The sequence below is a fragment of the Ursus americanus genome, chromosome 2, assembly GCF_024610735.1.
Source record: "Ursus americanus isolate L20-20 chromosome 2, mUrsAme1.1.p, whole genome shotgun sequence".
NCBI lineage: Eukaryota > Metazoa > Chordata > Mammalia > Carnivora > Ursidae > Ursus > Ursus americanus.
In genome coordinates this window covers 42,102,515-42,371,570 of record NC_142128.1, presented here as the reverse complement: position 1 = coordinate 42,371,570, position 269,056 = coordinate 42,102,515, and the positions used below count along the sequence as shown (strand labels likewise).

The window sequence follows — 269,056 nt, the reverse complement described above, 5'->3', positions numbered from 1 at the left end:
CTCATAGCGGAGGAGCCTAATGTGGGGCTCGATCCCACAACGCCGGGATCACGCCCTGAGCCAAAGGCAGACGCTTAACCGCTGTGCCACCCAGGCGCCCCTGTGCTTGATTATTTTTTAACATACATGATGGTCACTTAGGGATTGGTGTGAAGTATTGAATTCAAACATTTGAGCTCATGCCACAGAGTCCACTTGGGAACCTTGACGTGTGTGTCCGTTTTAAAAATCAGTGTTAGTGGACAGGTAGTACAAGCAGTTTGTGCAAGAGGCTTTTTTTTTTCTTTTAACCAAAAGCATGTTTCTGTCTTAAAACTTTTTTTTTTTAAGAAAGCAAGCTTGTGTGTATATGTGCATCTATGTATGTCTTAATTTGTGGGTGTGTATTAGAAGGTAAAGACAAATTTTTTAGTAAAGGGACGTCTCATAAATAATCTCTCTCAATCAGAGGGTAAATTTTGTAAATTTTTGTGGGTATGCTTCTAGGTACAAGGTTTTATGGTGTTTTTGTTTTTAGTACGAGCAGTTTCACTACATCCTAGGTGTTGAGATGATCAAGTCTGTTTTCCTTCATGCGCGTTTCCTCTTAGAGTCTTCGAAAAATAAAACTGTCTCCTTTTGTTTCAAAAACTGGTGACAAATACTGATCTTGAAAGATCAAGAGACTAAAACTGTATTTTGAATCTTTGATCATTTAAGATATGTCTGGTAAGGGTATTTTCTTCATGAATTGCCTTGTAAAAGTGTCAATTCGGATTACAGAAAGTTGTATTAACAGACAATTGGCATAGCTTTTGGGACAATCTATTGTAGGAAAAAAGATAAGGTATTTTTAGAAGCTTAATGATGCTGCCTTGAAGTCCCGGTACTCTTTAAAAACATGCTGGCGTTTGTACGTTTTTCCAGCGGGGGAGCTGCTGTCTGTGGCCGAGCACTTCCTGGAGCAGCAGGTGCACCCGACAGTGGTGATCAGCGCCTACCGCAGGGCGCTGGACGACATGATCAGCACCCTTCAGAAGATCAGGTACTGAGGAGGTCAGGCACACCGTCAGCTGTGGGGGGCCTGGAAGACAGGCCGCCCTGAGGTGGTGAAGGCAGGACGGGTATCACCACGGGTTTATGCTCTGATGTCCCGTATGTGTGGAGAGAGACGAGGGAGCAGAAGGAACAGGGTCATGACACAGGACACAAAGCAGATAAAAGGCGTGGGTTCGGTTCTTCACAGTATCTTTTGGTTACATGCTATTTGCTTATTTCCCTGTTAGGTGCTGCCATGGAAAACGTGTAGCAAAATAGACCTGCCTTCTCAAAGTTTAGATGCCAGTGGGCAAATTAGTTGAAGAGTTAGATGACTAGTTATTCAGGCCTTAATACTAAAGTGTCCTGTCATCATGTAGGATTGTGACTGATGCAGTCAGTTCTCTAATAAAATGCTGCGGAGGGTGGTAGCCGGCAGTTTTCCATTAAAGTCAGAAGGAGTGGGACTGAAAATGCTGTTTGAATCCCATCTGGGAATCAAAGAACTTGCTGTTAGTCCGCCGAGTACTAACAGGGTAAGGATAGCAGTGTGGAAAGGCAGGACTTCTCTAACGTCAGAGGGTGTTAGGTCATGAGATAGTGCAGAATACAAAATGTCTTTGATTTTAAAATTTTGTTTAAAAAGTAAAACCTATAATGTTCTACTCTGATGTGGTTGGGTCTTTGGGTATGTAAGTCTCAGGTAACTTGGTGAGCTCTGTGTTGTAATGCCGGTTAAGAAACAGAGCGTGTGATAAAGTCTGTCTAGCACTCTTAGGGAATGTGGTAGTTGCCTGAAATTATTTTCATGAAACAAGCTGTGTTGGAATGTAGAGATGACCAAAGGATTTAGTAAGTTTGTGGAGCTGAATTAATAGAAAGTTTTTCTTATCAAACACTAATTGTCTAAATATCTCAGATGATATCGTGGAGCTGTTGCTTCTTTCACATCCGTAATTCAGCAACTATGTAATGATAGCATATTATGTGTCTTACACTGTTCCATGAAAATGTGGAGAAGATGGCGTCCAAGGTCTAGTACAGTTTCTTTTCTATGGCTGTAAATAGTCTTATCCCATACAAATGTGTGCTGTTGCCGGGAAAGACTGACACACAAACACAGCACCGTGTGGTACCCCATGGAATAAGGTGCTGGATGGAATAGGACCAGGTGTTCAAGGGTAGTACAGACTGGGGGTGATTATCAGGATGAACTCTCAGAATTTGCTGGCTGTGGGATAAGGTGTCAAAGGCAAAATGTGTTTTGACTCAAGTTGTAAGGAACCAAGTTACTTGGTTGAAGCGGAAGGTAAAGAACAAATTATTTTTCTGTCAACTCTTAAGTCTGGAGGGTTGTCAGGCATGAGAACAGACTACTCAGGGATTTGAGACACCTTCCAGGGATGGGTTAGTTGTAATCTTGTTGAAAGGCAGAGGGATGGGCAGTTCTGCCTGTTGGCCCCCTGTGGTCTCTGCTGAGCACGGCCCCCGTCCCCTTCCTGCAGTGCCCCTGTTGACACCAATAACCGAGATGCGATGCTGAAGATCATCAGCAGCGCTGTCGCCACCAAAGCCATCAGTCGGTGGTCCTCGCTGGCTTGCAGTATCGCCCTGGACGCCGTCAGGACTGTGCAGTTTGAGGAGAACGGTCGCAAGGAGATTGACATCAAGAAGTACGCGAGGGTGGAAAAGGTGAGCTCTTTCAGTGTGTGTGGAGACGGATCATTTCCCACTATGAATCAGCTCACTTGTGGAGGACACAGGTTTATGTCGTTTCTACCTAGAAAACAAAAAGTTTTTTCTTTTTTAAGATTTTATTATTTGAGAGAGAGAGAGAGTGAGCAGGGGGAGGGGCAGAGGGAGAAGCAGACTCCCCCCTGAGCAGGGATCCCGATGCTCGATCCCACCTGCGATCATGACCCGAGCTGAAGGCAGACGCTCAACTGGCTGAGCCACTCAGGTGCTCCAAGAAAACAAAAACTTGAAAAAGAGGGTACCAAGGGGGTATTCCTGAAATAGTTGTTACTTTCACTGCTGTTCCTACACAAGGTTTACAGGAGCTAGAGAAAGACTTGCTGGTGTCTCCATGTTTGTGCGTTTGCATACCCATTCTCTGCTTGGTGAGAATATGAACAGGAGTGCCACGCTGTCTCACTAATAGGCCCCAGAAAGCCCTCTCCATCTCTACTCATTTAAGGTCGAAAAGTAGCATCAATAGCTTTTGGCCTGTAGGTGGAGCCCCAAGCCTAAAAATTCTGTGGGAATCTCCTTCAAGAAGTAGGAGAGAATCTTTGTCAATCACTGAATTTCTTAGTCTCCTCCAACCTTCAGATTGGGGTCCTGGTCCATGATTGGTGTGCCTCCTAGAAGGAAAAAATGTGATTGCAACCATGTTTGTTTTTGACGTTCAAGAAAGCAAGCTATGTTAGAAACCTGAAATATGCTCATTTGGGAAAGCTGAGTGTCTAGGAAGGGAGTTGAGAAACTGTCTCCTCTTGGTTGTGGATGAAAGTCGGTCTTTTGCTTAGATACCTGGGGGCATCATCGAAGACTCGTGTGTCCTACGGGGAGTCATGATTAACAAAGATGTGACCCATCCACGAATGCGGCGTTACATCAAGAACCCTCGCATTGTGCTGCTGGATTCCTCTCTGGAATACAAGAAAGGAGAAAGCCAGGTAAGGTTCCTGGCGCTCTTCCTTGAAGTTGGTGTGAGAATCTGACTGCTAATAGGGACAAGGGAAAGAGAAGGTATGTTTATTACGTCGTCTACTTTTGTGTCAGCGAACTTCGTATGTAGTCTCTGCTTAAAGGAGCCCTTTAACGTTTCTGATATTGACTTCAGTTTACAGGTGAGGGATCTAAAGCTCAGAAAAGTTAGGTTAATTGAGGAGCACAACCATATTGACCAAATCAGGATTTAAACCCAGCTCTGTTGGCTTCAGTTCCACACTACCATGCCACCTCTCCTAACGCATGAGTAGAACATAGAGTAGGAGGTAATTCAGCTGGGAAACGCCAAAGAATTTCCAGAGGGAGGAGCGTCACTAGGCTCTGTTAACTGTGGATAGAATAAAGGAATTGAAGCTTATTAACAGAGGGATTGGGAACAAGAGGTAGTTTATTGGTGGGAAGAATTAAGACCCAGAATTACTATGCACACTGACAGGCTGGAGGTAACGTTGCACTGAGGGTCAAGGACCTTAGCCACAGTCTCCACTGATTGCCTTTGAATTCCATTTAAGGCGTTAAGCTGGAGCGCTGGAGCTAAACTACCATACAGAGAGGTGGGTTCCTGGCTTTAGCAGGCCTCTAACGACACTTTCTGGGGTGCATGAGAGGACTGGGTAGACAGAGGAGCCTGGTACTCGGGATGACCCTAAAGAGCTTCACTTGTCCAGGATTTTTAAGTCCGTGACTTTCTTCACCACACAGACTGACATTGAGATCACAAGAGAGGAAGACTTCACGCGAATCCTCCAGATGGAAGAAGAGTACATCCAGCAGCTCTGCGAGGACATTATCCATCTGAAGCCCGATGTGGTCATCACAGAAAAGGGCATCTCAGGTAAGACTCCATTCACTTTCCATCCTCCTGTTGAGTAGAAGAGGGTGGGCTGACCCCCCTCCCCCGTTGGCATGGACAGCATAGTAAATATGTGATGGTTTAGGGTTAGCATTGAGGATGAAACCGGTTCAGAACCCAGGAGTTCTGGCTTCCAGTTTGACACCTGCTCTTGGGTTTACAGATTTAGCTCAGCACTACCTCATGCGGGCCAACATCACAGCAATCCGCAGAGTCCGGAAGACAGACAATAATCGCATTGCGAGGTGAGTAGGCCACGTGAAAATAAGCTTCTTCCTTCCCGTGTGTTTCCCTTTTGGAGCTCTGTCATTCAGTTACCATTACCTGAAGAGGTTTAACCTAGGACACAGCCAAATCCGGTACAGGTGGGAATAACCTGGGTTTAGCTGTGTGCCCTCTTCAGAATTCTCCAGTCCAGCAGTCACCTGCTGCAGGAGTCGTTTTATACTGCTGCAGACCAGTAGCGATCAGCTTATGCTCAGACATCTCTGGTCCCTGCCTCAGGGTCAGTTACAGTGTGTCTCAGCTAGCTGAGAATAGAGCACAGCCATCAGTTGCTCTCATTGGATCTTCGGCTGCTGTTGGTGCAACATAAGTTTGCACTCGCTGTTTCTATAGTTCACATACCATTCATTTTTAATACTAATTTTTATTTTAAAGGGTAAGTCTACCCCAGTATCACATAACAGATCCACTCGAGTTTTGTACTTCTGCCAGCTCTGAGAGGGCTCTGAGCGTACGTGGGTACAGATGGTTGACTGTGTGCCCACGAGTGGGGAAGAAGTGACAGGTTAGTTTTGTGTTCAGTGACATTGAGTCAGACATACACTAATGTCTTTACTTCCCTTCTTGCTTGACGTTTGCATTGTCTTTAGTACGGTTGTTACTGGCCTTGGGCTCGAATTGGGCAGCACAGGACAATTCCACCTACAAAGGACCATTATGTGGTACGCGTTACAGATGCCTGAGAACGCATCTGTCCAGCGTTTGGTATCCACAAAATACACGTGACTAAAACCGCACTTGGCTGGAGTGGTTGCTGTAGGTGCACACACTTGCACTTGTAACGCCTCGTTATTCTAAGGAAACTTCACCTATACGTGTTGAGAGTCTGTGTGGCCAGGCAGCCAAGACCCCCCGAGTAAAGTAACAGTGTTTCCAGCAATCCACTTTTGGCCTTACTCTCAGCCACAGACCCTAGGGACTAGGAAGATGAGTAAAAGTACCCAAAATCACCTGCCCCCCAATCTAATCAATAGAGCCTGTGGGGCCCGGATAGTCAGCCGGCCGGAAGAGCTGAGAGAAGAAGATGTTGGGACGGGAGCAGGCGTGTTGGAAATTAAGAAAATTGGAGATGAGTACTTTACATTCATCACTGACTGCAAAGACCCCAAGGCCTGTACCATTCTTCTCCGCGGGGCCAGCAAAGAGGTTCTCTCGGTGAGTCTGCATGAACTAGGTGGTTCCCTTTCTTGAGAGAGTCCCAGAAGACCTAAAATCCTCCTACTGCCCATTCGTAGCTGTTTAATTTTTGATATGTGGCCACAAATATCTTTCCTTTTTTCTTAAGTGAAAAACAATTTTTTAGGGGCACCTGGTTGGGTCAGGCGGTAAAGCATGCAACTCTTGCTCTTGAGGTCATGAGGTCAAGCCCCACCTTGGATGTAGGGATTACTTACGTATATACATCCATAATTTAAAAAATGTTTTTCTTAATTGTTAAAAGAAAAACAAAATTTACCATCTTAACCATTTTTAAGTGTACAGTTCAGTACGCATTCACAGTTCTCGGGCAGTAGATCTTCAGAACCTTGTCATCTTGCAGAACAGACATTATATCCATTGAACAGTGACTCACCATTTCCCCGGCAACCACTGCTTCCTTATTTTTTAAGTTGACGTTACAAATAGCACTTTTTTTCTCAGGTTGAGTAACTTTCTCAAAGGTACACAGCTAGTAGCTACGCCCCGCGGCCTCCGAAGCACCGCCGTTGGGGTGGGGCCGAAGGGGGTCCTGCTCTGCGTAGCCTGACTTCACACCCCCTGGCCTTCTCGGGCACCTGTTGTTGCCTGTGTTTCTCCAAAGTACAGGGCGTCTGCTCTGCCCCGCCCCGCCCCGCAGGGGTTCCAAGGACCTTTCTGAGTTGCCCTCCTTAATGGTTTACCAAACTGGGCAGTTGGAAAGCCCCTGAATGTCTCTGATGTGTTCCTGAGTCACCAGGCTTTGGCTTCATATCGTCTGTCTGCTTTCCCAAGGAAGTGGAACGCAACCTCCAGGATGCCATGCAAGTCTGCCGCAACGTCCTGCTGGACCCCCAGCTGGTCCCAGGGGGTGGGGCCTCTGAGATGGCTGTGGCCCACGCCTTGACAGAAAAGTCCAAGGCCATGACGGGTGTGGAACAGTGGCCGTACAGGGCTGTTGCCCAGGCCTTAGAGGTCATTCCTCGTACCCTTATCCAGAACTGTGGGGCCAGCACCATTCGTCTGCTTACCTCCCTTCGGGTGAGTTCTTCCCAAGCTTTGCTCCTGAAGGGGTGGGGAGAGCTGCTTGGCCTAGGAGGATGGTTCACATCTGTGCCTCCGGCTCTCCTGACAGCTTGTGCCTTCAAGTGTCTGCTCTCCTTCCTCTCTCTCTGAACACTCGACCTGTTTGCTGTTGTCATCGCCTTTTCGCCCTTCACTTTTCTTGGTTTATTACCTAATGTTCCCGCCCGCTTCCTTGTTCCTGGTGTTTTTCCCTTGAACTGTTGACGCTTCTTCCGCCTGCAGGCCAAGCACACCCAGGAGAACTGTGAGACGTGGGGTGTTAACGGCGAGACCGGTACCTTGGTGGACATGAAAGAACTGGGCATTTGGGAGCCGCTGGCCGTAAAGCTGCAGACATACAAGACGGCGGTGGAGGTGAGGCGCCTGGGACCTGCCTAGGCTGCGCTGTGGTTTTGCACATAACCAGAAACCAGCATGTTGGGCTCAATCTTGAAGGGAGGGCATACAAGGCAGAGTGTTCTCGGAAGATCTCCCAAGGAATGCATCCCCCTGCTTGCCTTTAGCTCATACAAAAGCAAGGTGACCATGCAAGATACATGCCTTGCTGAGGGAGAGCAGCGTTTTCCAGGCCGGGCTCTGAAAGGGCAGATCTCAGATAAAATGCTAATTATGTAGGAGGAGCTAGGTGTTCCGTTTTAAAGAAAACAAGTGTCCTTCCGTTCTCTGCTGACCTCTTTGGGGCTGTGGTTTTTCCCTAGACGGCAGTTCTCCTGCTGCGGATTGATGACATCGTCTCAGGCCACAAAAAGAAGGGTGATGACCAGAACCGGCAAGGCGGGGCTCCCGATGCCGGCCAGGAGTGAGTGGTGGGCAACGCGACCTCAGCGCACAGAGCCGGCAGAGGCTCCCTCATCCCTGAGCCAGACTGCCAGGGACACTGCGGATGTCTTTGTTTGGAAGGGATCAGGTTGAGGGGCGGCCCCAGCCCCTTTCTGTCCCAGCTCAGTTTGCGAAAGGCGCTGACATGTAATTCTTCTCTATTGTAAGCTTTCCATTTGATTTAGTTTGCTTCCGATGATTAAATCTAAGTCATTTGAGACGGTGGTTATGTGTTTTTCAACCTTGGGTCATATCTCCGCCTCCTGGCAAAGAGGGAGGAGGCAGAAGACCTTGCTGGGGAGGAAGGGAGATGGGAATGAGGTAAGCATCTGCCTCCCTGAAGGTATTTTTCAGACTTCCCAGTAGATACTGGTTGGAAAGACTCTTGGAATTCAAAGGGTCATACTTTAAAGCTCGTAGAAGCACCGCTTTGTATTCACGACCCAGGGAACAGGAGGAACCTGTCCAGACCATGGGTGTTCCCCATCGGCGGTTGTGTAGAGAGCAACACCCAGTACGTGCTGGGACTCTGGCATGTGTCCTAAAGAACATGAACATGGTTTTTTTCTGTTGTATGCTAGAACTTCCAGAATCCCTCCTATCTTACTGGAATGCTCTTCTTCCTGACTGCAGTCTGTCCTCTGGCCTGCTGGCTTGTCAGTGGTGTGCTTGTGTCAGGAGGGCCTCTGCCTCCCCTGCTGGCAGCCATGGAAGGTTTCATCACATTTCACACTGTTCTTATCAAGGGAGGAAAATAATGGCTGTGGGATGCTGGAGACCAGGTGGGGCTAGCCTGTGATTTTTCAGTGTCCTTCCTCTTGGCTCCTGGGCCCTCCACATCGCCTTTGTCCTTATGATTCATGCAGTTAGCCTTTGTCTCCTCCCGACCTCAGGCCTTAGTCACGCTGGGTCGAATACTAGGTGGAATAAAAGCACACAGTGCCTCCTGCGTAATAAACACATTCTAGTCGGCGGACACATTAACTCGTCGCCACGAGGGTTCTAAGATCAGTAACAGCCCCCGTTTTACGTCGGGGCATCTGTCTGGCACAGAGAAGTCCTGTCAAGGGCCACAAAGCTGGTGAGTGGCAGATGGGCTTCCTGTGGGCGGTCTGGCTCTCAGCAGGCCGCGCCCACTGCAGGAGGCGCAAGGGGGCTCTGGAGGCCTCTGGTGTGTTCGCACGTGGGGTCCAGTGTCGGCTCAGCCCCCTCGGAGGTCCTTGCTCTTTCTCTGGTCCATGGGGCTCCGGCGTAAGCCTGACAGTCCTGTGCTGAGATCCCTGCCTCTAATCAATCACTCCTTCAGAGCTCTAGGACCTTAGAGTAGAGGTAAGTGACTAGATCTTGAAGCAAGTGCTCAGGAAGACCCCAGGGGTCTTTGCTCCCGTTTGTGATTTCCCCCAACGTCCACTCTGGCTGCAGCTGTCCTTGTCAGGCACGAGGCTGAATGCTGGGGGAGCGTGTGGCGGCCTACCTGCTGTCGTCGAAGACTCGTCCCTGGGAGCACCTCTGTGTGAGTCCTGGCAAGCTCCGTCGGTCTGTACCCCCCCCCCCCACCTTCCAAGCCCCTCCCTGCTGCCTCCAGGCTGCCTCGGTCACTGCAGTCGGTGGGCACGTGGACACAACTTTGCCACCTCCTTGACTGCGCATGGTCCTCCCTGCTGTCGGACCCCTAGATCTGCCAGGGCCCATTTCCTTCCTGTAAAGCAGCATTTTGGTGGGTGGTGGGGAGGCTTGAATTCCTGACTGCTCAGGCGAGACTCTTGTTTCTACTTTGCCCTGTCAGGTCCCAGAGTTGATGCCTCAAACAATACAAGTACTTGTCTCAAAAATGAGTGTTTTGAGGGGCGCCTGGGTGGCGCAGTCGTTAAGCGTCCCAGAAGAAAACAAAAACATGACGTTTTAGAATATATCAGAGTGGGAGAAATTGTATACATAAAAAATTGGTATTGTAATAAACAGTAGGGGGTTTGGGGGATATGGTCATAGTTCCCATACAAAAAACTTTATTTTTCAAAAGTTAATTTTTTTTGAAAGATTTTATTTATTTGACAGCAAGAGGACAAGAGACAAGCAGGGGGAGCGGGAGAGGGAGAGGCAGGCTCCCCGCTGAGCAGGGAACCTGATGCAGGCAGGGCTCGATCCCAGGACCCCGAGATTGTGACTCGAGCCGAAGGCAGCTGCTTCACCGACTGAGCCGCCCAGGCGCCCCCAAAGTTAATTTCTTCAAAGAAGTTCTAGGACTTGGCCTCCAGAAAAACAGGCCATGGGGGTAAATAGCTGCAGAGGAGTCAGACTGAATGACAAACACAGAGCTGGCTGGCCTTATTCTCAGGGACAGGCAAGTGAGCGGGGTCGAGGCCTAGCGAGGGTATAGGCCGTCTGGCACAGGGTATGTCTGTCCACAGACCTCACACACAGGTCAGTTTGATCTGGCTGTTTATCTTCTATATTTGGCTTCAAATGTGTGTGAAATGCTGTACATACAGGGATGTTCATACCAACGTCCGCCATAGTGAATTGTTGGTTCCGGTTACGTGTATCCAAGGGGTATCCCCCTTCAGCGAAATACTTCGGCAGAGAATGAGCCCCGGGTGCGAGGACAGTCCGCAGCACACACGTGTAGAAGCCAACTGCAGACCGGGGTTTGGACGCCGTTGCACGGTACTACGTGTGTGTGTGTGCCGCGTGCATGTGTGTGCAGTAGGCACAGAAGAACTTTGGTTTTGTTTTACTTTGTTGAGTAAGCTCTACGCCTCACGTGGGGCTCGAACTCAAAACCCTGGGACTAAGAGTCGCGCGCTCGCGGCAGTCGGCTGGGCGCCCCTGCCTAGAACATCTTTGGAAGGACGAACTATTACCAACACGGTAGTGCTGGTCTCGTGAAGGACCCGGTTGCTGGGGAATAAAGGTGATACCCTTCCGTACCTTATGAAGTTTGTGTCATGCGCATTTATTATTGGGCAAAATAATTTTAACCGAAAACAACAAAAAGGGGATTTGTTTGGCCAGACGTGAACTCCTTTTGACAAATATGCTGTTTCCATCTCTTATTTACTGAAGTATCTTTCTCCACAATGAAACTGAGCTCTTCTAGGATGGGAACCTGCACACAGGGGGCTCAGTCACAGTGGACAAGACCATCTGGGGTAGGCTGTCTCACACTCGCAATTCCTCCGATTCCTCTCTGCCCGCCCTACAACACAGTCAGCATAGTGGGATCCATTGGGATCTTGGATCCCGACACTGTGGCCCCTCACAGGTAGCCAGCGCGGCCCGTCGGGTGGGGAGGTCGGGGCTGTCTTGCTTGGAAGACACCCCCGCCGGCGAGGACGCGACCCTAACCTCGGCTGTCTGCTCTCTCAAGCCTGAGTCCCGGCGAAGTGAGGTGGTCTCTTTAAGGACCGGCCTGTTGGCCCCGCCCTGCGCGGAGATCAGCTGAGGGTGCGAGTCACATGACTCGGGTGTCTCTTCCGCCCTCTCAGGTTGGGCCCCATGTGCGGCAGTGAGGGGCCCCGCTGGGGCTGGGGGCACCGTGCCCCCGGCCCCACGCTCCTGCTGAGTGTGCTCGTGTCCGCAGCCCCGCTCGGCCTGCAGGGGGAGGAGACCCGCCAGGTGAGGGGCGGACCGGTAGCTGCCTCAGGAAACGCTGCCCTGGGCGGCACCGAGCGGCAGGGGGGCGGGGGGCTACCAGGCCCACGGGACAGGATTGTGGAGGAGGGCGGGGGCTCCCCGTCTTCGGAGGACCCCTGCCGGCCCGGCGTGACCCAGGCGGGGCTTTTTCTTACCCCCCGGCCCTGCGCCCTCATCTGCCCGCCAGGGTCAGTGCGCTTGTGGCTCTGCCCACCTCCGCGCCTTCCAGATTCCCGAGTTCCCACCGAGGCTCTTGCCTTTCCCCGTCCTTCCCCAGCTGCTTCGCCCTGGGTCTCTTTCCCGACCCCATGCCCTTGACCCTCCACGATCCCGTGTTCCAGGTGTCTCTGGAGGTCATCCCTAACCGGCTGGGCCCCCCCCAGAACCTGCTTCACATCCGGGCAGTGGGCACCAGCTCCACCCTGCACTACGTGTGGGGCAGCACGGGGCCTCCGGCAGCGCTGCTCGTGGCCACCAGCACCCCCCACAGCACCCTGGCTGTGAACTGGAGCCTCCTGCTCTCCCCGGAGCCCGACGGGGGCCTCACCGTGCTCCCCACGGACAGCGTCCGGTTCTCTTCTGCCCTCGTCTTTACCAGGGTGAGGAGACGGGGGAGGAGCAGAGGGTTCCGGATCCAAGGGAGGGACTGAAGACTGTCAAGAGTGGGAGCCTAGGGGTGGGGGGGCCGCAAGTGGGTGGGGGTGGCTCCGGGGACAGCTGGACTCAGCCAGCCCCGTCCCACCTCACCCCACCCGCCAGCTGTTTGAATTTGACAGCACCAACACATCCGAGGTGTCAGCCAAGCCCCCAGGAAAACCGTATGCCCCGTACTCCCTGGCCGAGTTCTCCTGGAACAACATCTCAGACTCTTTGGATCCCGCCACCCTGAGCGCCACGTTTCGAGGCCACCCCATTCACGACCCCACCGGGGCTTTTGCCAACGGCAGCCTGGCCTTCAGGGTAAGGTCTGGGGAACCAGAGGAACTCAGAAGGCTGGTTTATGCGGGTGGGGGTGGCCTTCGAACACGGACAGGCCCCGCCTCCCATGCCTCCCCCGCCTCCCCCACTCCAGGTGCAGGCCTTCCCCAGCTCCGGCCGACCGGCCCAAGCCCCGCGCCTCCTGCATTCAGCAGACACCTGCCAGCTAGAGGTGGCCCTGCTTGGGGCCCGTCCCCGGGGAAACCGCTCCGTGTTTGGGCTGGAGGTAGTCACCTTGGGCCAAGGCCCCGACTGCCCCTCCGTGCAGGAGCAGCGCTCCATCGATGATGAGTACGCACCTGCTGTCTTCCAGGTCAGGCTTCCAGGCCGAGAGGCCGGCGGCGGGGGGGGGGGGGGGGGGGCTGGCAGGGGCACGCAGAAGGAGTCCTGTGTGACCTCAGAGACTCGGGTAACCATTTACCAGCTAGCAACGGAGTCCAGCTCCTTTAAGTGCTGGTCAGTGTGCTGATGAGTGTGGCCGGGCCTCTGCCTGCAACGGGGAAGACGGAAGGAAGGCAGGCCTGGGGGCCTGGGGGAGGGAACTGAGTGCAGGCTTGCATAGGGGCAGGGCTGGGTGAGGACCCAGTGCTCCGATCCACCTCCCCCTTCTACAGAGGATGGACCGAGGCTGTGTGCAAGCGGCCTTTGGTCCTGGAGGCAGGCCCAGGCCCCAGGACAGCTAGTGACAGCCGGAGGCCAGGAAGGGTGAGGAACAGAAGGGTCGGCACAGTTTGGTTCTCTTCATCCTCTTGTTTGTCTTTCTCCCCAGTTGGACCAGCTGCTGTGGGGCTCCCTCCCATCGGGCTTCGTGCAGTGGCGGCCGGTGGCTTTCTCCCAGAGGCAGAGGGGCCGGGACTCAGCCCTGCCCTGCCACGCTTCCACTCTTCACCCCACCCTGGAGTACCCTCTCCCCCAGTCCCCCATTGTCCGAGCCTTCTTTGGGTCCCAGACCAATTTCTGTGCCCTCAATCTGACGTTTGGGGCTTCCACGGGCCCTGGCTACTGGGACGAACACTACCTCAGCTGGTGAGGGCCAGGGCGGGGCCGGGGCTCTGGGAGTGGGCGTGGGGGGAGCCTGGCCTCCCAGTCTTCCTGCCTAACCTGCTTCCCTGTCTTTCTCACTCTGCTTGCCCTAGGTCGATGCTCTTGGGTGTGGGCACCCCTCCAGTGGACAGCTTATCCCCGCTCATCCTGGGCATCATGGCGGTGGCCCTGGGTGCCCCAGGGCTCATGCTCCTGGCAGGAGGTGTATTTCTGCTGCTGGGCCAGAAGCAGTGCTCGGAATACCAGCCTATAAACTGAGGCCCGTTTGCTGGAGGGCCGGACATGAATTTCCGGGCCTGCCTTGTTGGTCTGCCGGATGAAGGGTCAGCTGTTCCCTTCCCCCATCTGGCCTCCCTGCAGAACCCCGGTGACCACCCTCAGCTTCCTGGAGGCCCCCCAGGTGGGGCTTCCTGCATACTCTGGGGAGGGACCATTGCTAGAGGTGTGGGGATCCCTTGGTGATGCCTCCCTGCCCTTCCAGCCCCCATTTCCCCAGAATGGGACTCACAGGCCTAAATGAGAGGCCTTCTGACTGGTTGGCTGCCCTGGAAGGCACGAAATAGACTCATTTTCTGCCCAGAGCTCGTCTCAGTGTGCAGGTGTCGTGGGTGGGTGTGGGGCTGGCTCCAGGAACAGGCTGAGATGGCGTGGGAGGCACGTCTCCACATGCGGCGCCCCCCTTCTCTCCCGCCCCCCTCTCTCTGCCCTGTGGGGCAGGGGGTTCTGGAGCAGTCTGGGTCACACAGGGAGGGGACGCCTGAGAGTGGGGGTCAGACATGAAGGAAGAGCCGAGTGACACCGTGGTAGTCATTTATTCTCATACACACGTTCACACGGGGTTCACATTGGCCACCGTGCCCTGCAGCCACCCCCAGCCACCACACGTGTGGGCGCGAGCATGCACACACCCCTGCCCCTCTCCAGAGTCGGGCTTCCCCTCCCCTCTGCACCTCTTCCCCCAGGAGAGGCGTGTTCTGAGCAGTGTGGAGGTGGTGGGTTACGGGGGCCTAACTGGGTTGGGAGGGAGGAGGCAGCAGCTCTGGGCTGGGGCAGCTTTAATCGTCTTGACTGAAGCTCAGGGTCCTGAGAGGGCCCGCGGTGGAGGGTCCTGAACCCAGGGCCCCAGGACCGTTTCCACCAAACGTGCAAGTCCTGTGTGATCAGATGCCCAGCCTTTATCTTCAGCACGGGCAATATTTCCAGGCTCCCTGCGGCTGTCTGCCCAGACTGCGGCACAGAAATGGTCAGTCTGGCTGTGCTCTGCCCGCGCAGCCTCGCAGGAGGCTGGAGGCTGGGGCAGAGGCCAGCCGCAGTGGGTCCCGGGGTGGGGGGGGGAGGCTGCCCAGGAAGGAACCACACCCCTGCTCCCTGTGCTGTCCCCCCACCCCCTGCCCTCAGCGTGCATAAGGGACAAGGCCTTCCACCTCATTCCCTCCAAGAAACCAGTCGAAGTCCCTCCCTCCTGACGGCCCCAGGCTCCTGAGATGAAAGGCCCACACGGACTGGGGGGAGAGCCTGGGACAGTCGGCAGGACGGCTCATCCCCTGAGGGTGGGGGACTCAGCCCCAGGGCCGAGGCCTGTGGTCCAAGGCGGAGCGGGCGTGGTCGGGGTAGTCCAGGCGGCTCTCCGAGGCCGTGAGCATGCGCTCGGGCTCCACCACGAACATATAATAGAGGTTCCATACCAGCATGGACAGCAGCGGCAGGAACGTGAGGCCGTAGCCAAAGCCTCGGAAGGAGCGGCCCACGGCGAAGGTCAGCCAGTATATCAGCCTGGGGGGCAGGAAGAGGGAACCACGTGAGCCAGCTGGCATACAGGCTGATGGGGGGCAGCGGGGACCCGTGCCCATGCACGTACTGGGCTGGGCACGGCACTGCTTCAGGGCCACTAATGGAGACATCCCCGCACCTCCATGAGGCGAATACATTATCCCCCCCTCCCCCCGGCTGACTTGCCAAATGTAAGTTTAAATGTTTGCAGAGGCAACATATGTTCGTGTGGTTCAGCATGCAGAGGCACCTGAGAGTATAGTAAAATGTCTCCCCGTCCCAATCCTCGCCCCTCAGCCCCCTCACCTCCCCGCCACCCCCGCCTCGGATGTCCAGTTTCACGGCAGCTTGCGCACCAAGCACTTTGTGTATAGATGAGTGAGCAAAAGACGGCTGTGCTCCTTTGCCCATATCGAAGGTTGGTAGCGCACCGTACAGACCGTCCTGCACACTGTTTCTCCGCATTAACTGTATCTTGGAGATCAGCGTGCCGGCCACACAGAACCAGCTGCCTCATCTTTCCCAGCCGCATGACATCCCACTGTATTGGGTTCTCCTCTTGCGGATGAAGAAACTAAGACTCCAAAAAGGTTAAGTAAAACACGTCCAAGGTCGCACATCAGGGAACTAGTAAAACCGTCATTTGAACCCAAGCCTGGTTGCTGCCCTCTCTCCTGCCATTTTAGAGGGGCAGAGGGACACACTCCACAGATGAAGCCGGGCAGGAGTGCTTGAGCACCTTGCCTACGGTACGGAAGGAAGGGCCCTGGGGCGCACACGGAGGGGCTGCATTCTAGGTCCCACTGCTCGCTGCTGGCGGACCTCGGCAGCTCCTCCCCCCTGGTCTGTTGGGCTTTCCTTGCTGTGACCTGGGGGAGAAGGGCCAGACAAGTGCTGGGTCTGCTTAAGCCAACTCCCATGTCCGGGACAGTGAGTTACACAAGCAGGAACGCATTCATCCAGGGGAACATCTGGAGAAAACAGACTGCAGCACGGCCAGAAGGCTGGTGGGACAGCCAGCCACGGGCCTAGTTAGAAGTGACAGCATACAGATCCTAGCTCAAGAGCAAGAACGTTCTAGCAGTTAAAGGACCTGGAATCCTATATCGAAAGTAACAAAAGGAAATAGGTAGGGAAAAAATGGAAAGATCTGCATGCACCTTCAGAAATTCAAAAGTGCTTTCTGGGTTAACAGCAGTTCATGTGGAAATGCCCCTAAGGGTTTCAAGTGACTTCCAAATGAAAGCAGAGGAACGAGCCGATGTGGCTCCATTTGAATGAGGAGGCCAATGCCAGTGACCACCAACAAGCAGGAGGCTCCCCTGCCCGGGGGGAAGGTCACAGGACACTGAGGAACTAGGACCACCGTATGGCAAAGTAAACTGTGGGGGAGCAGGGCGCTGGAGTGGGGACATCAAGGGCTGTTGTCAAGTATCTGAATTGTCCTGGGCAATTCCAGAGTCAAAGTCAGGGTAGCAGTTTGCAGCACAAAGAGAAACTCTCTAGTAATTGGTACCTTTGAAAAAGGACACACACTGTCTTACACAGAACTGAGCATTGGTCACTGGGGGTGTCCCACTAGAGGCCAATGGCCACCTGACCAGAGCCTCCCAGCGGACTGGCAACAATGGTGGGAAGTTGATCTAGGTGACCCCTGGCAGCCCTTCCAGTTTTGGGTTGGTCTAGGACTCTCTGAAATCAACTTCCTTTGGGAAGACATAACGCTGATCACAGGCTACCAGGTGAGGTAAGGTGCAAAGGAGAACGTGGACTCACCGATTCAGGGTGCACATCCGGGCTACTGCAGAATCCAGCTCCCTGGCCCTGTCTCCCCAGACAAGACACTGGGGTCCCTCCAGCACCATCCCCTCCCCCAAGCCCCACCCCCAGCCAACTCACCGGGAGACAGCAAAGAGACCAGTGAGCAGAGGCAGCAGTTTGAGGGTCTCTTGGGGCAGGTAGGTGGAGAGCACGGCCAGGTTGAAGAAGTACAGGATGAAGAGCTGGACCGACTGGGCCACATAGCGCCGGTGGATCTCCACCTCCCGCCGTGGCTCCCCAAAGGGCCGCAGGGCCGAGAAGCACAACAGGCTCAGCCCGTACACCAGCAGCCCTGGCGGGGTTGGAGAGCAGGGTCAGCACCGCAGCTGCAGGCGGGAAGCTGGGGAGGGTCCCGGTGGGGGTCCCACCCCGGCATGGGCCGGGCGCCTAGGGCCCAGGGAAGGGGAACTCCCGCCCCCGGCCCCGCTGCCTCGTCCCGGCCGGGCTCACCCAGCACGATGGGGAAGGTGGCGAAGACCCCGCAGCGCAGCGTGTAGATGAGGCGAGAGCTCATGGTAGGCAGCCGCGGGGCGTCGAAGGGCAGGAAGGCGTAGGCCCCGTACAGCAGGCAGGGGAAGAGAACAAGGGCGGCTCCCACCGAGGCCACGGCCCTCAGGCCCTCACGGCCTCCGCAGCTCCCACAGCCCCCACAGGAGTGGCCAGGCGGCCTCACCATGGCCTCAGCCCACTTGCGCTCACAGGGCTCAGGCTGGGTGGCACGGGCCGGCAGGCAGGCCCGGTGGCGCTCGCCCTCGCCTGCCTCGCAGCGCACAGCTGGGTCCTCCTGGGGCCGCCGCTCTATGCACTGGAGGTCGATGGGCACAAAGGCCCGGGCCGCCTTCTCGGGCACCAGGCTGGCATCATCTTCGGACAACTCCTCTAGCTTGGTGGGTGGCTCTGACTGGAGGGGCTCGGGCTCAATGTCCCGCCACCCGGGGGGGTCTGGGAACGGGGCACTGGGCTGGGGGCCACTGCCCCAGGGCAAGGTGGCAGCCTCGCTCACTGTGCTGTCGAGACCATCCTCAGCCCCCTCTCCGGCTGCGGTAGACCCAGCTGAAGACCCCACCTTGGAGGAGGAAGTTCCATGGCTCTCGGCCCCACCTTCCTCTTCTGGCTGCTGGCCATTGGGGACCAAGGCCTGGCGCGGGCTCTTCTCCAGGGCCTCAGACCCCTTCACTTCCAGCAGGGCCAGGGTCTCGGGTTCTGTCATCCTGGGGCCTCAGTTCTGGGGTCTACCATGAGGTCCTATCACCCTGGAGGGAGCAGAAGAAAGCCGTCAGAGGTTCCTGGCTTATAGCCCTCAGGACAGCTTGATAGAACTAGAACTGTCTGGGGCAGCTGGTCTCATGGGCTTTAGTCCCTTCTGGGACCTTAGGGAGAACATGGTACCCAGGAAGGTGTTGAAACAGAAGGAGGTGGGAGGGAAGTAAGCAGCTGAAATGGAGACACCCTTTCGACGTCAAATGCCAACCAGCAGGAGAGGGTGAGTCAGGGGGCACAGGCGTGGGCAGCTGTAGCCTCGGACAGCTCCCACCCACACCTCCTACCCCCTCCACGAAAACCCCTGGGGTCATAGCCACCCTAATGCAGAAACAGGAGGAAGAGAAGGTGTCTAGGGCTTTGCCAGGAACTCCCTTCCCACCAGAGGCCCCCTTGAGGGCAGAGAAGCTGCCCCTTCATCTTCAAACCTCCCCTTCTCCTTGTAGATCCCCGCTTGGAACTCTCCTGGTAACTGATACCAGTGATCCGCCAACAAATCTGTTCCAAGGGTCTGGCAGCGGCAGTGCACCCTGCTCTTTCATCTCCAAAGTGGGCACCTGGGCATTCTCCACACTCGTCACCAGGCCCTGTCCTCCATCCTCCGTTTCCAGAGGGCCTGGGGCTGTCCCTTCTGACTTCTAGGTCTAATCATGGCTGTTCCCCATGCCTCCTCTCCTGTCTTTCTCCCCTCCCTGGTTCCTCCATCTCGCTGCTGCTGAATGGGGCTGAGTCCCTTCTCTCCACCTCCTCAAGGGCCTTCTGCCCCTTGCCGTGTGGACCCATGACACCCTCTTACTTTCCATCGGGAGAGGCGGAGGGTCCCCAACGTCTGGGAAGGAGCTGCCCGGCTCCCTGCTGGCTCTGGAGGTATTCCTCTCAGTCTCTCTCCCTTTACCTGTGTCTCCAAACCTGTCTGACCAGAGCAGGTGGGGCCCAGATTAAAGGGGCAGGCCCCGCCCTGCTGAATCTGCCGACAGAAAAAGCACTGGCGGAGGACGTCATCATCCTTCCTGAAAGGGGGGGGAGCAGCTGGGCATAAAGGTAGGTGTGTGGTCCAGGGACATGGGATGTGTAGGAGCTTGAAGCTCGGGAAAGCAGAGGGTAAAGAGTGGGTCTGTACATTGAAGGGTGCTTGGAGTAGGTTGGGTTACCCAGAAAAGAGGTGGAGTTTCTACATTTATTCATGCAGTATTGCACGTTGAGCACGTGTTCTAGCCAGGCACTATTCTAGGCACACACAGACCCCGGAGACGACACGACAGGCAAGGTCTCTGCTCCAGGAGCTCGTTCTATGGGGTAACAGACAAGAGCGAGCCTGATCAGTAAGACAATGGGAAGAGAGAAAAACCTCTTTGCCAAGATGACATGTGAGCTGTGACCTGACGGAATACCGAGTATCCCAGGGTGGGGATAGCAGGAGAAAGACCAGCTTCAGTGGTTTCAGGAACAGAAGAAAAGTTGGTGGCTGGAACCAGGAGATGGAGGTGAAAGGGAGTTTCTGTTCCTATTACAACTTACAAAGACCCCAAAACACCTTGCTTTTTAGCCTAGGTTTAAGGTTAAGAAAGCAATCAGAATCCAAGGTGACCTTTCCAAGATGAGAGAGTGGCTGCTCGTTCCTGTGGGACCTTCTGCCAGAAGCCATCTGAGCTTCGTGAGGGCGGGTCAGTGCCTGGGTTGCTCACCCCTGCATCTCCAGAGCCCAGACTTGGGGCTGGAAGACAGCAGGTGTTCGGTGAATGTTTGCGGGGCTGCTCAGAGACATGCAAGTGTTAGTCTGTGTGATAGGGAGCTGAGGGCCAATGCGCCCGGTCAAGGCTCACGTCTCGGAGGGCCTTACTCTTACGTTCCATCTTTTCGAATGAAAGTTTTTTTTTTTTTTTTTTTAAGATTTGATTTATTTATTTGACAGAGAGAGAGAGACAGCCATCGAGAGGGGGAACACAGGCAGGGGGAGAGGGAGAGGAAGAAGCAGGTTCCCAGCACGGAGCCCAATTCGGTGCTCGATCCCAGGACTCTGGGATCACGCCCTGAGCGGAAGGCAGGTGCTTAAGGACTGAGCCAGGTGCCCCTTGAATGAAACTTTCACATACACTTTTGTTTGTTCAAGTGACGGGGGAAAAAGAAGAGGAATCGGCAGTAATCTGAAAGAGACGCGGCTCAAATGGGGGGGCGAGGTGAAGGGTCAAAAGGATAGACCAATTGGCCACCGCAGGACAAAGCAAAGCCTCGCCCCTAGCTGTGGACCCATCTGCCGCGACCCAGTCCAGCTTCAGCCCCTCACCGGGTCCACTGTCCGTTCTCCGGCAGCTTTGCCAATAAAGTTTTTCGCAAGGACTTGGAGAAGCCGGAAGGAGGCCGAGCTGCCCAGAGTTAGTTCTGGCAACTTCCCGGGAGAAAAAATGAGCTTCGCGAGATTTGGTAGCATTCAGGCCACCGGCCCGCAGCTGGGCAGCTACTATCGCGAGACTTGACGGGCGGAGGAGGAGCTGTCGCGGGCAGCCGCCTCACAGCGATGGCGGCCGAGCAGGGCCGGCGGCGGCGGCGGCTGCGGCTCCGGCCGGACACGGCAGTGGTGGCGGTAGCGGCGGGCGGCGGGGGCCTGTGACCGGGAGCCGCCCCGGACCCGGGCACCATGAGCCAAGGCACCCCCGCAGGGGAGAGCAGCGAGCCCGAGGCGAAGGTCCTCCACACCAAGCGGCTTTACCGGTGAGAGGCCGGGGTGTGCGTGCGGCCGCCGGGGGAAGTGGGCGCCGCGGGGGCGGGGCCGCGGCGGGCGGGGCCGGGGTGCGGGCCGGGGTGCTGGGGGAGCGGGAGGGCGCGGCCGGGCGGCGAGCGCGGTGGGCGCGGGGCCCGGCCGGGGCGGAGGGCCGGGGGCGGGGGGCGGCCGGGCGGCCGAGGGGCGCACGTGGAGGAGGCCCCTGGCCGGGAGCCTGGGGCGGGCCCCGAGCTCTGCGGGCCGCGGAGGTGAGGGTGGGATCGCAGGCGGGGAGAACCCGGAAGGGAGCGGCGCTCCGAACCCCGCAGGACGCGGACGGGAGCGCCCGGGACTGCAGTCCGGAGAGCCGGGCGCTCCCTGTGACCTTGGGCCTCGCTGTCCGCATCCTGGGGAGGACAGGTTTGGGTTGGATATGCTCAGAAGTCCCTCTGCCTCCAATTTTGCGGAGTTTGAATGAAAAGGGAGAGGCTGAAGACGAGTTGTGTTGGCCTGGAAGGGCCACGAAGGGCTGTGAGTTAGGAGTGTTCCTAGGTCATGGGAGCCCGTTTCAGGGCACCTGGGCACTCCTGATCCCGAGCGCCGCTTTCTCCAGCCTCATGACTACAGTCCCTTGCCAGGCAGTTTCCCTTCTTGGTTTCTGGTTCCCGCAGCGCCACTCGCCCTTCGCAGGTCCTGTCTTCAGACCCCAGCCCTCTGTTGAGGCCGCTGTGCGCATTTCCCACACAGGGTCGAGGATTTTTTTTTATGGGGAGCAGCTGGAACGTGGTTTCTAGAACTGGATCAGAATGGGCTGAAGCGTGAGACCAAGTTGAGGTTGCTACTTTATAGTAAGGGTTGGGGTTTGGGTTTTTCTTTTAGCTCAGGCTCTGTAGAACAGGGCCCTCGGGTCGGTGGGCCTCATCTTGGCAGTGAAAGAGTCAAGAGCATGTTGTTGTCTTTTCCTCCCTCCAGTCTGCATCCTGCCCTTTCGACCTTTGTAAGTCAGAGGCAGAGGGGAGTATAGGCTGCTCCAAAAATAGAAAAGTGATCCAATCCAGCAGCCCCTGGGCGCCCACTGTGGGCTGCCCCCCAGTCGTCTGGGGCGGGTGAGGAGTCGGCTGCCGGTGGCACGTGTGTTGCATCACGCTGCAAATGTCAGTGCTGCCTGTCAGAGCGTGGGCCCTGCCTGAAAGATTCCATACTTGTCTCCAGCTTTTGGTAATGGCCCTGGTCATCCTTCTGATTGTTCTCAGGCCTAGTTCTTCCTCAGCCCACTATCCTCACGGGACTGACTGACTTAAGGTGATGTGTGTGCACGTGTGGCTTATGTGTGTGCACATGGGTACCCCCGCCTGTGACTGTGTGTTCTTGGCTTTGAGCAGGGTGGAGGTGTGAGGCAGCAGGTCTCTGTTTTCATTCTTCATTAGCGCAGTGGTGACTGTTGGAAGGAGCTGGGGAAGGAAGGTCTGATTTCTCTGCCCAACATAAATGTGGTGTTAGACTGAGAAACTGTCACTCTGAGGTTCAGTAAATTTGGGAAATTTCCATAGTCTGTTTATAGAAATGGGATTCTGAAATGTTTTAACCCCCTCAGAAGAAAAGGCAGCAGTAGAAGGGATGCTGGAAGGGCAACAAACACCAATTAATTAATTTGGTCGATTAACTATTTTTTCAATTATTTTATTTATGGGGGCGCCTGGGTGGCTCAGTCGTTAAGCATCTGCCTTCGGCTCAGGGTGTGATCCTGGCGCTCTGGGATCGAGCCCCACATCGGGCTCCTCCGCTGGAAGCCTGCTTCTTCCTCTCCCACTCCCCCTGCTTGTATTCCCTCTCTCGCTGGCTGTCTCTCTGTGTCAAATAAATAAAAATCTTAAAGAAATTATTTTATTTTATTTTTGTAAAGATTTTATTTATTTGACAGTGAGAGAGGGAACACAAGCAGGGGGAGTGGGAGAGGGAGAAGCAGGATTTCTGCCGAGCAGGCAGCCCAATGCGGGGCTTAATCCCAGGACCCTGGGATCACGACCCGAGCCAAAGGCAGACATTTAACAACTGAACCACCCAGGCTCCCCTAACTATTTTTAAAAAACATTTTTTGGGGCGCCTGGCTGGCTCAGTCAGGGGAGCGTGCAGCTCTTGATCTCAGGGTTATGCGTTCTAGCCCCACGTTGGGTACAGAAATTACTTTAAAAAAAAAAAATTGCAATTAGAACTTTCTAGAGTAACAGTTATTAAGCTTTCTTGGATTGAGAACTAAGGAGAGCTGTGGAGCCGGTCCATAAAGACATGTGCACACGCTCCTGAGATCAGTCCATGGCTCGGAAGTTAAAAAGCCTTGCCCTAGGGAACTAAGAGGGCCTAGAGCAAAGTCACTGAAGGCTCTCTGATGGCCCTGGCATTCAGGGCCAGGCTGGCTAAAAGGGCTTGGCTCCCATCTCTAGGTAGCCCAGAAGGCATTTGGAGAAATGCTGAGCTCTCACGATTGCCTATGAGAAGGCCTGGATTACCCTCCCACTGGCTCATCTGGGTGCTGGCGGTCACTCTGCCCGGGGCAGGGCAGCTTTTGCTGGCATCCCACGTGAGTGACCACAGGGAGCTAGCCTGCCGGGGCCCACTTTCCCTGGCCCAGGAGCCCATGTCTCAGTATTCTGAAACAATCTTGAATTGTTGTGGGAATCACCAATCCCCCCCTTTCTTGGTTGCTTTTGTGCCTGGAGCTGTGTCTGAGTTTACCTGTTTTCACAGGAGCTATCTGTCTTCCTCTGGGTTTTCCCTTCTAGAGATGACACGTACCTCTGACACTTCTTAGCCATCCATTGTGGAGTTTCCTTGGTCTTTTCTCATGGTATCCGGAGTCTCCTTCTTGGCCTTCCAATAAGAAAGATGGAGGCTAATGCTTATTGAATGCTCCGCATGTACGAGACACCATTAAGAGTGCTTTGTGTATTAGCTAATTTAATCCTCACAAAGTAGGTGATAATAGTACTCCCATTTTATATATGGGAGAACTGGGATACAAGGAAGTTAGGTATTTTGCCCAGGACCCAGAGCCTCTAATATCAAACAAAGAATCCAGGAGACCTTTCGACTACACAGTATGAAGCTCAGCCCCCCCCCCCCCATTTTTCCATACCCTGCTAATTCAGAAATGGAATTTTGTGCTAGGAATGCTTTTCCTTTATGTCAGAGACAGTAAGCCCTTGCTTATTGTAATTAATTCTTGTCACTGTTATTTGGTGAATGGCTGCTCTATGCCAAGGTAAGTTCTTTCAGTTCACCTTCACAGTCCTCTGAGGCAGCTGCCGTTACTGTCCCCATTTTTATGGATAGGACAACTGAGGCTTGGAGAGCTTAGATAATCTGCCCCAAATTACAGACTTAGACACAACTAGGGGTCAAAGCCTGGATCTTCTGCTGGCATCACAGTGCAAGCTCTGTCTGTTAAGAGACTCTAGCTTCCCATATCACGGGGTTTCTCTACCTTGACACCTTGGACATTTGGGGCAGGATAGTTATTGTGGTGGACTGTCCTGTGTATTGTGGGGTGTCTGGCAGCACCCACTAAATGCCAGTAGCCACTCCCCTCGCCCCCTTGAACCCCGGCCACAAGTAGTGACAGTCAGAAATGTCCCCCGGGGTAGGGGCTGTTCTTTCAGGAGGGAGACTGTTCATCTTGTTTTGTGCAGCTCAGCCTGCAGCCTTCCCGCTTCCCTGCCCCTAATTCTGTAGCTTCTCCTCGAGGATCAGTGCCCCCCCCCCGCCCCCCCCCCCCCCCGCCTGCCTGGACATATGCGTGGCTCAGGGGCTGTTTGCCTGTGTTTCCCTCCAGGGCTGTGGTGGAGGCTGTGCATCGACTTGACCTCATCCTTTGCAACAAAACTGCATATCAAGAAGTGTTCAAACCAGAGAACATTAGCCTGAGGAACAAGTAAGCTGGAGACCCTAAACCATAGATCCTTACGGTTTCACTACCCTTCTCCCCCTGGAACCCTGTCGCATATGGACACATACAGTGTCTGTATGGTACAATAATGGGCTGTGAACTCTGGCCTTCCTAAGAGAGGAAATGGGGACCTCTCACTCTCTCTGCAGCTTCTGCATCTGACAGACTGGGGCCGTGTGGATGCCACTGGAGTTGGGGGGGGGCTGGCCATGCTGCAAAATGACAGGAAAGAAAGATGGGGTTAAAAGGCAGGAAAAAAGGAAAGAAGTGTGCAGGGGAGAAAGAAGATTATTAACATTCTTACTACTCCTCCCTGTATCCTTCAGGGCTCGCACTGCTTTCCAGGACTACTGTTTGTCCCAGGTCATGCAGACCGACCTTGGATGTCCCTTGGGAGGCACAGAGATTTGTCGGCTGGGGTATTGGCAAATGCCTCCTTGCCCCAAGGATGGTCAGTCTCTTCTCCTCTGTACCCTCAGGCTGCGCGAGCTCTGCGTCAAGCTTATGTTCCTGCACCCAGTAGACTATGGGAGGAAGGCTGAGGAGCTGCTATGGAGAAAGGTATACTACGAAGTTATTCAGCTTATCAAGACTAACAAAAAGGTAAGGGGAGGTCCTAGATTTTGAGAAGAAATGTGTCTAAAGAGGGAAGTTAAGAAAGGAAGAGACAGGTAGAGAGGTGGGCCAGGATATGGTTGGAGGTGGAGGAGCCAAGGAAAAGATGGCAGAAGGGAGGGAGGGGGTCAGATGTAATTAGGATTGGGGGAGGGGGGAGCCTCATCCCACATGGGAAGACCAGAGAAGTGGATCTAAGGGTGTGGGGATAACTCATGAGTGAAAGGAGATGTGGATGAAGTTCCAGAGCTGAGAATCTAAGTTCGTTTCCTTGGGAGAGGAACAGGGTTAGGGAGGGGGAACGGTGCTCTGAGCTTACTGCTTAGCAGCCCCCTTGCTTTCCCACGTCCAGCACATCCACAGCCGGAGCACCTTGGAGTGCGCCTACAGGACACACCTGGTCGCGGGGATTGGCTTCTACCAGCATCTGCTTCTCTACATTCAGTCCCACTACCAGCTGGAACTTCAGTGCTGCATCGACTGGACCCACGTCACCGACCCCCTCATAGGTCAGTGAAATCTGAAAGGTGGGCTTGAGGAGCAAGTGTATATGCCTCCACGTCTGGCCTTCTTCTGGGTTCTGTAGCTTGTGACCTAGCCAGGCAGAGAGGATTCTAGGAAGAGCTACAGATGGTCCATGGACTTCGGGTTTATCCAAACAAGCACATGAGGTAGGGTGAAGACCTGAAGGAAAGAGAGGTTTCTGTTGGTTGGGACTGTGACTGAGGAGGAGTTGGAAGGAGGAATGGAATGATCTAGAGCAAGTCTGGCACTGGAGGATGGTATTAATAGCATTTGTTTTCTTCTTGCAGTTGAATTTGGTTGGCACTGTTTGTTTTTTCCTAAGTTTTTATTTATTTATTTACGTAATCTCTCTGCCCAATGTGGGGCTTGAACTCATGACCCTGAGATCAGGAGCCGCCCACTCCCCCAACTAAGCCGGCCGGGCGCCTCCAGCACTGTTTCTTTTAACTTCAGAGATTGTTTCCCAGTTTTTTTTGCAAGTATTGAAAGTTTTAGAAATGTTTGGGGTTTATAGACTTTACAGATATTCCTTCACGATGGCGCCCATCTCCATGTGGCCGCCTGAGGTGCCAGTGGCTGTGGTTGACTTCCTTCCCTCCTTGTCTGAGCCTCCGGCCCCTCACGCTCCTTCCGTCCCCCTGCCTGTGCCCCCGCCCTTGCCAGACACTGGGGGCCTGAGCGTGTGTCTGTGCCACCACAGGGCATTCTCCAGTCCGAAGCACAGCACTGCGTTTGGTGCATTTACAGAACATGATTTAAAAACAACGGCATAGGGGCGCCTGGGTGGCACAGCGGTTAAGCGTCTGCCTTCGGCTCAGGGCGTGATCCCGGCGTTATGGGATCGAGCCCCACATCGGGCTCCTCTGCTATGAGCCTGCTTCTTCCTCTCCCACTCCCCCTGCTTGTGTTCCCTCTCTTGCTGGCTGTCTCTATCTCTGTCAAATAAATAAATAAAATCTTTAAAAACAAACAAACAAAAAAAACAACGGCATAACCTAAGACCGCCCTCATAGATTTTATACCGGGTAGCCGGAGAGGTCCATAGCCCCAAACAAGTGAAGAACCCTCACTTCAGAGACTCAGTTCCCCAAACTCAGTTTTTCTCCTTGTTGACGTTTTCGCGTTCAGCCAACTAAGAGATGCCTGTTGAAAACACTAGGAACGGCTTTTCAGGTTGGGAGTCCCGCAGCCAGCAGCGTGGCTGTACGGTGGTGTCGACAAAGCGGATGGGCTCTGGAGCCAGTCTGCCTTTCAAGTCCTGGCTCTGCCACTCACCCGCTGTGTGACGCTCTTCTTAAGTGTCAGGGGAGAGGGACCCCTTGTGAGGTTGCTGTGAGGGTCCGTTAACACCGAACAACACTTAGACCAGTACCTGGCACGTGGGAAAGCTGCCTCCCAAACTCTGAACTGAGGTTCCAGAGCTGCTTGGGTGAAGGGAGAGCTGAGAGCGTAGCATGTCAGGTCCTCAGGCATGGCAAGCTCATCTGTGTCCTTCATGGGCAGACTCCCCAGCAGGCGGCCATCTCTGTAGGCCTCCCTCAGGCGGAAGCCTGGGGCACCTGCCTTGGCCTCATGCACATTTCCTTCTTCCTGGCAGGTTTCCCATCTCTACCTAAATCTTTCCACCATATGTGGGGAGCTTCTGCCCAAGGCATCTAAGACTGTCCTGACACTTGAGCTTCACCTCTTCTTCCTTTCTAGAAGCCTTTCTATGATGAGCTTTCATGTCGCCTTCCCCCAGGGAACAGTCCTGGCTCGAGGACCCTCACCCATCCTCCCCAGTTCCTTCTGTCCTGTGAATGACCCCTCCCTGCGACCCTCTGCCTGGGTCCTGGATGCATGGCTTCTCCGCCCCCAACACAGTGTTTCAGGAGGAGCCGTGGATGCTTAATCTCCTTTCTCCACCTAGGAAAGGTGTTTCCCCATTAGGGAGGGGGCGGGGAATGGGCTTCTGAGTGTCTCTGTCTGTCTTCTCAGGATGCAAGAAGCCGGTGTCCGCGTCAGGGAAGGAGATGGACTGGGCGCAGATGGCGTGCCACCGATGTCTCATGTACCTGGGGGATTTGTGTAAGAATCTGAACCTTTCGTTTTTGCTTTGGGCTCCAGGACAGGTGGAAAGCTGCTTCCGTTGTTGGTACCACCTTGTATGTGATGGGAGAGCAGGAGTAGTTTTGGCCTGTGTAACCCCTCACCCCACCCGCCCCGTCAAACAATGTGTTGTTCTCACTGCTCCTCCATGAGCCAGAAAGGACCAGTGACTATGGAAGAAGGAAAATGAACTTTGAGAAAGTCTGGGTGATCACTCAATTTCAGTAGCAGGTTAGGAAGATTTTAATTCAACATTTTTCTCCTTTGGGTTTTGCTTTGGTTTCATGGACTCCTAGAGGAATTGAAGTTGGGCCTCATGGAGGACTTTCCTGCCCGACAAATGTTTGTCACAATGAAGGAGTACTCTCTTGTCTGCTGGCCTCTGGGCCTGTAGTCCTGGTAGCTAAAGGTTCCTCATTAGGCTGTTGGATGCATTACCTTTTGTCACCTGAGGGTCTTTCCCTCCCTGCCCCACCCACTCCTGGTCCCCTCATGGGCCCTGTGCACAGAGAGCGCCAACCGCTTCACATTAGACTGACCAGGTGTCCTCAGTAATGTCCTCACTCCAGAATCAAGCAGCTGTATTCTAGAACCAATACCAGAGGTCTTCCCAAGCAGTTACATGTGCTGCAGGTCCCCTTCATTGGGAGGAGATAAGCAAGAGCCTGTTTACAAACACTAAGTATTCTCTACATTTTGAAGCTACCAGCAAGGAAAAGAGAGTTGAACAATTTGCCCACAGTCATGCAGAGTTAAGATTGTGCCAGAGGCCCAAGCAGCCTGCCTCCTAGCTAAGGTATCTTCCTCCCAGGCTCGTACTGCAGCTCCACAGAGCGGACTCCAGGCGAGGGGAGGTTTTTGTGAAACACGGCCTCATCACGTTTCCTTCCTTCTGTCTCCTGCAGCGCGGTATCAGAATGAATTAGCTGGTGTAGACACTGAGCTGCTCGCTGAGAGATTTTACTACCAAGCCTTGTCAGTAGCTCCGCAGATTGGTAAGTGGCATCCCGACTCGGGCCTCCCTACCCAGCAGTTTTCCAACAAGAAGACAACGTTGAGATGGCAGGCAGGCCGCGCTGGCTTCCCTCGGTCCTCCCCATGCTCGGTCCCGTCACACTTCACCTTGGTTGTGCATTCTCCCCCTCGGAACACATGCTCAAGAGAAATGCGGGGTCCTGATCCAAGAAGGAGGGAGGCAGAGGGGACAGAAGGGAAGAAGGCTCCCCTTGTCCCTGAAGTCTCTGTAGAAAGAGGAACTTATACTTCAGCTGTCTGCGTGGCAGGCATAGTGGGAGAAGGGATGAGGCTCCATTACAGGGAGAGGTTGGGAGAGCTCAGGGGTGGGATAGAGGAGAGGGCTTCACAGCATTCTGTCAGCCTTCGAAGAGCCACAGCTGCTGCTGACGAAATGGCGCCCGTTGGTGCTGAACCCCCTGGCAGGCCAGGCCGGAAGTGAGTCGGTCCCCTGGGGAAGTAGGATTGGCTGCTCCTCCCTGGAGGCACCGGTGTCTGCTGCAAACCCAGTCCTCCTCCCCACGAGCTCCCCGGTGCTCAGCAGTGCTGGGTCGTGGTTGCCGCGGTGAGTAGCGTGCCCTCGGACTGTGTGACTTCTGTCTCCCCGCAGGAATGCCCTTCAACCAGCTGGGCACGCTCGCGGGCGGCAAGTACTACAACGTGGAGGCCATGTACTGCTACCTGCGCTGGTGAGTGTCTGCTGCTGTCCCCCGGCTGGCTCGTGTTGGGCCACTGCGGCTCCAGCACCCGCCTTCCTAGCTCTGGGCTGAGAGCGCCGCTTGTCACAGATCCACCGGGATTTGTAGGCTCTCGGGCAGCCAAGATAGCTGCCCACCGTCTCCTATAAAGCACAGGATCGCTGTCTTGAAGGAGGAAGTAAACGTAATGTGGTGGATAAAGTGTTATCAAGGTAGCGGCTGATGAGAACTGCAGCACTGTCGAGCTTCGGTGTCGAGGTGACCGTGGCGACACTGTGGGAGGACCAGCTGAGTAGCAGGGTGGCCCACTGCTTCCCCGGTGCTGACACTCCCTCAGAATAAGAAACCTCGGTTGCAGGACAGCTGAGGCTGAGTGGGCTTGGTCACTGAGTTGGCGGAGCCAAGTGCACGTGTGCCTGAGAGGTCGGCCAGGGGCTCTTGAGTAGGTTGTAGTTGGAAATAAACTGCCTGGACCCCTGCGGCAGCCGCCTCCTCGGGGCCGACGCCTCCCTGAGAAGCCAGACGTTTGCAGAAGACGCTGCTGTGAGCTGGGCTTCAAAGCAAAGGGAGTAAAGTAAGCTGGTCTTTGTAACTGTACTGGCCACGTGCTGAAGTGTAAAGTAAGATTCCCTGTGCCGTGAGCCTTGGTTCACCTGGTCAAGGAAACCTTTTCCCTTGAATCAGCACAGTATCTGCTCTTGGGGTGCCCATCTCCTTCCCTGGATTGATACAGACTGGCCCCCAAGGCCACTGTTTTCATTCTTAAATACAGTTACCAGGTTTGTAGGCTTCCGTTGCCTCTTCCACCATCCTCTCGTGCCTTCCTGGGATTGCCCCCCTTACTGGTCCTCGGTCCCTCATCACACTCATGACCATGATTTAGGGTGAGTCACTCCCAAAGAGAGCCCAGCACATCCAGGGTTGGGAGGCGCCTGCTGAGGTCCTGCCCTGCTGTATTAAAGCATTCACATCTCATGTTTGTGGGTTAGGCATTTGGGTGGGGCTCAGGTAGGCAGTTCTCCCCCCCACCCCGTGGCCTTGTCTAGGATCAGCCGCTGGTATTCGGCGGCCTGCAGGGCTGATCTATCTGGAGCAAGGCTCATCTGGACCCCTTCCCACTCCATGTGGTCTCTCTTCCTTGGGAGAGGTGGATTTCTTACATGGTGGCTCAAGGCTCCAGACAGTGGATAATGACCCGAGAGATTTGGAAATAGAATCTGCCAGTGTCTTACGGCCTGGGCCTGGAGACTGGCCGAGTCACCTCCGCGGTGTTCTGTGGGTCAGAGCAGCTGTACTGCACAGTCCCCTCCCCCCACCCCTGATTTAAGGGGGAAGACACAGAACCCTCTTCTAAACCAAAGGTGTGTCAAGGAATTGGTGGCTACCTTTTATTCACCGGTAACATATATTTTTTCTTTTCTGTCCCTTGCTTCTTATCACGAAAGGTGGTTTCTCCCAGAAAAGACATTAAAAGCGGTCCAGCGCTCTGGGGGTGTCCTAGATGCTGCAGCGAGGCAGGCTGGGCTGGGGGACACGGCTCCAGCGGGTGTAGCCGTGGGCCTGCGCACTATTCCTGCTCTTCCAGGCTCTACCTCGTGCGTACGTGTGGACAGTGTCAGGGTGCAGGGCCTGGCACGTGGCGGCTTCTCCGCGCACACTCGCATCTGAACCAGTGTCGTGAGGATTAGAGTTGTGTGTACACACACCCTTGTATGCGGTCGGCTTCTTAGATGCTACCTGTTGTTCCGTGCTCTGTGCTTCACCGTCGACGAAGGCTGGTGTATTTTAGGGACGGTAACTCACTTAAGTTTATAACAGAGTAGAAGCAGTTATTCCACTGACAGGAAGCAAAGGCTTTAGGTTAACTGTGTGTCTTTAGAAGTTGTGTCTATGTATTTTATCTGGAAAAATGGCCTTCACCCTGAGTCTGTACATGGAAGGTGAGGCCGGGGGAGGCATGCATTTGCTAGAAGCATTGTTCCCTAAAGCGCCAGCAGAGCGCCCTCCCCTGCCGAGATCCATGGCTTACCTCTGTCTCCTTCAGCATCCAGTCGGAGGTGTCCTTTGAGGGGGCCTATGGGAATCTCAAGCGGCTGTATGACAAGGCAGCCAAAATGTACCACCAGCTGAAGAAGTGTGAGACTCGGAAACTCTCTCCCAGCAAGAAGCGGTGAGTAGGGCCTGTGTAGTGGGACCATAGGGGCTCTGGAGCCATTTGCCATTTACCATGGGCCCCCCTTCTTCCAGATGTAAAGACATCAAGAGGTTGCTGGTGAACTTCATGTACCTGCAGAGCCTCCTGCAGCCCAGGAGCAGGTGAGGGCGAGAGGGCAGGCCCTTGACCTGCGTCCCGGGAGCCCCACCGCGGCGGCTCTCCCTGTGGTCTCCCCCGCACCCCCGGCTCCTCGGGCCTGCCGCAGACCGCATCACCGACCTCCCTGTCACTCCTGCCCTCCTGCAGCCCGGTGGACTCAGAGCTGACGCCGCTCTGCCAGTCGGTCCTGGAGGACTTCAACCTCTGCCTCTTCTACCTGCCCTCATCCCCCAGCCTCAGCCTGGCCAGCGAGGGCGAGCAGGACTACGAGGGCGGCTACGCTTTCCTCCCGGACCTCCTCATCTTTCAGATGGTCATCATTTGTCTCATGGGTGTGCACAGCTTGAAGAGAGCGGGTAAGTCCCTGTGCACCGCCTTCTGCCCGGGCTGCTGGGCCCTCACTGCTCAGCTTCCTCCCGCGAGCAGTGCCTGCACTGCCTGCCTCACCGCGTGTGGTGGGAGCGTGAGGGCCGGCGAGCCCTACCCTGAAGGAGCTGCGGGTGAAGGAACAAAGGCAACGGCCTGTCTCCATCCCTGGTGCCCCTCCCACCGGGGCAGACGGGAGGGGCAGGATACGTAGCTGGCGACCCAGACAGAACTCAGACTTTGCTGTTGGGGGCAGTCGGGCAGTTGTGCAGACCTTTCTGGCAGCAGTGGGCGTGGAGCGAAGTCGGGAAGGAGGGGGGAGTTAGGGCTGGGTGTGCCGCTGCTTGGGCTGTGAGGAGGAGCCCGCGTGAAGGCATCAGAGCCAGGGAGGACAGCGTAGGACAAGAGGGTATGATCCCCTGGGGACGCACAAAGTGAGCTGGCATATTCTAGACGACAGGATAATCACGCAGAGACCTGAGAAATCTTTCCTCCTGAGAAGAAGCTTTGAGAAGTAGTTGGATTCTCGGAAGGGTGGAGAACAGGTGAGATGGGGCTGGAGCTAATGGTGCCTGCTCTTCCTCAGAGCCCTGGGCCCCTAATGCCCGGCTTTCCTGGCTCTAGGGTCCAAGCAGTACAGTGCAGCCATTGCCTTCACCCTGGCCCTCTTCTCCCACCTCGTCAACCACGTCAACATACGGCTGCAGGCTGAGCTGGAGGAGGGCGAGAACCCCGTGCCGGCGTTCCAGAGCGATGGCACAGGTGCGGGCATGGGGTGCGACTGCGTGGGGGGGGTGCGACTGCGGGCACGTCAGCCTGGGGCGCGGGGATGGAGGAAGGGGAGCACGGGGGTGACTGGGGAGGTGGCCTTGAAGAGCACCTTCCAGCTTCTGGGCTCCAGTTGTCCCTAGTTTCCACCTGACTGTCCTTTTGCATAGATGAGCCCTTGGAGAAGGAGGAAGCCCCAGGCCCTGAGCCCCCTCCCGCAGCACCTCCAGCGGGTGAGGTCAGAAAGAGTCGAAAGTTCTCCCGCCTCTCCTGCCTCCGCCGCCGCCGCCACCCACCCACAGGTGGAGATGACAGTGACCTGAGTGAAGGCTTTGACTCGGACTCTAGCCACGACTCGGCCAGGGCCAGCGAGGGCTCGGACAGTGGCTCTGACAAGAGTCTTGAAGGTGGGGGAACGGCCTTTGATGCTGAGACAGACTCAGAAATGAACAGCCAAGAGTCCCGGTCAGACCTGGAAGACATGGAGGATGAGGAGGGGACACGGTCCCCGGCCCTGGAGCCGACTCGGCCCAGGTCAGAGGCTCCCGAGTCTCTCAATGGCCCCCTGGGCCCCAGTGAGGCCAGCATTGCCAGCAAGCTGCAAGCCATGTCCACTCAGATGTTCCAGACCAAGCGCTGCTTCCGGCTGGCCCCCACCTTCAGCAACCTGCTCCTGCAGCCCCCCAGTGAGCCCCAGACCATGGCCAGCCGCGGGCCCTGTGTCAACGGAGATGCGGACAAGCCCTCGGAGCCAGGTATCCGGGCCCCTGTTCATCCTGGTCTGTCCCGTATTTCCCCTCCACCACCTGAGAGGCGGCTTGCCTGTCTCTTCAGGTCCCGTCCCATCCACCCTTACGGCCTTCTCTCTGCTCCTCTGGTCTGGTCCAGGAGTGTCGTCCTGAGAGTCCCCACTGCTGCCCGCGGTCTGCCTCTTCTCCCACATGACTGCTGCCACTGGCCCTCGTCCCACCAGGGACCTCTCTCCTGAGGGTCTTCCCTGCACAGGGGATGCCCAGTGCCTACTCTCTGCCAGGTGCTGGGCTGGACTGTTTTCGGGTATAGTCTGGTTGAACTTTCACAGCAGTCTTGTGGGGGAAGAGTTCTCATTCCTCTTCTAAATGCTGCCCCTTGCCCCTTGCCCCTAGCCTGTCGCTTGGCTAATTCTTACTTGCCCTTTGGTTTTCCCATAGAAATCACTGGGTCTGGGAATCTTCCAAGGCTAGGCGAGAGTTCCTCCCTGTGGGCGCCTGTAGCCTCTGCCCCGCCACAGCTTCCTGGCCTTTCCCACTCAGGTGTACTTGTCTTTTGGCTCGTCTGTGTCCCCAAGGAGACCGTGAGCCTCTTAGGGGCAGGACAGTGTGTGTTTGGTCTGTCCTTGGATCCTTAGTTCTTAACACCCTGCCAGTACATGTGGGAGCAGGAGGAAGCTAGGGAGCCAGCACGCAGAGGTGAGGCGGCCTGCTCCGTGCTCTGACCTGCCAGGTTCAAGACCTAGGAGTTGGGGTCGTCCTTTTCTTCTTTTCTTTTCTTTTCTTTTCTTTTCTTTTCTTTTCTTTAATTTGTTTTTTTTAGCTTGTTTAATTTGTTTTTTAGCTTGTGCCTGCATGAGGGGGGAGGAGCAGAGAGGAAGGAGCGGGGAGAGAATCCCAAGCTGACCCCGTGCTGAGCGCGGAGCCCGATACAGGGCTCAATCTCACGACCCTGAGATCTTGACCTGAGCTGAAATCAGGAGTCAGACACTTAACCGAGTGAGCCACCCGCCGCCTCAGGGGTGTTTCTTTTAATTCTGTATGCCTTTTCTCCCTCCCCAACCGCTCCCTTCTGATTGTCTGCCCTGCTTTCTAGCAGAGGGTAGGCCTTTTATAAGCATCGCTCGAGGGAATACCTGTGTAGACCATCCTCACAAGTGAGCTGGAGCCAGAAAGAGCCATAGTTTGTCCTATTTATTTTTATCTGGTAGGCTCTGTTCCCAGTGTGGGGCCCAGGATAGGGCTTGAACTCATGGCCCTGAGATCAAGACCCGAGCTGAGGGGTGCCTGGGTGGCACAGTCGTTAAGCCTCTGCCTTCGGCTCAGGGCGTGATCCCGGCGCTCTGGGATTGAGCCCCACGTCAGTCTCCTCCGCTGGGAGCCTGCTTCTTTCTCTCCCACTCCCCCTGCTTGTGTTCCCTCTCTCGCTGGCTGTCTCTCTCTGTCAAATAAATAAATAAAGTATTAAAAAAAAAAAAAAGACCCGAGCTGAGATCAAGAGTTGGACACTCAACCAACCGACTGAGCCACCCAGGCGCCCCAGAAAAAAACACTTTTTGTTTTTAAGATTTTGTCAGAGAGCACAAGCAGGGGGCGCAGCAGGCAGAGGGAGAAGCAGGCTCCCTGATGAGCAGGGAGCCGGATGTGGGATTCGATCCCAGGGATCATGACCTGAGCCGAAGGCAGACGCTTAACCAACTGAGCCACCCAGGCGTCTCAAGAAAGGTGGAGGCTGCAGTCTCTTGGCTTAAAAGCGTCTGGTTAGTAGACGTAGAAAGATTAGGCAGGGGTGCGTAGTAAGCTCCCCATCTTTCACGTCAGAGCTCTGCTCCCGAGGGCAGGCAGGGCGAGCGTGCCCCCCGTCTGGAGCTGCAGCCCAGTGCCACGTGCCTGCCGCTTATCGCGGCTCCCTGTCCCCAACCCCCAGCCTCTGAGGAGGGCTCCGAGTCGGAGGGCAGTGAGTCCAGCGGGCACTCCTGTCGGAATGAGCGCAGCGTCCAGGAGAAGCTGCAAGTCCTGGCGGCCGAAGGCCTGCTTCCCGCCGTGAAGGTCTTCCTGGACTGGCTGCGGGCCAACCCTGACCTCATCGTCGTATGTGCGCAGGTGCGGCTCCTCGCGGCGTCGGGAGCAAAGCCGAGGGGGGCGCGGGGAGGCCCCTCGGGTTCCAACACCACAGAAGTTACGGCAGGCACCTGCTTTGGGTGGGCTCTTACACTTTTTACCCGGAAAGGATTAGACAGGACCTCTGGCCTCCAGGAGCCTGTGGCCTGGGCCGGGACACACACTCTGTGGATGGGAAGGCAGGAGCTGCTTATCCCACTCTGTGCCCCTCACGCCGGGTGTAACAGCTGTCATCAGGAAGGGGGGTCGATGAAGGCGTGTGTGTGTGTGTGTGTGTGTGTGTGTGTGTGTGTTTTTGAGGGCCGGCCTCGAGCCTGGTCCCGGAGGAAGGAGGGAGGAGGGGGCGGGGCGTCTTCTCCTCAGGTTCAGTCTGTCTTGAGCCTTGAGGGCCCCGCAGGTTTTGTCCGGTGTCGCTTTATCCCAGGAGCACAGCTGCCGTGCGGTGGAAGGCCCTCCCCCTCCGGTCGCCCTCGTCCCCAGACGAGAGTTGGGGTTAGGGCCAGGCACGCCCTTGGGTGTGTGCCTATGTGTGCCGGCGGCGAGTTGCTCACCACCCTTAGTCATCAGGGGAGGTGCGCTGAAAATGGGGACGTGGGCTCACATTCCCACACAGCTGTCCCAGGATGGGCACACGGAGGGCTGCGCCACGGGGAGAAGCTGCCTCCAGCGCTCTAGCTTTTCCCGCTCCCATAACCTAGTGTCCTTCCTGTGGCCTTGCACCTTCTCCCCGTGATCTTGCCGCTGGTGATGAAGCTCAGCCAGGCTTGTGGGCCCCCTGCATTCCTCATGGGGTTGGCTCCCTGTGTTCCCGGTCTCCCAGGAGTCCCCTCCCTTGGCCTCTTTGGTTAGTTTTCCTATCAGATTGCTCTAGGCCTGTGGCCATAGGCCCCAGACCCCCCAGGGGTCCTGCTTTCCTTGCCCGCCCCGCCGCCCCGCTGAAGGCCTCCCCTCTCTGCAGAGCTCTCAGAGTCTGTGGAATCGCCTGTCTGTGTTGCTGAACCTGTTGCCAGCTGCTGGCGAGCTCCAGGAGTCTGGTGAGTGAGTCCCTAGCACTGTCTCCCCTTTCCCTCTCCCTCGGTGGCCCCACGAAGCCCATCCCCCTCTCTGGTAACCCAGCCTGGGGAGAAGGAGGTTAATGGGACTCAGTGCCCAGCCACCCTGACACACAGCAGCTATTGTGGTCTCTGCATCTCCGGTTTCCCCCAACACTGCCCCACTGTGGGCAGGTGGCCTGGTTGGCCAGGGAGTATGCTCCCCGGGGAGGGCAGTGGGGCGGGCAGGAGTGGAGAGATGGGAGCCCAGGAGCCAGCGCCACTCGCTGAAAGTCCTCCTGGGCCTCCAGAGCTCATCCTCTCCTGCCACCTTGTAGCTGCACGTGCCCAGCGGTTCCCACCTCTGGCCTCACTTGAGCGGTGTGCACGTTGTCCTCCAGAGCCCTCGTCAGGTTCACCCTGGTGTCGGGGAGCTTTCCTCATCAGAGCCCTTGCTCCCTGTGCCTACCCTGCTCTTCCAGCCAGACCAGCTCCGGTCTCCCTGAGCCGTGCGACATGGCCCTCTCTGTCCCTCTCTGTTCTCCAAGGAGAAGGGCTGAGTCCCCTAGGGCAGGTGGTCTCACATGTCTTCTCCCCAGGCCTGGCCCTGTGTCCCGAGGTCCAGGACGTTCTCGAAGGTTGTGAACTGACTGACCTGCCCTCCAGCCTGCTGCTCCCAGAGGACACGGCCCTTCGTAACCTGCCTCCCCTCCGGGCTGCCCACCGACGCTTCAACTTCGACACGGATCGGCCCCTGCTTAGCGCCTTAGAGGAGGTGAGCATGGCACTTCTGATTCCACAAGCTCTGGTGTGAGTCCAGCCCCACAGTGAAGCAGGTGGCCTCCCGTCCAGACAGGCAGAGCGTCCTTGGGGCTGGGCTGGGTGTGCTTCCTTCCGTGAGCCACCAAGCTGGCTCTCCTTCCCACAGGATGCTCAGCTGTGGGTGTCTTGTCGTGGCCTCCCTCCACCATGTCCATCTTTTGCAGAGGGTGGGGCGGGGGGCCATTAGGGCTTAGGACCCGTTCTCTCACTCGTTTCCACTCTGGGCCCAGCATCCTGTGAGCTGGGCGGGAGGCCGTCAGGGAGAGAGCTGGAAGAGAAAGTGCTGCCCAGCCAGGCCGGACCCCCTTGCGCCTGTATCACCGCACGGGCCATCTGGGGACGGCCAGGGAAGCCAAGTAGACACTCTCCCAGCGCCCTTGCCGGCACATGCACGGGCCTCTTGGTTGCTCCTGTCCAGCCAGAGGACCTTGGCTCTAGTCTGTATCAAGTGTTAGCATTCTAGAGAAGATTTTTGTTTGCTGGGGAAGAACTGTTTTGCCAACCAAGAAAATAGGTTGGAAATGTCGGCATAGCTCAGTCCCCTCGTTTTTCCATGCGAGACCCTGAGGAGAGAGGTGGCCTGAGCGCCCAGGTCGTCCCGCGCTCCGCCCAGTGCGCTGCCTTTTGTTTCCGCCTGCGTCCCGGTTCGCCAGTCCTGCCTGGAGTCTCCTTTCCTGGCAACCCAAGGCCCTGGGTCTTGGGGCTCCCCTCTCCCACCGCACAGACCCAGGCCTCTCCAGGGAGCCCCTGCTGCTGCTGCGGCCGGGCAGCTGGGCCGGGGGGACCCGGAGAGCCCTGCCCACTGACCGGCTCCCGCGTCCCCTCGCAGTCGGTCGTGCGCACCTGCTGCATCCGCAGCTTTGGCCACTTCGTCGCCCGCCTGCAGGGCAGCATCCTGCAGTTCAGCGCGGAGGCCGGCATCTTCGTGAGCATCGCCCGGTCGGAGCAGGAGGGCGTGCTGCAGCAGGCGCAGGCGCAGTTCCGCATGGTGAGTCATCCCCCCCCCCCCCCCCCGCTCGTGGCTCCCGCCAGGCGCAGTGAGCACCCCGGCCGGAGGGCCCTTGACGGAGGAGGGGGGGGAGCGGGGGGAGCAGGGGTGCGGCGCGGGGACTGAGGAACGGGCCAGTGGGCAGGGCGGGAGCGGTGCGCTGAGCAGAGGCAGCTGGTCCAGGCCTGTGTCCAGACTGCCTGGGCTCGAGGGCCGTCTCTGTCCCCTCCTAGTCTGAGCTCAGCAAGTTCATTGACCTTGCTAAGCTCGTTTCCCTGCAAGTTACACGGCACTCGTGGCGCCGGCTTCATGGGTTGGTGGTGACGCTAGAGCGAGCGTGCATCTCGGGTACCGCGTGTGCTCAGCCGGTGCCCCTGACCCTTCCTCTCGAGGGGATGAAGACTGGGGGCGGGGAGAGTGGCAGGCTCTGGGTATCAGACGCCACAAAGGATTCTTTCCTCCTCCAGGATCCCCAGAAAGTAGCAGGTGGCCGGGGTTACCTCTTCTCCATTCCGAATCTGGTCCCTAGACACTGAGTGCTCTGTGCCAGGCCTGTCCGTACTGTAGGCACTGGGGTCACAGCAGCGAACAAGATTGTCCTTTCTCTTGTGAGGCTGATGCTTGGGGAGCACAATCCCGGTTCTGCGCTGGGGCCTGCATAGCTCTGAGCGTGCTGTCCTCCCCGGGCTGGACGGCAATACCTTGGCGGGGGGGTGTCTGGCGCTGAACCATGGCCCACGTGTCTCTGCAAACCTCGAGGGTTTTTCTTCGTCCCAGGCCATCCCCTTCCCCACAAGCTGCAGGCCTCCCCGCCTCTCTGAGCACCCCTTCCTGCGGACGTGGCACGTGACAGGCTCACAGCAACTCCCTTCTTTGCGGTCTTAAAAGCAGGCGTGTTCTATTAAAAAACAAACCTTTTGTGTTAAGGCTTCTGTTGCTGTTCTATAGAGGAAAAGACATAATACAAAGATAATCATGGGGAAATGACACAGCTTTAAAACATGCTAGTTTTTGCAGGCATTTCCTTTAGGTTAAAGCTCCAAGACTCTTCCTCAGGGGCAGGGAGCACCTGAGAGCCCCATGCGGGTGGTGCTGGCCCCCAAAGTCACGCTGCCTGCTGGGGCTGCCCCCTGCGCTGCTAAGTGGCACATGTCCACCCTGGGGGCTCATCTCTTAGCAGCAGCGTGGCCGTCCCCATATTGACATCTGCCATCACCTATCGAAAGCTTTCTGTGTGCCAAGCCAAGTTGGCCCGGGATAGCTTATTCGGCCCTGGGTGCAGCCCTGTGAGGGGCCCTTACCCTCTCCTGCGCTGGGTGTTGGAGTGCAGAACCACAGAAGAGGGCTCGTCCCTGGAATTGGGCAGACCGGCTCTTCCTTCTCAGCTGCTGTGGGGTGCGGCGTCTCTGCAGGCCTGCTGGGTCCAGTGGCCGCTGCTCCTACTCGGGGATGCCGGCATGTGCCTGGGTTAGGGACCCATCTTTCCTGGGGTTCCTCAGATTCTCCCTGCGGACGGCAGAGGCCCACATCTCTGAGCCGCTGGCCCGGCTGTGCCAGAGCCTGAGGGTGGTACAGCTCTCCTCTTCCTGGGTCCAGATGGGTGCCCATCGCCCACCCCCAGCAGAGGGGGCATCGCAGTTCCAATTCCAGCCTGAAAGGCTGTTCCCTAGGCTTGGTTCCTATAGTGACAGTGCTCCCTGTCCTCGCCAGTCTGCCGGCGGGCCTGTGAGAAAGTGGCCTTGGGTTCTGCCCGTGTGCCTCCCTCTCTCCTTCCTGCACCTGGGTTTCTCCAAGGGGATGTTCTAGGCGTTTTGGACAGGGCTGTTCTGTGCAGGACTCTGCAGGGCCGTAGGTACATCTTGCACAACCGTAGTGTAATTATCACAACTAAGATGCAGCAGTACCGTGAACCATAGATTTTATTAAGATTTTACTAAATTTTCCACTGACATGTTTTCTTTTTTGTTTGTTTTAAAGATTTTATTTATTTGAGGGGCGCCTGGGTGGCACAGCAGTTAGGTGTCTGCCTTCGGCTCAGGGCGTGATCCCGGCGTTGTGGGATCGAGCCCCATGTCAGGCTCCTCCACTATGAGCCTGCTTCTTCCTCTCCCACTCCCCCTTGCTTGTGTTCCCTCTCTCGCTGGCTGTCTCTATCTCCGTCAAATAAATGAATACAATCTTAAAAAAAAAAAAAAAGATTTTATTTATTTGAGAGAGAGAGTGGGCAGGAGAGAGAGTGAGAGCACGAGCAGGAGGAGGGGCAGAAAGGGAGAGGCAGTCTCCCCGTTGAGCAGGGAGCCTGACTGGGGCTCAATCCGAGGCCCTGGGACCACGACCTGAGCCGAAGGCAGACACTCAACCGACTGAGCCACCCAGGCGCCCCTAATGTCTGTTTTCTTTCCCAAGCACATTGCGTTGGGCTGTGTGTGTCTGTGGTCTGCTCCAGGCTGTGACGGTTCCTCAGTCTTTCCTTTCGTGACCTTGACACTTGTGAGGAGTATCGGTCAGTTACTTTGTAGCGCGTCCTCAGCCTGGCTTTGTCCAGACATGTCTCGGCCGTGTGTTCTCGTGGTTGGAATGCGATTATACACCCGAGGTTAATGTTGGAAAGCACCACTCCGAGGATGTCACTTTGCCCGTTAAAGAGCCTTTGGTCTGCGGCCCCCCCCAGATCTTTAAGGATAAGTCTCCATCCTTAATCTCATCTCTAGACCACCTTAGGGAATGTGGGCTTCATCCAGAAGACAAGGGAACCGGCAGAGGACTTTTAGTCAGGGCCACAGCGCACACCAGGCAGCATGTGGCTGCCGGCAGGGAAGGTGGCCGGGGGTAGAGACGGGCCGGGGAGGAGGGGGTGGGGGGACCCAGCTTAGACCGGGGTCGCGCAGTGGAGGTGAAGGGGAGGGGCAGTTGGCAGGACTGGGAACCGAGAGAGGTACAGTCACAGCTCAGCCTCTGCCTTGCGCACACGGTGGCTGCTTTCCCAGGTGGGGGGCCGCCGGAAAGGGAGCAGCAGCTTTGGAGGAGCGGAGCGGGCTGGCTGGGCTGGCGCTGTAGATGGGGAAGAAGTCGGCAAGCGGATGGTGTGGGAGGTGGGGTGTGCGGGGTGGCAGCCCCCCGAGGCGCGGAGCGGAGGGCAGGGCCAGAAGCCTGACGGTGACTGTGCGCAGCTGGCTGCCCGTCTCCGGGCCGCCTGGGCCGGCGAGAGCTTCGGCACGGGTCCCAGAAGTCCTTCTCCACCAGAGCAGTGGTTTTTCTCCCGAGCCTCCCGCTCCCTCACTTAGCGGGAGCAAGAAAGCTGACTTCACATGAGGGGTTCCTGTTTCAGACCCTGGGAATTGCTCTTGGGTAGTCTCGTGGTCTCTGGGGAAATGGCTGTGGCCCCAGCTCTTGGTCCCAAGCGTAGCACGTGTTTTGCCTCGTAGGCACAGGAGGAGGCCCGTCGGAACAGGCTGATGAGAGACATGGCCCAGCTGCGGCTTCAGGTAGGCAGTCGGGACCCAGCTGCCCTGCTCCTGATCTGCTCGTGGGCCAGACCCCACCGGCAGACCCTCCGCTCCAGCCACTGCCCCTGCTCTGTTCCACAGCCCCGTTCTCTTCTTCCAGGGGCCCCCCACTCTGTTCCCCTGCCTCCCCTACCCCGTTCTACTGTGCCCCGCCCCAGCTCTGTTCCGTCTCCCCCCTTCCACGGCGGCCTTCACTTTAACCGGATCACCTCCCAGACTGCCTTCTCTTGGTCATTCCCTCACTGAGCCTCGATGCCCCCTTTCTGCCTTCCCTGTTGTCTTTTCCTTCTTTTTCTCTTTACCTTTCCTTCTTCCTGCCTCCCTTTCCTCCAAGGCCCTTGGTACAAGGAGCCCCCTGTCCCCCTTGGCAGCAGGAGACACCCGAGAGCCCTCTTGGGTTCCAACCTTCCTGCCCAGGCTGTAGGGCCCACGCAGCCCCATCCACTCTGCTCTCTCTCCCCAGCTCGAGGTCTCTCAGCTGGAAGGGAGCCTGCAGCAGCCCAAGGCCCAGTCGGCAATGTCTCCTTACCTCGTCCCTGACACACAAGCCCTCTGCCACCACCTCCCGGTCATCCGCCAGCTGGCCACCAGTGGCCGCTTCATTGTCATCATCCCAAGGACAGGTAGGCATACTGGGGAGGTAGAGGGGACAGGGCGTGGCTAAGAGAGACTTGGGGCTTGTGATTGAGAAGTGCTCCCGGGGGCCCAGTTTCCACACCGTGGCCTCGGTCAAGTCCTGCCCTCTTCCTAAAGCTCAGTCACTTCATCTGTGGAATGCGTGTGACAATCTGTTAAACTCTTGACTCAACAATTAAGGAGAAACGAGAGAAAAATGTAAGCAAACGCACTTGGTAAATTGCCAGCTCTGTTGCTCACAGAAGGTCATACTTTGGAAGAGCTCTGGGAGACATATAGGAGCCCGGGTCCCTGCTTCTCCTGCAGCGGGTCCTGGGGGATTCCTGCGAGCTCAGACGCTCCCTGCGGAGCCGCGGGCCACAGCAGTGCCAGGGAGCCCCGGGCCACAGCAGTGCGAGCTCACCTGTTCCGTCTTTCCCCACCCCACCATGTCCACCAGTGATCGATGGCCTGGACTTGCTGAAGAAGGAACACCCAGGGGCCCGGGATGGGATCCGATACCTGGAGGCAGAGTTTAAGAAAGGGAACAGGTGAGTGTGGGCCTAGGCCTCTCCCAAGCCCCGTGTCAGGCTCCCAGACAACAGTATCTGTTCCTGGCTTCCCGCGGGTAAGACACACGCTTGCAGCCCCTGCGCGCTGCCGGGGTTGGGGGCAGGGAACAGAGATGTAATTACAAGTCAGGGTCTCAGGTGTGGATGGAGGGTGGTCAAGGGGGGGACTGACCTGCTGTCTCTTTGCCAATGGGACAGGCACGAGATCAGCATCAGCAGGGAGGTGGGGGCAGAGTCCCCAGCTCCAGGCTTGGGCTCCTTTGCAGGAGTTCCTGCTGTTTTGGGGTTGGGCCCATGATCAAGGGTACCGGGGTGGGAGTCGTTCACCGCTGCAGCCAGCCAGGCCTGGCAGGTGGTGGCATGCTGGTGCTCGGGCCGCGCTGGCCCTCCCTTCTGGGCTTTGGGGCTGGCAGGGCAGCAGTAGATGGGGAGCTGGCTTTGCTCCCCACCCCCCGCCCCTGCATCTGCCTGGCCAGGAAGCCTCACAAAGCCTGCTTGTTCGGCCCTTGTCTCCAGAAGCCCTCACTTGAAAAGCATCTGCCGCTCCTCCCTTCTCAGCTCCTCCCCCGGGAGGAACCAAAGGATTGATGTTATCAGGGGGGAAAGTGAGCTGGGCTCAGTAGCCAGGAAGCTCCTTTGAAATGGCTCCGAACAGAGCTGTGGTGGGAGAGGTGCCCCCTGCCCCCCGGGCCACAGCGAGGTGCTTTGTGGGAGGCGCCCCGCTGCCTCTGATCCCCACTTTCCCTCTGCCCCTGCCTCCGCAGGTATATTCGCTGCCAGAAAGAGGTGGGAAAGAGCTTTGAGCGGCATAAGCTGAAGAGGCAGGATGCAGACGCCTGGTAAACTGCCAGCCCCACGCTCCTGGAACCTCGCTCCTCTCCACGCGCTCCCCGGGCCAGCCGGTCCTGCAGCAAATAGCAGGACCAGCCTGGGGCCACCCTCAGCCCGCCAGGGCCTCCTGCGCATGTCCCCTTGGAGGGAGTGAGAAGTGGCTCCAGCCCCAAAGCCCCTATGACCCTGAGATGCCGGGGCTTGGTGTTCTCGCTCAGTGTCCCTTTGCCCACTCCCCGCAGGACACTCTCCAGTACTGGCTTCCAGAACTGCTGCCCCTGGCTGCCTGGTTTCTCTAGCTCTCTCTCCCGCTGCCCTCCCTGTCCCCAGCTTCCCCTGTGCCCTGGGGGTCCTGGCGTCCAGGCTGCGCTCATGCTGGGGCTTGGCCCACATCCTCTTCCTCCATACCAGGACGCTCTATAAGATCCTGGACAGCTGCAAGCAGTTGACTCTGGCCCAGGGGGCAGGTGAGGAGGACCCGAGCGGCATGGTGACCATCGTCACAGGCCTTTCCCTGGACAACCCCAGTGCACTCTCAGGCCCTATGCAGGTAGGTCCGTGAGGTGGGGCAACAGGTGAACGGGCAAGAGGTGCCAAAGCGGACTCCCTTCTCAGACCACACCATATGCTTCCACCACCCCTTCCCCAGCCCTGCAGCGGGTCTCATCGTTCAGGAGGTCAGGCCCTCCCCCATCAGTCGCCCTCCCCATTCCACAGGCAGCCCTGCAGGCCGCTGCACACGCTAGTGTGGACATCAAGAATGTTCTGGACTTCTACAAGCAGTGGAAGGAGATTGGTTGAGATGGACCCCCAAGCCCTGCAGTGGGGCTGCATCCAGATCTCTCCTGCCCTCCCTGGCAGCCAGGACCAGCACCTGTAGTCACCCCACCACACGCAGACTCACGCACGCACGCAGGAAGGAAGCCCAGCTGCACACAGGCCGCAGGGAGGGCCCGGGAGCCACAGGGAGGGCCCAGAGCCGGCTGGGAGGGCGGGTCCCCCTGTCGCCAAGACATGTCAGGAAAGCGAGGGAAGTGCTTGGAGCAGGAGAGGCCTGTGGGCCCCCAGCCAGCCCTTCTGCCTCAGCCCCCCATGGTCCCCAGGGGCAGGTGGCAGGCATGGGCGTCTGCGTTCCATTGGAGTGGTTTGTGGACCTCTGAGGGGAAGGGACAGCGGAAGGGCCCCTCTTCCTCACTCAAGACGCAGGGTGGTTGGTGCCAGGAGTCTGGAGCCTCCGGCGCCGGGGGAAGAATTGGGTAACACCAGGCGTGTGGGCGGTTCTCTGCAGACCCTTCCCCTCCTGGAGAACCACCCATCCCCCTCTCCCTTGGCGCAGGCGGGCGCAGCTCTGGAGCCTTGGGGACTCTTCCAGAAGAGGGGCCTGGAGCTGCCAGCACCAGGAGCAGGGCCAGGGCTCACCCCCGCCTGCTGCTGCGGGCGCCGCGCACCCAGCCGCCCCCCTTTGCTTTTGCTCTGCGTCTGCCCGGCTTCCAGGGCACAGAGCAGGCCCCTCTGTCTGTCGGCAGTCTGGCCCGCGGGCCAGGGAGGGTCCCCGGCCCACCAGCCCCACAGTCGGGGCGCCTGTGTGGGGGCAGAGCTCGATGCTAGGAAGAGGAGGGGGAGCGGTGTGAGGCCACCAGCCCCCTGACAGTCTGGGAGAGGCCTGCGTGGAGGTGGGCAGCAGAAAGGAGAGGCTCTTAGAGCTGCCCGGTCAGGGGCCTGCTGTCCTGGGGGTGTTGAGCACGGGGCTCGCTTGCGGGTGGTGCGTGGCGAGGTGAACGTGGGAGCCAAGATCATGAATCGTTCAGGGCAGGGGGCGGAGCAGCAGGCGTGGGCTGTGGGGGAGGCTCTGGCCAGGAACGCCTTGGCCCCTTGCCCTGGGGCTGGCCAGGAGCTCGCTGGGGGTCTCGGCTCTGCTGCCCCCCACCCCAGCGCTAGCCTAACTTCCCAGGCTGTTCTCAGAGGAAAGCAGACTTCTTGCCTCCTTCCTCTAAGCGAGTCTGGGACGGCCTGGGGGGGAGTGGGGTCACCCCCACCCCAGTCGCTGGCAGAGACGGAGACTAAAGCATCACTTAATAAAGAGCCCTCGAAGCCTGCCCCTGCCTCCTGGTACCGTTCTGTCCGGGTGTGTTGGGATGGTGGCGCCTTCTTGCCGAAGGGGCGTCTCGGAAAGCTTGCGTTGAGGCGAACCCCTTGACGTGGGAAGCAGGCAGCTCGGGCGAAAGCTCCGGGCAAGGTTTTGTGGAAGACACGGTCGAGTGCAGAGGCCCTGTGAGCAGCTGGTGCCTTTGCGGGGGTGCTGGGTGGGGGCGCTGGTGACGCACTGCCTCCCGCTGCGTCCTCTTGGTGGGGCTGAAGCTCTTCTTCCAGGGGCCACGGGTGGGAGCATGGAGACCAGCCCCTGGGGCCTCAGCCCCTGTCCCCCGCAAGGACTGGCACGTCAGTGTCGGGATGAACAGGCATGGCGGTTCCCTTGTTCGGCCAGCATTTCCTACAGACCTTCGCTCTGGACTGTGCCCAGCACCTGGCGCTAAGAGGCACCGAAGTGCAGTGACGAGTGCTTGCTTTTTTTCTTTCCTTCTTTTGCCTCAAGTGACATTTATGACAAGATGTCCATCCCTTGGCTCCCTTCCTTCCCCCCTCCTATCCTCTTCAGGCCCCTGGACTGAACCCTGGGGAGGCCTAGGTAGCAGGACAGCCCCTCAGATGAGGTCAGCAACATCGAGGGGCATCTCAGTGGAGGTGCTGTAGGTCTCAGGGCGTCCTCTTGTCTGTCACCCTGTTAATAGCCACACCCTTACGGCCAGGTCGCCCGCCATGACCAATTCTGTGGATAAGTTTCCCCGTTGGTGGGAAGGTCCTGGTTGACTATAGAAACCGGCCGCACGTCAGGGCCCCTGGCCTGGTCGGGAGGGCACGTCGGCATGAGGGTGCTTTCTGAGATCACAGGTCAAGGGTTTTGATTCCCGTGCCTGGCCCAACAGAGGCTGTGCTCCCGGCAGAACCCAGACCCCTCGCGCAGCCCGCTCTGAGGAGGGCTCCGCATCACCCTGGCCGAGGCCGGGCTGGGGCTCCAGGCTGTTGTGGCCGGTCTGATGCCCGTGGGCTTGGGTCAAGCTGGAGGGGCTGGCTGTGTGCAGGAGGCCGAGTGAGCTGCCTGCTAATGGGGCTGGGCCACCCCACGCTGCTCCCTGGGGGCTGGACAAGGCTGGGATTGTTCCCGGCTCCCCTTTGTCTCACTCCCCGCCCAGGCCTGGCCTGCCTGCCCACCACTCTCTCCCTCCCGTCGGCCTGGAGGGCAGGAGCCTGGGACTCTGCCCGAGGAGCCCTGGGCCTGCTGACCCACCGCTTAGGAGCACCCGCCAAGCTCTGGGTAAGGAGCTCACATGACACCTGCTCTGGGGGACCAGAGGTAAAGCACCTGCTCCAGCCCCTTCCTGTTTCCATGGCTACGGCACACAGTCCTCGGGAGACCCTAAACCCTACCGCTAAGGGAAGGGACCCTGAAGGGACCTAGGCTCCGGCATCGTCTCTCCCTCCCGTCCCCCAGGGAGGTGGGCAGCACGCAGGGTGGGTCAGACCACCCCCATCCCACTCCTCGGAGGGGCGGGGTACCCGGGAGGCCTCATCTAAAAGCTCAGGCCGAGCACAGGGACTAGAGACCCGGCCTGCCTCCGCCCAGCAGGGTCCCCAGCACCCAGCTCAGAGGCGGAGGGCCTGGCCGGAGCAGCGGCTGGGGGTACCCGCCAGCGGCGTGAGGTCCAGAGTGCCCGGCACACACCCCGCCACCGCTGGAGGCAGGAAGAGGGGTGGGGCGGGCTTGTATTGTTGCCGGGATGTTTTGGCCGGGGAGGGGGAGAGTCTTATTCTCCCTCCCCCGGGCGGCTCCACCCGCCCGGCTGGCCCGGCCCCTCCAGCGGTGCCAAGGAATGTGCCTAGGAGAGGCGCGGGGGGGGGGGGGCGCAGCGGAGCCGCGGCCACCGGGAGGCAGCGCACAGGTCTGGAGCTGAGGGGTACGGGGCTCAGGAGGGTCGGGGACCCCCGGGGCACAAGTATAGCTCTTTGAGAAGAGCCAGACACCCCCCTAACTCGTTGCCCCTACCGCGGCCGTCTGGCCCCTCCAGGAATTCCCGGCGAGCGCCATCAGTCCTCCGTGCTCAGCCCCGGCTCCGTGGGCCAAGGGGCGCTCCGGTGGGGGGCGGGGAGGTGCGTGGGCGCGCTCTGCACTGACCTCCCTGACTCAGGCTTCTCCGGAGACAGAAATCGGGGCCTGGGGACCCGGATCCAGAGGCTGGGGCTGCTAACCCAGGCCTCCCTCGGGCTGGGGAGCACCGTGCACTCAGGCGGTCCCGTGCTGAAGCTGAGCAGCCCCTCTGGGGCGGGGGCGGGGGCGGGGAACGGAAAACTCCGGGTGGGACGGGGGTCACGTGGTATGAGGACGGGCAAGCAGCTCCCACCCACGCGCGCACGTGCGCGCACAGCCCATCCTGGGTCCCACTGACCAGGCCCGCCCTGGACGGGGGTGAGAAGGAGCCTGTGGATGGGGCCAGACACCCGATGCCCTCACCCCGCACTTTGTCTCTAGGTCACGGCGTGGAGGTGCCGGGCCACCATGCTCAGTCTCAAGCTGCCCCAACTCCTTCGAGTCCACCAGGTCCCCAGGGTGAGGGGCCTGACCCACCAACTCCCACTCCCCAGGCTACCGACTGACTGGGGCAGAGTCCTCCCTTTGAGCAACTGGGCGTGGGTGTGGGGGCTCCTTCTTATCCTTGCCATCTTATCCCTGCCATCCCTCTGTTCTCTAAGGAACGTGCTAGCGACCCCCCCCCCAACCCAGAGTCCCCTTCTTCCCCGGAGCCCCACCCCGCCCCTCCGCTCTGGTCCCCTTCCCGCTGCCTCCTCGCTTTCTCCCCTGCTCTTCGGGTGTTCGGGGCCCGCGGTAAGAGGGGGGTCGGATTTGGTTTGGCTTTGGGGCCCATTCTCTTCCACGCCGCTTGCAGAGACCTCTCACGGAGGGAAAGGGGAGGGCCCAGTGACGCCCCTCCTGTGTCCCACCTGCCCAGGTGTTCTGGGAAGACGGCATCATGTCTGGCTACCGCCGCCCCACCAGCTCGGCCCGGGACTGTGTCCTCAGCTCCTTCCAGATGACCAACGAGACGGTCAACATCTGGACTCACTTCCTGCCCACCTGGTGAGCGGCGCCCGGAGGGGCTCCTCGGGGGCAGGGGCTGTCCGGCCCGCGGGGGCGCGGCGAGTGGGCGGCGGGCCTGAGCACCTGCCCTCCGCAGGTACTTCGTGTGGCGCCTGCTGGCGCTGGCGGGGGGCCCGGGCTTCCGGGCGGAGCCGTACCACCGGCCGCTACTCGTCTTCCTGCTGCCCGCCTGCCTCTACCCCTTCGCGTCGTGCTGCGCGCACACCTTCAGCTCCATGTCGCCCCGCGCGCGCCACATCTGTTACTTCCTGGACTACGGCGCGCTCAGCCTCTACAGCCTGGGTGAGCCCTGCGGGGCCGGGGCGGGGCGGGAGCGCCCCGGGGGCGTGGTCGGAGCTCTCCGGGGGCGGGGCCAGGGGATGAAGGGGGCGCTCCGCGCGGAGGTGGCGCGGCCGGGGTGCTGGAGGCGGGGCCGGGCGCGGGCACTCCGAGGGGGCGGGGGCGCGGCCTTGGGGCCTCAGCTCCAGCCCCGCCCCCTTTCTCCCCAGGCTGTGCCTTCCCTTATGCCGCCTACTCCATGCCGGCCTCCTGGCTGCACACCCGCCTGCACCAACTCTTTGTGCCTGCCGCCGCACTCAATTCCTTCCTGTGCACCGGCCTCTCCTGCTACTCCCGGTGGGTTCTCCGCTAGTGCAGCAGGGGAAGGCGGGCGGACAGGGCACCCCCAGACACACTAGAGGCCAGCAATGGCGTACCTGCGCCTCAGACTGTTGACCAACGTTAGTAACAATGGCCCCGGCTTATGGAGGCCTCATGGGGTGTGGCTCCGGTGCGCCAGCACCGTACCCGCACTGTCTCCTTGAATTCTCACAGCCACCCTCCAGGAGACCGGTGTATACGCCCTCTTCACAGATGCGTCGTTTTCAGAGGGCTCGAGTGCCCTGAGTCCTTGTACAGCCACTAAGCTACCGTGACATTCCATCTTGGCCAAGGACCCCTGTCCTTCGCTGAGCACCCCCGGAGAAAGGGCGGTAACCAGCCTTTCCCTCCCGCCTCCCAGGTTCCCCGAGATAGAGAGCCCTGGGCTCAGTAAGGTCCTGCGCACGGCTGCCTTCGCCTATCCCTTCCTGTTCGACAACCTCCCTCTCTTCTACCGGGTAAGGGAGCCTGGCGCTCCTGCCCTCCCTGCTCCCCAGGCCCTCGCTCCCCAGGGCCCTCCCCACCAGCTCTGCTTGTCCTCTGCCAGCTGGGACTGTGCTGGGACAGGGGCCCCGCCTGTGGGCTGGAGGCACTGAGCGCCAGCCACCGCTACCACCTCGTCTGCGCGCTGCTCACGGGCTTCCTCTTCGCCTCCCGCCTGCCTGAGCGGCTGGCCCCAGGACGCTTCGACTACATTGGTGAGAGCTCGAGAGTCCCGTCCAGGGAGGGGTGAGGGGAGACAGCGTCCAGGGCGCAGGTGAACAGAGTAATGGGGTATCACAGCCAGGGAGCGTGCCCCGGGGCCAGGTCGCCCCCTCCTCAGGTAACGAACCAGTAGCACCTGGACCGGGGCCTATGCGCATCGGCCGTCACGCTCCTCGGGGCAGGTCTTAGTCCCAGTTTAGGGGAGCAGCCCTGGGAACGGGGTACCTGCCCTGAGCCGCCCGCCTCCCCACAGGCCATAGCCACCAGCTGTTCCACGTCTGTGCCGTGCTGGGCACCCACTTCCAGCTGGAGGCGGTGCTGGCTGACATGGGATCTCGCCGCGCCTGGCTGGCCGCGCAGGAGCCCCCCTTAGGCCTGGCGGGCACGGTGGCCACGCTGGGCCTGGCGGTGGCCGGGAACCTGCTCATCATTGCCGCCTTCACGGCCTCCCTGTGTCGGGCCCCCCGCACCTGCCCCCTGCTGCAGGGTGGCCCCTGGAGGGGGTGTGAAGGCGGGAAGGCAGTGAGGGCCCATCTCTAAGCCTGCCCTGGGGGAAGGCAGAGGCCAGGCCCTGGAGCTGGGGAGGAGCCCGGCAGGGGCCTGACGAGCGAGCAGGCGCATCGGAGCCTGGAGCCAGAGGGGCTGCGGAGAGGGCAGAGGAGAGGAGGGGCGGGGAGATGCTAGCGGCAAGGGGGAGGGTCGCGAGGGGGCGCTCGGTGAGGCTGGGGCAAGTGCTGAAGGTCCGAGAGGGGCAGTGCGTGTGTCCAGGCTGGAGCTGGCCCCCCGGCTGGAGGCTGGGGACGGGGAGGTGCCGGGGCCCTGACACCTGGTTCCGTTCCTGCCTGCGAGTCTCTGCCGAGCCCAAGGAAGCACTAACACGACTAACGCAGGCCCACCCCGCGTGCTCGTGCGTCCGGCCGGAGACCCGCGGCTGCCCTCGCCCCCCGACCCGGGCGGCCCCGTCTACGGGCAGCGCTCCGCCCACGGGGAAGAGCCCGTCTGTCCTGGCCACAGCCGTGTGCTCTATGTCCAGGCCTCTGGGTCTACGTGGGTGTCCTGGATGGTGCCGTGGGCTGGGTGGGGGGACAGGTGCTGGGCTAGAGGGGGAACCCTCATAATTAGACTTTTAGGACGCTCCCTTTGATGCTTCCAGACGAAGCGGGTATAAATAAATCAGTCAACAGATTTGGGGAAGGACTTTCTCCACTCCCATCCACACCGCCCCCGCACCTCCACAGATGGACACAGACTCGCAGCCCCACCAATTCCTCTGCCGGACTTTATTCTGGACCAGCTGGGGTGATGGGGACCCCACACTTGCAGGGCGGGGGGGGCAAGGGGAGGGGAGGAGAGCCGGCGGGGGGGCGCTGCCAGCAGGGCCAGAGGGACTGCCCGCTCTAGACGGGGCCATAGAAGCGCTGGTAGGCGTCCTGGAAGCCGATGTGGTCCGCCAGCTCGTCGCAGTTGGGGTTGAGCTCACATACTTCCCTCTTGGGCTCCAGGGGATCCGGGTAGGGGGCTGGGGCCCTGACACGCCAAGAGAGCCGCATCAGCCTCCACGAAAAATGCCTGCCCCCTCCTCACACGGCCCTGGGGGGGGACTGCGGAGCCCTGGGCAGGGGGCTGCCCTCTCCCCGCCCGTCCCCCACGTTGGGTCTGGAGCCGCAGGGCCCTGGACGGTACTCACCCCAGCCCGGAGTCCAAGTAGCGCCGGAGCCTCCTCACCACCTCGCTGCCTTCCCGCTTGGATACGAAGGCTGTGGAGCAGAAAGGCAGGGATGGGGGGGCTCAGGGTCTGGGGGCATGGCGGCAGCCCCGCTGGGTGATGCGCACACGGCCCCCCACCAGGCCCTGCACCCACCTGCACCTCTGCGGGACTCCGCACCGCTGGGCTTCGCACCTGCAAAGGAGAGGGCCTGGTTCATCCCGCTTGTCCCTGGGCCCCCTCCTCTCCCCCCCTCCACCAGGACAGAGCCTGCAGGAGGGTGGCAGGACTGGAAGGGGGAGGGGAGGCCGAGCCAAGGTGGGCACTCACCTGCCAGGCCAGCCAGGCAGAGCGCGGCCAGGGCCAGCAGGGCGAGAACCGTCGCGGGTCTCATGGCGGGTCTGTCCTGTCTGTGGCTTTCGGTGCGCAGCTGCTGGGGCTGCTGCTGGACCTCAGCTGGTCGGTCTGCCTCTCACGGCCGCCAGCGCGGTTTATATCCGGGTTGTGCTGCGGGGGAAGGGGGGGCCCACCGTGTCGTGGGCGGGACACGGGGGATCTGCCAGGACTGTTTGGGAGTTGTCCACCCCCGCTCTGAGGGCCAAACCCCAAAGGATGTTGTGGTTGGAACCGGAGCTGCCTGGGCAGGCTCGGTGTCCCTGCAGGGTGCACCCCAAGCCCCCAGCTCCAGCCCAGTGTGGGGCAGGCCAGGAGGGGCGGGAGGGGAGCCTGCGGAGAAAGGGGGGCTCCAGGTCTAAAATAGAGTCCGGCAGAGCTGGGCTGCCTCTGGAAGGCTGTGATTTGCACTGTCGGCCCCAAGGGCAGGAGCCAAACCCCAGGGAGGGAGGGGTCCGAGGCAGCGAGGCCCTCTACACCCTCGATGCCCTCGACGCCCTCGTTCACCCAGAGGCGCTCCGCCCCTGCGGGACCTCGGTGGCAGGCCCAGTGCAGGGGCAGCTCGGCCTCTGCGTCAGGACAGGAAACCCCAAACCAGCAGAGGTGGGCCATCAGATGAAGACAGCTCTTCTGTCTGGGGCGGTGGGGAGCCTCTCCCCGGTGCCCCCGCAGGGGGAGAGGCAGGGCCCATGGGAAGCAGGGAGAGGAGCGTGCCTCTGCTCCTGACCCTCTGACCCTCCTGCGCCGGGGCCGTCCTCAGGGTGAACAGCTGCAGGGACCCGTCTTCCAGGACATGGACGTCCAGCCCGAAACCACCCCGGTGCACCCGAGGGCCGCGTCCGCCTCAGCTCAGCCCGGAGAGGAGGCAGTGCCCTCACGCACGGCCTTGTCGCCCAGGGTGAAGGCCGCAGCCCTACTGGGCTCAGGCCAGGGCAGGAGGGGCCCAGCAAGGGCCCCCCTGATATCTGCCCGAGTGTCCCCAGGGCTCCCAGACAGACCCCACCAAGCCTCCCCGGGGCGAGGCTCTGTCCAGGGAAAACAGTTTTGCGCCCACTCGTACCGATCCGCGCACTGAGGTCAGAGAAAGCGCCCATGTGTGTGCGTGCGCTCACCGGCTGCCAGCCCCGAGGGAGGCCGCCCGGGGCCGTTCTCACAATGAACCCGAGCAGCAGAGAGAAAGGGGGCAACCCAGGGGTCCCGGTCTCTGTGATGAGGGGTGTCGCTGCCCCCCTGCACGTGACAGTGAGGCGAGGCCCCGCCGGCCCACCCCAGCCTGGAGGCTCTTGGCGCCGCGCTGGGCCTCACGGGGCCTTGGCCCGGGAGAGGCTGGGAGAGGCCCAGCGGAGGAAGCTCCCTCACAGATTACAGTGGAGGAAGCGGAGGAAGTTTATTTACGGATGTGGGGAGAACATGGCAAGGGCCCTCGGGCTGGCCGGCAAGGGGGCAATCAGGGCAGACCAAACAGACTCCCCGAGCCAGGTCCGGGGGCGCTCAGGCACAGGCGGGGCGGGCAGCTGGCCCTGACCCGGAGGACAGAGAGCCTGGAGCCTGATTCCCAACATGGGAGCTGGCCAACAGTCCTCAAGTTAGAAGAAAACGGAGGGGTCTGAAGGGGGTGGGTGGGTGGGTGTGTGACCCCAAGGGAGCCCCCAAAACAGGAGGGACAGTCAGGCCTCATCCTCCAGCTAACTCCATCCCTGCTCAGGGACTGGGCACCATTTCAGTGGTTCTCAGAGGCAGCTCGCCGGGCCCTCGACCTCGGCTGCCCTCTGCTCCTGGTCCGGTGGACTTCTCACTCGGGCTCCCCCAGCACACCCACCAGCTCCCTCTGTTCTCTGCGCAGGGCCTGGCAACAGTAGGAGGGGAAAAACAGGACATGAGAAAACCCAAACCTTTCCCTTCACTCGGCTTGCCTCCAGCCTCCAGGCCTCTGCCCCCCGGACAACATGGACCGGGTCTGGGCTTGGGCCACGGGCCCGGCAGGGCAGTCGCAGGCAAAGGCCTCTTTGGAAGATTCCCCCTACTCAGCAGGTGTTTGTGGCAGGCTGGGGGCCATGGCCACTGAGGCCGGGCCTCCCCAGAGCAGTGCCCGTCGTGAATAAGGTCCCCCAAAGTATCCCCTGATCGTTTGAGCCCCCCCAGCGATTTCCAGCCGGCTCGCAGCTGGGCTCGGAGGCAGACAGAGCCCCGCAGATGCCGCACGGGGCCTGGCACCGAGCTCACCAGTGGACCCGCTTCATACGCAGGGTCTGTGGCTGCACTGGGTGAGCTGTGGGTCCGAGCAGAGTCTTTGCACCCCCTCTGAACACCGAGGCTCCGAATGTCAGGGCTGGCCAATTTGGAAGTCAGGGCCCAGACAGAAGAGTGACTCATGGCCTCAGCGAGATGGAGTGGCAACAGCGGGTCGCATCTCACCTGACGAATCAGCAGGGCGCCCCCAAGAGGCCCAGGAGGCAGCGGCAGGCTGAGAGCCTGGGTCAGGACCCCGTGGGTGCCCGGTGCCCCAGAGCCAGGGACAGGGTGAGGACAAGAGGGAAGAGAGCAAGCCACTGGCCCTGCTCCTGCTGCCGTCTCTCCAAGGCTCAGGGACCCGGGAGCCAGAGATTTGGGGGCCCCCTGCCATGAGGACTGGAACAGGAAGACCGGCCGCAGGAAGGGAACCACCAAGGGCTTATAAGTGAACACAAGCTGGACATCTGGATGACGGAGGGAGCCCAAGAGCAGTACAGCCACTCGAGCCTGCCTGCAACCCTGGATCGGAGCCACTTTTTGAGAGAGCGGGAGGGAGACAGGGCATGAGGGCAGAAAGGGAGAGAGGGAATCTCAAGCAGACTCCCCACTGAGGACAGAGCCAACGTGGGGCTTGATCTCACGACCCGGAGATCACGACCTGAACCAAAACTGAGTCGGAAGCTCAGCCGACTGTGCCCCCCGGGCACCCCCTAATGTACGCGTTTTAGAGCTAGTGGGGAGTGGTGGGTGGAGAACCCCACGGCTAACAGGAGGAGCCGGTCCCTCGGGCGGGAGGGACACTCACCTGCCAGGCCTGCTGCCGGGCCTGGCCTTGCTGCCGCAGCTCCTCCACTTGCCCGCGGCCAGCCAGCACCGCCTCGGCCAGCTGCCGGTTCTCGGCCTCCTGCCTGTGCACACGGCGCCGCAGGGCGTCCCGCTGCTGCCGCAAGTAGGGCGCCAGAGCGCTGCGCACGTCTTCTGCCGGGATCCCACTGGGGCGCCTGTGTGACCACGGGGGTGAGCGGCCGGGATGGGGGGACGTGTGTGGGCGAGGCTGTGCCGGCTTCCCAGCTGCGGTCTCAGGCGGGACGGGCTTCCACGGCCCCTCCCGAGAGCCGGCTGCGCGCCCCCGCTCTCCCGGTGCACTCAGCAGCCGGCCCTCGACTCAGGTGCCCGGGGACCCCTCTCCCCATTCTCACTGCCCACGCCTGAGGCGTCCCACCACATGCACCCCCATGTCTACCGCTCCAGGGCAGCCTCTGTCCGTGGGACCCTGTGCACCCGCTCCTCAGACAGTGAGTGCGGGAGTGGGGGACCCGGAGAGGCCCAGCCAGTGCTGGCGGACGGGGGAAGATAAGGCAGGCAGGACTGGAGGCAAGAGTACGGGGTCCTGATGCCTGAGGCAGGGGTGCGTCGGCTCCGATGGGCAGTGGGATGGAAGCTGCCAGAGCTTGTTTAAAATTCGTTTTCAGTTCTCAAACTCAATTCTACATGTTAATGTCACAAAGCATAAGAAAATTGGAAAGGACGAGAAAGGTGCTTCCTGACTCTGGCCTAAGACACAGTTCAGACGGGGAGAGTGGGGGGAGGCAGGAGCGCAGGGTCCCCCCCATTCTTCGTGGGACGCCTCAGGGGGAGTCAGTCCCAAGGGAGCAGGTCTCGGATTCACTGCTGAATCCCGGGCACGTAAAACCCTTCGGGGCCTACAGTGGGTGTCCCCTAAATGTTGTTAGATGGGCAAGTGAATAAAAACCAGACCCCCCGGGGCGGCCTGACAGAGACTGCAAATCCGCCCTTCCGCCTCCTGCCGTGGGCTCTGGGGCTCCCCTTCCCTGGAGGAGATCCCGGGCTTGCTGCCTAGGGTTGCTGCACCCGGAGTCCCACACGTGTGAGGTCCTTCTCACCAGGCCGGCTCCGTGCGGTCTTTGCCCTCTTCCACGATCTTGTCCAAGGCGTTCAAAACCGCTTCCAGGTTCCCCTCTGCTTTGATCTCAGAGATTTCCTCCTGCAGAGCAAGCAGGGAAGAGCTCTAATGACAGCAGACAAGCCCGCAGTGAAAATACACTGAACTACCGGCAGGACTCAGCAAGATTTTGGCTCATTTCTGTGTCTTTGTACCAACATTCCAACTTCTCTCCATGTGACTTTAATAATTAAGAACAGGAAGTAGCAAATGGAAACCATCTGAGGAGAACCTGCCCAGCAGGCCCAGCTGCTGGGGCCACAGCCTTGCCTGGTGCTTCCTGCCCTCCCCCACCCCCCAGCAGGAGGGCACAGGAACGGAACCCTCTGGACGGATCACCGTTACTTAAAGACAGAGTTCTGTCCTTTTTGTACTCCCTGTAGCATGCAGTTCCATGGGATTCCACGGCTAAGTGTCCCCTCTGTGCCAGGCCCCGCACCAGGTGCTGGGGACGCGGGGAGGACAGGAGTGGGGGGGTGCGGACAGTGGGCACAGCACTGGACCACGAGAGCAGGGGGACGGCCTGCGGCCACAGAGGGCAGCTCCGAGCACTGAGGACCCAGAGGGCCCCAGCCAGCGCCCCCTGCTGCGCCCCTTGCCACTCACCCGGACAGACGTCTGCAGCTGGGTGACAAACTTGTCATAGATCCGCTGCGTCATCTCGGGCTGCAGCTGGTGCAGGCGCTTGTAACAGTCCGTGAATCTCTGGAAGCTGGCGGGAAGCACAGACAGCAAGATGGACGGTCAAGCGCACAGCCAGCCCACAGCCCCGGCCTGGCCACCCCTGCCTTCCCCTGTGGGGCTCGGGGCCTGGTCAACTCCACAGCCCTGGGTAAAGGCTGTGGGTGCAAGACATCTCACCTGCAGCTCTGCTCAGCCCCCCCGTCCCCAGGGTCCTCACTACCTCTCAGCAGAGCCCAGCTGAGCTCAGGGGTGTCCCCTTACGGGTGGGTCACACCTGTCCAGCCATGTGCATCGAACAACTGGGAGGGCTCGCTAAGACTCGGCTGCCCCCACCATGTCCAACCGGCTCCCGGGGAACGCTGCTGCCGGTGTGGGCCCCGGTCCTTGAGAAACTCCCTTCGTTCCAGCCCCCTTGCTGGGCTGGACTAGGAAAGGACATGTGGCCTCCGGGAGAGCTTTCCTTCCTCCTCAAAGGAGCCGCACGGGAAGGAACGGATACCCTTTCTGTAGGGTGTGACTACACCTGCCGGAGGTGATGTCTCCAGCTCCTGGCCACCGTGGGTGGGGGCCCTTGCCTGAGGCCCTAAGGAGGCCAAACAGAAGAGAAGAACTGGGGTGTCTGAGGACATCATCAAGCTGCTGAAAACACCGAACTAGAGCCAACCCACCTTGGGGCTGCTAGTTAGTGGGGTAATGGATTCCTCTTATCGTCACGCCATTAAAAAAAAAATTTTTTTTAAGATTTATTTATTCATTTGACAGAGAGCACAGGGGGAGCAGCAGAGGGAGAGGAAGAAGCAGGCTCCCTGCTGAGCAGGGAGCCCTACATGGGGCTCGATCCCAGGACCCCAGGATCATGACCTGAGCCGAAGGCAGCCACTTCACCGACCGAGCCCCCCAGGTGCCCCTATTCCTGCCATCTAAAATCAGGTCTCTGTCACTGGCAGCTGAGAGCTGGGCTCCTGACCCACCCTCATGGCTGGAAAGATCAGAGGACACCCAGGATGCTCCCCATGGCTTGCTCTCTTAGACAAAGAAAGTCAAATAAGGTAACGAGTTTCTTGCCTTTCCTCTCCCCAGTCCCTGCTTTCTCGTCTCTACCTTCTCCCTCGGGCCCTTCACCTTCTGCCAGGGTTCGGCGCTGCCTGCCATGCTGGCCGCCAACCAGGTACTGGGTGTTCTGTGGGGGGGGGGGGGGGAGAGGCTGCATGGCCCACCCTGAGCTTCCGGCAGAGAGATGCCAGCAGACACAGAAACACACGTGAACGTGGGGACAGCCACTTGCGGAGGGCGCTGGGAAGGAAATGGGTCTCGGGGATCGTCTTTAAGCTGGGGTGGGGGTGTTCAGTGAAAGCCTCTCTGACGAAGCAACGTCCGATGACCTGCAGGAGTGTGTGAGCCAGGGAGTCCCCGAGCACACAGCAGCCCACATCTGCGCTCGCCTGTGGGTCTGGACACTCCTCAGCTGTGCAGCCAGGTTTCGGGGCCACGGGACACAGGGGTTTGGGTCCCTGGAAGCCCATGCCTAGCCCCCACCCCGCTCGGAGAATCACGGCTCAGGGCTCTCAGCCTCCCCGCCAGGATCCTGCCCTACACCGTGTCTGTCAACCTGAGCACGCACGGGGGCTTGCAAGGGACACCTGCTGCGTTTTCAGGAAATCGTGAGCCCGCTGCTCGACCGGCCGCACTGAACACTAGGTTATACAGTCTGGTAGCACATGATACTAAAAGCAATGGTACCAACTACTCAGAACACAGGACTTCCTCATCCAGCACCTTCTCCGTGCTCTGGGGGCGGCTGACAGCCTGTCTGGAAACACTGTAAGGTGCGCTGCGGCCCTCTTTCCGCAACTCCGGATTGAGCGTTTACCTTGGAGACTGGCAAACGCAGGAAGCCAGGGCTTTATTTTTGGAGGGCCGGCTGCCAGTCTCTGCCAGCGGCTCCGCGGGAGGGGACAGTCTCTCCCTGTTGTGACGGTCCACGATAGACACTGGCAGCCGTGACCAGGGCAAGGGACGGATGGCGGGCACCCTTCAGCCTCAGCAGGGCCCCGGGTGTCTCATGTGCTACCAGCCACACTCGCCACGCAGTCCGTGGCTACATGCGGAATGTGGAGAAGCAGGACGCCCAGCCAAGCGGGGCTGGAACTGAAACCCGGTAATTGTGGCTGGAGACGGGCTTGGCCTGGACACCGGAGATCCTGTTCCTCCTCCCAGCCTGCTCGCCGGCAGAGGGTCTGAGTGGGGCCCTCTCCAGTGCCCAGGCAGCCGGCAGCGGTGGCGAGGGCCAGGGGTCGGGGGCAGGCTGTCTGCCCACCTGTGCCGCTGCGGAGGTCTTCCTGCGGACCCGCCGCGCTCCGAGGACTCCGCAAAAGCAGAGCCCGTCCCCGTAGATCCCCGAACAGCGAATGCCTGCCTCACGGGCACGGAGGGAAGGCAGGCGGACTGGACGCCGGTGTCAGCGAGACAGGAGGACAGGGATCCTCGCTTTGTTTTGTTTGTTTCGTTTTACTGCGACGTAATGGCCACGCCTCCCCGTATAAGGCACACGGCACGATGCTGTGACCCACACATACGGTGAAATAAAGACCACAGGACGAGTAGTCAACACCCGTCACCAGCTCATAGATACACAAAACAGAGAAGAAAAGTTCTTCCTCGTGATGGGAACTCTTACAATGACGCTCCTCACAGAGCGGCGTGAGCTGCGGTTATCACGGCGTACACCGCGCCTGGGCTTCCTCATTCTGCAGCTGACACGCGTGTGCCTTGCCCACCTTCCTCCAACCCCCTCTCCCCACCACCAGAAATTCCTTTCCTGAGAGCCGGGGCAGGCTTGGGAATGGTTTAAATGCCCCTGTGAATCTCCTAAAATAGATACTCTCAGGAAAAAGCAGGAAAAGTGATGCATTTTAGAAAACATTCTGGGCCATCCCGCCCCCTGCAATGTCACTGGGATCTCCAGGGTGCCCAGAATTGTGTTCGATGCGGCTGCAGACCAGCCCCACCCCAGCCACCTCCCCACCCTGGACCCCAGGCCAGCGGGTGTGTGCTGCTCGGGCGGAGTCCTCCTCCCTCACGAGCAGCCCCGATGGCCTCTCTCCAAGTCCCCCTTTGCCCTCTGTTGGAACGGTGCCCTGGCCTTGGCCTTCCAAGGGTACGCAAGGGGCCACCCAGCTGCGTGCTAGCTACGTGCACTGGTTCTGCGGACGCACAGCCTGTCCTGTCTGGGTTCAAATCCTCCTGCCACCGCTCACGAGTGACCTGGGACAACTTCCTTACCTTTCTAAGCCTCGGGTCCTGCCTCTGTCAAGTGGGGATAGTAACTATCCGCGCTCACAGAAAGGCTCTGAGGTCACACATGGAAGGTACTTGGCACAGTGCCCGGCCCATCAACAAGCAGCATGTCAGCCACAATCAGGATCACCAATTTCCGAAGAGCAGTCCTCACCGCCCCCTCCGCTGTGAGAACAGCAAGCGGGCTTCCCACAGTCGAGAAGTCTCCCCTGCAGGAGGCAAGTGCTTCCGAAAAGCGTCCTGGTGGCAGATGCCCGCAAAGAAGCCAGCCCAGCAGCAGAAGAACCCACTGGCCCCAAGACACAGAAAAGGCTAAGTTGTGGCCCCCGCGAAAGGGGGTTACATTTATCACCAAAGTCACTGTTTGAAATGTATTTACTGAATTTCAAAACACAAACGACTATAACAACTGATTTTAATCTAGTTTTTCTCTTACACTCTTTTTTTAAAAGTATTTTTTAAATAACCTCTACGCCCCATGTGCGGCCTGAAGTCGCCGCCCCGAGATCTGGAGTGGCCTGCCCTTCAAGCCTTCCTGCACAGTATCTGAAACCCTGCACGGTTGGGACTCGCCGGAGAAATACTTCATTAACTGCACTAAGAACTCACTACAAACACAGTTATCACACAAGTTTATTTTTTTATTTCTTGAAAGATTTTATTTATTTATTTATTTGAGAGAGGGAGAGAGAGAGCACAAGCAGGAGGAGGGATAGAAGGAGAGGGAGAAGCAGACTCCCCGCTGAGCAGGGAGCCCTACACGGGGCTCCATCCCAGGACCCCAGGATCATGACCTGAGCTGAAGGCAGTCGCTTCACCAACTGAGCCACCCAGGCGCCCATATCAGTTTAACTTAAAAAAAAATTAACTTCAGAGTACTGAAGCCCAGAATCAAGCCCTCGTGGTCTGTCCCTGTGTCAAGGTCCGCCCGCACACCCCGGCTCGGGCTCGGTGGGCTGCAGCGCTAGGGGAGCCCAGCCCTGTGGTTCCACTGGGCGTCCCTTCACGGACTGCCTACCAGAGGGCGCTGCGGTCCCAGCCCAGGGATGGGCCACACCGAGACGGGGACAGAGGCTGGAGGGCTGGACACACCGCCGCCCACCACCTGGACGGCTGCCCCGCTGCGCTCGTAGGTGCTTAGCGGTCAGCTCCCTCCTGCTGCCCCTTCTCAGTCCTGGGTGTGCTGGGCAGCCGCAGGCCTGAGAAAGCGTAGGGAAGCCCAAACGAGAAATGCTCCTTGATGACAGCACAAGTCTGCGATTTATGATGACAACTGTTGACAAAAGGTTACCTTCTAAAAATTAACCTTCATTAGGGGCTCCTGGGTGGCCTAGTTGGTTAGGTGTCTGCCTTCACCTTGGGTCATGACCTCCGGTCCCCCTGCTCAGTGGGGAGTCTGCTTCTCCCTTTCCCTCGGCTCCTCTCCCTGCTCACCTCTTGCTCTCGCTCTCGCATGAATACAAAGGCCCCTTGCGCTAATCTAACCTTTTAATGCTTGGATTCTTTGGAAACTACTAGAAACTTAATAGTGAGAATATGAAACTGGGGTACTTTTTCCGAAAAAGACTTCTGATTTGATAAATATTAACACAAAAATTAAAAACTCCAACAAGATAATTGTACAGTAGTCCCCTTATCCACAGGGGGTACCTGCCAACACCCCTACAGATTCCTGAAACTGTGGATAGAACCAAACTCGATATATACTATGTTTTTTCCTATACATACATACCTACGATAAAATTTATAAACTAGGTACCGTAAGAGACGAACAACACTATAAAAATAATTGTTCTATAAAATATACTTGTAACTGCATACTGCAATAAAAGTTATGTGAATGTGGTCTCTCTCTCAATATTTTTTTTTTTGGGGGCGGAGAGGGATTTACTGGGGTCTCTTGAGGGGAGCTGGGATTGCTGGGCTCTGCAATCACTCATCAGAGGCCATCCAATGAGTGGCAGCGTGTTCCCAGGCGACGGGGGCCGGACGGGTCATGCTAAAGATAGCGGCAGCATCTGGGGACGGGGGAGGGCGCTCCAGTCGGCACGGGGACCTGAGCAGTAAGGTCTGGGTGGAGGAAGAAACACCTACTCCTCGTGGCCGGGCCTCTGGTCACCACATGGAGGTGGGGAGCTTCCCGTGACGCACAGGACTCACGTATCACTTGTCAAGGACCTCAGCCGCCCGGAGCCGCAGGCAGCAGATGTACGCCCCTGCGGAGATGGGCGGCCGCCGGTGGCAGTGTCTGGGTCACTGGGAGGTCTGTCTCTCGATACACTACTGGACGGTATTCACCCTTCTTCTTCTTGTGATGCTGCCCGACGACGAGACGCCCACATGGCGGGAGGAAGGCAGGGAATGCCGTCAGCGTGTGACAGACTGTCCGGCTACTCTTGACCGTCAGGCCGGACGTCAGACGGGGGGTCATCTGCTTCCAGACTGCAGCTGCGAGTCCTGACCCCGTGGACGGCCACTCTGGGGACATGGGCGACTACTGTACTCGTGGACCCACCTGACAGACACCGAGCACCGACGGCGCGCCGGCCTCGCTCCGCGGTACAAACCCACAGATGCCCTCGAGGGGATACCGTGACCAAGGAAAGACAGATCAGTCCCAGGAAACCGAGGACAGGAAGCAGAGAGGACCTCGCAGGAGCTCAGGGAAGACGCCCCGGAGGAAGCAACGCCTGAGGCCTAAGCGGGAAGCACGGGCAGGCCGGAGGACGGAAGGCCCGGCCACCCTGCCGAGCACGCTCCGTGCTCCACCTCCGCCACCTCCATTCCTCTGACGAGGGAGCGGAGGCAAGGAGACAGAGGCTTCCCCGAGGTGGCGTGGCTGGGACCCGAGGGGGCCCCCTGGCTCGGGCTCAGGTGCCCCCGGCCCACAGGCTGCCAGGGCGGCAGGGCTGGGCGCACCACGAAGGGGTGAAGCACGGCCAGGCCGGGATCAGCCCTGTGCTTCAGGAGGCCTCAGGCTGCTGTGTGGGGTGGACTCGGGGGGAGGCAGGCGGGGGGACACAGGCACGGGGAGGGGACACAGAGGGCGGCGGGTGGTCTGGAGGTGCCAACAAGCCACAGTCAGAGCCCCGCTGCGCTGCAGACACGTCACCGTGCAGCATGGTCTCCAGCACATGCAACCAGGGTGAGATATCGGGGGGCCCGCATCTCGTGGCCGCACTCTCCGGTACCACGGTACCACGCTTACCCGGGAGCAGCTGTCTCCTCTGAAGGCCGCGGGCAGCCGGCCGGCACACCAAGCGCTCTGCACTCCCCCGCGGCCGCACGGAGGCTGAAGTTTGGTCTCACAGACCCTACTTGGCCACCACAGCTGCACCGGTGGACACTTTGGACCCCCTCCTCCCTTGGGCCTGGACAGACACCCCCCAGGGCACAGCCAGGGTGGCGTGGCGCCTGTGGCAGATCCCGCTTGCCACCAAAAAGGATGACCTGGTCTTCGCCAGGGCCCACTGCCGCCTCCAGCCAGCTGCCTCTCTTGGTGGCCCTGATTTGTGACAAAGCCCTGAAGGGGGACAGCTTGTCTGCTTGCTTTAGCTAAACAGGATGGCGGTCGTTCAGAAGGTCCAGGAGGCTGTGAGGACAGAACAGAACCCTTCCTTTTCAGACAACAAGGCACAAGTCACGATGGTAAGCCCCAACCGAGCCTGCTTCTATGTTCTGACCCCCAAGAGAGGACAGGTGGGGGTCTTTGCCTTAGTCGACCCTAGGAAAGGAAGACACCCCACCTGGAGACAGTGGCGGGGCGGGGGTCCGTCTGCTCTGATGGCCCAGCGAGGCCGACTACCTGCCAGTCATTCTGGGGTGCGTCGTACGATTTGCCTCCTCATCAAGCGAACAGGTGCACGAGCAGTAGGCTGAGTCGCAGAGAAAATCAGTGCGGGGTGTGCGACAGCCCGCTGGCACGTGAACAAACTAGCCTGTACTACGTGGAGACCGCTGTCCCCGTATAGGGACTTGGTCTTGGAGACTAAGGACTTTTAACTTGATGACTCGGGAGAGGTTCAAGTACTTGCATACATCTTCAAAGCGGGTGTTTTCATACCCGACATCTGTTGAGCCCTTTCCGTGTGAAACAAGCCGCAAGGTCCTGCTAAAGCCCGCAGAGGGAAGGAGGTCCTGGCAGGGAGAGGCGGCCAACGGAAAGAGCGGGTCGCTGCAGGGGAGCTCACGGCACGTGTGTGTGTGTCCGCGTGCATGTGCGCATGCGTATCTTCCACACCCATGGCCCTGACCATGGCTAGAGAAATAGCGAGGGGCCAAGGAGTGAATGGCCTCATGAGCTGAGCTAATTCTGGAAGCAACCCTGAGACAATTAACCTTTTTAAGCAGGAGAAGGACATGCTTCAATATGAGCGGTAAGGGAAGGGGCAGGACTGAGGCTGGAGGGCAACCTGGAGGCGGCGGCAGCCACCTAATGAGATGGCAGGTCTGACCTTGAGCACTGGCACACGGGCGGGAGGGAGCAGGCTGAGAGCAAACTGCTTCAGCGGGGCCGGCAGCTGACTGGAGCAAGGGACTGGGGAGCATTCCCAAACCTCTGGCCTAGAGAATGGGCACACGGTGGTATCTTCCACCAAGTCAGAGCCCACAGAGGAAGCAGCCGTCCTGTCTCCACCATGCATGCTCGGTGGTTCTGTGGGACACGAAGAGGACAGTCCAGAAGTAGACTGCTGGATCCTGAAGGCTGGCAGAGAGATGCAGCCTGGGAACCCTCAAAGACCCCGCAACAGTCTACTGGGCATCTCCAGGCACCGTGATAAGCAATGAGTGCAGAGCGGTGAATGAGACAGACCCGATCTTGTCCTCTGGACCTTAGGTTTAACGTGGGGGACACGGACAAGGGAACAGTGCACGGTCAGGGTGCTACGGGGGAATAAACAGAAGTGTCGTGATAAAGAGTAACTAGGGAAGAGGCGCCTGGGTGGCTCAGGAAGTTAGGCTCTGCCTTCAGCTCACGTCATGATCCCGGGGTCCTGGGATCAAGCCCCGGGTCAGGCTCCCTGGTCAGCAGGGGAGTCTGCTTCTCCCTCTCCCTCTGCCTCTGCCCCTCCTCGTGTGCTCTTGCGCACTCACTCTAATAAATAAAATCTTTAAAAAGAAGAGTAAGCAGGGGAGGAAGGCAGCTTTAAAGACGGTTTGCAAGAGATGGCAGAGAACCATCCCTGGCGGAGCAGACATCAGCTGCAAATGCCCCGAGGCAGGAAAGCTCTGGACCTTCCAGGAGAGGAGGAGGACTCCCTGAGATGACAAGGCGTCGAAGGCGGCCAGAGTGCATGGAGCCTTGGAGGCCAGGGCAAGGAGCCGTGCACAGACCCTCAAGGGCTGTTAGAAGCAACAAGACATCAAAAGGGACATGATCGTTCACGTGTGGAGGGATGTGAGGAAGGGCCGGCGCTCACACATTCCAGGACAAGGAGAGGAAGAGGAGCCCAAGAAGGAAGAGGGGCAGAGACTGGTGTGGGAGGCCGAGGGACAGCGTCAAGGACAAAGGAGTGGCTAGCAGCGTCAAATGCGACAAGGAGAGCAAGTAGGGCAAAGACGAAAAAATATCCACGGTATTTGACAACAAAGAGTTATTAATGACCTTGAAAGGAAACATTTCAAGGGAATGGCGGCAAAATGCTTTCAGCTGAGACCTAAATGGGAGATGGGGAAGCGGGGAGAAACCTGCAGCCACAGCCTCGGATGTAAGGGGAGCGACACCGAGGCGGTAAGCGGGACTGGGTGACTCTCAGCCAGATCCACAGATGCAGGAACTCCTCCTGGTGACCTCAGTTTTCTCTACAGACCAGGTGTGGGGGGGTCATTCTCCCTGCCAGGGCACCAGGGCGGGGTGCGGGGGAAAGGCCCGAGGGGCGTGATGGGCATTTCCAGTAGTTGCTGTGGAGAAGGGGAGAGGACTGACGGGGGCAGAAGGGGCCGGGCTCACGGTAGAGGCACGATGTCCCATGGGGGAGAGGCTCCACTACATGGCTCCTCGGGCTGGGGAAGGGGCAGAGGGGTGCAGGCAGAATACTGACTTGTGCTTGGCCAGGCGCTGGGAGGAGGGAGCAAAGATGCAGAGAAGCCTGAACCTATCCAAACAGCTTTCTAACCCCAGACCTGTTTCTCTCCCCAGCTCCTGATGGATGGCACCACCCTCCACCCAACCGCCACAAGATGGGAGTCCTGGAGTCCCCGTCCCTCCTCTCCCCTGCATCCTACCCCCAGTTGCCTCCATCTGCACCACCTCAGGCTGCTGTGGCCCCTACCAGGCAGCTAGGCATGGGACTCTGGGCTGACAAGCTTTCCAAGGTCAGACAGAATGCTTCAGACTTTTAAAAAATAATAATTGTCATTTTTAAATGACTAAAAAATGTAACATGTCAACTAATCAACTGCGATTTTATTTTTTTAAGATTTTATTTTTTTAAGGACTGTCTATACCCAATAGACAGGCTTGAACCTACAACCCCGAGACCAAGAGTTGCATGCTCCACCCACTGGGCAGCTAGGAGCCCCTGTCAACTGCAATTTTAATACAGTTAGAGAAAAATCATATTCATGTAGGATCTGCATGCTTCTCTCCATAACCTGATTTTAAAATTTACCATTATAATGTGATCATTTTCCCATGATTAGACATTATTCAAAATGGAATTTTATTTTTTAAAAAAGATTTTATTTACGGGCGCCTGGGTGGCTCAGTTGGTTAAGTGTCTGCCTTCAGCTCTGGTCACAGTCCCAGGGTCCTGGGATCAAGCCCCTTGTCCGGCTCCCTGCTCAGCGGGGAGCCTGCTTCTGAACCCTCTCCTCCCGGCTTCTGCTCTCTCTGGCTCTCTCTCTCTCAAATAAATAAAATATTAAAATAATAAATAAAAGATTTTTAAAAAGATTTTATTTATTTGAGAGACAGAGAGAAGGCACAAGGGGGGAGGGGCAGAGGGAGAAGCAGACTCCCCGCTGAGCAGGGAGACCAACATGGGGCTTGATCCCAGGACCCCGGGATCATGACCTGAGCCAAAGGCAGATGCTCAGCCGACTGAGCTACCCGGGTGCCCACCAGATGGAATTTTAAAAACCAGCAGAGTACTTTATTAGTCCGAGTTATTATACTTGTGTAACTACCATTCTTCAAATGTTGGACATTTTAGGTGATTCTCAATTATTTCCCACTGAACATTGTGCTATGATAAATATCTTTTGTAGATTAACCTTTTTGAACTCTTTATTTTGAAATAATTATAGATTTGCAGGAAGTTGCAAAGTCAAGTACCCTCCACAATGTTAACATCTTGCACAACTGTAGTCCGACATCAAAACCTGAAAGTCAACACCGTACACAGCTCGTTCAGATTTCACCAGCGATCACATATACCCCAGTTTGTGTGGCCGTCATGTGTGTAACCCTGCGTGACTACTACCTCAGTCAAGGCAAGGCACATTTTTTTCCTTTTTTTAAAGACTGTTTCATTCATTTGAGAGAGAAAGAAACTAGGGGGAGGGGTAGAGGGAGAAGGAGAAGCAGACTCCCCGCTGAGCATTATACATTCAGAGCGTTACAAATAAATAAATAAACATTTTCAAACCAGTGGAGAGACGTCTCCCAAACATGAAAAAAAAAAAAAAAAAAGGATCAGTCATGACTTAAAGAAACATCAAGGGCACTTGGCTGGCTCAGCTAGGAGAGCGTGTGACTCTTGACCTCAGGGTCGTGAGTTCCAGCCCCATGTTGAGAGCAGAGATTACTAAAAATAAATAAACAAACTTAAAACAGAAATTGTGACTGGAGATTTTAAAAATAAATGGATGGCTCAAGTCACCAGGAGGATTTTTTAAATAAGCATATAAAAGACTTTAATAACATTGAAAAGTTGAAACTAAGTATAGAATTTTATACCCAGGAATCAGATACTGCACATTCTTTTCAAGCACACATGGAACATTCACAAAAACTGCCCACATACTTGGCCACATGGGGTCAAAGTGTCAAAAGTTCCCCCCAAAATTGGTGTCCTACAGACCATGTTACCTAATCGTAATACGATAAAATTAGAAATCACAACAAAAGGTTAACTTTAAAAAAAATTACATGTCTGGAAACCAAAAAACATACTACTAAATAATCATTGGGTTAAAGATGAAATCATAAGGAAAATTACATAAAATAAAATACATAAAATTAAATGACTATGTCCGCGTGTGAAAGAATGGAGCTGGACCCCTGTCTCGTATCACACACAGAAACTAACTCAAAATGGATCAAACAAAAGAGCAAAAACCAGACAACTCATTAGAAGAAAACACAGCTGTAAGTCTGTGGCCTTGAATCAGACAGTAGTTTCTCACATGACACTAAAACCACCTGCAACCAAAAAAAAAATTCTCTGCAACTTTCTATCTAAATAAATACATATTAATAAATAAATAATCTAAATTTGACTTCTCAAAAGTAGAGCTTTTACAAGTTAACGGTACAAAGACTGCCCACTTAAAGAATGGGCAAAAACGGGGCGCCTGGCTCACTTGGTGGAGCATGCGACTTGATCTCAGGGTTATGGGTTCAAGCCCCAAGTTGGGTGTAGAGATTATTTAAAACTAAAAAATAAGGGGCACCTGGGTGGCTCAACTGGCTAAGCATCTGCCTTCGGCTCAGATCATGATCCCAGGGTCCTGGGACTGAGCCCCCTACATTGGGCTCTTTGCTCAGCGGGCAGTCTGCTTCTCCGTCTCCCTCTGCCCCACATTCGTGCTTGCTCTCTCTCTAGTGCTCTCTCTCTTTCTCTCTCAAAAAAATATTTAAATCTTAAAAAAAGACAAAAATAAAACGAAAAAAAAAACTGTATATAAATAAGTAATGGGCAAAATATTTGAATCAACATTTCTCCAAAGAAGATACAAAAATGGTCAATAAGCACCTGAAATGTGCTCAGCCTCGGTAGTCCTTTGGAAAATCCAAGGCCCTGTGAGATACCACTGTACGCTGGGCTACGGGCTGCCATCAGAAAGACAGACAGTAAGGAATGCTGGTGAGGATGTGGAGAAATCCCAACCCTCGCCACGCCTCAAGCTGGCGGACACGTAAAATAGCACAGCTGCTTTGGGAAACAGTGGCAGTTCCCCCAAAAGCGAGACCTGGAGTTACTCTACGAGCCAGCAACTCCACTCGTAGGTGTATCCCCGGGAGAGCCGCACACTGGTTCAGTGAAGCCCTTCACAGCATTCCTCCTAACAGACCGTAAGGCGAAAACAGCCCCACCCGGGCGGCAGTCGATGCAGGATACACCCAATGTGGTCGGGAGAGCCACACCACAGAATACGATTCAGTCATAAAAAGGACAGAAGTACAGACATGGGGACACGGAGGAACCCTGCAATCATGCCTTATGCGAAGTGCGAGCAGCCGGACACGTCAGGCCAGGCCAGGCGAGGTATGCCCAGTGCAGAGGAAATGTCCAAAACAGGCAGCTGCACACAGACAGAAGGTAGACTGGTGACTGCTGGGAGCTGGGGGTGAGGAACGGGGTGGGGGGGAGTGACTGCTAACAAACACGAGGCTTCTTTCTGGGGCGATGAGGGTGCTCTGGAACTAGACAGTGGCGGCGGGTGCACGACTCTGTGAAGGTACTAACTGTGCACTGTGAGGGTAAAGTTCACGGTGTAAGAATTAGATCTCAATTAAAAACTTCAACAACTATGAAAATATGAGATACTGAAATTTGTAGAAACTGGCAAAAGTAGTCCTATGAAAATTTATAGTTTTTTAAAAAAGATTTTATTTATTTATTTGACAGAGAGATAGAGCCAGAGAGCGCAAGTTTGGGGTGGGGGGGATGGCCGATGGAGCGGGAGAAGCAGGCTCCCCACTGCGCAGGGAGCCCAAAGTGGGGCTTGATCCCAGGACCCTTAACTGAAGGCACACGCTTAACTGAATAAACCACCCAGGTGTCCCTGAAAATTTATAGTTTTAAGCACATTTTTTAAAAAACCAAAAAACGCTGAAAAAGAAAAGAGCTAAATATTCAACTCAAGAACTTGGGAAGAGAGTAATAAAACAAATCAAAAGAAATAAAAAATAAAGATAGGTTTCAAAGATACAGAGGCTCATAATAACCTCAAAAGTTTTTTTAAAAGCCAATTTTGTAAAAAGATTAGTAAGATAGAACTCTGCCTACATAAAGTCCAAAAAAAGAGAAACAGCATGTAATGGAAATAGGAGAAGTAATAAAAATTAAAGTAAAAATTTAAAACATTTTGAAAAGTTAGACTGTAACAGACAAAGGAGACAGATTTGGGGTGGGGGAGCGCCTGTAAAACAGCAATCCTACCACAAGAAGAAATCAAATCCGAGTCGACTTGTGGCCATGACAAGAACGGCTCCATACCAGACGCGGGCAGCGACCTCAGTGAGGACACATCCAGCGCCACGGCTCGACGCCCGCTGTGCTCAGCAAAGCAAGAAATTCTTGGCCTAAGTGAGCTCTCCCAAACTTTTAAGAAATAGATAATCCCAATCTTACAAAAATCGTTTCAGAAGAGGGAGTACTGTCTACGTCCTCATACACAGCTAATATGTCCTTGATTCCATAAACAAATAAGGACAGTAAAGGAAATAAAGATGCATTCAACTTATTAGCATATAAACACAGATCTAACTAAATCTAAGTGGTTTTTTTTAAGGTTTTATTTTTAAGCATTCTCCACTCAACCTGAAGCCCAAACCCACAACCCCCAAATCAAGAGTCACACGCTCCCCCCACTGAGCCAGCCAGTGTATTTTAAAAATGCGCCATAATCAAGTACATTCATTCCCAGAAGGCAAAGATGGTTTAACTTCCATAATATCTGCCAACAGAGATCACCAATATTAATGAACTAACGAAAAATTACAAGATCATCTTAGTAGAGGAAGAAAACATTTGATAAAGTTCAACATCTAATTATGATGCTTCAGGGGTGCCTGGCAGGCTCAGTCAGAGAAGAGCGTGACTCTTGATCTCTGGGTCATGAGTTCGAGCCCCACGCTGGATGTAGAGATTACTTACATAAACAAACTAACTTAAAAAAATTATGACTTTTTAAAAACCTCTCTGAAAACTAGAAACACACAGGGACTTTCATAATTTTCCAAAAATATGTGCCCAAAACTTAAACACTGTGGAGAACTTTAGGAAGAAGGCAAAGACAATTACAACAGTGTTTACTACTGCAAGTCCTTGATGACAATCTGGGTGAATCTCACAAAGGCAATGCCGAGGAAAAGAAGTCAGACATAATAAAAGATTACAAACTACAGGATTGCATTTAATAAAGTGTGGGGGGAATCCAGGGAAAATTAATGTCTGGTTAACACTCGTCAGGAAAGAGGTTACCCTTTCAGCTGAAGGTAAAGCTGGGAAGGGGGCACATGAGCACTTCCTGGGGTTGTTTCTTGATCTGGGTGCTGGTTACAAGGGTGTGCTCATTCGTGAAAATGGTTATCGAGATGAACATTTATGATCTGTGCACTCTGAGGGAGGTTATACTTTCCTAAGAGTGGAGCAAGATTGCTAGATACAACTATCTTACAAAAAGCAATAGTTTCTCTAAGTCATCAGTAACGAATTTTAAAAGAAAATAGAAAATAAGAAAATATTCACAATAGTAACAGAAACTACTAAGTACTAGGTAGTGACCTAGTAAAGAATGCACGAGTTCTTTAAAGAACTTTAAAACTCTATAGAGGGCGTGCCTGGGTGGCTCAGTCAGTTAAGCGTCTGCCTTCGGCTCGGGTCACGGTCCCAGGGTCCTGGGATCGAGCCCCACGTCCACATCCAGCTCTCTGCTCAGCGGGGAGCCTGCTTCTCCCTCTGCCTGCAGTTCTCCCTACTTGTGAGCTCTCTCTCTCTCTCTCTCTGACAAATAAATAAAATCTTAAGAAAATGAGTCTGGGAAAAAAAAAGCTGGAGGAAACAAGTAGGCAGCTGGCAGAAAAGGAAGCCACATGACTGACAAGTGTAATGAGGACATGTCCAAAGCTGTGAGGCAGTAGGGGTGTGCGAATTACAACAACCGTGGGACAGCCCTCTCCACAACTTCAGAGCTGCAGGGGTTAGAATGGTGGACACTCGGTGCTGGTGAGGATGGAGGAGACAGGAACAGCCTTCCTGGAAAGCAATCTGACAAGGCACAGGAGGTGTAAGCCCCAGAATCCAGCAGCCCCTCTCCGATATTTACGTCCAGAAATGCCAGCACTCCTGTAAGAACACGGACAAGGACGGTCACCCGGCATAACCTGTGGAGGAGGGGCCTGGAGGGAACCAGGGGGTCTGTGACAGGGGACAGGTAAGCGCTGATGCATATCTTGGTAAGAAAAACTGCCCGAGAAGCCCTGAACCACATGCACTTACAGTACATGGTTTGATCTTAAGGGAAAAAAATGGTGTTGAGTGAAAAAAGTTGTATGCAGCTCAATTATCATTCATATAATCTTAAAACAAGCATAGACAAAACAAGGTATTTTACAAAGAAGCAAACATACTCCAATGTCACTTCCTTGCACTCCTGCTAACCCAGACGCCCCCACCCCACTGCTCTATTCCTTTACCCTGATTTATTTTTCTTTACCGCTGCTTGATCACTGGTCTATCTCCAGCTCCTACAACAGAGCCTTGGACATTGTAGTAGGTCAATAGATATTGGCACATAAATAAACGGAGGACATAGAGCTAATAGAAAGTGGGGCCTATGGAGAGGGGCGAGGAATACAAGAATGAGTGGGGGGGGTCTAAAATAAAAAAGCAAAAGAGGGGCCTCTCCTGGACAGATCTTGGTGGTGTCTTATGACGGGTCCATAAAAATAATTACAAATTATTTTATCAAATCCATTGCTCCGGAAACTAGGTCCTGCACGAAAAGGCCGCCACCGCCGCCCCCCCCCCAGCAGGCCTGACTACCTCAGGGCCTTCGCACAAGCTGTGTCCTCCGTCTGCAGCCTTTTTCCCTATCCCTCGTTCCTCCACGTTCCGCTCAGGGTCCAGTCCCCAGCTGGCGCCCTCCCCGAGCTGCCCTCCGTCCCATCGCCTGCCCACTATCTCAGCAAACCCTGTGCTTACTCTGTGCCCAGCACGTGTCCGCCCACGGACTGCGCACCAGGCGGGCGCAGGGTCCGCCGCAGGTCTGCGCGGGGCTAAGGGGTGGGCCGCGCGGGGAGCACCGCCACAGCACCGCCCGCGGGGGACACCACCCGCACGCGCCCCACACTTCCGCATCAGTCGACGCCCCTCCGGCCGCCCCCCGGCCGCCCCCCGGCCGCCCTCCGGCGCACAGGGGCCCGGGCGCGGGGTGAATGAGCGCCAAGCTCCCTGCTCCGCCCCCATGCGCGCGCGAGAAAGAGACCACGTGACTGCCGGAAGGGGACGCCGGCCAGTCACAGCCCAGGAACGAGGCCACGTGATCAGGCCGCTGCCGCCGGCCCCCTCCCCCGGGCCTCTCGCGCGCCTGTAGCCTACTCCTCCCCCTTACCTTCCGGCGGCGACCAGCTTCTGGAGGAAAGTATCCACCAGAGTGTCGAGGAGCTTCACCCTCGGAATGGTGGCACCGGGGGGCACAGATTCCGGACACGACCCCTCAGGCCCCTTTTCCTCACAAGCGCTCTCTGCGTTGACGCTGCGCGCTGCAGCCATATTGAAGCCGGACCGCCAAATCTAACGGGCTCGGACGCCCCGCCCACCGAGGCCCCCGATTGGCCGGCCCCGGCACTGGGCGCCTCCGGTTGGAGGCGGCGGGTGTCGATTACCGAACGTCGCTGGCAGCGGCGCGCTCCGCACCGACGTCCTCTCAGGGCAGGCGGGCCGACTACACGGAAGCTAGTGCTCAGGGGCTCAATAAAAACGTTTAATTACACGTCAGAGACTTCGTACAGTGCAACAGTGAATGTCCGCCGCTGATGTTCACAGGAGTCCAGTCTATCAATGCCAGCTGCACCTGCGTGCCCGCCCGCCCAGTGTCCCACGTTCCTTCCAGCTCGGGCCACGGACCAGCTCACCCCCAAGTCCAGCTGACGCGGCCTTCGGTCCGCTGCCCACCCGGGCGCTCCGTAACCCAAGCCGCCCCGGGCCCCTGACGTGCTGGATGGGAGAGCAGGGGCAGGGCTCCCCGTCCGGAGACGCATGGCGACCTTTCGGACTGCGAGCCAGTGCGAGAGCGATAGAGGGACAGATTTGGGGGGGGGGGCGGGGCGCGAGGGTGGCCCGTCCGGCACGGAGCGCGGGGAAAGCGGTCTGAGCGCACGAACCCCCACCTCCCCGAGAGCGGCGGGGCACCACACGGCCCGCGTGGCCAGACCGCAGCCGGGCCCCCGGGGAAGAGGTGTAGGGCTGAGGCGCCGAGAGAGCGGGAGACAGGGGCCCTGGCCTCTATCCTGTTGGTGGCTCTTGGGGCGGGAGGTTCAGAGTCACCTGTGCACGGGGGAGACCATTAGTGGACAGACACTGGGGGACCCCTGACAAAGGAGGAGAGGGGACACAAAACCGAAAGTAGGTGAAGGAGGATAATCCAAGAAGATTAGAGACCGCGACGGGCGGCGGCGAAGGTGGAGAAGCGGGGTTTGGCTCAGATCTGGCCAGGGTGACAGAAGAGGGGCAGCCGTAGGAAGTGTCAAGGCCTCGGGTAGCTAGCACCTTTCAAGTTGGCACCGCGGCCTTTCCCAGGGGGGCCGATTAGAGGCGGGAAGGCTCATCCAGCCACACCTGTGCAGTGCAGGGTCTGACACCTTCTGTCGTTAGGGGCGCCGCACCACGCACCGGGCAGGCTTGGTGGCAGCGGGGCGGGGGAAGGAGGAGTGCTGGGTGGGGGCCAGATCGGCTGGGCAGTGTCGGGCTGGTAAGTGCAGCGGTCCTGGTGCGGGTGACCTCTTGACGCGCTCCTTACTCTCTCCCAAGCATCCCTCGGGAGGCCCGTGACTGGGATGAGAAGAGAAACACCAGTGGTTCCACGACTTGGGAGATTCCCGCTGTGAGACGTGTGACTCCGTGAGTCCCGGTGACTGGGGTGTAGACGCGGGCAGCCCCACCGCGCAGGGCCCAGAGCTTGCCTGGGCTGCTCTGGACCGGCTGTCCTCTCCACCTGGTGGGGCAGCGTGCCCAGGTGGCCTCATCTCCTCAGAACTGGGCCTGCCCCTCTAGTCACCTGGGCCCCGGGGAGCCAGCGGCCTGCATGTCCGGGGCCTGCTGGCTCCAAAGGAACGTGGACGGGACAAGTAACTGGGATTGAGGGAAAAGCCACATGTTCCACCTGTCTGAGGAAGGGGTGGGCTCTGACTGCAGGATTGGCGCTTCAGCAGGACTGACAGTACCTAGTTCACAGATGTTAAAAAAAATACACACACAAAGTATCAACATTTGTCCCCGACCTAATAACTCTCCAAAGAGAGGACAGGTGCTCTGGAGAACCAGAGGTTTTGCTGCTCCTACTCCCTGTGCAGAAGTACCTGGCACCGTGCTCCCCGCCCCCAGCAGCAGGGAAAAGCAGAGCAGTCTGGTGGGCAGCTCAGTCCCAAAGTAAAAACAAGCAAGCCTACGAGATGAAGCAGGAAAGGGCTGACGGCAGCTGGTGGAACCCGGGCTAAAAGCCCAGGAGGAAGACCAGTGATCGTAAGCAAGCTCTATGTACAGCTCTCATCAGGGTCTCAGGGACACAGATGGCAGGGGAAGCCAGAAGAAGGGTTCGCAAGGGATGGGTGGGGTGGGATTGGTGGGGACGGCGGGTTTCCTTAGGACAGGACTGAGGACCGGGACCGAGCGAGGGAGCCCAGTTTGACAAGAAAATAAAAAATAATGGGAGCAGGGGGTCCAGGTGTGGAGCCTCTTCAGCAAGAGCAGTTCAGTCTCTGCCCTGTCCCAGACAGGCCACCCTGTCCCAGGGCAGGGCTGCGAATGTGGTGGGGGCATGTGTGGGGGGGGTGCTGCCCTCCCCACGCTGCCCCCGCCTCAGAGTAGTGTGGCAAACAGCGGGCTTCACTCCCCGCCACGGGTTACCAGTGTCTTGAGTCCACCAGCTCAGGTCGGAGGCTGAGTTTCTTGAGGCTCTCGTAGCCCACCACGATGACAATGGTGGAGGGCGTGGCTGAGATGATTCTGGCTGAGAGGCCCTTCATGAGGCCCCAAGGCCCCTCTTCTGTCATCAGTTGTCTGAAGGTCAGGATGATGGAGCTCTTGCCTTCAACCTGGAAAAGCAACACAGCGGAGAGCCACGGTCTGCAGTCGAAGCCGCTCAGCGCTGGCTCCCTCTGCCTTGGGGTCCAGGGCCTGGATTGTGCTTGAGGGACAGTGTGGCACAGGGGTTTATGTCGGTTCTGGTGCCAGCCTGCTTGGGTTGAATTCTGCTCCCCAGCTTGCTAACAGCACAACCTCAAGGAATGTATTCACCTCTTTGCGCCTCAGTCCCCTCAAATGTAAAACGGTGCTGGAGCATACCCGCCCCTGGGGGTTCTGAGCGGTCAACACTGGCAGGCGCATGTGTTCCATAACTGCGAGCTGTTATTACCATCCTTACATAAGCCACTCAGCTGGAGTCCTTGTCCTGGGTGCATCTCTCTGGCCTCAGGGAGACCGGGTACTCGCGGCCCTGCCGCTCTGTCATTTCCATTTGGACCATCTCAGTCCCTCAGTCCCCATGGCTGGAGTCCTCCCCTCACTCCGTCACCCCCCCACACCCTGGGACCCACGTTCCCTGCTACATTGGAAGTTTGGCTAAGGCAGGAATCTTCTCTGTTCCTTCTCAACAGTCCTGCCCCTTTCCCGTGACCCCCCCCTCCGGCCCCCAGCCCCTGCCACCAAAACACACTTCGCCCCACTTAGACCCTCAGCCAGTGCGGGACACCTGCTCTCCTTGCCATGCCTCCCCGGACTGGATGATGTTCACAAGGTGATCTCTGGCTCAGAGCATTGCCCCCCCACCAATTCCGTAGTAGCCTCCTCCACACTCTACTCTTCCTCTCCAGTACTCTCCTCTGCCTGTCTCTGCCCCCCCCCCCGCCCTCCCACGTATCCACAGCGGTGTCAGGGCCACTCCACCTAGGCCTCCAGTTGTCACATGCAATTTGTCTCCCCCCACCAAGGAGTGCCTCGGAAGCAGACCCCTGTCCTTTCCCTTGGATCTCCTCACGGAACACTCAAAACAAGCCTCAGAAGAGAATGAGGAGGGAACCTGTGCACTTTATTATCTGCAAACCAATCAGATGCCAATTTATTCATTCAAAAGTGTGTGGGCATTCTTTCCTAGGGACAAATATACCTAGGGACAAATATACCTAGATTTCCCAGCCACATCCATCCCAGCATCCTGGTATCAGGGAAGCTGACTTCACCCCCAAACTGTTGAGTTTCTTTTCCTCCCCTCCTGCCCTCACCAGTGACCTCACTTCTCCTGGACAGCTGTCCTCCTACCCTACCCACCTCAGACATCAGAATCCCCCATTCTCTGCACCTAAAGCTTTAGACAGCAGAGCCTGCCATTTGTATGTTACACACCACTATTCAGATTCTATCTTCTTGGACTAGGGAACTATCTTTGAGCTGAGTGAAGACAGGGACGGTAATCTCTGGACAGCACCACCAAGGGCTCTGTCAGCGTCTCTGCTGAGTCCACAAGGCACAGTCTGTGTGGCCTACTCAAGAATAGTCTGTAGAGAACTCAGCCCAGCAGAGAAACCAGACTTAGGGAATTCACTGAAATGGATGTATTTCTTTTTTTTTTTTTTAAAGATTTTATTTATTTATTTGACAGAGAGAGACAGCCAGCGAGAAAGGGAACACAAGCAGGGGGAGTGGGAGAGGAAGAAGCAGGCTCCCAGCAGAGGAGCCTGATGTGGGGCTCGATTCCAGAACGCCGGGATCACGCCCTGAGCCGAAGGCAGACGCTTAACGACTGCGCCGCCCAGGCGCCCCATGAAATGGATGTATTTCTAAAGACCACAAACCTGCCAAGTAAGGGAAAGGTGTCTGATTGGCTATGCTGACAGGCGGCAAGGCAGGGAGGAGCCAGGGGGGCACGGCAAGGACAGGACAGGTCACGTAAGGACAGGGGCAGGGTGTGCAAGGACGGGCAGGGTGTGCAAGGCAGCAGACACCACAAGGAAAATACTAGGTGCTTCGATGTGCTCAGCTGGTTTCTGCAGATGCTAACTGACACAGGAAGGGGCCTGCCTGACCAGGACAAGGCCAGCTGGACTAGAAGGCCATAACACAGAGAGGTCAGGGGGCCGCCAGGGAGCCCGCAGGTCACCCTCCTTACCGGGATAGAAGCTGGTCTTACCTGCACTCGGGTGCGGATGACGTCCATGGGATTGGTGAGGATGGAAGCGGTGGCCGCAGCCAGGGGCCCCGAGACGGCTTGAAAGACAATGTGTGGGCACTCCTTAGGACAGAGGTATGAGAGCTGTTCTGGAATCGAGGGAAAGACAATGCCTCAAGACATAAGGCGCCAGGCAGTCTGCCCTCATGCTGCTTCTATGCCCAACAAGGATGAACCCTCTCCATTCTCAGCCTCCTTAGACCCCAGAACTCCCATCTTCTCTCCTTTGCTTTCATCGGAACCAACAAAACTGATGAATCTCAGGGCCCTTCTGGAAGCCATCCTGGGTAATCGCCCACTTTGAACAGAAGATGCCTCTGGAGAAGGGGTTTCAGAACCCTCTGCTTGTCAATTCCTTTCATCTGATGGACAGAAATCCTCTCTGGTGTAAAAACCTTATGCCTGTGCTCTACTCTCAACTCACAGCCAGGAACGCACGCAGGGCCCGTTTTCTCCCGCGCACTGAATGGCGGCAGTGCTGGCTCTCTGAGGAAGGAGCAGGTGACCACAGAGGGCGCAGAGCCTCTTCACTGCATCCCCTTCCTTACCTTGTGAATTGTGAGCCATGTGAATCTTTTTATTATATTTTTTAAATTCCAGTTTGTTAACTTACAGTCTTATATTAGTTTCTGGTGTACAATATAATGATTCAATAATTCTATACACTACTCAGTGCTCATCACGGTAAGAGCACCTTCATCCCCTCCACCTGTTTCCCAGCCCCCACCCACCTCCCCTGTGGTGACCAGCAGACCAGCAGTGTGTTCTCCAGAGTGAAGAGTCTGTTTTTCGGTTTGTCTCTTTTTGTCTTTGTCTTGTTTCTTAAATTCCACATTTGTGTGAGATCCTATGGCATTCGTCTTTCTCTGACTGGCTTATTTCACTTAGCATTATACCACCTACCTCCATCCATGTCGTGGCAAATGGTAAGATTTCATTTTTTTTTTATGGCTAATATTCCATTATGTATATACCCATGTGAATTTTTTTAAAGATTTTTAATTTATTCATTAGAGGGAGCGAGAGAGCAAGCACAAGCAGGAAGAGGGGCAGAGGGAGAGGGAGAAGTAGGCTCCCCAGTGTGGGGTTCAATCCCAGGACCCTGAGATCATGACCTGAGCTGAAGGCGGATGCCTAACCGACTGAGTGGCCCAGGCGCCCCCCCCCCCATGTGAATGTGTTTTAAAATAAAAACAATGACACAAGAGAAAGTCATATCCAACAGTGAGATGTTTTCTCCAGGCTACATCAAGAAAGAAAAACTCATTTTTCAAAATGCTGATGGAGACGATGGCAGAGGACCCAGACTCACCCATTCCCTGGTCACTGGGAAGCTCCCTGCAGCCGAACCGTTAGCTTTACCCTCTCTAGCGGTGAAAGACAAGAGCTTGTGTGTTCAGCAAAGGCTCACTGAGCAGCTCCCCTGCGCCAGCCACCCCAGGCCCCGAGGACGAATAAACAAGCTCAAATCCCCCTCTTGGAAAGTTTTCCATTCTACTGGGGGAACACAGACAATCCAATGAAAAGCAAAAGATAGGGGCGCCTGGGTGGCACAGCGGTTAAGCGTCTGCCTTCAGCTCAGGGCGTGATCCCAGTGTCACGGGATCAAGCCCCACATCAGGCTCCTCCGCTATGAGCCTGTTTCTTCCTCTCCCACTCCCCCTGCCTGTGTTCCCTCTCTCGCTGGCTGTCTCTATCTCTGTCGAATAAATAAATAAAATCTTTAAAAAAAAAAGAAAAGCAAAAGATATAGCGATATCAGAAGATGACGTGTGCCTCCTGTAGAGATAGATAAAGCAGGGAAGGGAGATAGGGAATGCCGAGCGTTGGGAATGCACGGGTTGCCGTCTTAAACACGGTGGTCATGGAAGTGCTCTCCAAGAAGGCGGAAGTTTGAGCAAAGACCTGAAGGAGAGTGCAAGCCCTACGGATCTGTGGAAATAACTTTCCAAGCAGACGTAATATCCTATGCAAAGGCCCTGAGGCAAGAGTGTGCCTTAAATCTTCGAGGGCAGCAAGGCCCATGTACCTGGAGCACAATGAGCAAGGGAAACAAGAGTAGAGGAGGTCCGAGAGGTAAGTCATTAGGGCCTTGAAGCCACTGCAACAGCTTTGGCTTTGGCTCTGAATGAGGTTGGATGTAAAAGAGATTCATCATCTCAAAGACTTTCTCAGTCTTCTCTCTACAGTTCAGTAGCCATAGAACCTTTAAGAATTTTTTTTCTCATGCCCCTAGTTTTGGTAATTTGTGGCCACTGAAAGATGAGAAGACAGAAGGAAGGTGGGGGTTGGCGAGGCAGATGTGAGGGCCTCTAAATCCAGCAGCACGGCAGGACTCCTTGACGCCGGCCAGAACCACCGCTGCCCTGGTTGCCAGTCAGCCCCCTCCCTCCCCAGGATCAGCACAAACCGAGACAAAGTGACCTGCTGGCGCCGCCTCACCCGTGTCCTGTTTCTCCTAAGAAGGAAGCGTCTTGCAGCCACTGGGAGGTGGCATCCGGCCTGGCACTGCCAGCCTCCATGGGCCTGTCTGCACTGTGGCCCCCAGGCCTGCAAGCCACAGCAGGATCCAGGTTCCAACTGTAGTCGTACACACATGCCATTCTCCTGGGACTTCGGGAGAGGATGAGAAAACAAAGCAAGAGAGTGGGGGAAAGAGCTCCACGTCTTTGCTCTCCATTATTCATTCAACAAGCATTTACTGGGCACCTATTATCTGCAAAGCAGAAGATAAACCCAGGCTGACTTGGTTTAAGTCCCTCCCCTCCTGGCTACATGATTTTGGACAGTAATATAAACGTGTATTTATTTAATAATACTGGATGCTAGGCACTGTGGTGAGCACAGGACATACAACAGAGAAATGAACAGGGAAGGGCCTTCATGGGACTCAAAATCTAATTAGGGAGCCGTGAATCAAAGATAAAATGATCGCAAATTATGACAAGTGCTATGAAGGAAACAAGCTGCAAAAGAAAAGAGAAAGAGCCCTTTTTCCAACTGGGTGAAGTAGTCTTCTGTGCAAAGGTGGCATGTAGGCCTTGGTCTGGAGCACGAGAAGGACCCGGCCACCCAGACAACAGGAAACAGGGCACCCCAGGCCAGGGGAGAATGTTACCTGCAAAGGTGGAGAGGTGAGAACACAGCGTGGTGTATTTCAGGAACAGACGACAGGGAGGATAGAGCACAGCAAGGGGAGAGAGGCCCACGACGGGGCTGCCGCAGCAGACGGGCCAGATCACGGACACCTGCGCTGACCACGGGCGCATTCGATTTTATTCTAAATGCCCAGAAGGCATCATTGGTAGATTTTAAGCAAGAGGGAATGACAAGAACCCATCTACTCATTCAACAAATATTTACGAAGCACACGTGTCACAGAGCCTATCCGGCAGGTAACACATATTTAATAAATGTTAGTTTCCTCCCCCTTCCAAGAAACTTCCCAATCAACCGTATCTCAATAAAGCTGGAAAAAATGCACTAAAAAAAAAAAGGAACCTTTCCACACAGTAGAAGAGATAAGGCACATACAAGTAACATCAAGGCAAGCGATACAGCCGCCTGAAGAAAGCTTCAAGCAGGGGCGCCTGGGTGGCTCAGCCGTTGAGCGTCTGCCTTCGGCTCAGGGCGTGATCCCGGCGTTAAATGGGATCGAGCCCCACATCAGGCTCTTCTGCTGGGAGCCTGCTTCTTCCTCTCCCACTCCCCCAGCTTGTCTCTCTCTCACTGGCTGTCTCTCTCACTGGCTGTCTCTGTGTCAAATAAATAAATAAAATCTTTAAAAAAAAAAAAAAAGAAAGCTTCAAGCAATGTCACGGGGGCTCAAAGGACGAAAGGTCACATCTGGGTTAAGGACTATGTGGAGAGCTGCGAGGGGGCAGTAAGCAGCACTCAGCTATGTCGCGGCTTCACAGGGCAGGTGCGCCTGGAGGGCCGAGAGGAACAAAGAGGGGTGAGAGACACGACGCACAGTGGAGGGCCCCGTGCGTGACCTGGCCTGGCTGGAGCCCTTTACAGGGAGGTGGAAGCCAGGCTGAAGAGATGGGGTCACTGAGCCATGATTTCCAGGGAGGGCAGGAGGAAGGGACAGAGTAGGGAAAGACATTCTGGGGTCACCAGGACCAGACGTGGGGACGAGGAAGAGGGACTGACAGTCTCAGTGACGTGGAGAATAACGTGGCCGTGGAGAGAAGGAAGTGAGTCAACTAGCTCGGGATGAAAAACAGTTCACCGAGTAACGTTTCAGATGTAAACGCACGCATCCAAGTTGAGAGGCCCGACAGTCAGAGTGTCTGTCCAGAGCCCCGGAGAGTTAGTCTGGGGATGGACACAGATTTTCTGACATGGCAGAAAGAGACAAGTCAATTGTAAATGAAATCACATGAGGAGAGAAGGGCAAAGACAGACGCCAGAGAAAATGCTCACATTTCCTCGAGTTTTTCTTAACATTAAGATCACCAGGATCCATTTCCAAAGGATCTGATGCAAAGGGTCAAGGGTGGAGTCCGGGTATGAGAATTTTACCAAATATTCTAGAAGAAACACGGCGTTAAATAGGAGAGAGACACAGAGCAAGCAATAAAGAGGAAGGTACGGTCAGGAAACTAGAAGAATCACAAATGTGGAGTGCTGAAGGGACAGAATGATTACAGGTTAGGAAGTCACTATGAAATTTGATTAGAAAGGTCCCAGATGGATTGGACAGAACGCCCACTGCCAAGGCTCGGGGCCCGCAGCAGGGATCGGGGAGGCTTCCAGCAGAGGCCGTCCTCACAGGAGTCTGCCGGTTGCCCAAAGCTGTGGATGCCGAGGGTCACAGGCACACTCAGGCCCTGCTCTTAGCAATGCGCTTTGCCCTTCCAGAAGGAAATCTGGCAACATGTTTACTGAGGCCCTTAAAAATGTTACTTTTGGACCCAGTAGCCCATTTCTGGGAGATACTTCAAAAGAAGTAAAATGTCTGATGAACAAAAATACATTCTAGGAGTGGAGGGGATCAAGGCTCTACGACACCTTGAATTTAACAACACTGAGGAAAGGCATCCAACTCAAACGTTCATCTGAAATTTGAAATTTCATCTTCAAATCCCAAATATCCCATGAATTTTTTCCTTCTTCACCTTCCAATTCTCTACCAAAATTCCACTAACCCTCGTTGATTGTAAGGCAGCCAGAACACACTTGATGTTCTAGAGTCGTCTACTTTACTCGTCTGAGTCCCCCCACGATAAATACGCTCCCTGAAGGCAAGAACCCGTGTCTCATTCATGCGCGAACCCTCTCGGGGTCAAGCGTTTGCTGGATGAACTGCCCACTGTCCCATGAAATCTTCCACTCCAGCGCGTACACAGCCACAGCATCTCAGCCACGGGCGCAGGCCCGCCCTCTACCCCCCTCTCCCGGCCCCCTCTTACCTGCATAGAAGTGATAGAAGGGCCACCAGACAGCACTATTTGGGATGTAGGTGAGCAGGGAAGCCACGTAGCCTCGGTAGAAGCCTCGGAGCCCATCAGCCCGCAGGATCTGCCTGATGATGTCCTTCGTTTGGCCAAAGGCGACGACCCCTCGTCCCTCGGGGCTCCCGCGCACTTGGAAGCGGCCCATCCTCTCACCCTTGCGCTGCATCATCAGGTGCTGGGACACCACGTCAATGGGCACGGTGATGCTCTGGGCCACAAGGGAGGCCGAGCCGCCAGCTACCAGCGACTTGACTGTGTTGCTCTGGCTGTAGTCAGCGACAAACTTCCGGGTGAGCTCGTACGTGGTGACGTAGCACTGGCCGGAGATGAGGGTGAAGGTGTTGACCAGGAACCCCCGGTAGAGGCCAGTCACACCGTCTGCTCGCAGGATCTTGATGAAGGCATCGAAGGTCCCGTGGTAGAGGCTCTTGCCTTTCTGGACCTGCAGCCGGGTGCGGATGAGGGTGAACGGGTAGACGCTGACACGGATCACCATCGTCATCGCTACGCCAAACACATAGAACTTCTTCTTGTCGAGGTGTTCCCACTCGATGATCTGGATGTTGCGCTTGTCCTCCATGGCGCCTGGAGACCTGGGGATGGGAGCAGGCGGGAGGATGTGGGGAAGGAGGCCAGAGCTTCACGCCGCCCCGCGGGCCAGGCTCTGAACCCCGTCCTCGGGCTTCATCTCCTGGGGTACTCACCTCCCCAAAGCTTAGATTCCACCCAGTCCGGCTTGGCCGACTCTCGCCTGAGTCTTCCTTCATGGATCAGGATGGCGCCCCCTCCTCTCTCCTTTATCAGCCCTTCCCCAATTCCAGAAGTTGCTCCTCCCTTCAGTGACTCCTGTGGCCCCATGCCCACCGTGGCTCCCTGCCCAGGCTGATCAAACCACCTATTCCAGTCCCTGCCTCTGCCGGGCCCTGGAGTCACAGCCTGTGCTCCTCCTCTGCTCCCCCAGGCAGACTCAGGGTGCTGTGGAGACCACCCGGCGGGATGCCAGGCCTTCAAGTGGGATAAAGGGATGTGCTGACGGGAAGTAAGTGCTCCATTCTGGATACTACTGGGGAGGCACTGCCTTGACCTCTGACCCTCAGCAGCGTGCCTCTGTCGTCCCATTTACCAGCTGCCTCACCTTACTTTGCTTCGAGCTTCCCCGTGCTGGCCCCTCTGAGCTCCCCTGACCCACACTCACGACACTTATCTCTCCACCAGTCCGCATTAGAGAAAGTGTGGCACCCCCCCCCAGCTCCAGGGAAAGGAGTTAGAAAGTTAGGAACAAGGCAAAGGTCAGAGTCCTCTTTAGTTATTAGATAACTCACTCTAGAGAAAGGAAAGAACCAGCAGAGAGCTAAGTGGTTTCCCTGAAGTGCTGAGAACCACAGGGTAGAGGACATGCCTGGCCCTTCTCCCCTCAGCACAGAAATCATAACCTCTGTCCTGTATAATGAGGGGATATTCATGTGACAAGGAAGATACAGACTCTGCCTTCAAGAAACATACAGTCTGTTCCCAAAGACAACAGCATCCCTCTGGGGAATGGATGTAAGCTACAGAGGGAAGGAAAGCAGGGCAAAGTACTGTAATGTGACTCTGATGTAAGCGTAACCACTGCCTAAGCTCTCCAACAAAACCAGCGCTAATGCAATAATTGTATGAAGTCAGGAGCTTCCAACTTAAGAACTGTCAAACGACAGGTCATTATACATTGGACGTACTCTTAGTGACAACGTAATGTGTTCCTGGGTAGGACACCGGACATTTTCAGCCAGAGGGGAAACGGGGAAGTGAAATTGGCAGTGAGAAGTCAGGGGCTCCCCAGGCTTTGAGAGAAATCCCGACAGGCTGGGAAGGGAGGTGGCCACATTAAAGGGACAACTCTAGAAGCTGAAATGTTCCCGAAGCCAGTGCCTTGGCCAGCCTCATGTCAAGTGTCTAAACAGAGTCCATCCTCAACCACCTTCCCCAACCAAAGGTCCCAAGTAGCCCAAGCAGCTTCTCGCTTTACCATGGAAGTCAGGGGAGAAGCACAGTGAGCCAGGCTGCCTGCAGGGCAAACCCAGCACCTTTGTGCTGAGGGAAAACCTCAGCCTCCAGGGGAGACAAGAGGGAGGAACCCCCGGAGGGCAGAGCCATCAGGATGGAGCAGGAATGCATGTCAACCCTGAAAGCAGCCGACAATGGCCTAGAGCAACCAGCTTGGCCAAAACGTGGGATGTGAGAAATGAGCAAAAGGAACGCTGTCCTGTCACTTGCTGGGGCCAAAAGTGGCCCCTCCTCCCCAGCCTCAGATGGGGAAACCCACCAAGCCCGGCAGTCCTCTCCTCTGACGCCGTCAAGAGAAGGTGGTCACTGTCTGCCCTGTCAGGAGTGTTTGTTATCCAGGGTTCCAAGGTCATGATTTTCCAAATACCTCTCACCTCATGTAATCTTTACAACTTAACCCATGCACAGTTAGACACTTCCGCTAGATGAGGACGCCGCATCAGATAAAAGGAACAGGTCCAAAGTCACGCCGCTGGTCAGTGGTGGAGGCAGGATATGAGCCAGGATTTCTCCTCTACTGACCATGCCTTCTACCCCATGGGAGGTGGGGAGTTCCAGCACAAGTCACACTGTTCAGTCCAAAGCCAAGTCACTCCCACCTGTGGGAGGCAGCATTAATGCCCAATGGTGGCTGGTCACCCAAGGGCTAAGCATAAGTTCCCGGCCCTGCAGAGGACCAGACATTTCTCTCAGCTTCGTTCCAGAGAAGCCAAGAGCTGCGTGTGCTCTACCAGTGTGCTGGTGGACTGACTAACCAAGCTGAGTGGCTGGCCAGCACGTTGTTGTCACAGGACAGATACAACAGGGCTCAAGCAAGAGGGCCTCCCACTGGGCTCGTGCAAACTGTGTACTGAGCAGGACAGAAAGGCAGAGCAGTGGATTCTGTTCCAGGACCTGGTATTGTGGGCACTTCTCAACTTGTCAAGCTGGATCACAAAGTACCAGTATCTCCTGATAAGTCCTAAGGCAGGACGCAGTAGCCCAGCTCTCCGCTTTCCTCCGTCGCTTACGTGTGCCTGTTGATTTTAAATTCCCAGAAGGAAGGGGGGACTCCGAGGCCAAAGCAGGTATCTCCTACTGTTGCCATGGTGACAGAAGCCACTAAGGGTCATGCCTCAGAGGGAGAAGCCTGTACAGCTGAAGGCGAGAGGGCCCTGTACTCACTCCTTCTACCCCTTCAAAAGGTGGGGCTGCTCCTAAAAAGCGGGATCTCAATCTGCTGTTACATAACCTCCAAACTTCCTGCTGAAATATCAAAACTAGTTCCTCTTGTTTTACCCGCTGGAAAATCCTCTTGGCAGACACCTATACGCACACTTCCCCCAGCCTTCCCTTCTCCCAACTCAATCAGCCCCCGTTCTTCGTGGCTCTTTCCCAGACCCTTATTTGTGGCACAGCTCCGATTCTGAATTTCCTCCCATCTTTTAACAACTGCTCGGGCACAAAGGTTGAAGTGCTTCCTCTGGGGACCCAACAGATGACCCAGGATGCCCTGAAGTCATCAAACAAGATGTCAGAGGCAGAGCCTCCACTACCAGCCCCTCAGGGGAAAGAGACAGATTGGTGGTCCCTTCCACTTGCACTCTTCCTGAACCAGAAACATCACACCAGACTATTAACTAGGTTCTGAGATAGGATTCTGGTTCGGGACAAGGCAGGGCCACTCGGAAGGCCAGGTCATGCCGTGGAAAGAACACCCATAACCCAGGAGATCCAAGTTTGAGTTCCACTTCCATTACTTACTGGTACGATTGGAACCATGTCACTTCATTGAAACTCAGTTTCCTCAACTGGGAAGCGGGGCAGTCAGCCCTGCCACAGCTAAATAATAGTGTGGAGCAGCTCATGGGAGGCAATACGTGTGAAAGCGTTTTGTAACAGCAAAGCATCTCTAAGATTGTAGAAAGTTCTGCTAGACCACGTTGCTCTAAATCTTGGCTGCTCAGAGTGGCGCACACACCGGCAGCACGGGCATCACTGGACGCTTGTCAGAGATATAGAATTTCAGGTTGCAGGCTAGCCCTGTTGAATAAGTGCCAACATGTTAACAAGCCCTCTGGGTGATTCACCTGTGTCAGGGTTTGGAAAACAGCATTCGGGGCTACTAGAAATCTTAACTTCAAATCTAATACTTTAAATATGAAGGACTGTCAGCATTATCGTAACAATGATACAGCTACTCTAAGAGTCCAGGACCATATTATGACTCCATCCTGACCTGTCACCAGAACTGGGCCCAGTGATGGTTACCAGACGCAGGCAGAGCTTTTCCGGCCAGCGATCCCCACCAAAGCAAATCCCCTTCTACAGCTCCGGACCCACACCCATGGGCTGGGGTCCCCCATTCTCAGCTGGAAACAAGATCTTTGCTTCCCCCTCTGTCCCTCCGTTCTCCCACTGTATCTCATCGATTACTCTGCATCCTGGGAGCTACCTCCTCCCGCACGAGCGGATACATTTACAGGCTTGCCCACCGCTCTGCAGGAGAGGTCCCCGCGATGCCTCCGACCCCTCCTTCGAGGCCATCTCCTCCCTCCGTCACGGTGAGGTCCCACCCAGCTGTCCCGTGGTCGTCCACAGACACCCACGTGATCCCTCATCACAGCCACCACATGACACCCGTCCATGCAGCGCCTGCCCTGGCCCCCAGCACAGCCGCCCTCGGCCGGGGCTCGGACCTGACCGTGCCACGCCTCTCGCCCCGCTCCCTCCGCTGTGCGCTCCTCGGACAGGAACAGACGCCTGGCTGCAGTCGCTCCCTAGCCCCGGAGCTGCGAGGCCGGCTCCCGCGGAGCCGCAGGCACCCCCTGCCACCGTGACAGGTCCAGGTCCTCGGAGACCTCAGCCGTCAGGCACCCCGCGCCGGCGGTTTCTTACCTCCTCCGATCAGGGCGGTTCCGCCGCGAGTGAGGCGAACTCCGAGCCCGGACCCCTAGGCCACAGCTCCCACTCTAGCCTCCATGCCCGACGACCGCCGGCCCCCACTCGCATCTTCCTCCATCTCGACCCGGCTCCCGATACTGCCGGAACCGGAAATTGAGGCACTGTCACTCCCGCCCCCTGCGGGGAGCGGGGTTGCGCCGCTGGAAACTCCACCAATGGCGTGCTGAGCCTTGAGCCTCTCCCTCCCCCAACCCCGAGGAGGCGATGGGCGGGGCCCGTAGCCATCTTGAATCCGGGCAGAAGCCGCGCCTCTGTTGGCCTCGTCATGCCCTCAGTTCTACGGCGCGTGCGTGTCCTTTCTCGTTCGCAAAAGCCAAGTCACCTGGCCCTTCTTGAGGATCCCGCTGTAAATGGGTCACCTTGTGTTTCGGGTCTATTGGGAATCTTAACTTCAAATCTAATCTGTAATTTTTGCGTAATTTTTCTCATCTGTGGAGCCAACAGAGTAGAGGCCAATGTGCAGCAGGAAGGACTGAGGTTAGACAACTCAAAAAATTCCAGGAATAGGGGCCATCCTGGAGGTGGAGTAAATGTCATTAAGGTCTCTTCCGGCTCTGAAACTGTTTACCTATATTTGGATTTAAAAGGATTTAAATGAGGGACTGGAAGGCCTGGGATGGAGAGTCAGTTCATTTCAAAATAGATATTTCTACAAGTCAACAACAAAAGACAAACAACCCCATTTAAAAACAAAGGACTTGAATAGACATTCTTTCCCTTCGTCGGTTCATCAGTAAGTCCACTCTGCCATTTGCACACACCAAGTATCTGGAGGCGTCCTTGCATGCTCTCCTTCTCTCCCCCGTCACATGCAGCCCGTCATCAGACACCTTGGGCTTCGTCTCAAAACTGTGTCCGGAGCGTGGCCACTCTTCACCACCTCCACACTGCCCGCCTGGCCCCAGCCACCACTATCACCTGGACGACTCCAGTAGCTACCTCACCGGTTTCTCTCTTCCACCCCAGCTCCTGCTATGCTCTAATCAGAAGAAAGCAGCCAGGGTGATGCTTTTAAATTCTAGGTCAGATCATGTCCCCTCATTTGTTAGAAATGCTCCAATGGTTCCCCATGTATTCACAGTAAGAGCCAATATCTACAATGGCAAAGGCCTACAGGGTCCTACAATCTCCCGGCCACCCTGCACACCCAGTATCTTTCTCCCTTCATCTACTACTCTCACTCTTGCCTCAGGGCCTTTGCATAAGCTTCTGCTGATGTCTGGAAGCTTTTCATCCAAGCATCCACATAGCCTGTACTTTCATTTACTCCATTGTTTCATTGTTCAAACTTCACCTTATCAAGAGACCTACTCTGAATCTTATTTATTTATTTATTTATTTATTTATTTATTTATTTATTTTTTAAAGATTTTATTTATTTATTCAACAGAGATAGAGACAGCCAGCTAGAGAGGGAACACAAGCAGGGGGAGTGGGAGAGGAAGAAGCAAGCTCATAGCGGAGGAGCCTGATGTGGGGCTCGATCCCAGAACGCCGGGATCACGCCCTGAGCCGAAGGCAGACGCTTAACCACTGTGCCACCCAGGTGCCCCTGAATCTCCTATTTAAAACTGTGGACATTCCTTCCATTCAGCTTTCTTTCTGCAACTCAATTTTTTCCTTTATAGCACACCACCATCTGTTTAACTTATTTCTGTCATCTGTCTCCCACACTAGGATGTATGCTCTATGACCACAAGAATTGTGTCTGCTTTGTTCATTGGTACGCCCTCTGCATCTAACAGTGCCTGTCACACAGTAGGAGCTCAGTAAATATTTGAATGAATGAAAGGATTTCAGCATTGGGAGTATATGCCAGGCACACAGAAACCCAGTGAAGCAGCAGCAGTGTATAAAAGGGGGGTTATAGTGAGGGGTGCATAGGGCACTAACTGTGTGGTAGGTTTGAGAAGAGTCCAGAGGGGATCATGTCCTAGGTGGAAGAAACAGCATGCCCCAAGGAACCTCACTGTTAGTTCCATTAGGCAGGATGTCAGTTCATCTCTGTGTCCCCAAGTCCTGGAATGACACTGGGCACTCAGTACAGGTTTCCGGAAAACGGCGCAAGATGCTCGCCACTGCTAGTACCGCAAGTGCGCGTGGAGCAACTGGAGCACAGGCTCGCTGTCCCGGGAGCTGATTCTGGAGTTCTTTACTCTGGATTGAATGAAAAGCCATTTCAAGCTTTTTTCTTAAGATTTATTTATTTATTTATTTATTTATTTATTTATTTGAGAGAGGGGGAGAGAGAGAGCGCACATGCATGAGCAGGGGGAGGGGCAGAAGGAGAGGAAGAGAAAGAACCTCAAGCAGACTTCCCGCTGAGCATGAAGTCCGATGTGGGGCTCGATGTGGGGCTCAATCTCAGGACCCTGAGATCACGACCTGAGCTGAAATCAAGGGTCAGATGCTCAAACAACTGAGCCACCCAGGCAGCCCTCACCATTTCGAATTTTAGGCAGAATTTTTTTAGTAATCTCCCCTTGACCCTGGCCAGAGAATGGAGTCTGGATGGGAGTGGCAGAGAGGTGGAAGAGACTGGTTAGGGGTTGGCTCTGGTTGCCTTGGTGAGGTGGTCAGGACCTGGTGGGACTACAGAGGTGCTGAGAAATTCCAGGGCAAATGAGGAGGAGGAGGAGATGGGGTGGGGACCCAGTCAATGGAGTGGAGGGGTGGGAGAGAGGAAGTGTAGGGTGAGCCCCAAGCCTCCACATTGCAGCGTAATTAGCTAGCAGAGGAGAATAAGGGGGAGGGAGCAGGTTTGGAGGGGATGATAAATTGAACTTGGGACATGTTGAGTTAGAGATGTCTGTGGTGCATCCAGGTGGAGATAAGTGATAGCTAGAAGGGCAGACAATGCACTGTCCCCCACAATACCTCTTCCCCAGCTTGTGGCCGGCCGGCCCTGCTGCTGTGTTGTAAGCCCCATGCAGACGGGAAGTAGATCCGATTCATGTGTCTCTGGCTGCCTAAGTCAAATTCTGGACGATAGCAGGTGCTGAGTGCAGGTTTGCTGAATGGATGGATAGATGGCTGGATGGGCATCCTCCGTTAAGGGGCGGGAGAAGAAGCAGTAGGCATGGAGACACTGTCCAAGGGAGCTTTTAGCGGGAGAGAAGAGAAGGAAGCTCGCAGGAAACTGAGATGCAGTGGCAGGCAGCTAGGCAGGTAAGTGAGAGAGCACACAGCCAGAGACCAAAGGACAGGTGTTGCAGGAAGGAACCGTCACCAAAGTCACAGGCTGTAGAGAGGTCACATAGGGCTAGACGGACCAAAGTTGTGCTGTCACAGTTGGTAAGCATCTCCGGAGGCCTCCTGTCACTAGTGCGTGGTCCCTCACGCTGCCGGCTGTGGAGGTGGCTTGAGATGCCCCGTCCCTGAGGTGTTGACAGCCCACTCCCTGTCTCGCATTCTTACGGCTGGCCAAGTACCTCCTGAGTGATGCAGTGAGCGCCAGGGAAGTCCCAGGGGAGAATAATCGGCCAGGACAGGCCCGGCTGAGAAGATGGCATGCAGGCATCTAAACTGTACCTCGGAGGGAGATGAGGACAGAGAAGATTCCAGAGTGATGTTGAGGGGAGGCCGAGAAGGGGGGAGAAAGGAAGTGCTTCCAGAAGCCTCTGGGTCTGTTGGACGAAGACGTCCGGCAGGCCTGTCCTTGTGCGGTTTAGCACGGGAGAAAGCTCACTGTGCGACTGCCCGTTTGGCAGCGAGGGATCCACGCGCTTAAAGCAGAAGGAGCTTCCTGTGCTGCCTTCCTTCCGAGAGGTGAGGGACCACGGCGCGGACGGGAGAGGTGGTCCGAGTCCGCAGGCAGCAGGTGAAGTGCCCAGTGCCCGGTCCGCGGCCCCACAGCTCTTGGTCTACAGGCCCACGAGGCAGCCGCATGAAGAGTCTTGCAGCTGCTTGGAGCAGTGAAAGCAGGGCTCGCGGTAACAGTGCCTTGGGTGACGGGGGAAGACGGGGCCGGCAGGGGAGAAAGACACTCTAGAGGAGCCGACTCACTCCGGTGAAGAAGACACAGCCGACAGATCTGGAGGTGATGCTTGCGCCCCTGTGCTCATTGCAGCAGTAGTCACCGCAGCCAAGGAGGGTGACACTGCGAAAGTCCTGCAGCGCATGAGCGGGGAGGGACACGGCGGTACGCACCTGCGACGGAGTAGTGTCCAGCCCCCAACAAGGAAGGAAGTCCTGTCACGAGCTCCAACATGGATGGACCTTGAGATGTTCTGGGGAGAGAAAAAAGCCAGTGGCGGAAGGCCAAATGGTGTGTGATTCCACTTACATCAAGGACCTGAATTCCAAATTCACAGAAAGTGGAATGGTGGTTGCCAGGGGCTGCAGGGACATGGAGATGGGGAGATGCTGTTTGGTGGACATAGACCCAGAGTTGCAAGATGAAAGAGCTCTAGAGACATTACATTGTCTAGAGACAATGTCTAGAGACATTGCAAGATGAAAGAGCTCTAGAGACAATGTGAATATAGTTAACACTACTGAACCGTGCGCTTAAAAATGGTTGAGGGTAAATTGTATGTGATTTGCTTTGTGCCACATTAAAAATAAAAACATTTTTTAAAAAGCCATAGAGAAAGAGAGTTATGGGAACATGGTGGCCAAGTGTAAAGGTGGCATAGAGGTCAAGGCCAGTTGGGGCTTATGGGGAGCTTCAAAAGGTCATTTTTGTAGAGAGGTGGGGGAGAAAGCCAGAACATAGGGCATCCGAGAGGGGGAGGGCCTCCCTGGGGGAGCCATTGGCAGGCAGCCAGAAAGGACCCTTTCTGGGTTTTGATGGAAGTGGGAAAGAGAGCCAGTGGGGGGCAGGGTACAGTGCTAGCCTTTGTTTGGGTCCTGAAGAGAACACCCAGCACGGGGCCAGTAGAGAGGGGAGACAGGAGGTGAGGGAATGGTGGAGTGAGGAGAATGCTGGGGTCTTCCGGGGAACCCCCACACACGGGTGTGCACAGAGCGCTGTTTGTCATATTGGGGAAGGGTGTGGCCAGGATGGGGGTGGCCGTACGGTCTCTCCATAAATTCAGTCCGCCAAGAGTGGACACCACCTGCGGCCGTGGGGAAGGGGAGCGGGGACGGCAGAGACAGCGGAGACAGCAGCTATGGGATTAGGAGCAGCATGGCGGGTCGCGACGGAGGGACGAGGAAAGGGCTGCGGGGCTGGTTCTGAGTGGGCAGCTGACAGGGCAGAAGAGGTGGACTGCCACCGCCCCGCAAACCCGGCGCTGCTCCTCGCTGGGGCCCTCCGGCTGCCGCTCCCTTCCACTCCGTGGCCCCCCCTGCAGTATTCTACTCCGACGGAAACAGCACCATTCGTGAGCTTCGTCTTTTTAATAAAAAATAAATTGTCTGTGACAAGCGGTTTTCTGAATCCCAAAATAAAGGAAAGGGGAGAGGAGAGAGATCAAGAGGTCAGCCAGAGTAGAGGAGGGAACAAGGCTCAGATTGCCCCTGTCCTTCCAGCCACAGCAGGGAGCTGAAGCAAGAAGGAAGGTGGCCAGACCTCCAGAAAGACTTCCGGGGCGTCAGCGGTACACAGCTGACAAGGGGAGCAGGAGGAGGCAGCTCCCAGCAGGGCCCCGGGAGAGCAGAGCCTTGGTGTCCGTGGTGCTGCTGCCCCCAGGGGTCTCCAGGCCGCGGTGTGCTGTCTGGTTTGTAACCACAGGGGCCTGGAACAGTCGTGTGTTTTAGGGGCTCCTGGAACAGTAGTTTCTGGAGGATCTTGGAATGGCCAGAGCTGAAGGATCCGCTCTAGGTCTTCTTATCCGGTCAAGGTCCGGGACAGCCCGTTGGAGAGCCCATGGATGCAGCAGAGGGGAGGCCCCCAGGGGGTCAGGCCGCTGTGTCCAGCCCCGCTGAGGGCCGTGGTGGCATGGCAGGAAGGTGGTGTTTTGTGCTCCTCCCCTGTCCTCAGGGCTGCACTGCCCCAGTCCCCCCAGCCAGCATGGCCGGGCGCCCCGCCCTATCCTACATAGCCCCAGCCTGGGCCCAGAGTTCAAGCCATCTCAGTGCCCAGGCGGCTGCTGTCAGCGTCCACATCACTGGCGGAGGTCCTGTGTTCCTTGGGAGGCTGGAGGTGCTGGTCCCGGCTCAGGGGGGCCTTCTCCCCCGGGGGCAGGGTCCCGCAGCCCTGCACCTTGCCCCGGGCTCGGAGAGCCCCCAGTGGGGAGGCAAGGAGGAGGAGGAGGGCTCCTGAAAGCACTAAGGCCAGGAGCACAGTGACTGTGAGGAAGTGGGGCCAGTAGGACCGCTGGCCAGCCAGAGCGGCCCCGCCACCAACCCTGGTCAGTGGGGCCTCCACATGCTCCCGGGGAATGCCCGCCAGCTCGGGGTCCAGGGCCAGGGGCTGATCCTGGCTGTGCACCCAGTAGGAGACCACAGGGTATGAGAAGCCCTTCTCCGTGGCCCAGCACTGGTACAGGCCCCCCACCCCCCCCTGAAGCAGCAGCACCAGAGAGCCGTTGTAGACCGCCGAAGAGGCTTCTGGGATCTTGGCTGTGCCGTGACTCCAGCGGTAAGAGGCCAGGGCCGAGAGGTGGGGGCAGGGGAGCTCCAGGATGGAGTTGGGGACAGCCAGGACTTCTTTAACTGGAGAGGAAGGAAGGGGAAATGGTTCAGGGAGGGGGGCAGGAGGGCAGGAAGTCTCCTGACATTTGGACCCTGACCCCCCTCCAGCTTCCAGTTCTGCTCCCAAACTCAACTCTGACCCCTCGTCTCTCCAGTCTGGACCCCAGACCAACCTTGGTCCATCGGACTCCAACTCTGACACCAAAACAGACTTCAGCCTCAATCCTGAATCCCAGCTTGGAATTCCTATCCTCCCTCCCAAAGCCAGGACTCAAATCCGTCCCAGGTCTGGGTGTCCAGCTCTCAACCCGGGCAGGCGCTGGGGGAACACCCACGTGAGCCTTCCCCCCACCCCCTGGTTCCACACTCACTGATTTGGGGGCGGCTCTGAGGCTGGTGGCTCCTGCCCACGGGGCCAGTGGCGCATGCCCACCCTGGATTCCCTCGCTCTGTGTCCTGTCTCCAGGACTTCCTGAGAAGACAGGGAAAGCAAACCTCAAACCTTGAAACAGACCGAAGTGGGAAGAGTTGGGGGCGATGGGGGGCAGGGCAGAGAAGAGGCAGGTAAACACAGGCGGGCTGGGGCAGCTTCCAGACTGCTCTCTGTAACCCAATCCCAGGGGAGCCTCTGCCACAGGAGGGAGATTCTGGGAGGGACAGTGCTGGTCGCCCCTGGAGAGAGGAAGAGCCCCACATGTTGGGTAAGAAGGTCCCGGTGGGCCCGCCTCCACTGCAGGCCAGGACGGGCACTCACGGGATGGGGGTGGGCAGGAGGCGGCAGGTTCCAGACTCAGGGTCCCAGGCACAGTGGGGGTCCTGGGCAAGGACACAGTCCACACAGCTCTCATAGACACTACAGTTGGCTCGGGGAACCCTCCAGATGCCCCCTGAGAAGCCCGCAAACACTGCGCCCTGGAAAAGAGAGGGAGAGTGACCTCTCCACACCCAGTAAGGACCCAGCACCAAGCCCCGCCTCATCAGAGGGCCCCTTGTCACCTGCTCAGGGGCCAGCAGCAGGTTGCGGACAGGTTCAGGGTCGGGGAACAGCTGGATCTCCTCCACCAGATGAGCACTGCTGTCCCCACTGACCACAGCCTTGTGGAGGGCCCCCGTGGCTATGGAGAGACAGAGAGCAGAGACTGTCACCTCCTGCACGGACCCCTCGCACGCGCTCGGCCTCTGACTCCAGACTCACTCCTTCAGAAAGAACCACACGCAGACTCAGGTTGGGCAGGCCGTTCCCTCTACACCGTGGAGCTGACAGGAATTGTGTGATAAGTGGCTTGGAACCCCATTGCTCCTCTGTCTTTCCTTTGCAAGAACCCAGCCCACTCCTCCACGGACTTGGGGCAGGGGACAGCAGAGTGCTTCTGTAGAAACGCCATCAGCATCCACCCTCACCTCCAAGTGTCCCCTATCCAAGGCGCGGCAGTGAGGTCCGCACTCACCACCCTGTTCGAAACTGCCACCTCTCCAGCCGGCATTCGGGGTCCGCCCTCCCTCAGAATCAACTTCTAATCTCCTCACACTAAGTCCTCGGCTCCTGTGCTACGCTCACTGTCTCCGTGCACCCGCAGGCCCTACGCTCACTGTCTCCGTGCACCCACAGGCACCGAGATTTGACGGTTGCTCTCTGCTGCAACGCACCACGTGCGCAGCAGACACAGTGGCTGGAAACATGTCCTGGAAGGATCGGCGCACCTGTGGCTTTCTCGGAAGCTCAAGGTCATTCACCCCCATCAGGCCCTCAGTACCCATGTCTGGCCATCTTCCACACTCCCTCGCTGACCCTCTCTCCTTTCCACCATGACTTTTAAATCTACCCCTTTCTCCTCACACCTCTCCTCTTTCCACCCCGTCATTCCCAGCCCGAAACCCTGTGTCCGTCTCCTGCACGAACACGAAAGCCTGCCCAAAACAGCTGCCTCTGCTTCCTGCCGGACACCCACCCAGCCGTACGGTCTTCTATTCCTTCACCCCCATCCCAGCGTGGGGGCTGCCCCCCACCTATGTCCTGGACTCTGGTTTCCCGCTACCTCTGCAACTTCCCCTGCCAGCTCCTGGCCTGCCCATTTCTTCACCGTCCGCCTCTCTCCTGGAGCCTGAGGACCTTCCCATCTTAAAAAAAAAAAAAAAAAAAAAAAAAGCATGCTGGGGGGACCCCACCTCTTCCTCAAGTCATCCCCTCCCCGCTTCCCCTCCACAGCCAACTTCCTGAAGGAGTGCCCCCACCCTGGCTGCTCCCAGCCGCCCACCACCTGCCCATTCTTCACAGCTCTAACGTGGCTCTAACGTGGCTTCTCTGGGAGACAAACAGCTCCTGCTAAGGCCACCAAAGTCCCCTGTGTTCCTGTGCCCATCTCCCCCTCCAGACTCAAAGCTCAGAAAGGATGGAGACTGGCTGTTGGGTAACCCCACTGTATTCTTAGAGCCTAGCAGGGCACCAGGCACATAGTAGGTGCTCAGGAAGCATCTGTGGAATGAAAGCGTGAGTGAACGAAGCCCGAGGTTTCCCTCCGCACCCTGAGCGGCCGTCCTCGCTTCGTCACGGTGGGACATCTGGAGCCCTTTACTCACCGGTGCCCAGGTACAGGACCAGGTGGCCGTGCCCATCAACGCCCTGGGCTATCTCCACCGCAAGCCTCGTGTACTCCACGCCAGACTTCACCAGCAGGGGTGTCCCCACCACCTGCTCATCCATCAGGAAATGGTCCTTCATGAAGGTCAAGGCTTTATCAGAGGAGGGGCCCACGGAGCACTGAAGGGGGAAGGAGACGCGTCGGGTCAGCGCCGTCTCCCGCAAGCTCAGCACGGGCTGTCCCCACACACACTGGTCCGGCCCGCCGGGCCCCCCTCAAGGCACCGCTCATCTCAGGAGGCGCTTGAAGCTCTGGGGCTGCCTGGGATTCCAGGCTCTGCACACAGGCCCACGTACCAGCAGCTTGCCGTGCGGAGGAGAAGGGCAAGGACGAGGAGAATAATCAGAACAGTGCATGACATCAGTAAGAACTCAGGAAATGTTCGCTCTTGTCGCTCTCCCGTCCTTGGTGCCTGCGCCAGGGGTGCCTGGCAGCCGCGGGCAGTAGGATGGGGGCGATGCACGCACGTCAGTAGACCCAGGCTTGCTCAGCACAAGCCCCGGCACACAGTTGGTGCCCAATAAATGTTTGCTGAGTCAGTGACTGAATGACGGATGTCACAAAAAGGGGTGGTGTCACATGAACCAGCTGCAAGAGTCTGGCGGAGCCCCTTCTCCATTCTGGGCCTCCTTTTTCTCACCATAAAACGGGGGGGGGGGCAGTGGACAGGGGGTGGGCTGGTTGTTCTCTGAAGGCCCTGCCGACACCAGCGTGCTGTGTCCTGATCTCGGTCAGGATCCTTGTCCTCCACACCGCAGGGCGCTATCTCAGGGCCAGCCCCACTCCGCCACTGTGTCCTCAAACAAGTTACTCGCCCCCCCCGCCACGTGAGCTCCCATTTCCTCATCGGCCACGTGAGGTAATAACATCTGTATTTCATTCTGATGCCAGAATGAGCACGTGCACCTGCCCTCACTTCCTCCCCCCAGAGAGGGGGGCATGGCAGGGGGCGGGGAGCAAAGGCAGCCACAGGGGAGGGCTGGAAAGCAAATGAACAAACCTGGTAAAAGATTTAGCAGGAAAAAGAAAAGAAAAGAATCTTCTTAAGCCAGCCCCGGGGTAGCCAAAACTATCTGATTCACATGGCAGAATTCCTAAAAACATGAAGAGCGGCCTGGCCACCTCTGGAAGTGGGAAGGGCAGGGCTGCGTCAGGAGAGGTCTGGAAGTCTGTGCTGGGGCAGGCTGGGCTCCCGCACCTCTGCACAGGGTGGGGGGGGGCCCTGCAGGGCCTGGCCCAGGACGGGAGGCTCGTTCTCCGGAGACCGGAAGCAGCGGGCACAGCGCGGAAAGCAGGGGGTGAAGGCGCAGTGCATGTGGGGACGCGTTCCCCTCCCCCCTCCGGCCCCCCAGTGCCAACAGCCGGGCCGTCTCCCTCCAAGCACGAGGCTGGAAGAGGGCTCCAAAAACTGACCGGTAAGACCCGATGATACTGACACCGAGGAGCCCCGAGAAAACCGCACAGCCAGGCCACCTTCCGTGGGGCAACAGGGAGCCCACGCCGAGTAGCCACATCCTGGGATGCAGCTTCCAGACAGCCGCACATCCCCACTCTTAAATGTGAGCAGAGAGCCCGGGGCCACCAGAGTCAGTTAAACCATGAACACAAAAGAGACCAAAACAAACCAATGGAAAAAAACAAACAAAAAGCTAAATGAGGGGCGCCTGGGTGGCTCAGTTGGTTAAGTGTCTGCCTTCAGCTCAGGTCATGATCCCAGGGTCCTGGGATCAAATCCCTGCATCGTGCTCCCTGCTCAGTGGGGAGTCTGCTTCTCCCTCTCCCTCTGCCCCCTGCTTGTGCTCGCTCGCTCGCTCTGGCATATACATAAAGAAAATATTAAAAAAAAAAAAAAAGAAGAAGAAGACAACAAGGGAACATACAGATTAAAAGAGACTTAAGAGAACGACAAATCTAAGGGGCGCCTGGCCGTCTCACTCTGTCGAGTGTGCCACTCTTGATCTCGGGGCCATGAGTTCAAGCCACATGTTGGGTGAAGAGATTACTTAAATAAATAAACTTAAAAAAAGAAAGAAAGAAAGAAAAGCTAACCCAAACTTATACATCTTACTTAGATTTTGATTCAAGTAAACTGGATTTTGGGGCATTTGGACGGCTCAATCCGTTAAGCATCTGCCTTGAGCTCAGGTCACGATCCCAGGGTCCTGGGATCAAGCCCCACATTGGGCTTCCCGCTCAGTGGGGAGCCTGCTTCTCTCTCTCTTCCCCAATCATGCTCTCTCTCACTCTCTCTCTCTCTGAAATAAATAAATAAAATATTTTTAAAAAACCAAATAAACTGTATTTTAAACAACTCTTATGACATCTTCGAGACCATTAGAAATTTGAATACTAAATGCATATTAAAGAATTATTCATTTTTATGGTGTGAAGTGGTCCTATGGCTATTTTTTTCAAGCCCTTATCTTTTGGAGATACGAAAATATTTATGGATGATATAGTGGGTTGATTGGTGCCCCCCATACATCTATCTGAAACCTGTGAATGTGATTTTGTTTGCAAAAAGGGTCTTTGTAGATATAATTAAAAATCTTGAGATGAGCTCATTCTGAATTACAATGCACTCCAAATCCAGCGTCCTCATGAGAAGTGAAGGACACATACAGAGGAGGAGGCAAAGGGATGACAAGACTGGAGTGGTTGGGGTGTCGACAAGCCAAGAACACCAAGGAGTGCCAGCTGCCAACAGAAACCGGGGGAGAAGGAGGGACGCATCCTCCCCGAGACCCTCCACCCTGCTGGTGCTCTGGCATCCACCTCCTGGCCTCCAGCCTGCAGAAGGACACGTGTGTGTTGTCTGAAGCCAGGAGGCTTGTGGCCGTTTGTTACGGCAGCCTTACTACACTGATGCAGAGAAGATACCATGTCCGGAATCTGCTCCAAATCACCGGGGGGGGGGGGGGGGCGTGGGCGGAGTATGGCGGAGACAGTTTGCTTGGCTACGCGTCAAGCTGGCTGGTGGGTATACGGAGGTGCCTTACACTACTCTATTTTGTATACATGTGTGACGTTCTCTATAACAGAATATTTTTTCTTTCCATTTTTATTTGATGTTTCCAAATATTTAAGAAGATCAAGATTCATATGTAAATTATCTCAAATGAGACCTTTCAAAGCAATTTAGAGCATATACAGCAATCATCCCCCCTTCAGTTTTGCTGCTTTTATGAAATATTTATTTATTTATTTATGTGAGAGAGAGAGAGAGAGAGAGAGACAGCAGGGGGGGGGGCAAAGGGAGAGGGAGGGAGAGAATCTCAAGCAAAGTCCCCACTGACTGTGGAGCCCAACGCGGGGCTTGATCTCAAGACCCTGAGATCACGACCTGAGCTGAAACCAAGAGTCAGACGCTCAACCGACTGAGCCCCTCAGGGGGCCCCCTGTTTTGCTGCTTTATACAACCGTGTGACCAATGGAAATGGAAAGTGAGTGGCACAAGCCTGGTCAGAAAACGTCACCTGTTAAAATAACAACAAACTATAGTAGAACATTTTTATAAAAGAGATATTCAACGCTCAAAAAGGGGCGTCTGGGTGGCTCAGGCAGTTAGACATCTGCCTTTAGGCCGGTGTCCTGGGATCGAGCCCCGCATCAGGGTCCCTGCCCAGCAGAGAGCTCCTTCTCCTTCTCCCTCTGCTGCTCCCCCTGCTTGTGAGCACGCTCTCTCTGTCTCTGTCTCTGTCTCTCTCTGTCAAATAAATAAATAAAATCTTTTTAAAAAAGCTAAAAAACTAGGAAATTAAATATTTTAGCAAGAATTAAAAATCTGATAGAAGGATTCAAAGATAAAATCGAGATACTCTCCCAGAAAGTAGGACGAAACTGAAGGCTGGGGAAACTGGCCGGGATTGAAAGAGGGAGCGGACGGGTCCAGGAGGCCCAGTAAGAAGTGAGAAAACATCCTAATGTGAGAGTCTGCTCCATGAGGGAAGGGACTTCTGTCGACTTCATTCACTGCTCTGTCCCCCAGAGCTTGGAAGAATGGCAGGCAGCCTCGAAAAATATTTGTTAAATGAAAAGATAATAGGAGGAGATTGTTCAAAGAAACTGCAGACTGAAGGAACTCAACTTCCAGGCTGAAGGGGCAGGTTGGACATCCAGCACAGTAAATGAACAGAGTCCCATCGAAGAGCAATACCGTGAAATTTCAGAACAGCTAGGGACAAAGAAAAGGCACTACGAGATTTCAGTGAGAACGGGGACTTTCAGAGACTTAAGAATCGGAAGAACTCTGAACTTCCATTCCCCGGAAGACAACAGGGCAAGCCTTCAAAGTTTTGCAGGAAGATTGTTTCTAGTCTAGAATCACATGCACATATCAAACTATCAAATGTGAAAGTAGAATAAAGACATTTTCAGACATTGTCTCAAGAAATGTACCTGCCATGTATCTCTTTCCAGGAATCTACGGAGGCTCTGCTAAAATAAGTTGGTAAGGAAAAGGGGCGCCTGGAGGGCTCAGTCGCGAGAGCGTGTGACTCTTAATCTCAGGGTTGTGAGTTTGAGCCACACTGGGTGTAGAGATTACTTAAAAATAAAAATCTTTAAAAAATAGTAAAAAAAAAAAAAAAAGAAAGAAAAGAAAAAAGAGGAAGCCATGGGATGTAAGAAACACGAGAACGTCATGGAGAGATACAAAGGAAATACCCAGAATGACGAGAAGGGAAATTCCAGGATGGCAGCAGCGCCCGGGGCCGAGGGGCCACCGGTCCAGACTGCAGCAGACAGCAAACATCTCCAGGAAGATGAAACCGTTAGAATGCCTAACGGATCTGTCTTCAGAACAGATGCAGATCGCTGAGGAAGAGTCTGGGGTTGAATTAATGATAAGAGCTTAGAAAACAAAGCAAGCCAAAAAAAAAAAAAAAGGGAAAAAGAAAATTAAGAAAGAAAAAGAAGGGGAATAAAAGACAGAAAAAGAGATAATTACTAACCCCAGGGAAATTTTTAAACTATGCAAAAAGGAAAAGTAATCTGGGCCTGCTCCCTGACTCAGCTGTGCATAAGAGTCCTAATATAAATACTGTTCTAACCAAAATCATTATAAAACCATGTTGGGAGATGAGGGGTGGGTGTGCTGGTAAAGCAGTTCTGGGGTGGGGGTCGGGGAGCCCTGACGTGTCATGTTCGCTGACAGCCGTGGCACGTACTCCCACCATGGCTGGTCTCAGGCCAGCAGCATCATGTCAGCACACACGAATCTGGAAAGAGATGCCCCAAAACAGTTCCTGCTGGTTGCTACAGGCCAGCTCCAGCACATATATAATTGGGTGGGGGTGGGGGGCACAGGTGAATCCTCACCATTCAGAATGGGAATTCAATAGCTCCTGCCCGAAACGGAAACATCCAGAGTAGCAATAAAAGTAGTAATAAAAGGGTGTTAGAGATTTGGAGATAAATACAAAAAGCATCAGCTAAAAGAGTTGAAGGTGCTTGTCCCTGTAGAGAGGGTAAAGTGTAGGACAGGGCCTCGGGCTGGTTTTGGTTACTAACTGCGCAGATCTGTGGGATTCTGTAAATGGTGGTCATACGCAACTCTGATGGAAATACAAAAGTTAAGTAAGAAATGCAGAAGAAGCTGCCCAGGCAGTCCTCGCCCAGCCCATGCCCTTGTTTCCCCAGTGATACACCCAGGTACTTGACATGCACTTAGCGGAGGGGGGCTTCTCTGTGTGCAGGATGGGCTGGACACGCGTGGAATGTGGGCCACCGGAGCACATGTGTATCTGAGCAGACAGGACTGGCTAGGGCAGGGAGCACTAACATTTACTGGACATTTATTGTGCCGTGACAGGTACTCTGATATGTGGGGTATGTGTGTATCAGTGGGGGCGGAGTGTTGCTCAGTGTTGGGGGTGGTACTCACGCTGCCTGGCCGGGGACTGATCTCAGGGACCCCATAAGTAGTCCAACGTGAAGTCTCTTTGTTCAACTCCTTGTACTTCCCCTCAAAGACACGCTTGATGTCCTTGAGGGAGAAGGCACAGACAGCAGAGCTCCTGGTCCCACCGATCTGCCTGGGGACAGCCAGAGGGGACATGGTCATCTCCTCTGCTCTACCATGAAATTTCCCCTCCAGCCCTAGCCCCCCCTTGTGAAAAGGCCCGGGAGGGCAGGAGTGTGGAGGGCTGGGTTGGCCTACTGCTACGTACTTTTCCCCCAGCTGTGGTGATAAGGGCTAGGAGAGCCCCTGACTCTGGCCCGTCTTAGGATTATCCTTAAGGACAATTAATTGGGGCTCGGGCCTTGGGGCAGCTCCTGCCTGTCTTGACCAGGCAGGACTGTAGCCATAGGAGGGGCAGTGTAACCAGCTCCGACAGGCTCCAGATGATGCCCTGCTCCTTTGGGCCCCCTGGATTCCTGACCCTCAGACAACCAACCAGAGCCTATGAGGCTACTTTTATTCCTTCAGCCCTGGTCTGTGGAGACAGGTTTCTCTTGTTCTCTTTAACCTGATTGTGGCACACACCATGTTCTCCATTATAGATGCCACTGATACCAGCCCCTGCTTACAGCAGATCTTTGGTACCTGACACATTGTCAGCAGACACCTGAACACTGTGGGGCCAGATTACAGCCAATCAATGAACTTTTCTCAGCCTCCACGCCATGACTATTTTTATCTTAGTGACACTGATGGTGTTCCCCTCTTTGCTCTGGCCATTGGGAAGCTCAGAGCTAAATTGCAACCAGCAACCCAACACTGAATAAATGACAAACATTTGTGATGTGCTGACCCTATTCCTGCCTCTTACTCTCCTTTTACTCCCATTTCCTTATCTGTTTGACTTAATCTGATCTCAATGTTTGCCTTCCATAAGCTGCCTTCTATCGGCGGATATAAAGGAGTAAGCTTTATTTTTCCCATCTACACGAAGGTCATAAGTCAGATTCCTGGGACGTGGTGACGGTCACATGAATTCCTAGGGGAAGTGCCTGGACTGAACGCTCTGGGACCCATGACCCGTGTGCAGCCCCCGCGTCCCCGCCGCGCTGCTCACCACTGAGAGCTGAAGGTCGCGTAGACGCGGGGCTCAGCGGAGGCAGCTGAGGGCAGCAGGACGGCGTGGCGGATGACGTTGAAGGGCAGCTGCCCGGGCTGCGTGCACAGCAGCTGGGCCTTCAGGAAGGTGGTCCACTTCTTCTGCAGCAGCTTGTCCCCGCCCACGTCGTTCTGGGACCCAGGGGCGGAGTCAGGGACGCTCCTCCCGCCGCTCCCGCCCCGCTCCCATTGGGCCCTGGGCGCTCGGCCGCGCCTCTGCCACCTCCCCATTGGCTCCCCCATGGCCAGCCCCGCCCCCCGGCCCTGGCCGCGGACCTTGCACACTCTGGCCACCCGCGAAGTGTGGAGCTTCTCGAAGAACTCGAACTCGCTAGCTGTCTCCTCGAAGAAGAAGTAGACGAACTGGGTCGAAGGGATGGCTGCCACGAAGGAGGCGTCCGCTGCGGGGCGGGACACATAGGCTTAGGGTTGGGACACCCTGGGGCTGGTTCTGCAACCGCTGGCCGGCAGACGGGATGCCCCGCGGCTAGCGGGGGGTGGCCCTGGGGGCGCCTGGTCCTGTCGCTTCACGGGGGCGGGAACTGCACCCCCCGCCCCGAACAGGGCCGCCTGGCACAGAACGGGCTCTGCACGGAGGACGGCGGAGTGCGGGAACCCCGGCTCTCGGGCCGGGTCTCCGTGCTAGGGGCAGGGCCAGACCTGTGCTGGGGGCTCGGGTCCTTACGCTGCAGCCAGCGGAGGAAATTGTCGGTCTTGAGGACGGGCTGGGGTCCCAGCGTGCGGATCAGGATGGGCTCGCTGCCCAGGAAGTTGTTCATGGTGCCAGAATAGAGCATCCCATCTAGGAGAGAGGGCGGGAGGCCTCCTCGTTGGGGGGTGCCTCTGTCCTCCTCAGACCTGCCTCTGACTCGGGTCAGCACCCACGTCGGTCTCCAGCCCCCTTCCTCTGCCCTCCACCTTCCTGTGGCGCCCCTAGCCCAGCCGGCAGCCCCCACTGAGCGCCACGGTTGAGGAACCCTGGGGCAGGGAAGAGCCACCCCTCCTGCCCTTCTGCGTGCTGGCCTCTTCCAGCCTTTCTCTGGCTGCTCCCTCCCACACCCAGCTGAACCACCTGCCTAACAGAATCCCTCTCTCTTCCCTAAAGGTGGCTGTGGGTTCTGCTTCCACACCTCAGTCCCACCCTTCTCTTCCTGGAACATCTTCCCTGCACATCTACCTATCGTTCAAGGCCCCACTCAAAAACCAAAGGCCACCTCGCCCAGGAAGCTGGGGAGGGGGGGGTCTGTCATGATTTGTGTCTGGGACGGCACAGACGGTGATTTCTCTGTAACCTCCACAGAACAAATGGCCAAACCTCGGGCCTCCTCTCTGCCCAAGACCCTTCCCAGGCCCTCTTGCCTATGTGAACCTCTCTCTACCGACCTCCCTCACATCCTTTGTGGCAACTTGAGCAGGAGCCGGTGGTTGGGTGCCGAGTCTCCCTCTGGTCTGGTGCTCAGAGGCTCCTGGCTTCCCCTCCCTCTGTCCCCTGCCTTTCAGGAACTGTCAGCTTCCATATTTCACAGAACGACCCAGAAAAGCGGATGCTGGGAACCCGATACTCACCTGCCAAGACAGCCGTGTGCTTATGGGCAGGGTCAAAAGGGCTTTGGCCTTTTCCCTCCACAACCTTGTCCTCGGAGATGGGCAACAGGTAGGAATCTCGGAGTTCCTAAAGGGGGGGAGAGGCTGGGGGCCAGAACGCCAGAGTCTCATGTCTGGGAAATGAGGGGCGTGAGGGAGGGAGAGGGGCGTGGAGGGGAACTGGGGCCAGGAAGCTCACAAGGGTCCCGCATCCGGAAGATCAGGGTTTTCCAGAGCTACAGAGGTTGGGCTGGGAGTAGGTGTGAGAAGGGGTGCCTTGGGTGTGCGCACTGGGTGCCCCGGAACTCACAATGAAGGTACAAGCAGGGCTGAAGGCGAAGGTGCCGCAGCCGTACAGGTGGGTGGCGTTGAAAGAGACCAGGACACGGATAAAGTTGAAGCACTGTGTCTGGGAAGACAGAGAATCCAGGTGTCCGGCCACTTGCCCCACACACCCGAGCCTCACGGGCTGCCCCCCTTCCCGGGGTGGGGGGGAGGGCCCAGAATTGCTGCGGCGGCCTCTGGACGTCCTCACAGAACGTGATGCAGGCAGTGACCATGGAAAGAAGCCTCCTCCGCTGCCTGCCCAACCTGACGTCATCCAGTGCCGGCCTGAGGGTGCGGGTTCCGCACCCAGAGCCCCTAAACCCCCACCTCCACTTACCTCATTGCTCTTCTTCTTAAAGGCACATTCGGTCTTTTTTCGGTCGCTGGCCGGCCACGGTATCTGCAGTGGGGGTCGGGAGGGAGAGGATGTGAGGTCTTCTGCTCTACTCTGACCACTGTCCTCTCCTTGGGCCTGGTGGGAAGCCGCCAGCAGGCACGGTGCTCAGTGACATGCTGCTGAGCCACGGTAACGTCAGTCTGCGACCATGGCTGCGACTCTGAGGGTCCGGGCGTGCAGGAGCCGCAGCTCTATGGGAGAATGCGCCCTCCGGAGCCAGACCTGAGTTCGAATCCAGACCCAGCCGCTTACTGGTTGAGAGGTCCTGGCCAATTGCACAAGCTTCCGGAGGGCACAACCAGGAGCATTTTTAAAGCACCTTAATGCAGTGCATGCTACATAGACCAGCGGGTGACAAAACCACATGTTTCCTGGGGAAATTGTTTAAAATGGCAGTTCCTGGCTCACACCTCAGAGAATCTGCATTTTCAGCCAGCATCCCATACGCGCGGGTGGCCCGCAGACCACACACTGAGAGACACGACGACAAGGGAGATGCTCAGTAATTACTACCCCCCTCCTTTCCTTCCTCCCCCTTTCTTCCTCACATTATTCCCACCAGTAGGATGACTACCATTTAATACAGAAGCTTCAGTGATTTCCACCAGTGGGTGGCTATCATATTATTGATATAATTTGAGTTCATGTTTCTGTCCTGTGTCAGTGATTTCCGTATCAGCCATTTTAGCAAATTAATATTATTCCACCGGGATGTGTGATACCAGCAAGTAGTGAGGCCACTATGGTATTTCTTATCTGCTCTACGGACTAGATACAACGTAGCAGGAGCTGCTGATTCCCGCCTCTTAGAGCTGACAGCGCTTGGGCAGCGAGTCATGCGAGGGCAGGCCAGCTCGGAGCAGCGGCAGCAACCCCCCCCAGCAGGCACCACCCCCCCCCAGGTGCGCACCCTCCGTCCCCACCTCCTCACCATGTTCTTCAGCTTTGGCACCCCTGGGTCCTGGATATCCAAGGCCAGAATGGCCTCTCGAGCCCCCACGTAGAGAGTGCCTCCGTCACCACTCAAGAGCAGAGTGTCAAAATCCTGGAGGCCCTTCTGGTGGAAGAGGCTGAGAGCCCTGCGCCCGTCACCTGTTGGGAAGTGATGAGAAGGGCTGACCTGACCGATGAGGCATGGGTGGGCGGGCAGCTGATTTGGGAGGTCAAGATGGGGGAGGGGAGGGGTTGGCAGAGTGTGCTCCCCCAGCCTTGGCCGCGGGACCCACTGTCCATCAGCAGCTCCCCTTCAGCCACCCCCACCCCCACCCCCACCCCCCGCTGGCGGGATAGGAGCTTTGTGTTGAGCCCGCAGTGGAGGAAAGAGGCAGCCAGAGACAGCATAATGACAGCCTGGGATTGGGGGAAGGTGGCCTGCACCCAAGAGGCAGACAAAGGGACAGGAAATAGAGGCACATGGACACTCTTCCAGGCCTGGGGGGCTATGGGGGCAGGGGGAGGATGTGCTGGTCCTCCCCCAGGGAGGAGCAGGGGGAGCAGAAAGCAGACAGACAGACAGGAAGATACTGGGAGCCACAGACAGGTCCGCGCGTCCAGGCAGCTGTGGGTTGTACGGTCACACTCACCCACCCCCCTTCCCCTCCTCTAGCAGGAAACTTTGACCACTAGAACCACTGCCATAGGCTGAGCAGAGGGGACACAGATGTCTTCAAAGGACCCCGTGGGCATGCCTGGATGTCACCTGGGCGGGGGAGGTGAGGTGGTTCCGGGAGGGGCTGTGGGTGCGCTCCTGTCCCGCTGGGGACAAGCTGCTCCGTCCTTTCGTGGGCACATTTGCACCTCAGCCCTAGTTAGGGGACCGCCCAGCTAAGCGTTACCTTTGGAAGCTCTAACAATCTCAGGACCGAAAGGAGAAGCTGGCAGGTGCTGCAAGGGGTGGCCTCCCCCAGAGCTGTGTGAGCCCCTCGCTCACTAAACTGACCACCCTTAGCACTGCTGGCTGCTCCTCTGTCTCCCCCCTCAGGCCTGTGAGGCCCTGAGCAGGGTTGAGTCTTGTCTTTGTTGGTAATTCCAGCACCCAACACAGATGATCAGGAGACCCTGTGCCCACACCCCTGCAGGGCCCAAGTCCTCCCCTGAGCCTTCTTCCCGGACATGGGAGGGCCAGCGGCCCCCACAGCCTCAGCAAGAAACCAGCCGACAGCGTCCCAGGGACTATACCCCAGGGGGCGGCCCCGATTCTCTGACTCCTGTTGTCCACGGTACTGGACACGGTGTGGTCCAGCATGTTCCGTGTGGTTGTCCTGTGCCTGCCATGTCCTGGGCCTCCAGGTCCACAGATGACCTTCTAGCACCGGCCGTGGCTTTGGAGGTGCGTGGGGGCATAAAAGCAGTTAGGGGTCTGAAGTGCCCAGCTTGATGCCCACGCCGAGTAAGGAAGGAAAGGAAAATCACCGCCTCCGACAACCCCCCGCCTCTCCCTTCCCTCAGTCTTTCACCACACAGTTTCTTCACTCCTTCCTCAGTCTCTGGCGCCCCGACACCCGAGACTGCGATCTCCTCATGTCCCTCTTCTCCCCCTCTGCCTCGGTCTCTCCTTCCTCCGCCCCTCCCGCTCAGCGGTGGCCAGCACCGGGCCCCAGACACTCACCTGCACGGTACGTGATCCTGGGCAGGGGCTCCTGCCCACCACCCCTTGCAGTCAGCGGCAGAGCCAGAAACAGCTGGGAGAGGAGAAGGCCCAGGAGGCTCCAGGGGTCCTGGCCCGGGGCGAGGAGGGCCATGCTCGGCGGGAGGCTGTCACCAGATGGCTCTGGGGAAACAGGCACCAGGCACTCTCTGGGTGAGCCGTCCTCACCACATCCCCCCCAGGGACCAATGGGAGAGCCCCAGGCAGCAGAAGTGGGGGTGGGGGTTGGGGTGCCGGGGAGGGGACAGTTTCCTCTGCAGAGTGCCCTCAGAGTCTCACTTCCATCACCCCCAGGCGCCAGCCAGCTGCCTCGCGCTCCCCTCTGGGTCGGAGACCTACCATCAGGCCTGTCCTTCTGATCTCTGGCCACCACTGGCCCCGCTCTGCCTTTTCTCTGGGGAGTCCTTCTTGCTGTCTACTCCTTTCCTTTCCTTCCCCACAGCCCAGAACCCAAACTACAGCCTGGCCCCGGGAAGGGGACTTTCTGGGGAGCAGATTCCTGCCCTTAACACGCAGGTTAATCGGACCCATCTCTGCCAGCACTTTCAGATCCATGGATACCCTGGTGCCCCACCCTCACCCCTGCACTCGGATGACCCAGGCGGGCCTGAGTCGGCCTGCTCTGACCTCTCCCCTCGCCCCAGCTGGGTGCATGTCTTTGATGCCCAGGCCTACCTGGGCCTCTCCTTGCAAGGAGGCGATAAGGGGCCAGGCAGGCTCCCAGCACTGCCCAGAGCCTCTGCAGTTGCCCCGCTCCCTGGGCTCTGTCTCCCTGGGTCGCAGCATCCCTGTCGCCAGGACCGTCAACCCCCAGCCACCCGCCTCATCCCACATACCCTTGAGCCACAGTGTAGACCCCCGGGGGGCCGGACTCTTGCGTAGAGGGGGTTCCCAAGCCCCAGAGGCAGGGGACGGAGGGCTCAGCCCGGCTGGGCCGGGAGCGCGGCCCTCCAGGTACCCATAGTGCCAGAGCCAGCACTGGGAGCTCTGGAAAACCAGAATTTCCACCTCTCGAGTCCTGACAGATCCCTGGCCTGGGCGGAAGTGGGGGTGGGGTGGGGCGGGCAATGAAAGGAGACTCGCCTTGGTCTCCCCTCCTCTCTCTCTCCGTCCATCCAGAAAGTTGAAAAGGCCAGAAAGTTTCTGGGTCATGTCAGCCACCCCTCTGCCCTCCGTCATGCCACATCCCGTCTAACCAGCCCAGGAGTGACTTCTCTTGCTCAAGACACCGTCTTCTCTGTTCCTCTTTTGGCTCACCCACAAGACGAGGTCTCTTCACTGCTATGGACTCGGCAGTGCCTGCAGTGGTCTAACCTCCAAGCCTCCACTTCCAGCTGGGCCGCCGTCCTGGAAGACTGCAGCAGCTGCCTTAGGCTCTCGCCCGTGGCTGTGCTGACCAAATCCCTCCCGCAGCCTGGTCTCCGTCAGTCCCCGGGCAGCAGCAGGCCAGGCGGAGGCCCGGAACGTGTCCCATCTGAGCTCACACCTCTGGGACACGCCGCTGAGGCACCCAACGCGCCAGTGGTGGCTGCTCGCCTACCCCCAGAGGCCCCAGGGGGGAGCCTCATAATGCAGGGTTAATGAGGCATCTACATCGAGGGCTCACAACCTATAAAGTGGGTAGTTTCCGGCCCACTCAGCCCAAGACTGGCTGGCTGCTGGTTTAAGAGCACAGCCATCCCAGGGCTAACCTGACTCCAAACGGCGACCCAACTCCTCAGACGCCCGTTCCTCAGGCAGGGAGTCCTTCCTGTCCTGCCATCCCTCTGGCTACCGTGCAGCCCAGGTCCCTCCCTAGAATTCCCTGTCAGGGCCCCTCACCCTCTTTCCTTGTCCCTCTGCTCCCATTTTCCCTCCATTCCCCTGGGGGTTGGTCTCAGCCAGACGGCTCCTGACCACTGCGTCAGCTCTCCCAGAATTTCACGGAGGCTGGTGGCCAGGTCCTTGGGAGAAGCCGGGGGGGGGGGGGGGGGCCAAGCCACTGGATAAAGTCTTTCAGAAGCTCAGAATCCCGGGAAACTCCCACCTGGACCCCACCTTCTGTGCCTCCCGAACTCCCAGCCCAGATTGGGACCTGCCCTGGCCCTGGGCCTCTCTGCTTGAACAGATTGGCTTATCTAGGTCACAGGGAGGAGTTCTGATGGGGGGGAAGTGGGGGAGGCAGCTCCAGCCCCACGCTCCCAGCCCGACACCCTGGAAGTTTCTTCCTCCTGGAAGTGTTAGATTCAACATGCCGGTCCTAGTTCCTCCTTCCCCAGAGACCCGGGCATTTTCCTTCTGGCCCAGGTCAACTTCTGAGCCCCTCCAGCCACATAAACAGTTTGCATTACTAAGCTTTGGTCCTGGAGAATTTCAGCAGCAAGCCCCACAGTAATCCCATTTCACAGGTGAGGAGAGTGAAGCTCAGGGAGGCTACGAAGGAAGAAGCCAAGTGAGACTCAGATGTGCCTCACTCAAAAACAAATCCCTTGGCCACCCGGTGTCTGGGGGGTGATTACTCCTGTGGCCCTTCCTTAGCTCTGAGCCACTGGCACAGGGAAGACAGCTCCGAGGTGGGGGCAGCAAGCTCTGGCTCTTCTGGGCTGAGAGCGTGTGTCTCAGGGGACTCCTGACCCAAGAGGGAACAGAAACCTCTGCGGCCAAGGGTAGAGGCACGAGCCCCACATCCAGCAGGGCTGTCAAGGTCCTGGGAAGAGCCCGACTTGGGGGGGAAGGGCCCCCTGCCCCGCCACTGGCCCTCTTGCGTGGCAGGCCCCAGACTCAGACTCCGTGTCCCGCAGCCGTTGCCTGCTGTAGCTGGGGACCCGACCGCCAGCTGGTTTCAGGGACACGCGACTTGGGCAGTCACAGGCGCCCACATTCGGAAGGACCCACACGGATCTGATGCTCTCCTGCTGCCCATCCCGAAGGCCTCTGACCTTCTGTGAACGCCGGACCACCCCGCGCTTCCTTTTGCTCCAGGCGGGCCGATGACGTGGCCAGTCCTGCCCACAGCACCGAGCAAGGGCTCCCAGGGCCCCACCTCCCTCCTCCCTGTCCAGATGAAGACACCAAGGCTCAGCAGGGGAAGTCTTGGCGAGTGTTGGAGTGGGGCCACAGTTCAGGTGGGGGGGGTGGTGAGAAGGGGTCAAGCGTTCAGGGACAAGGCCTGAGGAGCCGTGACATTTCATAGCCCCAATGGGGGTCCCCTAGCTCCTCTTTCCCCAGAGTGGGGACCCCCCAAAGCAACAATGCTGAGTCCAACCCTGTTCCCCACCCCAGGGTCCACCTCCTCTGGGGACTCCTCCCCCACGGCCCCTAGATCATATCAAACCGTAGCCCTTCCTGCCAAGCTTTCTGGCCCAGGGTAGAGATCTAGCTGCAGGGGGTTAGAGGTGGGAGGGGAGATGGAGATGTCATTCTCCACCCTACCCCATGCTCACCCCCACCCCTGCACCCCTACCCCGTGCTCACCCCCCTGCACCCCTATCCCATGCTCCCCCCCTCCACCCTGTGCTCACCCAGAGAACTCTGGGGCACTTTGTATCTTCGGTGTTCCAGGGCACATGGATACCTCACTGAGAGCGGCTCCAGGAGTGGGGAGAAAGGCTTTGCCAATGACCTAGCAGGTCCAGCGCCCCCTACCCCCCTCCCTTCCAGCCTCGGGGGCAGCCCCAGAAGAGCACAGTCTTGGGGAACATCAGCTTCCTGGCTCCCCTTCCTCAGTCCCACCTGCCCTGCCCCTTGTTGCCCTCTTTTTATGATCACGAGCAAGTCAAATCAACTTATACTTAGGTGCCGGCTGTGCGTAAGGCGCTAGGGGTGTCCCTAGCTTCTACTCCCCCAGCATCCCCACACCGCTTCTCACCCACACTGTCTCTTAGCCTTCTTGCCACCCGCCCAGCCCGATTCCCCCCTCACCCTTTACCCAGGGCCTCCTACGCTTCCTCCTCCAACCCGACGTGCTGGAAGGCTGAGCTGAGTACCGCACACAATGGCCTGACCCCTTGGTCTGCCCCCTCCTCAGGGCAGAGCCAGCGCCAGACAATGGCCCGCCCCCTCCCTTCGGCTTTCCAGCTCCCTTACCTGGAGCTTGGGGATGGACCGCGCTTCCCTCCCCCTGGAATGCCAGGCAGTTCCTGTCTCTCAGTGCCTCCGTCCCTGCCACACCCCCGCCCCCCATCCTCAACCCCATCCCGCCTCACTGGTCCTCAGTCACCATGGCGACCGCATCTCTAAGTGGGAGGGACTAGAATCTCCCCATATTCCTCCTCCTCCTACCCGTGTCCCCCTGCGCCCCACCTTCTGCGGCTCATGGATCCACATGTGCGGGGGAGGCGGGGCTCCAGATGTGGGGGGGAGGCAGGAGGGGAACACTGGCCCCTGGGGGGGGTCCTTGCTCAGCTCCCTCTCCCCCTGTCAGGCACGCATCACCTCACAGATGTCCCCCAGCTGGGCTCGTGGGTCATATGGGACCAAATTCTCTCTATGGTCAGTTTCTCTGGGTTTCCTTCTTCCTGGGAACTGTATCTATGTAAGGGGGGGGGGACATGCCTGGCTGCCAGCCCGCCGGACCCCATGCAAACTGAGTTTGCCAAGGAGGGGGCAAGGGAACGTACAAATATCTGTACAAATGAGCTGAGACGCAGGGTCTCTGTCACGAAGGCAGAGAAGCTCCCGTCTGCTCTCGGCATCCTGACTCCCCTGGGAAGAGGTCCACTGCCACACTCGGGTTCTGACATTTGTTCCCAAGCCACTGCACCAGAGCCTTCTTCGTCTAGCCCCCCGAGACCTACTGGGAGGAGAAGGGCTATGTTAAGAGGAAGGAGGAGGGCAGACTGCAGAAGGGACTTTCCAAGGGTCTAGACCAGGTGGGGATGAAACAGAGACAAGCCTGAGCTGGAATCTTTCCCACCTCTGAAGGAGCGAGCAGGGGTCTGTCCGGAAGCTTTGACTCTGGGCCTGTGTCGTCTCTCAGCCCCGAACCTGAGCAGTCGACCTGCTCTCCTGTCCCCACTGGGCCTCACTGGTAACATGAGCAGTTGACAAAGCCCCTTCCAGGCTGGCCTCTCTCGCTTGGGGGAGGACTGTAAAACAGGCACCACACGGGCTGGGGGGCGAGAGCCCTGGGTCCCAGGCCGGGCTGCCTCGGACTCGGACTCGCTGTGTGACCCCGGGGCAGTGTGCTTGTTCTCTCTGATTCGCATAGGTAAAATAATGGCCTTCCAGCCTACCTGGGAGCAGTGTGGCTCATTTCTAGACTTAATAGTGCTTCTAAGAAGGAAGAAGTAAGGGTGCTGGTGTCGGCCCCAGGCAGAGCTCTCAGAGGCCAAGTCTGGTTCCCGTTCAGGTCTGGGTTCGGGCAGCGGGGGAGCACTTCCGTCTGGGGAAGCGCCAGTTGGGCACGGCTTGTGCTGAAAGCAGAAGTGGACTGTGAGCAGAGCTCTGTCACCACCCCCACGCCCACCCTTCCTCGCTGCTGGCGGCCCCTTGGCCCTGGGGCCTCAGAGAGTGCCCACTGGTCCAGGCTCTTCTCCCCCTGGATGGGAGCACGTGGCAGCGGGGGAAGACGTGATTGGAAATCAGGGTGGCAGGGAGGGAGGCAGCTGAGCTAGTGGTGTAAGAGGAAGGAAGAGGTCAGACTACAGAAGGACTTCCCGCCTGGGAGTGTCCCTGGGTCTTTCCCCCACTTCCTTCCCTTTTAGGGGACCTGGGTACCGTATATGGAGCAGGGTTGTAAGGGCCACATTTCTGAAGGACTGCAAGGAAGCGAAGTGGAGGAAGCAAACGTCCCCCGCCTCTCCTTCACCCCGGGTTATGCAGGTGGGCTTCCGGGAGCCTCTCCTGGCCTTGCTCTATGGACTCAGAATTCCAGGAAGGAGCTAGGCTGTCCTGGTGAAGCAGCAGGGACCCAGTCTCAGGGACCCAGTCTCAGGCAGTGGCCGTAGCTGTGGTTGGAACTGTGAGGGAGTGAGCTGGACACCCAGTGCCCTGTGTCCCTTTCTTCCGGGTGGAGAAGGAGGGAGAAACTTTCTGCAACCTAATCTCCATCTCTCCTGCTAAAACACAGTTCCATGTCCTCTGGCTTGCCTAGCCTCAGTTTCCCCACCTGTGGGAAGATGGGGTGCCAGGGCCCCACATCTTTAATTGCAGGAGGGGCAGTGGGTGGCTGATGGAGTGTATCACAGGAGGGTCCCAGAGAAATGAGATGGGGGAGTGGAGGGTGAGGAGACGAAGCCATCCTGCCCCCCAGGCTCTGGTCCTCAAGATCCCTGGAGCTGCCCTACCCCCAGTCTGAGGCCGGAGGACCACCCAGAAGGACCCCCTATGTTATCCACTGAAGTTGGCACAGATACTCTATGCCCAGAGTGCTAGGAAACTGGCACCCCACCCTCCCGTCTCCTCCCCCGGGGGACCATGGTCCCCCTTCCCCACCACTTTCCAGCCTTACCCCCAGCCCAGCAGTGGAGACCCTAACCCAGGCGTCCAAGACTTCCAGCGGAGTCTGTACAGGGCAGGGGGCGGAGCAGAGGCAGGCATGGCAGGGGGAGGGGGTGGGGGCCCTGCCAGCCCCCTCCGGTGCCCCAGTTCCCAGGCAGCTCTTAAAGGGACCAAGACGAATTAGCTAGGGACAGCTTAAGGGGTTGGTTGCAGAGGAAAGTGGGTGGTGGGGAGAGGATTAGGTCTGCCAGGGGCAGGAGGGCCACACTAGGGCCTGACACATCCTCTGCTGCCCCGGAAGCCCTCACACTCATCAGTCTAGCCTTTCCCTCATCCCATGTGACCCCCGTGTTGGCCACCCGGTTTCTGGCTACCACCTCCTCGGATCCTGGCCCCCATTCCCCTTGGGCCCCTGCCCACTTCCTCCCCCTCCCCCATATTCGTGCCACCTCAGTCCCCAGCCAGAGCTGCCAGCTGGCACTGACTGGTACTAAGCACGGAGAACCAGCCCAAGGATTGTGAGGGCCTGAGGCTTGGCCCCAGAGGGGGAGGGGAGGCCAGCACCTCCAAGTCACTGGGGCTGGGGGGCAGGAGGCACCTTCCCCTCCAGATCTTTCCCCAAGCCGCGCTCCTCTGCCCTCCGTGGCGGGATAAGGGCACTGCGGTGCTGGGGCTACAAGGAGTCAGGCTCTGGCTCATGCCCTCCCTGTTCTCGCCTGTAGCTTGTTGGGGGGTGGGGGCACGGAAAAGGCAAACGACTTAGTGGGTTACTTGTGGGCACAGAGGGGCCAGGGCAGCCCAGGGAAACAGGCAGATAAGGAGAGGACACAGACACAAAGACTGAAAGAAAGCAGACAGCGAGTCGGCTGGAGGCATGGGCTCTCATCTCTTGGGCTCAACCCCCCTGGCTCCCAGTGCCCACAGCGCAAATGTGAAGTCCTGTGGGTGCACGACAGCTCTACCCCAGTCCTCCTGGACCCAGTCTTTCCCCAGTTCCGGTGTGTACTCAACCTCCTACCTGCAATGGGCCTTCCTCTCATTTCTACCTGATAGAATTTCTCACTCTTTTTTTTTTTTTTAAGATTTTATTTATTTGAGAGTGAGAGAGCACAAGTGGGTGGAGGGGCAGAGGGAGAGGGAGAAGCAGGCTTCCCACCAAGCAGGGAGCCCCATGCAGGGCTCGATCCCAGGACTCCAGGATCATAACCTGAGACAAAGGCAGACGCGTCACCAACTGAGCCCCCAGGTGCCCCCATTTTTTAGTTGTAAACAATCTCCACACCCAACGTGGGCTGAACCCACAGTCCTGAGATCGAGGTGCACGCTCCACTGACTGAGGCAGCCAGGCACCCCTGACAGAGTTCTTCCTGTCCTTCCCTGCCCACCCCAAAAGAACCCCTTCCTCCAGAAAGTCCCTGGGTCCTCCCCCAGGGTTCTGAGTTGCCGCAGCATTTCCTGGGAGTCAGGAGCCCTGGGCTCCACACCAGCGCGCTGGAAGACTTCGGCCCAACCTCTCTCCTCATTGGCCCTGGGTGCTTCGCTTCAGGTGGGAATCTGATCCACTGTCCAGCGGCGGGGAACAGCGGGTCCTTGCCACAGCGCTCGCGCTGAGCGACTCCCTTCTGCGCTTACGAATACTGGCAGAGAATCTGCTCTGGACCCTGGGGATGCGGCTTGACTAAAACAGACCCAACACCTGTCCTTGGGTGCACGTAGTCCGGAACGGAGGACTGAAAGTGAGCAAACAGGCAAATGCAGTGCGCGCTGTGCTGTTAAGTGTCCTGAGGAAAGATAAATCTGGGAGGGTGGCTGCTGAGTGTTAGGGCTCGGGAGGAGGGGGAAGACACTATTTTATAAAACTTTGTCGGGGAGAGCTTTCCTGATGGCACATTTGAACAGGGACCTGGAGAAAGTGAATGAACAAGGTGGCAAATATTTGATGGGAAAAGTGGTCCAGGCGGAAGGGGGGCCCCAGAAGGCGGGCAAGCACTTGGTGGGTTCTGGGAACCGTGCAGCAGCCACGGGCTTGCGCAGAGGGGGCCTGGTGAGGGGTATGAGGTGCCGGGGGTTGTGACGCCGCGCTCCAAGCATCATTCGTGCGTGCTGTTTGGCTCTCCACGGACTGCGTTAGGAAGGCTCTGGAGAGTTTTGAGCAGAGGGCTGCCCCAGCTGTTGAGGGCTCACTGTGCTGCTGTGGGGGGACCAGAGCTCCGGAGCAAGGGCAGGAGGCCAGCTAGGAAACTAACGCCATCACCCACACGACAGGCCACGGCCACCGAGCCGGGAGAGCAGACTGGGCTCCAGATCTATTTTACAGAGCCGACAGAATCTTCTAGGGGACAGAACCAGAATGTGGGCTTCAAGAGGACGAGAGGAGTTAAGAATGAACTCCAGGCTTTAGCCCAAACAGCCGGAGAGAAGGATGGTCACCAGCTGACGTGGAGAGGACGGCGGGCAGCACAGATCAGGGCACGTGGCAGTCGGGCCGTCAGCGCAGACGTGCTAACTGCGGAAGCATTGGGTCCGTGGCTCAGGGCAAAGGAACGAGCTGAAGGTCCACTTGGGAGTCAGCAATGCGTGGGTGGTGTTCAAGGCTGTGAGCCTGGAGGAAGCCCGTCTGGGCCCCATGTAGATGCCAAGGAGCTGAGCCCGGGCACTTGGTCTTCAGGGGGCAGAGAGAAGAGGAAGCCCCAGCAGTGGGGACTGACGGGACCAGAGTGTCATCGTCTGTGACAAGGTCAAGTAGAGACCACCGGGTCAGCCATGGGCAGGGCACAGGGACCCCAGCAAGAGCAGTCTCTTCGGAATGAAGAAGGAAACAGCTCAGCAGCTGAGTGCCAGGAGGGAATTTGAAGAGACAGAAGATGTGACATAATCCTCTGGAGAAAGGGGAGGTGGGGCTAGGGACAGGAGGAGGGGGTGGTGGTGATGGGGGGGGGTGATGCCAGGGAGGTGTGCTCATGAATTTAAAGTCAGACTAGCGGGGCGCCTGGGTGGTCAGTCGGTTAAGCATCTGACTTCTGCTCAGGTCCTGATCTCAGGGTTTGGGGATCCAGCCGCTGGGAGCTCTGCACTCAGCAGGGAGTCTGCTTGTCTCTCTGCCCCTCCCCCTGCTCCTGCTCTCTCTCTCTCTCTCTCAAATAAATAAATAAATCTTAAAAAAATTATAAAGTCAGACTAGTCAGCAGGGGAATCACCAAAACTCCATCATAAGAAATCACCTGAAATACTCAAGGAAAAGGCCGTCTCTACTGCATTATTGATAATCACAAAACTGAGAACTAATCCATCTATCAGAGACGATCGGCAGCATGAGATGTCATCTATCTACTTAGCCATTTTGAAGTATTTTTATATGACAAACATCCTTTATAAAATACTTGCAAAACATACAGCTTAATAGCTAAAGTTGAGAGAGTTTTCTCCCCTAATCTTAAGAACCAATACGAAAACGATAATCTTCCCAATAGAAACAGGAACAAAAATAGAGCATTATTCACTCCGGAAGAAATGCATTAAATAGCTATTATACATGAATGAAGAAACAATTTCAACTTCTTTTCAACATGCAATTCGAAGCAACAAGGAAGTATAATTGTTTTCCTATCCAGTCGGCTAACATTAAAACTGACAGAAATTTCGGGGCGGGAGGGGCTTGGGGAACAGTGAGCTCGGCTGCGGTGAGAACGGTGGGTCTGGTGTCTCTGGAGGATGCTCGGCGGTGTTACCAACGGCCTTGATATACGCATCTGTGACTCAGCTAGTCCTGTCCTGGAATTTATTTCATGGCCATGCCCAGAGATGCCCGCAAAGACATCTGCTCCGGCAAGTCTGATTTGTAAGGAGCTGCAGAACATTGTGGATATACGTATATATTTGAAAATCGGAAACTATACAAAGAGCTCGAAGGCTTCCCCCCACAGCTGATGGCGGTCATCGCGTCATCGTGGGGTAGCGGAAGTGCGGATGAGGAATGTGGCTTTCTTTCCCCTTCCTACACTCTCCGGGTTGGCCAAGTAGCACTTAAATGAACAGCTAGGAAAAGAATCAGCGTTATTTAAAGATAATGTTTATAAACTTAGAAATAACATTGGAAAGTGCTCGTGCATGTTAACTGTGAAAAGCAGAATCAAAATTTAAACCACAGTGAGATCCTAACTATGTAAAGTATGTGTTCAGGGAAAAACATCTAGAAAGAAACCCATCAGTGGTTGCTTCGGGGTGATTGAAAAGGGATGACTTTTTTCCCTTCTTTCTATTTACCTGCGTTTTCAGTTTTAACAGAGTGTTACAATCTGACACTATATATGTGTGTGTGTGTGTGTGTGTGTGTGTGTGTGTGTGTGTGTATTATTTATTTTTTTAATAATCTCTGGCCTGCCAGGTGCGGGGCTGCGCGGCTGCGCGCTGACAGGTACGCACGCGCGCGGAGGCACCTGCTGCGCGAGCTTTCGCGCAGCCGCCTTGGCTCCCGAGGGCCCCTGCCTGGGCGGCGCTCTGGCGCCCTCAGGTGTCCAGCCTGGGAAGTGCACAGGACCGGCCCCTGGCGCCTTGGCCGGCGCGGGAAGGGGGTTCCCACCCACTCCAGGCAGGGGCCGCTTCCTCAAGCGCACAGCCCTCCTTCTCAGCATCTCTTTCCCTGGGGCACCTGGCCGCAGCCCACAGGGGACCCAGCGGGACTTGGGAGGATTTTTTCCAGTTGGTGTCCCCATCATCCTAGGCTGTTCGCGGCAGCTGGACCCCCTTCCCCAGGAACAGACACTTATACTCCAGCATCGCTACTTTTTGTTCAGAGGGGAGCGTGATGTCACAGGAGTGGGGGCCGCCGCCAGAGCGCTCGGATCCTGGCCACCTTCCCGCCGTGTAGCTGTGGGCAGCTAACTCAGAGCCCCCGTTCCCTGGGGCAGAGGGGACAATACCTCTCGAGACTATGAGGGTCCAATGAAATAGGGCGGAGATGCTTTGGAAGCTATGAAGGGCCAGAGAAAGGTTGTTACCAGAGCTCAGGGTCGCTGTTTGGGGCCCCTCCTTTCCCTCCAGGCTCCTCACTCCGTCCCCGAGGCTCATGCTGCCTGACACACCCCTTTGTCCACAGCAGTCCCCGTGTTCGGCTTCCACTAGAGTGGAGTCTCCCCGACGACCGTGTTGTCCCGAGCTGAACACGATGGGGCATCTGCTGCTTGCTTGCAAAGTCAGTCCCACTGCCCTGGCCAGCTCTCACACCCTCCTCCCTGCTTGTCCTTGCCCCGGGACACCCGGACCAGGACCCTATCCCTATCCTACGCTCAGGGCCCACGGACGAAGGCTGTCAGGTACGTGATGGCTGGAGGAAGGGAGGGAGGGAGGAACGCCAGGCCCTCCTTCAGGCTCTGCCTCTCTGAGGGACTTGTGCCATAGGGATAGCCCTGCAGGGGGAGGGCTCGGCTTACACCAAAGCCTCTCCCCACCAGCCACCAGAGGACCCAGATGTGTCCCTGAAGTGCTCCGGGGCCTCAGCTCATCTCCCCCAGAGCAGGGGTGAGGCTGGGCAGCAGTGAGTGTGAGGATGCAGGTGACCACGTGAGGTCTGTGTGTGTGTGTGTGTGTGTGTGTGTGTGTGTGTGTGTGTCTGCCTCTCGGAACACACGGTGACGCCCATCGACAAAGACAGACACCACAGCAGCCAGGGATAGAAACAACTAGTGTATTGATTTGGGGAGGAGAGAAGGGGTGCAGATGGGAAATGGGGAGGCAAGGGGCTCTTTAGTGTTTGCCAAAACCACTGACACACACCCTCTAACCCTTCTCACCTTCCTCCTCTGGGATGGGGCCACAGCCAGCTCCCACCCTTTCTAGTACCCTCCTTCTCCCTCCTCCCCTGCACCCACTTCACCTTAACCTCTAGTAACTGGGCAGAGCCCACTCTTCCAGCTTCCAGGTGAGGCAGGCTCAAAGAACCTTTCTCCCCCTTCTCCCACCGCATTCCCATCTCTTGTCTAAATACAATACAGAAAAGCAAGTGTAGCTGGTACTGGGCAGCACAAGTCACCCCGGGGCTGGGGGCAGGGGTGGGGCTGGGGGGCGGGGCAGGCACAGGAGCCTCAGCCAGGTGTAGTGGAACGATGGGGGGGCCCGGCCAGGGGCCTGGCTCAAGCCTCCTCCCTCGGAGGCTGGCAGAGAAGACTCCACACCTGCCTCTCAGGCACCATGTTCGTGGGGTCCCCGGGGTGGGGTCAGCAGGCAGGGCAGAGAAGCAGAAACTAGGCTCTGTAAAAGCATCCCTTTCCCTTGGCTTCTGAAAGAAGCCCTCTTTGGTTTAAGGCAGATATGCGGTGGGGAAAAGCAAGGGGAGATTGACATAGATGCTTTTTTTTTTTTTTGCTTGTGTTTTTCTTCAGTATAAAACCACTGTAGAAAATAACTTCTCTTAGAAAAAAAAAAACAAAACATAGAAGAAAAAACCAAAGGGGTATTTTCTTTGGCTTCAAGCCCCCTCCCACGAGGTGCAGGGCGGGGGTAGGCATGAGGTGAGGAGGAAGCAGGCGGCCTCCACCCTCACCCGGCCTGGCAGGTCCCAGATTACATGATGCTGCAGTTCTGGGGGCCCTGAGAGAGAGGAGAGAGGGGAGAGAGAGAGATGTGAGCGGCGGCTTGGGACCCATGGCCCTCCCTGGACCCCAGCCCTGCCCCTGCCCTCTAGTCTGGGGCTCAGACAGGAGGGGCAGGACGCAGGAGCCGACAGACCGTCTAGGACCTGGGGCTGAGGGGAGGAGGCTCCCACTCCCCCGGGCTGCGGAAGAGAAGGCCTCCCCCCCCACAGGGCCCGCCCCCTTGTCCTAACCCTCAAGGACCAGCATCCTCTCCTAGCGGCTGTGGAGGCAAAGCGCTGACGACTCACCTGGGTGCGGGGGCTGGAGTTGCCCAGGAGGTAGGAGCGGGTGACCAGGCTGTCCCCGAAGCCGCCACCCCCACTGCCCCCCACACTGCGGTAGCTGCGGGTGACCGTGACACTGGAGGCAGAAGAGCCAGAGGAGATGGATCCGGCCACCTGGGCTCCCGAGCTGCCGGCGGAAGCCTTGTCTGCAGGCTGCCCGCACGTCCCGCACAGCACGGTGCGGGAGCGCAGGTTGTACTCAGCGGGGTCCCCCGAGCTGCTGCAGTGGGAGCCCTGAGGAGGAAGACAAGGCTCAGGCGGGACACGGTGAGTCCGGGACTGCACGCTCAGGCCCAGCACCCGGCTCTGCGCTCCTGCACACACCACCGGGCAGGGAGGCGGGTTCTGTGCTCCGAACCGGACCGGAGGGAGGGCCCCGGCTGGGAGGAGGGGACGATGTGGCAGGGCAGAGGGTCAGGAAGACTCGGGGACAGGGAACTGGAGCTGTGGCTGGACTCCGTCCCAGCCACTCGAAGCTTAAGAGGGAGAGGAGAGCGAGCAAGCTTGTAGGGCAGCAGGCATGCAAAATTAATGGGGCGCGGGAGATGTGAAGAGAACGTTCTTGCAGGAAGAAAGGGGAGAAATGAGAGCCCGGCATGCAACAGGAATGGGGAAGAGAAAGGAAATGAGTGCGACAGGAGTGGGGGGAGAGAAGCAGGGCCGGGCGCCCCACATCTGTCCTCCCGTCCCCTTCCCGGCAGACAAATCATCCAGACCCTGTCCGCTGCTCCCACGGGAATATCCCGCGGCATCAGAAGTTCCCACTCCCGTCCTTACCAGCCGAGGGGACCCAGACACCTGGGCTCCCTGTTCAAGGTACGGGGGGAGAGAAGAAAAGCCAGGGCAGCGCGTGAAGTTCCAAAACATTCTTTAATGAAAAGATTTTTGGCAAGGGGAGGCCTGGCTGGGTGCCCCAGAGCGGGCTCGGCCTCAGCCTCAGCGGCGGCTGCCACTCACATGGTGGTGATGGAGCAGGTCGTCTCCATCCTCATCCTCGTCGTCCTCGACCACTGTCACCGAGCGCACCAGCTTGCGCATGGCCACCTCCTGCCGGGGACAGGGGACAGGGCCCAGGGGTTAAGGGGTCGGAGCAGCTGCACTCACAGTGACCACCTGTGGTCTGCCCTCCGTGCAGCCCATGCTGTCCTCCTCAGCGCCGGAGCGGGGGGCTTTCCTTCCCCAGAGACACCATCAGGCTCCCTGGGTAGGAGTATGCTTCTGCCCTTAACGATCCCCGCTGCCTACCCCCCCACACCCCTGTGCTGCAGGGGCGGGCATCTCTGGGTTTGACCACTGGGTGGAGAGTCTGGGGCCCGGGGCTGCACCAGAGGGAGTTAGGACAGAGTGGCCGGGGGAACTGGCTCCCTGGGGCTGGGTGCTGCCAGCTCCAGTCTGGCCCCAGGGGAGTCCCGTCCAGCCAGAGGCCAGCCCGCAGCATACTCACTTCCCCAGTGGAGTTGATGAGAGCCGTGCGCAGGCTGTTCCCGCAGCCCCAGGTGTTCTGTGCCTTCCACACCAGGTCGGTAGGGGGGCTATGGGTGGCCCCGGCTCCAGCAGCCCAGATCTGGGGAGGCAGGATTAGAGAAGGGTGCTCAGTCCAGTGCGCCCATCTCAGGCCAACCCCTCCCCACCCAAGGCCACCCCAGGGTCCCGTCTTGGGGACCCAGCCACTCACCGTCACCACCTGCCCAGCCTTCAGGGTGAACTTTGGTGGGAAGCGGTAGGTCAGCAAGGGGTCATCTCCATTCTGGCGCTTGATCTGCCAGTTGCCCATGGACTGGTCCTGCCGGGAAGGAAGGGAAGGGGAAGGTGGGGAGGGTCGTTGAGGCTCCCCGGGCCATCTTGCTCACGGGCCTGGCCAGGGCCCCATCAGGGAGAACAGCCGGCGTCCGTGGACACCCAGGCGGTCCCGGGCATGCTGCGGTTCAGCAGTTAGCCTCTCGCAGCCAGTGGAGGGGCACCCTTCCGTCCCAACGCCATCCCTTCCTGCCGGGTTCTCTCCCTCCCCGGCTGCAGCCCGCGCCCCAGCCCGGGGGCCCACCTCGCTGGACTTGTTGCGCAGCCGCACGAACTTGCCCTCCTCGTCCACCTCCTCCACAGCCACGCGGCCGCTGGTGCGAGCATGCTGGGAGAAGCTGCTGCTGCGGCTCTCGGCCGACTCCAGCTTGCGTTTCTTGGTGATGCTGCCGGTCCCCTGCGTCTGCGAAGAGTGGGAGGAGGCCCGGCCTCGGCTGCGCTGCGAGGTGGGGCTGGGGGACAGGCGCAGCCTGGCGAGGGGACACAGAGGGGCCTCGTCAAGGCGGGCAGCGGGCCAGGGGCGATGCTGGCACCCCTCCCCCCCGGCTCCTCCCCGACCCACCTCTCCTCCTCGCCCTCCAGGAGCTTGCGGTAGGCATGGATCTCCATGTCCAGGGCCAGCTTGATGTCCAGCAGCTCCTGGTACTCGTCCAGCTGCTGCTGCATCCTCGCCCGCATCTCCGCCATCTCCCGCTCCTTCTCGGCCAGCAGCCGCCGGCTGGTGTCGCGCTCACGGGCCAGCGAGTCCTCCAGGTCTCGCAGCTTCGCCTCCTTGGCCGCCAGCTGGGCGAGGGAGCCAGGGTCAGGTGAGATCCCGGGGCCCGGGACGGAGGGGCAAGCCGTGCCCCCACGGCCCTCCCCCGGCTCTCTGGCCGCACCAGAGCCTGCCAGGGGCCCTCGCGTGGGCGGCGGTGGCCCGGAAGCCTTGCCCTATCTAACTGAAATCTCTGGTTCCGAGGCTGGAACCTGCTTCCTCGGGCCATGAACGCACAGCCGGCCAGAACATGGAGCCTCGCGGAGGGTAAGAAGGGCCTCCCTTTTCAAACGGGAAAACCAATGCCCTGAGGACCAAAGGTCATGCAGGCCAGGGGACAGCCGGTCCTGGCCCAGCAGCCAGGTCACCTGACTCTGAATCCTCGGCTCCACACTCAGTCTGTGGTGCCGGGCGCGTGTTCCGCGTCCCTCACCCATCCCCTCCCGTCCTCAGACTTCCCTGGCTGGTGGAGGGGCGGGCGGGGGCAGCACCTGCTTCTGCAGCTGGCTGAGCTGGGCCGAGAGGCTGTCAATGCGGATGCGGGACTGCTGCAGCTCCTCGTGCGCGGCCCCCACCAGGTTGCTGTTCCTCTCAGCTGACTGCCGGGCGTTGTCCAGCTTGGGGGGAGAGCACAGGGTTAGGACGCCTGGAGCTCCCGCGCCCAGGGTGGGCAGAGGCGGCCACGGAGCAGGGTGGGGTGGGGGAGGGCCAAGCACCTTGGCAGAGTAGGTCTTCTCCAGCTCCTTCTTGTACTGCTCCACCTGGTCCTCGTGCTGGGCCCGCAGCTCCTGCAGGGCGTCCGCCAGCCGGCTCTCAAACTCACGCTGCTTCCCGTTATCGATCTCCACCAGCCGGGTCTCGTGGCGGCGCTTGGTCTCGCGCAGCTCCTGGGAGGGACACGGAGCCAGGATCAGAACTAGTCCTTGGGGGGTGAGGCCCAGGTGGCCAAGCCCCCTGCCCAATCGTATGCCCGAGCGGAGCCTCTGTCACCCCCATTTACCTGGGGGCTGGGGGCTGGACACCCCCCTCTCCACACCCACTAGTACAAGGCAGTCGGGCGGGAAGGCCTGCCCCCAGCACAGCCCCAGCCCCGCTCCTCTGGCCCGCAGAGCACCGTCCCCACCTCGCTGTAGATGTTCTTCTGGAAGTCCAGCTCCTCCTTCAGGGTCTGCAGCCTGTTCTCGGCGTCCACCCGCCGCAGCATCTCGTCCTGGAGCTGCTTCTTGGCCTCACCCAGAGCTGCCTCGAGCTGGAAGGAAGGGGGCAGAGGTCAGGGAGAGGGGCCATAGGGATTCAGAGCTGCGAGGAAGCCAAGAGTGTCTGTGTCCAGCACACTCCTTTACGTGCAGAGACAGGTCCGGGGGACTGAGTGCCTCGGCTGTCACTGAGGTCACGGTGTCTCTGCACTCACAGAGACTGCCCTGGCCGGGTCCTGCCTCCATCTCCGGCACGACACGCCGAGTGCTCTGAAGCAGGTGTGTCCAAAGCACAGAGGAACACAGGCAAGAAACCAGAGTGCCTGGGGTGGGGGGTGCTGCCGTGACTGTGGGGCGGGGAAGAAGAGCCTGTGCGAAGGCCCGGGGGTGGGAAGGCACACTGTGGCCCGCAGCGTCCTCAGGAGGATCAGTCCTGCCAGATCCGGCAGGCGGGCTCAGGGGTGGTGACATGGGAGAGGGGCCGTGCGGGAGGGCAGGGGCCGACCAGGAAGAGCTGCTCCCTGTCTGCCACAGAAACATCTCTGCAGTTGGAACAGCATAGCACCTTTCCTGGATTTTGGTCTCCGAAAGCCCCGCTGGCCAGTGCAACTGGGAAGGGCTGGGGTCAGGGTGGAGCTGGAGGCGGGAGGCCTGGAGGGGAACGGCCCAGCCCAGGCTTTGCCCTCAGCCCGCAGGACTCTCCCATCTGTCTGTCTGTCCCGCACACTGCGGTGGCAGGGCCTGGGAGGGGACAGAGCCCATGATGGGAGCTGGGCCACCAACGCTAGTCGTGACCCTGCTCTGAGCAGAGGAGGCTGTGGAATTGGGAGCAAGCCAGCTTCCTGGATTCTGTCCCTAGCCCAGGACAGGAGATGGGAGGACAGGAGGGATGGCGAAGAGTTTGAAAGCAGACACGACCATACGTGCGTCCGGTTTATGATTAACCCCTCACTCCCGACTCAGGTTCTGTCTTCCAGAGGGACCACGGCTCTCCGACAGCACAGCCAAACCAGGAGGGACTGGGGCCAGGCACGGCTCTTTGCAAAGTTACGTGGAAGTGGCTGTGGGCTATTTTATTTATGAACATAAGCTCTGCACCCTCCGCGGGGCTCCACCTCACGACCCCGAGATGAAGAGTTGCACGTTCTACCACTGAGCCGCCGGGCGCCAGGCGGTGGACTAACCACCCCCCCAGGCTAGACGCGGGGGAGCAGAGGAGGCTGTGGTACGGGGGGCACGGGCCTCGATGCCGCGTCCCTGGGACGGGACACACGGCTACCTCGGAGAGTAACTGGGCTGAAAGGCTGAGTAGGGAGGCCTGCACTTGTCCAGGGCAGGCAGGGTCATGGCGGCCAGAGGGCGGCCTCACCTTGGCCACCTGGCCCCGCAGGTCATGGAGCTCGCCCTCCAGCGTGCGCTTCTCGCTGAGCGCAGTGCTCAGCGCTGCCTCCTTGGAGTTGAGCAGAGCCTCCAGGTCCTTGAGCCGGGCCTGGGCGGCCATCAAGTCGCCCTCCTTCTTGGTATTGCTAAGGAAGCAAGGGAAGACTGGGTTTAGGGGGAGGAGTCTGTGTCCCCAGGGAGAACCGGCCCCCCCAGGAGGAGCCAGAAGTCACCTCCGACGAGGCCAGGCCAGCCCAGCCCAGCTGCGGGCCAGGCTTGCTTGTCCCCCAAAGTGCCAGGAGAGGGCGTCCTCGCTCTGGGTTTGTTTGCATCTGCCTGCCCCTGGGGCTGGACTCGCACTTCTCCCAAGGTCCCCCAAACCCCCTTCCTGCTTCTCCACCCTTCCCATGACTCAGTGCTCAGGAACGTGCCTGGGGCCAAACGCAAAGAGCAATCCCACGAGACGAACACTTTTCCCTCTCTCTCCTCCCATTCCTTCCCCAAGAGACAGGGCCACCTTTGTCTGCTGCCCCTTACCACACAGGGCCTTAACCTTCTCCGACTCCACCTACCCTCCATTCAGCCAGGCCTCCCTCCCTGCAGGGGCCCAGACAGCCAGGCTCCCAGCCCTGGGTCCATGCCTCCCTACCAGTTTGAGCCACAAAGATACTGGACACCTCTCCTAGCCCTTTTTACACACACCGGAGATAGTCTGGTTAAACCTCAGGGAGCAGGACAGCTAGGTGTGGTACTGACCCTTCCGCTTCTCAGACCCAGGCTCGGTCCCCTGATCCGGGCCAAATCCAAGGGTTCCAGCAGCCCTCCCTCCAGGCCTTATCAGAGCTTGAGAGAATGCCAAACCCTACCCTTCGGCCGCAAGCCTCAGCATCTGGCTGCACGTGTGGCCCCTGGGTCTAGGGCCCATCTGGGCTCCAGCCTTGAACCTCCCTCCTCCATAAGCTGGGTAAAGCTTTAGCCAAATAACCAATTAAACGGGACTTGCCTCTGCCACCTCCCTCCCTTTCTGGGCCCCCAATTATTTTTGCTAGACAGTGAACTAGAGATGTAGAGGGATCCAAACCTCTGGGAAACCCAAGAACTTTCCAGATGTGATGATCCCTTCAGCAATATCTGGTGAGAAAAAGCAGCAGCCCCAGGGAGTGGAGGGAAAGAGCGCCGGGCCTGGCCCAGCTGCCACCAGCTGCCACGTAACCCGTGAGCCCTGAGCACGAGCCGTGAGCCCTGAGCACGAGCCGCACAACAGGAGGGGAGAAGGAAAACCAAACGGGGGGCTGTTCTGTCGTGGCCCTGCCAACATTTTTCTCCTCCACAAAAGCCATCCACTCCAAGACGCCCAGCGGTTCCCCGTGAGGCCGCAGGAGCCCTGAGAGCTCTGCAGGAGGCGGCCCAGACAGGCGGCCTTCTCCTGCCACCGGCTCAGGACTTTCCAAATAGTCACTGGTCTCCAGCAGGGCCCCACCAGGAGGGGGACACGGTGACACCCAGCTTGGGGGGAGGACACGAAGACCTGGAGGGGCGCCCCCCCCCCCGCAGGCTTGCTTGTCTGGACCACTGGCCACACCTCAGAACAAGCCTTTTGAGGCAGCAGTGTCTGTCTCCCAAGAAAAGAGGCCCTTCCAGAACTGGAGGATGTCTCCCCTCCTCCGTCTCAGCCAGAAAAGCTAAAAATAAAGTCAAAACCCAGCTCAGGTTTTGGCTGCCATCCGGCCCAGCCCCTGGCTGGGAGCACAGCCCCAACTTTCCATGACTTCAGAACTTTTCCGAAGCCGAGCCAGCTGCAGGGGGAGGAACGAAGAAGAACCCGCTGGTAAAGTGAAGCCGCGCGGCCACTGCAAACTCGGGCCCTGGGCGGGCTCCAAGGCGGCAGGGCCGGCCCCTCAGAGGGCCTGTCTCCCCTGCAGGCCCGCGCTGGGCCGCTCTCTGACAGAGAGAACTGGAAGGAGCTCCCCGGGGGGCCAGTGCTGGCCCGCCTCTCACAGACGAGGACCCCGAGGCGCGGAGGCGGCAGGACAGGCCCCGGCAGGCGGTGGTGGCCCAGGGATGGGGTCACAGTCAATCCTGCCGCTGGGGACCCCTCCCTCCCCTGCGCTGCCCTCCTCTGCCTGGGCTGGGGAAGCAGAAGGCCTCCCAAGGGCGCTGGCGGGAAAGCGGGGCTGGGCTGAGCACGGAGGAGTGGCGCCTGCCCCCCGGCCAGTGCAGTCTGTCAGGCTCGGGGCACCCACGGCTGGGGAGACAGTGGTGCTGGGAACAGCGGTAACCCCGTCAACACGACGGCAACCGCTCCCGCGGCCGGTCGTGCAGCAGGCACTGCTCTGCATGCTGGGGCTCGCTCCTCCGTCTGCACAGCCACCCCGCGCACCAGCGCCCTCACCGTGTCACTGAGGACACTGAGGCACAGAGACTCCTGTCCAGGGGCAGGCAGCAAAGCGGCAGCCCTGCCCCTAGGACGGCCTCCAAAGCACCAAGGGGGCTATGTGCCTTTCCCTCCCGGGGCCACAGCAGAAACCACCAGCACGGAGGGCGGGGAGGAGGGCCCTGGTGGTTTCCTCCATCGGGCTGGGGAGCTCCCATCTGTGGGGAAGAAGCCACTATCAGCCACCGCTCATGACTCAGCCCTCAGGAGCTGCGGCCAGGGGGCCACACGCATACCCCAAGAGACAGCTGGGGGCGGCCTGCCCTCTCCCCTGGCTTGCAGGCCTAGTCCTACGCCCCTGCTTGGGGTTTGAAGACCCAGCAGGGACCCCAAGCAGACCCTGGCCGGGTGGTCAGCACCTCAGGAGCCAGGGCCACTAGGGCTGGTGGGGAGCGGCGGGGGGTGGGGTGTGGCGGGAGCTGAGAAGGGTGGGGACGCCCCCCCCCCCCCGCCCCAGCCGGTGACTCATCCCGGGCACACAATACCCGGGCAGAGGTCGGGAAATCCTCTAGCACTCACAGGGGAGACCCTGACTTTGCCCACGTCCTGCCCCAGCCCTCACGTCCAGGTTCCGCAAGCACAGGACAGGCTGCCTCCCAATGGCCTCATGAGGCTAGCGGGCTGGGCATCCTGTTTCTGCCTCTTCCCACAGGGGGCAGATCCCATCTCAGGAGGGAGCGAGTGGGCTGGGGAGGGCAGGGTGCAGGCAGCTGCGGCCCGAGGCTGGGGGTCTGCAGGGCAGACGCTGCAGGTAGCAAAGCCCGGCTCCAGGGCCACTGCGGGCCAGGCCTCAGGGGCAGCAAAGGGGCCAGGTGGGCACCAGGCCAGGTGCAGGGCCACCCACTGAGTCACCCTCCTCAGCCCAGCTCCAGCGCCAGATATGGAAGCCAGGCCGCGCAGGCCTGTTTGGGACCGGTTGCTGGGGGCAACTTCCTAGGCAGAGGGGGAGGCCCTCATTTCCTCTTCCACAAGGCTGAGGAAGACACAGGGGGGACAGAGACCACAGGCCACCCTCAAAATAAGAAGGGGAGGGGAAGATGGCCACGGGGGTCCAAGGAGCTGGCCCAGCCCCGCAGGGGGTTCCCTCCCCGTCCCTTCTGGTCCCTCAGCCTCACCGGCATGCAGAGTTCCCCATGGCTGGGCGACCCCAGGACAGGAGGGGAGGGAGGGAAGAGCAGGGTCTCTGAGCCCTGCAGGGAAGGGCGCCCCCTATGGCAGGGCAGGGCAGGGCAGGGCAGGAAGGGTGTGTGGGCAGCTGGGAGCTCTTCCCTTTCCTCCCAGGACTCCAGACCTGGGCCCAAGCTGACTTCCTGCCAGTGAGGGGTGTCTCCCCTGGCCACCCTTCCCTTTCTTCCGGCAGCTCCTCCCCTGCAATCCGTCCCTCCCTCCCTCTGTCCATCCAAATCCACCCCCACTGGTTGCACAGCCTCAGCCCTGCCCTGGCGCTCTGGTTCCCCCCACGTGCTCCGCTGTTGTTTTTACCTGCTAGTTTACCCTCTGTCCACTTACGTCTGGGCTTTTCCTGTCTGTGCCTGGAATGCCTGCAGCTAGGCGTTCACAGGCCCCAGGCTTCTGGCCGGCCCTCGTCCTGGGCCAACCCCTGCACGTTCACAGGTGGGGAAATAAGGCCTCAACCAGGGAAGGCTTGCCCACGGGGTCACCTGAGGACACTCGCAGCAGACCCGGACAGAGCACCGCAAATGGCAGTGGTGCAACCTGGGGGGGGCGGCTGGGGGGCCCAGAGGGGGGCGCTCAGGCACCCAGGAAGTGAACCTGGGGGGCGCGTCCACCTCAGCTTCCCCGATCCAAGAGTGATGCCGCCCAAATGCACACGCTCCCACAACCACGTGCGAAGCCACGGGCTTGGATGTTCCCCACCCTGAAAAGGAACCGCTACTTGGTTGCCCAGCTGGGCTGCGGGTCGGCCACCACTTTCTGGTTAGGGCACGATGTGGGAAGACGGGACACGTGGGACTCAAGGTACCAGCCCTCGCAGGAAAAAAGAACTGAGTGGGGACAGGTGTTCCCGGCCCTGCCTCACAGCTGGAGAGCCCCGGTGGGCCCCTCAGGGCAGACCCCACCCCGACCTCCCCACACAGGCCCAGGCACGGCTCTGCTTCCACGTGCCACTCTTGGGCGTGACACCACCGCTCCTGCCTGGGGTTGGAGGCCCTCAGATCCCCGTCCAGAGCCGCGGGGGCCCCGGCTGTCCCCTCCTAGACAAAGCCAGGTGGTGACTCCAGGTGGGGGGGGGCGGTAGAGGAGCTGGTGTTGAGAAGAGGGCCGGGAGGCCTGTGGACATGTTCAGACGCAACTCCAGCAGAGGCACTGGGCCTGGCAGGGGGCCAGGCCTGAGTCACAGTTGCTGGGTGTATCAACGTGGCATTGTACCGAGGCAGGAGAAGCCCGCGGCCGGCGGCTGGGCCCCGGGGTCCTGGACAACAGGCAGCCGGCTTCCTGACCAACTGCTCTCTCAAGGTCCCTGCCAACTCTGCTTTCCTTCTCCTTGGCCAGTCTCTCTAGAAGTCACTCCTGCGTTGTCATGGCAATGCAGGGCTGAGGCCTGCGGTCAGACCAAAAGAAGTAGGGGCATGGGAGGGCGGGTAGCCTAGGAAGAGGTAGAATGTCCTGGGGGGAGAGGGAGGGAGGCCACCAGCCAAAGGGAGGGCAATTAGGGGATCCCCACAAGAAGCTGACTCAGAAGTCCCTTCTTCAGGATGTATTAACCCTCCCTCTGGTGGCTTATGCTTATTAACCCCATGAAAGCAAGACTGGGTAGGAGCCACACCCCAGGACCAGCTAAGGAAGTGGGAGGACCTAGGAGTTCTGGTCCCGCTGCATTCCAGCTCCAGCCTAGGGAGGTGGAACTCTCTCTCCGGAGGTGCCAGCCAGAGCTTCGGGAGAAGGGAGGCCTTGGAAAGCCCCATCCCCTCCACCGCCCAGAAACCGGGCCCCTTGATAGGAGACTCTCTAGCTCCTCCGATCCAGCCCTAAAGGGACACGTGTGTTCTGTCCCCTCCACTTGTCCCCCATGCCAGTCCCGCCCTCTCCCTCTTACTGCTACTGGGCAAGAGCACCCACTGTACTTCTTAATAAAAAGCCACCCCAAGCCTTTCCTTCTCCGACCGAGCAAGCTCAGGGTCTCCAGTCCGCTCTCCACTCCGCCCTCTACCGTGACTCAGCTGCTCTGCCGGGCCTGGGATCCCAGCCAGAATTAATCCTGGCTTCCTCTCCCACAAAGGGACAGGGAGCACCCCGCCCTGCCCCCCTCCTTCCCAAAGTCTGTCCCCTTCCAAGACCTCCTCACAGCCCGACCTCAGGTTGGGGGAGCCAAGTGGGCCCAGGAAGGGAAGGGTGGGTAGGCAGCCCAAGGTCAGCAGCACCTCCCGCTGGCTGCAAACCCACGTCTAAGCCTGGCCAGCTCTAAGGTAAGGGCACGGCCTCTCCCAGGGAGTCCCTGCCACCCCAACCCGGGCCAGTGGCACTCAGCCTGTCCTGTAGAACACAGCCCTTCCCACTGTCCTGGAAGGAGACGGTGACAACGAAGTGTCCCTTCTTACTAGCAATAAAAACAAAGCATAAACCAAGAGCGTAATGTCATCATCATCAACTGTTCTCACAAACTCTCTTCGAGAAACAGAGAAGCGTGCCTGCACTTCTCAAGCCACAGCTTGTGGCAAACGTTTCTCTTGAGGACACCATTGGCTATTAAATATATTCACATGAAGTACATTTGATTTAACCTTTATAGCTTGGTATTTCACAGGCCTATTTTCTCACTTTGTGGGTCACTGTGCTACTTTGGAAACTGAGGGAATCTCTGGAGACCTTCTGCTCTAACCCCTTTATTTCATAGCTGGGGAAATTCAGAGAGGGAAGGTGATCGGCTCAAGGTCACACAGCAAGGTAGTGGCAGGACCAAGCCTAGGACTAAGGACATCAAGGCCCAGGGCTGTTTCTCCTACCTCATACTCCCTGTCATTTTGCTGGTGGGCCACTTCGTTAAAGGACAGGAGACCCTGCAACTGCTCTTCAGACATTTCCAAGAATATTAAAGCTTGGCTGGAATCACTTTCAGTACACTGGGGCTCCAGGAGGTAGGAATGGGATGCACTGCCCTAGTGCTAGGCCTCTGAGCCAGACCTGGTAAGGGGCCCAGAGGAGTAAGGCTGGGGGAGGGGGGCAGAGGCACAACTGGGAGGTGAAAGCATCACCGACCAGTTGTTCCCCCAGCTGTCCCTGGCTTCAGCCCCGACACTGAACTACTGAATCCCTCGGCGGACGGCGAGAGGGGGGTTGTAGGGCTGGGGATGATGGGCATATCCTACGCAAGAGTAAGTCTCGGGTCAGAGGCCAGGGGCACTGATCACAGAAAGGCAGTCAGGAGACAAGTAGGAATTCCTGCCTCTTTTTTCTCTCCTGGCCTTGGGCGGTGCTCAGTCGGTGAGTTTACCCACACCTCCGCTGCCTTCGTCAGAACGCAGACTTCAGGGCTGGGGGTGCCAGTGAGAGAGAACACCACGGGCCCCTCATGGAGGATGGGGCCCAGGGTTCCTCAAAGGCCTCCATCCCTGTTTCCTCATATCTCTGCCAAAGGGCACAGCCTCCCTCGGATGCAGGTGCACACCTCCGAGGACAAGTCCCAAGACGGGAATCCCTAGCCTTCCGGAGCTCTGTCTCAGGATCCATGCCTGGTGGGCTCTCGGGTCTTTCCCGGTACAGGGCACAGCAAAGGCTGGGTGTGAGCAGACCCCTGGAGGGCAGCAGAGCTTGCCGGCCACTGCTCCCGGAGGTCTCGGAGCGGGCTCTCCGGACCGGCAGGAGGGAGCCTCAGCCACCACCACCCCGCCCCCATCAGGACCCTCCCACCTGTCCTCTATGCCAGAGAAGTCAGGACCCGTCACCCTCTTGCTGTGTGACACAGGACAAGCCTCTGCACCTCTCTGGCCTTTGCTGTTCCTGCCCCAGTGAGCGCTGGGATGAGCCTGGGCCTCCACTTCCCTGCCCAGCCCCACTGGAAGGCAGACAATACAGGAAGTTGTCAAGCACCCAGCCTCGTCCGGAGGGAAGAGCCGCTTCTGCTTTGTGGGCCCAGGATCTCCCCACTTCTGACTCAGCCTTCCTCCACCACTTCCACATGGGAAGGCGCGGACCTCAGCCCCGCCCTGCAGCCCCGAAACTGGCCTGGGCTCTGGAAGCACCTGCTGCACGCTACCCACCAGGGCCTGACTGCACACTGCCAGCAGAGGGCCTAAGGACGGAGGCAGGAAAGGCTCCCAGGATGCAGTGGGGAGCAGGGGGAGAAGATGCAGGCATTCAGGCCCCCATCCCTCCCTTTAAGACATCTGCTGTCTCCACCCTGTGTCCCGCTGTCTCTTGTAAAGCCACCAGGGTGGAAGGGACGGGGGCGGCATCTGAATCACCCATCCAGCTGTCATGCCTGGGATGGGGCCCAGCCCTAAGCCTGGACCCCAGGGAGGCCTTCCCTGGTGTTTCAGCTCCCTGTTCTCGCCACACTTAGGTGTCCAAATACTTCAGACTCCAGAATAGACAGAATGTGTGTGTGGGTACTGGGGGTTTTGTTTCTGCTTGGAGCCTATAACCCAGCCCAACGAAAGGGTGCCCCAAAGCCTTGGGTGTGGTCAAGGTACCAGGCTGGGCCAGGGATTGCCACGGGATCTTACACACAGCTCTGCATCCCAACCAGACGCCTGGCCCTGAACTCTGAGCTCTAATTAAACATTAAACCAGACAACACCTTCTCTCTAGGCTTTAGTGGGAGGAGTTAGGACATTGCCTTTCTTCCTCTCCCAAACTCTTCATTCTACTCTTCTCGGCTTTGCCCTGGGCACAGCAGACACAAACAGCTGCAACAAATCCTGGCTCCTCCCACTGGGGACAGAGAAGGGACAGCACCCCAGTTGGAGCCCCCTTTGTCTCCACCTGCCTCCCAACAGCCTGAGACCCAGGTGTGCAAACCCACCCCCCTCTCCCGGAAGCCCAGCCTCCCCAGCCAGGATCAGAGGGGGAGAAGAAAGGCTAAATATAACCAGTGCACACACCGCCCCCGCCCCTGCCCCACGTGCGCACACCCGCCTGGCGGCCCGGGCCTGGACAGCTGCACAGGGAGCCACAGGAGACGGCCTGGCGTGGCTGGGGTAGCAAGGGATGGCAGCCTCGACTCATGCTGTTTCCCGATCAATGTCCTCCCCACAGCAAGACCTGCTGAGAATGCCCTTCACAGGCACCGACAGTGGCGGACTAATTTAGCGCACTAATTCTCTGGCCACCCCCCCCCTTGCCTCCCGTCTGTCCCGCTAGCTCAGTTGTTCATATCACTACTGCAAAAAGACAGGAGTGATCGCTGTCAACAGTCCCCCCAAAAAGTCAACCTGTCTGTGTCCACCTACACTTCAGGGAGAGATGGACCCACCACGCCCACTGGGCCAGGGGCCCAGAGGGGCAGAAAGCACTGCATACAGAGAGCCTCTGCGCAGAGCAGGAGTTTGGAGAAGAGGATTGAAAGGCAGGGAAAGGGTAAATCAAGTTGTGGGACCCCCACGCCAGGGATCTCAAGCACCTTCAGTGCTCCTTGGATTGGGTGTTCACAGAGAAAAGGGGAACAGAGAAGAGGAAAACAAATTCTTACGGGCTAGGAAAAGTGGGCCTAAACTTCCAGGCTCCAAAGGCCTTTTTAGAAAAGAGGGTGGAGTCAAGAAGGGTGGGGTAGGGTGGGGCAGGGATGGGTGAGGTAGGAGTGGCTTGAAGCGCCCAACGGCTGGATTTCAAAAATGTCACTGTATTCCAGCAGTTTCATAAGGCAAAGATCAAAACCCGTCAGTGGCTGAGTGGATGGGGCGCAGCAAAGACGGCCGGGAAATGAAAGTGGCTCACCCCAGGTAGAAAGGCAGGGAGGAGGAGAGCCCCCAACATCAGAGACACCAGGCAGAGGGCCAAGGGGGGTGCACCAGACTTGGGCATAACACACTTCCTGAGCCGGGAGCCGGAGCCTCAGCCTCTGCCCTCTGTCTCCCTCCCTCTCCTACATTCCTGGGCCAAGCAGGCCAAGGGCTGTGGGAGCTGCGGGGGAGCCGTGCTCCTGGAGCTCTTGGGAGGGCCTGTCAGAGCCCAGGGAAGGTCCCAGACCTGCAGGGAGTGGGGGAGAGCTTCCCAACTCTTCGAACCCCGGAAAGAGTTGTGCCCAGGGGGTCACCTCCATGTCCCTGCCTGGCTAACCTCTCTCCAGCACCACTGGACATCTGCCAGCATGGATGCCCTGTCTTTACGGGCATCATGTGTCCAGAGACAGGCTGGGCACAGTTGGCACAGTGCCAAGCCAGTCAAGAAAGTTCTAACAGGACCCTTTCACCCACTCTAGTGTGTCCTGAGTGCCCAGATGTCTTAGACCTGCCCGCGCCTGCTGTTCTTTGCGCAAGCCCCTGCCCCTGGCTCCAAAGGGCCGGCAACCCCCACCCACCCTGAGTGTGGGCCTGCCATCAGCCCTGAGCTGGCCCTGGTCCCCCACCATTCCCTATACACACCACCCCCTGCCAGAGACCCCCCCCCTTCTCTGTCCTGTCTTGACAATTTCCCTTGGCACTGCCAGTCACCCGCTGGGGCGGTTCCAGGGAGGGAGGGGACTATAAGGCCAAGTTATCCGCCGGCCCGCTGGAGTCGAACTGGGGCGACGGCCCGCCCACCCTCTCCGCTCCCGCCCCGTGCCGCCACCTGGGCGCACTCACCGCGCTTTGAGCTCCTTGAACTCCTCGCGCACTTTGCTCAGCTCCAGCTGCAGCCGGGCGCGCTCCTTGGCCACCGAGTCGAGGGTCTTGCGGGCATCCCCGAGCTCGGCCTCGTAGGCGGCCTTGATCCCGGACACCTCGCGGCTAACCACCTCCTCGGACTCGGTGATGCGAAGGCGCAGCCCCGCGTTCTCCGTCTCCAGCGAGCGCACTCGGTCGATGTAGACCGCCAGGCGGTCATTGAGCTCCTGCAGGTCCTCCTTCTCCTGCAGCCGGGTGATGCGGGTGGGCGACAGCGGGGTGGAGCTGGCCTGCGCCCCGCTGCGGGTGGCGCGCCGCTGGGACGGGGTCTCCATGGCCGGCAGGGTGGCAACGCTGCCCGCAGGGCAGAGGTCCCGGGAAGGACGCGGGGCTCGGGCCGAAGGACAGAGACTGCTCGGGGTCGGAGCGCGCGGGCCGGCTGGCTCTCGGCGGGCTCCTGGCAGGCGTGGGGTCTGGGCCGGGCGCTGTCGGACCTCGGGATCTGGGGGCGCTGCTGTGGCTGCGGCGCTCCCGCGGACACTCTGAGTCACCGACGCCGGGCAGAGGCTCTAATAGGTCTAGGGAGTGGGAGGAGGGGCCGCCGCTCTTAAAGGGGCCGCGGCACACCCGCAGCGGGAGGTGAGGGGGCGGCGAGGAGGGGCGAGGACCGCGGGGCGGCGGCGGCGGAGTGGGGCTCCACCCTGTCCCGCGCACCCGCTCGGCCTGGGGCTTCTAGCGTCTGGATTCTGGCTGCTCGAGGGCTCCCAGTCGCAAGCTTGCCCCCACTGGCTCAGGCCCTCCTGGATAGAGGGCCGAGCCAAAGGGTGAGAGTGGGTGGGCAAAGGGCAGGAGGAAGAGGGAAAGCGGGTGTAAGGCCCGGGAGGGCGCCAGGCAGGCAGATCCAGGAATGGTGGGGGAGGGCTGAGACTGATGCCCATCAGGGTGACTCACTCTTCTTCCAGCGCTGGCTCCCCCTTTCCTCCCCATAGTAATAGTGAGTCACCCCTACCCCCCTGCACATGTGGGCAGCCCATTCAAAGCAGCATCTCAGTGCCAGGGTGGGGTGGGGAAGGAATGCCTGGGTTCCCTGGGGAGCCCGGCTGCAGGGAAGTCCTGGATCCTGAGTTCCTTTAACCCTCAACTTTGGGGCAGGGACCAGAAGTTTAGGGCCCCTCCTTTCCTGTCTTCTGCCCCAAATTCGCCCTTCAAAACCAAGCATGGGGTCTTAGACCCCAGCACTAAGCTACAGGCCCTCACAGAAAGCCAAGAGTAGGACCCAGGCACTTGTGCCCATCCCCTGCCCCCTTCCTTCAGACCCAAGCAACTAGAAAAAGAGGCTGCCTAGGTTCCTCCCCCCCTTCAGTCTCCTTCTACTCCTTCTATCCCACCCCACCAACTCCAAGACTGTACTTATTTTTTTTCCAGGACTGTACTTATTTTAATGGATAATTTAAAACAGATACCAGAGCTGTGCGTGCATTCATCACGTTGCCAGGACACCAGGTCCCAGATTCTTGTGGTTCCCAGAGGGGCCTGAAAGGGGGAGCACGGCAGGGGCTGGACAGCCAGTGGTGGGTCTCTGTCCTGATTTCAACCAGAAAGGCGGTACAGCGGGGCTGGGACAGCAAACACCCGCAGCCCTCCCGGCTACACTTCTCCCCACATACCTGCCTGGCCAGGTCTTCTTTGTCACTGGATCACCCAGGTCCCCAGGCGTCCCCACCCCAGACTCTGGTGCGTCCATCCTCAGGCCTCACCAAGGACTCCTCTGATCAGCCTTCTACTCCCCTCCCATAATCTGGCCCGGGCCCCACCGGCCACCTCATCCTCTCTAAGAGGTGGCAGGGCCAAGACTCCAGAACCCACATGCGTTCATGCCCTGTCCCTGTGCTTCCCAAGGCTTCTCCGGTGAAGAACCCAGAAAATTCAATTATGTTGCTAACGCCTACAGCTCCAGGATGTCAGGGTTTGTGTAATATGAAAGGGAAGCAGAGCTGGACAGGCCCTCTTTCCTGGGTTCTGGAGCCAGGCCTCAGAGTACAGGGGGGCTGGAGTGGGGTTAAGACAGGGACTCTGAGTATTTATGGAGGGGAACTGTGGAGGGGATGCTTGGGTTCCCGTCTCTATGAGGGTGACGGGGCATTGTGGTGGGCATTGGGGGTGTGTCCAAGTGAGGGACTCTGGATACGGCTTCCCCTCATGCAGCCCTCTCCCCCAGGGCGTGGCACCCGCTCTCAGCTTCCCAGACAAAACAGAGTCCTGTTCTGCTTCTCCCTCTTCTGTTCCCCAAACTAGGAGCAGAGGCGGGGTGGGTTAGCCAGCTAAACGTGAGGGACAGGGCTCATGCTGTTCCTACTGCCTCAGCCCCCCTGGCACCGAGCCCCCCACCCTGCCCCACCCGGTCCCAGACAAGCCTAGCTTCCCTTCCTGGCAGGGAAGCAAAACCACCCTTAACCCTTCCTATCCCAGACCTCCCCATCTTTGTGGAAAAGAGGCAGGAGAAAGGAGGGGGAATCTTACCCCAAATTTTACTCTAGGCTCTTTCCAAAGGGTCCCCCCTCCCTTACCACCACCACTGAAGGCCTCAATCTTAAGTCCAAACTTCACAGTGGGCCTTGATCCTGAATATTCAGTCCTAACTGTGGACTCCCGGTGCCATCAGTCTGCTCTTCCCCCGCTAGGCCACAGATCCCCGGTCCTAGCAGCAGCAGGTGAAAACAGAGAAGGCCAGGTCCAGAGGAGGGAACCTGCTGGGGGTGGGGCTGGCCTTGTAGCCAGCTGGGGGGCAGGCTCCAGTCCTGCCTCTCACTTCAGTGCAACGACAGATCGACAGATGGACAGATGGACAGATCGGCTGCTGAGTTCCCGGGGCCTGCATTCCTCATCTGTACCGTGGGCAGGATGCCTAGAAGAGGCAAGGCTACTGTGCCGGCCCTCAAGGGAGCTGCCCACTGGTGGGGAGATCAAGGGAGAGGCACAGCCAAGCCCAGTGGTTCAAGAGCAGCATAGGACTCTGGACGGGATAATGAATTCCAGAGGGAATCCGGAGGCCCGAGAGTGGGGCATTAATGAGTATTATCAGAATATAGGGGTTGAGTCCAAGGGGCGGTTTGGGCAGTGGAAGTGGCATTTGTCTTGAGGACCAATGACCTTGGAGGAGGGTGCAAGGCATCCCGTGCCTCCCTCCCTCTATGACCCTTCCTTCCAAAAGTGCCGTGAGAGACAGGAGGGACCAAGTCTTGGTCATCTGTGTCCCTAACACCTGGCTCACAGGAGGCGCTCAGTGCTTCTCACCTGAGCAAGTGCACATGGCCCTAATTTTCAGGGGAGTGACTCTGGCCTCCCTTTCGTGGTCTATAAACTAAGGACGCTGCAATGATCAAGTGAAATGCACTTGGGGGCGCCCAGCTGACCCCACGGTCGGTAGACCGTAGCTAGAGCAGGCTCATGAGTTCGAGCCCCACACTGGGTGTAGCGATTACTTAAATAAATAAATATTTAAAACAATATATACAGCGAGACGACGCTCGACAGTGAATAACTTACACTTTTCCACTCAAGTTCATAGCTGCACATTTTCACACACATTCCCAACTTGGTCCACAGAACCACCTCATGGTTGGAGATGATGTCCCTGTTTCACAGGTGAGACTCACTTTCCCGAAACTAGATAATAGTAATAGGCTGAGCTCAGAACTTGGACCAAGCAGCCTGGTCCAAATCCAGGACATGCCTCACTCTCGTAGGCCACTTTGGTGGAGGCCATGGGAGGAACTGGGGTGGCCCAGTGCCTGAGAGGAAGTCTGTGCAAAGGCGCTGAAGTGGGGAAGACTGAGGGGAGTGTGTAGCCTGGTGGGCGGCGGGAGCAGGGCCCCCAGACGCAGAGCTCGGAGTGTGGGACAAGTGGGGCACAGAGGCAGGGGCCTGCTGCGGGGATGGGCCATGAGGGGACCAGGCTGGGGTCAAGGGCAGCAGGGAGGCACTGCGAGGGATAGAGGCAGAGGCCCTGGCCTCACCGGCAGGGAAGCTAGGGGGAGCGGGCTCAGCAGAAGCTGGAAACCAGCAGGGATTCCAGAAGCACACTAACAGTGAGCGGGAGCGGGGATGTGTGGAGCACGGGGCTGTTACGCTGTTACGAGGCGCTCGCTACCTTGTGGAGTCTCCGCAGCAGCTCTGCAAGCGAGCGACTATTAGTAACCCTATTTGACAGCGGAAGAAACCGAAGCCCTGGAAAGTTAAATTCCTCATTTAAGGCAGGGTCTCCGAACTTTGGCACTTTGGGCATTTGGGGCCAGAGATTTCTTTGTTTGGGGGAGGCTCTGTGCACTGTGGGATGTTCCCCAGCGACCCTGGCCTCCATCCACTAAATGCCAGAGGTGCCCCCACGACCAGCTAGGCCAATCAGAAAGGCCAAATCTGGGGCGCCTGGGTGGTTCAGTCGTTAAGCGACTGCCTCAGGCTCAGGGTGTGATCCCGGAGTCCTGGGATCGAGCCCGGCATCAGGCTTCTCCACTGGGAGCCTGCTTCTTCCTCTCCCACTCCCCCTGCTTGTGTTCCCTCTCTTGCTGGCTGTCTCTATCTCTCCGTCAAATAAATAAATAAAATCTTAAAAAAAAAAAAAGCCAAATGTTCCCTGTGAGGCAAAAGCTCCTCCAGTTGAGAACTACTTGACTAAGGTCATGTGGTTAGTAGCAGAACTGGAATTTTATTTTTTTTATTTTTATTTTTTTAAAGATTTTATTTATTTATTCGACAGAGATAGAGACAGCCAGCGAGAGAGGGAACACAAGCAGGGGGAGTGGGAGAGGAAGAAGCAGGCCCATAGCGGAAGAGCCTGATGTGGGGCTCGATCCCACAACGCCAGGATCACGCCCTGAGCCGAAGGCAGACGCTTAACCGCTGTGCCACCCAGGTGCCCCATAGAACTGGAATTTTAACACAGGTTGGCTTCACTCTGAAAGCTAAGATGTTGCCATTAGGCTATCATCTCAGACGGGGAGAGGAGGATTCAAATGGGTCCTGTGCTCCCCCCATGGGGGTGGGAAAGGCTGACTCTTTGGAGGAGGGTCTAGGGAGTGGTGTAGGGTGGGGGAATGATTTGGGGACTCAAGGCCATGGTCTGGGAATCCCTTTATAGTGAGTTCTAGAGGGCAGGTCCCTGTCATTCATCCTTTGCTCACAGGGCCTAGTTCTCAGCAAGTGTTGAACTGCGGAGTCAGTCATGCACAGGTGATCAGCGTGACCTTGAGGAAGGAAGGACCCGCCTGTTCTTTAAGTGGCTGCCACGCACTCGGCTCTGGGCTCGGGCCTGCGTGGAGGAGGTCCCGCTTCCTCTTCAGGTCAGCCTGATGAGGCTCTGAGCCAGAGCCCAGCCATCTTCCCTCACTGCTGCAGCCGGGCCAAAGGGGTGGCGGACAATGGGTAGAGAGCCAACCCCTCACTCTCACACCCAGGCAAGACCTTTCACAACCAAGATCACTATCTTGACCCTCTCAAGCGTCCCTGAGGTGCCCGTAGCAAGCACCCTGATCCCCCACAATACACACGAGGAGACTGAGGTTTGGGCGGGTAACTGCCTTGCTCAAGGCTACACAGCTGACGAGGGACAGGAGCAGGCCCCAAACCCCAGGTCTCTGCCTCCACCTTAACTACGCCCCACTTCTCTTCAGCCCAGACCCCAAGAAGACCAATCCAACAGCAAGATCTAGAGTCGGACCCAGAGCTCCTTCGCAACATTCCAAACCACTCCCCGAGACTCCCAACCCAGACTGGGCCCAGGTAGTCGTCCCACCTGCGAGCCTCAGGCTCCCAGAAACGTCAAAATACACAACACCCAGCGCAGTGCACCTTACTGCCACGCGCACCCCAGACTAGGGCCAGGCAGCCAGAAATCCCGCACTGCCCTTTTCTTCCCTCCGCCCAGCCCCCAGCTCGGGCCCCGCCCGCCCCCACCCCCCACGCACCTGCTGGAGGTGGGGGAGGGCAGGCAGGTGGGAAGGGGCGGGGCCCGGGACGGGGGAGGGGCGGCGAGTGTCCCCGGCACCCTCCCGCCGCGCCCGCGGGTCCCCGCCCCGGCCCCGAGGCGGCGGCCGGACGGCGGGTGCTGACGCAGGCGCTGCGCGTGGGCGGCGGCGCGTGAGGCTGTGTGTGTGTGTGTGTGTGTGTGTGTGTGTGTCTGTGTGTGTGCGCGCGCGAGCGCGTGTGTGCACGTCTGCGCGCGCGCGGTTGCCGGGGCCTCCCCGGCCTCGCGAGCGGGGGTTTCCTCTCCCTGTTGCCAGGGAAACAAACAAGCGCCACAACTCCAGGCCCCGGGCTGGAGACTGTCCCCGAGCCCCAGGCCGCTCACGCTTCCGCGAAGTGAGGCAGAAGAGGGTTCCCTGCCAGCCGCCCCTCCACCCGAGCCGACCGGTCGTGCGTGGGGCCTGGACCTGGGGGCCCGGCGTGGGCTTCGCGGGGCACGGACTGGGGCCGGGACTTGCGGCGCTGCACCCCGGCCGGCCGGGACACTCGGTCTCCCTCCGTGCTCACCCGGTTGCTGTGCGGAGGCCCTATTGTTAAAAGTATGAAAATCTCTCTTTTACGAAGTGTTTCCGGCCCTCTGGCCACCTGGACAGGCTCCCCTCAGCGTCTTGGACGCTCCGCCTTTTTAGCTTCAGGGTGAATCCTGCTAGTCCCAGCGCCCCCAGCCCCTCGGGTGCCCTCGGAAGGCTGGGGGGGGGGGGGCGGGCACTGAACTCCGCCAGGGAGGCTGGTGGTTAATCCGCAGGAGAGCTCCTGATGACTGGGGCTGCAGGGGGGCAGGGGGCTGGGCAGGAGATCCGGGGCTCCGGGGCTCCAGGACGGCCCCTAGGGATTGCGAAGGGCCGGTCCTGGGCCAGCGCTTCATCATTCATTCCCTAGAAGCCAGAACTTCAGAGCCGGGAGGAGTCTTAGGGCATCATGCAGGCCAACCCCTCTTTTCTAGACCTGCCTGGGTCCAACTGCCCCGATTCCCCTGTGGTACTCTCCCTAAGCCAGCCCACGGGCCTGCTCCAGAGCAGTGCACTGGCCTCCATGCCCAGGAAGCAGAGCTCCCAGGGCACGTGGAGAGCCCGCCTCATTTTGACCCTGGACACCGGCAGGGTTCTTCCTCACAGGGACAGGGAATGGGGAAACCACTGGAGGAGAGGTAGGGCAGCAGAGACCTGGCTTCGGGGACCAGGACGCACAGGCTGAGGCCGGAGCAGCTCAGGATGCCCAGGGAGGGGCTGAGGGGGCATCTGTTTCCTCTTGGCCGTGGTTCCCTCAACCCTACCCCCAGAGGTGGTGAAAATGGAACTGGCTTCCTGCAAAGGAGCTTCCTGGGGATGGTGGACGGAGGATGGACGGGTATTCATCAAAACATCCCACATGGCTTCTTCCCTCTCCCCTTGGAGCTTCAGGGAGCTGAGCTGAGGCTTAGGGGCGGGGCCATATTTCCTCTAGAAGCAGAGAGGTGAGGTCCTGGGACTCAGCACCAAGGTGTAGCAGAAGGCAAAGCCAGGCTGGGCTCCCAGAAAGATGTGGTGGGGACCTGTCTAGCTCAGGGGTGGGGTCTCACCCAGGTATCAGGGGTGGAAGACGGACCGGACCGTGGAGGTGAGCACAGAGGGCAGGTGGAAGTAGGGAGAGATCAGAGTGGGTAAAGGGAGGGGGCTGGGGAGGAGGTCTACCGCGAGGGAGGAGGAACCGAGCTTTGAGACAAGGCAGTGAGGGGTCACATCTTGAGTCCAGGCCAGAGGGCTTTGGAGAGGGGAGCTGGACAGAGGAGAGGCCCAGGAATTGAGGAGAGGGGCAGCTGTGTGGGCTGACACAGCGCTCTGGCCCCAGATCCTGGTGGGGCAAATATTTACCCAGCAACAGCGGTTGCTAAGCAAGGAGGAAGGAGGAGGGAGGCCAGTAGCTGGAGGGCCTTTCAGGCTCCTCCCTATCCCTCACAAAAGACAGCTTGGAGAGAGTGAGCCAAACTGCTCCCCTCAGCCCTCCCCAACCCCCCCCCCAGGCTCAGTCAAACCCCTCCATGCATGCATACCTTAGGGTCACCTTTATCAGTCCCCCACCCCAAGCTGGCAATAGGCCGGAGGGCTGGGCTAGGGGGAATTTAATTCCCGGGCTGCCAGACCTTCCCCCACCCTGGGACAACTCTTGGGGCTCAAACCTTGCAAAAGGCCCCCTTCCCAATCTGCTATTCAGTGGGGGCTAGAAAGGGGGATGGTCTAAGGAGTCAGGATTCGGTGAGGGTGGGGATACTGAAAGACAGAGGGAGTCCAGATGTCCAGGGCTGGACACTCGGAGAGGATGAGGAGGTGGAAAGAAGGGGAAGGAGTGCATCTGTCAGAGACCGGGAGGGGGCAGGACAGAAAAGAGGGGTTCTCAGGGGTACTTCCCGCTCAGGCCCCTGGGCAGAGAAAGGGGAGGGACAAAGGAGGGGAGGATATGCTCAAAGGGAGCCAGATGTGGCCCATGTGATGTGGGCTGTTGCTGGCATGGGCGCAGTGGGGGCAGGGTATGCAGCCGTGCCAGGAAGGATGAGTCAGAAGCCTGGAGGGGAGAGGGGAGAGGGACAGCTAGTCCAGGACCCCCAGGAAGCAGATGGGTGCTATCAGGGAGGCTGGGTGGGCTCAGGACCTGCACCAGGCACTGGCTGTGGCTGAGCTTGGGAGTCCGTGTGCAGAAGGGGAATTCTGACATCCCTTCCAGGGCACAGGACAGACACGCTACTAGTAGATTCTCTTTCTTACCCACCTCCTTGGGGTGAGGTCTCTGTTCCGCAGCCTTCTCCCTGGGAGTTGGTGGGTTCTTACCCCAGCCACAGGCCCTCTGGAAAGTGGGGTGCAGAAGCAGCAGGGAAGGGCACAAAGAGGAAGCTGCTGAGGCAGAGAGGTGGTTCCTGGAGCCCAGGCTCCCTGGTGCGGATGTTTGTTCTCAAGGCTCGGCGGGTTGGCCAGCGTGGCTGCAGACCCCATGGGTCCACCCTGAAATGGGGTACATGGAGGGCTTTCACCATGCAATGACAGCAGAGGACAGACCGGAGTTCCCCCCAGAAGGGACTTCTCTGAGCCCCTCCAACAGTGACCGCATGGGCCAGCGGGAGAGGGGGCAGGGGTCCCAGGAAATGAAGCAGACCCGGAGGGCTGGCTGCCGGGTACAGCAGCCACTGAGGGGAGATCTACGACATAGAACTAGGAACCCCTGGATGGCCAGGTCCAAGCTGGCAACCAGAAGGGTGTTGTTTCCCAAAGTCCCATTGGAAAGTTTGAAAAATACACATGGAAATATGACTCACTGCCCCCTCCCCATGGCCCCCCTTTCCTGGTTTCTGTGATTTTTCTCCCAGGAGTTAATTCAAATCATATTCTCCCAGAAACCAAGTTTAATGAGGGAGGGCAAAGAGCAGGCCGAGGAAGCAGAGAGGCTCCGGGAGGGGCCTGGGAACGGAGCGGCCGGGCCAGGCCGGGCGCAGTGACCGTCCACCGAGAAGCCCTGGGGTGGGGTACAATTCAAGTGGAAGGCGGGGATCCGTCTGCAGTCCCACAGCCAAACTGCCCTATGGCCCGGGTGCCCCAGACCCAGAGAGCTTGTCTTCTGGCCTCGCCTTTGGAACCCATTCGCTGGGGCCACAACTCAGGCCAGAGGCTGGGAGGAGGGAGTGCACTGCTCCGCCCTGCGGGCTGGGGAAGATCCGGGCAGGCCTGCCCCGACAGGGTATCTCCTGGCCAGGAATGCCCAGTCTGTCCTGGTAAGGCCAGGGAAACGGAGAGGCAGGCCCTGGGCCCTTGCCTCCAAGCATCCCCACTCCAGGGTCGAGGCCGGGGTTTCCATACCCGCCATCCCCCACTGCTGGTATCAGACAGAGGTCTTCATGTTTCCCTTGGCCAGGGAGCACCCACAGACTGTGGACCCCACCTCTAGAATCTCTCTCCATCCCTGCCTGCACCCTTACCTCTGTGACCCCTTTCTCCTCCCCCAAATCACAGCCATCTTTCCAAACTGTAAACCTCAACATGTTTCCACAAGACTTCGAACCACAGTGTGCCCCACGGTACTGGGGATAAAGTCCAAACTCCATGTCCTGGGTTGTAAAGCCCCTCAGGGCCCCGGGCATCCCATCCTGCCCTGTAGATCCCAGCAATCCCAACCTCTCTGTTACTTCTAGACTAATCTGCCTGAACTTGGCAGTGCTTTGCCCTCTGACCAACTCCTCCTCAACCCCCAGGCTCAGCAGAAAGTGCCACCGAGGCTGGCTAGGCATCCCGCTAAGCCCCCAGCTTCTCTGATCACACACAGGGACGCTCTCTGTGGGTGCCTCTGTCTCGCCCGCATTAGGGCAACCCCGAGAGGGGAGGCTGGGTGGGTCCTGGCACAGCGCCTGAGCATGGAACGGGGGGCGTCTCATGAACCGGTACTCCCCAGGTGCTCAGCCTCTCTGCTTTTTCCACGCACCCAGTCTTCACCACACACCCCGCATGCCTTCCTCCCAAGGAGTCGTGCCCGCACTCTGCCCAGCTGGCCAGGCTGCTCTCCACACCCAGCCCAGGGGTTCCTGTTCGTAGAGCGTAGAGCGCTCTCCCTCTCAGTGTCAGGGCCTGCTCCAGGTTCTCTCCATTCATTGGCTGATTTAACTCCAAGCAGGAGCTAACGAAAGAGGTTGGCCCAAGCACCCGACTCGTCTGATGGCTCAGCCCGATCTCTCCAGGAGCTAATAATTCAGTAGTCACGTGTATAAAGGAGATGGGGTACACGCTAGGCCCTCAATACGTTTATTGCAGAAGGAACAATATAATCGCCCACATTTATAGCAGGCTCTATCTCCAGTGAAACACTATCTCCAGGCAGCCCTGGGAGGCGAACACAGCGGGGTCATTATTCTCACTTTATAGAGGAAGACTCAGTCCAAGTGAGTGGGAGGGACCTGCTTCTGGCAGCGCACAGGTGCTGACCCAGGGCCACGCAGCCATCTGGGTCCTGCGTTGCTGCTGGGCAGGGGGGCTGGGGGTGGAGTGCTTTATCTGAGAGTATTCAGGGGTCAAGGCTGGGAGGGGGGGTAACCTTCCATCCAGTGGTCTCCAGCCTTACTGGGAGTCACAGTCACTCGGGAGAGGGGGCTTTCAAAACTGCCAATGCCCGAGGTCCCAGATTTTTGACTCCGTGCTTGGTCCAGGGTGGGACCCAGGCATTTTTCAGTAAGTACCACGGCCGTCTGTCATTTTACAGATGAAGAAGCTGAGGTCCGGAATGGGGATGTGCTAATAACGGCTAACACCGAGGGCTCGCGGCCCCAGGCCCTGTTCTGAGTAGCACCTGCTACTCAGCTACCCACCTGCTCCTCAGCGTTACCCTTTGAGGGAGTGATGGTTATTATCAGCCCCATTTTATTTGATTTTATTCTATTTTTTAAAAATTCTATTTTGGGGGCGCCTGGGTGGCTCAGTGAAGCGTCTGCCTTCGGCTCAGGTCATGATCCCAGGGTCCTGAGATAGAGCCCGGCATCGGGCTCCGTGCTCAGTGGGGAGTCTGCTTCTCCCTCTCGCTCTGCCGCTCCCCCCGCCCTCCCCCCAACTTGTGTTCTCTCAAATAAATAAAATCTTTTTTAAAAATTTTTAAAAAAAGATTTTATTTTTAAGTACTCTCTACACCCACAGTGGGGCTTGAACTCATGACCCCGAGATCCCGAGCTGCATACTCTACGAGCCAGCCCGGTGCCACATCAACTCCATGCTCAAGGTAAGAAAACAAAGCACAAGGGGTGCCTGGGTGGCACAGCGGTTAAGCGTCTGCCTTCGGCTCAGGGCGTGATCCCGGCATTATGGGATCGAGCCCCACATCAGGCTCCTCCACTATGAGCCTGCTTCTTCCTCTCCCATTCCCCCTGCTTGTGTTCCCTCTCTCGCTGGCTGTCTCTATCTCTGTCGAATAAATAAATAAAATCTTTAAAAAAAAAAAAAGAAAAGAAAACAAAGCACAATGGGTCCAAGGTCACATAGCCAGTGAGTGGTGGAGCTGGCTTCCAAGCCCATACTTCCAACCCCAACCCCCTGGCTGTCCACCCCAAAGTTGCAGAGGACCCAGGGGAGGTCTGGGCCCAGGTCCCACATCTCCTCTGGGCCGAAAAATCAGCCCCTGAGAGTGGGGAAACTGAGGCCTGAGAAGCCACAGTCCAGATGAGAGGCCTCGAGGCTCCTAGCCCTAGGCTCACAGGAGCTTAAGGGGCCAGGCATGGGGCAACTTCCCTAGGGGGCCGCCTGCCTCCCTCCCTTCCCGAAGGGGAGTCCTGACCACTCCCCACCGGGGTGTCACCCTCCCTGTGCGGAGTGATGCAGCCTCCTAATTGCTGATCGCAAGGAGGCAATTAAGTCCAATTAGGGAGGGAGAGCTAATTAGCCCTCAGCTTCCCACAGCCTCTGGGCACCCCCGGGGTCTGCAGCAACCTGCTGCCCCCCCAGCCCCGGGGGGGGGGGAATGGGTGCTCCTACTGAACACAGCAAACATTCGTACTCCTTCCTTGCTCTCCCGAGGGTCAAGGGTCAGCACCTGGCCTGTCCCTCCCTCTGCACTGCAGGGCAGCTCTATCTCCCCGTTCCACAGGACACGCCTGGCCTTCCCTGACAGCCGAGAACATTCATGGCACCCTGTAATTCATAAGGACCTGACTGCCCTTTAGTCCATCCTCCCTGCAACCCCAGCGGTAGGTTAGCCCTGGGGCTCAGAGACGGGAAGTGATTTGCCCGAGATCACACACTCCACATTGACCCCAGACGTTGACACCCCTGACGAACGCGGTCTTTCTGATGATCTCCCCTCCACCGTTCCTGAGGTCACATGGTAGCTAGGCGGGGCACGAGCCGGGCACATTCTCCCCACGTGCTGTACCACACTCAGTTATCCCTGCTAATCTCTCTCCCTCTGTTCATTCATCCACCTGACTCCGTCCTGAGAACCCAGGGCCAAATTCAAGAATATTCTTCCTGGGATCGGAGAATGTAGAATCAGGAGTTAGAGGGTCTAGTTTTCTCTTCCACTAATTCACTCTGTGACCTTGGAAAACTTGCTCTCCTTCTACGGGCTTCGGTTTTCTATGTGCAAGACGAGAGGAGGACTGGATTGGAAGAGTCCCAAGGCCCTTCCCGCCTCTGTCCCTTCCGCTGCAGGGGAAGAGATGGGGAAGGGCTGGGCTTCCCTCTTGCATGCCATCACCAAGGGCCTGGGGGGTTGGAGGGGATACCCCTTTCATACTGAAATTGTGGGGGCCCCATGGCTTATTGAGAATGAAACAGTCCTGCCAGCAGCAGAGAGACGGGAACTCCCAGGGCAGATATGATGCCCTCCCCCCCCACATACACACTCTCTCTCTCTTGCCCCCAGGACCAGGGGACAGGGAATGTGATGGGGGATGCTGGCTGGACCAGACTTGGGGACTGCTTTCTTGGGCTTGGAGGAGAGGGAGGGAGGCTGAAGCCCAGTCTCTGGCCCACATCAGGCCAAGCACCATGCCAGCCTCCCTCCCTGTCTGTGCGGGGCTCACACGGGGCAGGGCAGGCAGGGGGGCCGAGCGAGATGGAGGGCCCCTTCCCATCTCATCCTGGGTCTTAGCCACACCCTAACTTCCTCGCCCTTGTTCTTCTTTTTCTGCTTTCTGGGTCTTCACAAGCACGATTGGAGTCAGACTAATCTGGGTTCCAATCCTGGCTCCGGTACTCATGTCCTGCCATGTTTCCCTGGCCAGGGTGACTGTTTCCTTTTCTATAAACTGGAGTAACAGTAATCCCAGAGGACCTTGTGCAACTGCAGTGAGGAGCAGGGGGCCCGCCCCTTGTCGGGGGCTCAGCTCCCCACTGGGTGTCTAGCAGAGCCCTGGCCTAGGCCTCCACTCTCTCGGGGGAGCGCGTGCTGAGCCCTGAGAAGGAACCACAGGGCATCCGGGCCGCCGCAGCACCCAGTCCTTCCGAAACTTTCCCCTTCCTGTGGTGAATCACTGCTCACAGGCCTGGGGACCCAGGAGTCCCGGGCTTGCCACAAACACTACCGTTGCCATGGAAACCGGGCCTCCCCGTCCTCTCACTGATTGATTTCACCACAGTGTTCCCCACCCCCCATCTCAGCTTCTGACTCACTGATTGAATGGCCTCCCCTTTCACGGCCGCCACAGGATCTGTGCCCAAGAGCCCCTCACCCAGGCCCCTTCCCCCAGCCCGCACTCCCTTCCCGCCAAGTTAGGCTGGGCACTCCTACGGAAACGTCTGTCCCTGCCAGGCGGCCTGAGGACCCGCCCCGCCGGCCCAGCCGGCCCCGCGGGGACTTCTGCCGGGGCAGGGAGGTGGCCAGGGGCCGAGCCCCGCGGGCGCGGGCGCCACCTGCTGGTCTTGCGACTGGTGGGCGGGTCCCTGCCCACGGGGGTTGGGGGGGCTAGTCCCCCCTCCTTCCTCCGCTCCTTCCCCTGTATTCTGCACCTGTGCCCCAGAAGGCTGGGGCCCTCGCAGAACCAGCTGTGACATTGCGGGGAAGCTTGGGGGGCAGCTCAGGATGCCAGGGGGCAGAGAACCAGCACCCCAGCCAGCCTGCCACTCCGGAGCAGGCCTCCCGGAGGAAGGGATGACGAAGGTGAGTCCGAGTATTTATTAAGCACTTGCTGGGCTCGGAGTCCTGTGAGTTTACACGCCTCTTCCCACTGATCACACAACAATCCCAAAGGGTAATTGCGGCTATTATCTTATTTTATAGATGGGGAAGCAGGTTCAGAGAGAGAAGGAATTTGCAGAGGGCCCGCAGGTGGCCGGCGGCTGCACCGCCTGCTGCCCAGGCCGGAGGACCGCCGGCTTCCTCTGGAACAACTGGGCAGAAGTGTGCGACAGAGGAGGGGGCTGCCGGCACTGGAGCAGCTGGCCTGTGACGCTGGAGGGGAGCCGGAAAAGGAGCAGCCAGGGACTAAACAGTTTGGAGAAGAAGGGCGTGGCTGGCAGGGTCAGAGGTCAGAGGTCACGCAAGAGAAAAACAGACTGGACACAGTGCCCGGGTCAGTCCAGAAGCCCGGGGAGAGCAGAGTAGTCTGCTGTTGGGGCTTGCCCTGGAGGGGTGTGCGAGGGCTGCGGGGAGAGCATGAAAGTGCCCCCAGTGAATGGCAAGAAGGGCCCCAGGCAGCCTGGGTGTCCTTGTCCGCACCTTGGGGCTGGACACAAGAGGTGACTGGGGGTGCTGGGGATGCAAGGACAGTGTGGAGCAGCCCGAGTGCCCCCGGGCTCCTGACAGGGGCCCCTGTGCGGGGACACTGGAACTAGAGCATGCTGTGGAGACATCGGGGCCAAGCCAGTGTGCCTCCTGTCGCTCGCCCCTGCTAGCCCACCGTCCACACTGAAATCAGCAGCGGCGAGGGAAGTCACACCTTGGGAACTGGCAGTTGCCACAAACCCGGGCTCTGATAAATATAAACAAGCACATCGCTGTTCTACGCTCTCCTGCCTCCACTTTACAGAAAAAGAAACTGAGGCCCAAAGACAGAGGCTGACTTGTTCAGTATCATAAAGTAATTTCTTCCTTTTACTCACTCAGTCATTCACTCAACAAACCTTTACCATGTGCCTCCCCTGCACGAGGCTTTGGAGACATGTCCCGGCCTGGGGGTTCAGTCTCTGCAGCTTCCAGAACACAGAAGCGGGCTTTGCCTGAGCGCTGTGCTAAGTGCTAACGGAGGGGTAAGTACTGGGCGCCACAGCAGACAGGGTGGTCTGCGTGGTCAGGAAGACGTCCTAGAGGACACGGCCCCCCCGAGCTCAGCTCTGAAGGACAAGTTGGGGAGAGAGGGCTCCAGGCACAGAGAACAGCAGCGGGGCCAGCGGTCAGAGGTCACAGCGTGAGTCAGTGCGTTATTGAGTTCCTGCTGTGCCTGAGCCCCAGACTAGGTACCAGAGAGGAGGATTGGGTGAGAGTCCATGCCAGACAGCACCCCCTTGGAGACCAGCCGAGGGAGGACCGTGAGGGCCCCGGTGAGGGGAGGAGAGGGATGGAGCTGGTTGAGAAGGGGGAGAGGTGAGATGGAAAAGCAGAGGGTCAAGTTGAATATTTGGTGGGGTTGGCGGGCTGGGGGAGTGTGAGTGAGCATGTCCAGCTTCCAAACAGCAGACACGCACCAAGCGCGTCGTGTGTGCCAGGCGCTGGGCCTGCAGCTGGGGAACAGGAGTGGGCTACATCCAGTCCCTCTGCTCAAGGAGCACCCAGTGGACAGGGGAGACAGACGCATAAACAGACGGCTATAATACAGGGTAGTGAACGATACGGCAGATTTCCCAGGGAAACTGACGTTGAGGTTGAGTCCTGCACGATGAACAAGCATTAGGCAGGTAAAGGGTCAGGGAGCCACAGCTGGGTGCGCTTGAAGCCCTGAAGGAAGGCTGGAGTGGAGAAGGGGAGGGAGCACAGAGCCAGGTGGACAGGTGGGCAGGGCCAGAAGGGAAGCGCCTTCTAAACCACACTGAGGAGTTTGGTGTTGAATCTCATGGCAGTGGGGAGCTAATGCAGGGTTTTAAGAAGGGCAGTTTCAGGATCCAGTTCATTTTTAAAATGACCTCTCTGGCCACGATGCGGAATGGAGCTGGGGGGGACGAGGTAGGAGTGGAGGGGGCTGCAGGTTGGAGATGGTGCCAGCTTCCTCAGCGGGTAGCAGCAGGGGTGGGAAGCCGATGGGTTTGGGAAGTGTCCAGAGATGTAGCAGGGAGGTCTGGCTGATGGGCTGGACGGGAGCAAGGTAGGGGAAGGCCGGAATCCTGGCCGACTTGGATTCGGAAGCAGGGAGCTGGGGCAGGAGCAGGTCCGGACTGGCAGACCCAGTCCTCCCAGCCCAGGGCTCCCGTTCCCCCGCGGGGGCTGCTGGAGAAAGGCCTGGAGGACATGGGACAGAGGGAGGGGATGGGGATGGAGGGGGCGGGAGCACCGGGAGTAAGTACCCACCTCACAGCCTTCGACCCAATATCCTGCTGTATTTGTCTTCATAGCGACCACTGCTACCAGGAATTACACGATGACCTTGTCTATTGTCGGTATCCCCTCCCCTACAGAACACGGGCTCCACGGGATTGCCGTCACCTGCCTTGTTCAGTGCTGTGTCTCCAGTGCCTACAACAGTGCCTGACACAGCAAGTGTCCAGCATCTATTAACTGGATAAAAACAATTAACTTCTTGGGTATGTATTACTGTCGTACGCCCCTTCAGACCCAGGTCAGCTGGGATCAAATGTTGGTTTCCTTAGCCCGTCCCTCAAACAGTGTGTCCCAAGGACTCAGGAGGGCAGCAGGACATGAAGCCAGTTTTAAGCAGCTGGAGGGGGCTCAGGATGACCCAGGCAGCTGGTGTGGCTGTGGGCGTGCCCAGCCTCAGCCACCTGGGTTTTCACCTTGAGTCTGAAACAGACTGGTCTTCGTGTGTGGGTGCCCCGCCCTCAAAGGGCAAGGTGGAAGCCCCAGGTGACACCTGAGGAGGCAGGGCTGGGCATGGAGCCCCGGCAGGCAGGGAAGAAACATCTGGGCCCTAGTGTCCAGTCCAGACTGGAGCTGCTGCCAGCAGTCGGCCTGCAGCGCCACCGCGTGGTCAAGGTTCAAAGACGCTGGTCCTCCACCTGCGCCCTGCTCTGGGATCCAGGCAAGCTCCACCTGCCCCACCAGCAGGCCTCCCTGGGCACCTCTGGCACCAATCTCCAGTCGTCCCTCCAGTCCTCTCCCTTTGCGGTAACCTCACTCATCCTTTAGGGACTCCAGTCCACTTCCTCCGGGAAGCCTCACCAAAGTGCTCCAGCTTCGATGACCACTCCCTGCCTCCAGGCACTCACTGGGTGTCACTGTTGTCCCTCTGTGGTCTTAAGCCTACAGTCAGGTAGATCTAGCTCCCAACACCGGAGGGTCCACTTATCAGCTGTGTGACCTGAGCTAGTTACTTAATCTCTCTGAACCGTAGTTCCCTAATGTGAGGCAGAGGTGGCATTTCCAGCCTCACGGAGTTGTGAAGAGGATGAAATGAGATCAAGTCTGTGAAGGCCAAGAAGAGAGCCTGGCAGTCAACAGGCACTCGGGAAATGGCAAGTCCCTTCCCATCCCTCTCTCTGACTTCCTCTTCCCTTTCCTAAAAAAGACCGCATGATGGAACAGAAGGCATAAGACAGTCACAGGACCTGGGTTCTCCTTCTCTGTAAAAGGAGGCCATTAGATAATTGACGAACGTGTTCAAATACTCATTGATTGATTGATTGATTCATTCATTCATTCAACTTCTATTCCGCCGATGACATTCTCTGCAACCAGCACGTGGTTAAGATCCGTTAATTCACCCGCGCCAGGCTGTGTCTTACGCATCAGTACCCCCTGTTGGTATCTAGCTTGGTGCCTGGCATGGAGAGGGGCTGGAAAGTCCCTCCTCTATAACCCAGCAAGGGCATGTTTACGGCCTCTGCCTCCCTGCCCCGAGAGAGCACCCAGCCCAGGCTGGCACCAGGTGCCCCTCCCCCCGCCCTCTCCCCAGCCCGAAACCAGAGCTGGCGCCACTGAGTGAGGAATCTGGGGACCAACTGTCACAGCTCCGGTATCACTCGCCTCCCGGACGCCGGGGTCCAGCCCTGAGTCCCACAGGGGCCCTGTCAGCCAGCTGTCCTGGGGGACCCTGGCTCCACCCCAGCCCCTCTGAGCTGCTCTCCCTAGGGAAATCAGAGAGTGCAGGGGACCCTGTGAGGGGGGTGCTGGAGTGGGCCCAGGGGAAGGGCGGAGGCATCTGTCCAGGTCCAAACCTCAGGCCGGGCTTCAGAGCCCTTGGAGACTGGTCCACAACAGCGGGAGGACCTGCAGGGGCTCCTTACTCCCCCACCTCTGTAGCCCTCAAAATTCCAAAGACCGTTTTGCCCTCACGCCGAATCCTATTTGGTCATATTCTCTGGGTCACACAGGCTAGTTTCTGTGTCTTGCTGAGGACAGAGATCAAATCTGATATTTCTTTTGTGTATCCTACGGAATTTTTCTTAATGCATTCTCATTGATTTAAATTAGTGAATTCATGTGTTCCAGCAACAGAGAGCAAACGGGCTGCACTCTTGGTAGGAAACACAGTGTTTGGATAGCAGGGTGGACTTCCCCTAGGAAGCGGTATTGAGACAAGGAAAGGGAGACCCTATAACACATAGGAGAGGAGGCCCCCCCCCCGCCTCGGACAGATGAAGAGGAGGGGGAGACAGCTAGGATGCCCTCCATTATGGCCCGCCGGCTCTGTGGGGCAGCCTTGGGGGCAGCCTCCGTGTGGCTTCCCTCCCTAGGGGCTCTGAGAATAGGGCCCGGGAGGGGCGGGTGGTACATGTGTGCTCTGTCCTTTGGTACTTGCATACATGGTGCTGGGAGGTTTGCTCTGAAAAGAGAAGGGACACAGGTCCACACACAGACAAGCACAGTCTGGACCACCCACCCTGTTCCTGTCCTGCAGGGTCCACATGAACCCTGGGCTCTGTGTTCGTGCCCGTGTGGACACGCAGACACGCACACGTGCACACAGATACTGTTGTGCATAGACACGCGCTGCACATACAGCCAACACAACAACTCCACGGGTCCTTTGTTCCTCGGGCCTGAGGCTAGGAGCCGGCCCGCGTGTGCACTCGCACGCCAGAGAGACAGAGTTTGCCTGCGTTCCGGTACTCAACAGGAATTATTTTAGGAATTCTGTGCTGATTGTTTGGGACCATCTTTTTCCTGCAAGGCCAGATCTAGAACTGGCTTCAAGTGACCCACGGTGGGTCCAGGTCTCCTCAGGTGCCTGGCACACCCTCATTAGCTGAGAGAATAAATGAATGACAATGAATTATCGAGGACCACAATCTAGCTGAAGTCCTGCAAGGAGAGAGCAACCAGGGCCAGAGCTCGCGCACTGACCGAACACGCAAGAGGAGACAGGCACTGTGCTGGGGACTTACTTCCCCATTTAAGAGACGAGGAAGTCGAGGCTCAGCAGGCAGTGACTGCCCAGGGGGCAGAACCAGCAAGCAGCATGTGTGCTCCCAGAGGCCTGGTTCTGCCTCAGACACCATGACGTTTCGAACATGCAGTTAAGTCAACAGGACCTTACTGAGCTTCAGCTCTGGGCAGGGCTGTGTGCCCGGCACTGGGGGGCCGGGCGAGGGGGGTGATGATGAAGAGGAAAGACTGTCCTATCCTCCAAGATCCTGGAGTGGAGAGATATGCCACCCACACACCTTTCTGGACATAAGGCAGACAGTGATGGGTGGGGCATAGCCATCTCTTTCCAAGCAAAACTGTTTAAGTAAGCCCCTCGGCCTTAATTCTGGATCAGGCCGGCAGATGGAAGGAGGAAGAGGAGGGCCCTTGGGCAGAAACCTAGCTTGGCCAGCACAAGTGTCAGCAGAAGAGGAGAGTCCCCTGAACAAAGGCGGCCATCCGCCTCCGGGGGGAGCCAGGGAAGGACTCATGGAAACCCCGCCCCATGGAACCTGGCTCCTAAGGTGCCCACCCCTGGGGTCCCTGGGCTCCTGTGCCACCTGGGCAATCTGGCAGTCCCCTCCCCGCCGTGGACATACCCCACACACTCTGCAGGCACACGCTCCAGCACGCACACCCATGCCACAGACCCCAAGTGCACTCGCACACCCACAGCCAGCCCTCCAGGTGCACACCCTCACGTTTGCGTCTCCCACCTTGGGTATTTGTCTGGAGAATCAGTGGGACCCCAAGGATGGACACGTGGTGCATGAACACGCCCAGGGGGCTGATTTGTCTTTGTTGGATCTGTGAGGTGGGTCCAGCAGGGACCTCGGCCTCCCCCACCCCACTCCTTCATCTGCCCCTTCCCGTTCAGCAGCTGTCCCCTCCCCATTCACACACACTTGTTTCTGTCCTTTGTTTTCCACCCTGGCCAAATCCCCAAGGCTTCTCTGGTCATTAACCTCCCGCTTTAATTAGCTTAGTGAAGAGGAAAGGGGAAGCAGGGCAAATTCAGGGGTGGGTGTCAAGGGGGAATCTCATTTCGGTGGGGACAGGAAGGCTCAGATCAGCTGGTGACAAAAATGCCAGCCTCACAATAAGTCCTATGCAACTGTTTGCTATTTCTCTTAAGGCGAAAACCGTCACCTGTGCCACAGAGTAGGAGCCTCTCCCTCGAGAGCCCCCAATGTCACAGGTCCCCCAGTCCGTGTTCCTGGGGTAGAGGGATGGGGGACAAGAACCCACCTCTCACCTCCTCTCCCACTCAAGCCATAAAGCTTGTTGTTAATGTTATGTGAACTCCCCAATCCAGGGGGGCACCCCTGCCCAACTCTGGGGCCCCCCAGGGGCTCCTCGCCTGGGCTCCCCTCCCTAGATCTACTGCGCAAGAGCATGAGCCCCGCAGGGTGCCAGCCCCTCCGGAGATCCTCCACGCCAGCCCCCACCCTCCCGCTGGTGTTCAAATCCACTCTTTCCAAGAATCAACTTGGTGAGCTGGGCTTCACAGCTCAGCCCTCATGGCCTCACAGTGCGGGCTCTGTGAGGCCACCTCCTCTGCTCCCTGCCTCCAGGCAGGACTTTACCTCACAAACCAGTTCAGATGTTTGGTTTCCAAGGCACTCCAGAAAAGGCCACCCTACCACGCAGCTCACCCACCCATTCTTATACAATTATTTTGGGAAGTTCTTCTTAAAGCCCAACCTCGAGGCCTCGAGCTGCGGTGCCATCCCCTCCCGTCTTGGGAAAGGCCCAGGCATAAAAAGGGTGACAAAAGAAATGCTGGAGATCGGGGGAAGAGGAGGATAAGAGGCTGCATTACACTCCGACTTCCCAGAACTCCCTCTACAAGTACCCAACTGTCCAATTCACGCCTTAGAAACTTATTTTTACTTTCACTAAATGTCCAGAGTCAAAGGAGCTGCATTAACGGGTTTTCAGTGGGGGAGAGGTGGGTGAGGCCAAGTGGAACGATGGTGGAGGCCAGAGAACAGATCCACCCCCACCCCACACCCCCCCGCCCAGCCGTCTGCCGGGCCGGGCCGAAGGAAGTTTGGGTCCCGAGTCGACCCCGTCTCTCCTCCGTCCTTCTGTCGCGGCCTGAACTCCGGGCTTTCCCCCGAAACTGTCAAGTCACATCTTGCCTTTAAGACTCCCCCTGCCTCCCCGCTCTCTGCCCTCCGCTTCCCCCCTCTCCCTCCACCCGCCCATCCTCCACTGCCCGCCAGCTCCCCTCTGCCGCTCGGAAGGACGAGAACTAACTCACCTCCCAGTCGTGCCGCTCAGATCTCCGAGACTGGGGGGGCGGGAGGGCATGGGGGGCGGCCTGCCGCTCGGTGGGGAGCGGACCCCGTCTTTTGCCAGGGGGTCCCGCCCTGCAGCCCCGCAGCCCATCCTGGCCTCCACCGCGCGCACGGCCCGGCGGCGCCCGCATCGCGCTGCGGGCTTTGTCTGCTCTGCGGAGAGGCTGTCCCCGCGGCCCGCAGCCGGGACGACTCCGGGGAGGGAGGGGCGGGGAGGCAGCGCGCGGGGAGGGGGCGAGGCCCGGGAGGGGGCCGCGGCGACCCGACCGGGCCGCTCCCGCCCCCTCGCCCCCTCATTACCATAAGAAAGGAGGGGACCCGGGGCCAGCCTGGACGGGGGTGGGGGGTTGGGGGGAGCCCGTCTGGGGAGGGGGCGCTCCATTAGCCTTTTCCAACCCGCTCCGTTTCCGTTCCCCGCGCCCGCCCCTCGGAGAAATTAGGGACCTCGCCTTCCACCCCGCCCCCGCTTTGCCTCCGAGCGGGGCTAGAGACCGAAGGCACGTCCCCATCCTCCGCGGGGCTAGGAGCCCAAGCTCGCGCCCCCGAGGGCGGGAAACTACAACTCCCGGCATGCCCCGGGCGCCCCCGCGCCCCCCCGCAGTTCCATGCTGCTCCATCCAGTTCATTTAAAACAAAAGAGTTTGAGCGCTGGAAGGGGCTGGGCTCGACTGGGGGCCACTGGGCGCCGCTCCCGGACCGGGGCTCGGTGCGGGAGCCTGAGGGGGGCGTCTGGACGGCGGGGTCTAGAGCCGCCCGGGTCCGAGGCGGGAGGGGTGGGGGCAGAGATCCCGCAGCCCCCCGCCCCCCGTCACCCCCGGAGAGGAAAGGAGAGCTGCTTCCTCGGTTTTGCTTCTCTTTCCCCCCACCCCCACCCCGGGGGCTGGGGCGAGGGGAGTCGGGTTACAGGGTGTTTGGGGAGGGGGGCTTAGGGGGAGGGCCTATCTTTCTATCTCGCTTTCTTCCCCCCTCCCCAGTTCTTTGTTCCCCCCTCCCCACACGCCCCCCTCCTCTCCCCTCCCCTCCTCTCTCCTCTTTTCCCTTCCACCACCTCTCTCCCTCTCTCCCCCAGCTTTTGTTTCGCCATGCCTAGTCTAGTGGTATCTGGAATAATGGAAAGAAATGGGGGCTTTGGAGAACTAGGATGTTTCGGGGGAAGCGCTAAGGACCGAGGGCTGCTGGAAGACGAGCGCGCCCTTCAGCTGGCTCTCGATCAACTCTGCCTCCTGGGTTTGGGGGAGCCCCCCGCCCCCACGGCGGGCGAGGACGGGGGAGGTGGGGGGGGCGGCGCCCCCGCGCAGCCGGCCGCCCCCCCGCAGCCGGCCCCGCCGCCGCCGCCCGCGGCGCCCCCGGCCGCCCCGCCGGCGGCCCCCGCGGCGCAGACGCCCCAGCCCCCCACCGCCCCCAAAGGGGCCAGCGACGCCAAGCTCTGCGCTCTCTACAAAGAAGCCGAGCTGCGCCTGAAGGGCAGCAGCAACACCACCGAGTGTGTCCCCGTGCCCACCTCCGAGCACGTGGCCGAGATCGTGGGCAGGCAAGGTAAGCGGGCGCCGGGACCGCGGAGAGGGACTGGAGTGGGGGGCACCCCATCCCAGCACGGAAAGTTCATTTCCTCTCTCCTTGCCCGCCTCTGGCTCTGTCCCTTCCCCACAAAGGGGGACCCGCCCCCTACCCCGATTTCCAAGTGCCACAAAGTTCCCTACTACCCCCAGTCGGGACTGTTCTTCAGATAATTTCCTTCCCGAGGGCTCTGCTTTTAGACAAAGAAATATGCTCTCATAGAGAGAGGGAAAAGGGAGGGGATCGGTCTCCCAATCCTGGGAGGCTGTCGGGAGGTGATGTCCACTCCTAGCCAGAAAAACTGGCGGAACGTGCAGAGAGTTACTCAGAAGCCCCTGCTCTGGTATCTGCTAGTGGGTTGGGGAGGGGGCACCCCTGGGACCCCCTACAGCTGGAGTTGCAGACTTTGGGGGAGACCTGGCCCGGGAAGCCAGACTGAGTATCTGTCTCTTTGTTGGGCTGAGTGCTGGAATGGAAGGGGGTGTGGCTCATGGGAGGGTCCCAGCCCAGGGGAGAGGTGGGGAGGGGGCCTGCTGGGAGGAGGGAGTCCTGTGGTCACCCACACACCAAAGTTGAACGATCTGTGGGGTTTTGGAAAGGGTGCCTCCAACGAAGTGCCACGTCCTGGCGTGGACCTGTCCTCCTCCCTCTCAGGCTTTTGTTCTGGGCTGGCCACGGCCAGGGGCCAGAGGCCTGGAGAGGGGTCTCTGGTAGTGTGAGAGTAGGACAGGGCAGGAGGGGGCATGCTGGGGGGTGAGAAACCTTCACGTGGAGGTTTGGTTGGAGGGCGTGTGTCTGGGTGTGTTGTTGGGGTGGGGGGTGTAGAATTAATCCAGTGTAGTGTGTCTGATACCACACCCTCCTCCGCTCCAGCATCCCTGGGCGGGTGGGGGTGGGAGTGTTGGTGAGGGTCCAGATTGAGCAGACGGGATCTTGGGGACCCTTCCCTCTCCCGGTTTCCCAAAGGGGAGTGGGGGGGGCGGGATTTGGAAATTGCAAGGGGGCTGGGCTGGGGAGGTCTGGGGTGGGGGAGGAGCGGGGGAGGAGCTGTCCCACAGTGGGGAACAATGGAGGAGCGGCATTCTGGCTGGGAGTGAGGGAGGAGGCCGGCTGCTGGCGGGGGAAGAGGGGAGGCGAGCCCCGGGGGGGGGGGGCTACTGCACACCCCACCTCATCTACCCGAAGCGCTTGGGGGTTGGGGGCATTTTGCCTTGAGATCCAGAATGGAGGAGGGGAGATGCCACTCCCCTAAACACTCCTCATCCCCCTGGGGCGCTCCATCTCTTGAGATTTCTGGTTCAAAAAGTTGGGTTTCCTCTTGTTGCCAGACACTAGGGACCGAGAGCCCTGGAATTGGGTGGGGACACTGATATCTTTTCTTGAGTGTGGGGGTGGTCTTGGGAGGCCCCAGGATTTCATGGAGTCATTCTTCTGCCTCTCAGCAGATGGGCCTGTCTCTCATGCAAGTGGGGGCATTTCTCCTATTCAGAGAAGAGAAGCCTCCCCTTGGTCCTTAAGTACGTGGAAGTCCTCCCTCTTGTCTAACCTCCCTTCCCTGCTGCAGCGCCAGCACGCCTCTCTCTGACCTCTAGAAAGGTGAAGCCCTGTGGTCTTCCCTTCCAGAGATGCTTCTCCAGGGTTCCAAACCCCAGGATGAGCTCCACCCATTCTGCACCTCCGGGCCCTTAGCTTTTCTTCTTCCTCTCCTGCCGCGGCCTGTCTGCCTCACCCCAACCCCCAAAGATACCCAGCTCTCACTTAAGTTGATGGACCCAGAACTTGAGCCAGCACCCAGGTGCCTATCAGAGGCCATGGGAGCAGAGAGTTGTAGGAGAGGGAATCACAGTTCCTCACCCCTCGGCCTCACACATAGGACAAACATTCACTGACGTTAAAGCAGCAAGGATGTGGGCTTGACAACAGGTAGGACTTCTCAACTGCCAAGAGGTCTGAAGACAAAAAGGGAGGAGCAAATTCTCCTTCCTGAGGTCCCTTGAAGGTGAGGAGCACTGCCCCAACCCACTCCATTCCCCCACCTGCCTATCTGGTGGGGCTGGAGAGGAAGCCAATGAGCTCACCTCAGGCCTGTGGCTGGAGGGCTGGGGCAGAGTCAGAAAGCTAGGACTGCTGGCATTGGTTTTGGGAGGAAGAGGTCATGGGGTGGGGGGATGAGAAAGGGGACAGTGAGTGTGTACCTGGAGAGGGGTGTGACCATGTGTACATGTGCCTGGGGGCAAAAGTTGTGGCTGTGCAGAGGAATGTGCCCTTTGAGAGCCGGGGATGATGACGGTGGGAGAGTGGGGTAGATGAAAAGGTCGAACACAGGCCATCCGTGGCGGGGGCAGGGAGGGGGGGTGCGTCCGCGCACATGTGTGTGTGTGTGTGTGTGCATGCGTGTGAATGTGAGCACCCTGGGTGTGCGCAAGTATTGTTTAGATAAAGGCGCACAGTGCATCACAGCTCCTAGGTCCGTGTGTGTGCAAACTCACACACGTGTGGCATGTGTGCCTCGAGACGATGCGTGAGCCTGGCTGTGTGTGAAGCTAGGGGCAGGGAGCAGGAACTTGGGAGAGGAGGAGGAAGGCTCGCCCAGTCGGCCATTGGAGGACTGCAGCCTTTAGAGATGCCGTACCGTGCTAGCCTCCCTGACTCTTCTCTTCCCCTTCTCCCTCTTTGTCTCTCTTTGTCTAGGCTTTCCTCTTGCTCTTCCTGCCTCTCCCTGCAGTCTCCCAGCTGTAACCCACTCCTGCTTCAGAGCACGAGTATAGGCCCCTCACCTCCTCAGTCCCCAGCCGGGCTCAGCTCCCCTGCCGGGCTCAGCTCCCCTGCTCCCAGCGGACAGGGTGGCCGGAGTGTCCATAGGGTCAGGGGCTGGCCCTCACTCATTATTCTTTGCATCTTCATACTTCTTTCCCTTCGAAACTCCGATTCTCAGACCCTTCCCGGTCTCCCACACTCGGCTGGTTGCTGCAGACTTGCTATGAATTTGGGGCCCTCTGAGAGACATTAATGGGTGGAAGGCATGGGGGGCGGAACACAGATCATAGAGGAAATGGGGTCCATGTTCCCTGAGTAGACTGGAGGACACTTTTAATGAATGGAGCTCAAGTCAGGAGACGATTGTGGGGTTCCTGAGTACTTTGGGGTTCTGTGGAAAGCTCGAGGTCAGTGATAGACTTTGGTGGTGGGGGGAGAGGTGTGTGATGAAGTGATGTGGAAGTTTGTGGGTGGCCGGGAATCAGTAGGGAAAGTGAGGGAACGGCGCATGGTTGGGAGCAGTTAGGCGATTTGAGGTTAGCAGCTTGTCTGGGAGGGTCAGCGGTTATTTACTGGTTTCAAGGAGTGACTGGGTTGGGAGGGTCCTCCGTGGACCTGGAGGGAAAGCTGGCACACATGGAAATCTGTGCTTGATCCAGAGGCGCCGAACGGACTGTTAGAGGCAGGGCGCGTTGGCCCCCGCTGGCCGTGTGTCTGAGTAGCTATCGGAGCGGACTGGCCCCAGCGCAGACCTTCTTGCCCTGTGAGTTTCCTCTCTCCACTTTGCCCCATCCCAGGCTGCAAGATTAAGGCTCTGAGGGCCAAGACCAACACGTACATCAAGACACCGGTGCGTGGCGAGGAGCCCGTGTTCATGGTGACCGGGCGGCGGGAGGACGTGGCCACAGCCCGACGGGAAATCATCTCGGCAGCCGAGCACTTCTCCATGATCCGCGCCTCGCGCAACAAGTCGGGCGCCGCCTTTGGCGTGGCTCCTGCCCTGCCCGGCCAGGTGACCATTCGCGTGCGGGTGCCCTACCGCGTGGTGGGGCTGGTGGTGGGCCCCAAGGGGGCAACCATCAAGCGCATCCAGCAGCAGACCAACACGTACATCATCACGCCGAGCCGCGACCGCGACCCGGTGTTCGAGATCACGGGTGCGCCGGGGAACGTGGAGCGCGCGCGCGAGGAGATCGAGACGCACATCGCGGTGCGCACGGGCAAGATCCTCGAGTACAACAACGAGAACGACTTCCTGGCTGGGAGCCCCGACGCCGGCCTGGACAGCCGCTACTCCGAGGCCTGGAGGGTGCACCCGCCCGGCTGCAAGCCGCTCTCCACCTTCCGCCAGAACAGCCTGGGGTGCATCGGCGAGTGCGCCGTGGACTCGGGCTTTGAGGCCCCACGCCTGGGCGAGCAGGGCGGGGACTTCGGCTACGGCGGCTACCTGTTCCCGGGCTATGGCGTGGGTAAGCAGGACGTGTACTACGGCGTGGCCGAGACCAGCCCCCCGCTCTGGGCGGGCCAGGAGAACGCCACGCCCACCTCGGTGCTCTTCTCCTCCGCCTCCTCGTCGTCGTCGTCGTCCGCCAAGGCCCGCGCCGCGCCACCGGGGGCGCACCGCTCTCCCGCCGCCTCCGCGGGGCCCGAGCTGGCCGGACTGCCCAGACGCCCGCCGGGAGAGCCGCTGCAGGGCTTCTCCAAACTGGGGGGCGGCCTGCGGAGCCCCGGCGGCGGGCGGGACTGCATGGTGTGCTTCGAGAGCGAGGTGACTGCCGCCCTCGTGCCCTGCGGACACAACCTGTTCTGCATGGAGTGTGCAGTACGCATCTGCGAGAGGACGGACCCGGAGTGTCCTGTCTGTCACATCACAGCCACGCAAGCCATCCGAATATTCTCCTAAGCCCCCTGCCCCAGGCCTCCTGGCTCCCTCCCCAGGGGGCCCGCCCTGGATCTGTTTTCCACCGGGGCCTTTTGGAAATCAGTGATCTGAGGGGCAAGGTGCTTAGAGATACTCGCTCCGTGGGGAGGGGGAGGGGAGGCGACGGTGGCTAGGGGGTGGGCCACTTTCAGAACCTCTGGTCACCCCGTCCTGGGAAGGTTGGGAGGGGCCAGGCAGGAAACTTACTAGAGTCACAACTCTGATACCTCAACACACCCTTCAATCTGGAAGCAGCTACGAGAAACTTTTGTTTTGCCAGAGGCCGCCGATAAGGCATCCTGACCCCTCTGTCCACTCCCCATCTGTGTCACACTACCCTTTCCTCTGTGGAGGGGATTGGGGAAAGGGAGGGGGAGAATTATCATCTGGATCTAGAGGGGCTCTTTCCAACCCTCAAGCCCTCTCTGGCCCTGACCTTTCACCTCCTCACATGACCCTTTAGACCCCCCACCGCCATATGCCATATCCTGTTTGGGCATCTGCTCCTGGGTTTCCAGGGGTCTAAGGGAGTTGGGGCCGTTTCAGAAGTCTGCACAGAGTCCCTGGGGTTGGGGGGGAAGCATGTCAATCTGTAAAGGGCTCAGAGCTCATCTCCCCACAGAGCTGGGTGGAGGGGTCTGGAGAGTGAGCTCCTGTCGGCCCCTCCGGCTGCCCCTCACCCTATCCTCCCCATCTTTCCTCCTTTGGGCTCTCCTCTCCCCTTTGCTCTTTCCACCAGCTCTCCTCTTTGCTTGCCCTTGATGGCTGTTGCTCCCAGCTCTGTCCTCCTCTGTCTCTTTCTTCCCTTCTCCCCCTCCCTCCTGCCCCTTCTAGTCCAGCTTTGGGCTCACCGTCCTTCTGGGGAGAGGTGGGGGAGAAGAGCATTTGGATGGACGCCCCCCTTAATTCCTCTTCTGACATCTGGAGGCCCTCCCTACCCCTCCAAAGAAACAGCTCGAATTCTTGATGGAATGTATCCCCATTCTCAGTGAAAATTTGAGGAGGGGACTAATACTGGGGTACATCAAGGGTCAAACCTCTGCCTCTACCATCTTTGGGCACTGTGTTTAAGGAACAATTCTTGGGCTGGATCCTCTGGCGGCAGGCGGAGGAGAGGCAGGGTCTGCTGTTCAAGGGGCAGGAAGGAGGGAGAGGCTGGTGGACAGAGGGGCTGTTCCTCCCCCGTAGTTCCCACGCCCTGTGCCCCCTCTCTGGACCTGACCCAAACCCCTATTAGTGATCAAATCATGAAGTCCCTGTCCCACCCATTGTGGTTGAGGAGAGAGTCTGGGTCTTCAGAGAGAGCTCCGACCTTGGCCAGGCGGGACTGGGACATAGCAAAGTCCGGGTCCGGTATCGCTAACAGGCCTAGCACCCCCACCTCCACTGCTTCCCTAAGGCTCACTTGGGGCTACCACCAGCCTCCCACCCTCCTGGTTCCGCTGGCCGGGCCAGGAGCGGGTGGGGGATGGGAGTCCCTGAGGGTCCCGGGAGATGCTTGTATATAGTGGGGCGGGGCTGTTCTAGGTGATCTCTGAGCACTTATGCTCGGGAGTCCCATTCTATCTGATGGAGAGGGGGTGCAGGGATGAAGGTACAGGGGGGATTTCCTCCTCTCCTTCCTCCTGTTGTGAATTCACTCACCTCTTCTCAGCCTACCCCTGCAGACCACCAGCCAGGGAGGGGAGAGGAAGGAGGTCACAGTCGGGAAAGTGGCCTGTGACAACTTCCCTCCTTCCCGCCAACGTGAGCCATCCTGCGATGTCTGTACAATAGAAACCAAACCAAATGGGCGCCCTTGGTCGCCGAGGGGGGTGGGGAGGGGGGTGGGAAGAAGGGACGTCTGTCTGTCGATCCCCCTCCCCCTCTCCACTTCTTACCCACAAAGGCAGAAGACTGTTAGGCTAGGGGGCTCAGAAAATTCAGTCCCACCATTGGTAATTGAGCCAAACCTAGAAACCAACGCAAAACACACATAGTGAGAGACAAAACAGAGGAGAGAAAGCGTGAGAGGGAGCGAGATAGGCGAACAACACAGAGGAGACAAAACAAAAATAGCAAAAAAAAAAAAAAAAGCAGTTCTTTATAATTTAATATTCTATTTTAATAAAGGCGTTTATTACCGTATAAATGTAGCAAAGAACCTGGGCTAATATGAAAAAAAGACTTTTTATTAGGTAATTTATTATATGAAAAGGATATTTTATTTTATGATAAAGTGATCCTTAAAAAAAATAAAAAAACTTTAGAAGGTTTAGAATATATGTAGGGAGAGAAGAAGAAAAAAAATACATTTGTATTCAGAGTTAAATCTTAAAAAAAGTGTTTTTAATATATGTTCGGGTTTACGTTCCTTTTTTCCCCCACTTTTTTTTGGGGAGGAATGTCATTTGCTTTTCATGGGGAGCATCCTGGGATGTGTGGTGGAGATGGGGGGGCTGGGGGAACCTGGTCCCTCTGGGGCCCCGCTAGTAGATTGGATTTCACTCCATGGGCCCCCTCCCTGCTCCCCTCCCCCTCGGGGGAACCGCAGAGCCAAACAAAGAAAGGGATTAACAAGAAAGGAAGACGCTTGGACTGAGGATCCTGGGCTGCCCCCCCTTCCCCTGCCCTGTCCCAGGGGCGAGTGGGGAGGGGAAGTCCAGAGCTGAGGCCTAGCAGGCCTGCGGGAACCCTCAGAGAGGCGCGAGATTTAAGAGAAATAGTTTTGTTTTGTTTTGTTTTGTTTAACCAAAAATGAGAGAGAGAGAGAGAGAGAAGAAAAAGAAAGAAACCGAGGGGTTTAAAAGAAAAGAATACTACAAAATAATAATTATTAATAATAATAATTCAAATTTATTTCATATAATCCTAGAGAAAAGAAAGAATTACTAGTTACTTAGTAGACGATATTCAGATAGCTTAAAGTTTAGTAGCATCGAGGGCCCCTGGGTCCAGTAGAATGTATAAAAGTTGTAACGAAGAGGAAAGTAGAGGAGGGAAGCGGTCGAGTCCAGCCTGCGTGTGAGGAACCCCCCGTCTCCAGAGACCGGGGTGGAAGCTGGTGCTAGTGGAAGTCGGAGCTTCCAGTCTGCTGGGGTTGATTCTGAGAATCCTTGGATTTTTAAATTGTAGGACAAACAGATGAGGGGCTCCGTCCCCAGGGTCTTTGAAAGATGGACATTGATCATTTCAAATGCATGGGAGCCAAGCTGCGCCGCGGAGGTGAGCATGTCTGCCTGCAGGCTCCCCCCTGCCCTGGCACCGGGGGCCTGCCACCCTGTCTGTCCGCAGGTCTCTGCAGAGCAGTCCTTACTCCAAAGTGCTGTGTCCTCTTGGGGCTCTCAGGGGGGCTGGAGACCGCTCTGCTCAGACCCTCCTGGGTCTCCTGCTTCTCCCAGGCCAGAGGAAGTCCTTGTTGAAGTGTAACCTCAATCCACCCCACGAGGGATTGATTCAAGAGCCTGGTAGGTTATTCTAGAAACAGACATGCACATACTTCCCACCTTCTCAGAGCTTCACGAAGACAGGGGGTCACTCCTCCGTCCTTGTTCCCACCCAATATCCCACTTAGCTTTCGGCCTCCTTGGCAGCGGTGGGATTACCGATCTCAGTAAGGGCTCTTTACAGCTGTGCTGTGCTCTCCAGGCCAGCTTTATTGTCTCATGGAAGTTAGACTCCAAGGAGGACTTCCCACCCACCGGGGTACAGTGCAGATACTGTCCTTGAAGGCCTGGGAGAATGGGCCCCCAGGGGTACGAAGGCAGGGGGCAGGCAGCAGAGACTTTGGGGGATGCTGTCCCTCACCCTGTGCTCCAGTTCACCTCCAGCTGTGAGTGTTCAGGGAGGGGCCCCCCAGGGTGCCCTGGCCTGGGGGCACCTCACCCTCCCCACAGAAAACTGGGGAGCGTGGCTTTTGCATGTGAGAAATCAACTGTTTTTTTAGCACTTGCCTTCCACCGGCCTAGCTCAGGGCGGGCCCTCCCTCCTGTCCCAGGGGGGCTGGGAGGAGCCTGCTCGCGCACGTGAGACCTGTCGAGCCCCTCCCTGGCCCTGGGCCCCAAACACATCTCCCTCTCCCCGATTTACTCTTCTCACCCCACCTAGGGACATTCTCCCCTGCTCTTTTTGTCCTAGAAACCCCGCTAGTTTGGGAAGGTAGAGTCTGGGGTGGGGAGGGCTTCCCCTTCCCCGCTGGAGGGTGCGGGTGGGGTAGGGTGGGAGGGGAGACAGCCCTGGGGCAGGGGGATGGTCTCTCCACTGTAGAAAGTAGAGTAGGATTGTGGTCAGACTTAATTTGAGGCATCTAGTGAAGACACGTACAAATCCACCAAGGAAAAATACTTCAAAAGCAAAATAAAGGCGGGAAACAAAACGGACCCACGAATAATCAAGTCAAAGTGATGTTGCACAAAAGGCAGAGGAACCAAGAAGGGGGAGGGTTAATGTATTAAATGTGCTATTAAGAACTTAATTTTATTAAAAGTATTATTAATTAAGGCTCTGGCCTCTGTCTCTGCGTGTGAGCCCGACCCACGGTGGGGCGAGTGAGGGGACCATCATGGGAATTGCAACTGGGGGTCTTCTCCAGTGTGACTCTGGGGGCCCTGCCCCCTTGCAGGAAATGGCTGGCTCCCACCTGCTCTCCACAGCTCCCTACTGGAGTCTCCAGGCCTTCGGTTCCCTCCCTTTTCTCCCCATATACCACCTTGTCTTCCTGGGGTGGGGGGTGGGGGTGCAGCCTGTCCTGCAAAGCAGGGGATGGCCAGGGCCAGGTGGGGTGTGGGAGACCCTGCCTGCACAGCCAGCTCCAGGGAGACATTCCCCACTCATCCCAGCAGCTTCAGTCCATCCCTATACCCCACACTCCTGTTTCTCTGGGGGTCAGGCTGCAAACTGGGTAGGAGGCTTGGACCCTCCACCTCCCAGGCCCACGCAGACAGGGCTGGCCCTGACTTCCCCTTCTCTCCAACACCTCCCCCTGCCTCCTTCCCTCACCCCTGGCATTGGAGTGACCTCAGTTCTTGGCACCGGGGCCCTAGGCACCAGATGGTGCCTGACGGTGATTTCCTTTGTCTCTCCTTCCAGATACCCCCTCTTGGCCATGCTGTCCTCCCTCCCCCACCTGCCCTGGGGGTTGGCAGAGGGAAGGGTGGGCACCTCCCTCCCCCTTGGCACTGTCCCCAGACCACAGGACTCCAGAGGCAGCTGGCCCTGGGGGGCAGTGGGTGTGGTGGGGAGGATGGCGGTGGGGGAGGGGAACACAAGCTCAGAGGGGCCAGAGGTGAAGGGGAGACAAGGATGGGAGGCAGCAGGCTGGCCAGGCGTTGGTACAAAACACAGCTTTATTTGAAGGCCAATCTGGGGGGGGGGCACAGGTAATAGAGATATGGGGGTCGGGGGAACATGAAGGTCTGTGGGGCTACTCTGATATCTGGACCCACAGGCCAGGGAACGGTCCTGGGGATTGGGGTGGGAGTGGGGCACCAGAAGGCCAGTGGAGGCAGGGCGGGCGCTAGCCAGGGTCAGAGGCTGATGCAACAGGCCCTCTTCTGACCAGGGCCCAGCTCCTGCCCAGCCTGGGCGCTGCCCAGAGTGATGGCGTTGGTCCGGCTGCTGTTCTGCCTCTGCTTGGACACTTTGGTGAAGATCTCTGAGGGGGGTGGAGGGCAGTGACGGGGTCAGAAGACCAAGAGCCCACGCTCCCCCGACACACATGGCACGGCGTCGCTGAGGACGGCGTGCGACCACACTTCAAGGAGGCTTTGCTGGAAGGAAGTGGAGTCTGGGCACCTGGGTCCCTTCTACTTACCTGGGTGGAGAAGGGCTAATCCTTAGCTCCCCGGGAAGTGTGGCCTTCTGGTTCCTTCCCCCCAGCCTCAGGCTTAGAGGCAGGGGGCACTAGGGAGGCTCTGAGAGGGTTGGGGGCCCACGGAGGGACTGAGGAATCATTGGCGGTGGGCAAGGACTGGCCGTCTGCATTCCCACCACTGCCCACAGAAGCTGCGGGGATGGAATGGGGCTGCCAGATCGAGGCAGGGGCTCTAACCTTTGAGGACAGTCTCGAAGGCCAGCTCAACATTGGTGGAATCCAGGGCCGAGGTCTCCAGGAATAGCAGCCCATTGTTTTCTGGCAGGAAGGGAAACACAATAATAATATTTACCTCATGTTTACTGTGTACATTTGCAATGTGCTAACCCCCCGGCATGTGTAGCTCATTTCGTGCTTGAAACCACCTGTGAAGTAGGGCTGGATATGATCCCTTTTCGCGCAAGAGGAAGCTGAAGCCCAGCAGCACAGAGAGACTGAACAAAGGACTGGCCAGGAGACATGAGGCTGGGCCATGGGACCTGCACCCTTAACCACTGCATCTTGCTGCCTCTGACCCCAGAGGCCTCCTGGGGAAAGCGTGACTGCAGAAGGTCGTGGGGAGCGCACCTGTCACACCCTGGATCCCTGAGCTTCACAGAGTGGCCTGCCTTAAAGTCAACGACAAATAATTGCCCATAAAGACAACCCTGGGGCAAGTGGTGGGACCGGGATGAGGGACACAGGGTGACGGAGAGGCAGGTCTGGGAGACTCTGAGGAAGATGCGATGCAGGTAGGGGACCCCAGGGCAGGAGCAGGGGCTGGGGAGGCGGGAGCTGGAGCACAGGGGCTGGGCTGGAGGGGACAGGCCGGCCTGGGGGGGAGCTCTCACCGGCGAACATTCGGGCCTCTTCAGTGGGCACCTCCCGGGCCTGCTGGAGGTCACTCTTGTTGCCCACGAGCATGACCACGATCGTGGCCTCGGCGTGGTCATAGAGTTCCTTCAGCCAGCGCTCCACCACGGCATAGGTCTGGTGCTTTGTTAGGTCAAACACCAGCAGGGCCCCCACCGCGCCGCGATAGTACCTGGGTGGGGGGTGGAGGGGGCGACAGAGGCAAGGTCAGAGGTGAGTACCAGAGATGGGGAAATATGAAAGCTGAGGTCCAGGGACCCACATCTGGTCGGGACAACTCCAGCCTCTGGGCCTGATGCTGAGGCCTCTGGGGCTACAGGTACGGGGGGGAGGACTCTAAAGCAGCCCCTCCTTCTCTGAAACCACTGGCTCCCTCCTGCCTTTCTGCCACCACTTCCCTGGGTCTTCTGTGCTGATGTTAGCCCTTGCTGTCCACCCAGGTGCACTGGGGCCCCAGTCAACTCGGCCTCTCGGACGCCCACCTTCAGTGGGGTGTTCCTCACGTGGCTTCCGCGCCACAGTGCCCGTTCTGTCCCGTGGCCGTGTCTTTCTAGGACCAGCTAAATGCCCACCCCACGCAGCAGTCCCAGAGCTGACCATCTGAGGCATCCCTGCGAGCGTCCAGCCTCACTCTTCTCCATCTACCATCTACCATCCGGATTGTGCTGACTGATTGTTCCCGATTTATTGCGGGGTCAGCTGAGGCTCGTAAGAGCTCCGGTGACCAGGCCGAGAGTGCTGAGCGTGTGTGTGATTGGACCCTGAACTCCTGCTCGCTGCCCCGTCGGCAGGTGCCGTCCGCCATCGCACACGGAGACTACCCTGCTCACGGCCGGCCTGCCGCTGACCGGGAATTGCTAGGCGGGGCCTCCGCCTCCTGTGCGTATAAGACGCATCTCCGGGGCCAGCCCTCCAGGTGTGCGCTGAAACGGCACGGGGTGCCAAGTGCAAAGCAGAAGTGAGGCCACTCTCGGTCCCACAGTCTGACCCGGGATGGGGGACGTCCCTGCTTGAGCCTCGAGTTCTTGTATTAAGCAGGGATTAATTATAGCATCTTAGGTCTACAGTACTTTGAGGCTTACACCAAATGCCCACTGGCAAGTGCCTCGTTCCTCCCTGGACATGGAGCAAAGGCTCGGGAAGTGGCCCAGAGGCTGGGGCTCTTCGCTCTGGCAGCTGGTACCACTGTATCCTGCCTCAGGCCATGTGGCTCTCGGCATCTGGGCTCACTGGGCCACGGAGTCCCGGGATCCACCCAGGGAGCACATGGCCCCGCAGCCTCTCCTCCGGAGGTGCTCCCCAACTTCCCCAGCGCCCCCAGCCCGGGCTCACGCGGAGGTGATGGCTCGGTACCGCTCCAGGCCAGCTGTGTCCCATATCTGAGCCTTCACGGCGGCCGTGCCCAGCATGACGGTGCGGGTGGAGAACTCGACCCCGATGGTGGTCCGGCTGTCGTGGCTGAACTCATTCCGCGTGAACCGGGACAGCAGGTTGGTCTTCCCCACACCCGACTCGCCGATCAGCACCACTGCAGGAGGGGAGAGGCAGGGCTGAGATCGGGGGTCCACGCATCAGGAACGGGAACGGGAGCCGAGCCCAGGAAACCGCGGGAGGAGCCAGGCCTCCTGGCAGAGGCTTCCAGACTTCCCAGGTGAGGGGCCAAGAGTTCGGGCTGCAGGCCTGGAAAGGTTCTTGGTCACGTCTGTGCAGTCAGCCTGCACTTCTGGTGATGGGCGCCTCCTCAGGCTGTTTGTGGGTGTCGGTGTTGAGGGGCTATGAGGTTGGCAGGGTGTGTGGATGTGGACAGGGCTGTAGGTCTGGGGAGCGAACATGTTTCTGGACTAGGCCGTGTGACAGCGTTGTGCCTGTCTGTGTCTGAGCTGTGAGGACGGGGAGGCTCGGCATGTGTGCGTGCGTGCAGGAAGCTGCCATGCGAACACAAATGTGGGGAGAACATTTGGCAGGTGACACATCGGGGGAGGGAGGAAAGTTCAGGGGGGGTAAGAAGTTAGGATCCCGCTGTCCCCAAGGAAGGACACGGGGCCAGGTGTTGGACGGGCCTACCCTGACGTGCGTTTTCACATGAAAAATGGGAATAACAATACTATCTATTTCGCGGATTATTGTTAGAAGTAAATGAGATACTGCCCAGGCTGACTGTTGCCAGCGGGCCGGTGCTTTCACTGTTGGGGTTCCAGGGACCGGGGTCTACTGGGGAGGCCGTGAAGAGCCTCTGGGCTGGTGCACAGCACCCAGGGCTCAGCTTTACCCACCACAGCAGAGCTGGGGGCTGGAGTAGGGCAAGGGGTCGATGCAAGGACGACCCACACATTGCACAACCCAGAGCCAACAGGAGGACTACAGGAGGACCATGAGGCTGGCGCCCTGGGAGCCACATATTCAGGGCGCCGGTCCCCCACTCGGCCTCTCACTAGCTAGTGACCTTGAACAAGCGACTCAGCTTTTCTACATTTCAGTTTCCTTGTTTATAAAATCTAGAAAGCCCCCTCAAAGGTGTGCAGGGCAGGAAGGAGCTGGGAGCAGTGTGGGCGTGGGTGGGTGTGTATCCCTGCCTCCCCCCTGCTGGGAACCTCATCCCGTTCACCCCTGCCAGTGGGTGGGCTCCTAGCCCTGCCCTCATGCCCAGAGGGTGCTCAGGGCAAGGGCTTTGGAGCCCCCCAGACTTGGGTTTGAGCGTTGACTTTGTGACCACTTGTCAGCTCCTCACTGTCTCATCGTCATCCGTAAAACGGAGACACTAGGTGTTAACAGTGGTTGAGCGCCTACTATGTGCCAGGCACACCCTGAGAGCCTCACGCCTATTGGCTCCTTTAACCCCCACCACAGCACCAGGAGGCAAGTACCGTGATCACAATCCCATTTCTACAGGACAGCAAAACAAACACTTGGGGGGGATGTGGCTGGTACCAGCCAGTGCGGCTGGCCTCGCAAACAGAGGTGTGCCCCCCACCTCGCTCTGCCTTCAAGGAAGGACGAGCCCCCTGCGGCCAGCTCCCTCCTCGGCTCCTGCCCTAGTGCTGACAGCAGCCGCTCTGGGGCCGCCTGCCTCGGGTGCCCAAGCAAGGTGAGCGCAGCACAGCGCCTGCCGCCCTTGCCCGAGGCTCTGTGACCCTGTGTTGCAGTCTGGCTTCTCCCTGCATCTCCTCTCCCTTCCTTTCACTGGTGTTGAGCCAGATTAGACAACTTACACCCCAAACTTCTCAGTATCTGCTTCTGGAGACCCCCACCTGCACGAACTAGTCGACAGAGCTGAGATCTGGACAGCGAGCCTGGCTCCTGCCTACTACGCTTGCAAGAGGACAGATAGGTTTTGGGGCCGTTATGGAGACTGATGGGCTCAGGGCTGGCACAGAGAAGCGCTCAGGAAAGGGCAGTTACTAGTAGCAGTGCCGCCCCAGCCTCCCCTTCCTGAGACATAGGCCCGGAGTACTGGTTCCCCAACCGGAGTGGCCTGCGTCCCAGCTCAAGTGAGGGTGGGGCTTAGGCTGGGAGAGGCAGGGAGTGGGGTGGTGGCACAGGGAATCACAGCTCTGCAGTCCACCCTACCCCGAAGGAGACGTGGAAGTGGGGGTGCGTGGGGGCTGGGGTCTACAGGGGTCCATCGCAGGGGCTGAGGTCAAGAAGCAGGAAAGATGCATGCATACTTCCAGGATCAGCCAAGGTGACCCTGTGCCTGGTATTTGGGCCCAAAGGGGCTGCCAAGGGACAGCAGACAAGGCCCCAGCCCTCGGAGTCTTCCAGGTTCTATTAGACCCTGCTCTTGTTCTATGACATCTTCCCTGTCTTCACCCTGAAACGGACAAAGCTCTCCTTTCTCTTCTTTCCTGCACACCCACCCAGAAACAGGACTTTCTTCCTTTCAAGGTTATTCCCTCTTCTCAGGAGGGAAGTCCTCTCTGAAGTCTGACCTCCGTCCCTTGTGCTGCGGTGCTTGGCAATTCTAAGGATGTGGGCTTCCTTCGTGAATGGAGCAGAGGGGCCTAACTTAGCCCCGCCAGGGAGCGATCACCATCATTATCTGCAGGAGTAGAGCCCTCCGGCGGCTCCAGAACTTTTGCCCCAGGAAGCAGACCCTCCCCCTCCCCGCAGCTTGCTTTCTTCTCCAAAGGAATGATGGGCCCTGGGAGGGTCCTAGTAACAGGTAAAAAGACAGGAGGGACGCTCTCTGGCTCTGACGGTCTCTCTATTTACAGACCCCAACTCACCCTTGAAGACAAAGTTATAATCTTCCTCGGCTCTGTTCCCCATCCTGGCTGCGCATGGAGGGTATAAGTCGTCTTTAGGGGCAGAGGTGACAGGACTCCGCGTTGCCTCCACGCCCTCAACCCTCGGCTCTCCAGAGACCTGGATCTGCCGCTCCTCTCATTGGGGGTAAAGAAACTTCCGCAGGCAGAGGCTTGAGGGCCCACTTGAAGCTAGGCAGGGCCTCAGCTCTGGCAGGTGGGGGTGCTGCAAGGAAGCCAGGAGGACGGAAGCTGAGAACAGGAAGAGCAGGCGGCGGAGACCTGGGGCCCAGGTGGGTGGAGAGACGATGACGTCAGACAGGTTAGGCAGGTTGAGTGTCCGCTCTTAGCCGGTGCTCCCGCAGTGGGGTGGGCGGGCAGGCTGGGGGTGGGAGGGCGCGGGGACAGGCACAGGACCTCCAGAGAGCCAGCTGAGGGCTGAGTGCACGGTGCTAGGGCTCCTGGGACCAGGGACCTACCTGGGCAGCCCCCAGTGAGTGAGAGCTAGCCTCTCAGGGAGCAGAAACCTGCTTGGCCTCCTGCTTTTCTGTCAGAGCCTCTGGTGGGGGGTGACTGGGGGCACCAGGGGAAGGGCTGCTGGGGCGAGAGGCTGGTGCTGACAGGTGCCAATCACTTTGCCACAGTGCAGAATTCTGGGAGCTGTGTTGTGGACACAGCAACTTTTGCCCCTCCCGACAGCCCAGGGCCTGGGATGGGCAGCGTTCCTCACCCTGGGTGGAGCTGAAACTCGCCACCTACCTCTGCCCTGGGACGGGTCCCTTCCTATGGCACCGGGCTAGGGGCTGGTAGCTCTCTGTCCAGACCTGCTCTACACACCCAGGGTAAGGGGAAACCTGGAGCAGAAACAGACAGATGCGTGAGCAGTTTAAGCACAGGGCGGGATCTGAGGGTTCACAGTAAAGCCACACTGCCCGCAAAGGGTTTCAAGATCTGGAGGGTCCGTGTGAGCATGGGGTGGCCCTGGTCAGTGGCTGGTGCACACTCTTCCACCCCCAAGAGCAGAAAAGGCATCTCCCCAAAGTTGAGACTGAACGGCACCGGCCTGGCAGGGCCCTATATTCTTGCTGTCCAGTAGGACCCCCACCAGTCTGCCGCTCCTCTGAGAGTACCCACAAAGGTGCGCCCATCAGGTGGCTGAACTTCTGCTCAGAGGGGTAGGGCTGGGCCATGCCACCGAGACGCCCCAGCTGTCAGAGGGCAAGGTGAGAGGCGGGCCCTCGAGAGTCTCCTAAGCAATCCCCGCTCCGTTCCACCTCCTTGGGCTCCTCCCGTTCAAGAAAGCAGTCATCACGTAAGACAGGAGTTCAAGTTTATTCTTGGAAAACACAAAGTCTCACCTTCCCCCCACCACCCAAAAAGGCTTCCCCAGGGGGCCCTGCCCCTCCAAATGGTCATTTATCTTTTCTGACCCCAGCTTCAGCCAAGGCTCATTATGAGGCGGCTACTTGGGTAAGGGGTTCCTCCAGGTACTGCACCAAGGCCTGGGCCTGCAAGAGGGGAGGAGAAATCAGGCCCGCACGCGGTATGCCACTAGAGGGATCCCCAATCCAGGCCGACTCCCGCTGCTGAGCACCCCGCCCCCACCCACTCCTGGGAGTCGGCCCACAGCTGACTCCAGGAAGGTGGTGGGGTGGCAGTGGACAGTGAAGAGCACAAACGCTGGGCCCACGGTCGTAGAGCGATGGGCACATACACACCTTGGCCTTGAGCATCCCGAAGCCCACCGTCTCCTTGGCATACATACACAGCAGAAGGTTGGCCACCCGGGTGATGGCGACACGGCCCTCCTAGTGGGGGTGATATCGTGGGATGTAATGTTCTGCTTGGCACCCTCAGCCCTCTCTTTCCCCAAGGGCTCCTCTTCAGAGAGACTATCATCTTCTTCCTTCCATGCCCTGGGCATGGCAGGAGCCTCAGATGAGGGGCTCTGGCCACAGCCCTGGACGCAGGGTCCTGAGCTCAGATTCCAGGGTCAGCACAGCTCCTGACTAACCAGCCTCCCCTGGGAAACTCAACCTCGCAGAAACTTGGTTTCTCTTTCTGTGACCCCTACCTCATCCCAGTTGGTGAGGATGTAGTACACAGGAGGGAGTTTTGAAACTGCAAAGGCCTATCCAAATGGGTGATGTCATTATCATGGGTTCACCCCAAAGACCCCGTAAGGAACGTGGGAGCAAATAACCCCATGTACAGTTCTCCTTTCCCACGGTAAAATTTTTCCAAATTGCAAGTCTGACTCTAGGGTCCAATCAACGAAGGAGGTGGGTCAGCATGAAAAAGAAGAAAAACAGAGTACACTGCATGTTTGTTTTAGTCGGGGGGTGTGGGCTCTGACTTCGCTGCTATTCTTATGGGTGCGGTGTGGACAAGACGTTGGAAAGCTGCTGCCCCACAGCACCGACTCTAGCTTCGGCACCAAGCAGGAGTCATCAGCAGAACCGAGATGGCATCCTTGGTTGGGCGTGGTGTGAGGAGGAGGTAGTCATCCCCGTGACCGTGGAAATCCTTTGGGAAGAGTTCACTCTTGGGCCTTTTCAGTTTGGTTCAGCAAACTTTCATTGGGCATCTGCTGTGTGCTGGGAGCCAGGTGCTGAGCTCCCTGCTTCTCTGGCCTCGCCTCCTACTCACCTCCCCTATTCCCATGCTGCTCCAGCTACATCAACCTTGTTGATCCTTGACCAGACATTATTCCACCTCAGGGCCTTTGCACTTGCTGTTCTGTCAGAAATGTTCTTCCCCTAGACGGCCATACGGCTTGCCAACTTCGTTCGGATCTTTAATGAAATGTCACCTTTTCAGTGAGACTGTCCCTGATACGTGCCCCACCTCACTTCCGTTTCGCATAGCACTCTCGGTATCTCACATCCTAGTGTTGACTTACATATGTATTCTACAGCACACGTAAAACCATGAGCCTCTGTGAGAAGTTAGGCCTGAAGTTTTTGTCCTGTTTGCTACTTTCCCCCTAATCCCTGAGAGCGCTGCAGGGACCTAAACATGTGTTGGCCGAACCAACAAGAAGGCGAGTGAGACAGTTTCTGTTTCCCGGAAATTCACAGTCTAACGGCTACTTCCCCTTTCTGGACAGCAGCTGCTTCTTCTGTAAACTGAAGGGACGGGCCTAGGGCCTGGAGACTCTGCTGTGCTTCTGTGAGCCTGTGACTCTGGGGTGACAACACTGTACGGTTTACACCCTTTGATCTTCACCATAAGCCTGCGTGCGAGCATTCCTGTTGGGGGGTATTACTGTTCCTGAGTTAGAGGCGGTAAGAAAGTTCAGAGAGCTTAAGTGACTTACCCAGGGCTCCATGAATGACAAGGGGCCAGCTGAGCCCAGAAGCCCTGGCAGACGTGGGTCCCCGGCTCCCTTTCACCCCCACTTGCTGCATAGGGCCCTACCTACCATAATGCTGCAGCAAACCAACTCTTAGTAGCCCTCGGACACCCTGTCCCTGCCCCTCCAACCATCCAGGATGGGGTCCAGGTCGCCCCATGGGGATTCCCTTCAGGGACAGAGGGAGTGGCTCCCCTCTCCATACCATGCAGTCCATGAGGATGAATTTGAGATTGTCTTCATTAAACGCTTGGTTCCCGTTGCGGTCGTAGGCGGCCCAGATGTTGCTGGCGATGGCCGCGGTGACCCGGGCGTCCGTGTCCCCGTAACCGGAGTAGGCCAGCAGAGATCCCTCGTTATTCAGCAGCCTGGCGAGCGGCAGTAAGGGACAGGGACGTGCTCGGAGCGGCGAGAAAACGCCTGTGCTCTTGTCCCACCTCCCGCCGGGGCGCTTCCAGAAAGCAGGGGTCTAGGCAGAGCGCGACCCCTCTGCCCTCCTCCCTCCCCGAAACCCCTCCCCTGCGCGCCGCGGGCTGGCCGCCCGCCTCCTCCGGCCGCACTCACAGCGTGCTCTGGACACCTCCGGTGTTGGCCTGGCTTAGCACCTGGGTCAAAGCCTTGGGACGCAGCATGCCTGCGGCTCCCAGGCCCGGACTTCCGCGCCAGCCCCCGAGCCGCCTCCCGCGGGCCTCCGCGGGGACCTCCCCGAGCTCCCGGCCGCTTCGGAACGCCGCGCGACCCGGAGGTCCCGGCCCGGCTCTGGGGTGGCGACGTAATACCGCCCTGCCGCGGGAGGCGCCGGGAGTTGTAGTTCCGTGTGGCCTCGCGGCGCACCCTGGGAAGTGTAGTTCGTCTTTCCCGGGGGAACCATGCGGTTGCTGGGGGAAAAAGAGCGGGAGCGAAGGGACAGGGGCAGGACTGGAAGGACGTTTAACAACCCACTCCCCCACCCCCCGCCACCCGGGGAGAGAAGAGTCAGCACGCCCGCTTGACAGTCCACGACCAATAACTGAAAAAAGAAATCCCTGTATTTGTCAGGCACACGTTTGGTTACTTTCCAGAGCAATTGCCTACGTTATGCACGACCGTGTGAGATGACCAAGGCTCAGAAAGGCCTCTGGAGCCGTACTTAGTAGACTTCGTGCAGGCAGGACCTCCGGGGGCATAGGCAGTCCTAGAGGTGAGACCTCGAGTGGACGTCCAGATGTGGGGGAACTGAGCGTCCAAGTCGGGACAGGCCCGGGAACCGGAAAAACGCGGCGGCGACAGGCACACAGCGTTTTCGCGGGGGTCCCCGCGGAGGCGGCTGGGCAGGACCGGCCGCGGGCTGTCGCGGGGAGCCCGCCCCGCTCCGCCCCCCCACCCCCGCCGCCCCGCAAGGCCCGGGACCCCCGGCTGCAGTGCCCCCCCCAGGCCGCCCGGGGCGCTGTGGGCGCAGCTGGTCCGGAGGGCGGCGCGGCCGCGGGGAGGGGAGGGCAGGGCAGGGGAGGGCGGAGGGGCGGAGGGGCGGAGGCCGGAGCCGAGCCGGCCGGGCGGGCGGGCGGCCGGGCGGGGAGGAGGAGGAGCCGGGGCGGGCTGGCGGGCGGCCGGGTGGAGGCGGCGGCATGGCGGAGCCGAGCGGGGCCGAGGCCAGGCCCCCCATTCGGGTCACCGTCAAGACCCCCAAGGATAAGGAGGAAATTGTGATCTGCGATCGAGCCTCCGTCAAGGAGGTAGTACGCGCGGCGAGGCTGGCGGAGGAGGGGTCTGCGGAGAGAGGGGAGGCTCCGAGGCGGCGGGGCGGCGGGCGGGGCGGCGGGGGCCCCGCAGGCTCTCGGAGGGGCGGGAGGGGAGGAGCGGGGCTGGGGGCGTCCTGCGAGGCGGCTGCGGCGAGCTCGGCGCGTGCGGCGGACTCGAGGCCGGGGCTCGCCTTGTGGCCTGCGTTGGGGGCGTGGCGGAGAGCGGGGAGGGGGCACCTTGCACCGGGGAGGGGAAGGACTACGGGTCTGAGGGCAGCGTGCGCCCCGAGCGCTGGTCGGGGGTTCGAGGGGCCGCGGCCGGACGGTCTCCGGGTTCGGTGCTGCGCCAGGGGAGCGGGCGAGGGGCGCCCCCGGGTGCTGGGGCGCGGGGCGCTGGGGGAGCGTTTCCCTCCGCTCTTATCTGTCCTACCTTTTCAAATCGAGGTGGTTACGGTGGGCCCTCGGTCCCTCCGGGACTTACGGCGTGCAGTAGGTGCTCAATAAAAGTGTGTTGGGTGAGGGGATGAGGGCACATTGCCTGTGCTCGCCACCCCCTGTGGCTGCTGCAGAATTTCTCATAGGCGGGGCTTCAGATAGGCCATCTGGTTGGAAGGAAGGGATCTGGAAGCTGCCCCGGCTTAGCAAGTGCACTCTTCACTGAGCGTGTCCTGGTTTGGTTTGTTCGGGTTTGGTTTTCGGAGGAGAGCTGATAGATTTGGAGAGTCTGACTCTCCCTGGGCCAGTCTGTAGTGCCATCGCTGCCCCCTGCCCCCTTATAAAATGACTGTATTCCGGAATTTACATCCTGTGCCTTGCAGAGCTCACTTTGAAATCCGCCTTAGCTGAGAGGCCATGTATTGGGTCAAGAGCCAGGGCTTTGGTGTCGAGACCTGACTTCCAGTCCGCCCGGGATGTCATGGAACTGCTCTGATGATCAGTTTTCTCGTCCTGAAAGTGGAGATGACAGTTCATATCTATCTCACAGGACTGAGACTCTGAACTCCTGAGTAGTCGCTGCTGTTAGAGGTCGTTGGGGTCTGTGTGTTGTGCTTGTTACAAGAAGGCTGGGCATAGGCAGGGAAGCCTGGAGTCTAGAACCGAAGGCTGTAGGGAGACAGGCCTGGGTCCAAGGTTGCTGGAGGAATTGGGACAGAGAGTCACAGGGAGCTGGGGGGAGGGACTGAGGCGGGAGGCGTAGGGAACTGGCTGAGCCTTCTGGGGTTGAGCGAGACAGAGCCTGTCCCTGGTCCATGTCTTTGGTTAACAAAGGAGCTGCTCATTGCAGCTGGATGGATAGGTTCTAGACTGCAGAGGGCACTTCCCAGACCCAGGGCAGGGTCCCTGGTGGGTGGAGGCCAAGGAAACTCTGCCGTGACCTCTGCCTCTTGATCGCAGTTCAAAGAGGAGATCTCCAGGAAATTTAAGGCCCAGCAGGATCAGCTGGTCCTGATCTTCGCAGGCAAGATCCTCAAGGACGGGGACACACTGAACCAGCATGGCATCAAGGATGGGCTCACTGTCCATCTGGTCATCAAGACCCCTCAGAAGTAAGTCCGGGACAGGAGCGGATCCAGCTGCTGCCTGGGCCTGATTTTCCCATCCGGTCCTCACTTTCTCACCTGTCGCTCACCTGTACCCTGAGAGCTCTCGGAGGGAGGGATTGCTAGGCAGCCCTGCAGTCTCCCCTCAGGGGAGAGGAACCTCGGCTACCTCTCCCAGAACGCCCTGAAGGCAGATGGTACTAGTTCCTCCCTCCGCCTGATTTCCCGCCTGCCCCCAGCACCACCCACCCCCGCCTGAGGGTTGCTTCAGGCCTACGTTAGGGCAGGAGCTGCGCCAGAAGGAAATCCTTGTCTTCCCTTTCCTGTTCACTTCAGCTGGGCTTCGTTTCTCTGTCCTCAGGGCTCAAGATCCAGCTGCTGCCACTGCTTCCCCCTCCTCCACTCCAGACCCTGCCTCGGCACCCTCCACCACGCCCACTTCACCCGCCACCCCTGCCCAGCCCTCCACCTCTGGCAGCGCCTCCTCAGATGCCGGCGGTGGGAGCCGCAGGAGCAGTGGGGGGGGTCCCTCCCCAGGGACTGGGGAGGGACCCCCCAGCGCCACTGCGTCCATACTCTGTAAGCCCTTGGGGAGGAGGTCACAGGCCTGTTTTGGGGCTAGGGAGTAGGTGAGAGCCAAGAGGAGGCAGCAGCATGCCCCCTGCTCCTGGTCTGATGGGGATGGGGGACCCCTGGATATGGGATTCCAGACACTGGTACTTGGGCGAAGCTGGGGAGGAAACCAGTCTACCAGGGTCTCCCAGAGGATGGGAGCATGGATGAGCATTGGGAGGGAGGGACAGAACGGGGTTGGGGTGTGGGGAACGCAGGGTGAGGGTATTGGCGTTTGGGGACAAGGGGGTCCCGCAGCAGCCAGCTGAGGAGTATTTATTGCTCATTCAGCAGGCCACCCCTGGTCAGCCTGTCTGTGCTGTGCCCGGCCTCTGCCGCCAGAGAGGTCGAGGTGGACCGGGCTCCCTTCTCTGCCCGCAGTGGGGCAGGGCTGGGGCCGGGGAGGGATTGGAAAGGGGAGGTGCGAGGAGCAGACAGGGCCGTCGCAGACACCTGCCTGCAGTGGCTGTGGCCCGGCGGGGGCAGGGTCTCGCTGCCGACCGTGACCCCGGCCCTCCCCGCAGCTGGCTTCGGGGGCATCCTGGGCCTGGGCAGCCTGGGCCTGGGCTCCGCCAACTTCATGGAGCTGCAGCAGCAGATGCAGAGACAGCTGATGTCCAACCCCGAGATGCTGTCGCAGATCATGGAGAACCCTCTGGTCCAGGACATGATGTCCAACCCCGACCTGATGCGTCACATGATCATGGCCAACCCCCAGATGCAGCAGCTGATGGAGCGGAACCCTGAAATCAGCCACATGCTCAACAACCCGGAGCTCATGAGGCAGGTGGGTGCGAGGGAAGGCGGGGTGGGGTCGGGTGGGACACCCCCCCCGGAGGGCCCCAGCCGTGCCGCCTCGTCCTGCCTCGGCGTGGCCGTGGACCGACTCACTCAGCAGCACGTGGCGAACGCTGGGGGTATAGGCCTCGCTGTCCGGAACTTGTGGTCTCAAGGGGAGCGGGACGAACAAGTGTGCGGTGATGACGCGGCGTGGTCGGTGCTGTCGTACAGATAGTCGCAGGGTCCCCCGGGAGCACAGGGGGGGCTCAGAGGAGGCCTCTGGAGGAAGTGTCACCCAAGCTGAGACCCAGAGGAGGAAAAAGAGAGTGTTCAGGGCTGAGGGACAGCAAGTGAAAGGCAGTGGGGTGTTCGGGGAGCCCTGGGGCTGGGCAGGGCCGGAGGCTGACGGAGACCCCGAGAGGCGGTTCTGTACTGGCCTCCAGGAGCTGTGTCTCCCGGCCCGCTGCACCGAGGGACGAGGATAGATGATGTCGGCAGAGCTGTGGGTACCCGTCTGGGTTCACTGGGAGGTAAGTTCCTTCAGCGCGAGGATTTGCCAGTGTTTCTTCACGGTCCAGAGCAGTGTGCCTGGTGTGTGGCGGTCCCTAGCAGACATGTAGTGAGTGAAGGAGTTACAGGGTAGGGAGTCAGGGTTCCATCTTAGACATACAGGTGTTTCGGGGAGGCAGGTGCGGAAAGGACTTGGGAATAAGGACAGGGAAGGCATCCCCAGTCGAGTGTGATCAGGAAGGAGCTGTGCGGTTGTCTGCGTCAAGGACTGCAAGTCTCCGGGCGCTGACACGGGCCAGCCCTTCCTGACACCGAGCTGTTGGCTCCAAAGGGAAAGCCCCCGTCCTTGGGTTTCTCAAGGTCTGGCCGGGCAGAAACCGAGGGCCGGGGTTAGAGGGCATTGGTGGCACCGTCCTGGCTTGAATGCCTTCCCTCCCCGACTTGTGGTCGTCTGCCAGGAGCCACAGTAAGTCGGGCAGGCAGACCAACCTGGCCTCGAGACCTGGCCCACCACTCACTGCTATGGGTCCTCAAGAGTCTCTGCCCGTTTTCTCATGTGCAGAATAGGGACAGAAACACCTCCTTGGCACGAGTATCGTGGTGATCCCAAGACGTCAGTTGTGTACATTGCTTTGCCAGGCATCTGTATGTAGCAGGCGCTCAATAGATGTTGATTTCCTCTGCTGCCTCCTCCTCTTTCTCGTGTCCATTCTTACTCAGTTTCCTTTCGCTCCCTGACACTGGTGCGGGCCCCCTGAACCTGAGGAAGGGGAGCCGTGCCCTCACCCCATCTGGGATCATTGTACCGCGGTACAGAAAGCCTAGCGGAATAGCCACGGGAAGGCAGGGTTGTTGCCAAGGTGACCGTAGAGAAAAAAAGTCTGACTTATCTGACCCGCGGCCCCTGTTGGGCAGTTCCTGGCCCTGGCCCCTAATCCTGATGCAGACCCCTCCTCAGGGCCCACCCTTGTCCAAGCTTGGTGCTCCCCTGGTTTCAGGATTCTTCCCGTCTCTCCCTTCTCCGCTAGACCATGGAGCTTGCCCGGAATCCAGCCATGATGCAAGAAATGATGCGGAACCAGGACCGGGCTCTGAGCAACCTGGAGAGCATCCCCGGGGGGTATAACGCCCTCCGCCGCATGTACACCGACATCCAAGAGCCGATGTTCAGTGCTGCCCGGGAGCAGGTGGGGCCGGGGCCAGGCTGTGGGAGGGCTGGTGGGGCTCAGGAGTCCCTCCCCCAGACCCAGGCAAGCCCGGCGTGCTCCCTGCTTCTCTTTTCTGTTGCGGCCCTCTGGGATGGGCCTGGGCTTGGAAGCACTTCTCACGGCATAGGCAGGGGTGGTCCAGCTTGGCATGGGACCGAGGCGGTGGGGCGGGAGGTAGCAGAATTCCCTGGGGATGTGGGGGGGGGGTGTAGCATCCGAGGGATCTGACAGCCTTGTGCACCAGGGCCTCGAAGGTTGGGGGCAGACCTGGGGTGAGATGGCCGCCCTCAGCACAGTGCGTCTCAAGTGTGGTCCACGGGTCGCCTGAATCAGCATCACGCAGGGAGCTAATCCATAATGAGCCTCCTCGTCCCCACCTTTGAGCTACTTAGTGACTCAGTCTCAGGAATCAGGCTTGGGAACACGCACTTGTGACAGTGCCTTATGAATTCTTGCAAATATATAAAGAGTATAGACAAGGATACAGCATTGCCCCAGCGTGTTGCCATAAATAGCTTCGGTGCCTTTTGGTTCTTTTTTTAAGTTTAATTTACACTACATTATACGCTTACACACTTCAAAGTTCCGAAGTTACACAAAGTAAACAAAAGGAGTCCTTCTATTTCCATCTCTCAGCCACCTCTTGTCCACCACAGAGGTGACTAGTGTTAGTGGTTTTTAGAGTTTCCTGGACATGTTTAATATTTGCAAATAAGACGTTACAGATCGAATTGCAGCCTCCCGGTGCCCCTGCCCCGTTTTACCCCTTTCCCTCTCCAAAGCGAACCGGCACCATGAAGTTGGTGTTTACCATTTTGCTGCTTTGAGGGCCTGTGTTTGTATCCATAAATAACCTACAGCATTGATTTGCATATTTTTAAACCTCATAGAAGTGGTATCGTGCTGTTCATATAATTTTTAACTTGCTTTTTCAAAACGTTTAGAAAATGTCTTATTGGAGAATAATATAGCTTCAGAAAGGCACACGTATCATCGGTGTGCAGCTTGATGGGTTTTCCTATACTGAACACCCCCCAAACCAGTGCCCCGGTGGGAGGGTGGCATCCTATGTTACTTTTTCCTGGTGGAAGAGAAAAAGCCCCACATCCTCAGTGGTTCATGCTATCCCAACAGATTTTCTTGCTCCCGAGGCTGCTGGCCTGCAGCAGGTCTCCACAAGTAACTGTGCGCCTTGCTGACTCTGCAGGGACCCGTTGGTCTGTTTGTCCCTACAGTGATACCACATGGTCTTAATTAAGTCTGGGCATCGGGTAGAGTAAACCCCCCCCACCTTACTCTCCAACGTCTTCTTGGTTATTCTTGACACTGCTCTTTCAAATTTTAGAAGGGCTTGTAGGGATCAACTACGAGTTTTTTAAAGAATTTATTTTAATAAAAAATTATATAAAGACAAAAGGAATTTATTTATTTTAAATTACATTTAACTATTTAATTGAAAATTATATCAAAGTAATGCATGCACCTGGTTAAAAAAAAAATCCACTAGCTGAGAAAGGCTTATAACAAGCCCTCTGGCTAATTCTGATGCACACCAGGCTGCAGAGCCGTTGGGAGCATGGAGATTTGGCGTCAGCAAACCGGTGTTCGGATACTTGTGCCAGCATTTCTAGGGGTGCGGGTTTAAGTGAGTTGCTTTACCTTTCTGAGTCTTAGCTTCCACATTTTCAGACTGGAGGCGGCGTGTTAAAGTAGTGGTTCTCGATCGTTTTGGCCTCAGGACCACCCTACATGCTTAGGAATTGCTGAGGACCCAATATTCACTGAATCTGAAATTAAAACTGAGAAACGTAAGGAATGTTTATTAATTCGCTTTAAAATAAGAGTAAATCCACTACACATTGACATACATGGCATATTCTTTGAAAAAATAACTTCATTTTCCTAAACAAAACTTGAGCGGAGGGTGGCCTTGTTTTAATTTTTGCAGACGTCTTTAACGTCTGGCTTTACTGCAGGATGGCTGGACTCCCAGCTCAGCTTCTGCATTCGGTCTGTTGCAATGTCACCTGTCATGTAGCCTCTGGAAAAGGCCACTGAACGCTCGCGAAGACAACAAAAGTGAAAAAAGGCAGATAGCACCTCAAAACGATAAAGACAGTGTTCAGCCTTGCAGGGTCCCAGGACCGCACTTTGAGAACTGGTATATTGGAGGGCTGTTGTAAACATTAGAATAAATGTGCCAGACGTGTAGTAGGTGCTCAATAAATGGCAGCCGTTGTCGGAGGGAGGTCAGAAAGAGGCTCGGGCCCTAGAGCGTACCAGGAACCCAGCGGTGGTGGGTCCCCAGGACAGGACATCGGAAGCAAGGCCAGAGCCCTAGGCTGTGGTGTGCAGACCCTGGCCTGCTGGCCTGTCGTCAGCAGGCGTCTGGTCAAGCAGAAGAGGCACAGCTCAGAGCTACAGGGTCCTGGGTGAGCTCTGGTCCCCATGACCGGCTTTGAAGAAGCAGGAAGCCCCATGGTGAGGAGAGGCTGAAGCTCTCAGGGACCTCCTGCTTAGGTGAGGACTAGCCGGGACCTCAGGAGTGGGAGTCTGAGCAGGGGCGTAAGGTGTGGACTCCGTCAGCAAGCATGCCCCTGCACAGAGCTCTTTCCTGGGTGCGGTGGATCTGGAGGAAGGAACTTCCGGGGCTGCCTTGGACAGCACACCGTAAATGGGGTGCAGGCCTTGGGTGACACAGCAGGGAGCCTGGTGCTGAGGGGGGCTGTTTAGCTGAAGGAAGGAGGCCGAGGAAGAGGAGACGGTGTGGGGGACGCAGTGGAGGGAGGGCATGCTCGGCCAGAGACGTGCTCCACCGACGGGCTCCGCTGTCCGCACCGCGGCAGACAGAATGCCATCTTGGGGACCTGGGGAGGAGGGGGTTCTGGGGAGTGGGTGTTGGACCCAGATGGCTGGGAAAAGGGACGCCTAGAGGCAGATCGGGGCTGAGGTAGAGCCAGCTGCCATCAAGCCAACAGTTGTTAACTGAGCACCTGCTAGTGTCAGGGGAGGGCTGCAAAGAGGACCTTGTCTCTGCCCCTTAAGAGCTAAGGGGACAGATACGGCATTACACAAGGGAAGGGTGCGTGTAAAGTACCACAGGGCCCAGGGGAGACGAGAGACCAAATGTTCAGAGCCACTGGGAGAGACGGGAAGTTTCCAGTTATCCGAGGGGTGTTGTGACCAGGTCGCCAGCCCTGGCCAGCCCCCACCCTGAAGGATGAGGGGGGAGCTGCCCGTTGGGAGCTGCCCTGGGTCTCAGGCCCCTGTCCCTTTCCCAGGGAGGGGAGGCTGTTAGGTGAGAGGACCCAGAGGGCCTGGCCCTTACCCCTGGTCTGTTTCAGTCCTTAACCCAGAACCTTTCCCTCCTCCCAGTTCGGCAACAATCCCTTCTCTTCCCTGGCCGGGAACTCCGACAGCTCGTCCTCCCAGCCTCTGCGGACTGAGAACCGAGAGCCCCTCCCTAACCCCTGGAGCCCCTCGCCCCCCACCTCCCAGGCCCCCGGGTCCGGGGGGGAGGGCACCGGAGGATCGGGGACCAGCCAGGTGCACCCGACAGTCTCGAACCCTTTTGGGATCAATGCGGCTAGCCTGGGGTCAGGTATGTCCTGGGGTGGGAGGAGCTTAGTGGGGTCACCAGGGTGGTCCCTCTGCCCCAGGACTGCATGGGGCTTACACTGCTCCAGAATATTAAAGACAGGTGAGACGGTATTGAAGCCACGGAAGGGGCTGTGCAGCCTCAGAGGCTGCAGGGTGCTTTGGGCCGTGTCTCCTGTTCCTGGGAGCAGCCTGAGTAATGGCTCACAGATAGGGCCGACCCCACCTGCTAAGCTCTTGCAGCCGTGCTGTCCAGCTGTCCAGCGTCAGTGGGTTGGACTGGGGAGGAGCGTGTAGGGGAGGACCCGGGGCACACCTGGGGCAGGCAGGTATAAGGCTGGGAGAGATGGATGTGCAGAGCTGCCATGGACAGAAGGGGGGTTATGCACTGCACAACCCTTGGGGAGGCCCCATGTATCTGTAGTGTGACCGTGCATATGATCCTGGGGGTGTCTTTGGTAGATGCCCTGATTTCTCTGTGCCCTGGCGGGGGTGGGGGGGCACCTTGATCCCAAAGTCCCTCTGGGTGCTTATTTTAAAATCAGGGATTTGAACCTGATCCATGGCTTTAAAATTGTACTCCAGTGCTGGGGTGTCTGGACCATCCCCAGGAGGAGGAAGGAACAAGAGGGAGGGGCTCCAGCCATCCTGCCAGGCTCTAAGCAGACCGTTGGCATACTTGGTTTTTGAGTGAGATCTGGTTTGAGGAAAGGGCTGCTGCCACAAGACAAGTGTCAAACCATGAGTGTACGTGACCTCTGTCGGGCCCTTTCCAACCCTGACATTGAGCCTGTGGCAAGAGCAGTCCGGGGGGCGTGAACGAGATCCCAGTTTCAACCGGCGTGTCCTTTGCAGAGCAGCCGGGAGAGGGGCCAAGCCAGAGGGACAGGGACCACGCCCCCGTGCTTGGGGGCCCATGCTACGGCTGCCCTTCTGAACTGTGGAACCAGTCAGCATTGGAAGGAGGGAGATGGAAGGGCGGCAGCATCTGGTTTCCATCTGGACCCCTTTTCTCCTGTTCCGTTGTTTTCCTCCTCATGCCAGGGGTGTTCAACAGCCCAGAGATGCAGGCCCTCCTCCAGCAGATCTCTGAAAACCCCCAGCTGATGCGGAACGTGCTCTCAGCCCCCTACATGCGTAGCATGATGCAGACGCTGGCCCAGAACCCCGACTTCGCTGCCCAGGTACGGAGCTGCCACGGGGGAGCGCGGTCCAATCAGCCCCGAGCCAGGCTGCTGGGTGTGAGTCTCAGGCCCACCGCCCCCGAGCTGAGCCTCTCAGTTTGTCCTCCTGTGAGCGCTCAGGGCAGCGGCTCCCCCTTCGGACTCGTGCCGGTTCAGTGCGTTCATACGAGTACGCGGCGCGGTGCAGGCTGAGCGCTGTGGACTCGCGCACTGCTGTCAATGCCAGACGTGGCACTGCATGCCCCGGCTCGCCCCAGTGTGGCTCCGTCTCCTCTCACTGCCCCACGTCGGCCTCCGGGGTTCCCCAAGAGCCACACTTCCCGCCGTGGTGGGGGTGCCGCGGGAGGCCGTGGGGGTTCTTGGGGTGGGCGGGCCCAGGTCTCCCCTGCTGCCTCCACCCCGGCAGATGATGGTGAATGTGCCGCTCTTCGCGGGGAACCCCCAGCTCCAGGAGCAGCTCCGCCTTCAGCTCCCGGTCTTCCTCCAGCAAGTGAGTGGGTCCGACAGCAGGTGGGAGGGCGGGGCAGAGCTCGGGCCTGGGGCTGGGGTGGCCTCCTCTGTCCTGCCACTCCCATGGCCTTCCTGTGCCCTTTCCCACCAGATGCAGAACCCGGAGTCCCTCTCTGTCCTCACCAACCCCCGGGCCATGCAGGCGCTCTTACAGATCCAGCAGGGCCTACAGACCCTGCAGACCGAGGCCCCCGGGCTGGTACCCAGGTAAGGGTTGTGGTGGGGGGCAGCAAGTTTCGGGCCCCCTCCCCGGGTGCTTCCCGCAGCCATCGCGTGTCCGAGGGTCTGCTCTCCTGTTCCCTCCGCCCTTCCTTCTAGACCTCATGTGCCCTCCCTTTCTCAGCGGCTCATCTCTTGGTCTGTCCTGCCTGCAGCCTTGGCTCCTTTGGGATGTCCCGGACCCCGGCACCCCCGGCAGGCAGCAACCCCGGGTCTGCACCCGAGGCCCCCACCTCCTCGCCGGCGCCCCCTGCCGCGTCTCCTGCCGCGTCTGCCGCGGGGGCTTCCAGCGCTCAGCAGCATCTCGTACAGCAGATGGTCCAGCTGTTGGCCGGTGGCGGCGGGAGCTCGCAGGTATGCAGGGCGGCGGTGCCTTCGCCACCCCGGGCCTCCCTGGCGCCGTGCGGCGGAGCAGCAGATGGGAGGCAGCCAGCCCCGGGCACTTGCTGGCCTCAGGCAGGTTGCCGCCTTCCCTGAGCTCCGTTTCCGTGGCCGTGAAATGGAGCCGAGAACAGTGACCGCCCCGTCGGGCTGCCGGGCGCCGTGCTGAGCGTCTTCTGGTGCCTCCCAGGAGCCTTGTCAGGAAGCTGCTGGCTCTGTCATGAAAGGGGAAAACGGAGGCCCAGAGAGGTGACGTGCTTGCTCGGAGTCACACAGCCCGGGAGTCGGTCACGGAGCCGAGATGCAGACCGGGGTGTGCGGCTCTTGAACGTGCGCCTGGACCCGTGTCCAGCATGGGCGCCTGTCCCGGCGCACTCGCCGGAATGGAAGTGGCCGCCAGCTCTGAGGCAGGGGAGGAGGCTCTGGGCCGGGAGGTCCCCGGAGCCCTGGGTCACAAAGTCAAGGCCAGGGCGTTGGGCAAGGGGTAGCATTGACCTCAGGTGAGGCCCTTCACCTTTCTCTGTAACTGCCCTGGGAAAAGCCTTTCAACAGACACACCAGCGTTCCCCGCTCTGTGCAAGGCCGTGTGTGCAGAACGCTGTGGAAGGCTTGCACCCGGGGTCTCCGGGGTCCGGGCCTATGGCGAGAAGCAGCACAGAACACTGCAGAAGGTTCTCGCACGTTCGGGGCACATCCTTTCCTTCCGTGGACGGCGCCTGCGTCCTGTCAGAGGCTGGTGGCCTGACATGGCTGGGCCCCTAACGACTCTGAGTGGCCGGGCGTGAGCTGGGCTCCTGCCGCCTCGCAGCCTTCGGGGAAGCATTTCCAGACGTTCACAGGAGTGTCAGGAACGAAAAGCCTTCTCTTTTGTAAATAACTGGGTTTGTTGATTGGCTAAGCAAAACCCAACAGGTTCTTTCTTTCCCGGGCCCTTCTCGGCCTCTCCTGAGGCTCTGTGTGAACACGGCCTGGAGACCGGGGAGAGCACGCGTCTCCCTGACCGCAGAGCGCTCGGCTTCTGGGGTGCCGCGAACATCTCCAGAGGGCTGATGGAAAGCGGTTAGGAACGTGGGCTGATCTGTTACCTTGAAATGTCCAGAAGGACGCCCAGCTTCTGTTACACAGTCGCGTAGTGACCTGGGGTGTGCAGGCTCCCTGCCCCTGCTGGTAGCTCAGCCCTCCCTGCCCCCTGGTTGACCTGAGGATGTGCGAGAAGACCTGCTTCCCGTCGCCCCGCTGTGCGCCTCAGATTCGGGGGGGCCCAGGGTGGGCCCGCGCCCTCCTCATAAGGCCTGTCCCCTCCAGGTGCAGACACCGGAAGTGAGGTTCCAGCAGCAGCTGGAACAGCTCAACTCCATGGGCTTCATCAACCGCGAGGCCAACCTGCAGGCCCTGATTGCCACAGGAGGGGATGTCAACGCAGCCATCGAGAGACTCCTGGGCTCGCAGCTCTCCTAACCGCTCGGCCGTGCCGCCCGCCTCTCCCCTCCCTGGGCGCCAGCCCCTGCCCTCTGTGCCTGCCGTCCCCATCTTCTCCCCGTCCTCTCCAGACAGCAGGGTGGCTTCAGGGGCACGGGCGTGGCCCCAGAGCTCTGAGAATTCTGGTTTCACTTGCACATCTCTTACGGAGTCTTCTGTCCAGGTCCTGCTTAAGCGGGCCGGCCCCAGCTCCTGGCCCGCTGCCGTCTCGTGCAGCCTGCAGATGTCCCGGTGGCGGTACGGGGTTGGCAGGGGGACTGCCATCTGCTCTGCACGGACGGGGTCTTCCTCGTGGGCCACCAGGGCTTGTTGTATGGTTACTTGCAGGGACTCTTCCTTCCCTCCACCCCCTCCTCCCGCTGCAGCCTGATCTGTGCCGGGGTCACACACTCAGAGGGAGGGGCAGGTGGACAGGCTGACTTTTCCTCCTCACCCCCTGTCCTGGTCCCTTCATCCAGGCTTTGTTGGGATGTCCTGAGAGAGGAAGATGCCTGTCCTCCCTGTCTAAAGGGGGAAGCGACCGCGGTCTCTGTACAAGGAACTAACAAGCCCTGGACCAGCCCTGTGGAGATGTGCTGGAGGAAGGGAACGGGGTGAATGACCTGGGTCAAAGGCTCAGAAGTTGGACTTGACACTTAGGGAATGGAAGCCCTCGTAGCTGTTTTAGGCGGGAGAGCACAGGCGCAGGCCTGGCAGAGAAGGCCTAGAGATGCTAACAGAATTTGAGCCGGAGGACGGGGCTCACAGGGGCTCCTACTGGTTCTGTGGCCCAGACCCACCAATGTCCCCAGGTACCACTGGTTTGAGCCCTCCTCAAAAAGACGTGAAGGGATTGGGGTCAGTGGGTGTGTGTGCGGGTGTAAGCCCGCACACCTGTGCACGTGAGTTGCACAGGAGGGTGGATTCTTTGTTAATGACTGGTTCCGAGCTCTCTCCTACCAAAGAGAAGTGGGCAAAAGGGCCAGTCGGGGCAGGAATACAGCCCAGCGCGCTGGGCCCCTCGGGCCCCTGGGTGCTGTGTCACCCGAGGGTAGTGTAGTTACCCCTTGCAAGGCTGTCAGGGCTGTGAGCAGCACCCCCCCCTCCCCTCCTTGCTGTTGGGGAATAGTACAGGAGTCTCCCCTGCAGTCCCTGGCCTTTGGAGTCTCCACTGTTTGCTTCCAGGCCAGAAAGTTCTATTTGAGGAAGGAAAGGAGAGGGCGGCAATCATGCCTTTGATCTGGAATTGGACGTCGCTCTCTTGGAGCGCAGAGAAGGCTCATGCCGCCTCTTCTCCCTGCTGCGTAGCCCAGCTGCTTGGAGGACCCACGGCTGAGCGTACAGAAGCGAGAGAAGCAGAATCTTGTCCAGGTGGGAAAGGGTCCCAAGCAATCCAGAGAGGATCTCCGTGTGGCTTTCCCCCCTCCTTCCCCGACGTCCACACTGGCCTTTGTAAATAAATGACGTGGTCTTTGTTGTCATGCTGTCTTGGAGTTTGTTTTCTAGGGGAGAGGAGGCTGGCTGAAGACAGCTTGGTTCTAGGGCTTTTTACAAAGCAGGGTTTGGAGACGTGGCCGTTGGGTTCAGTTGGCAGAGGTGTTAGACGTTGAAGGTGAAGGGAGGCTGGTCGAGCCTCAGGCGGGACTCAGGGCCGGGAAGGGCTGCATGCCACCAGTCCCCATCGCCAGCTCTGGCTCATCCCGCTGCCCGTGCGGACTGAGGGAAGTCTAGCAGTGAGGTTGTCCCGTGCACGAGGTTCCGGACTAGGCCTCTGTGAGTGGGAGAGCCCGCTTCGGGTAACGTGGACCAGACGTCCCACGCCAGCACTTCTGCTACAAGTTTTAAAAGCTGGGAGAAGGACAGAAAATAACAAAAAAGCATCAAAGGGCCAACAAGACAGGTGGGGAACGCAGCGGGGAGGGAAGGCCCTAAATGCCGCTTCAGAGACACGGCGGAGGGGCTGAGTTGTGCTTTGAGAGCCTGGAAGGATGGGAGCTAGGGGACAGAAGGGGCGTCCGGGCACCTGTACAGATCCAGCACGTGGTCCAGGGCCCCGAGGGAGAGGTGGGAACAGAGCAGTCATGGATTCTGCAGCGGCGCCCCCGTTCTGGGTGGCCCGGAAGTTCTCGAGCCTCAGACCTGCAAGCGGATGATCCCAGATGGTGAGCATGTCCGCGCGTTCGGGGGGGAGCGGCAGGATCTCCAGACACGTCAGCCACAGTGAAGGTGAATGAAGCACCGGCGAGACCAAGCAGGAGCGAGGGACAACGGATGGACCCACGGCCATCCTGTCGGCTGGAATGACGGACAGAGACGGAAACGGCCGCTTAGCATTTCAACATAAAGGCCAAACTTGGAAGTTTCAGCAGAGACCGGAAACTACCAAACAGGACGTGGCACAATGGTGGAAGGACCCGGTGGAGAGCCGAGCAGGGAAGTGGAATCAAGGAGAGTAGGGTGGCAGTGGATGGATTTACTGGCAGATCCCACGCGGCCGAGCGGAGCGCTGTCCTTACTCGCGGATCCCACGCGGCCGAGCCGAGCACCGGTGGAGACAGGCTGCAAGGATGAACGTGGAAACTCCATTTGCCAGGACGGAGGAGGCACAGGACGCAAGGAAGCCGGGCCGGCTGGTACTCGACTGGAGCCCTGGGATGGGAGAAGCCGAAGGACGACTTGCAGGAATAATGTCACAATGATCTAGAACTGATTCAGGAAGCCCAACGCTTTGCAATAACTTGCACCCTGCGAAAAGGCAAACGCAAAGAGATGTTGTAACGCCAGGAGCAGGGGTGGAGCTCCGCATCTCTGAGCTTCAGCAAGTTGCCTGCCCGTCTGCACTCCAACGCCCAGTGCAAGAACCTTTCCAAAGTGAAGGTAAGACAAAGACGTTTTCTGACAAACCCAAACTGAGACCACCGCCAGCCAACTCACGTGCGGGGTGATCTTCCATCATGATAAAAAGAAAAAGAGGACAGACTGACGAGCCACAAAACTGGAAAACACGTGTGTAAATCTAAAGGAACATTAGTCCATAAAACAAAAACAATAATATCTCCTCCGTGAGGATTCGTGACAGGGGAGCTCAGGAGCCAGACGGCAGGGGCTGGGGGTGTGCACCATGGCCTCCACTGCCAAGTGCCAATTCACGGTAACCACTGGGAACCCAAGGATGGATGTTTTCTTTTCTTTTCTTTTTCTTTTTTTTTTCTAAGATTTTACTTATTGGGGTGCCTGGGTGGCTCAGTCATTAAGCATCTGCCTTCGGCTCAGGGTGTGATCCCAGGGTCCTGGGATCGAGCCCCACATCGGGCTCCATGCTCCGCTGGGAGCCTGCTTCTCCCTCTCCCACTCCCCCTGCTTGTGTTCCCTCTCTCGCTGGCTGTCTCTCTGTCAAATAAATGAATAAAATCTTAAAAAAAAAAAGATTTTACTTATTACTTGAGAGAGAGCGAGAGATAGAGCATGGGGAGGTGGGAAGCAAACTCCCCGCTGAGCAGGGAGCCCGATGCAGGGCTGGATCCCAGGACTCCGAGAGCATGATCTGAGTCAAAGGCAGATGCTTCAGCAATCAAGCCGCCGAGGCGCCCCCAGGATGGATGTTTCCTCACCAGCAAACAGAAGCACAAGGTGTACCTGCCAAACGACTAGAGGGAGAAAACAAAGTGAGGACTCAAAAGCAAGACAAGGAAAGAAGTACCATGTCAAGAGGTCCAGGAGGTTTTTCAGGATGGGGAAGCTATCGTGCATGATCCTGCCCAGGTGGACACATGACACCGTGCATTTGCCAAAACCCATAGAACTTTCCAGTGACAGAAACCCTAGGCCATGCAAACTGGAAACATGTCATCCAGGAGGTCAGGGGACCCCAGGACGGGATGAAGAATGTAACCAGAGGATCTAACTATCTTATAAATGTATGAAATCCGTTCAACGGGAAGGGCAGGGTAGATGCGGAGCCAGGTAACTCGGAAATGAGCGCAGTCAGTAAAGGCAAAGGAAACCTCGCTCTGTGCTCTGGTTGGTACGTGTCCCATGGATGTATTGTTAACAATCCTGATACCACTATACACGGTGCTAGAATTGAACAACTAAGTAATTGTGGGTCCCCAGGGCAAGCGCCGGTTCTCACTGTGGCAGCAGGAGTCTATGGACCAGTGAGGGGATGAGGCTACAATGACCCAGGTCATGATGGATTAGAAGTGGAGCTTAATACAGATATAGATAGAAATACTCGGAGATGTGTGAGTTAGCACACGTCTGTGTCCTTGCTCGCGGGAGAGGGGGCTGAGGAGACACAACACTTGGTGACATCAGGCACACCTGGTACCCAGGCCTTGGTCTCTGACAGCATTCTCCCGTGAAGGCAGCCAGGGCTCCTCGGAGGAACGGCCGATGCCAGGACAGGAGATGTGCAAGGTGAGCTGGGAGCCTCCCGTAGGGAGTGAGCGATCCACAATGATGGGGACGTGACAGAGGGACACAGGAGCCCCTGGCCTCCCAACGGCCAAAGCTGGAGCAATGTGACCAACAAACAAAGGGCACAGAATTATAACCTGAAGGGTAAAGTACATGCTTGTGAATCTATGGACACAAATAAGTAAGTGAAGAAAAAAATGGGTGAAAAAAGACAAATGAGTGCAGAAAAATTCCAAACAACTTGTCAACTTATGTAACTGTTCTGCGTAAAGGAGGTAGAGCATAATTCCCCCCCCCCCCCCGCCAAGTGTGGGCTGCACAGCTCTCTCTTCCAAAGTATGGAAAGGGGGCAGGGCAGGGGTGACTTCAGAGAGGGGACACGACCTCAGCCCCGGAGTGAAGGTCAACAGCAAATCATGTTGACAACATATACTCAAGATGATAAAAACAGCGTTTTACCTCTGTTCTCTTCTCCCCCAAAACTCACTACTCCTGTCTAATCATGACAAAAACACCACACGTACCCCATCTGCGTACTCCTCAGAACTGTCAAGGTCATCGGAAACAAGGGAAGTCTGAGGAAACGTCACAGTCAGGAGACGTGACAATCAAATGTAACATAGCATCTGGGATGGGAGCCTGGAACAGAAAAAAGATACTAGCCAAAAACTAAAGAAATCTGAATAAAGTATGGACTTTAGTTAATAATGATGTATCAGTAGCGATTCATTCACTGTAACAGGTGCGCTGTACTCATGTAGGGTGTTATTGATGGGGAAACTGGGTGTGGGGTATATAGGAACCCTCTTCACTGTAACGGTTTTTTTTATAAATCTAAAATTGTTCACAACAAAAAGTTTATTTAAGATGAGACAGAAGATACAGAACAAATAGGAATTGCACATAATATGGTAGATTTAAATCCTAATATGTAAGTAATTGTATTAAATGTAAATGGCCTAAATGCTTCAATTAAAGGCTGAAGATTGTCGGGCTGGATCAATAAAATAAAAACCTAACTACAAGGCCAAGAGATCCTGCACGTGGAGGCTTTGGTGCAGCCCATAGGACAGCCCGGTGCACACGCCAGTGTTGGGTCCCTCAGCCCATCGCCTGGGGACCCAAGGCCAAGCCCAGGAGGCCCAGGTCCACTGGGGACCTCCTCCGAAGGAGGTGGGGGCACTGAGCCCTTCTTGAGGCTGAGCAGAGGCCAGGACACTCCAGGGGCTGCAACCAGCCTCATAGAGCCCAAGGTGGGTGACTCCCAGGCCACCTGCACTGTGGGGACAAGCAGCCTTTTGTCCCTCACCACCTCCTGGGTCATAGCCCTGCCTGCAGAGAATAGGGAAGGAGGGATGCGGTCCAGACTCCAGGAGAAGCTGGTGTCCCAGAGTCATGGGAAAGGGCTGGTTTTAATCACTCCCTTTTAAGTGAAACATTCTGAATTCCCTGTGGATGGGGCTGGGGGTGACCACAAGACATTTGTAGAAGAGAAGAAAACAGAAAGATTGAAAGTACAAGTCTGGGAAAAGATAAACAGCAAACACAAGCCAGAAGAAAGCTAGGGTAGCTAGATTAATAATAGGCCAGACAGAATTCCAGGCAGAAAGCAGTACTAAGAGGTAAAGAGGGTTAATTCATAATGATAAGAGGTAACATTCACCAGGAAAATATAGTAATCCTAAGTATTTATGCACCTAATAACATGGCCTCAATGCATAAAAAGAAAAAAACTGAGAGGAGCCTGGGTGGCTCAGTTGGTGAAGCATCTGCCTTCGGCTCAGGTTATGATCTCAGGGTCATGGGATCAAGCCCCGTGTCAGGCTCCCTGCTCAGCGGGAAGTCTGCTTCTCCCTCTCCCCCTGCCTGCTGCTCCTCTCCATTGTGTTCTCTCTTCCTCTCAAATAAATAAATAAAGTCTTAAAAAAAAGTTGAGAGCACTACGAGGAGAATTGGAAAAACCCTCAATCATAGATCTGAACACACCTCTCTGTAATTGATAGCTGTAGGCAGAGAAACAATAGCAATAGGGACTAAGATATAGCATTAATTCTAAGATACAGATTTTTTTTTCAGGGCACCTAGGTGCCTCAGTAAGTAGATCGTACAACTCTTGATCTCGGGGTCATGAGTTTAAGCCCCACGTTGGGTGCAGAGATTACTTAAAAATAAACTTTTTTTTTTAATTAAAAGATTTTATTTATTTATTGGACAGAGAGAGACACAGAGAGAGAGGGAACACCAGCGGGGGGAGTGGGAGAGGGAGAAGCAGGCTTTCCCACTGAGCAGGGAGCCAGACACGGGGCTCAATCGCAGGACCCTGGGATCATGACCTGAGCCAAAGGCAGACGCTTAATGACTGAGCCACTCAGGTGTCCCTTAAAAATAAACTCTTAAACAAATACAGATTTTTTCATATTTCAACATCCCTGAAAGGAGGATTTAAAAAAAAAAAATAACTCTTGGTGTCCCGGAATTGAGTCAGAGTTCGGTTGGCAGCATTTTAAAACTTTTCGGTGGTAAATAAAGTAACAGTGTGTTATGTGTTGGATTGTGTCCCTCAAACACGTCTATGTTCAAATCCTAACCCCCAGGACCTCAGAAGGTGACCTTATTTGGATAGAGGGTCATTGCAGATGGAATTAATTGCGATGAGGTCGTCCTGGAGTGGGGGGCCCCAACCCACTTATGCTGGTGCCCTCCTTATAGAGGGCAAATCTGGGCACGGACGTGCAGAGCACATCGTGTGACAGTGAAGGTGGAGGTCGGGGTGGCACTCGCACAAATGAAGAGCACGGAGATTGCTGGTGAGCCCCCAGGTGCTGGGGGAGAGGCGCCGCCCAGGTTGTCCCCGGGTGCTCATAAGGAGCCACGCCTGCCCACACCTTGGTCTTGGACTTCTAGCTGCTGGACTGTGAGACGATGGGTTCCTCCTGTCTAGGCCACGTGGTTTGTGGGTCGTGGTGCTCTGTTAACACACACCGGGGTGCGCCTTAGGTTCAATGAGAAACACTACATACAACGCTTCACCCAATAAAGGATAGACTATATGTATTTTCAAGCATACATGGCACATTCACAAAAATTAAACATATACTGAGAAATACAACATTTGCCAATGAATTTTAAAGGACAGAAATAATACAAAGTATGATCTCTAATCATAATGCGGTTTTCTAGAACTCAAAAAGATTTTTTGGAAATAAGGACATATACTCCTAAGCAAGCCGTGGGTCAAAAAAGAGATAATAATGTCAATTGTCAAATATTTTAAAACTAAGCAGTAACAAAAGCTTCCCTATCAACACTGATGGAACACAGTTAAAGCTGTAGGTAGAAAAAAATGTGTAGCCATAAATGCATATATTAGAAAAAGGAAAGGTTGAAAAGTAATGAGTTAAGTAACCATCTCAAGAAGTTAAAAAAGAATAGAAAAATATACCCAAAGAATGTAGAAGGCTAGGAGCACCTGGGTGGCTCAGGCGGTTAAGTGTCTGCCTTCGGTTCAGGTCGTGATCTCAGGGTCCTGGGATCGAGCCCCATGTTGGGCTCCCTGCTCAGCGGGGAGTCTGCTTCTCCCTCTGCCCCTCCCCCTGCTTGTGCTCTCTCTCTCTCTCAAATAAAGAAATAATCTAAAAAAAAACCCCAAACCAACAGAAAACAGCAAGTGTTGAAGATGAGATTGGAAGTCTGCACTATTGGCGAAAATGTGAAATGGTAGAGCCTCTGTGGAAAACAGGGTGGTGGCAGCTTCTCAAAATATGAAAAATAGACTTACTGCATGATCCAGCGGTTCCACTTCTGTGTCTACGCGCAAAGAACTGAAAGCAGGTCTTAGAGAGGTACTTGTACACCCACGTTCATAGCGGTACCAGTCACAAGGGCTTAAATGTGGAAGCCACCCAGCTGCCACTGATGGATGGACGGAGGAGCGAGACGTGGTAGAGACTCGTCGCTCAGCCTTGAGAAGGAGGGAGATTCTACCCGGCGCTACGACGTGGATGAACATCGAGGACGTCACACTAAGTGAAATACCCGCCCCCCCCTCCGCCGGTCACAATAAACACAAACACGTGATGCCGTGAGGACTTCGAGTCGTCAGACCCGCAGAGACAGAAAGGACGTGGCGGCCGCCAGGGCTGGGGCAGGAAGGGCTGGCAGTCAGTGTCCAATGGGCACGGAGGTTCGGTTTTGCAGAGTGAGGGGTCCTGGGGGCGGCCGGCCACGGTCGTGGTACAACCGTGTGAACGCATTTGGTGCCCCGAAGCGGGCACTTAAAGTGGTTGAGACGGTAAACGTGAAGTCACGTGTTTTACCACAATATAAAAGTTTTTTTTTTTTTTTTAAGATTTTTTTAGATAGAGGGGTAGGCTGGGTGGCACAGCGGTTAAGCGTCTGCCTTCGGCTCAGGGTGTGATCCCGGCGTTGTGGGATCGAGCCCCACATCAGGCTCCTCCGCTATGAGCCTGCTTCTTCCTCTCCCACTCCCCCTGCTTGTGTTCCCTCTCTCGCTGGCTGTCTCTATCTCTGTCAAATAAATAAATAAATAAAATCTTTAAAAAAAAAAAAGATTTTTTTAGATAGAGACAGCCAGCGAGAGAGGGAACACAAGCAGGGGGAGTGGGAGAGGAAGAAGCAGGCTCATAGCGGAGGAGCCTGATGTGGGGCTCGATCCCACAACGCCGGGATCACACCCTGAGCCGAAGGCAGACGCTTAACCGCTGTGCCACCCGGGGGCCCCAATATAAAAGTTTTTAATTAATACAATAAAAAACACAAGACGCAAATAATGAATCATGGAACACGACATCAAAAACTAAGGATGTACTGTATGGTGACTAACATAACATAATAAAAAAATATTTTAAAAAAACACAAGAAAGCAAACAGGGTGAGGGGTAACAAAAGAGTATGCTGTATGACCTCACATAAAAACCTGAAACGGGCAAAATTAAACTTTACTTTTTGAAAAGATTTTATTTATTTATTTATTTATTTATTTATTTATTTATTTATTTATTTATTTATTTATGAGACAGAGCGAGCAAGCAGGTCAGGGGTAGAAGGAAAGGGAGAAGCAGGCTCTCCGTTGAGCAGGGAGCCCCATGACCTGAGCCAAAATCAGGAGTCGGTCACTTAACCAACGAAGCCACGCAGGCACCCCAAAATTAACCTTTACTTTTTAAGGACGGCTGTCTAGAAGGAAATCCATGATGCAAGGAAGTGATTACCACCAAAGCCATCACAGCAGTTACCTCTATGAGAAGTCGGAAGCTGTGTCTCAGAAGGAGGACACATGAGTGATAGTAATGTCAGCCCGACCAGTGTTCCTGTAAGTTCTTAACCTGAGCTCTTATCCAATGTTTTATTTGGAAATAGCTTGGACTTACAGGGGATCTGCAAAAGCAGTACAGTCTCGTTATTCTTCACCCAGCTTCCTCCACTGTTAGTATTTCGTGTAACGCCGGCGACCAGAGTACCGTTAACAAACTAACACTGGTGTGATCATGTTAGTTCAACTGTGGACGTTATTTGAATGTTGCCACTTTGTCCACTAATGGCCTTTTTCTATTTGAGAATCCAATCTGGAGTATGGGGCTGTCGTGTGTTCGCATGTGACAGTTCCTCGGTCCTTCCAAAGTTCGCCGAGCCTCGGCCCTTCTGAAGAGTACTGCTGCATTCCTTCCGACGATGTCCCTCCATCTGGGTTTGTCTGAAGTCCTCTCATGCGGATATGGCCATGCAGTTTTTAAAAGATTGTATTTATTTGTTTAAGATTTTATTTACTTATTTATTTGACAGGGAGAGAGAGAGAGAGGGAGAGAGCATGAGCCAGGGGGAGCAACAGAGGGAGAGGGAGAAGCAGAGTCCTTGCTGAGCAGGGAGCCAATGTGGGGCTCGATCCAGGACCCTGGGATCATGACCTGAGTTGAAGGCAGATGCCAACCTCCTGAGCCACCCAGGTGGCCGAACGTCATGCATTTTGACAAGCCGAGCCCACCACATGTGCGTCTTTATAGCACATCGTGGCAGGGGATGAGATGTCCGCGTATCTCCCCGTTAGTACCGGTGGCCTTGACAGCTCGGTTAAAACGGTGCCGTGCCTGCCGGGTAACCCTCTGTAAAGTTATCATTTTACCTCTGTAATTAATAAATACCTTGAGGGAGAGACTTTGAGACTATGCAAATACCCTGTTTCTCCTCAAATTTTCATCCACAATTCCACTCAATCGCGGTGGGCCACGGCCATCACCTGCCTTGAGCCGGGTTTCCGGAACGCCGTCCACTCCCCGTGTGTGTTAGCGGCCGTTCTGCTGGAGAAGAGCTGTCATTTCTCCCGTATTTGTGTTCTTACGTTTATGCACGTTGCGGCCATACACTCTTCAAGCACGCAGGGGCATTTACAAACATTAAACATACCGTGGGAAACAGAACGAATCTCAGGGAATTATAGGAGCCGCTGTCTGGCCCCTGAGCGGACCCCTGCCCCACCACCCGCCGCACACCCACTCCCAGACCCTTCAGGTGGCTTGCTCACAGCTCGGGGCGCCTCCCGGTGATTAATAGGCCTCAAAGGCGCCACCGAGCGTGTGGGGCGGCTCTTGCCGCAGGGCTCCGTGGACCGGGCCGCGGCCCCAGCCCCGCTCAGCCTTCTTCCCCGCCCGGCCTACCACCTCCCGGCCCTCCCCTCCGAGCCGCGGGTCTCAGGAACCTGCGCGGAGCCTCGGCCAGGACGGCTGTTCCCCAGTGCCCCCCGCAGAGCCGCCCTCGCACCCAGCAGCGCGGGCGCAGGGGCAGCGCGGAGCCTCGAGGACCCCCTTCCTCCAGAGGACGCAGGCGGCCAGGCGCCTTGGGTCGCCGCCGCCCGGGCAAACAGCTTTTGTTCCCGTCCTACGTTGGCTAAGCGAGGAGCCCACAAGCTTCGCTTTGAGCTCAGAGTCCCGGGCAGAGAGCAGAGCTCTGGAGGGGGTGGGGGGCTGAAGAACGCCCGCCCCCCACCCCCGCCCCAGCCCTTCGCTGTGTCCCGGCTGCAGGCCCCCAGGGCCCCAAGGCCTCGCCCCCTGGGGACGGAAATTCAGACGCCGCTGGAAAGGGTGAGAAGGGTTCAGAGACACACGCGGGGAGGGGAGGAAGAAAGTGGCTGCGTGTCCCCCCAGATCAACCCATCCGTCCTCCAGTCCGTCAATCCGGAGACAAACCTGCCCTCGTCGGGCTCGGACCCGCCGTCCTCAAAAACACACTGGGCTTTATTTACAAAGGATTGCGGTCTGGGTGCTCCCGGCTCCGGGCCGGGCCTCTCCTGGGCGCGCCCCCGGGAGCCCCGCGCCTGCGCGCCTGCCGGCCGAGCGGTCCGACTGGGGGGCCCCCCACCGCCGCCGCCGGCTCGTCGGGCCCGGAGCCCGGCAGGCCGCAGCAGCCGCACAGATAGCGGCGGAAGCCGGCCAGGCTCCAGCGGGGAGACGCGGCCCGGGACGCGAGCGAGCCGGCGCTGCTTTCCCGGGTGCTGGGGCGCTCCGCCTGCCCCAGCGGGCGCGCCCTCCAGGACCCAGGCAGCTTCCGCCGCGGCCTCGGGGGCCGCCCGGGGGCACGGGCGCTGTCCGCCTCGTCCTCCTCCTGCTCTTCCTCCTCCTTCCCCTCGTCCTTCCTCGGGCGCCGCGCGGCGACCTTGCTCCGCTTCTGCCTCTGCGACGCGAGGCCCGGCTCTTCCTCCTTGGGGAATCCGAGAGCAAGGGATGAAGCGTGCTCTCCACTGACCCATCCCGCGGCCCACGGGACTCCGTGTCTGAGGGGGAGTGAGGCAGAGAAGGACTGAGGTCAGAGGGGAGGCTCGGGCCGCCGGGCCAGCAAAGCCTGCCCCCCTCCCCCGGGGACCGCAGGGAAGTCCCCAGCCAGCCCCTGCACACCGCGCTCATGCCGTTGCTGAACGCCCGGACGACAGGGGGTTGTTTTCTAAGGATCCGAATGCAAATACTTGGGTCAAATACAGACTCATTCCGGAAGGCAGACCCTGGCCCTCTAAGGGATCTGTTCTGCAGTCCTGGCTGGTCCTACGGGGGTGACGGATGTGCCTGTTGTGATTGTGTGGTTTCCAGAGTACGTGTCAACACGGCCAACTGTGCACTTCCAACTCGAGCAAGGCACTGTCCGTGAGTGCGGGCACACACAGACCCCTCCAATCCACACACAGCAAAGGCCCTACACCAGCTGCGCTTCCGACGAGAGACCCTGCCCAGAAGCCGAGGAGCACCAGTGTGAAGGGGGTCTCAAGCAGGGAGCAGTTGTGGGGGGGTCTGGGGTCAGACATACGGCTGGGCACCCAGCATCTCTGCTTCCGACTCATGTCATCTTGGGAGAGTTATTTCACTTGCCTGTGCCTCAGTTTCTTTATCTGGAAAATAGGGATAATAACGGCATCTACCCTCACAGAGCAGCATATGGTAAGTACTCAGTAAGTGTAAGCTGTGCTCACTACTAATGCTGGTATTTTATTCTGGAAGCAGTAAATTTGAGCCATGTTTCGTGAAGATGTGAATTGGAAGGATGTGGAGAAGATGCGAAGGTTGCTGCCGGACCTCTTGGGGCAGGTCAGTGAGGAAAATTGCCCATATGGAGGTCCAGCAGGGGGTGCAGGACCCCAGGGGAGGGGGGATGCAGGGTGTGGGGGGGGTCACTCACACTGGTCAGCTCCTGGCTCCCTTGGTAGCCCAGGTCATCAGCGAAGCTGTGCAGGGACGTCAGGGATACGGCCAAGGTGTTAAAGGAGGGCTCTTCTGCCCCTGGGGCTCTCCAAGCTTCTTTGGTCTCCTGAGGGGGAGAAGTCCGTCGGGAGGGAGCAGCTCACGCCAGGCAGGACTTCAGGGTCAGCAGCCTTGCTCCCGCCCGTGCCCCAGGCTGCCCCCTTACTCTGAGGATGGAAGCTAAGGACACAGTCTCTTCCTTCTTCATGATCAAGTCTGTGATCGCTCACGTGATCACGCCTCCAGCATGTCCACTCCCCGCCCACCACACACTCACAATTCTTTAGTCTCCGTGTCCTCACAGAAGCCGTTGTCGTAGCAATAGGAGGGTGGGGTCCCAGGTCCAGGGGTTCCCCGGGGGCGGGGGGGAACGTTCCTCTGAGGGGCTGAGAGGGCGCGGGTGCACAGCCACACAAGCACACACACACCCCTGCTTCACTTCTCAGCGGGAGGCTGGACATGCTCACCCCCAACCCCTGCCTACTGGGGTGAGCAGAAGGAAGACTGGGCTTAACTAGAGAGACTGTGGATTGATTCTGAAAATGGCGCAAACCCTCAAAGGGCTTCAAGATGAGGCAGAGGCAGACTCCAGAATGCAGCCTGGAGTCCACGTGTGCTGGAGAGACATTCAGCAAGAAGCAGAACTCCGGGTGGCCAGGTCTGTCTGAGATTTTCAAGGGATCCAAGGACGTAGAAGGGCCCCTTTGTCTGTGCCAAGAGCCGGAGCTGCCTGGGCCCCTCTGCCTTTCCTCTCAAATGCAATGCTGTGATACGTGACCCTTCTTCGTAGGACCCTAGATTCTCTTTGAAAGTCATAGAGGGCATTTTGGAGAAAACTGAATGTGGCCTCTGCATCAGAAAATAGTCGATTATATCAGTGTCAAACTCTGTGGGTGCAATAATGTTATTGTAATTACAGAAGAGAATGTTCTTGCTCTTGGCCGGCACTGGGGTGTGCCCAGGCAGGGGGCCCAAGACCTCCTTCAAGATTGCTGCTCATCCCAGTCCCAGCCTGGCTTGCAGAACCGAGGAATGCCCTTGAGTAGCAAGGAAGAAGTGATGGGCTTGGAGAGGCCAGCCAAGTCCCCTGTGTCTCCAGAGAGGCGGGGAAGCAGAGGGAGGGAAAGGGGGAGGGGCACCTTGCCTGGGGAGCCTCAGGATAAGGCTGAGGGGGCGTGGCTGGGCTCCAAGGAACCCATAGCCTGAAAAAGTTTTGATAACCAGGGGCTGCCTGGGTGGCTCAGTCAGTTAAGTGACCGACTCTTAATTTTGGCTCAGGTCATGATCTCAGGGTTGTGAGACTGAGCCCCACATCAGGCTCTACGCTCAGCATGGGGTCTGCTTGAGTTTCTCTCCTTCTCCCTCTGCCTCCTCTCTCTCTCTCTCTCTCTCGCTCGCACGCGCTCTTCTTTCCCTCTAAAACAAATAAATAAGGGGTACCTGGATGGCTCAGCTGGTTGAGTGTCTGCCTTTAAGATCTCAGGGTCCTGGGATTGAGTCCCACACGAGGCTCCCTGCTCAGTGGGGAGTCTGCTTCTCCCTCTGCCTCTGCCACAACCCCTGGTTGTGCTCTCTCTCTGTTAAATAAATAAAATCCTTAAAAAAAATAAAATAAAACTAGATGACAAAGAAATGCCCACTTTAAAAAATAAAATAAAATAAATAAAATCTTTTTAAAAATCTGATGATTCCTAAGGACTTCCCATAGCTAAGGGAAATTTTTTTTAAAAAGTATTGATAACCAAGCACCATGCATCTGACACATCGGGAGCCCTCTAGAAAATTAGAGTCCGCTCTGGAGAACATGACCTGGGAGTCCCTGCATTAACAGAGATTGAGTCGCTGATACTCTATGTAAAAAGGGCTGGACACAGAAACTAGGTTTGATTACAGAAAAATAAGGTAGCCAGCATTTCTTGGGCATCTAAATTTGCATCCGGACATTTGGACTCACTATTTCAGTACTTGATTTTGTTTCACTGAGAATATAAGCACGAATTATTTGTGTAAAATAAAGTGAGTTTATTGCATGATTCCACTTACATGAATTACCTAAAATAGACAAATTCATTGAAACAGGATGTCGAGTTGCCAGGGCTGGTGGGAAGACAGGAACGGGCATTACTGTTCAATGGGTATGGAGTTTCAGTTCGAGAAGTTGAAAATGTCCTGGAGACAGATGGTGATGATTGTATAACAAACAACGTGAAGGTACTTACTGCTACTGAACTGTATACTTGAAATGGTTAAAATGGCAAATCCCATGTTAGATATGTATTTACCACAATCAAAAAAATGAATCTAAAAAAATGTTATAAAATTGCTGGCATTGCTGGGATTCTGGATGTTTCTTAAAAAGTGGCATGGTTCATATTTAATCCATAACCACTTACAGAATGCCCCTAGCTTAGGCCCATCGGAGCCTCCTCGATTTGGCAGCAAGGCTCTTTCCCAGTGCCTGTCCAGCCACCAGCCAAAGAGCAGTTGGCCTTTTCCTTCTCGGCTTAGCCACTCACTCTCTTGGTTGCCTCCTTGTTACAGATCCCAAAGAGAGGTCAATGGGCTCCGTCTTGACCATTGGGGGAACGTGGCATGAAAGCAGTGAGCGACTCACACCGGCCCTGCCTGCCTCCGTTCCAGGCACACAGTTCCCTGCACGCCTAACAAGTCTTTCAACAGAAACATTTCCCTTAGTAATTGATGGTTGAAATCTCTCTTCTAGTCAGAATAGATTCTAATAGGGAGACTGTAGACAGAGACTATGTGTCTTCACCACCCCAGGCCTTGTTTGATACTCTCCCATACACAGTGGGATGTGTCGGGGTGCAGTGGGTGAAATGCTCTTTTAACACACCATTTTCTGAGGTTCTCTCTGGTTCTAGAGAAAGAAAGGAAAAAGCATGGGGCGCCTGGGTGACTCAGTTGATTGCGTGTCTACCTTTGGCTCAGGTCATGATCCTGGGGTCCCGGGATCAAGGCCCGCATCAGGCTCCCTGCTTAGTGGGGAGCCAGCTTCTCCCTCTGCCCCCTGCTCTTGCTCTCAAATAAATAAATAAAATCTTTTAAAAATAAAATATAATAAAATAAGATTGTTCCATTCTTCCCTCAGTATGTAAAAACAGGATTGATGGGGGCACTTGGGTGGCTCAGTCGGTTAAGTGTCTGCCTCCAGCTCAGGTCATGATCCTGGGGTCCCGGGATCGAGCCCCACGTCAGGCTCCCTGCTCAGTGGGGAGTCTGCTTCTCCCTCTGCCTTTGCCCCTCCCCCTCACTTGTGCGTTCTCTGTCTCAAAATGAATAAAATTTAAAAAAAAAGAAAGGAAAAAGCCATCTATAATTCCAAGGGTTTGCGAAGCCGACTCACTTGGGTGTAGACCCCTTCAGTGAACAGTGTTCACGTCGCTGCTGGTGGGTGCACGTGTTATATTGTCGCGACTGGGCGTCTACTTGCTTCCCAAACGTTCGCAGTCCGCACGTGCGCCCAAAGCACCAAGAGGCAGGATTTCTCGGGCAGTGTCAACTGCTTTTTTAGAGAACATTATAATTAAAATGAAGAACCCTTGTTTATCAAAAAGACACAATGAAGAGAATGTAAAGGCAGACCAGGGCCTGGAAGCCCCGTACTAACCTCTTTCAGGACACTTAGGACAGCGTCATGAATCTATCTGCCCCCACCCCTGCCAGGCCCCCACCATTTCAAACTCTTCCAAGTCAAGTGCATCTTATACACGTTTGTTCTCTTGGAAACTAGTGTAGGGCTGGTGGTAGTAAGAAGTCAATAAAAGCGATTGTTTTTTGACTCAATAATTTGCGCTGATCAAAAGTCTGAAAGTGAGAAAGTGGACCAGAGGGAGTGGTCTGTTTGGCTAAAGCAGAGAGGGGTAGGGATGACAGTGAAGGGTCTTGACTGTCAGACAAAGGGATGTAATTCCATGGACAACAGGAAGCCACTGCTGCATGTGTGCGCATGTGCGTGTGTGTGTGTGCGCGTGCGTGCGTGTGTGTGTTTTAAAGGGTGCTTGGCATTGCATTTGCCTTTTCACTATAGTTATGAGTATATCTCACCCCATCACTGGGCTCTAACCTCCGCGAGGGCAGACACCACGCCCTGTCTCTGTGTCTCCCACAGCAACTATCGCAGTGCTTGATGCATGACAGGTGCCCCCCAAAAGGGATGCTCAGTGTATCAATGAGTGAACAAGGGACTCAACTAGAAAGGGCAGAGGCAGAAGGGTCTGTGTATAAACTGCAAAGTAAGGATGGAGACGTTTCTCTCCCGAATCCAGAGTGGCTATGGGTAGGGTATCTAGACTGTGTGTGCTGCAGACACAGTCTCTTTGCATGCGGCTGAGTGTGAGAACCAAGAACAGCCACACTTCATATCTTTCCAAGCTGGAGAAATTGCTATGAAAACAACACTTTGGAAAGGAATAAAAAATCCCACAATCAGCAAGTATTTCTTGAGCACCTCCTTGGTGTTCAGCGTTACTCTAGGACCTTTGGTAAGTGCTCACTGAAGAAATAGCATCTAATCATTAAGGTGGCTTTTCCGGGCCAGAAACAAGTGGGAAAAAGCATACTCTACTCCAGTCTTGTAAAAGAGCAATGTAGTCTGGCAAAGCCAAGGCAGGCTTGCCAGGGGGGATCAGACTGCAACAGGGCCCTGAACGATGGGCTGGAGAAGGAAAGAGAAGTAGCTTGGAGGGTGTAGGTAGAGAAGTGGTCATTCGTTCCTGGAGTTCCCACCGCGCGCTCAGGCACGACACTGAGCAATGCGAAACAGACAACCTGTCCCCAAGGAGCTCTAGTCTGGGAGGTGGGGAATGCAGGGTGTGCTAAAACAAATACAGGAGATGTGTATTTTTCCACAAGAACGTTAAGTCCTCAGCAAGAAGAAATGTTCTCTGTCCTCTTGGTCACTGTAGCCTCACGACCTAGAACAGTGAAGGCACAAACCAGGTGCACAATAAATGCACACCGAATGAAGGAATGCTGCAATGGAGATAGAGAGTAATAGGAATACTGAGAGTTAGCCTTCCCTAAGCACACCTGTGCCAGCCAATGCGCTTACGGTTTCACACACATTATCCTATTTGCCCTCCAACACCTGGAGAGTGCTGAATTATCTCAGTTTACAGATCTGAGAACCAAGGCTTTACAGAAGTGCCACCTGCCTTAAGGTTACGTAGCCAGTGAGGGAGTGGCAGGCCTGAGATCTTGTTCGCGACGGCAGAACCCCACAGGCATCCTCTTCCAGAACGCTGTTTGGCGGCGTCTGTCTGGCTGCTGATGGAAAAGTGCAGGGTAAGACCCAAGACAGGGCGTCCACTGCAGTGAACACAGCAAGCAGTGATGAGCATGAGCAAAGAGGTTACAGTCGGCACGGCGAAGAAAAGACTGCTTTTCCGGGATCTCGAAGGGCGTCGAAGAGAAGCTCGGGGCTTGGCGCCTTTCTGCATGCAGGGAGGACCACGTTTGTCGTCTGGAAGCAGAAAGGATGCCGGGAGCCCTGAGAGGAAAAGCTTTCCCCTGGTGTGTAGCTCGCCGGCGCACTGGACGCTGCGGACTGCGGACCCCGTCTGCAGGGTACCTGCCCAGGGGCGGCAGCACGCGGTAGCGCAGGCCAGCTCGGTCCCCGGCGCGCGCAGGCGCCGCAGAGCCAGAGGCGGGGCCTGGACGGGAACTACAATTCCCAGGAGGCATCGCGCGGAGCACTGAGGTTTCCGGCCTAGCTCACTTCCGGCCATTGCCTGCTGACGCTCTCTTCCGGTCTTGGTGGCCCCGGAGAGGCCTGTGGGTTGTGCACGGTGAGCGCCGATCCGTGAGGGCGCGGGAGGAGCGCCTCCCGTGTCCGCACGGTGCCCGGCGGCGGAGGGGCTGCTCGGCCGCGGCGGGGACGGGAGGGGCGCGCGGGCGGGGGAACGTGTCTCCCTGGCGAGAGGGGGAGGGCTGAGCGGGCTGAGTCCCGGAGGGACCCACGGAAGGGATGTGGGGACCCAGAGAGGTGGGAGCCCGGGCAGGGGGCGTGGGGAGGACCCCGTGGGGCTGGGCGGAAGAGGCCTGTGCGAGGGACGGTCCCACCAGCCGGTGGCTCCCCGGCCCCCCGACGGGAAGAGGGCGGCAGGTGGGAGATCCCGGCGTGTGGGTCAGCCCTGCTGGCTGATGGGGAAGCGGCTGCTGCCTTGGTGAGATTGAAGGAGTTTTGCTAGACTTGGTAAGGGGGCGCCTCCGTGAAGATTGTGGTGCGCTTACATGCTTGGGTTGACTGCCTACTTGGCGTTTTTTCCCCGAAGATGAAGCTGCTGGCGTCCGTGGTGTTGGCCCTGTTTGCTGTCAGTCATGCAGAGGAAGGAGCCCGGCTGCTGGCCTCCAAGTCACTGCTGAACAGATATGCCGTGGAGGGGCGAGACCTGACCTTACAGTACAACATCTACAATGTCGGCTCGAGGTGAGGGGGCCCCCGGGGCTGCAGGTTGGGCCCTTCTCCTTCCCAGCTGGGAAGGGAGACTTGTGGGGGCCAGCAGCCGCAGGTGTCAGGAGCCAGTGAACGCGCTCTAGGACCTACTTCACCTAAGCTGCTAGAAACCGTCTTCCACTTTTTGGAGTTGGGAGTTTCTGAGGGGTAAGAAGCAAGAATGAGGGTGAAAGGGGGAGAGGAGGAGGAGACCCCATCCTTCCTTACCTCGGGGCTTGCAGGTTTCAGCCTTCTGTCTTTCATTAACCTGTAAGCATGTGTATTGCCTTTCTTTAATATTACTCACTTTAATTCTCTCTTCCATGTGTGTCTTGCTCCTCTTCCCCTCTGTACGTACTACACACGTACACATAGATACTGGGGCAAGAGAGAAGGTGGGCCCATTCCTTCTTTGGCGCTGCTTAGCCAGAGAATCCAGCCCTTGACCTAGATTCCTCAGTGCAACAAACCCAGGTTACTGTGTGACTCGTATCTGTCTTTCGTAGTTCTGATTTTATAGGACAAGCAGGCAGATTTAATTGCTGATTACTTTTCTTTTTAAGATTTTGTTTTTATGGGGGCGCCTGGGTACCGCAGTCGTTAAGCGTCTGCCTTCGGCTCAGGGCGTGATCCCGGCGTTCCGGGATCGAGTCCCACATCAGGCTCCTCCATTGGGAGCCTGCTTCTTCCTCTCCCACTCCCCTGCTGTGTTCCCTCTCTCGCCGGCTGGCTCTCTGTCATATAAATAAATAAAATCTTAAAAAAAAAAAAAAAGATTTTGTTTTTATGTAATCTCCATCCAACGAGGGGCTCGAACTCAGAACCCTGAGGTCAAGAGTCCTGTGCTCCTCCGACTGAGCCCACCGGGCGCCCCCAGTTGAGCACTGTACGTCTGTATCCGTTACTTGCTAACCGCTTTTGTCCCTCCATTTTGCAGCGCTGCGTTAGACGTGGAGTTATCCGATGATTCCTTCCCTCCGGAGGACTTCGGCATTGTCTCCGGTATGCTCAACGTGAAATGGGACCGGATTGCCCCGTATCCTTGACACTGGGTGGTGAAGGCTGGTGTTGGGGAAGATACAGACACATTGCCAGCAAAGCAGCGAGGTCACTTCTTCACATAGTCTGGCTGCGTGTGGCCATTCTTCTGTGTCCTCTTCGGAAAGATGGGACAATAGAAAATTGAGCGTGATTGAGGGTAGGCCTAAGGAAGGAGGGTCGTCAAGTTCAGGTTATAAGGCGGTACAACATACTATGTGGGGAAGAGGTAGACTCCTAGGAGATGGTTTGTGGCTGACGAGGATAGTTAAGCTTTTAGAAGAAAGTCAGTTGGCTGCTAGCATGGAGCCCCCGGGCGGCCTCTTAAAGACTTTTCTCATTCAGTGCGTCTCCTACCGGCATCCGCCCGTCATTTCCCAAGTAGAATTAGATTAACTTTTCCCCCTGTGAATGAAAGTATTTAGATTTTCTGGTGAGGGTGTTTTCTTTTTGTTTTGTTTGTTTTTATTTTGTATTTTCGGTCTTCCTTCAGTTAGTCAGAGTTTCTGTGAGAATGATTTTTCATCCGTAATATGTGTTGCTTTGAAAGTTGACACCAGAAACCTGAGGACTGAGTACAGCGTGGCTGCGTATTGAGACCCCTTACACCTGGCTGGGATAGTATGCGCCGCGTCTCAGGCTTAGAAACAGTTCTGAGCTTATTGTGCCCGCAGAGGGTTGCAGGCATGAGGTCCCACGTGTGGGCCGCCCTTTCTGTGAACGGTGCGCCTGGTCCACACGTTGAAAGGGTATTGCAGCTTCAGCTTCGTCTTCTTGCTTCCTTGACTGTCGGGCCAGCGCTAGCAACGTCTCGCACACCGTGGTCCTGCGCCCACTCAAGGCCGGCTATTTCAACTTCACCTCGGCAACCGTTACTTACCTGGCCCAGGAGGATGGGCCTGTCGTGGTAAGTTGCCCCAACGTTAGCTGGAGGGGCCTAGATCTGTTTGCCTTTGAAAACTTGCAGAAACGTTCTAAGGCAGCCTAAATTCTGAGGATGGTGAGAAGGACCAGAAGCTCCGCTGCTGTCCTTGGGAAGGAAGGAGGTTTCAGACCGTAAAGATCCAGCATGAAGCAGTTGAGGTGGTGGCAGAGGAGAACCGTAGCCTCCCTCCTATTCGTCCCTCTTGCTTTGCTTTCATCTGGGCCGTGACGTCTGCCGCACAGTCTGTGGTCTCCCGTGCCGCTCTCACCCTTTTCTGTGGGCCTTCAGTGCATTCCCAGTCTCCACGTGTCTTTCCCTTGCTTGGACCGCTCCTGCCGCAGACGCCCTGGTGATGAAGCTGTTCTCTGCCTCCAGCTCTCCGGCACATTCTGCCCTCATGAGGCTGAGCCCCTGCCCACCCGCCCCACCCTCTGTCATTCTCATTCTTTCTCTGTTGGGAGTGACCCCTCTGCTCTCAGGGCCCAGCTTTGGACCACATGCCCTTGTTTCTGTCTTCTGCTTTTACACCCCACTGTTTTGTCCTGCTCACCCTTTCAGCAAGCCTTTGCTGACTGCAGAGAAGTTTCTAGAGCCCTGATGGCGTCCTTCACTCAAACATTTAACTGTGTGCTGTCTCAGTACCTCTTTTGCTTAGGTGTAGGTCTTTACCCAACCCCCTCCCAGTTTAATCATAAACTCCTTGAGGCCGGAGACTTTGTCTTAGATGTCTCTCTGGTTCTCATGTATGATAGAAAATCAGTAGTAAACAGTCCTTTGATCGATTGTGGAAAAGGTCAGCAGGCATTTATTGAGCCCCAGTAGTGAGCTAGGATCTAGGGAATACCGAGAAGATGGGGACACTGTCTGCAGCCGTGAGTTTAGGAAGGCCCCTGACAAGGCGTTACAAGTGGGCTGTGGGCTGTAGGCTGCACAGCGAGCGCGCCGTAGGGAAGACCCTCGGCACGTCAGCCGTAGGACTGAAGGAAAGCTAGGGTCCTCTGACATTCGTCGCACTGTGTGAATTGTTTTTACAAACCACATAGAACCATATTCTTGTAATCCTAATTAGGTTTTTCACATCTTGTGTCCTTTCGGCTTTCAGAACCAGCTTTAGAACTCTGGTTCTACCTGGTATTTGATAGGTTAAGAGACATAAAATCAAAGGCTCGGCTGCCACTTCAGAGCGAGGCTGTTGGCAGCGTCCTCCGGCTCCTGGCCTGCTCTCCGGGGCAGGAGCGCTGCGGGCTGTGGCCCCTTCTCTCCTGTGTGCATTTGGGTGGGGCTCCGTGCTTTTCCGAATACTCCTTAGGTCGCTGGAGCCTCCTGTCAGTGTGTGAGGTATGGAAGAGCATTTCCACTGGAGGAACAGGGAAGGTGTGGCCAAGGGCAGGTCCTTCCATCACACACCTCTCTTGCGGAGGGGCCGGGGGTGGGAGCCACTCTTCCAGAGCCTGAGGCGAAGGAAGAGGAAGGATTTGGTCTAACCTCGGCGGCACACCTGGCCTGCCTTGTGGAGAAGAAGCTCATCGTGCGTCATCTGGCTCCTGATCGACTCCTCTTTACGGCACACTGAGAGTCATGCGGCTCTCTCTAGTCCGGAAGCTTTCCCGCATCTTCTGGAAGCTCCCTTGTGCCTTCGGGAGCCGAGAATGTCGTACTTCGGGTTGGGTCGGTTGGGACTGCCCTTTCTCACATGAGGACTTGCATTTGCGCTAATGCCCTTCTTGTCTTCCTTTCAGATTGGCTTCACCAGCGCCCCTGGACAGGGAGGAATCCTGGCTCAGCGAGAGTTTGATAGGAGATTCTCCCCACATTTTGTAAGCTCCTCGGTGTCCTCTTCCTCTTCCCCTGGGATGAGAACACCCTTTGGCTGTGGGACCCCTTGGCCTCCTTAGAAGATTTGTTTAGTTTGTTGGTTCTCGTCACATCTGTTTTTTCAGGTCTGACACAGACCAACACCAAATGTCCTGATTTACCCATTAAGAGAGATTTTTGGCCATGAGATCACAATTGCCAGAACCAAAAACTCGCCCTTTTTCTCTGCGCAGCCTCGAGTTGCGTCCCGTTTTGGAGTCCTGGGTCTATTTTGAGGCTTAAAAGAGTATGTGCTTAGATTCAGAGAGTTGCGGAGCGCTGGGAAGATTGAGTGGGGACGCTGTGGCAGTCTAGTCTGGGAGAGGATTCTTTGAAGATTTGCCTAAAGTACTGAGGAGATTCAGTGTTTGTTCGGTGAATAATCATGAAGCTTCTAATTTGCTTTGGGAAGACAGGTGAACAAGACATACTGCCTTCCAATAACCATCTTAAGGGCTTGCAAAGGTCTCAGAACAGGTCAGCAGGGAGAAAAGCGTCATGACAGAGACCACAGGCAGGGTGTTGGGGGAGCATGCGGCAGGATCGCCTGACCTGGAGGGCTTTCAGGGGGAGGTGGCGTTCAACCAGTCAGAGGAGGTAAAGTAAAGGCAGGAGTCTTCTGTAGAGGGAGTAGGTCAGGGGGCAGAAAACAGCATGGCAAGTAGTTTTGCAAGGCTGGGGGGCAGAAAGGGAGGTAGAGGAATGGAAGAGGGGGCTGGAGGTGTGGGCAGGGCTGGGCCTGGGCATCACCTCCCTCCAAGATTGTCTGGAACAGAGAAGCTTCTCTCCCAGTCTGGGTCAGGTCAGGTGAGGCCTTGGGCTCCATAGCTCGGAAGGTAGGTTGGTCTGGAGAGACCCCTTCCTGTCAGGGACAGTCAGAGGAGCCTCTCTGCTGAGGTTCTGCTGAACGTTTGGGCTGCACTGCCCCCTCTTGTTGCCCGCCTCCTTCCCGGCTGTCCCATGCCCTCGTCCAGACTTGTAAGCGGGGCCTCTGTCGTCCTCCACAGCTGGACTGGGCAGCCTTCGGGGTCATGACGCTGCCCTCTATCGGCATCCCCCTGCTGCTGTGGTACTCCAGCAAGAGAAAGTACGACACTCCCAAGACCAAGAAGAACTGAGGGGTTCCTCGGCCCTCCCTGCCCAGGAGATCCAGGTGCTTTCCAGACTCCAGAGGGTCCTCGAGTGCGGTCTCTTGTCCCCTAGCCCCTGCCACCTTCTGGATCCTGCCTGCTCTCAGCCAGAGTGAAGCACTAGGCCTCGGAGTCTGAAAGCCTCCTCGTTCACTCCTGGAGCCATAAAAGCAGGAATGCCTCCAGCAACGAGCCTCGAGCCTCGAGGGCCCCCTAGTGCCCTCTGTGGTGCCGCAGTGTGAACTCTGAGGGGCCCAGGAGGGGCACTCGGGAGACTGCCGGACTCGACCCCCATCCGCGGCCCTCCCCTCTCGGAAGAGGCTGGAAGATCAGATGAAGGCTGAGGGACTCTCAGAGGCTACGCAGTCTCTGTTCTGGGTCAGGGGAGCGCTGACCAAATGGGGTTTTCTAATAAAAACAAATGCCACGCTGACTTGTCTGCCTTCCCGTCACCTGGTGAGCTCAGGCCCTGGGCGCCCCAGCTCCCGGGCAATGGAGCTGACTTCCCTTCCCTCCTTGCTGTAGGTGTTGTGGTCCTGTTTGCGCAGAGACGCCTGTCCCCAAGCGCCTTTGCTTCCATCCCTTACTTCCCTCTCTGCTCTCGCCACTCAGCTCATACCACCCTGACCCTTCCTTGCCTGTGAGCTCCTCTCCACAGCGAGAGGACGCAGGATGAGAGGAAAGAAGGTCCTCATGCCCTGTGAGACCTCCTGGTCTGATTTATTCACTGACCTTGAAAAAGCTACCTCCTGATGCCTGGTTCTAGCCCTTTCTTTGTTTAAGAACTAGCTTTTTTTTCTTTTAAATTATTTAAGTAATCTCTACACCCAAGGTGGGGCTCGAACTCATGACCCTGAGATCAAGAGTTGCATGCTCCAGTGACGGAGCCCGCCAGGCGCCCCAAGAACTAGGCTTTTCTTAACTCGAATTCATTTTAATTCCTGAGCACCTGTAACCCCCGAGCTGTGCCCTCGTTACGGCCTATGGAAAGGCCGTGGTTCTCTCTGCAGCGGCGGGGAAAAGCGCTGTGCACTGACTCGATCCAAGCCAGGAATGCCGTGGTCCGAGAACAGCCTCCCAGGCAGGAGGGAAACCCAACAAACACCCGCTTTGTTCCTGCCACCAAGTTGCCCAGTTTAGATGCTGTTGGGGGTTGCAGGGAGGGGGGGAGACTGCCCAACCGGTTTAACCTTTCCTGGGCCCAGCGCACGGAGCCCGGGCCCCTAAAGGATGAAAAGGACATGGAGACAACGGGAGGCTCCCAATGGAGTAGCCCTCCACCAGCTCGCCTCCCTCCTTGGGGGGCTGCGACTTGGACACCCCAGGACCGGCCAGGTCAGAGGGCGAGGACGATATGTTTGCTCTTGTTCGTTGTGTTTTGGTTTGAGACCTGGGACTTGGCTCAGGAGAGTGGGGGAAAGCAATAGTCAGACACTTGGGGTTGAGAACAAGGGCAGGGTGGGAGCAGGGGGCTGGTTGGCTCGGCAGCATGCTCCCTAGGACTGGAATGCTAGTCTTTGGAGAACAGTGAGGAGTTCACCTGTCATGGGAGGGATTGTGGTTTAGAGGACCAGATAGAAGACCGGGTATTGTTCCTAACTCTGGAAGGTGCCACGGGAGACTTCTCCCTAGCCTGAACTCAAGGAAGGACTCCTATCCCAACAGCTGGGGCTGTCTTCTCGGAGAACTTCCCATCCTGGCCCTCAGGATGGAGAAGGAGGCTGGGGGACGCAGGTCTGACACATAACCAGAGAAGCATTGTGGTGGCAGTTCATGTCACAGGCCTTTGAACAAAGGCCAGAGCCAGACCCTTCATCTGGAGAGTCAGGTACCCTGGAGTCAGGGTGGAATGTGAGCCTAAGAGCTCATGAAACCTATGGACAGACAGCAGGATAGCTGGCCGTAGGACCAGAGCCCTCTGAGCTTCTCGAGGAAGAAATCTAATGCGAGAGGGCCTGCAGACAGCACTTCTCCACCCTCACGGAGACCACCCTGGACAGGTGTGACCTGCAGGCAGTACAGATAGGGACCCAGCCGTCACGGTGTTCCAGGACCACCCCCCCCCCAAACCAGCCCTGTATCGTCCAGCTGGCACCGGCTCACCCACACACCCAGCCCTGGTGCCGGGAGGAGCCAGGGGTCCAGATCTCCACCCAGTTCACGAACTAGGCCCTGGGACTCTGGCTGCAGAGATCCTGTGAGGACAGGTCGAGGAATTCCCAAGAAGCTGACAGGATGGGAAGGGGCAAAGCCTAATCCCCTGGGACTTACCCTGTGACAGCCAGGAAAGCCTGCCCTGCCCACCTCGGAGCCTGTGTCATCTGGATGCAGGTTGTTGAAGGAGAGGGTCCCCAAGGACCCCACGCCGAAAAATGAGGCCAGGTCCCCTGTGTTCTTGGGAAGCGAGGAACAGCCCCTGTGGCTCCTGTGGTTTGGGGCCCAGCCAGCAGGAAAGGGCACAGTTTCCACGTGTGGCAGCGGCTGTCCTGTCACCTAGAGGAAGAACTTTGGAGCTGGCTCCACCGAATGGGTCATGTAATTAGTCCTCTGGTTTCCCGGCTCAGGAGAGACTCAGGGAGCAGGGCTCGTCCGGTCCCGTGGCGATCGGCAGCTGGCATGTCTCCTGCAAGCGCTGTGGGCCCAATGTTCCTGTCCCACTGCGTGCACACATGTCACCCTGGGTCCCCACTGTACCGACCAGGAGACAGGCTGCCAGGGAGCTCTGAAGGCCCCGGCCCAGGGAGCCGGCAGAGCCAGCCACGGTCCTCGACGGCAGCGTGCCCTTGGCCACCAGGACATACGGCCCGAGAGGAGGAGGACTGGGAAGGCTGTTAGGTCAGGACGTCCTCTGCCCCCAGAAGCTGTGATGGGGAAGAGGTGAGGGAGCCGCAGCCCAAAGGGAGGGGGCAGGAGCCCGCCTCCAGGCTCCCCACGGCTGTGGCCATAATCGCCCCTCCCCCATAAGCTGCCTCTTAAAGGGACCAACAGCAGTTTTGCAGCCCAAATCAAGAGAGGGCAAAGGTCCTCCCTGGTCCCAGGAGGACCCTGCTGTCAAGTAGGTTTCCAGCTGTGGGCCTTCTCTGGGATGCTTTCTTTCTCCCCTCCTCAGCATTCCCTGTCCCGCTGGAGGGAGGGGGAAGGTGCCCACAGTCTCCAGGTGACCCCAGCTTGGCCCCCTCTACCTGTTTCCATGTGGGCCTGAGTCCAGGGGCTGCCCTTTGTTCAGGGAGTGCTGAGTTCAGGAGGCCCAGGGATCCTCGGACCTGCCACGGCACCCGGCACCCGAGGGGTTAAAGGCCTGGGCACAGCACGGCTGGGGTGTTTGAAGTAGGGCGGGGAAGGGAAGGGCTGTAGCAGTTGAAGAGGCAGCTGGTCTGGATTGGCAGGAGTGCCCCCTGTCTCCTATGCAAACTTCTGGACCATGAGCAGTGACCCGAAAAGGACCAACAGAGGTGCCCCCACTGAGGTGCTAGACTGGGTTCTTAGAGGGGCTCCCTGAAGCGGGACTCTTCCCTGGGACTCTTCCCTGTATTGAAGCCGGCAGCCGAGAGCAGGAGCAGGGCCCCAGCTTTGGGGTATCTCCCAGGCCCGGTGAGTTTCCCTCTTCCCTTTCCCTGGGTCCTCACCCCATGAGTGGGGATCCCCCTGGGAGCAGAGCCCCTCCCGAACCCCTCAACACCCAGGAAGCAACGATGTGTAGCTTCTCCACCAGCCTCCTGCATTCAGCTCCCGTTTTCAATCAGATAATGTTGTGTGTTTGGGGGGGTGCAAGTGTGCAAATAGGGGCTCTCGAGTGCGGCCAACACTTCACACTTACTACTTGCGTGACAAGTGATGCCAAACCCTCTGTGTATGTTCTTAACCCTGACGACTTTATGGGGTTGACATGCTGGGATCCCTGCATTAAAGATGGGGTTTGGAGCAGTTAAATACGGCCAGACAACTGAGAAGTACATGGTGGTGCCGGGGGTGCACACGCCAAGTCCATCTGACACCAAAGTCCATCACGGTGTTGTCTGGTCTCTTTTTCTTACCCGGGAGGTATGGGAGCCAGGATGGCTCTGACAGTTTGAAGCCTCGAGATCCTCATTCATCCGGGGTCCCCTTTCTCTAGGGCCTAACACGGTTCCCTGTATCCTTGGGCATCCATTGTGAGATTTCAGGGGCTACCAACTCACACCTGAGAGCTAGGGACTCCCAGACTCCAGGTCACCCCACCTGTCCACCTCCCACTGTGGCTGTCCCCTGAGATCTGATGGGTTAATTCCCTGGGACACAGTGGCCAAAGTCTTCTCAGGTGTGTCCTTCTGAACCTCAGACCCTCTCTTGCCCCACCCTTCTGGCACAACACCCGGAACTCATGCCAAGGAACAAATGGGCCAGAGGTGGAAGAGGACTGGTGGGCCCTGCCCCAGGCTCTCCAGTCAGAGGAGCCCCTGGTAGGATGAGTTCACAGGCCCAGTGGGAAGGAAGAGGGCGGCTCCTGGCTTTAGTTTGCAAACCAATTAAACAAAAAAAGTGGTCACCCTTAGAAGCCTGGATTTCGTGAGCCTGGCATATCCTATCCGAGAGGAGGGGGTGATTTAGGGCGTGTGTTTGAGACAGATGCCTGACTGCCTTCCTAAGCAGAGGGAGGTGTGCTTACCTTACAGGGCTGGGGACGCCTGGCTCTCCGGCTTTGGACTTCCGGAATTAAGTAGTAACAATAAAATCAATAACTCTGCCCCGTGGGTCCTATAAGCGGGTGGGTGCCTCTCAGAAGTCAACCTGGGGGGCATCTGGGGGCTCAGTCAGTTAAGTAAGTGTCTGCCGTCAGCTCGGGTCATGATCTTGGTGTCCTGGGACTGACCCCCCCCTCCACTGATGTGCTTTCTCTCTCTCAAATAAATAAAATCTTCAGAAATTAAAAAAAAAACATTTTTTTTTAAAGAAGTCAGCCTAGAAGCTGATGTGGGCAGTAGATGGCCCCTGCTGTGCCTGCCCCTGTCCCCCTGAGGGATGGGGCCGGCACTGGAGCACAGACCCTGCTGGGTTCGCCTCTCCGGCCTGAGCTGCTGAAAGAAGGCGACGCTCTGCAGACACCCTCGGCCTTTTGACTGTGGGAACCAGGACACTACTCTCTGGCGGTTGGCAGGACAGCTAAGCGAAATCTCATGGGCCTCTCACTAAGAGACAGAGTCTGGGCAGGCGGGGGGGCGTTTGGGACCTGTCACAGAATGGGGTGTCTGGGGAGCAGGGCGGGAAGTAGCTGTGGCTACTGGGGCGTCCTTGATCGGAGGCTCGGGGAACCCCAGCTCTGGCCCCGTCTGAGGACACCACTGGACACATGCTTTACTCCACAGTGCAGAAGAAGCGAGCAAGTCAAAGGGTTTTCCATGACCCTGTCCCCCCAGGGCTGGGAGAAGCCAGTAGACCAGGACATCTGGCTCTCCCTTCCTTCCCATTCTTTATTATCTGGTTCTTTTGGGGGTCTTGCTCATGATTGCCCCCCTTGGGAGACTTAGGACCGCAGGGCCAGACGCAGGAAGCCCCAGGCAGTGAAAGGGCCCACCAGCCTTGCCCACAGCCCACTCCACCTAGCGGGGCGGATTCCAGCAGCGGTTCCTACCCCAGTGCTTGCTGAGCCCCGCCTGCCCCCCAACCCCACTCAGATTTCTAAGATAACGGAGGAGGGAGTAGAAAGGACACATTTGATTTCTCTGGGACCCCCCATCTAATGGCTTCCTTTCTTTGGCTGGGTTGGTGAAGGGGCAGACATGGGGGGCAGTGAATAACAGTGTCCCGGATCTCTTTCAAAGCTGGGCGCGTGCCCCCTTGGGGAGCGCGGGCCCCTTGCGGAGCGTGTGTCCTGGGTGAGGAAGGAGCTCTGGCTCTGCCAAGCGGACACCTGCTCCTCCCCACAGCCCGGTGACCTTGACAGGGTTACTTTCCCTCTCTGCGCTGCCTGTTTCTTCAGGTGGAAAATGGGGGTGAGAATGCACTTCCAGAGCCGGCTGGGAGGATCCCACAAGATAATGGGGGCACTGGGTGTGGGCTGGCTCCTCCCCCGCGGGCTCCGGGTGCCCTTTAGGAGATGGGCTTGGGGACTTCGACGCCCCTGCCCCCAGGCCCGCGGCCCAATGCCTGCTTGGTGCGCGCTGAGCCTCAACACTCCCTTCGGTCTCTTTCTCGTCCTTCCTGATTTGGAGACCCACTTGCTCTAAATCAGGAGTCGAGTCTGCAAACTTTTTCTGGAAAGACCCAGATAATAAATATTTTAGGCTTTGGGGGCCAGATGGTGTGTGTCACAGCCACAACTTTGCTGCCGTAATGCGGGCCCAGCCGCAGACCATGCGTACGTGAATGAGCGCGGCTGTGTTCAGAATAACCTTTATTTAGGAACACTGAAATTTGAATTTCATGGAATTTTTATATGTCACAAAGTGGTGTTTTTTGGATTTTCCCCCAGCCATTTAAAAAAGACATCAGGACGGATTTGGCCCACGGTTCTAGAGTCCGCCAGCCGCCTCCAGTGACCAGAGCACCCCCACCCTCCCTCTCGTTCTGGACGCTGGCTGCACCCCCCCTTTCCATCGCAGGTCGTTCGTGGCCTTGAGTCCCCACCACGGCTGTGTGACCGCGGCCCGTGATTTCCTCATACTGTCCTTTGTCTGAGAGAGAGGTGTGGGAGGCCGTCCTCTGATTCCTGCTTTTGTCCCCCAGGCCTTCCAGTCCCCAGCTCCCCGTTTCTCCATGTCTGGCCTCCTCTGTGCCTCTAAGTAAAAACGACAAGGCCGGCACTTTTGAAGACCTATCCCGCCGAGCACACAGTCAGTCACATCGAGTCTGTCAACAGCCTGGCAGGGTCAGTACAGTTCCCATTTTACAGATGGTTCTGAAGCTCCAAAGTGCTCAAAGTCCCCAGGGTCACGTGGCTCACGGACGCGGCGGAGCGAGCAAGCCCGATGAGTTTCGGCGCCACTCCAGCTCCCTGAGATTATGGTCTCAGGCTTTTTTTTTTTTTTTTAAGATGCTATTTATTTATTTGAGAGAGAGAGAGCATGAGCAGGGAGAGTGGCAGGCAGAGGGAGAGGGAGAAGGAGGCTTCCCGCTGAGCAGGGAGCCCAGTGTGGGGCTCGATCCCGGGACCCCAGGCCCATGACCTGAGCCGAAGGCAGACGCTTCACTGACTGAGCCCCCCAGGCATCCCGGTCTCAGACTTTTGAACAACGGAGGCCCCTGTCTCTGTTAAAGTACTGTGTGCTCCCGCCCCAGCACCCTGGCGTGCCCAACGAACCACTGACGGGCAGCGCGGGCGGTGGGCGGCCCCCGCTAGGACCAGGGGCAGGAGACGCTGGTGGTGCGTGCTGGGGGGGAAACCGTTCGATCCAGACACAAGAAGATAAAGTGACTTCCTGGAGCCCCTTCCTGCTTTCCTCCCATGCCTTCGTCTGGAGCATCTGACCCCAGACCTATTTCAGAATCTCCCATCTCTGCTCCGTGGAAGCAGTGATGTGACATGATGGGATCTCATGTGGGGGCTACCTAAAGCCGTAGGGTGAGAGCCAGCCCTGGCCGCTGCCCCGCACCGTTTCTGAGCTCAGGAGGCTGGGGGAGATGGGAGTGGCCTGGCAGGAGCTGGTGGAGGAGAGGGGAGGACGCAACCATGGGGCTGGCTTGCGTTTCTGAACGTGGAGGAGGAATGTCTCTGGGAGGGTTGAGGCGGCCTTGCTACACCTCATCTCTTTGAAGGACAGAATAGAAATTATTGACATTGCGGCCATGGGTGGAGTTGAGAGAACAGAACAAATGGAGAGAAATGGAATGAAGATATGAGGGAGAAGGAGCCGCACGGGTTCCATTTGCACAGAGGGCGGAGGCCAGGAATGAACACGCAGGTGCTTGGAAAAGGTGGGTCTCCCAGAAGAGGGCACATTCCAGTTGGTCTGAGCTGGAGGAAGAAGGGCATGATTTCAGGACCAGAGCTCTCTGTTCACCAGGCCAGGGCAGCAAGTACCCTCTCCAGCAGGTGGCATCCCAGGGATGGAGGGGAGAAAAGGCTTCCCACCAAATTCAACCCCATGGACCTCTCTGGGGCAGGAATACCAGGTGGAAGCTAGGGCTGGAACTCCAGCCCTCCGCCTCTGGGGAGAGGTCTCCATCCCATCTCCAGCCCCTGCTCCCCTGCTCCCAGTGAGCAGCCCACGTCCTCCTCTTGTCTGCACCCCCAGCCTCTCACAATACTTTTTGCACATTTCCCCCTCCTGCCTCCGAATATCAGCTCTGGAGACCCCTGGATGGCAGGCTGAGGCTCCGGCCCTTGGACTGTGTCCCGCTGCCTGTGGAGCTGCCCAGCTCATTTCTAGCCAGCACACCAGACGGCACTAGGCCACATTTGCAGACACACACAGAGAGAGGACCTGTCCGGCGGCTGGCTGAGGGGCCTCTATATGGCTCCCGGACGTGAGGAGCATGGACGGGTTTCCCAGGTCTCTCCTTGTCTGTCCCCGGAGCCGTTGGCAGGGCGCAGGTGCACCTGCAGTGGCCCGAGCGCTCACCCCCTTCCTTCCGTGTGGCGGCTGGGGACGGCACAAGTGCCTGTCTGCGGTGCTGGCTGGAGCGAAGGCTGGGGACATGTTGAGTGACAGTGGGAAAAGTAGCTTGAAGGAACAACTTTCCAACAGCGGGATGCAGGAGAGTAAGATGACCCCTGGAAGGCTCGGCGCCCTCGCAGAAAGCCTGGGAGTGGGGGGAGGACTCTGACTCACTGCTTCCTGGTCCTCCCGAACCCCCCCAGCAGCTCAGTAGCTGGGGGAGCCCTGGGAGACTCCTTCTAGCAGAAGGCCTACAGGGACAGGGCTCGGAGTGAGCAGCACAGAGGCCGGCAGGGAAGGAGAGGGTATCTGGTACTTCATTCTGGAGTGGGGCTTCTCATTTTCAACGTTAAGAGCTCCTGAGGGTTCTTAACTCCAAGACACACTGAGGCAGGCCCCAAAGGCTGCCGGGAGTGCTGGGCAGCGAGAACAGTGCCCATGTGGGGGAGGGAAGAGATTTCAGCGCGGCGGCTGACGGTGCCCTTCTCTCTGCTTCTGGAGAGGACTTTTGGCTCTGTTCCTTCCCATATGACCAGCCGTGGAAGGAAGAAACCAGAATCCTCTCTCAGGAACTTCCCTCCCTCCCCAGCTCCGCCAGGTCCTCACCACTCACTCCTCCAGACCCCTCAGGGGCGGCCACTTCCTTCCCTTGCCTTTTACTGAGTTTTCCAACTGGCTACACACTCGTTCCTTCGGCAGCACACAGCCTTCTGTGGCACTTGGCACTCCGGCCACTTAGTCATTTGGGATTTGGGCTTTTGTCTCTGCATGCGTGTGCACATACACACACACACACGCACACGCACGCACACACGCACGCACACACACACGTGCACGCACATACACGTACACGCACGCACACACACAGACAGACTGAATCCCTTGAGGACAGGAGCGGCATCTATCCCCGTTTGCGTGGCTGGGTTTTCTGCCGCGCCGGTGCTCAGGACGTGGAAGAATGAGGAGTGGATGAGGATGTCCTCGTGCCCTGGAAAGAACACTAGGCTGGGAGTCGGGGGCCAGCCACATTCCAGTTTCGCACCTCAGGGAAGGGAGGGCTGGCTGTGACACTCCCCAGTTCCAGGTTCCAGGATTCTAGAACTCCTCTCACCCCCTCTGTTTTCTTGGCTCAGACTGGCCTGTGTGTGCCTCCCATGAACGGAGACGTCCCGGAGGTATTCCTCGCAGGTGGAGACGTGGTGCCCCAAGGCCACACTCGCCGCTGCCTGTCTGCGGTCGAGTCCAGAGAGCAGCTGGAGGAAGAGGAGGAGGAGGAGGCGGCGGCAGGAAAAACGGACGAGGGAGATGGCTTCCATGCTGTACCTCTCCGAAGGTCGGGGGCTTTCCGTGCCCATGGCCACAACCACAACCCATTCAAAAGACACAGTTGGGGGCCAGGCAGAGAGCTGCAAGATCCACTAAGCAGGTAACCCCCAGGGGACCCCCTGCCCCCCCTTCCTTCAGGTCCTAGACCCAGGAGAAAGGGGTGGGCAGGGATGCCGGATGAGGGCACCTGAGCCCTGCCCCCCCCCCCGGAGAGTCTGAACCCTGCCTTTCTTGGGCTTTTGGGGAGGGTGACGCTGCTTTTCAAAGTGTGCCCCCTCCCGGCTCCTCTCCAGCTAGTCCCGGAGGCAGGTGGGGGAGGCTGTGGAGGGGAAGGTATGGAGCTGGGGCCACGTTGCCTCCACTTCCCACTCTGGGTTTCACTGACCCATAAAGCGTGTCAGAACTGGAAGAGACTCAGGGATCACGGGGCCCAAACTCCTCACTTTATAGCTGAGGAAACTGAGCCCAGAGAACTTTCGGAGGTTTCTTGAGAAGTGTCCCCAGGGTGGGGCATTGCTGGTTCCAGGCTGATGCAGACCCAGCAAGTTTTAGACATCACAGTACAGCCCTGCAAGGGGGGAAGAGGTCTGTCTGTGTCTGCTTGGCAGAAGACAGGGACCAGCTCTCCTCTTCTGGAAAACCCCTGACCACTTCCCCAAAGATAGCGGAAGTCAGAAAGAGAAGGTCTGGGGGTCAACATGGAGAGCTCAGTGTGAGTGGTCATGGACACTGCTCTGGCTGTGGTCCAGTGAAGGGCACCGACCCTCTGCTCTTTCCGTGGTTCCCACGGGCAGGTTCCCTTAGCTCAGGTGAGTAGACCACATTCTAGCTCCTGGGCACAGCTGGCTGAGCTGGGGGAAGGGAAAGGACCCTGTGCCGTGTCCCCGAACTGACATGGGTGGCACTCAGCTGGGAGACCTTGCCCACAAGGCTCAAGGAACCTTCCCGAGAGCAGCCAGTCAAAGGCAGAGATGCCCTGGGTCCCCCTCGTGTGGGGCCAGCTGTATCTCAGGGTCTTCGAGGGGTCACCTTTCACCATCAGGCACTAATTCTGCCCCTGGAAGTCCTGGGCTGAGTAGGGGCAAAGGTTGGAATCAGAAATCAGGCAAGGAGTGAGACTCCAGCTTGCGGGTGGCCTCTCCCGAGCGCCCGCGTCCTTCCTGAGGACAGTACTGTCCCGCGGCCAGCAGGGGCCACCCTTGCCTGCAGCTTTGCCCAAGCACAACCCAAAGGCCGGCAGTGTGGGTCTGGGCTGCATCTATGCGGACAGGAAGGGCCGGGCTGGGCGGTGTTCCTCCCCGGTGCCCGTCACCAGCCACGAGGTACCGAGGGCAGTGGTGGCAATGTGTGTTTCAGAAGCGAACTGCAGGCATCGGGATGCGCGGGCGCTCGGGAGGGCCCCTTGCTGCAGAGCCAAGAGGAACTGGACGCCTTTCTGGAACGGCAGCGCCAAGGTGGACAGCACTCGCGCGTGGTATGGACAAGATTCCCCATGGAGGCCGCGCCTTCTCCCCCCCTCCTGCCCCCTGCCTGTCCGGCCAGCGCTCTGTGCCTCTTCTGTCCTGCCAGCTGCTGGGTCTGTCCGTGCCCAGGCCTCGCTCCGACTGCATCTGACTGAGGCTGTGTCTGCTGTGTGTGCGCCTCTGTCCGCCTCCCCGGGGCTGCGCGCCCTGGCCCCCACTCCTGGGGTCCCGCCCCTGCCTCTTCTCTACGACTCTCTGTTCCCACCTTTCTGTGTCTGAGCTCTGCGCCAATGTGGGCATCTCTGTTCCTCTCATGAAAAGGCCCCTGTTCCCCTAATTGTGATAAGCACTACTTTCCATGGACCCCACATTCCTCAGCTTTGGAGGCGAACTTGTAATGTGTGGGGTGAAACTAGGCATCTGGTCCCCTGAACGACAGTAGACCTCTAACAAGAGAATCATAGAATCATCGAATGAGAAACGGTGTAGAGTCTGCCCAGCCTTCTAGCTTAAGGGAACATATCTGGGGGATCTCAAGCCGGGACCTAGGGACCCCTGAGGACACACAAGACCTTGAGGGGCACCCTTGGGTCGGGTTGGCTAGCTCAGCCCGGCAGCTAAGGCTGTTTCCCCTCCAGCCCCTCCCCTAGCCGGCCAGGGGCCCCAACGCCAGTCTCCTTGGTCCAGCCTGTGGCTTGGGGGAGAGGGTGAGGGAAATGGGCTGCTGCAGACAGTGGCTGGACCCATCGCATCCCAATAGTGCCCCCTCCCGCCAACATCTCTGCTGCCCGGCCCCCCCACAGGCCCCCCACGCCCCAGGCCAGTCTGGTGTTGCAGAAAGCACAGGATGGGAAGTCAGACCTACTCCCAGATCCTTCACTTACCACCTGAAGGATCTATTTCATCTCTCCACAAATCAGGATAATAAAAACTATCTTTTAAAGTTGTGGTTATTTCAAAAAGAAAAAAAGAAGTTCAAGTGCCCAGTAGAGATGCTGGCGCTCAGGCTGAGCGCCTGGACTCTCGGATCCTCTCCCCTGCTCGCCCCCAGCCCCCAGCACCGTGGGCTTCTCACCTCTCCCGCTCCCTGCTGTGGGGAGCTGTCTCCTTTCCGGCCTTCCTGCTCTGCTTCCTCTCCTCTCTCCTTCTCATCTTTAAGCACTCCCTTAAATTTCTCCCTGTCTACATCTTGGCGTTTTGTTTCTTCCTCCAGAGCAAGTACGTACAAACGCCACCGAGGTCCGCAGACCAAACCTTGAGGCTCGTGAGGCCGGCCCTCAGCCTGCAGACCCAGGGCCTGGGAGCCCAGTGCAGCTCCAGACCGTATTCTGTGCGGCCAGCCCAGAGCTGACACTCTAAGACGCAGGTGTCCGGGGCAGCTGGCCGGCTCAGTCGGTAGAGCATGTGACTCTTAATCTCTGGGTTATGAGTTCCAGCGCCACCCTGGGTGTAGAGATTACTTCAAAAAAAAGAAAAAAAAAAAAAAAGATTCCGGTGTCTTTTTTTTTCTTCTTCTACTTCTTCTTAAACAGACACCACACCCAACGTGGGGCTCAAACCCACAACCCCAAGATCAAGTCCCACACTCCACTGACTGACACGGCCAGGCAGCCCTCCCCTTCATCTTTTAAGTATGACGTTTGAAATCGAATGCCCAATAAATCAGCCACCCCTCTCAAGCCCTAGTACACCACCAATGCCTGGGCGCTCCTTGCCTTGCCTTTCTCTCCTCTGCTGCTCCCTCGCCTCCCCATCCCCAGAAATAATCACTATCTTGAATTTTCTTTATCACCCATCTACATTTTTTATAGTTTTAACACAAATATATATGTATTACCTAATAATATATTATTTTGTTTTGCTGAATTTAAAAACAATGGTATTACATTGTACAAAATTGTCTATAACCTGCATTTTTATTCAACATTGTGTCTAATTTTTATCTGTGTGCTGCAGGTGGTTAGAGTTTATTCATTTTCACTCCACTGTACCCTTGAACCTTCCGATAATGTCAACTCTGCTATCATGAACACTGTCACTATGAGCCCCCTTTTATCTGTCTTCTGACACACATTTGTGAGTGCTTCCCCAGGGCATACACCTTGGAGTGGAGCTGTTGGTTGACAGTGTGCACCTCAAACTTACAAGATCGCAGCAGACTGTTTCCACCCCCATCAGAAGTATAGGAGAATTCCTGTTGATCCAAATTTTTTTCCAACGTTTGGAGCCATCAGACTTCTTAATGTTGCCAATCTAGTGGTTATAAATCTCATTGCAGTATTAATTTGACCATATTACACACAAAATTGAGTGTCTCCTCCTATGTACATAGGTCATTTGTGTTTCCTCTTCCATGAATTTCCTCTTTGTGTCTTTTGCCCATGTCTATCCTTTGTTTTTATATATGTTGCAATTATCTTTTCACCAAATGGGGAAAAGTGGTTTGTCTTTTCCTTCTCATGTGGTGACTTTACATAAACAGAATTTCCTGATTTTTATTATGTATTTATTTATATTTAAAGATTTTAAAGTAATCTCTACACCCAATGTGGGGCTTGAACTCACAACCCGTCGATCAAGAATCACATGCTCCACGAACTGGGTCAGCCAAGCACCCCTGAATGTCTTAATTTTTAAAAAATAAGCATTTATTGAAGTATAACGTATGCAAAACATGCATTAAAACATGTTTGAGATTTTAATTGGAGTTGCAATGAATCTAGAGAGTAATTTAGGGGAAGTTGACATCAGTACAATGTTGCTTCTTCCTATCAATGAAGATGGTATACTTTTGTAATATCATTTTTTTCTGTACAGATCTTGTGGATATAGGTTTATTCTTAGGTATATTATACTTCTCTTGTCAAGTTTTAAATTTTAATCATTCTGGTGGATATCTTAGAGATATCTCATTTTGGTTTTAATTTGCATATCCCTGTTGAAAAAATCTGTTGGGCAACTTTCTTTCTTTCTTTCTTTTTTTCTTTCTTTCTTTCTTTCTTTTGAGAGAGCACACAGTGGGGGAGGGGTAGAGGGCTAGGGAGAGAGAGAGAATCCCAAGCACGCTACAGTCCCAGCACCGAACCTGACGTGGGGATTGACCGTGAGATCACAACCTGAGCTGAAATCAAGAGTCAGATGCTTAACAGACTGAGCCACCCAGGCACCCCATTTATTCATATTCTTACTGGCCATGTACATATCTTCCTTTGTGAAATATCTGTTCAAGCCTTTGCCCACTTTTTTAAAGATTTTATTTTTATTTTTTGAAAGATTTTATTTGTTTATTTGACAGAGAGAGCACAAGCAGGGGGAGCACCAGGAAGAGGGAGAAGCAGACTCTCCACTGAGCAGGGAGTCCGACTCGACTCAGGGCTCCATCCCAGGACCCTGGGATCATGACCTGAGCCTAAGGCAGACACTTCACCACCTGAGCCACCCAGACGCCCTGTATAATGTGGTCTTACACTCACTTATCTTGCTAAGCTCTCTCTCATTTTTTATTATAATAATTTTTTTAAAAGATTTTATTTATTTGAGAGAGAGAGAGACAGACAGAGCTTGAGCAGTGGGGGAGGAGGCAGAGGGAGAGGGAGAAGCAGACTCCCCGATGAGCAGGGAACCCAGTACTGGGATCCCAGGACCCCGGGATCATGGCCTGAGCCAAAGGCAGACGCTTCACCGAATGAGCCACCCTGGCATCCCAGCTTTAAGGTTTCTTGAGGCTCAGGCTCAAAAATCATATAATGCCACTTCAGCTGCATTCTATTCATCTAGTGGAGTCACAGGCCAGCCCAGAAGCAAGGAGTGGATAGAGGCCTCCTAAAGAGGCAGCTGCAAACAATTTGTGGACATTGAAAATCTACTTCACTTTGCTAATATTTTGTTTGGGATTTTTGTACTTAGGTTGATAAGAGAGATTGGCCCCAAATCTTCCTTTGTCACACTGCCTGTGTGCAGTTTAAGAGTCAAGGTTATAATCACATTATAGTAAGAGTTGGAGAGTTTTCATTTCTGTTCTTTGGAAGAGTTGCATAAGATTTCAGTGCTCTATTCCTTGAGAGATCTGTGCCTCGCATATAAAATGTTTTTGGCCTGGTGCATTTTGTTTTGTTTATAGAAAGATTAACTACCAATTCCATTTCTTTGATAGGACCATTCATACTTTCTATTTCTTCTAGATGCAGTTTTGTCAAGTTATATAGATATAGATATACACACACACATTTTTGTAAGGAATTTTGTTTGCATTTTCAAAATTTGCTATCATCAGGATGCCTGGGTGGCTCAGTTGATGAAGTGTCTGCTTCAGCTCAGGTCATGATCCCAGAGTCCCAGGATCAAGTCCTGCCTCCTTCAGCGGGGAGTCTGCTTCTCCCTCTGACCCTCCCCCTTCCCATGCTTTCTCTCTCTCACTCTTTCTCTCTCAAATACATAAATAAAATCTTTTTAAAAATTGCTATCATCACGTTGTAGGGCAGTCTTCCCCTGCCTTTGCAATCACTGGGTCTGCCCCACATTCTTCCTCAATTTGTGTCTTCCCTCTGTCTGCCAATCTTACTGGAGGTTTGTCTACAACATATGGCTTTATTGATCCTGTTTTATGTTTACTACTCCACTGATTTTGCCTTTTTAAATTTTTATTTCTTAAAGTAACCACTCTGCCCAATGTGGGGCTCAAACTCACCACCCTGAGATCATGAGTCACATCCTCTACCAAATGAGTCAGCCAGGTGCCCTGATTTCTGCTTTTATCCTTATTATATACCTCCTTCTGTTTTCCTTGAGCTTGTTCTGTTCTTTTTCTAACCTTTTAAAGTTGGCATAGTTCATTAATTTTCAGCTTTTAAAATTTTTCAATATAAGCATTTTAAGGTTATAAATTACCCCTGAAAAACCACTTTGGCCATGTCCCACGAGTTTTGTTTTGTAGTTCTATGGTATTTTCATTCTTGTTGTTATAAAATATATATATTTTTAAAGATTTTATTTTTCAGTACTCTCTACACCCAACGTGGGACTCCGAGATCATGATCTGAGCTGAAGGCAGACGCTTAACTGACTGAACCACCCAGACGCCCCTAATTTTGCTTATTTTAAACCTTATATGAATGTAATCATACAGGACATACATTTTTTGTGTCCCGATTCTTTCCCTCACTATTATGTCTGTGAGATTCACCCATATTGTCAGATGGGCTGTGGCGAGTTCATTTTTATTGTTGATTAGTATTTTGATTGCAAATATATCACAGGTTCCTTATCCAGTCCATTGGGAAGGGATTTCTGGCTGGTTTCCTGTGATCACTGTGATATTGATGACTTGAAATGGGTTAAAATTTGCCTTATGACCTGATATGTGGCCAGTTTTTGTAATGCTTCACGTAGGCTTGAGAAAAATATTTATTTCCTACTGGTTGGGTTTGTGGTCCATGAATATTCCTGCTCCTTTTTGTCTTAACCCCAAGCTGTCTCATTCGTGTCCTTTCATTTTTATTACCTGCCTGGCCTCTACAGTTTGAGTTTGTCATGTCTGGAAATCCTTTGGGACACATTTTTTTCTAAGAGATTTTCTACATTGGGCCTCAACTGTGGCAGATCGCTGAAGGCTAACTAGCAGGAATAATTTGCGGATGGTTTCGGGTGGAACGCTGCAGAGGGTGGGAGGCCCGAGGGCTTGAAGGTAGACCCTCTGCAGGGAAGTGGGAGCATGGGGAGTGGGAGCGGGAGAGGGATGAAGCCTGACGTCGTGTGAGGATTCTTGACATGCTTCTAGGGTCAGAGTTGCTGCCATCCGTCTGCTGGCCCTTTGGACCACTCAGCCCCTGGCATGCTTTCCAAGTCCGTATCCATGAGTGGCATCAATTGGCTCTTGGGCTGCTCTGATCCAGCTGGTGAGTGGGGGTGGGGAGCAAGACAGCGAGGGCCCCTTCCCCTGTCTGTCTCGCCACCACTCCTCAGAGCCAGCTGTTTAGAGCCCGGATGTCCTGAGTTCTGTGTAACCACACACCCTTTGGAAACACCAAAATGACTTTATTCAAATGAGAGATCTGAATTCAGGACTTAGGCATTCTGAGATCTCCTTCCAATGAAGGAGGACATAGGACAGATTGCGGCTCCCCAGCTCCCCCTGTCCCCGGAGATGGAGGACAGTTGCTTGTAATGTACTTTGTCCTCAAGATGAGGCGCTGGGAGCTCCAGCGAAACCTCTGCTCTCTCCATTCAGCAGAAACAGGACTGAGCCGTCCCTGGCCCTTCCCCGCAGAGCCCTCCTGCTCTGCTCCCTGGCCCCTAAGCTCTTCAGCTCTGCTCCACTCAGCCCCCAGCCCCCTCCCCCTCCCGCCTCCCTCCCTTCCCCCCTCCCTCCGACTCCCCCCTCCTCCAGGCTGGCACTCAGGAAAGGCTACATAAGCCCCCCCCCCACAGCTTGGGGACCTGATCTGGGTGGAGGGGGTGGGGGAGGCCACCTTGGGTGTCTCTGTCTGGCTTGAGCTGGACACTTCCCATCTCCTTTTGTGTTGGCAGGGAATTTACGCCAGTCCTCTGCCACTGACCTCAGCCAAAGGTGAGTTGGGGAGACCCAGAGCCCTTCAAAGGCCTTGCTGGAAAAGGCGCAATGTGGCTGGACCATGGATTTTGTAACTCTAAGGGTCTCTGCTTCCTGAAATGTTGCTTCCCTTAACATTTTGTTAAATATATTTATTTATTTATTTATTTAGAGCAGACGCGCATGAGCGGTGGGAGGGGGAGAGAGAGAGAAAGAATCTCAAGTAGATTCTGCACCGAGCATGGAGCCTGATGCTGGGCTTGATCTTGCGACCCCGAGACCATGACCTGAGCCAAAATCAAGAGCGGGACACTTAACCACTGAGCCACCCAGGTGCCCCTCCCCTTAACATTTCTGATCAAAGGCCTCCAAATGTCCTTCTCCCTGAGCGTCGCAAGAATTCACCCTCTTCTCATTTGTTGGCCGGGTCAGGCTTAGAAAGTTCCCAGGAGCCCCATTGGATAGTAAAGCAATTAGGGAAAGAAAAGTTGTATCCAGACGCCAGGCCATCAGATGAATAAGACAACGGGAGCTGCTTGCTGTTGTCGCTGACACAAAGGTTGAGTGGGCCGGTCAGCTGTTGGACGGTCTTAGGGAGAGACAGTGGCCAAGGACCCCATGGACAGCTTTGGAGGCTCAGATAATTGACCAATGGGGAGTGGCTTTAAGGAGAGCCGGTGGGGGGAGGGGGGTTGCCGGCCTAGCTGGGGAACCGAGGTGGAGTCTGGGAGATTTTGTAGCCAGGGGAACATCAGCGCACAAAATCAGCACCTGTGTATTTGGCTCCCTCAGCGGAAGCCTGGTTAGAGCAGCTCGGCCCTCCCAGGCAGGGCAGCTGGATGCGATGGCCATGGCCCTTTAAGATGCCAAGCTCTGATTTGTGGTCCTGAAAATCTCTAGCTGACACATCCTTCTGGCTCTGGGTTTGGGATTAGCTCATGGGATGGGGCTGATGAAATCCCAGGAAATCCACTCCTTATTGGCTGTAGGCCCAAAGGCCCTTTCCAAACAGTGCAGAGGGTCGTGCACAGGCTCTTGTGTTTTGAGGCGAACATGGCCTTGTGGACAGCCCTCACCCCATATCTGTCAGTGGGAAGCAGCACAAGAGGAGACCCTGCCTGAGTTCGGTAGGAAGGGGGGAGGAGCCTGGAGTTCTCCTCTCAGATAGAGGGGCCTGTCCACATCCGGGAGGTGGGGGTGGGCTGAGGCGTCCCGCTCCAGGCTGTCCTCAGACCTCCTTTCTCCCCTCCTGGCCAAGGCACCTGCATCTCTCTGGGAACACCTTGCTTCTCTCCCCCAGCCCCGTCTGCACTCTTCACCTCCTTTCTTTCCCCCCGCAGCTGTGGCCAGCTGGAAGGGGGCTCAGGAGGCTGGGCAGGCTCCCCCCTGCAGCGCACCCTCAGCTTCCTCCTGGGCATGACCGGAAAGGCCAAGGTAGGCGGCGGTGGGGAAGCCGGAGGCCTGGCGCCCCTGCCCTCCCTGCTTCCCTTCCTCCTTGCCCCCCATCTGCTCCCCTCCCCAGCTTCCCGGGGAGACAGACACTCAGGGCAGTGGTTCGTGCTCGCGGGGACACTTGCTGGCTCTCCCAGACTCCCTCCCTGTATCCCAGGGCGTCAGCTTTGCTCCGCTCTCCCCATGCCTCCCGCTCAGCAGCCGGCTTCAGCTGGGGCAGCTGGAAGAGGGAAAGGCGGAGGCTCCAGAAGCCAAAGGGCAGTGCAGCCCTCCCAGAAGCCTCCCGTAGCGACAGAGGTGGGCCGCGAAGATGAACGGTTGCATGTAACCATGATAATCATTGCAGCAACACTTTTTACTTCTTCGGAGGGTATGAGGGTTTGCAAAGTGCTTTTACACTTATAATTGTATGGTGGATGTGGCAGCTGAAGGAGTTGAAATTAGACCGCGGGCAGAGTGGAAGCCTGACGAGGGTAGGGTTATGGAAGCACACGCACACCCATGTGTGTGGGGCCGTGCCCAGTTCTGACCCCAGGAAGGTGAAGGTACTCTGCTCTCTCCCTTATTACCGACCCCGGGCTCTGTGAACCCGGGAGCTCTGCCTGCTGCTTGAATGCATTTCCACTTTCTTCCTTTACTGGCAGAATGAACCACCCCCTTTTCCTCTCAAGGCCTCCCCAAGTATGCAAGTACTTTCCTGCCTGGGGAGGCATCTGAACTCTGAGAGAAGACCCCGAGGAAACACGCTGTTCAGCCCCAAGAGCCATGGGATTCTCACCCAGGAAGGTTCTGGGCTCTCCTCTCTGCCAGCCTTGGAGCCAGGACTCCTCTCTCTCTCTCTCTCTCTCTCTCTCTCTCTGTTAGCACCTGCTTTCACCACAGGCCACACTGGGGCGTTAGAGGCACGGGACCACGCATCTGAGAAGAGGAGGAGCCGCTGGGGTCGGGGGTGAAGGGCTGTGGGGCAGGCAGGGAGCTGAGCTCTCTAGGGAACAAGCCAATGGAGAGACCTGGGGTCTGAGGCCAGCCTCCCCGGGAGCTGGCCCAGCTCAGGTTCCGTGCGCTGGTGGAACCACCCTGTCTTCCTGCTGTGCGAATTGGCCCGGGAAGTGAGTACTGCCCAGTGGCCTGCGTTTGCCCACCCTTGGCCCAGGTTGGGGGAGGGGTAAAATCACCAGGTGAAGGGCAATGTGGGCAGCACCGGGCCCGGCAGGCAGCAGGAAGGAGCCAGAGTGAGTCAGGACCTTGCCGTACTTGCTCTTCCTCGTCAGGGCCTCTGGTCCATTCATCTTCCACCCTCACGAATGCGGGTGGCTGCCTCCCTAGGCCGCCTCTGCCCCTCCCCCCCACTCAGGACTGCCCCGAAGCAGGTAAACATCAGGGGGGTGGGGCTGGAGAGAAGTCCAGCAGAGAGAGAGGAAGTGGCTTATTCCTTCCTATTTGACTAGAGTCATCGTGGTGGACAAAACACTTCTCCAGAGGTCATCTCATTTCATTCTTATAACACTCTGACAAAGATAAGTACTCTAATCTCCATTTTGTAGACAAGATAGCTTGGCGGTCCCACAGTTAGTAAGAGGCGGAGCTGTGTTGCAGACCCAGACCTTTGACTCCACACGCCTCTGTCAGCAAACCTCACGTAACCCGCTTTTCCCCTCTCTTCCCTTCTTCCTCCATCTTCAGATCGATGGCCCCCTGGAGTCAGTCATGCCTCAGTCTTTCCTGTCCCGGAATATGCAGGGGTCCAGAGCCACAAAAAGAACACACACACTCGTGGGCACCGTAGTTCTTGGGCCGGGGTCTCCCTGGGACTCTAACTGTCCATCTACTGGCCCACACTCTGACACATTCCTGCCTGGCACGGCCTCCCCACCCGTGAGGTGTGCAGAACACATTTGTCAACTTAAATGAGCTATTTTATTTTATTTTAAAATAAACAAAGGGGGACAGAGGGGGAGAGCAGAGGAGAGGGAGAGAGGGTCTCGAGCAGACTCTGCCCTGAGTGTGGAGCCGAACACAAGATTCCAGGCAGGGCTTGATCCCACCACGGTGAGATAATGACCCCAGACGAAACCCAAGATTCAGAGGCTTTGCCGACTAAGCCACTGGCGTGCCCCTTAAGATATTATTTGTAGGTAATCTCTACACCCAGTGTGGGTCTTGAACTCACAACCCCGAGATCAAGAGTCACATGCTCTGGTGGTGGCTACTTTTAGATTCTGGCAGAAATTGGGGGTTGCCTTTTGTTTTGGGGGTATCTAAAAAAATAATTCCTGAAAATCTGGGAAGTATCACTGGATAGAAGTGGGGTGGGGATGGAGGGATTAGGATGCAAGGGGTGTGATTTTGGAAGTGTTCCCAGGGATACAGAAGATGAATATTAAGTCAGGCAGCAGGCCTAGCTCAGTAAAAGCCCCAGTGTTTCTCAACGTAGACAGGTTTCCTGTATCTACCCCCAAGCCCCTGCCTGGCCACTCATCTCCCAAGGGGAAGAGGTGGACACAGAGCAAGGGGCAGGCTGGGGTGCAAAGCCCATTGGAGATGGGGGTGGAGGCAGAAAAAGGCTGGAACCTTAGGTTTGCTGCTTTCATAGAGACCTTCTGAGTCTGGGGCCTAAGAGCTCCTAGACCGTGGGATTCCGGTCCTGGCCTCATGGTCTGCCCACGGGGTGCCCAGGCTGCAGTATGGCCTTTTAAGATTCCGTCCTTAGCCTGTGGCACTCTCCCACCCCAGGCCTGGGAGAAAAGCTGAGGTCCTGCCCTCCCCTGGTCTCTGGGCCCCTAGTGGGTGGAGCAGGGAGGCTGGCTTCTGGCTTCTGGTTGTCTGTTTTTAAATTTAGTACATTCCTTAGCCCTGCCTGCTCACTGCAGGGAGGGTAAGTCTGGGTTTCGGGTCCAGGATTGCTGGTTCTGGGGGAGTTCCTAGGGCCTTCCCATAAGGTCTCCCCTGCAGGTGCAAGCTTGGAGGAACCAGCCTCCCTCCTGGCCCTGGGAAAGTCCTTTTCTGTGTTCTAATTTCCATCTAGCCTAGAATGGGTCGGTCCCCTCTCCTTGTTTCTGGTCTTTGCTATACACAGATTCTAAACAGTGGAATGGGCGAGGAAGAAGGTGATGAAGGAGTTGTGAGGCAGGAGGGAGGCTAGAGGAGCAGTGTGGGGGTGTGCTGGGGGGTGAGGAGCCCAGCCAGCTCAGCCAGCGGCGAGGCATGGAGCCCAAAATAGTGGCAGAGGCTAAAACTGGCACCTACAGGAGTGCTGAGTCGGGCCAGGGAGCCGCTGGATCTGGGCTGGGCCTCCTCTCCCTTCTCACCCCACACCTGCGGGGGGGGGGGCAGAATCAGGCAGGACCACGCGCAAGTAGGATGCTCTGTCCCAAGGCTCTCCAGAGAAACGGGAGAGCCAGAGAGGCAGAAATGAACGGTAACGTGAATGGTTGGAGTGTGTGTGTGGGGGGGAGTTTCCCAGCATCAGGAAACTACGCAAAGGTGGAGGTTGGCTCAGGCTGCGGCAAAGGGTCCCGAAAGAATGCCCCACTCCACCCCGCCTCTTGCGGAGAGACTAGCCAGACCCCAACTGCCCCCGGACTGGGGCTGGCCGGTGTCTAGTCTGTCCGCTCCGGCCTGAGTGGCAACGGCGGGAAGCGGGGTTAGACGCAAAGAAGGACTTCCCGGGCCTCCCAACCCCCGGAGAAGGGGGGGCGGGGCTCTGGGGGCGGGGCTCTGGGGGCGGGGCCGGGAGCGGCCGCGGAGCGGAGCGGAGCGGGGCGGGGCGGGGGGCTGGCGGGAGAGCTCTCGGGCGCGCACCCTCGCCTCCACGCCCGGTAAAGACCAGCCTTTCGCTTCCCCTGGCTTTCCCCGCCCTCCCCCCTGCCCTGCCCCCAGCGGCGAGCGGGGCCTGGCGGCGCGGGCAGCGCGGGCGGCGGGGCTCCCTGCAGAGCGCGCGGGGCGGGGGCCGCGGGGCTCCCGGGCCGAGGTCGGCGCGGGCAGGGCGCACAGGGCGCGGGCAGGCGCGCGGGGCCGGCGGGGCGGCGGCGGCGGCGGGCGGGCGGCGGGGCGAGCGGCGGCCAGCGCCCCGGGCCCGGCCCGGCGGCCCCCGCCCCCGGCCCGCGGGCAGGCTAGCGTTTGAGGAACTGCGCGGGGCCGCGCGCGCGAGCCGCCTTCCTGTCCCGGGACCGCCCGCCGCCGCCGCCCCGACCATGTCTCGGATCGAGTCGCTCACGCGCGTGCGGACCGAGCGGAGCCGGGACCTGGCTAGCAAGGTGGGCTCGGGGCGGCCGGACCGGGGTAGGGGGTGGGGGGGAGCGCCGGGGCCCGGGGGCGCACCGATCGCGCCGCGTTCCACCCCCCCCCCCCCGCCCCGGCCGCCCCGGCCGCCCCGGAAGAAAGTTGCTCGGGGCAGGGGCCGGGCGGGAGGAGGGAGGCGCGCGTGTGGTCGGGTGGGCACCCCCGGGCCCGGGGCCCAGCGCCCCGCGGTCGCCGGCGTGGTCGGCCCCCTTTGTCCCCACCATCCGGCGCAGGGCCCGGGAGGGCCCGTTTCCCGGTTCCTCCCCGCCTGCCCCGCCGCCGCCCCCCGTCTGAGACAAAAGTCAGCCCCTCCTCCCCCCGCAAATGGACTTTCCAGCTGTGATTCACTTCTCCCCTCGGGTGGGCGGGTGGCTGGGGTCCGGACGGCAGAGGGACCGCTCACTTCCTCCCCGAGCCGTCACCCTCAGGCGCCGGGAGCAGAGGTCTTTGTGTCGCTGGGACCCTTTCCTCCGCCCTTAGGGGCCCTGAGCACACCTGTTTCTGAAACAGGGGGTCTCAGGTCCCGGTCCCTGTCTGGTCCGCCGACTTCCGAGCCCCCTGTTCTCCCGGCGTGAAACCCTTAGGCTGACCCTCCCGCCCGCCCGCCGGCACTTCGCCTCTGACCCTCCCCCCGCCCCAACCGCGCTCATCCCTTCATCTTGGGATCCGTTCACCTACCATTTTCAGAGTCTGGGGTGTAATTATCCTTAGCCCTCACTCCTTCCCAAGTATCCTTTATCCCTTCTTTGTACCCAGGCCGCTCTCAAAGGCCACGACCTCTGCACACCCCAGACCCCAGGAAATGAGGTGTAGGTGAACAAGTAGGAACTGGGAGCTCTGGCGCATGCGGAGGGCACCTCCTCGTTGCGCGGGCACCCACACTGTACCTATTATCGGGAGGGCCAGGACCCCGCCAATGGCCGGTTTAATCTCTGGCTTCCCTCTGACCCTGGTGCCCTGCCCCGGGGTCCCAGCCTGTGCTGGTCACCACCACTGTTCTCCCCAAAAAGGGGCAGTACCCTTTGGGAGCTCCGGAAGATGGTGGAAAGCCCTCCCCACACCTCCGTCCTAGCTCCTAGCCTGGCTACCTGTCTTGAGGCTAAGTTGGGAGAGATTCCATCCTGGAACTTTTCCTTCAGGGGCTGGGATGAGATTCTGCCAACAGGAAGGCAACTGAGGATTTGAGTAGGGCCTAAGACAGGAAGTGTGCTGGAGCAGTGGGAGGTAGCCGGCTGGGGCTGGGGCTCCTCTCACCCCTGCCCGGGCCAGGCCCCAGCCCTGAAAGTCTGTTTATTTTTCAACCGTTTGAGCTGAGACCCTGGAGTAGAGCCAGGGGGGGTGGAGAGGTTTTTGAAGCCACGGAAATTTGGTTCCACCCTAAAAAGGAAAGCCATGAGGGAGCCGTGGGGGCAGACCTGGAGAGGGGTGTAGAGAGGGGCTCTGGAAGGGTAGATACTGGGGTCCTTTTTCATGGAGGAGCTGGGGGGCCAGATACCTGGGTCCTCATGCTTTGGTCTTTTGGGTGGTGGGGGGACCGGGACTCTGGAAGCTTGGCTCTTTCTGTCCTGGGGCCGGCCTTGGTTTGGGGAGTGGGGGGTTGGGGGGCCCGAGTGGGTGGATCTGAGGGCAGAGTGCCTCTGGAGGAGGGTGGCTGTCGGTTTGGGTTGGTCGGAAGGGGAGGGCCGCCTCCGGAAAGCTGTGGTTACAGAAGGGGGGAGTTGGTGCTTGGCCAACAAACCCTGGATCCCCTCTCCCCCCTCCCCCAGCGCACCAGCTGTCTCCTTTCTTTTTATACTGTGGTGGGAAGTAGAGGGGGCCCTGCTGGAAATGAGATTATTTGAGGAAGATGGTCCCCCTGCTACCTATTTGAAAGGATGGGTCAGACCAAGCCCTGAGCCCACACCCCTGCCCCGTTCCTTGCCTGACACCCAGGAGCCTCCTTAGAGAAGGAGGAATTTGGGGGGAGCATACCCCTTCTCCCCATCCTTACTAAAGCTATGTTGCCCCCTCCCCACGTTTCTCCTCTTGTCACCCCTTCCTCTCCGCTCCTCATTCTCTCTGCTCTGCTTCCTACCTTCCCAGGCCCAAACGCCACAGGCCCCTTTCCCTCTGGCCCGCTGCTCTTCCCCCTCCTCCCCCAAATCCTAACCTTCACATCTCTCAGAACAAAGAGTCCTTTCCTGTCTAGGAGTGGGCAGGGGCCTCTAGGATGGCTCCGGAGGCTGGGGTCCCCGTGGAGTCTCCAGGACCCCAACACTGGAGTGAGTGGGGCAGGTGGAGTGGGAGAGAGGGAGAGGCGATTTCTTTGTTCTGAGTAAGGAGAGGTGCTGGCTTTGTGTGCAGGATGGACTGGGAGAGGAGCTGGAGCCAGAGAGGAGGGGTGGGGGAGCAGGGAGGGGCTGGCAGGGCTGGGCAGTTTTGCCAGGAAGTTTTGCAGGAATTGGGGGTCCCTAGGAGGTTGAAGCTTTTAGGGGCACAGGAAGAGATGCTGGGGGTCATGGAGGTTCGGGACAGAGCCGAGGGGGGCACTGAGTGCTGTAGGGGGTTGCTTGTGCTGGAGAAGGGCCGACTGGGCTCAGCAAAGGATTGAGAGGGGCCTGAGCTCAGTCCTGGCTTCCCTGGAACCAGATCCGGGAGGGGACAGATATGGATGTGGGACTCCCGTGCATGCATGGGAACTGTGTGTCGGGTGTGTGTGTCTGTCCCCAGGTGCCCTGGGTTCCTGTTTGGAGTGGTGGTCACCAGATAAGGGGGCGCGAGCTTTCTGCAAGTAGTTCCATTTTTGCTTCCGTCTCTGGTTTGACGGCCCTCTAGGAGCCTGAACAAGCAGATTGGTCAGGACTCCGGGAGCTGGTGAGAGAAATGGCTAAGAGGAGCTGGCTGGACCCTTCTGGGTTTGTTTGTGTCTCTTGGGGGAGGGGGTGCCGGCAGCAGCTGCCCCCTCCCAAGTCAGCCGGCCTGCCCTGTGCCAGGAGGGCAGGGAGTCCTGGCAGCTATTGTTTGCCGGCACAAATGCCCGTCTGTTCGCCTCACCCCCCCTCCCCTCTGCTGTCTCTCTCCTGACCCGACAGGTGTGGCCGGGCAGGGGGCAGGCTGGGGTCCAGGATGCTTGGGTCTCAGGGCCCCTGGCCTGATTTGATTCCCCATGGCCCTCAGTACCCCTCTTCTGCTGCGCCCACCGCCATTGTCTGGGGCTCATCCTCATTCATCAAGCGAGTATTTACTAAGTGCCTTTGTGTGTTCAGTGGTGGCTTTTTGTGTTATGTTTCTGGCTTTGGCGCTAGCATTTCCGTTTGGCCACCTTCTCCTCGGCCTGCTGCCTTCTTGTCCCTGGAAGCTGATGCAGGAGCAGAACCTGGCTGAGGCCATCCCAAGCCCTTTCCTCAGTCCCGTGGCCAGGGACCCGCTGTCTCCCCTGTTCCCAGCCCAGAGCTCATCCCCAGGGCTCCCTGGCCCTTCGCATCCTATGACTGCACCCCTGCTGGTCGGGCTGAGCCGCAGATGACAAATCCCGGTGCAACCCCAGTGGGACCCGCGGGGGCCCTGTGGTCACCGTACAGAGGCTTCGCCACCTTGGGGAGGGGGTGCTGTGAGCTGCCGCAGGAACAGAGGCGATTCTGAGCACCACGTGACCCCCCCCACACCCCGAGGTCTTGGTGTGGACATCCCCAACGGGGTAGCCGGCACCGTTGAGCGCTTGGGCCTTGCGGGGACCAGCGCCGGCCCTCCCGGGCGGCTCTGCCATCCCTGTTGCCCCCGCGGAGCCCAGGAAGCCAGGCTTGGGCATTGCCTTCTTCGCGTATGCCACCATGGGAGGCAGAGTGCCGATTGGGGGCAGACGACCTCTGCCCCAGAGCTTTTGAGCCACCAGCTACCGTGCCCTCTGCCCTTCCCCCAAATTTCTTTCCCCAAAGTGACCAAGATCTAGAAGGACAATGGAGGGAGGGCTTGGGTTGGCCTCTTCTGGCCTCCGGAGGAAACCCCCCAGGGCCTAAGCTCAAAGGAAGCGGAAGAGAAGCGAGATGGGGAGATGGGGGTTTTCATGGCTCAGGGCGAGGGTGCCGCTGGGACCCCCTGTCCCTCGTCCGTCCTCCCGCCCGTCCTTCCTTCCCTTCCAAGTGCACGCCGACTGCCTGCTGTGTGGGGCGCCGAGCCGGGTGCTTTTGGGTGCCCTCGTCTCTGCTTCCTGATGCCGCGGGAGAAGCTTCTGTGAGGCTGTGTGAGCAGGAGTGGCCGGACACTGGCCAGGCAGGACAGGACTGAACCGGGCAGGAAGGGCTTCTGAGTGGTGAGGGTGGCTGGTGCGGAATGGGCAGCAAGGCCATGTCTCGCTGCAGGGGTTGGGGCGTGGAGGTGAAGGGCTCTCCTGCGGGTGGGCAGGTAGACAGGAGACCAGTGGGACCATCTTAATACCTGGAAGAGAGTGGGACAGAACCAAACAGAACCAAGCAAAGGCCATTCGCTGCATCTCAGGAGCAGCTGCCCCCCCCCCCACCCAGTGGCAGACCCTGTGTCCTTCCATCCTCCCGGCCGGGCGCTGGGGCGGGCATAGACTGCACCAAGACAATAGCGCTAGGCAGTGCCAGGGCCGTGGCTGCCGGGCAGTGGCCGAGGTGGGGTGTGCTGCTGCTGTGGCTGCCCACTGCTGCCTCACCTACCCACGGGGTCCCTCAGAGAGGCCGAGTGTGGGGAGCAGGGGAGGCTGGGCCCAGAGCACCGGGGTCATCTGTGGGCCATCGAAGCCAGGGAGGGGAGGGCCCGAGACACTCTGTGCTCTGGCTGCCCCCTCCCCTCCCTCCTCCTCCCACCTCTTTCCCAGGTGAGTCTCCAGGAGGTTTGAGGCTGGAGGGCAGAGGGTGGAGCGAGGGTGAAGGGAATGGGGACTTGGAGCAGCCAGGCCAGATCTCCAGCACCTCCCCTTCTGGAGTTGACCCTGACCCGGACATGTTCTTTTCCATGTTGGCTGGTTTGATGCTTCCAGTGCGAGCGTAGTGAGTGCTGAAAGTTATTTGTGTCGTAGAGAAGGCTGGGCGTGCAGGAGAGGAGAGGGGCTGTGGCAGTGAGGAGAGACCTTGGCACCTGGTCATTGAGCTCCCACGTCATTCAGAGGAGGATTTGATCTTCTAAGGAGCTGTAATTTGGAGCAAGACAGATGGAAGTTAGACCAGGGGAGAATTTTCTAGTGATCCAGGTAGGCAGGTACCAGAGTAGAGGGAAGGAGGCCCAGAACACTGGAGGCTGGGGTTGGAAGGCTGGGCTTGCCTAACCAGGCCTGGGGGAGGCGGAGGGAGTGGGCTGCAAGGGGGAGGTTAGGAGGGAGAGGCCACAGGCTGTAGGGAAGCCACAGGGGGAGGAGGTGAGAAGGGAAAGGCTGAGGGAGGGGAGGAGACTAGGAGGAGGAGGAGGAGAGGGGAGAAGTAGGTGATGGAAGTGGGCAAAGACCCTAAGACCTCCAGTTTCTGCTTATCAGCAGACAAAGCTAGCGCTTCTGCATGGAGCCAGGGGAGATCGGACCCCGGCCCTGGAGACCTCAGGGCACCGTGGCCCAGCGCCCTCTGGTCCTCTGGCCCCCACGCTGTTGACTCAGCTCCCGCACACTTCCCTTTTCTGCTGGAGCACAGAGCACAGAGTGCCCGCCTAGCACCAGCCCGCCTAGCACCAGCCCGGTGTGGTTCCCCCGCCCCCAGCCTCTCAGCTGCTCGTGTGGGAGCCAAATCAGGCCCAGGCCAAGGGCTGTCCCCAGCGCCCCAGCCAGTGTCCCCCACCCTGGGGTGCCTGCCCTCAGCTTCAGCGGTCTGGACCCTGCTCTGTTGCTGAGAAGCTCGCAAGGCTGGGGGTGGGGCGTGTTCCTGCCAGCCCTGTCCTGTGCGCTGCCCTGGTGGGGACCTCTGAGGAAGGTCCTGGAATAGGTGGGAGAAGGGCATCCCATGCTGTCGCAGGCTCTTGGGGGACAGAGAAGGGAGGGAATGACCAGCTGCGGGGGCTGCAGGGAGGGGACCACCAGCCTCTGAGGTCCTGAGGACGGGTGCTCTGTGCCCCGTCTTGCTGGGGGCCGAGCCCAAAGAAGGGTGTCGCAGCCGGAGGACGGAGGGTAGATGGCAGACAGCCCTCGGGATGGGAGCTGGGTGGGCAGAGTGAGCTGGGGGAGCGGCAGCTCGCCTCGGTTTCTGAGGGTAGCATAAGGAATAAAAGTCAGACTTCCTGCCGGAAGGAAGGAGACCCGTGGGCTGAGTTTCCTTCCTCCGAGAGACCAGAGCCAGGCTCCAGCCTCCCACAGGGGCCCCGGCGGTTTGGGATCCTGACCTCTGGGTTGAGGGTGGCCTTGGAGGCATTCTGGCCTCCCGCCAAGCTAGAGGGGCTCTCCTGCCCCCCACTGTGACAGCGGAGCGGGCTCCAACACCCGTTGTCATGGTTATAAGAGCAGCTAACTCCCCTAGATTTGAAAGCGCTGGTGAGCTGGCACCCTCTGCTTCGCCCGCTCTCCCCTCCTCTCTGCGCATCTTCCCCCAGCTCGGAGGAGAGCTTTCAGCAGCCTGGGGGCGAGCAGAGCAGGGCTGGGAGGTGCAGGGAGCACGCCGGGCTAGAGCCGGCGAGATGAGTGGCCACAGGAGGCAGCCCAGCCGCAGGGGCCAGGTAGGTCAGCGGCCAGCTGGGCCCCTCGGGGCTGGCCCGGGCCCTCTTGGACAGCTGCCTCTGACACCCTATGGCAGGCCCTTCTTTGGGAAGTGGTGTCTTTCCGGCAGCCCCGTGTGGGCATCACTCCCTGGCCTCTGCCCTCCACCTGTCTCTGGGCACCAAGGGCACCTGGCATCTTCAGCCTCACTCCCTGTCTGTCTCACCCTTTCCGCAGACCCGGGAGAAGGAGAAGATGAAGGAGGCCAAGGACGCCCGCTACACCAACGGGCACCTCTTCACCACCATCTCCGTCTCGGGCATGACCATGTGCTACGCCTGTAACAAGAGTATCACAGCCAAGGAAGCCCTCATCTGCCCGAGTAAGTCGTGTGGGTCCCGAATGTCACTCTGCCTCAGTGCCCGCTGACCCTCACCTTGCTGTCTGTCCTTTCTGCCCGGGGTACCTAGGGTCAGTCTCTTGGAGCCCCAGCGGGGCCCAGGGCCAGGGCCAGATGCTGAGTCCTCCCTCGGGGCACAGGCAGGGCTATCTGGGAGTCAGGGGCGGGAGGCTGGGGTGGCTCCCCTTGCAGCTGTTGTCCGCTGGGTGTCCCCTGGCTCGTGGAACAGCTGCTGAGGGTGAGGAGAACTGCTTGGAGAAGGATCAGGAATGTCCTGCTGTTGGTGGGGGGGGTGGCAAGCCGCGGCCTTGCACCTGGTTCTGCCTGTCTCCCTGGGCAGAACTGGAAGGTCAGGACTCGAGGGTCCCCTTGTCCCTCCCTTTCTCTTGACTGGGTGGAGCCTGAAATTTTTTAGTCTCTGCAGTTTGAAGTAGGGGACGGGATTAGGACCCTCCATCTCAGATGTCGGTGTGAATGACAGACCGTGAGAAAGAGGGAAAACAGCAGGAATGTGTGTGTTGGGGGATAGAGGTCAGAACTCCTGACCTTCGCCGCATCTGAGGAAGTGCGAGCAGGGCAGTCTTCCTTTCCTAGGAGGCCGCAGGCCCCCGCCCCTCTGTTCATGGCAGAGCTGCCCCCCTCCCCCCCGCGGCACCTGCTGCTGACGGCAGGACCGGGGCTGCGGCTCTCGGTCTCCATGCAGCTGGAGAGCCAGTGAGGTCGCCCTGCTTCCTCATGACCTGTCTCAGAGTTAGGAGGACGAGGAGGGAACCCCGGTCTGGATCCCCTGAGACCTGACAGAGTTCCCCATCGGGAAGCTTGTTGCCAGGGGAACCAGGGAGGCAGGCAGCAGGCACTATTTTGAGAGCAGGTGGAAAGCGGAGGTTTGCTCCAGAGACGCTGGGTGCTGGGGTAGAGGAGGGAGCTCTAGGGCCGCGGGGCAGCCCCAGCCCCCTCCGGTCGCCCCCTCCGCCCCACCCTGCTCTTCTGGTGTTTGTGGAAGTGAGCTTGCTGCTGGGTGCTGTGTGCGGAGTGGCAGAGTGTTCCTGTGCTGTTGGACACGGCAGAGGGAGCAGGAGAGGGCAGGGGGCCGAGGCGCGCTGGGGACAGGGACAGCCAGCGGTCCCACTGCCAAGGCCTGGCCACTCCTCCTCTCCTTTCCTCTTGTGCGGAGTGCGGACGGAGTGTGGGGGCTGTGGGTTTGCCCTGGGCCGGAACGGGGGAGGTAGGGGTCAGAGCTGAGCCTCAGGGAAGGCTGGCAGGCTTTGCTGGGGGGACGGGGCGGGGTCTGTCCCCATTCCAGCACCGGGTCCAGAGCCTTTGAATTGCTAGGCCTGGCCATGGTTCGTGGGCACATGTGTGGCACAGCAGCAAGGGCCTGGCCTCTGGACGCAGTCACGCCGGGGTTGCAGTCACGCCGGGGTTTCAGTCCCGGCGGCACCGCTGGCTGCCTGGCCTCTGGCGGGGGGGTCTGACCTCTCAGGGAGGCGGGCCCCCATCTCTAAAATGAGGATCATTGAATCTACCCCAAAGGGTTGTTAGGATCAAGTAAACGTGGGCCACGTGCTAGGTGCTCCGGGGGTGCAAACCGCCCCCCTGCCCCTGGCCCCCCGCCCCAGCTGCTCTGTGCCTGCTTCTGTCCCGTGGGCGTCCTCTTCCATCTGTCACTCTCAACCACCCCTGTGCTCCTTGAGCTCGTCTCTGGCAGCCAGGAACCCCTTCTTCCCTCCGGGCCACCCCTCAGGTCACCTTTGAGTCAGAATGGCCACCTCTACCCCTCACCTCGTTTCCTGCTGGGAGGAAGGGGGAGGAGGCGTGGGGAGGTCGGGTCTGGCAGTGGCCGGAAGGTCTGGGAAGAGGGCCGTCTCAGACTGTGGCCAGGGAGAGACGGGCGTCTGCGTGTGGGTGTGTCCCCCCGGACCACGCGGCCCCCCTCACGCGCTCCGCCCCACCCCCCAGCCTGCAGCGTGACCATCCACAACCGTTGTAAAGATGCGCTGGCCAACTGTACCAAGGTCAAGCAGAAGGTGAGCTGGCAGGGCCGCGGCGGGCAGGGGGACAGTAGTGAGGTGCCCTTCCTGTGCACTCCTTACCCTGTGTCCTCACCATGGGGCAGCCCACACCCTGCGCCCCTGGCCTCAGGCCCGCTGCTCTGGACACATCCCCTCGCGTGGGGCGCAGCCACCCTCGTGCCCGTGACCACTGTGCCAGCTTTCTCCCAAGGGGCCAGCCGCCCAGCTCCTGCCTGTGCCTGTGGGCGTGACCCTTGGTGACGGCTGTCCCGGTGTCTCTTTCGCTCTGTCCCACAGCAACAGAAAGCCGCCTTGCTGAAGAACAACACTGCCTTGCAGTCTGTTTCCCTTCGCAGTAAGAGTGAGTGGTGGGGGTGCGCAGGAGACCCCGTGCAAGGCCCCCCTCTCCATGGGACCCCTGCTGGGACCCCAGCCCCTCAGCCTGCAGGCTCTGCTGCCCCGCAGGCCGTTCCCCGCATGGTACCCTCCCCCCCTCAGTTGGAAGTGGACAGTGGTCCCTCGGGGCTGTCCACCCTCTCGGGCCGAGGGGCAGGGCAGAATTCTCATGGGGTGAGGCTTGGGCTGGCCGGTCGTCTGAGCGCGCACACCGCACTTGGCCTTGCGGGCAGCTGACGAGTGCCGTTCAGACAGCCTCGGTGTCGCAGGGAGAGCAGATGAGTCCCTGCTCCACCACCAGCAGCGTCACCCTGGACAAGTCCCCTAACTCTCTGAGCCTCAGTGTGCACTCATAGGCTTGTTTCGGGGCCGAGACGAGACAGGACGCACGTTAGAAGTAGCATGCGAGCTAAGTGAAATAAGTCAAGCAGAGAAAGACAACTATCATATGATTTCTCTCATCTATGGAACATAAGAACTAGGAAGATCGGTAGGGGAAGAAAGGGATAAAGAAAGGGGGGTAATCAGAAGGGGGAATGAAGCATGAGAGACTATGGACTCTGAGAAACAAACTGAGGGCCTCAGAGGGGAGGGGGGTGGAGGAATGGGATAGACCGGTGATGGGTAGTAAGGAGGGCACGTATTGCATGGTGCACTGGGTGTTACATGCAACTAATGAATCATTGAACTTTACATTGGAAACCGGGGATGTACTGTATGGTGACTAACATAATATAATAAAAAATCATTAATAAAAAAAAAAAGTAGCATGCGAGTGTCGGGGGCGCTGCCCCGATCTCTCCGCGGCCAGCAGATGGGCGGGGGACGGAGTGGCAGCGGAGGCCTCGTTTCTAGGCCACGAACCTGGGAGGCCTGGATCCCGGGAAGCAGCAGCGTTGATGTTTGCCCGCTCGCTGTCGCCCCTCCAGCCACCCCCCGGGAGCGGCCAAGCTCTGCCATCTACCCCTCTGACAGCTTCCGGCAGTCCCTGCTAGGTTCCCGCCGCGGCCGCTCCTCCTTGTCGCTAGCCAAGAGTGTCTCCACCACCAACATTGCTGGGTGAGCCTCTGCTTGGGGAAGGGACAGCCAGGGGGGCACGGCAGTGGGGACCAGGAGGCCTGGGGGGTCCTTTCTGTCCCTGAGCTCAGAACCGTAGACAGGGTACGTGCCCCTCAGACCCCAGCCTCGGTTCCCCATCTGGGGAGGGGTCTGTCGCCTAAGTTGGGGTGACGTAGACCCTCTTCCCTCAGACACTTCAGTGACGAGTCTCCCCTGGGGCTGCGCCGGATCCTGTCCCAGTCCACAGACTCCCTCAACATGCGGAACCGAACCCTGTCCGTGGAGTCCCTCATTGATGAAGGTGACGGCCGGCCCGGAGAGGACTGTGGGGGCGGGGCGGGACCCAGCCAGGAGAGTCGGGCTCAGTCGCGGGCCCTGCTGATGTCCAGGTGCAGAGGTGATCTACAGCGAGCTGATGAGTGACTTTGAGACGGATGAGAGGGACTTCACAGCCGACTCGTGGAGCCTGGCCGTGGACAGCGGCTTCCTGCAGCAGCAGAAGAAGGAGGTCATGAAGCAGCAGGATGTCATCTATGGTGAGCCAGGACCACCCAGGCTCCTCTTCCTATCCAGGGCCTTTTGTCCGGGACCTTCCTCCGGCCAGCGCTCCCCCTAAGACCCTGTTAGCCCTGGCCCCCCCCCCAGATCCTTGCCTCCGGCCCACGAGTTACCATGAGGCTCCTGCCTTTTGGGGCTCTTGGTCTCCCAGGCCCCATCTTTACCCCTTCCTTCAAATTGGTTCTCTGCCTTTGCTCCCAGCCCGTTCCATGCCTGGCACCACACGGGGCTGTGGGAAATCTGGACGTGAGGGGACACGTGGTTCTTGCCCCAAGCAGCTTACAGCCTGAGGTAGCAGAGCATAAAGAGAAAAAATGATTAAAGAATAATCTAGACCGTAACAATGCCGAGTGTCACCCCGGAAGGGACCTCAAGACCTGGGGTCCCCAGCCTAGGCCCTACCACTGTGGCCAAGCCAGGGCGGGTGCAGTGAGCCGTTGTCCCGCAGAGCTCATCCAGACGGAGCTGCACCACGTGCGGACGCTGAAGATCATGACCCGGCTGTTCCGCACGGGGATGCTGGAAGAGCTGCAGCTGGAGCCGGCCGTGGTGCAGGGCCTGTTCCCCTGCGTGGACGAGCTCAGCGACATCCACACACGCTTCCTCAGCCAGCTGCTGGAGCGCCGGCGCCAGGCCCTGTGCCCCGGAAGCACCCGCAACTTCGTCATCCACCGCCTGGGGGACCTGCTTATTACCCAGGTGGGTCGGCCGGGCGGAGGTGTGATCCGAGTCTGGGGGCGGGGCCACGAGAGCCGGCGAGGCGGGGGCCAGAGGGGGTCCAGAGGATGATCCGGTGTGGCTTTGAGGGACCTGCTGACCCAGCCCGGCTCCCCGACTTCTAGTTCTCAGGTCCCAGCGCGGAGCAGATGCGCAAGACCTACTCGGAGTTCTGCAGCCGCCACACCAAGGCCTTAAAGCTTTACAAGGAGTTGTATGCCCGTGACAAAAGATTCCAGCAGTTCATCCGGGTGAGCGGAGCTCTTCAGGACTCGCGCCCAGAGCCGCCGCTGGTGGCCCAAACCCCGCCTCCCCTTTCTTGGGGGGCACGGCGTGCTGCCGGCCACTGAAGGCCAGGTGCCCACCGAGCCCTGTGGTGCGTGTCAATGATAATCCCTCGGAGCAGGGGAGCAAGTGCCGTCCGCACCTTTGTCTGGTTGGTCCTCGCAGGAGACCCGGGGCGTGGTGCTCCCCATTCCAGATGCAGTCACCCAAGCCAGTGGGAGGTCCGCGGCCAAGTTAGGGCCGGCAGCGGAGAGCTTAGGCTCCAAGTGCCGTGTTCTTTGCTGTGCTCCCCCCCCCCCGCCCTCCCCGTGCTGGCCCTGAGCCCCACCTGTGTCCTTGCAGAAGGTGACCCGCTCGGCGGTGCTGAAGCGGCACGGGGTGCAGGAGTGTATCCTGCTGGTGACCCAGCGCATCACCAAGTACCCGGTGCTGATCAACCGGATTCTCCAGCACTCCCACGGTGAGGGCGCGGGCCAGGGGCCGCCGTGCGGGGAGGGCTCTCGGGCTGGGGCGAGGCCTGGCGACAGGGTCAGCTGTGGAGCCAGGGACCGCCTCTGATGAGGACGGGATCCGGACACCATGGGAGCTGGGGCGGGATGGGAGCGGACTGGCCGTGCGTCACACCGACCCGCGGCACCAGGGACCGAGGAGGAGCGCCAGGACCTGACCACAGCACTGGGGCTGGTGAAGGAGCTGCTGTCCAACGTGGACCAGGATGTGCACGAGCTGGAGAAGGGCGCCCGCCTGCAGGAGATCTACCACCGCATGGACCCTCGGGCCCAGGCCCCGGTGCCTGGCAAGGGCCCGTTCGGCCGCGAGGAGCTTCTGCGGCGCAGACTCATCCACGACGGTTGTCTGCTCTGGAAGACGGCGACAGGCCGCTTCAAAGGTCAGTGTCAGCGCGGCGGCCCCACGAGAGCCCAGAGTCAGACACAGAGAGAGAGGGGCATCCAGCCCGCGGGACGTCTCTGCAGCCCTGCATCCGCGGCCCAGAGGGAGGGAGATGGGGACTCTGTTGCAGCAAAGTCTGAATTCTGTATTTCACTTCATGGGCCACATGGGGCTTCCTTGTCAGGGTGGGTCTTTGCGTGCCCGGAGAGCTACCGGTTTTGATGAGGAAGACAGAGAAACTGCAGGACCAGGGGACAAGAGCGGGGCAGCTAGCAGGGCTGTAGAACAGGCTTCAGGAAGACAGCCAGGGAAGGCCCAGGACAGGGGACTGAGCCAGCGAAGGACAGGCAGGATGGAGAAGAGAGAAAAGAGCAGAGGGGACCGGGGCAGGGTGGGGCGGGGGGCACACTTTCCCGGCATCTTTCCCCACACTGCACTGGCCACGTCTTTCCTACTCAAAGCAGGGCCAGGAGAGTAGCAGGCCTCGGCTTTGGGCGTGAGGAATGAGGGCCGGAGTGAAACTGCTCCCTGAGGCCTGAGCCTGAGTCCTATGGCATGAAATCCCCCCTCCACGGGCTGGGGGATGGCAGCGCTTACCGGCACCTCCCTTCATCCCTTTCTCTCTTTCCCATCCCTCCCACGCAGCAGCTAAGAATATAAACCGTGGGGGCTAAAAATAGCAAGGCTGGAGAGCTTTATTTCTGAAGCATTTAGCAAAAGCCCTCCCCTCTGTGTGCCCACAGTTTAGTAAGATCTCCAAGGGCAAAGGGTGAGTGTGTGTTTTCTTGACTGTGACCCCTGAGTTTTAGGGACTTGACCTTTTGTCTCTGCCCCCCCCCACCCCACTGTTAAAGTGTGGGACTCAGGAGCAGAGTGGCTGGAAGGTGGGGCAGAGAAGGGCGGTGAAGGAGGCCTCTGGGGTCAAGGGAGGTGGGATTATTCAGCTGTGGGAGGGGTGGATGTGAAGCCCGACTGTCCCCTGTGTCCTGAGCACCCAGACGTGTGGGGCGGGGGGATTTTAGGTCGGATAGCCAGAAACCTCTTATGTCAGTTGTGAGGCATGGAATTTAAAGGGCTTCCCCTCCCGCTCTGGGAATGTTTTTCATGCTCACGAAAATTCTGGACCCTTTCACCCAGAAAAATACACGTGCGTGTTATATTAATATGCACAATTATGCAACCCGGGGAGGTTTGCAGAGCCCCCGGAGTCAGTAGTCTCCAGGTTACGGAACCGGCCTCAGCAGGGTGAAGTGGGTTTTCCTCAGATGCACTGGTGACCCCCCCCCCCCCAGTCTTCTCTGGCCAAGAAGCTGTTTGATCTGGTGATACAGGCACCTTTTCCCCGGGCATTTCTGAGCTGTAAGAACGGCAGGTGGGAGGCTGCAAGGTAGGAGGAAGCGGCCAGAGGTAAGAGAGTCGTCAGGACTGAACAGCTCAGGCCTGACCCCCAAGAAAGAGGCAAGCCGCTGTCCAGGCCTCTGATGCTGGCCGCTCTCCCGCCAGACGTCCTGATGCTGCTGATGACGGACGTGCTGCTGTTTCTGCAGGAGAAGGACCAGAAGTACATCTTTCCCGCCCTGGTGAGATCTTCCTCCTTCTCCTTTCTCAGCACAGAGAAGTGTCACGGGCTCTTCTTGCTCTTCTACCCCAGCCAGAAAGAACCCGAGAATCCTCCAGAGTCTAGTGGCTATGACTATAATCGTTACTACAATATCATAAGGAATAAAAACAGCTAACAGGTTACTGTTACTGTGTGTAGACACTTTCACACTGTGAGGAAGGCCCGAATGAGCCCCTTTTTGTAGATGAGGAAAGTAAGCCTGAAAGGTTTTTTTCATGTGGGTGGTTTTTTAAATGTATTTATTTATTCTTATTATTATTTTTAAAGATTGATTCATTTGAGAGAGAGAGAGAACACAAGCAGGGGAGCAGTGGAGGGAGAGGGACAAACAGACTTCCCGCTGAGCAGAGCCCCATGTGGGCTCCATCCCAGGCCCCTGAGATTATGACCTGAGCTGAAGGGAGACGCTTCACCGACTGAGCCCCCCAGGCGCCTCTGAGTTTGTTTACTTTTTAGTCATCTCTGCCCCCAGCGTGCGGCTTGAACCCACAACCCTGAGGTCAAGAGTCGCACGCTGCCCTGCCCGAGCCAGCCGGGTGCCCCATAAACCTTGATGTCAGTTAACTTGTCAGAGGTCACATGCGCTCTGAAGTGCCCTCTGCCCACGCCAAAGCCGGGGCTCTCAATTCACTTTGCAGGTGGGCTCTTCAGTCCTTCGGGCACGCCAGAAAGACTGAAGAGCCAGACATCCCGAGGTCAGGGCTCCCACGCTGAGTGCTTCCTTTCCGCCCCGCAGGACAAGCCCTCGGTGGTATCACTGCAGAATCTGATTGTGCGGGACATCGCCAACCAGGAGAAAGGGATGTTTCTGATCAGCGCCGCACCCCCTGAGATGTATGAGGTCCACACGGCATCCCGGGATGACCGGAGCACCTGGATCCGTGTCATTCAGCAGAGCGTGCGCGTGTGAGTGCGTGCGTGGCCGCCAGGATCCTGCAGCTGTGGGCCCCAGGCCACAGCACTCGCTGGGGAAAGAACCCAGGGTTCAGAGGGGGAGGCAGGGGCTGGGGGAGGAGCACGGCGGCCCGAGGCAGGAAAGGTCATCTGAGCCGTCATATCCTGCGTGCTTCAGGCCGTGACCACCCCGAGCGCCTCTCAGGAGCGTGAGCTGGCGGGCAAAGGGATGCTTGGAGCCGTCCCGTGGTGGCTCCCTGCCAGCCAACAGGACAGTTTCAGGGGCAGGAACACCTCAGGCTGTAGGCAGTGGGCTGGTACGGATCGGATTGTGTTTTACCTTTATTTTCTAAAAACGCATGAAAAAGGGAGTGAAGGCATTGAGACTAGAGCCCAGCCCATGCAGTCGAGGCAAGAAGGAAACTGTTCCGTGTGCTGTGGCCGCGGACCTCGAGCTTCTGTGGGGCGTACGTGGGATTTGAAGCCCTCGACTGTGCGTCTCTCGTGATGAAAGAAGTAAAATGTGTGTTAAACGTTCAGAACGGGTCCTTGGAGATTACGCCAAATATGAAAATCAGGATATTTGTCAGTTGTTTTTAGCTTTTAGAAATGGATTTTCTCCACTTTGTAACATGTAAACTTATTTTTACTTCTGCAATTTAGACTTTTGAACAAATTTTTCAGAAATGCATACCAAAGTGTGACATTGCCTGTTCCGGGGAAACCATGCGAAATACCCATCCCATTGGCAGTAGACCCATGGTGGCCTCTCTGTTAACAGTATTAATATTTGTCATTGTGAAAATTATAATTAATACTCTGTAATCAATTCATCGAGCTTCTGCTGTGTTCAAAAGCATTGTTATATTTTTTCATTTAATTCTAACAAAAAAACCAGGGAAGAAGAAAGAGATCATACCCATTTTTCAGATGAGAAATAGAGGCTACCGCCTGGTAAATAGTGCAGCCAGGATTTGGGCCCAGTTTGCTTCACCCCAAGGCCTGTGGTGCCCGTCCTTGTGGTGCGACCCCACAGGTGGCCTGTGGAGAGGCACATGCACCAGGAAATTCGGATGATGGGTGTGAAGAAAAGCAGGGGGTCAGGAGTGAGCGAAGCCAGGGCTTGGGGCTGCTGAGTCTTACAGGGAAGCACCGAGCATGTTCAGAAAGGAGGCTGATTGCTGATCCCTCAACCCGACCCAAACTTTACCTCTCTAGGTGCCCGTCCAGAGAGGACTTCCCCCTGATTGAGACAGAGCACGAGGCTTACCTGCGTCGAATCAAGAGTGAGTTCACCCACAGAGCTCGGGAAGTAATTTATAATACATGCCCACAATGGAGTACTATGGAACTGGTTAAAGAGTGCCAGTAAAAAGAGCGGTTTAACACAATAGAGGGTGTATGCTACCTCTGGTGTAAAAATAACGGGGATAGGTGTGTGCGTGTGTGTGATATCTCCAGAAGGGGAGCTGGGGAGACCAGGGTTGAGCCATTAATCTACTTTTTTTACTTTTATTAGAGTATGAACTAACTGCTATACAAAAAGACCAACAAAAATCCGTTTCTTAAACAAGGTAGAAGATAATTTCTCCCCAGTCCACAAGTGGGAAGTGCAGCGTAGTCAGTACACCTCTGCCATCTTCAACATAACAGATTCTCCCACTTCCCTGTCCAAAGTAGCTACTCTAGCTCCTGCCATCACATCTGCCTCCCAGCTAGCAGGGAGGTGGAAATGAACAGGCAGAGTTTATACCCCCTTTTATTTTCTTTTTTAAAGATTGTGTTTTATTTATATATAAATAAATATATATAATATGTATGTGTGTATATATATATATATATTTTTTTCTTTTTAAGTGAGTTCTGTACCCAATGTGGGGCTTGAACTCATGACTTTGAGATCAACAGTCGCATGTTCTTTTGACTAAGTCAGCAAGGTGCCCCTTAAGATTTTACTTTTAAGTAATCTCTACACCCAAGGTGAGGCTCAAACTCATGACGCCAAGGTAAGAGTCAGATGCTCCATGGACTGAGCCGGCCAGGTGCCTCTATATCCCTTTCTTCTAAGGGCCAATCCGGAGAGACGCTCATGTCCATTGACCACAGTTTAGTCCCGTGGCAATGTCTAGCCGCAGGTCAGGCTTAATTGGGCAGCCACATGCCCAGATGGAATCTGTGTGGACTCTCTCAGTAAAGGAAGGTGGGAGAATGACAGTGGTTGGCACCTGCAGTTCCGGCCACAGACCTTGTATGTTTTGTTTTGACAACAAAACTCCAGGGGCGCCTGGCTGGCTCTGCGAGTAGAGTAGACTCTTGATCTCGGGGTCGTGCGTTTGAGCCCCACATTGGGCATGGAGCGTACTTTAAAAAAAAGAAAGTTCATGTATTACTTTTCCCCAAAAAAGTGTTTTCTTTTTCATAAATGCCAAAAATCCAGAATTAAGTACTGCCACTCAGCCCGGCTGTGGCCCCCAAGCCCTTGGGCCGCCCTTCCCGCACCGGCTCTCTGGGTGCCCCCCCCCCCCCCCGCAGCCGCCCTCGCCCCCGCCCTTGCCCCCGCCGTGTGCTCACCTGTTCTGTACCCACAGCGGAGCTGCAACAGAAAGACCAGGCCCTGGTTGAGCTGCTGCAGGAGAAGGTCGGGCTGTTTGCCGAGATGACCCATTTCCAGGTGGAGGAGGACGGGGGCGGGTTGACCCTGCCTGCCCTACCCAGGGGTCTTTTCCGCTCCGAGTCCCTGGAGTGCCCCCGTGGCGAGCGGCTGCTGCAGGATGCCATCCGCGAGGGTGAGGGAACCCTGAGGGAGGAGTCCAGACCCATCCACTCGGCCTCACAGAATAGGGACACGTGGCTAGATGTGGACACACACAGCCTCAGTGTCCAGAAACTCCCCGGGGCACCAGGTGGAGGGAAGGCGGGGGAGGAGGCATGGTGCTTGCTACTGTTTGACCCCGTGTCCTGTCTACGCTTGTGCTGTGCCTTTGGCGCCCTTCAGTGACCTCTGCCCTGTGGGGGTGGTAGGAGTGAGGCCCCTGGGCGGCTGACTGTTGCCTGGGCCTTGGGTGGAAGGCGCCCTGCCGTTCCCTGCAGGGTTCCGTGTGTCTCCTGCGCTTACCTCCCCCCTTCCCCATAGTGGAGGGTCTGAAAGACCTCCTGGTGGGGCCCGGAGTGGAGCTGCGCCTGGCACCCCGGGAGCCAGCCTTGCCCGTGGACCCGGACAGCGGCGGTAGCACGAGTCCTGGGGTCACTGCCAGTGAGTGCCTGGGTGGAGGCCATGGTAGCGGGCGGGCGGGAGGGGCCGGGCGTGAGGTCAGCCCGTCCTGTTTTCCTTGTCCACAGACGGGGAGGCCAGAACCTTCAATGGCTCGATTGAGCTCTGCAGAACCGACTCAGACTCTAGCCAGAAGGTGGGTCTGCAAGAGCTGTCAGGGTGGGAGGGGGCAGCTGGCCTGTGGGCCCAACACACAGCTGCGGGGGACAGGTGCCTGTGACTCCCATCCTTGTCTCTGTCTGCAGGACCGGAATGGAAATCAGCTGAGAGCCCCCCAGGAGGTGAGGTGGGAGCCTGCTGGTGTAGCCAGCAGAAGGGAGGGTGTTGTGGCTGAGGAATCGGAGCCCGGTGTGGGTGCTGTCGGGGAGAGCCTACATCTGAGAGTGTCTGGAGGCTCGCTGTCCCCAAACCCCCCATTCAGTCACCCTGCGGCAGCGCTTCTGTCCTGAAGCTGGGCCCTGCCCCCACCCTCTCGTCTGTCCTCAGGAGGCGCTTCAGCGACTGGTCAGTCTCTACGGACTACTGCACGGCCTCCAGGTCAGCGGCCGGACTGGGATGGGCAGGGGAGGAGCCAGAGCAGGGCTGCCTGCTCACGGGCTTCTGGGCCAGTTCCCCGCGGAACCCCACCTGGCCCCGGGGAGTGCGGGTTCCGCTACAGCTGGGGGTGCCCCTTACTCCCCCAGGCGGCCGTGGCGCAGCAGGACACCCTGATGGAAGTGCGGTTCCCGGAGGGCCCCGAGCGGCGGGAGAAGCTGGCCCGGGCCAACTCTCGGGACGGGGAGGCCGGCCGGGCCGGACCCACCCCCGGCGTGCCCGACAAGCAGGCCACGGAGCTGGCGCTCCTGCAGCGGCAGCACACTCTGCTGCAGGAGGAGCTGCGGCGCTGCCGGCGGCTGGGCGAGGAGCGGGCCACCGAGGCCTGCAGCCTGGAGGCCCGGCTCCGCGAGAGTGAGCAGGCCCGCGCCCGGCTGGAGCGGGAGGCCGAAGAGGCCCGCAGGCAGCTGGCCGCCCTGGGCCAGAGCGAGCCGCCTCCGGCGGAGGCCCCCTGGGCCCGCAGGCCCCTGGACCCGCGGCGCCGCAGCCTCCCGGCGGGCGATGCCCTGTACCTGAGCTTCACGCCGCCGCAGGTAAGGAGGCCTGGGGGGCGCTGAGCTGGGAGGGCGCGAGGCTCCGGAGACCCCCGGGTCGGCCGCGGCGGTGTGCGCCCAGAGCGCTGGGAGCGGTGGCGAGGGCGCCGTCGGTGGCGCGGCCCGGCTGAGCTCACTCCCTGGCCTGCCGCCTTTCCTGCCGGCCCGTCACAGCCCAGCCGAGGCCACGACCGCCTGGATTTGTCTGTGACCATTCGCTCTGTCCATCGACCCTTTGAGGACCGAGAGAGGCAGGAGCTGGGCAGCCCCGAGGAGCGGCTGCAGGACAGCAGTGACCCCGACACGGGCAGCGAGGAGGAAGGGGGCAGCCGCCTGTCGCCGCCCCACAGTCCCCGAGGTGAGGCCGGAATGGAAGTGGGCCGCCGCCCTTGGCTGTGTCCTGGCGCCCTGGGACACTTAGGGGAACCCGTAACTCACTTCTGAGGGCTACGGTACCTCTTGGGAGGGACACAGAGGACGCACTTCCTGCATTTTCCGATGCTGAACGGCAGTGGAGCTCTAGGAAGCAAAGAATGTAGGAGCCTTTCCAGTGAGTCTGTGACACCAACCTTTTCAAGTGACATAGAATTTTTTTTTTTAAGATTTTATTTATTTATTTGCCAGAGAGCGAGCGAGAGCGGGAGAGCACAGGTGGGGGGGGGAGGGCGGCACAGGGAGAAGCATACGCCCCTCGGAGCAGGGAGCCCGATGTGGGACTCAGCCCGGGACCCTGGGATCACGACCTGAGCCCAAGGCAGACGCTTAGCCAACTGAGCCACCCAGGCGCTCCTACACATAGATTTCTAAGTAAAAAAAGTTTCTGAGACCCTCAAATTTCTTAGTTGATTCAGGAAATACAAAATAACCAAAAGCTAGTGTGACTTTATGTAATAATCTTAAAATATTATGTTATTAGCCAAAGTGTATCTTCCTGTCCTCAGGAAGGATACAAAGTAGGCAGGTGTGGGCATGACTTTGTTGTCAGGTTTCCGCTCGCCCAGGGCCTCACAGACCTCTGCCACCCTCCTCACAGCTCAGGTCTGGAAGGGGCGCTGTTAGTGCAGGGGTGCAGCTGCTCGCAGGAGCCTGTGCTCTCCCACTAACTCTGCCCTGTCCTCCTTCAGACTTCACCAGAATGCAGGACATCCCGGAAGAGACCGAGAGTCGCGACGGGGAGCCTGTGGCTTCAGAGAGCTAAGGGGGCCCCTCCCCCCGTCCTGTGCCCCCAGGAAGGACACACCAAGGGAGGCAAACTTTGGGGACTCCAATCTGCCAATGGCGACGGAACTTTCGAAAGAACTGCTGACTGTCCCTGCCAGCTCTTGGGCTCCTTGGACGCCTGGGGCCCTTAGGAAGCTGGGGGAATTGGGCCACAGTGCCCCCTGCTGGCATCCAGGAGCTACACCACAGATGCCAATTTTTCATGCCTTCTTCCCTCTACTTTAGGAAAATTTATTTATTTATTGTTTATTAGTTACACAGGGAGTGGGGAGATTTAGAGGACCAGGGACATGGGAACCAAGCCATAGGGATCAGGGGGCCTTGTCCTGTAACACTACTGGGGTTTATTCAGGGTTAACCACGCGGCTGCTGGGTTCTAGCCCTGACCCCCCCTCCCCAGCAACACCGACTTTGAGGAGAGGCTGCACCACGGGACCCTGGGGCCCTTCTAGAAGGGCTGTGGGTGGAGCCGTGCCTCCCTCCCCTCCCCAGCTCACTGCTGTTCTCCCTTCTTTCCGTCCTCCATGGAGACCCCAGGGAGACAGCCTGGCTCCCCGGAGTCGGAGGCAATGGAGTAGGTTGAGGTGGACACAGTGGCTCTGTTGGGGGGTGAGGGGGAAAGCCCACGGGACCAGAATGTTTTTTGTTGTCGTTTTCTTTTTTGTACCAAAGCCAACTGCACGTGTTTTGTATTTTTAAGAGATGATGTAGGCAATTAGAATCACAGCCTTCTATCTCCGCTTATCAGAAGAGCTTGAGGGGTGGGGGGAACGGCGTCCCCCCATCTGCAGTAACGGGGGACCTACTCTGACCTCTTCTCCAGCCATTTGGAAAACATGTTGTAGGGTGAGTTGGGAACTCTCTGTGAACCCGGACCGCATCCCCACCTCAGCAACCACGACTGAAACCTCAGTGTCAATTTGGGGGATTTTCCAGTGGACCCCCAGTGCTCACCAGCCCCAGCCGTTTTCTGCCAGTTTGTTAAAAAAGAAAAGATAAAGCAGGGAAAATTAAAGACCTGGAACCCCCACGAAGTGCTGTCTCTCAATGTCTGCCAGCCCTGCTGGCAGCCAGACCTGTGTTGTCCCCCGAAAGGAGGTGCAGGCTGCCTCCCCCCACACAGGCCCCTCCCAGAAGAAAGTGCCACGAGCCTTTGTGTCAGCACGGACGTCCACAAATACAGGGGTCAAGATGAAGGGCACTTAGGTTCGGGGGCTGCTGGGGATTCCAGAATTAGAAAACTGGTCTCGGCCTCATTTGCATGCCCTGCTCAGAAATGGCGTCAGCCTGTGGCGCCCTCCCCTCCCCTGCGCGTCCAGTTCCTGCCGGCCTCTCCCCAGAGCCGTGTGTTTTCAGATCCAGCCCCCACTCCGCCCTCGGTCTTTACGTGTCAGAGCCCTGGGGCAACCTCTTTCAGGGGCGGTGAGATGAGGTCTGTTTCAGTTCTCGGTTTTGCTGCATTTCCTCTTTCTGGTTCTTACCCCCTGCGGCTGGGGGAGGGGAAGAGGGAGGGCGGCCAGGCGGCCAGGCTGCACACGCGCTGGCACACTCGCTGGCACACGCGCACACCTCCGCGGGGGAGAGGCACTGAAATCTGCGCGGGGCGCCGGCACCTGCCTCCTGTACTGCCCGCCACGTCAGGCCGACGCTGCCCGGCAGGTGCTTGCTCGCCCATCAGGGGGTCTTTGCAGCGGGCGGGTGTGGACGGGAGGGCTGCTGGGCCATTGGCCGAGCCAGGCAGGCGTGCCCTGCACTTCCCTCCGGAGTGCCAAGCATCAAGCTCACGGACCTGCGGCTCAGCCGCTGTCTGCCGCGTCAGCTGGAAGCTGGGACCCCCTCCAGGGTGGAGTGGAGAGAGGAAGACCCCCGTGTGGGTGGGCGATACTAGCACTCAGACCAAGAAAGGGGAATGTGGGGTCCTCCAACGTGGTCCCACAGATCCGGTGAAGGTCAGGAGAGAAGCGGGAGCCTGGAGACACAGAGGCCAGGGTGGGTGTGGAGAAGCCCACGGCTCATGGGGACAGCACTGGTGTAGCCCCGGCAGCATGGTCCCTCTGCCACTCCTTGACCCTGAGACATGATGTCCACCTTTCTCTGACGTGGCTGTTTCTGGAGAGGAGTCTCTTGCAGTTTTCCCCATTCTGTCCACGGTGCCCTCACTAAGCCCCTCAGAAACCCAGTCTTAGCCTAGATCCTTCCCATTGTGGTTTCGAAGCTCTCTGGCCGCTTGCTGCAGGAGCCAGGGCCCAGCTTCACCACAGTGCCTGCCTTCCTCTGCAAGGAGTGCCCAGCCACCTGCCCAGGCCTCCGCCGCCCCTCTCCTCTCGGTGGTAGGTGTGCACACAGCCACTCACCTAGGACTTGGACCTGTTGAAACTCGTCAATATTTATTTACCTCCAGGCCCCATGAGCAGAGATGCCCCCAAGGGAGCCCTCGGAGGAGCTGAAGGGGGTGGTAAGAGAGGAGTACTTAGATGGGGAGGATTTTCCATCTTGAATTGACTGGGAACAGACCTGGAGTTTTGAAACCAGTTTAAACATGAAAGACAGGAAATTAAACATCAAGAAGCGAATTAGATCTTAACGTTGCTTAATGTGTTGTGAATTGGGCAGCTGTTGGGAGTCTCTCCTGCTCAGCACCCGGATGGAGCTAGAGCAGAGGGGGCCAAGGGCGTGCTCCCAGCCATTGCTCTGGTCCCTTGAGACGCCAGGGTGGTCAGCCTGGTGGCGGTGATGGCGGCCACAGAAGTGGGAGCTCCACCCTGTTTAGCTTCTCCCACCCCACTCCTATCCAGGGGCTGGCCCCCAGAAGGTCCCTTCTGATTGCTCTCCATTATCACCGCTGGGTCTCCGTGGATATGGAAACCAAAGGCAGACCCCCTGCCCTGGAGAACACTGTTCAGAAGAGACTTGAGGGGCCAATTCCTCACTCAGTTCTTGACTCAGTTCTACGACTTCCATTTCACCCCGGAGTATGTAAACATGTCCCAGATGAGACCTCTTTGGCTCCCGGTCCCCA

At 57.7% G+C, this 269,056-nt stretch overlaps 16 protein-coding genes and 2 long non-coding RNA genes across 42 annotated transcripts in view; 10 read left to right on the top strand and 8 right to left on the bottom strand.

Annotated features, from left to right (window-relative positions):
- The window catches only part of CCT3 (chaperonin containing TCP1 subunit 3), a 14,888-nt gene extending 6,701 nt beyond the window's left edge, over positions 1-8,187 (top strand). Inside the window, exons 6-14 of the mRNA XM_045784156.2 lie at positions 907-1,024; positions 2,523-2,709; positions 3,546-3,695; positions 4,453-4,585; positions 4,767-4,848; positions 5,863-6,043; positions 6,860-7,105; positions 7,373-7,504; positions 7,849-8,187. Of these exons, the coding sequence (XP_045640112.1) occupies positions 907-1,024; positions 2,523-2,709; positions 3,546-3,695; positions 4,453-4,585; positions 4,767-4,848; positions 5,863-6,043; positions 6,860-7,105; positions 7,373-7,504; positions 7,849-7,953 (1,334 nt within the window). The 3' untranslated portion in view covers positions 7,954-8,187. The remainder of the gene's footprint in view (positions 1-906; positions 1,025-2,522; positions 2,710-3,545; positions 3,696-4,452; positions 4,586-4,766; positions 4,849-5,862; positions 6,044-6,859; positions 7,106-7,372; positions 7,505-7,848) is intronic.
- Positions 8,188-11,418: 3,231 nt separating this feature from the next.
- On the top strand, positions 11,419-14,205 carry GLMP (glycosylated lysosomal membrane protein). Its single transcript, XM_045784200.2, has 6 exons — positions 11,419-11,584; positions 11,944-12,201; positions 12,362-12,562; positions 12,675-12,893; positions 13,350-13,606; positions 13,717-14,205. The coding sequence occupies exons 1-6, from the start codon at positions 11,465-11,467 to the stop codon at positions 13,880-13,882; spliced, it is 1,221 nt and encodes a 406-aa protein (XP_045640156.2). The 5' UTR covers positions 11,419-11,464; the 3' UTR covers positions 13,883-14,205.
- A 212-nt stretch (positions 14,206-14,417) lies between these two features.
- On the bottom strand, positions 14,418-19,396 carry TMEM79 (transmembrane protein 79). The gene is made up of 4 exons (XM_045784248.2): positions 19,272-19,396; positions 17,666-18,468; positions 17,294-17,507; positions 14,418-15,397 (listed from the first exon to the last, which is right to left on the bottom strand). Exons 2-4 carry the CDS (start codon positions 18,423-18,425, stop codon positions 15,184-15,186), a joined length of 1,188 nt encoding a protein of 395 aa, XP_045640204.1. The 5' UTR covers positions 18,426-18,468; positions 19,272-19,396; the 3' UTR covers positions 14,418-15,183.
- A 1,550-nt stretch (positions 19,397-20,946) lies between these two features.
- Positions 20,947-46,835, top strand: SMG5 (SMG5 nonsense mediated mRNA decay factor). Of its 7 annotated transcripts, none has more exons than XM_087855075.1 (22): positions 20,947-21,184; positions 25,003-25,101; positions 25,596-25,719; positions 26,084-26,240; positions 28,234-28,323; positions 29,250-29,339; positions 29,969-30,047; positions 32,101-32,226; positions 32,304-32,372; positions 32,518-32,726; positions 33,361-33,498; positions 33,675-34,259; positions 36,181-36,356; positions 37,333-37,408; positions 38,005-38,180; positions 39,057-39,215; positions 42,641-42,700; positions 43,185-43,344; positions 43,797-43,887; positions 44,673-44,747; positions 45,151-45,289; positions 45,389-46,835. In XM_087855075.1, exons 1-22 carry the CDS (start codon positions 21,111-21,113, stop codon positions 45,617-45,619), a joined length of 3,183 nt encoding a protein of 1,060 aa, XP_087711201.1. In that variant the 5' UTR covers positions 20,947-21,110; the 3' UTR covers positions 45,620-46,835. The 7 variants fall into 7 exon arrangements, with proteins under 7 accessions (XP_087711201.1, XP_045640061.2, XP_087711213.1 ...); XM_045784105.2 differs by having other exon boundaries at positions 20,948-21,184; positions 45,457-46,835; XM_087855087.1 differs by lacking the exon at positions 20,947-21,184 and adding an exon at positions 21,363-21,442.
- A 142-nt stretch (positions 46,836-46,977) lies between these two features.
- Positions 46,978-52,480, top strand: PAQR6 (progestin and adipoQ receptor family member 6). 5 transcript variants are annotated; one of them, XM_045784187.2, is made up of 8 exons: positions 46,978-48,112; positions 49,325-49,402; positions 49,803-49,930; positions 50,028-50,233; positions 50,440-50,566; positions 50,952-51,048; positions 51,138-51,288; positions 51,549-52,480. In XM_045784187.2, the coding sequence occupies exons 1-8, from the start codon at positions 47,903-47,905 to the stop codon at positions 51,833-51,835; spliced, it is 1,284 nt and encodes a 427-aa protein (XP_045640143.1). In that variant the 5' UTR covers positions 46,978-47,902; the 3' UTR covers positions 51,836-52,480. The 5 variants fall into 5 exon arrangements, with proteins under 5 accessions (XP_045640143.1, XP_045640142.1, XP_045640144.1 ...); XM_045784186.2 differs by having other exon boundaries at positions 46,978-48,151; XM_045784189.2 differs by lacking the exon at positions 46,978-48,112 and adding an exon at positions 48,694-48,737.
- An 80-nt stretch (positions 52,481-52,560) lies between these two features.
- Positions 52,561-77,230, bottom strand: BGLAP (polyamine-modulated factor 1). 3 transcript variants are annotated; one of them, XM_087855127.1, is made up of 10 exons: positions 75,073-75,264; positions 58,195-58,300; positions 57,530-57,630; positions 56,427-56,626; positions 54,397-54,418; positions 53,670-53,682; positions 53,331-53,442; positions 53,157-53,195; positions 52,983-53,052; positions 52,561-52,822 (listed from the first exon to the last, which is right to left on the bottom strand). In XM_087855127.1, the coding sequence occupies exons 1-10, from the start codon at positions 75,231-75,233 to the stop codon at positions 52,693-52,695; spliced, it is 954 nt and encodes a 317-aa protein (XP_087711253.1). In that variant the 5' UTR covers positions 75,234-75,264; the 3' UTR covers positions 52,561-52,692. The 3 variants fall into 3 exon arrangements, with proteins under 3 accessions (XP_087711253.1, XP_087711257.1, XP_045640169.1); XM_087855131.1 differs by lacking the exons at positions 53,331-53,442; positions 53,670-53,682; positions 54,397-54,418 and having other exon boundaries at positions 56,431-56,565; positions 75,073-77,230; XM_045784213.2 differs by lacking the exons at positions 52,561-52,822; positions 52,983-53,052; positions 53,157-53,195; ... (1 more) ...; positions 53,670-53,682; positions 54,397-54,418 and adding an exon at positions 54,762-55,239 and having other exon boundaries at positions 56,431-56,626; positions 75,073-77,230.
- A 220-nt stretch (positions 77,231-77,450) lies between these two features.
- On the bottom strand, positions 77,451-90,441 carry SLC25A44 (solute carrier family 25 member 44). Of its 4 annotated transcripts, none has more exons than XM_087855114.1 (4): positions 86,500-86,601; positions 85,320-85,957; positions 79,864-79,991; positions 77,451-77,773 (listed from the first exon to the last, which is right to left on the bottom strand). In XM_087855114.1, exons 2-4 carry the CDS (start codon positions 85,942-85,944, stop codon positions 77,582-77,584), a joined length of 945 nt encoding a protein of 314 aa, XP_087711240.1. In that variant the 5' UTR covers positions 85,945-85,957; positions 86,500-86,601; the 3' UTR covers positions 77,451-77,581. The 4 variants fall into 4 exon arrangements, with proteins under 4 accessions (XP_087711240.1, XP_087711234.1, XP_045640160.1 ...); XM_087855108.1 differs by lacking the exon at positions 86,500-86,601 and adding an exon at positions 86,069-86,493 and having other exon boundaries at positions 77,452-77,773; XM_045784204.2 differs by lacking the exon at positions 86,500-86,601 and adding an exon at positions 90,288-90,441 and having other exon boundaries at positions 77,453-77,773.
- A 5,240-nt stretch (positions 90,442-95,681) lies between these two features.
- Positions 95,682-115,866, bottom strand: SEMA4A (semaphorin 4A). Of its 2 annotated transcripts, XM_087855069.1 has the most exons (15): positions 115,652-115,866; positions 111,548-111,709; positions 109,871-110,031; positions 108,880-108,942; positions 108,526-108,624; positions 108,198-108,303; positions 107,317-107,433; positions 106,908-107,032; positions 106,591-106,763; positions 105,456-105,606; positions 99,510-99,690; positions 97,929-98,047; positions 97,687-97,844; positions 97,304-97,404; positions 95,682-96,953 (listed from the first exon to the last, which is right to left on the bottom strand). In XM_087855069.1, the coding sequence occupies exons 1-15, from the start codon at positions 115,758-115,760 to the stop codon at positions 96,361-96,363; spliced, it is 2,418 nt and encodes an 805-aa protein (XP_087711195.1). In that variant the 5' UTR covers positions 115,761-115,866; the 3' UTR covers positions 95,682-96,360. The 2 variants fall into 2 exon arrangements, with proteins under 2 accessions (XP_087711195.1, XP_045640082.2); XM_045784126.2 differs by lacking the exon at positions 115,652-115,866 and having other exon boundaries at positions 111,548-111,737.
- A 7,809-nt stretch (positions 115,867-123,675) lies between these two features.
- On the bottom strand, positions 123,676-140,813 carry LMNA (lamin A/C). The gene is made up of 12 exons (XM_045784137.2): positions 140,223-140,813; positions 130,036-130,192; positions 128,594-128,719; positions 128,187-128,357; positions 127,962-128,087; positions 127,279-127,499; positions 126,961-127,186; positions 126,595-126,702; positions 126,364-126,483; positions 125,877-125,966; positions 124,884-125,153; positions 123,676-124,591 (listed from the first exon to the last, which is right to left on the bottom strand). The coding sequence occupies exons 1-12, from the start codon at positions 140,576-140,578 to the stop codon at positions 124,565-124,567; spliced, it is 1,998 nt and encodes a 665-aa protein (XP_045640093.1). The 5' UTR covers positions 140,579-140,813; the 3' UTR covers positions 123,676-124,564.
- A 13,853-nt stretch (positions 140,814-154,666) lies between these two features.
- LOC123783484 (uncharacterized) lies at positions 154,667-158,461 on the top strand. Its single transcript, XR_006777224.2, has 4 exons — positions 154,667-154,859; positions 154,980-155,947; positions 157,307-157,432; positions 158,200-158,461. It is a non-coding gene; the product is annotated as an uncharacterized LOC123783484 (long non-coding RNA).
- A 4,984-nt stretch (positions 158,462-163,445) lies between these two features.
- MEX3A (mex-3 RNA binding family member A) lies at positions 163,446-168,835 on the top strand. The gene is made up of 2 exons (XM_045784159.2): positions 163,446-164,053; positions 167,629-168,835. The coding sequence occupies exons 1-2, from the start codon at positions 163,600-163,602 to the stop codon at positions 168,732-168,734; spliced, it is 1,560 nt and encodes a 519-aa protein (XP_045640115.1). The 5' UTR covers positions 163,446-163,599; the 3' UTR covers positions 168,735-168,835.
- A 5,222-nt stretch (positions 168,836-174,057) lies between these two features.
- On the bottom strand, positions 174,058-180,872 carry RAB25 (RAB25, member RAS oncogene family). Its single transcript, XM_045784221.2, has 6 exons — positions 180,459-180,872; positions 179,682-179,925; positions 176,788-176,983; positions 175,434-175,627; positions 174,781-174,861; positions 174,058-174,384 (listed from the first exon to the last, which is right to left on the bottom strand). Exons 2-6 carry the CDS (start codon positions 179,722-179,724, stop codon positions 174,257-174,259), a joined length of 642 nt encoding a protein of 213 aa, XP_045640177.1. The 5' UTR covers positions 179,725-179,925; positions 180,459-180,872; the 3' UTR covers positions 174,058-174,256.
- A 140-nt stretch (positions 180,873-181,012) lies between these two features.
- LAMTOR2 (late endosomal/lysosomal adaptor, MAPK and MTOR activator 2) lies at positions 181,013-183,845 on the bottom strand. The gene is made up of 4 exons (XM_045784235.2): positions 183,619-183,845; positions 183,260-183,422; positions 181,418-181,507; positions 181,013-181,207 (listed from the first exon to the last, which is right to left on the bottom strand). Exons 1-4 carry the CDS (start codon positions 183,684-183,686, stop codon positions 181,151-181,153), a joined length of 378 nt encoding a protein of 125 aa, XP_045640191.1. The 5' UTR covers positions 183,687-183,845; the 3' UTR covers positions 181,013-181,150.
- Positions 183,846-184,546: 701 nt separating this feature from the next.
- UBQLN4 (ubiquilin 4) lies at positions 184,547-198,253 on the top strand. 2 transcript variants are annotated; one of them, XM_087855051.1, is made up of 11 exons: positions 184,547-184,766; positions 186,168-186,319; positions 186,675-186,892; positions 187,450-187,712; positions 189,244-189,402; positions 192,799-193,024; positions 194,065-194,204; positions 194,611-194,694; positions 194,806-194,921; positions 195,089-195,287; positions 198,081-198,253. In XM_087855051.1, the coding sequence occupies exons 1-11, from the start codon at positions 184,659-184,661 to the stop codon at positions 198,234-198,236; spliced, it is 1,821 nt and encodes a 606-aa protein (XP_087711177.1). In that variant the 5' UTR covers positions 184,547-184,658; the 3' UTR covers positions 198,237-198,253. The 2 variants fall into 2 exon arrangements, with proteins under 2 accessions (XP_087711177.1, XP_045640101.1); XM_045784145.2 differs by lacking the exon at positions 198,081-198,253 and adding an exon at positions 196,620-196,923 and having other exon boundaries at positions 184,548-184,766.
- Positions 198,254-207,778: 9,525 nt separating this feature from the next.
- LOC148110559 (uncharacterized) lies at positions 207,779-213,296 on the top strand. Its single transcript, XR_015721467.1, has 3 exons — positions 207,779-208,285; positions 209,693-209,776; positions 210,376-213,296. It is a non-coding gene; the product is annotated as an uncharacterized LOC148110559 (long non-coding RNA).
- LOC123783469 (uncharacterized) lies at positions 208,299-210,137 on the bottom strand. The gene is made up of 3 exons (XM_087855043.1): positions 210,066-210,137; positions 209,868-209,993; positions 208,299-208,901 (listed from the first exon to the last, which is right to left on the bottom strand). The coding sequence occupies exons 1-3, from the start codon at positions 210,135-210,137 to the stop codon at positions 208,443-208,445; spliced, it is 657 nt and encodes a 218-aa protein (XP_087711169.1). The 3' UTR covers positions 208,299-208,442.
- A 2,360-nt stretch (positions 213,297-215,656) lies between the features above and the next one.
- On the top strand, positions 215,657-221,763 carry SSR2 (signal sequence receptor subunit 2). Its single transcript, XM_045784227.2, has 6 exons — positions 215,657-215,736; positions 216,223-216,377; positions 217,321-217,419; positions 218,220-218,328; positions 220,086-220,163; positions 221,208-221,763. Exons 2-6 carry the CDS (start codon positions 216,223-216,225, stop codon positions 221,316-221,318), a joined length of 552 nt encoding a protein of 183 aa, XP_045640183.2. The 5' UTR covers positions 215,657-215,736; the 3' UTR covers positions 221,319-221,763.
- A 2,929-nt stretch (positions 221,764-224,692) lies between these two features.
- ARHGEF2 (Rho/Rac guanine nucleotide exchange factor 2) lies at positions 224,693-267,071 on the top strand. Of its 8 annotated transcripts, none has more exons than XM_045784093.2 (27): positions 224,693-224,921; positions 231,037-231,329; positions 232,586-232,703; positions 238,469-238,586; positions 239,218-239,257; positions 240,580-240,673; positions 251,823-251,967; positions 253,945-254,012; positions 254,295-254,358; positions 255,323-255,452; positions 255,644-255,753; positions 255,848-255,988; positions 256,459-256,709; positions 256,853-256,978; positions 257,355-257,472; positions 257,653-257,901; positions 259,407-259,483; positions 260,261-260,430; positions 261,637-261,704; positions 263,007-263,204; positions 263,552-263,671; positions 263,758-263,825; positions 263,935-263,970; positions 264,176-264,226; positions 264,373-264,816; positions 264,991-265,174; positions 265,941-267,071. In XM_045784093.2, exons 2-27 carry the CDS (start codon positions 231,058-231,060, stop codon positions 266,012-266,014), a joined length of 3,534 nt encoding a protein of 1,177 aa, XP_045640049.1. In that variant the 5' UTR covers positions 224,693-224,921; positions 231,037-231,057; the 3' UTR covers positions 266,015-267,071. The 8 variants fall into 8 exon arrangements, with proteins under 8 accessions (XP_045640049.1, XP_045640050.1, XP_045640051.1 ...); XM_045784094.2 differs by having other exon boundaries at positions 255,842-255,988; positions 265,057-265,174; XM_045784095.2 differs by having other exon boundaries at positions 255,842-255,988.
- Positions 267,072-269,056: the final 1,985 nt, after the last annotated feature.

What these genes read in the sequence shown, in the direction of transcription:
- GLMP (XM_045784200.2), top strand. Translation starts at nt 11,465, where the DNA reads ATGTGCGGCAGTGAGGGGCCCCGCTGGGGCTGGGGGCACCGTGCCCCC. An exon ending in CTGCCCTCGTCTTTACCAGG is followed by an intron (nt 12,202 to 12,361) that starts GTGAGGAGACGG and finishes CCCACCCGCCAG; the next exon opens with CTGTTTGAATTTGACAGCAC. An exon ending in GACGAACACTACCTCAGCTG is followed by an intron (nt 13,607 to 13,716) that starts GTGAGGGCCAGG and finishes TGCTTGCCCTAG; the next exon opens with GTCGATGCTCTTGGGTGTGG.
- TMEM79 (XM_045784248.2), bottom strand. Translation starts at nt 18,425, where the DNA reads ATGACAGAACCCGAGACCCTGGCCCTGCTGGAAGTGAAGGGGTCTGAG. An exon ending in CACCTTCCCCATCGTGCTGG is followed by an intron (nt 17,508 to 17,665) that starts GTGAGCCCGGCC and finishes CAACCCCGCCAG; the next exon opens with GGCTGCTGGTGTACGGGCTG. An exon ending in GGTCTCTTTGCTGTCTCCCG is followed by an intron (nt 15,398 to 17,293) that starts GTGAGTTGGCTG and finishes CCTGCCCCCCAG; the next exon opens with GCTGATATACTGGCTGACCT.
- SMG5 (XM_087855072.1), top strand. Translation starts at nt 24,341, where the DNA reads ATGCTTTTCCTTTATGTCAGAGACAGTAAGCCCTTGCTTATTGTAATT. An exon ending in CGTCACCGACCCCCTCATAG is followed by an intron (nt 26,241 to 28,233) that starts GTCAGTGAAATC and finishes CTGTCTTCTCAG; the next exon opens with GATGCAAGAAGCCGGTGTCC. An exon ending in GGACAAGCCCTCGGAGCCAG is followed by an intron (nt 34,260 to 36,180) that starts GTATCCGGGCCC and finishes CCCAACCCCCAG; the next exon opens with CCTCTGAGGAGGGCTCCGAG.
- PAQR6 (XM_045784186.2), top strand. Translation starts at nt 47,903, where the DNA reads ATGGGGCTGGGCCACCCCACGCTGCTCCCTGGGGGCTGGACAAGGCTG. An exon ending in CCTGCTCTGGGGGACCAGAG is followed by an intron (nt 48,152 to 49,324) that starts GTAAAGCACCTG and finishes CTTTGTCTCTAG; the next exon opens with GTCACGGCGTGGAGGTGCCG. An exon ending in GAGTCCACCAGGTCCCCAGG is followed by an intron (nt 49,403 to 49,802) that starts GTGAGGGGCCTG and finishes CCACCTGCCCAG; the next exon opens with GTGTTCTGGGAAGACGGCAT.
- BGLAP (XM_087855127.1), bottom strand. Translation starts at nt 75,233, where the DNA reads ATGGCTGCAGCGCGCAGCGTCAACGCAGAGAGCGCTTGTGAGGAAAAG. An exon ending in AAGCTGGTCGCCGCCGGAAG is followed by an intron (nt 58,301 to 75,072) that starts GTAAGGGGGAGG and finishes GCTTCCCGCCAG; the next exon opens with CTTCCAGAGATTCACGGACT. An exon ending in GGAGTCCCGCAGAGGTGCAG is followed by an intron (nt 53,053 to 53,156) that starts GTGGGTGCAGGG and finishes TCTGCTCCACAG; the next exon opens with CCTTCGTATCCAAGCGGGAA.
- SLC25A44 (XM_045784204.2), bottom strand. Translation starts at nt 85,944, where the DNA reads ATGGAGGACAAGCGCAACATCCAGATCATCGAGTGGGAACACCTCGAC. An exon ending in CTTCTATCACTTCTATGCAG is followed by an intron (nt 79,992 to 85,319) that starts GTAAGAGGGGGC and finishes CCTCGATTCCAG; the next exon opens with AACAGCTCTCATACCTCTGT. An exon ending in TCATCCGCACCCGAGTGCAG is followed by an intron (nt 77,774 to 79,863) that starts GTAAGACCAGCT and finishes TTGCTTTTCCAG; the next exon opens with GTTGAAGGCAAGAGCTCCAT.
- SEMA4A (XM_087855069.1), bottom strand. Translation starts at nt 115,760, where the DNA reads ATGGGGTTGAGGATGGGGGGCGGGGGTGTGGCAGGGACGGAGGCACTG. An exon ending in GCCCTGCTTGTACCTTCATT is followed by an intron (nt 108,304 to 108,525) that starts GTGAGTTCCGGG and finishes CCCCCCCTTTAG; the next exon opens with GAACTCCGAGATTCCTACCT. An exon ending in GCGACCTTCAGCTCTCAGTG is followed by an intron (nt 105,607 to 106,590) that starts GTGAGCAGCGCG and finishes GGCTGTCCCCAG; the next exon opens with GCAGATCGGTGGGACCAGGA.
- LMNA (XM_045784137.2), bottom strand. Translation starts at nt 140,578, where the DNA reads ATGGAGACCCCGTCCCAGCGGCGCGCCACCCGCAGCGGGGCGCAGGCC. An exon ending in AGGCTGGGCAGGTGGTGACG is followed by an intron (nt 126,484 to 126,594) that starts GTGAGTGGCTGG and finishes CTGCCTCCCCAG; the next exon opens with ATCTGGGCTGCTGGAGCCGG. An exon ending in ACCTGCTCCATCACCACCAT is followed by an intron (nt 125,154 to 125,876) that starts GTGAGTGGCAGC and finishes CTTCCTCCTCAG; the next exon opens with GGCTCCCACTGCAGCAGCTC.
- MEX3A (XM_045784159.2), top strand. Translation starts at nt 163,600, where the DNA reads ATGCCTAGTCTAGTGGTATCTGGAATAATGGAAAGAAATGGGGGCTTT. An exon ending in CGAGATCGTGGGCAGGCAAG is followed by an intron (nt 164,054 to 167,628) that starts GTAAGCGGGCGC and finishes GCCCCATCCCAG; the next exon opens with GCTGCAAGATTAAGGCTCTG.
- RAB25 (XM_045784221.2), bottom strand. Translation starts at nt 179,724, where the DNA reads ATGGGGAACAGAGCCGAGGAAGATTATAACTTTGTCTTCAAGG. An exon ending in TTATAACTTTGTCTTCAAGG is followed by an intron (nt 176,984 to 179,681) that starts GTGAGTTGGGGT and finishes CCCCTCCTGCAG; the next exon opens with TGGTGCTGATCGGCGAGTCG. An exon ending in AGAGGCCCGAATGTTCGCCG is followed by an intron (nt 174,862 to 175,433) that starts GTGAGAGCTCCC and finishes CCTTCCTGCCAG; the next exon opens with AAAACAATGGGCTGCTATTC.
- LAMTOR2 (XM_045784235.2), bottom strand. Translation starts at nt 183,686, where the DNA reads ATGCTGCGTCCCAAGGCTTTGACCCAGGTGCTAAGCCAGGCCAACACC. An exon ending in GGAGGTGTCCAGAGCACGCT is followed by an intron (nt 183,423 to 183,618) that starts GTGAGTGCGGCC and finishes GCCGCTCGCCAG; the next exon opens with GCTGCTGAATAACGAGGGAT. An exon ending in TCGGGATGCTCAAGGCCAAG is followed by an intron (nt 181,208 to 181,417) that starts GTGTGTATGTGC and finishes CCCCTCTTGCAG; the next exon opens with GCCCAGGCCTTGGTGCAGTA.
- UBQLN4 (XM_087855051.1), top strand. Translation starts at nt 184,659, where the DNA reads ATGGCGGAGCCGAGCGGGGCCGAGGCCAGGCCCCCCATTCGGGTCACC. An exon ending in CGCCACTGCGTCCATACTCT is followed by an intron (nt 186,893 to 187,449) that starts GTAAGCCCTTGG and finishes CCCTCCCCGCAG; the next exon opens with CTGGCTTCGGGGGCATCCTG. An exon ending in TGCGGCTAGCCTGGGGTCAG is followed by an intron (nt 193,025 to 194,064) that starts GTATGTCCTGGG and finishes TCCTCATGCCAG; the next exon opens with GGGTGTTCAACAGCCCAGAG.
- LOC123783469 (XM_087855043.1), bottom strand. Translation starts at nt 210,137, where the DNA reads ATGAAGAAGGAAGAGACTGTGTCCTTAGCTTCCATCCTCAGAGTAAGG. An exon ending in AGCCTGGGGCACGGGCGGGA is followed by an intron (nt 209,994 to 210,065) that starts GCAAGGCTGCTG and finishes CCCCCTCAGGAG; the next exon opens with ACCAAAGAAGCTTGGAGAGC. An exon ending in GGAGCCAGGAGCTGACCAGT is followed by an intron (nt 208,902 to 209,867) that starts GTGAGTGACCCC and finishes GGATTCCCCAAG; the next exon opens with GAGGAAGAGCCGGGCCTCGC.
- SSR2 (XM_045784227.2), top strand. Translation starts at nt 216,223, where the DNA reads ATGAAGCTGCTGGCGTCCGTGGTGTTGGCCCTGTTTGCTGTCAGTCAT. An exon ending in ATCTACAATGTCGGCTCGAG is followed by an intron (nt 216,378 to 217,320) that starts GTGAGGGGGCCC and finishes TCCATTTTGCAG; the next exon opens with CGCTGCGTTAGACGTGGAGT. An exon ending in AAATGGGACCGGATTGCCCC is followed by an intron (nt 217,420 to 218,219) that starts GTATCCTTGACA and finishes CTGTCGGGCCAG; the next exon opens with CGCTAGCAACGTCTCGCACA.
- ARHGEF2 (XM_045784095.2), top strand. Translation starts at nt 231,058, where the DNA reads ATGAACGGAGACGTCCCGGAGGTATTCCTCGCAGGTGGAGACGTGGTG. An exon ending in AGTACATCTTTCCCGCCCTG is followed by an intron (nt 259,484 to 260,260) that starts GTGAGATCTTCC and finishes TCCGCCCCGCAG; the next exon opens with GACAAGCCCTCGGTGGTATC. An exon ending in GCAGGATGCCATCCGCGAGG is followed by an intron (nt 263,205 to 263,551) that starts GTGAGGGAACCC and finishes CCTTCCCCATAG; the next exon opens with TGGAGGGTCTGAAAGACCTC.